Below are 262,352 nucleotides of genomic sequence, written 5' to 3'. Positions count from 1 at the left end.
AGGGCTGAGCAGGACAGCCCAGAAAGGGGTGTGGCTTATATGGGCATGGCAGGAGCAATTTTAAGTAATTACGTGACAACTTTGCTAATACAGAAAGCAGAAAATATTTGCTATAAAGTGGCTAACTCATTTGAGTTGTGCTCTAGTCCCAAACTAGTTTGCTATGGAACATTTTGCTGCCAATTAAAATGTAAAAAATTTTAGAATCCCTAGACTTAGACTCTCCACACATTTATCGTATACGCTGTACACTCGGTTTTTACGCCACTCCCATAGAAATGAATAGAGTGCATTCCGGCTGCAGCACATGCTCCTCACTGAGCGCAGGGTCCTGTCCTGGTGATCACGGGGGGGCCCCAGTGGTTGTGTGCATAGGGGATAAGTTATTTTTCCTCGTTCTCCTTTAACTAATCCTATTCTACTACAAGCTGGTTCCTCTCTCTTCCCATGTTCTTTACCAGCCATATTTGGTAATTGAGTGAAGACTGGTGATTTCCTTCAGTTGTTAAAAGGGTATTCCGCCCATAGACATCTTAGACTGCTGGTACCCCGCCATTCCCCCATGTGATCTACGCGCAGCACCTCGCATTCTGTGCCGGGTGCTGCACCAGTCCTGGAAATGCTGGTTTCCGGGACCGGAGAAGTGATGTCACACCACGCCTCCTCCATTCATGCCTATGGGAGGGGCGTGACGGCTGCTGCACGGAGATCGTGGTGGGGTCCCAGCGGTGGGACCCCCGCGATCAGACTGCTTATTCCCTATCCTTTGGATAAGATGTATATGGGCGGAATACCCCTTTAACTTGGTTTCATTAGAACAGCACCAAAAAGATATTCATGATGCTTCGCCAAATATCACTTTTATTCATGCCTTCACCCCTCTTTAGCCTTCTGTAACCTTTTCTGTTTTAGGTGTTTCAGTTTAGCTTTTCTATGTGTAAATCCTGTTTAATTCAGCTGAAATCTAATGTCAAACATTTGATTCCTCCTTCAGCTCATTTGTTGAGTATTTTCTATTCTCAAGGCATATTACTTTGAGTTTTTTGTTCTAATGTTTTGATGTCTGTCTTTTTATAACCTTCCCATTTTCTTTATACTTGCACAAAATTTTACATGCATGACTAGGAACAACCAATATCTTGGTCCATGCCCAGTGTTGGGTTTTCATCCTAAAGTTTTTTCAACTTTTCCATCGTTTTAATTGACAGCTTCCATTTGTACACTGAAAGAAATCATACATCACGCAAACACAGGGGTCTGCACTATTGTCCTCATTAACCCTCTCCCCTCCTTATTAACCCCTTAAGGACTAAGCATTTTTTGTTTTTTGCGTTTTTGTTTTTTCCTCCTTACCTTTTTAAAGTTATAACCCTTTCAATTTTCCACCCATAAATCCATATGATGGCTTATTTTTTGCACCACCAATTCTACTTTGTAATGACATCAGTCATTTTACCCAAAAACTATGGTAAAACAGAAAAAATAAATGTGCGACAAAATTGAAGAAAAAATGCCATTTTGTATCTTTGGGGGCTTCTGTCTCTATGCAGTAAATTTTTCGGTAAAAATTACACCTTATCTTCTGTAGGTCCATACGATTAAAATGATACCCTACTTATATAGGTTTTATTTTGTCTTCTGGAAAAAATCATAACTACATACACAAAAATTAAGTTTAAATATGTCCCCTTCTGACCCCTATAGCTTTATTATTTTTCCGCATTCGGGGATGTATGAGGGCTTTGTGTTTGTGTCGTGATCTGAAGTTCTTATCTGTACCACTTTTGTTTTTGATCTGACTTTTTCATCGCTTTATAAATATATATTTTTTTTTTTATGGTATAAAAGTGACCAAAAATAAGCTATTTTGGACTTTGGAATTTTTTACATGTACGTCATTGGGCGGTTTAATTATATATTTTTATATTTCAGACATTTACGCACGTGACGATAACACATGTTTATTTTTTATTTACATTTATTTTTTTATGTGAAAAGGGGGGTGATTAAAACTTTTATTAGGGAAGGGGTTAAATCACATTTAGTAACTTTTTTAACTGCGTCCTTAACCCCTTAACGACCACGGACGTAAATGTTTGTCCTGGTTTGGCGGGACTTCCCGCACCAGGATGTACATTTACGTCCTGTGTATGACCGAGAGCATTGGAACGTTGCTCGCGTCATACACGGCAGGTTCCGGCTGCTTGTAGCAGCCGGGGACCCGCCGGTAATGGCAGACATCCGCGATCGCACGGATGTCCGCCATTAACCCATCAGATGCCGTGATCAATACAGATCCGATCATCCAGCATGGCGGCCGGAGGTCCCCTCACCTGGCTCCGGCCGTCTCCCTGGGTCTTCTGCTCTGGTCTGAGATCGAGCAGACCAGAGCAGAAGATCACCGATAATACTGATCAGTGCTATGTCCTATACATAGCACTGAACAGTATTAGCAAAGGATTTCTATAGATAGTCCCCTATGGGGACATAAAAAGTGTAACATAAAAGTAAAAAAAAATGTAAAAATAAAAAGTGAAAAATCCCCTCCCCCCAATAAAAATGGTGTCCGTTTTTCCCATTTTACCCCCAAAAAGCGTAAATTTTTTTCTACACATATTTGGTATGGCCGCGTGTGTAAATGTCTGTTCTATCAAAATCTAATGTTAATTATCCCGTACGGTGAATACCGTAAATGTAAAAAATCCAAAAATGCTGCTTTGTCACATTTTATTAAAAAAATTATCTTAAAGTTTTATATATGCAAATGTGGTATCGATAAAAAGTTAGTCCTCATACCGCCCTATATATATATATATATATATATATATATATATATATATATATATATATATATATATATATATATATATATATATATATATGAAAAAGTTATAGATGGTCAAAATAGGGCTATTTTAGATTACTGATTTTGTACACCGTTTTAGATTTTTAATTTTTTAGCGGTACAAAAATATTAAAGTATCTAGCCATGGGTATCATTTTAATCGTATTGACCCACAGAATAAAGAACACGTCATTTTTACCGTATAGTGTGAAAACAAATGTGGAAAATTTTGGTTTTCATTTAAATTTCCTCCCTAAAATTTTTTTGGGGGAATTCGCCGTACATTTTATGGTAAAATCAGGTTTCATTACAAAGTACAATTGGTCACGCAAAAAACAAGCCCTTTTATGGGTCTGTAGATGGAACTATAAAGGAGTTAAGGATTTTAGAAGGCGAAGAGGAAAAAATGAAAACTCAAAAAAAAAAAATTGGCCTGGTCCTTAAGGTTAAAATGGGCTTGGTCCTTAAGGGGTTAAGGACTTAAAATGTAGCCCTTATTATAAATCATTAACATTTAATGGACATAAAAACTATAAATGTGATTCATACACGTACATTAAGCCTTCATACAACAAAACTGGAGCCTGCATTGTACACTGCTCCCTACTGATTTAAGTAGCTGTAGACTACTTATTTGGGCTAATGTAGGTGCTATTTAAAATACTAACTGAAGTCCTGCATACGTGTTTTCCACCAGGAACATCTTAAGGGGCTAGAAAAGCTAGTCTGGCTGTTGACAGAAAAGGCAAGGAGGGCAAAATTAAAGTAAAATTTGCTGCATCTCCAAGGTATTAAATATTTTATCTCAGCAGTGATTTGTTATAAAGCACAAGTGTGGTGATTCCATAACTTTTTGCTTCAAGTGGCTCATAAACATTTAGTCTTGTCACATTGAGGTTTGGGACTAAGATGGCTTAGAACAAGCTCTGTAAAGTGCTGCAAAAAAGAAATTAAAAGGGGTTCCCCCGCACCTAGACGTGGTGGGTCCCAGTGGCTGGACATCTTATCCTTTTGGGTAGAGGATAAGATGTCTAGGCGCGGAGTACCCATTTAAGGAACTCTAGCTCTGTGCAGTAAATCAGAACCTACCCTACAAGCCAGGGTACCTACCTATTTAATAATTCGGTAGGATCGCCCACCAATTTTCGTATGGCTCCTTTGGAGGACTACCCTGATAGCTGTAGGGGAGAGGGAAAGATAGCCATCAGCCAAGCACTCAAGTCTGTATAGGACTTGCCGTTTCAACAGTTTTTTTTTTTTTTTTTTTCTTCCCACCCCCCAGTATATTCTGCTGTGCACACATGAGCAGTACTATTTCTGGCTATTATATAACTTGTATATGGCATTTTTCTGAAAGTTAATGCTCTGCAGGCTTAAATGGGCATTGTCATTAAAACAAATTTTTCAGATATTTATCCTTACATAATTTTTTTTTTTAACAGTGAGTATATTACATATTAAAAAATATTTGTTTTTTTTTTTGGTATTTTTTTCCGATGTGGCCACTAGGGGTCTCCCTTCTTGTCCAGACCGCATTCAGTCTCCTAACGCGCACAGATTTTGGTCTCCTGCTGGCCTGGTAGGAGACCAAAGTCGGGAAATGTGGTCTGCCTTTCTTTACAAATGTCTTCAGCTCCTTTTGATTATCAGCCAGCCATGCACCGCAAATTTTCCTGGTCTTTTTTCTTATTCCCTTGTATACTTGTGAAAATGGAAAATGTAGGGTAACACCAGCATTTTAGTGAAAATTTTTATTTTTCATTTTCACATCCAAATGAAAAAAAATTTTGCCAAACACCTGTGGGGTGTTAAGGCTCACTATACACCTTATTACATTCCGTGAGCGCTGTAGTTTCCAAAATGGGGTCACATGTGGGTATGGTTTTGCGTTTGTCAGAACCGCTGTAAAAATCAGCCACCCCTGTGCAAATCACCAATTTAGACCTCAAATGTACATGGTGTACTCTCACTTCTGAGCCATGTTGTCCGCCCGCATATCACTTTACACCCACATGGGGTAGTTCCGTACTCAGGAGAAATTGCATTACAAATTTTGGGGGGTCTTTTTTTATTTATTTTTTTCCTTTTACCGCTTGAAAATTTAAAGCATGGGGCAACACCAGCATGTTGTACAAAATTTTGTTTACACTAACCTGCTGGTGTAGACCCCAACTTTATCTTTTCATTAGGCGTAAAAGGAGAAAAAGCCCCCCAAAATTTGTAATGCAACTTCTCCCGAGTACAGAAATACCGCATATGTGGCCCTAAACTGTTGCCTTGAAATATGACAGGGCTCCAAAGTGAGAGAGCGCTATGTGCATTTGGGTTTTATTTTGGGGATTTGCATCTGCCACAAAAATTTCCCAAACGGGGTGCCTCCAGCTGTTGCAAACCTCCCAGCATGCTTTGACAGTCAGTGGCTGTCCAGCAATACTGGGAGTTTTTGTTTTTCAACAGCTGGAGGCTCTGTCTTGGAAACAGTACAAGACCTTCTTTTTTATTATTATTAGGGGGGGACTGTGTAAGGGTATATGTAGTGTTTTACTTTATTTTTTGTAGTGTTTTTAGGGTACGTTAACTTGGGTGGGGGTTAACAGGGAGTTTCTCACTGGGAGTTTGAGCTGCTGCGGAAAATTTGCCGCATATCAAACTTACAGCAGAAAACTTGCTGTAAACCCCCTCCCGTGTGAATGTACCCTGTAAGCAAACCTCCAGCATTGCAAAACTACAACTCCCAGCATGCACTGACAGACCATACATGCTGGGAATTGTAGTTATGCAACAGCTGGAGGCACATTGGTTGCGCAACACAGAATTTGTTACTTACCTCAGTGTTTCGCAACCAGTGTGCCTCCAGCTGTTGCAAAACTAGAACTCCCAGCATGTACAGTCTCTCAGGGCATGATGGGGCTGTAGTTTTGCAACAGCTGGAGGCACACTGGTTGTGAAACAGTTTGTGTCCTAACTCAGTGTTTCACAACCAATGTGTCTTCAGCTGTTGCAACACTCAGCATGCATTGACAGTCGAAGGGCATGCTGAGTTGTAGTTTTGTAACAGCTGGAGGTGCACTGCTACAACTCTCAGCATGCCATTTGGTAGTCTGTGCATGCTGAGAGTTGTAGTTATGCAACAGCTGGATGCACACTTTTTTATCGCAAAAAATGTGCCTTCAGCTGTTGCATAACTACATAACTACAACCCCCAGCATGCACAGACTATCAAAGGGCATGCTGGTAGTTATGGTTGGAACTCCAGCTGTTGAAAAACTACAACTCCAAGCATGCCCTTTGGCTGTGCATGCTGAAAGTTGTTGCTAAGCAACAGCAGGAGGTGAACAGGCCTCACCACCTGTTGTATCCTGCCTCCAGGACCGCCGCCGCTTCTGAGGGGACCCCTGCTGGACCAGGGAGAGGTAGGAGACCCCCGCCAACCCCAATCGCCGCCCCGACTCGTTTCGACCAATCAGTCACCAATCAAGTACCAGGGCGTCGGTGCGTACCTGTAAACCCTGGGTCCCTAAGTGGTTAAGATATATTTAAATGGACACTGTCAGATTCAAAAACTTTTTATATGTTGTACATCTTTGCAAAACATTAACCTTTCTAATATACCTCCATAAGTAAGGGTATGAAAGGACTCCTCTGTGCTCTTTGATAGGACAGGAGAGCACAGAGGAGTGCTATCACAGCAGTGAATATAGAGGAGTGCTAGCCCACCCTCACTTACTGGGCTTTCCCCATGCCTGTGCTTCAGCTCGGACAAAGCCATGATTTTATAAGCTCTGATTTCTATAAAAAGGAAATAACCTTTTCTTATGAAGTAAATTAGAATGGTTAATGTTTTGCAAATATATACAACATAAGTTTTTGTGTATGACAGTGCCCATTTAACCCTTTAAGGACACAGCCAAGTTAAATGTTTGTGCTTAAGTTATACCTCTTTAAATGCGAGGACAGAAAACTAATTTTTTGATCTACATACCAATATGAGAGGTTGTTTTTTGCACCAACAATTGTAATTTGTCCCATATATTTTATGATAAAATAAATGTGATACTTTTGGGGGCTTTTGTTTAATGTAGTGAACTTTGTGGTAAAACAGGCATGTTTTCATTATTCTATGGGTCGATTGTTTCTTTTACAGTCTTTTAATGCGTCCCCGTCATATGCAACAAAAAACGTTATTTTTATCACTCAGTACCTAATCCTGACCGTGTACATCAAATTTTTGTCTAGCACCTTTTTAATTATATTTTTATTACACTTTTAATTTAGCACACTAGTCTGAATTCCTCTCAAAGGGAGGGGGCGTGGCATCACTGTGCAGGTCTCCGCCCCCTCCCTCAGTATGCTGTCTTCTCACATCTCCCCTAGCATTAGCAAAACCAACTCTCAGCTTGTCCTCACTGACAGTAGCTGGACACAAGCTGACAGTGGGAGGATTTCTCTATCGGCTTCACTGGGGGAACACAGACAGTGGGTGTTTCCCTTACGTCCTAACCAGTAGCACAGATGGGTATTCTACCCCCCCGCGAACTGGTAGGACAGAAGGAATTTTTATTGATTAATAAACTAATTAACAAAACACACCCACAATACCCTGTATAAAGGAGGGGTCACCCTCTGTCCCCTTGTGTTTTTTTCTGTCCTCCCGGACAGTGGGACAGATGGTGACCCTCCGTGCTTAGGAGGTGTTCTCTCTTTTACGCTGCCAGTTACTGGCTCCCCTTGAACAGCCTTCTGCGGCTGTAGGGGAAAATCTATTCAATAGTTAGCTCTGCTCACCTTCGGGCAGGCTCTCACCATTGCTATCCCTCTGAAGCCGGCCTGGCTCCGAGGTTTCCGCTACCGGCCCGGCTCTTTCTTCCTTTCTATGTGCGGCTAAGCACTGCATCTCGGGCCGGCGGAAGTGACGTCAGCGGCGTCTTACGTCACTTCCCCTCCTTACTAAAATCAACTTTTCCACTTGTAAATATTGTTTCCCCTGGCGTGGGGATTAATCTCTCCCAGACACTTTTAGATAATTTACATTTAGATATAAATTTTTTATTAAAATAAATTATTTTCAGGTTGCTCCGCCCTAGTGGGCGGAGCTTCCTCTAGGCGCAATTTTGAAGGGTATTTAATCCCTTCCAGAGTGCAGCTCAGTCTCCTTGAGCTCAGATGCATTGGCTTGTCCACGTATGTCTTTTTGAGATTGTGATTTTATGTCTGTACTGTCCTTGAGGAAAGTACTGTGACTTATTTTTCACTCGCGCTTTGGCTTCTTTTTGGTAGTCTCTTCATTGCTTTATATTTTTGAGTATTTTTTTCTCTGAGCTTGCTTAATAATAATATCAATATCTTCCTCAGATTATGTCTACGGAAGGCTCTGCTGACCGTGAAGGTCCTGGGTAAAGGGTCTCCAAGCGGAAACACCTCGCTTGTCATGATTGTAGTGTTCCGCTAGAAGATTCTTATGAATTTTCTAGATGTCCATCTTGTAGGACCAAGACTCTACCCTCCCAGCCGGCGGAACCTACTGTGCAAGATATGTATGTGTGGGTTTCCACAAATATGTCTGCTATGCATGCATCCATTGAGGAATTAAAGCAAGCGGTTGCTCAGAAACGTCCCAGACCGGCCTCTCCCCCTAGAATGATGTATCTATGGGACCGTATAAAGAAGATCCTACATCATCCTCTTCCGAAGATGAAGAGACCATCTCTTATTTTTTTCCGCTGGAAAAAACCCAGCGACTTTTGAGATCCATCAGGTCGGGGGACCAGGATGTTGATCCCGGGGAAGCTTCCTCCTCCGCCTCTAAGGGGCCTAGGGCCTTTAAAGCGGACGAGACCCTATTGTCTGTACTTAAGACAGAATGGAAAAAGCCTGAAAGAGGTCCGGTCTTGTCCAAACGTTTCAAGACCATGTTTCCCATTAGGGAAGATCAGCTGGCTTCATGGGGCCCTGTGGACATAGCGGTTGCTAAAATGTCCAAGAGAACCTTGGTTCCTTCAGAGGATGGGTCTTCCCTCCAGGATCCAATGGACAGAAAGGCTGATTGCGCTCTTACTCGACAGCAGCTGCTTCAGCTTCAGTCTCTATTGCCAGTTCAGAAGTGGCAAACTTCCTGAAGACTCGCCTCTCCTCCATTCAGGCGGATTTAGACCAGGGGGTCCCTAGAGACGAAATTTTGGCCTCCTAAAACGGCCAATCTGGCCATGGATTTTCTTTGCGATGCTGCTATCCAGCAGCTAAAACTGGCATCTAAGACTATGGCCTTGTCTTCCGCCGGACGACGTCCTCTCTGGTTAAAGCCGTGGAAGGCTGACAACTCCTCCAAGCATACTCTTTGTAGTATGCCCTATGAACCCGGCATATTGTTTGGTAAAGAGTTGGACCGCATAATGGAGGGCCTGTCTGACAAAAAGGGAAAGCCCCTTCCTCAGCAGTCCTTTCGCGGTCGGGGCAGGCGTTTTGGGGTCAGATCAGCTGCCCAACCTAGACCCCAGAAGGAGTGGGGTAATCAACGCCGGGGCGGTAAGCGCTCCCGTGGTCCCAAGGAGAGAAGACTCTATGGGCTTCTAGGAAGCTCTGGGTTCCCTGCCGGGTTGACCTTTCCAGTTTCCCATCCTGCCCCCCATATTCCTGTAGGCGGCCGCCTACATCATTTTTTAGATGCCTGGACTCTACTTATTCAGGATCCTTGGGTCCTGAGAATAATTTCAGATGGTTATTCAATAGATCTTGTATCAATTCCTCCTTCCCGATATGTGCAAACAAGAGTTCTTCCCCCAGTCAAGCAGTTGGTTCTAGAGTCTTACATTCTGGAGTATATCCAGAAAGGTGCCCTGGAGGAAGTTCCTACACCGGATCTGGGGGCAGGGATCTATTCCCCAGTCTTCCTTGTTCCCAAGGTAACGGGAGACTGGCGGATGATTATAGATCTAAGATTTTTCAATCAGTTTGTAAAGCACAAACGCTTTCGCATGGAAACAATTCAATCTGTGGTCATCCTTATCTCGCCAGGAGATTACCTGGCCACCCTGGACTATAAGGATGCTTACCTCCATATCCCTATTCATCCTGCATCCAGGAAGTATTTAAGGATCGCTGTTCATGTAGGGGGAGTTCTAAAACACCTCCAGTTTGTAGCCCTCCCGTTTGGGATCTCTTCAGCCCCTCACACATTTACCAAGGTTGTGGTGGCAGTGGTAGCTGCTTTAAGGCTCCAGGGGCTCAGCATTGTTCCCTACCTAGACGATTGGCTCCTCAGAGCTCCATCGCAAACGATCCTGTCCCAACATCTCCAGCTAGCCGTATCCTTCCTTCATCAGTTGGGTTGGATAGTCACTTGGGCCAAGTCCAATTTCCTCCCGACAACATCAGTGAGGTTCCTTGGCTTCATAGTCGATACAATCTCAATGACACTCTACCTCACTCCCGAGAGAAAACTCCGGGTTCAAGAATCGGCTCAACATCTTCTAATATCCCGGAAAGTGTCCATTCGCACTCTCATGCGGATGTTGGGACTTATGTCCGCTACCGCAGATGCGGTACCTTGGGCTCTTTGGCATCTTCGCCCTCTCCAAGCAGAGGTTCTTGCCATTTGGAATCACCGGGCATCCGGCCTGAACAGGTGTCACTCCCTGTCTTACGTAACCCGTTCTTCTCTGAGGTGGTGGTCTCACCTAGAGGACGGCCGGTCCGTGATCAAACACTCTTGGATCATACTTACTACCGACGCATCCCTTGTGGGTTGGGGAGCGCATCTTCAGGATCTGACAGTGCAAGGTTCTTGGTCTCCTCAGGACAAACTATTAACCTCCAATCTCCTGGAGATTCGTGCAATCAGGCTAGCATTGCTTCACTTTGCTTCTATTCTCCAAGGGAAAGCTGTCAAGATCCAATCCGACAGCATGACGGCTGTGATGTACATCAACAAGCAGGGAGGCACTCGGTCACAAAACCTCTTCAGAGAGGTGGGTCTGATCTTGGATTGGGCAGAAAGGAACCTCACCCACCTGTCCGCGGTTCATATTCGAGAATCCCTCAATATGATAGCCGACCGCCTGAGCAGAGGACTCCTAACCGCAGAGTGGTCTCTCCACCCAGACATATTCAAAGAGATAACGCTCAGGTGGGGTGTGCCAGAGATAGACGAGGTTTAACTCCAAGTTGGAGAGGTTCTGTTCCCTTTACAGGGAAGACAACCCGGTGGCAATAGATGCTCTCTCAATCCCGTGGAGGATAAGGCTGGCCTACATCTACCCTCCAATTTCCTTGATCCCAAGGGTATTGATGAAGATCAGGCAAGACCAAGCATCCGTCATAGCCATAATCCCATTTTGGCCCAAGAGAGCTTGGTTCACCCAACTCTTTCAGAGGAGTCGGGGACAATATTGGAGGCTTCCCCCAGAGCAAGCATTAGTGTCGGGGGACACTCACAGCTGCTCGAATCTTCAAATGTTCAACCTGACAGCCTGGAGGTTGATCAGTCCCTTCCACATTTAGAAGGGCTTTCCAGTGCGGTCTTGAAAACACTCTCACACTCCAGAGCGGAATCAACCAATAAAACATACAAAAGAATTTGGACAATTTTCCAATCTTGGTGCTCCAAAAAGCAAGTTGGAAGAGATATAGCTGCTCCTACCATTCTCAGCTTTCTCCAAGATGGACTAGACAAGAATTTGTCTCCTTCTACTCTCAAGGTCCAAGTTTCGGCCATTTCTGCTTACATTAATAAGCCTTTATCTCAAGACCCACTGATCAAAACATTCTTGAGAGGGGCCTCAAGGTTGAAACCTACAATTATACAACCAGTTCCCACTTGGGATTTATCAGTTGTACTCAAGGGACTGTCATCTCCTCCCTTTTGAGCCTATGGAGGACGTGGACATGAGGTTTGTTACCATTAAAACAAAATTTTTACTGGCTATAACATCTGCCAAGAGAATTGGTGAATTACAAGCGCGCTCTGCGTTTGAACCCTATACAAAATTCTTGCCAGATAGGGTACTATTGAGATTTATTCCATCCTTTATCCCTAAAGTGCCATCTTTCCGGAACATAAATCAAATAATTTCTCTTCCAGTCCTAGCTCCACGTCCATCCACTGACGAAGAAAGAGGCCTGCATTGCCTCGATATTTCGAGATGTCTCCGGATCTACTTAGATAGATCTAAGCTGTTTAGGAAGGATGAAAATCTTCTAATCCTTTTTGCAGGGGCCCGGAAGGGTCACAAAGCCTCTAAACCTCCCATCAGTAGATGGGTAAAAAATGCCATTTGTGAAGCAATGGTATCTCAGAACATGGAGCCTCCTGAGTTCTTAAGAGCTCATTCTACCAGGTCTGTATCTACTTCCTTTGCGGAAAGGAATTTAGTTCCCTTGGAACACATATGCAAGGCTGCATCCTGGAGTTCACTCTCCACCTTTATCACCCACTACAGGCTTGATAGTAGAGTTGCCGATTACTCTTCCTTTGGACGGTCAGAATTATCTGCCGCCAGGCATGAGAGCCCGCCCTCATAGGGTATTCTGCTTGCCATGTCCCCATCTGTGCTACTGGTTAGGACGTAAGGGAATCGTTAATTTCTAACGATAATTTGTTTTCCCTTAGTCCTAACAGTAGCACAACTTTCCCTCCCTAGTATTATTATTATTTTCTTTAGGTCTTAGTTCTTCTTGTTACAACACAAGGGGACAGAGGGTGACCCCTCCTTTATACAGGGTATTGTGGGTGTGTTTTGTTAATTGGTTTATTAATCAATAAAAATTCCATCTGTCCTACCAGTTCGCGGGGGGTAGAATACCCCATCTGTGCTACTGTTAGGACTAAGGGAAAACAAATTCTCATTAGAAATTAACGAATCTTGCTGTCTCTAGGAGGTGTGACACTATTGTGATAAAAAAGTCAGCTCCTCCCAGCAGGATACACCCGCCTTCAGGCTCTGAGCTAGTCAGTTTAAGCTTAATGTCTAAAGGAGGTGGACGTGGTCTGGATTGCTCCAGACCAGGTCTTCTGATTTTTTTTTTTTGTTTTCCTAGTTAGGGACGTGTTAGTTTTTTTAATTTCTTTTCTGTTTTCAGGTGGGGACTCAGGGACTGTGTTTCCCAATTGCGGGGCATAGACATTGTGTATATGCGCTGTTAACCCCCCCCCCCCCTCGCCAACAGTCAGCGCTTGGGTGGTATCTCATGGGTCCCCCTATTTCTCTGCTCGCCTCGCTCGTGCATAGCAGCCAGGCGTGATACAGGTAACAAAGCTGACTGAAGACTCCATTAGGTAAGTTCTTCTGACTGAGGTAAGTACTTTCCCCTTTTTTCTCCATAGGTACTGACTCGCAGCCTCTGGAGACCCCTGTTTTGGCCCACCTTCAGATTTTGGGGCTAGCTTACAGGGGCTGCACTTTATTTTTGGGGGAGCAGTGGCACCTGAAGGGACTTCTTATATGGGGCACTTTACGTGTGTGTGTGTGTGTGTGTGTGCGCGCGCTTGGTGCGACTACGTCCACAGCGCCTTATTCCCGGCACTTCACTTATGTGTGTGTATTGGTGTTACTCGTACACAGCGCCTTATATGCGGCTGTCAGCTGCAGCGCTGTTCCGGGCCAGGCGCTCTCAGCGCCGGCTTACTTTCACTTTGCCAGCAGCGCCTTACATGCGTCTGACAGCCGCGGCGCTGCTATGAGGCGGGCGCTTCAGTACCGGCTTCCTTTTCTCTGGCAGTCTCTGCCAGCGTTTGCCGCCCGCTCTATCCCCCGAGTACACAAACGGTCGACAGGTGCGCTCGGGACAAGGAGCGGGCGCTATGACAGTTCTCATTGGCCGGTCGGTAGCTCCGCCCACAGGGCTGGGAGCACTGTCGCGCGAAGCAGCCTCCAATCAGCGCCGTGGGCGTGATTTTCAGTAGGAAGGGGTCAGTTACTTAGTGCCTTGCTTCAGGCACGCCCCTCTCTTCCTATTGGCTGGCCTGTTTCACTCTCTCTAGCTGCACAGAGCGAGTTCTCATTGCAGCTGACAGGGGACTCAGACTAGGGTGAGAAAGTTCCTATCTCCCTTATTTTCCCACAATATGTCCGTACCCAGAGCGGTTCCTCCCTCTAAACAGAGACCTGGAACTTCAGTGACTTACTATCTCTGTAAGCACTGTAATACCAAGATGTCTGGCTCTGCCGAGCCCATGTGCCCTGCCTGCTCCACTGCTCCCCTAGACCCCCTGATGCCCCTTTGGTCCCGGTTGATTCAGCCGCTCCACCAGCCTTGGTTTCTTCCCTGACCCAGTATATGGCTGACTTTACCCAAGTCTCCCGCTTGGTGGCTGAGGCCTCCCTGGAATTGGTGTCCGCCTTGACGGGGTCTTCCCTGCGCAGGACCTCTGGAAGGGCTCGCTCCTCGTCTCCACATACTTCACGCTCTCACAAGCGTCCTAGGGGTGCCTCGTCTGACTCTTCCAATGAGTCTTCAGATAGACGTGAGCGAATACACCCCCCCCCCCCCCCCCCCGGGCATCTGGGCACAAACATCGCTCCTCCAGAGGATGTTCTCGGAGTCGCCTCTCTACCACGCCAGAGCCGCGTACCTGGTCAGGGTCGCCCCCCCTTCAGGACTGCCTCTTCTCGTTCATACTCCTGGTGAACTGGTGGACGAGGCTTCCGAGCCGGCATCTGACTCAGAGGACCGCCCAGACTCAGTTGCAACGGTGAACTCTTTGGTTACAGCCCTAAGAGTCACCTTTCACTTAGAGGACCCAGGATCTTCGGATATCAATCCAGGTGTATCCTTTCATCGTGCTAAGCCAGCACCTCAGAAGTTCAGCTCTCACGCTGACTTTGACGACATTCTGGAAACCGCATGGAAATGTCCAGACAAGAGGTTCCCGGGAATCAAGACAATTCCTGAACGTTATCCATTTGACAAGGTCTTTGCCACTAAGATGTTTTCCCCTCCCTCAGTGGATCCTGAGACCCCCCCCCCCCCCCCCCAATGTCGGCAATCAGAGAAAATCGCATGTCAATTCAGACATGCGATTTTCTCCAATTCCGGGCTGATTGGGTCTCTGGCGACCCGATCACACGGAAAATAGGGATGATCAGGGTTGTCAGTGACAGCCCTGATCAGCCTAAGGGATGGGAGTGAGGTCGCAGTGCTGCGATCTCCTCCTATCCCCTGCCATTAGTCAGAACTGAGTTCTGACCAATGGCAGCGCAGGACAGGGGGGTTGCCATGGAACCCCCCCCCCCCCCGTTCTGCCCACCCCTGGATGTCGAGGGGATCGTGGGAAGATAGAGGCCGGTACCTGCAGGAGAAGATGCCTGGGGACCCTGGATCTTCGCTGGAGACTGCTGGATATTGGATCAGGTAGGGAAGCGACGGGGGGGGGGGGGAGAGGAAGTAAAAGTAAAACTATCTTTACTGTGGCAACCACTAGGAAGGCCAAACTGCAACTCCCAGCATGCCCAGACAGCCAAAGGCTGTCTGGGCATGCTGGGAGTTGTAGTTTTGCAACATCTGGAGGGTCACAGTTTGGAGACCACTGTTACAGTGGTGCCCAAACGGTAGCCCTCCAGATGTTGCCAAACTACAACTCTCAGCATGCCTGGACTGCCCAGGCATGCTGGGAGTTGTAGTTCTGTAACATCTGTCCCTTCAAATTTGGCAATTTTCATGAATTTTTTGAAAATTGCTGCTCTACTTTTGAAGCCCTCTAATTTTTTCAAAAAATATGTCCATTTTATGATGCCATCATAAAGTGGATATATTGTATTTGTGAAAAAAAAAATTTATTGTGAATATCCATTTTCCTTACAAGTAGAGAGCTTCAAAGTTAGAAAAATGCAAAATTTTCATGAAATTTTGTGATTGTTTTCACCAAAAAAGATGCAAGTAACGCCGAAAATTTACCACCAAAATAAAGTAGAATATGTCACGAAAAAACTTTCTCAGAATATTCGGTAAAAGCGTTTTCGCGTTGGTCGTAAAGTGACGGTGGTCAGAATTGCGAAAAAGGGCTCAGTCCTTAAGGTGAAAAAGGGCTGCGTCCTTAAGGGGTTAAACAACACAATGTAACTCAAAGTCAATCACACTTCTGTCCACTCAGGAAGCAACACTGACAATCAATTTCACATGCTGTTGTGCAAATGGAACAGACAACAGGTGGAAATTATAGGCAATTTGCAAGACACCCCCAATAAAGGAGTGGTTACGCAGTTGGTGACAACAGACTACTTCTCAGTTCCTATGCTTCCTTGCTGATGTTTTGGTCACTTTTGAATGCTCTAGTGGTAGCATGAGATGGAGTCTACAACCCACACAAGTGGCTCAGGTAGTGCAGCTCATCCAAGATGGCACATCAATGCAATCTGTGGCAAGGTGGCTTGCTGTGTCTGTCATAGTGGCCAGAGCATGAAGATGCTACCAGGAGAGGAGACAGGCCAGTACATAAGGAGACGTGTAGGAGGACAACAACCCAGCAGCAGGACCGCTACCTCCATTTTTGTGCAAGGAGGAGCACTGCCAGAGCCCTGCAAAATAACCTCAGGCAGGCCACAAATGTGCATGTGTCCACTCAAACGGTCCACAGGTAGGGTTGTTCTTACAGCCCAACACAGTGCAGGACATTTGCCAGAGAACACAAAGAATGGCAAATTCGCCACTGGCGCCCTGTGCTCTTCACAGATGAAAGCAGGTTCACACTGAGCACATATGGCAGAGTCTGGAGACGCCGTGGAGAACGTTCTGCTGCCTGCAACATCCTCCAGCATGACCGGTTTGGTGGTTGGTCAGTAATGGTGTGGGGTTGCATTTCTTTTGGGGGCTGCACAGCCCTAAATGTGCTTGCCAGAGGTAGCCTGACTGCCATTAGGTACCGAGATGAGATCCTCAGACCCCTTGTGAGACCATATGCTGGTGCGGTTGGCCCTGGGTTCCTCCTAATGCAAGACAATGCTAGACCTCATGTGTCTGGAGTGTGTCAGCAGTTCCTACAAGAGGAAGGCATAGATCAGATTGAGCACATCTGGGACATCATGTCTCGCTCCATCCACCAACACCACTACAGACTTCCAGGAGTTGGCGGATGCTTTAGTCAAGGTCTGGGAGGACATCCCTCAGGAGACCATCCACCACCTCATCAGGAGTATGCCCAGGCGTTGTAGGGAGGCCACACACACTACTGAGCCTCATTTTGACTTGTTTTAAGGACATTACATCAAAGTTGGATCAGCCTGTAGTGTGGTTTTCCACATTGATTTTGAGTGCGACTCCATATCCAGACCTCCATTGGTTGATAAATTTGATTTCCATTGATGATAATTTTTGTGTGATTTTGTTGTCAGCACATTCAACTATGTAAAGACGAAAATATTTCAAACGATTAGTTCATTCATTCAGCTCTAGGATGTGTTATCTTAGTGTTCCCTTTATTTTTTGAGCAGTGTATATGAATGTGTAATACTGTGGGCTGACAGCTGTCCTCTAGATAACTGTTTATTCATGTACGAAGCACCATAGTATTTTTCTGGCAAGTATTGATATTTTTGCATACATGTGAACACAGGAATGTGTGTGTCCCTATTTGCTGACAATTTGATTATTACCTATTCTTATATCTTTAGTATGGGCCAAATATTTGTTTCTCTGAATAAGCATTTTTATTTTTCCTTGTCTTACAGTGGGGCAAAAAAAGTATCTAGCCACCAATTGTGCAAGTTCTCCCACTTAAAAAGATGAGAGAGGCCTGTCATTTTCATCATAGGTATACCTCAACTATAAGAGACAGAATGAGAAAAGAAAATCACATTTTCTGATTTTTAACCGCTTAACGACGCCAGACGTAAATGTACGTCCTGGTGAGCTAGTACCTAACGCACCAGGACATACATTTACGTCCTATACATAACCGCGAGCATCGGAACGATGCCTGGGTCATGCGCGGCAGGTCCCGGCTGCTGATAGCAGCCAGGGACCCACCGGTAATGGCGAACATCCGCGATCGCGCGGATGTCTGCCATTAACCCCTCAGATGCCGTGATCAATACAGATTACGGCATCTGCAGCATCGTGGTCACTAAAATGGATGATCGGATCACCCGCAGCGCTGCCGCGGTGATCCGATAATCCAGAACGGCAGGCGGAGGTCCCCTCACCTGCCTCCGCTGCCTTAAACGGGTCTTCTGCTCTGGTCTGCAATCGAGCAGACCAGAGCAGAAGAGGACCGATAATACTGATCAGTACTATGTCCTATGCATAGCACTGAACATTATTAGCAATCGAAAGATTGCTATAAATTTGTCCCCTATGGGGACTATTAAAGTGTAAAAATAAAAGGGAAAAAAAAAGGGAAAATCCTGCTCCACCAATAAAAACGTAAATTGTCCCATTTTTCCTATTTCAACCCCAAAAAGTGTTAAAAAAAAAAACAATATATATATATATATATTATATATTATATACACACACATATACATACACCGTATTTATCGGCGTAGAACACACACTTTTTAGGCTAAATTTTTTTGCCTAAAGTCTATGTGCGTGTTATACGCCGATAAGCCGCTGCAGTTCAATGATTTAAAGCGGGCGCTTTAAATCAATGAACTGCAGCGGCTTTGCAGGTGCAGAGACAGCCAGCGCTGCCGGCTTCTCTGCCCCTGCCTGCCCTGGGGTCTAGAGTCCTGCTGCTGGCCCTTCTCTCCCCCTGGCTATCGGCGCCGCTGCCCGTTCTCTCCCCCTGACTATCTGTGTCGGCGCCCTATTGCCGGCGCCGATAGCCAGGGGGAGAGAAGTGGCGCCGACAGTGCTGCTTCCGGCCTCCGGTGTGCGTCCCCTGCGTCGTTGCTATGTGCTGCACGGCACAACGTCAGTGCGCCGTGCAGTGCATAGCAACGACGCAGGGGACGCACACCGGAGGCCTGAAGCAGCGCGGACCCGACCCCGGCAAAAGGTAATTATGCAACCGGGGATGGGGGGAGGCAACGGGGCAGCACCGCTGGCAATGGGTGCTGCTGCCCCTTCTCTCCCCCTGGCTGTCGGCGACGGCAATGGGGCGCTGGCACAGATAGCCAGTGGGAGAAAAGCAGCGGCAGCAGGGCTCTAGACCCCAGGAAAGGCAGGGGGAGAGAAGCGGGCAGCGACTGCCTCTCTCCCCCTGCCTTTCCTGGGGGTGTATAGGGGTAAACACGCGCACAAACGCACCATCATTTTACCATGGATATTTGGGTAAACTTTTTTTACCCAAATATCCTTGGTAAAAGGAGGGTGCGTGTTATAGGCCGGTGCGTGGTATACCCTGATAAATACGGTATATTTTATATACATATTTGGTATCGCTGCGTGTGTAAAGTCCAAAATAGCTGCTTTTTTTTTTATAACATTTAATTCCCCCCCAAAAAAATATATGTATTAAAAGTTTTATATAAGCAAATATGGTAGCAATAAAAAGTTCACGGCGCAATAAATGGAAAAGTTATAGGCCTTCAAAATAGGGGGATATTAAGCATATTAATTTGGTTAAAAAGTTTGCGATTTTTTTTTTTAAAGCGCAACAGTAATAGAAAAGTATGTTATCATGGGTATCCTTTTAACCTGATAACGACCATGGACGAGTATAGACGTCCAGGTTGGCGGGCGTTCCGGCACCTGGACGTCTATACTCATCCATTACTCTCGTGGGTGCTGCCCAGTGCACCCACGAGATTGCGGCAGGGACCCTGCTGCACTGCCGGGACCGAAGTAAACTTTGGTACCGGCAGTTTTAACCCTTACAGCCGCGGTCGGAGTGACCGCGGGCTGTAAGTGTTATGACAGAGGGAGGGAGCTCCCTCTGTCACCCCTACAGCATCCCGATCGCGGGGTGCTGTGTGTGGCCGCGGCAGGCACTGCCCTTTCTCTCCCCCTGTCTGTCAGAAGTGACCGCGTGCTGTAAGGAGTTCTGACAGAGGGAGGGGGCTCCCTCTGTCTCTCCTGCAGCACCCCGTAGCATCGCGGGGTGCTGCAGCATAACTGGGCAGCCGGGGGTCTTAAAAAGACCCCCAGGTCTGCCCTGGGTATTGCCTGAAAGGACGTGCCAGAGGCTGGCAGGCAGCATATAACTGCAATGCTTTGGAATACTAAGTATTCCAAAGCATTAAAAAGTGTAAAAATAAAAATTAATAAAAGTGTAAAAAAAAAACATTTTAAAATACATTTATTAAATGAATCTAATTTAAAAAAAAAAATGCATAATATGTAGGATCGCATTGGCGGACATCCGCAGCATGTAATATGCTGCGGATGTCCACCATGTGATCCTACACATTATGCAGCAATCACGGTAATGAGCTCCCTGCTGTGGCTGGGTAGCTTTGTGTGTCCACTCATAGCGGCGGATTTCCCACCGGCAGTCATGAGCGGACACACTGAGCTTTCCAGCCGCAGCAGTGATGGATATATTCGCCATGAGCGGGTGCTTATTCCCACAACATGGCGGATATATCCATCAGGAGCCTTAACTGTCACAGACGCGTTATACTGCCAGCCGACCAAGGACCAGAGCAGAGGATGACCGATAGCACTGATCAGTGCTATGTCCTATGCATAGCACTGAACAGTATTAGTAATCAAATTATTGCTATAAATAGTCCCCTATGGGGACTATTAAAGTGTAAAAATAAAAGAAAACAAAGTAAAAAATAAAAGATTTGAAAAATCCATTACCCAATAAAAATGTAAATTGTACATTTTTCCCCATTTTACCCCCAAAAAGTGTATTTTTTTTTTTTAATCTATTTGGTATCGCCACATACATAAATATCCGAACTATTAAAATAAAATTTTAATTATCCTGTACGGTGAACGGCGTGAATGTAAAAAAAAAAAGTCCAAAATTGCTGCTTTTTTTATAACTTTATTCGAAATAAAATTGATTAAAAATGTATTAAAAGTTTTATATATGCAAATGTGGTATGAAAAAAATTACAGCTCACGCCACAAAAAAATTAGCCCTCATCCTGCCGCTTGAACGGAAAAATAAAAAAGTTATGTCAGCAATATAGAGGGATTTTAAACGCACTAATTTGGTTAAAATGTTTGATTTTTTTTTAAGCGGTATAATAGAAAAGTATGTAAACATGTGTATCATTTTATTCTTATTGACCCACAGAGTAAAGAAAACATGTCTATTTTGCCGTAAAGTGTACAGCATGAAAATAAAAACTTGCAAAATTGCAGTTTTCTTATCAATTTCCCCACACAAACAGTATTTTGTTTTGGTTGCGCCATACATTTTATGGTAAAGTGGGTGATGTCATTACAAAGAACAACTGGTCGCACAAAAAACAAGTCCTCATACTAGTCTGGATGGAAATATATAAAAGAGTTTTGATTTTTAGAAGGCAAGGAGGAAAAAACGAAAACTTAAAAATAAGTCCTTAAGGCCGAAATGGGCTGTGTCCTTAACGATGCAGGACGTATATTTAAATCCTCCGCCGGCTCCCGCGATATGTCGCGGGGCCACGCGGTGTCCTTGCGTCATATCGGGTCGGTCCTGGTGGCTATCAATGGCCGGAACCCGCAGCTAATACAGGACATCACCGATCGCGGTGATGCCCTGTATTAACCCTTCAGACGTGGCGATCAAAGCTGACCGCCGTGTCTAAAGTGAAAGTATCCCGGCTGCTCAGTCGGGCTGTCCGGGACCACCACGGTGAAATCGCGGCGTCCCGAACAGCTTACAGGACACCGGGACGTCCCTTACCTGCCTCCTCGGTGTCCGATCGACGAATGACTGCTCCGTGCCTGAGATCCAGGCAGGAGCGGTCAAGCGCCGATAACACTGATCACAGGCGTGTTAATACACGCCAGTGCTCAGCATGAGAGATCAGTGTGTGCAGTGTTATAGGTTAATAAAGGTAATTTAACCCCTTCCCTAATAAAAGTTTGAATCACCCCCCTTTCCCATAAAATAAGTGTAAATAAAAAAAAAAAATAAACATGTGGTATAGCCGTGTGCGTAAATGTCCGAACTATAAAAATATATCATTAATTAAACCGCACAGTCAATGGCGTACGCCCCAAAAAATTCCAAAGTCCAAAAAAGCGTATTTTTGGTCACTTTTTATACCATTAAAAAGGTGATAAAAAAATCCGATCAAAACAAAAATCGTTCCAATAAAAACTTCAGATCACGGCGCAGAAAATGAGTCCTTATACTGCCCTGTACGTGGAAAAATAAAAAAGTTTTATAGGGGTCAGAAGTTTACATTTTTAAACGTATAACTTTTCCTGCATGTAGTTATGATTTTTTCCAGAAGTACGACAAAATCAAACCTATATAAGTAGGGTATCATTTTAACCGTATGGACCTACAGAGTAATAAGGTGTCATATTTACCGAAATATGCACTGCGTAGAAACGGAAGCCCCCAAAAGTTACAAAATGGCGTTTTTTCTTCGATTTTGTCGCACAATGATTATTTTTTCCGTTTCGCCGTGGATTTTTGGGTAAAATTACTAATGTCACTGCAAAGTAGAATTGGTGACGCAAAAAATAAGCCATGATATGGATTTTTAGGTGAAAAATTTAAAGGGTTATGATTTTTAAAAGGTAAGGAGGAAAAAACGAAAGTGCAAAAACTGAAAAACCCTGAGTCCTTAAGGGGTACACCCATGGAAAACTTTTTTTTATTTATTTATTTATTTTTTTTTTTTTTATTCAACTGGTGCCAGAAAGTTAAACAGATTTGTAAATTACTTCTATTAAAAAATCTTAATCCTTACAGTACTTTTTAGGGGCTGTATACTACAGAGGAAATGCTTATCTTTTTGGATTTCTCTCATGTCATGACCACAGTGCTCTCTGCTGACATCTCTGTCCATTTTAGGAACTGTCCAGAGCAGCATATGTTTGCTATGAGGATGTTCTCCTGCTCTGGACAGTTCCTAAAATGGACAGCAGAGGTCAGCAGAGAGCACTGTGGTCATGACATCAGAGAAATCTAAAAAGATAAGCATTTCCTCTGTAGTATATAGCCCCTAAAAAGTACTGGAAGGATTAAGATTTCTTTTAATAGAAGTAATTTACAAATCTGTTTAACTTTCTGGCACCAGTTGATTTAAAAGAAAATAAAAGTTTTCCACGGGAGTACCCCTTTAAAGAAATTGTTACAGGTCTGTAAGAGCCAGAAATCTTGCTTGTTTGTAGGTGACCAAATACTTATTTTCCACCATAATTTGCACATAAATTCTTTAAAAATCAGACAATGTGATTTTGTGGATTTTTTTTTCTCATTGTCATAGTTGAGGTATACCTATCATGAAAATTACAGGCCTCTCTCATCTTTTTAAGTGGGAGAACTTGCACAATTAGTGGCTGACTAAATACTTTTTTTTTGCCCCACTATATGTATAAGTATTTTTATTCCTTGGTCCTTTTATTTCAAGTATTTATGACCTTTTTCTACACTTTTCATTACCTACTACTCATTTTATAATATATTGAACATAATCTATATATATATATATATATATATATATATATATATATATATATATATATATATATATATATATATATATATATATATATATATATATATTATAAAAAAAAAAAACTCAACGTGTGTGTGTATGTATGTTCCACAAAAACTTCCAAATGGCTAAAGATATTAACATGAAACTTGGCACACATGTTACGTATATGTCAACAACAAACATAGGATAGGTGATTTAACCCTTACTTACCCCCATTTGCCAGGGGCGGGGTTTATGTTTAAAGTCCCATACAAGTCAATGGGAAATATGTTACTGCATAACTTCCAAACGGCTGAAGATATTTCGATAATACTTGGTCACATGTTACTTATATGTCCACTTAAAATATAGGATAGTTAATTTAACCCTTAATTACTCCCATTTGTGAGTGTCAGGGTTTTTGTTTAAAGTCCCATGCAAATCAATGGGAAATGTATGTTCTCACATAAGATCTGTATGGCTGGAGATATTTCAATACCTGGTACACATATTATAGGTCGGGATAGGAGGACGAGGATAGATGGACTGGATAGGAGGACGAGGATAGATGGACTGGATAGGAGGACAGGATAGGCGGACCGGGATAGGAGGTCGGGATAGATGGACTGGATAAGAGGTCGGGATAGGAGGACAGGATATGGGGTTGGGATATGACAACAATATATGAGGACGGGATATGAAGTCAAAAGCTTCCTCCTTTGTTTATTTTCCTCCCCAACAAGGATTAGAAAGGAAAAACCGGGCAACGCCGGGTACTCCGCTAGTACATGTATAAAATGTACAAAATGTACTCAAGACACATGGTATACCATTGTCATCAACTTTGGAGGAACCTCCGTTTATTGCCACTATTTCACCATACTTTTACGGATTTAAAATCTAAACTGTGTTATACAGCAACACATAATAACAACCCCATGTACACATACAACCATCTATAGAATAGACATACACCTATAATATATCTACTTTTCTTTCATATTTATTATTTTTATCAATATTTGACATCAGTTTTTTCCTTTTAATATTACTGCCTTTTAACATTGTATGTTTGGGCCTGAGGAAGGCACTCCTTGTGTACCTAAACACGTCGTCCGTAGTGTCAAAAAAATAAAATTTTTGAGACTGTTTTTCCTTTTTCTGCTATTTGTTCGATTTTGTTTTTGTTTTTTCCCTCTTTTGAGCCGAGGAACTGCAAGAAAAAGTGCAAACGTGTTACACTAAAAAAAATGTGCACAAAGGATGCGGTCTATCGCAAGCCCTTCTCCGACAGGAGAGAGGCCCCCAACAAATCTTACACTTCGCCTCCCGACCAAAAGGTTCCTGCAAGATTCGATGTCCCTTTTCGCCGAAGCTACTAAGGGACCACCAATGCTCCTGGCATCCCCCTTGGCATTAGCCAAGTTATCCGCCCACAGAGCCGATAACGGTCGGTACCCTGCCCATGCAAGAGTACTCGGGGTTTTTGCAGGGAGGTGTGGAACCTAATGGCCACACACACCTCCCTTAGACCGCTAGGAGGGACACCCAGAAGGGCTACCGCATCCTAACAATCCTGTGAACACACAACACGTAAAAAGTGACAAAAAGGAAATAAATAAGTGAATGCGTGCAGGTATATTGCCCGGACATCCGGCCAGATCTATAAAAATTTCTTTGATCCTAGCCAGAAGGCCGGGAATCAAGAGGTGAGTGCCACAAGGTGAAGAGTTAATGGTGACCGTGCTTCCACTCAGTGAGCCAATCCTTCCAGTGAGTTTCGGCACCTCGGGATCACCACTCCCCGAGGCACTAAAGTACCTCGGCTCTAGACCCGCTCAAACTCATGGCGAAACCCGGAGGAAACGGGTCACATCAGGGCAGCCTCGAGCTGATTCCTCAGAACCAGCTCCAGAAAAACACCCCGGTACACCTGCCCCCTACCATGCAGCACCCATCCACACCAGCATCCCCGCCACCGGCATGAAACTGATGAGTACAGATACTACATTTGATCTTAGCCAGAAGGCCGAGAAGCGATTTTTTTCTGCTACTTGTTCTCCCCACTGGCTCCCATAAGGGAGTTCAGATCCGGTACGAGTGCGGCAGCCATCTTTATACCTACCTTAACCTCTTAAGTTTTTTAATAGAAGTAATTTACAAATCTGTTTTAACTTTCTAGCACCAGTTGATAAAAAAAAAATTTAAGTTTTCCACCTGAGTACCCCGTTAACCACTTAGGGACCAAGGACGTACAGGTACGCCTTCACTCCCTCGTACTTAAGGACCAAGGGCGTACCTGTATGCCCGTGGGAATTTTAGTCCCCGCTGCGCGCCAGCGGGAACCGGGGTGACTGCTGATATCTATCAGCAGGCACCCCGTGCAAATGCTCAGTGGGGTCATTAGACCCCCCCATGTTGGTCGGTCATGCCGGTGAATTCACACTGGCGATTTTGCGGTGATTCCGGGTCTCCGGTGACCTAAAAAAAAAAAAAAGGGGGATCGGGGTTGTCTAAGGGATAGGAGTGAGGTTGCAGGGGTGCCACCCCTCCTATCCCTGCTATTGGTCGTTCAGAAGCGACGACCAATAGCAGAGCGGGGGGGTTAACTTTCGGTTTCCCCGATCTGCCCACCCACAGTAGGCTGCGCAGAACAGGGAAATGGATGAGGACCGGCGCCGAAGGTCCACTTACCCATCGGCAGCGAGCGATAATCGGCAGCAGAAGAGGACGGCAATGCGGCTCTATGGATCCTATGGAAGCTGGTAAGTTGCCTAGCAACATCTGGAGGGCTACAGTTTGAGACCACCATACAGTGGGTCTAAACTGTAGACCTCCAGATGTTGCAAAACTACAACTCCCAGCATGCCCAGACAGCTGTTTGCTGTGGGGGCATGCTGGGACTTGTAGTTTTGCAACATCTGGAGCGCCACAGTTTGGAGATCACTGTGCAGTGGTCTCTAAACTGTAGCCCTCCAGATGTTGCAAAACTGCAAATCCCAGCATGCCCAAACAGCTGTCTCGGCATGCTGGGAGTTGTAGTTGCGTACCTCCAGCTGTTGCATAACTACATCTCCCAGCATGCCCTTCGGTGATCAGTACATGCTGGGAGTTGTAGTTTTGAAACAGCTGGAGGTTTGCCCCCATGTGAATGTACAGGGTACATTTACACGTGTGGGTTTACAGTGAGTTTTCTGTTTCAAGTTTGAGCTGTGGCAAATTTTTCACCGCAGCGCAAACTCCTAGCGGCAAACTCACTGTAAACCTCTGCCAGTGCGAATGTACCCTAAAAACACTACACTAACACATAATAAAGGGTAAAATACTACATATACACCTCCTTACACTGTCCCTCCCCCCCCCCCCAATAAAAATGAAAAACATTGTACAGCAGTGTTTCCAAAATGGAGCCTCCAGCTGTTGCAAAACAACAACTCCCAGCATTTCTGGACAGCCACTGACTGTCCCTATGTCCACCCCTATGCAATCCCTAATTTAGTCCTCAAATGCGCATGACGAGCTCTCATTTCAGAGCCCTGTCGTATTTCAAGGAAACAGTTGAGGGTCACATGGGGTATTTCCGTACTCAGGAGAAATTGCACTACAAATTTTGGGGGGCTTTTTCTCCTTTTACCCCTTATGAAAAGGAAAAGTTGGGGGCTACACCAGCCTATAGAATTGACGTAAAGAATATTGGCTCTACGTAACCAAAATAATAAACCTATCGCAGCTAAACTATTAATAATTGTGAAGATAGGTGCCTAAAACTTAGCTTTTAATATATAAAAAAGTTTTGGCCTGGAATACCCCTTTAATATATATCAACTGGCTCCGGAAAGTTAAACAGATTTGTAAATTACTTCTATTAAAAAAATCTTAATCCTTCCAATAGTTATTAGCTTCTGAAGTTGAGTTGTTGTTTTCTGTCTAACTGCTCTCTGATGACTCACGTCCGGGAGCTGTGCAGTTCCTATGGGGATATTCTCCCATCATGCCCAGCTCCCGGGACGTGACATCATCATTGAGCAGTTAGACAGAAAACTTTAGAAACTAATAACTATTGGAAGGATTAAGATTTTTTAAATAGAAGTAATTTACAAATCTGTTTAACTTTCCGGAGCCAGTTGATATATATAAAAAAAATGTTTTGCCTGGAATACCCCTTTAATAATAAAACAACACCATATAAATCAGTGTATGTGTTTACTATAGCCATTAATAAAATATATATAATTGCAGTTCCCACGATTGGACTCTGACAATGACTGTAATCTTAAACTACAAACTGAATATGGGTATCAACCCCTACTACTGATAGAGCAACCCAACGCGTTTCTGTCTACTTAGTAAAATACGCAAACCAGACTTCATCAGGGGTAAATATAAAGCAAATATAGTTCAGTTTGATTAAACTCAATACAGCATACAGAAACCAGCAGCCTGTTGGCCACGTCAGGAATAATTGAGTCAACAAACAATAAAGCCGTGGTTGCCCTTAGCAATCAAAGCAACCAAACTTCTTCCACGAAATAGAGTCAGCGTACTATTGGTGCACAACCTGCATGCCTATGCACCAAGAGATATTCCAAAATAACTGAAATTTTGGCCGTAACCCATAGCAACCATCATGTCGCCCATGGCGTTTAACACAGCCCTTTGATACTATACACTTATGCACAAAAACCCCGCATGTATGATAACCAGCTCAATGCCTAATATATAGGGGTGGCAGATTGCAAACAATTGTTGACTCTTCCTGATCCTCCACTGTGAAAAGGGTCCAACCTGTAAAAAAATATATAACAGAATTGACCCTTAGGATGCAAAGCTAGGAGACTTACGCCTTCCTGATGTAAATGCATAAAAGTACTCACAGTGGATAGGATAGTGCCAAGATACAGTGCTGCCTACAACAAAAAGACCAGGGAATAGTCACTAAACTGTGAATTAAAGGGGTACTCCGGTGAAAACCTTTTTTCTTTTAAATCAACTGGTGGCAGAAAGTTAAACATATTTGTAAATTACTTCTATTAAAAAATCTTAATCCTTCCAGTACTTATTAGCTGCCGAATGCTACAGAGGAAATTCCTTTCTTTTTGGAACACTGATGACATCACGAGCACAGTGCTCTCTGCTGACATCTGTCCATTTTAGCAACCATGCATAGCAGATGTATGCTAAGGGCAGCATGGTGGCTCAGTGATTAGCACTGCTGCCTTGCAGTGCTGGGGACTTGGGTTCAAATTCCACTAAGGACAACAATGAATAAAGTGTTATTATTATTATAATCACCTCAGCAGAGAGAACTGTGCTCGTGATGTCATCAGAGAGCATTCCAAAAAGAAAAGAATTTCCTCTGTAGTATTCAGCAGCTAATAAGTACAGGAAGGATTAAGATTTTTTAATAGAAGTAATTTACAAATATGTTTAACTTTCTGCCACCAGTTGATTTACAAGAAAAAAAGGTTTTCACCAGAGTACCCCTTTAATATTCATCCCTAGTCAGACAGAAGGAGCATAAAACACTGTCTGACAAACCGAAAGTGAAGTACTTACTAATGTATAGTAGGTGCCTGGTATAATCCTGCAGTGGCAGGAGAGCCCGTCCGGTGTCGGGAAACGCACATGTGTTTGTGCGCCTTGGCATCTTAAATACAGGCAGGCTTCCGGGTTTCCGTCACGTTAGTGCATCCCACATGACGCCCATTGTGGGTGCGTCTCACAGCCGGAGCCGGAGCCAGTGGTCACGGGGAGCTCCACCTGTACCTTGTCAAGGGGGCTAGTACCAACTGATTTATAGGCTGGAAGCACAGACTGGGACTTAGAAACGCTACCTTTTCATTCCGGGTCAGTAACGCAAGAAGCATGCATGTGTAGAAGCGCTCATAGTTAACCCTCTCAGTAAAGTCACTAAACTTAAGACTGCGGCGTGTAGAATTTTAGATAATTTACATATTGCAGAGATGTGTAAACATAATATAAACAGCATAATAAATCATGATTGTAATATAACTGAACATATAGAGGCTTATACACAAGGACCAGATTGGCTGAGAGACAACTTAATAATCAAATATGATGTTAATATTAATTATTTATTCAATAATCTTATAACATATATATTCAGGTTATTATATATACATGCTACCGTGTTTCTCCGAAAATAAGCCCGGGTCTTATATTAATTTTAGTCCCAAAAAACACACTAGGGCTTATTTTCAGGGTAGGGCTTATGGGGGGGCTGTAGCAGTGTGAAGGATGGGGGGCTATAGCAGTGTGGAGGATGCTGCCCCCCCCCATCTTCCACACTGCTACAGCCCCCCATCCTCCACACTGCTACAGCCCCCCATCCTCCCACAGCCCCCCATCCTCCATACTGCTACAGCCCCCCCATCCTCCACACTGCTACAGCCCCCCTATCCTCCACACTGCTACAGCCCCCCTATCCTCCACACTGCTACATCCCCCCCATCCTCCACACTGCTACAGCCCCCCTATCCTCCACACTGCTACATCCCCCCCATCCTCCACACTGCTACAGCCCCCCATCCTCCCCTTCCCCCGTCGTCCTCCACACTCCTACAGTGCCCCCCACCCCTCTGCCATAATAAACTACAGTACCTTACACCTTCATACCGTACAGAAGCTGCAGCTCTCGGCGGTGGCGGGACCTCCTTCTGTTGCTTAGCAGCCGGGGGCAGGGACACGTACGTGACGTCGGCCGTGCACATGCGCCGACGTTTTAAAGTGACAGCGTCCCTGCCCCGGCTGCTAAGCAACAGAAGGAGGTCCTGCTGCAGCTTCCGTACGGTATGAAGGTGTAAGATAGATAGTTAGATATGGGACCAGCCAAAGGAGGGTGGGGGGGGGGGGTCGGTTCTGCGGGCATTACTGGCGGCCACTGTCCGGATCTGGACCGCGGTCCGCCAGTTGATTACCCCTGGCCTAGGTTAGGGCTTATATTGCAGCCCACCCTGAAAATACTGCTAGGGCTTACTTTCGGGGTAGTTAATATTAGTTAATATTAATTTTATATACATATATACACACATGCATACATGCATAGGCACAAAATTCCACATGCACATATACACATGCACACACATATAAGCCAATCGGGAAAAAGACAACCCTAATATCTAGTATAGAATGATAAAGAAAAAAATAAGGAAAAATACACCCCAAGGGCCATTGGGGACAATTTTAAGATAGGTGATGTAACTGAATAATATTAAACATTTCTTATTGGAGGTTATACAGGATAACATAGAGAGGTTCCCTGATCCTAACGATTGTTAAGTGGGGAGGGAAGGAAATGAAGCAGGGGCCTAGGGGAACCTTTTAGATTCCCTATTTGTACCTATTGCCAGACCCTATGCCTAAACGGCTGAGATGCCCTTAAAAGGACGGTACTGTGATACTGGAAGCTCCTATAATTTGTCCCTAACTAAGGGTGGCACTAGAAAGGCAGTCCACTAGGACCGTCCCTGACTACCTGCAAATGCCACCCACAACATTGGGGGGGGGGGTGGTAATAAGAGGGGAACCTCTCTAGAAAGAATAACCTCCAATAATTTAAAGAAAGGGAGCAAAGGAAATTTGCTCATTTAATCCTCCTGGGAACATTGTTTGTAGTCTGAATATCCATCGTGTCTCCCTTTGTAAGAGGAATCTGTTAAGATCCCCTCCTCGTAGTGACGATTTAATTTGTTCCACTCCCACAAAGGATATAGTTTTTAAATCCCCTTGATGTTCAGTATTTATGTGGATAGCGATAGGGGTCTCTCTTTTATGTTACCCAAAGTATTCTTTGTCTAATTTTGCGAATTGTTTTACCAACATAGTGAATACCACATAGGCAAGTGGCGACATATACAATGGCCCTTGAAGTGCAATTGATTACATTTTTAATTTGATGTCCTAGTACCTGTCTTGTCATCAAAAAACCATCTGGTCCTTGTGATATTAGCGCAAGCTTTACAGTGGCCACACCGGTAGCAACCTGAAAGGGAGTGTGCATATAACCACGTACTATTTTATTCTTGTGGTAAATGAGAATGTACCAGGGTGTCGCCATTGCTTCTACCTCTCCGAAAGGTGATAGATGGTCTAACTCCCACCACCTCCGATAGGTCAGGATCAAGTTGTAAGATGTTTCAATGATGATTAATTACATCTCTGACTTGTTGAGATTGGAAGAATATCGGTCCCGTGGTCCCGAGAAAAAAGAGAAGTGCTTTTGTGGGCGCTCACCTCCGTCACAGATGTAGTCCGTCACAGGTATGTGGAAGTTTCCGAGAACTTGGTAAAATAAAACCGCTTGGACACGGATGTATTTTGGAAAATAAAAAGAAGGTTTATTCCTTCAGCATGCAATACAGCAACGCGTTTCGAGGGGCGGGGACCCCCTCTTCATCAGGCTATCTGATTGGGCAGTGTGGATGTCCTTTATTTATACCTCATTTGCCCGCGAAAATCACATGTGTGTGTTACATAACATGAAAATAAAACAATAAAAAAAAAAAATTTATAAAATCCATAGAAAAGAAGACATTTACATTAAAAATGGAAGTGAGCATTCTGTAAAATAACCCACAGATGGTCAGTTTGACTAACCCTTATATTATGCACCTTATCTTGTATTGCATATGTGATATGTAATAATTCTGCAGACGTCGGGCCATTTCAAACGCTCTCCCTTCGGAGATCTACAGTGGCTGGGTGAGAGGTCTGAGGCACCGACCGCCGGTCTGTCCACACATCCGTCCTCCTGGCCGCTTATTGGATGGGGGACCGGCGTCAAACCCATTTCCCCACACAGGGATGATTACATTTATTTAATGCATATGTGTATGTACATACACACACACATCCATACGCATGGTGGATGGATGTGTACTTATCAGCTGTTTGTTTTGTTTTAATTCAGTTTGTTTGTTGTGGTTGTTGTGTCAGTTGTTAACTATCTCATCTTTTTAAGATATTAATTCCACCGCTTCATTCAGGCCATGTGGTTGTAATGTCTGGAGGCTGTAAATCCAGAACATTTCTTTGCGTGACAGGATTTCAAACCCGGTGGAATGTGCTCAATTGGGGTTATGGATATGGCTGTCATGTTTCCCTCATGCATCAGGCTCAGATGTCTAGATAGGCTATGGTGCATGAATCTCTTCTTTATGTTGGAACGATGCTGATTCAATCTCAAATGTAATGGTTGTGTTGTTCTTCCAACATATTGTTTACCACATTGGCACTCTATGAGGTAGATGACATATTCCGTTTGGCATGTCATCAGATGTTTGATGGGGAAGGTTTCACCCGAATGGGTACTGGAAAAAAATTTTTGGTTATGGCGTATGGTAAAGCAACATAGGCATCTAGGTTTTCTGCATTTGTATGTTCCCACGTTTCCAGTTTTGTCGTTTTTCTGGGAGGATTTGTTGTGGCATTTGAGATTGCTTGGGGCTATCATACCCTTTATGGTTGGTGCCCGCCTGAAAGTCAATCCCGGATTTTTTGGGAGAATTTTTCCTAGATGTGGATCACTTAGTAGTATTCCCCAATGTTTCTTCATGATGTTTCTGATTTTTGTTTGACCCGCTGAATATGTGGTGATGAAATTGCATCTGGTTTTTTCCTCATTCTCCTTTTCTTTTTCTTTCTTTTGTAGGTGGAAGGCTCCCGGGTCCGTTGCCTCAAGACATTCCTCTTGGGTAAGTGCACAGGTTTTTTCATATGCATTTTCAATTAATTCTTTCGGGCAATTTTATAAACATTCCATGAAATGGTGGCAGATGAATTCAAAAGCCTACCAGAAGCTTTCCCAAGAAAACAAAGTGAAGGAAGATTGAGCAAAGGTGAGCAAAACGCCCTGAGAAATCTGAAAAAGAATGAAGACATTGTCATTCGTGCGGCCGACAAAGGAGGAAGCATAGTAATCCAAAATTACACAGATTACAACAAAGAAGCCAACCGGATTCTTGGAGACAATAACTACTATAAAACGATCAGCACAGATCCTTTTCCAAAATTACAGAAAGACATTCTAAGTCTTTTAAACAAAGCTCTGGAGGATAAAATCATATCAAAGAATGAAAAGAAATTTCTTTTTAATCCTAACCCTTGGACACCATATTATTACCATCTACCAAAAGTACACAAGGACACTCAAAACCCCCCGGGCAGACCCATCATTTCTGGGATACATAGTCCCACATGTAACATGTCCCAATATCTAGATAGGATATTGCAGGAATATGTGGCAGATCTACCAAGTTACCTGAAGAATTCAGATCAGCTGATCACCATCTTAAATGATACACCCTGGGAAGATGACATGGTTTTACTCACCATGGATGTAACGTCGTTATACACGAATATCCAACATGATCTGGGAATTCGATCCACCATTTCCTTTGTGGAAAAAGACAAAAACATCCCAAACGAACAGGTAATTTTCCTTACCAACTGTCTGAAATTCATTCTGGAATACAATTTATTCTCATACAATGGCACCCTATACCATCAAATAAGGGGGACGGCCATGGGGACCAGAGTGGCACCATCATATGCGAACCTCTTTATGGGTTGCTTTGAAGAACAGGTGATAAAAAAACATCCCCTGTATAAAAAACATGTTACTATATACAAAAGGTATATAGATGATTTGTTTTTATTATGGCGTGGCCACCCAGAGAACATCAAATCTTTTGTCACGGATATTAATACCAACCACTGGGGTTTGACATTCACCCCCGTTTTTTCCTCCACTTCAATTGAGTTTTTGGACCTCCACATCACCCATAAAGGGGATAGATTCATCACATCCACCTTTTTCAAGAAAGTTGATTCCAATAATTATATATCCTTTACCAGTGGCCACTATAAGAAGTGGAAACAAAACATCCCCTTTGGACAATTCAAGAGAGTAAGAAAAAATTGTACAGATATTGCCACCTTTTCCGAACAGTCCAAAATCTTAAAGTCCAGATTCATAGCAAAAGGATATCCGAAAGAATTAATTGAAAATGCATATGAAAAAACCTGTGCACTTACCCAAGAGGAATGTCTTGAGGCAACGGACCCGGGAGCCTTCCACCTACAAAAGAAAGAAAAAGAAAAGGAGAATGAGGAAAAAAACAGATGCAGTTTCATCACCACATATTCAGCGGGTCAAACAAAAATCAGAAACATCATGAAGAAACATTGGGGAATACTACTAAGTGATCCACATCTAGGAAAAATTCTCCCAAAAAATCCGGGATTGACTTTCAGGCGGGCACCAACCATAAAGGGTATGATAGCCCCAAGCAATCTCAAATGTCACAACAAATCCTCCCAGAAAAACGACAAAACTGGAAACGTGGGAACATACAAATGCAGAAAACCTAGATGCCTATGTTGCTTTACCATACGCCATAACCAAAAATGTTTTTCCAGTACCCATTCGGGTGAAACCTTCCCCATCAAACATCTGATGACATGCCAAACGGAATATGTCATCTACCTTATAGAGTGCCAATGTGGTAAACAATATGTTGGAAGAACAACACAACCATTACATTTGAGATTGAATCAGCATCGTTCCAACATAAAGGAGAGATTCATGCACCATAGCCTATCTAGACATCTGAGCCTGATGCATGAGGGAAACATGACAGCCATATCCATAACCCCAATTGAGCACATTCCTCCGGGAAAGAAAAATAGGTTTGAAATCCTGTCACGCAAAGAAATGTTCTGGATTTACAGCCTCCAGACATTACAACCACATGGCCTGAATGAAGCGGTGGAATTAATATCTTAAAAAGATGAGATAGTTAACAACTCACACAACAACCACAACAAACAAACTGAATTAAAACAAAACAAACAGCTGATAAGTACACATCCATCCACCATGCGTATGGATGTGTGTGTGTATGTACATACACATATGCATTAAATAAATGTAATCATCCCTGTGTGGGGAAATGGGTTTGACGCCGGTCCCCCATCCAATAAGCGGCCAGGAGGACGGATGTGTGGACAGACCGGCGGTCGGTGCCTCAGACCTCTCACCCAGCCACTGTAGATCTCCGAAGGGAGAGCGTTTGAAATGGCCCGACGTCTGCAGAATTATTACATATCACATATGCAATACAAGATAAGGTGCATAATATAAGGGTTAGTCAAACTGACCATCTGTGGGTTATTTTACAGAATGCTCACTTCCATTTTTAATGTAAATGTCTTCTTTTCTATGGATTTTATAAATTTTTTTTATTTATTTTTTATTGTTTTATTTTCATGTTATGTAACACACACATGTGATTTTCGCGGGCAAATGAGGTATAAATAAAGGACATCCACACTGCCCAATCAGATAGCCTGATGAAGAGGGGGTCCCCGCCCCTCGAAACGCGTTGCTGTATTGCATGCTGAAGGAATAAACCTTCTTTTTATTTTCCAAAATACATCCGTGTCCAAGCGGTTTTATTTTACCAAGTTCTCGGAAACTTCCACATACCTGTGACGGACTACATCTGTGACGGAGGTGAGCGCCCACAGAAGCACTTCTCTTTTTTCTCGGGACCACGGGACCGATATTCTTCCATTCCAGTGACCGTCCTCCGCCGGTGTGAACGGGTCTAGTGCCGGCTGCACTCCTCCAATCTGTGTCCCCCAGAATAGTGGGAAACAAGCGTCTACTGGTGTTGTGCCCACGGTACAACACAGAAAGGAGAGCAAACGTAACATAACAACTGAAAACACGAATCTGGAAATGGCTGCTCCCCCCCTTCCTTGGAGCCGAAATCCATTTTTAATTTAATTTAATTATTTTCTTTTACACTCAGATTATCTATATATATATTTTTACTACGCTTAGATGCGCATTGTGTCTCCTCCGTCTTTTTCTATATATTTCTGTTGACTTGAGATTGGGCATTCTCAATGATTGAGGGCCACTCGCTTTAATTCTAGGGACCCGGAGGTGCTGACCTCAAAATGTAGTCTTGATAGCCTCGTTCCAGAAACCTCCAGCGAAGGTCATTAGCTTGCCTCTTGAAGTCTGCAGGGTCCGAGCAGTTCCTCCTGAGACGGAGATACTGCCCCCTCGGGATCCCCTGTTTAAGGAGGGCCGGGTGGCAGCTCTCCCATCTCAGGAGGCCATTGGTGGCAGTGGGCTTCCTGTATACAGTAGTCCACAAGCCACCAATCTCATCCCTTGAAATATATATATTCAGGAAGGGAATGCCCTCTCTGTGGATCTCATATGTAAAGCCCAAATTATTGATGTTAAGTAACTGTACATATTGCTCGAATTCAGACTTGGTACCACTCCACAAGAGAAAGATGTCGTCAATATAGCACGACCAAAAGGTGACGCTATCTTACAGGAGTTCCCGTTCATCCGAGAAGGTGGTGGTCGCCTCCCACCAGCCCAGAGTGAGGTTTGCATACGATGGGGCACATGGACTCCCCATCGCGGTACCTCTGAGGTGGAAGTACCGCCCCCCGAACAAAAAGTAGTTATGAGTAAGAATAAAACCCAACAGATCCGGATAAATTTGTTATGAGCTTGATGATATAGCCCCCTAGAATTCAAAAAATATGACACCGCCTGTAGCCCTACCTCGTGCGGTATCGAGGAATAAAGGGCATCAACGTCAATAGATGCCAACCGGGTTTCTTCATCAATAGTGAGACCCTCAAGTTTTGTAAGGAGGTCTACGGTATCCCTCGTATACGAGGGTAGCGCATGTACAAAGTCTCTTAATACCTTATCAACGTAAATACCTATGTTTACCATAGGTAGCAGCCTGTTAGTGTAATTTTTTTATTTTTTTTACACCATCAAGCTGGTGTTGCCCCATACTTTTTATTTTCACAAGCGGTAAAAGGAAAAAAAGACCCCCAAATTTTTTTACGCAATTTCTCCTGAGTACGGAAATACCCCATATGTAGGCGGAAAATGCTCTGCGGGCACACAACAAGGCTCAGGAGTGAGAGCGCACTATGTACATTTGAGACCTAAATTGGTGATTTGCACAGGGGTGGCTTATTTTACAGTGGTTCTGACAAACGCAAAACAATAAATACCCACATGTGACCCCATTTTGGAAACTACACCCCTCACACAATGTAACAAGGGGTATAGTGCGCCTTAACACCCCACAGGTGTTTGAAGAATTTTCATTAAAATTGGAAGGGAAAATGAAGAAAACATTTTTTCACTAAAATGCTGGTGTTACCCTAAATTTTTCATTTTCACAAGGGAAAATAGGAAAAAAGCCTGTCAAAATTTGTAACCCCATTTCTTCTGAGTAAGAACATACCCCAAATGTGGATGTAAAGGGCTCTGCTGGTGAACTACAATGCTCAGAAGAGAAGGGATTTTGGAGAGAAAATTTGTCCGGAATTGAAAACCATATGTGTTTACAAAGCCCCCATAGTGCCAGAACAATGGATCCCCCACCCACATGTGACCCCATTTTGGAAACTACACCCCTCACGTAATGTAATAAGGGGTACAGTGAGCATTTACGCCCACCAGGTGTCTGACAGATCTTTGGAACAGTGAGCTGTGCAAATAAAAAATTTAATTTTTCATTTTCACGGACCACTGTTCCAAAAATCTGTCAAACGTCAGTGGGGTGTAAATACTCACTGCACCCCTTATTAAATTCTGTGAGGGGTGTAGTTTCCAAAATGGGGTCACATGTGAGGGGGTCGACTGTTCTGGCACCACGCGAGGCTTTAAGTAAAGGGCCATGTGCGTTTACAAAGCTCCCCGTGGTGCCAGAACAGTGGACCCCCCACATGTGACTCCATTTTGGAAACTACACACCTCACAGAATTTGCAGTGAGTATTTACACCCCACTGGCATGTGACAGATTTTTGTAACAGTGGTCCATGAAAATGAAAAATTTAATTTTTCATTTGCACAGCTCACTGTTCCAAAGATCTGTCAGAGACCTGGTGGGCGTAAATGCTCACTGTACCCCTTATTACATTATGTGAGGGGTGTAGTTTCCAAAATGGGGTCACATGTGGGGGGACCCACTGTTCTGGCACCACGGGGAGGTTTTGTAAACGCACATGGCCCTTGACTTCCATTCCAAACAAATTCTCTTTCCAAAAGCTCAATGACTCTCCTCCTCTTCTGAGCATTGTAGTGTGCCAGCAGAGCACTTGACATCCACACAAGGGGTATTTCCATACTCAGAAGAAATGGGGTTACAAATTTTGGGGGTCATTTTCTCCTATTACCCATTGTAAAAATTTGGTGGAAAAACCAGCATTTTAATTTTTTTTTTTTTTTTTTTCATTTACACATCCAACTTTAACAAAAAGTCGTCAAACCCCTGTGAGGTATTAAGGCTCACTGTACCCCTTTTTACGTTCCTTGAGGGGTGAAGTCTCTAAAATAGTATGCCATGTGTTTTTTGTTTTTTTTACTGGCACCATAGGGGCTTCCTAAATGCGACATGCCACCCAAAAACCATTTCAGCATAATTTGCCTGCAGTGCATTTTACGTCCACTCATGGGGTACTTTCATTCTCGGAAGAGATGGGTTTACAAATTTTGGGGGGCACTTTCTCCCATTACTCTTTGTAAAAATGGTAAATTTGGGGGGGGGGGAAATGCACTTTAGTGAAAATTATTTTTATTCCACTTACACATGCGACTTTAACGTAAAGTCTTCAAACACCTGTGGGGTGTTAAGGCTCACTGGACCCCTTGTTACGTGCCTTGAGGGGTGTAGTTTCCAAAATGGTATGCCATATGGGGGTTTTTCTGCTTTTCTGGCACCATAGGGGCTTCCTAAATGTGACATGCCCCCCTAAAAACATATAGAAAAACTCACTCCAAAATCCCATTGTCGCTCCTTCCCTTCTGAGCCCTCTACTGTGCCCACCAAACACTTTACATACACATATGAGGTATTTCCTTACTCGAGAGAAATTGGGTTACAAATTTTGAGAGGATTTTTCTCCTTTTACCCATTGTAAAAATTCAAAAACTGGGTCTACAAGAACATCCGAGTGTAAAAAATGAAGATTTTGAATTTTCTCCTTCACTTTGCTGCTATTCCTGTGAAACACCTAAAGCATGGGTTTCAAACATGCAGCCCACAATTAATATTTTTATGGCCCGCAGGGGGCCCCCGTCACATTCGGGGCATCCCTGTGCCACGAAAAATCTTTTCAGGACACAAGGATGCCCCGGTTTCCTCTGTCCTCTTGCGCTATCTGCCAGCTTCCCCCCCCCTGCTCTGTGTTTTCCCCGTGCAGCCTGTCCTCACCCCCCTGCACGGTGTTTTATCGGTGGTAGATTAGGTCCTGTTGAGACAGAGCATGGGGGAGGGGGATGGAGCTATGTGCGAGGGAGGGGAGAAGCTGTGGACGTCCTTGCTCTCCCCCTGCTGTGTCTTCTTGTGTAATGTAGAGTGGGGGGGGGGGTGTGAAGTGAGACTTCCGAACCTAAGGGGCGTGGCTTAATTATCTCCTGCAGACGTGCGCCTTCGTGCTCTGCCCTCGGAGCGAAAGAGCTGAGGGGAGGAGCGGTTCGGTTTTTGCATGGGTTCGGAAATCTCACCGGCGTCCTGATGCCGGCCCTAGAGCATGACATCATGTGACGTGATGGTGCGCGAACTGACGAGAACATTACCGCCCGCGGCGTTAGTTGTGCTGCTCTGACTCTCTGACAGTAAGTGAATGTGATTGAAATGTTCTGAACTAGGGGTTCCTAGGGGTATACTATCTGCCTGCCTACTGGGTCTGGGGGAGGGGAGGGCGTTAATCTTGGGGTACTACCTTCCTACTGGGGGGGTGGGGGTTAATCTGGGGTACTACCTTCCTACTTCGGGGGAGGGGGTTAATCTGGGGGTACTACCTTCCTACTGGGGGGGAGGGGGTTAATCTGGGGGTACTACCTGCCTACTGGGGGAGGGGGTTAACCTGGGGCCCCCCCAGTAGGCAGGTAGTACACCCAGAATAACCCCCTCCCCCCAGTAGGAAGGTAGTACCCCTAGACTAACCCCCTCTTCCCCCCAGTATGAAGGTAGTACCCCCAGGTTAATTCCCTCCCCCCCCCAGTAGGAAGGTAGTACCCCCAGATTAACCCCTTCCCCCCAGTAGGAAGGTAGTACCCCCAGACTAACCCCCTCTTCCCCCCAGTACGTAGGTTTTACCCCTAGATTAACCCCTCCCCCCCCAGTAGGAAGGTAGTACCCCCAGATTAACCCCCCTCCAGGGGTACTGGGGCTACTACCTGCCTACTGGGGGGGGGAGAGGGGGTTTGGGGTTAATCTGGAGGTACTACCTTCATACTGGGAGGGAGAGGGGGTTAGTCTGGGGGTACTACCTGCCTACTGGGGGGGAGGGGGTTAATCTGGGGGGTACTACATGCCTGCTGGGGGGGAGGGGGTTAATCTGGGGGTACTACATTCCTACTGGGAGGAGGGGGTTAATCTGGGGGTACTACCTGCCTACTGGGGGGGAGGGGGTTAATCTGCCCCCCCCCCCAGTAGGCAGGTAGTACCCCCAGATTAACCCCCTCCCCCCAGTACGAAGGTAGTACCCCCAGATTAACCCCCTCCTGGGGTACTGGGGGTACTACCTGCCTACTGGGGGGAGGGGTTAATCTGGAGGTACTGCCTTTGTACGGGGGGGAAGAGGGGGTTAGTCTGGGGGTACTGCCTGCCTACTGGGGGGGTTAATCTGGGGTTACTACATGCCTGCTGGGGGGAGGGGGTTAATCCCCAACTGGGGGGGAGAGGGGGTTAATCTGGGGGTACTATATGCCTGCTGGGGGGAGGAGTTAATCTGGCTGATGTCTTTGGGGGAACTGTACTGCACCTAATGTGGGGAGACTGCTGCACCTAATGTGGGGGAACTATACTGCACCTAATGTGGGGGGAACTGTGCTGCACCTAATGTGGGGGAACTGTACTGCACCTAATGTGGGGGAACTATACTGCACCTAATGTGGGAGGAACTGTACTGCACCCCTAATGTGGGGGGAACTGTACTGCAAACCTAATGTGGGGGAACTGTGGGGCATGGGGTCTTGTGAAGTGGGTCATGGGGTGTTGTGCAGGTGGGCATGGGGCCTTGTGCAGGGGGGGCATGGGGTCTTGTGTAGGGGGGGCATGGGGTCTTTTGCAGGGGGGCATGAGATGTTGTGCAGGGGGTCATGGGGTCTTGTGTAGGGTGGGCATGAGGTCTTGTGACGCGGGGTCATGGGGTCTTGTGTAGTGTGGGCACGGGGTCTTGTGCAGGGGGGGCATGAGATGTGCAGGGGGTGCATGGGGTGTTGTGCAAAGGGAACATGGGGTGTTGTGCAGGGAGGGCATGTTTTTTTTTATGCGGCCCACATAAACTTAAACCTTGTTTTTTTGGCCCATGTTAGCATTTGAGTTTGACATGCTTGACCTAAAGGGTTAACACACTTACTGAATGTAATTTTGAATACTTTGAGGGGTGCAGTTTTTATAATGGGGTAATTTGTGGGGTATTTCTAATAAGAAAGCCCTTCAAATCCACTTTAAACCTGAACTGGTCCATGAAAAATTCCGATTTAGAAAAATGTTGTGAAAAATTGGAAAATTGCTGCTGAACTTTGAAGCCCTCTGATGTCTTCCAAAAGTAAAAACATGTCAACTTTATGATGCAAACATAAAGTAGACATATTGTATTTGTGAATCAAAATATAATGTATTTGGTATGTCTATTTTCCTTACAACCAGAGAGCTTCAAAGTTAGTCTGCTTTCACGCTATAAAAATTCATCCGTTACAAACGTCCGTTCAAAAAAGCCCTGGTAAACGGCCGTTAAACAATCCCATTAAAGTCTATGGGATTTTTTGATTATCCCTTTTGACCCGTTATAGTCCGTCATGAATAACGACCGTTAGTTGTGACGGAAGAAATAACGGCACATGCACTAATTTTTCTTCCGTCACAAGAAACGGGTAAATTAACGGCCGTTATTTTTAACCCCTTAAGGACCGGGGTTTTTTCCGTTTTTGCATTTTCATTTTTTGCTCCTTGCCTTTAAAAAATCATAACTCTTTCAATTTTGCACCTAAAAATCCATATGATGGCTTATTTTTTGCGCCACCAATTCTACTTTGCAATGACCTCAGTCATTTTGCCCAAAAATCTACGGTGAAACGGAAAAAAAATCATTGTGCGACAAAATTGAAAAAAAAATGCAGTTTTGTAACTTTTGGGGGCTTCCGTTTCTATGTAGTACATTTTTCGGTAAAAATGTCACCTTATCTTTATTCTGTAGGTCTATACGATTAAAATGATACCCTACTTATATAGGTTTGATTTTGTCGGACTTCTGGAAAAAATCATAACTACATGCAGGAAAATTAATACGTTTAAAATTGTCATTTTCTGACCCCTATAACTTTTTTATTTTTCCGTGTATGGGGCGGTATGAGGGCTCATTTTTTGCACCTTGATCTGAAATTTTTAGTGGTACCATTTTTGCATTGATAGGACTTATTGATCGCTTTTTATTCATTTTTAAATGATATAAAAAGTGACCAAAAATGCACTATTTTGGACTTTGGAATTTTTTTGCGCGTACGCCATTGACCGAGCAGTTTAATTAATGATATATTTTTATAATTCGGACATTTCCGCATGCGGTGATACCATATATGTTTATTTTTATTTTTATTTACATTGTGTTTTTTTTTATTGGAAAAGGGGGGTGATTCAAACTTTTAATAGGGGAGGAGTTAAATGATCTTGATTCACTTTTTTTTTCGACTTTTTTTTTGCAGTGTTATAGGTCCCATAGGGACCTATAACACTGCACACACTGATCTTTATCATTGATTGCTGGTTTCTCATAAGAAACCAGTGATCGATGATTCTGCCGCTTGACTGCTCATGCCTGGATCTCAGGCACTGAGCAGTCATTCGGCGATCGGACAGCGAGGAGGCAGGTAGGGGCCCTCCCGGTGTCCTGTAAGCTGTTCGTGATGCCGCGATTAGCCGCGGCTATCCCGAACAGCCCGACTGAGCTAGCCGGCAACTTTCACTTTCGCTTTTAGCCGCGCGGCTCAGCTCTGAGCGTGCGGCTAAAGGGTTAATAGCACAGGGCGCCGCGATCGGCGCTGCGCGCTATTAGAGGCGGGTCCCGGCTTCACTATGACGCCGGGCCCGCCGTGATATGACGCGAGGTTACTGTGTAACCCCGCGTTATATCAGGAGAGCAGGACCAAGGACGTACCGGTACGTTCTTGGTCCTTAAGGGGTTAACATTGAAGTCTATGGATGACGGATGAGCCTTTATGTCATCCTTTTGCACACAGTTTATTATATCCGTTATTACTTCTGAGCATACTCAGAAGAGGTGACATCAGCAGACTCCTGCAGTGCTGAGGGAGGACTACTACTCCCATCATGGAACAGACTTGTTTCCATGATGGGAGTAGTAATTCCCCGGCTGTGGGAGTCTGCAGACAGCTGGGGAGGCTAGATTAGTGTTTGTACTACAACCCCCATCATGGAACAGAGTCTGTTCCATGATGGGGGTTGTAGTACAGGGGCTGAGGGATTGATCGCACCGGTTTTCACTTCTGAGACCCCATGCGATCAAAAGTTATTAAGCAGGGGAGTGGGCGGCATGGTCTGCAACCCTGCGATGTATCAGTGTGTTTTAACTTCCATTTTTGAATCCCCTGCGGGGAGCCCTGAATGGCCGATCAGGGCTCTCAGCGAGAGCTTGAAAAATGAACTTTGAGAGTAGCAGGGGCCAAAGAGCACTGTGGGGGGCAATATATATATAGCGCTGCAGAGGGGGGGGGGGGCAGCAGACATATAGCCTATATATCTAGCCCCCCACCAGCGCATTAGATATGACCCCCGCCTGCGCATTAAATATATACCCCCCGCCGACACATTAAATATATACCCACGCAGCGCATGTATATATGCCCTCGCAGCTCTTCTATATACAAATGCCCCTACCGCTGTATGAATGAAAAGTATTTCTATTAGCAGCGCATAGAGCCGGCTCCCGTTGTGAGGTGAGATTTCCGAACCCATGCAGAAACCGAACCGCTCCTCCCCTCAGCCCTTTTGCTCCTCCCCTTCGCTCTCCTATGCGCTGCTAATAGATAGAAATACTTTTCAATCATACGGCGGCAGGGGTATATGTATATAGAAGAGCTGTGGGGGGCAGACAAATAGTGTTATCTGCCCCCCACAGCGCTTCTATATACATATGCCACTACAGCACTATTGGGTGGCCGATGCTGCTGCTAGAATGCTTTTCACATATAGCGTTGCAGTGGCATAGGTATATAGAAGCATACACACGCGCTGCGGGGGTATATATTTAATGCACCAGCGGGGGTATATATTTAATGTGCAGCTGGGGGGCTAGATATATAGGCTATATATCTGCCCCCTCTGCAGCACTATATATCTTGCCCTCCCCCCCCCCCCCCCCCACAGAGCTTTTAATATAGATAGGGCCCCTGCTAATCCCAAAGTTCATTTTTCAATCTCTCGCTGAGAGCCCTGATTGGCTCCTCAGTACCGGCCATTCAGGGCTCCCCGCGGGGGATTAAAAATGAGAGTTAAAACACACTATACATCGCAGGGTTGCGGACCATGCCACCCGCTCCCCTGCTTAATAACTTTTGATCGCATCGGGTCTCAGAAGTGAAACCCGGTGCAATCAATCCCTCAGCCCCTGTACTACAACCCCCATCATGGAACAGACTCTGTTCCATGATGGGGGTAGTAGTACAAGCACTAATGTAGCCTCCCCAGCTGTCTGCAGCCAGGGAATTTCTACTCCCATCATGGAAACAAGTCTGTTCCATGATGGGAGCACTAGTAGTCCCGGCTGTGGGAGTCTGTAGGCAGAGGTGTTTGGCCATACATGAGGGATATCCGTAACGGATGAATATTTATTCATCCGTTAGCACCCTTTATTTCATCCGTTATTATACATCTGTTTTTACACAGAAAACGGACATTTAATAACGGATGAATGCTCATAGTGGGAAAGCAGCCTTAGAAAAATTTAAAATGTAAAAAAATTTTCATCAAATTTTGGAATTTTTCACCAAGAAAGGATGGAAGTATCGACGAAAATTTTGCCACTAACATAAAGTAGAATATGTCACGAAAAAACATTCTCAGAATCAGAATGAAAAGTAAAAGCATTCCAGAGTTATTAATGCTTAAAGTGACAGTGGTCAGATGTGCAAAAAACACTCTGGTCCTTAAAGGAGATCTGTAGTGCTCTAAACTTTATCTGAAGGATAGGGGATATGTTTTAGATTGCGGGGGTCCGAGCGCTGGGGCCCCCCGCGATCTCCTGTACAGGGCTGCGGCAATGTACAGGAAAGGGGGTGTTCTGTCCCCACATGACACGGCAGCCGGTACGCCCCTCCATGTATCTCTATGGGATTCATGGAGGGGCGTGCCGGCTTCAGCGGCCCCGTAGAGGAGATCGCGGGGGGCCCCAGCGCTCGGACCCCCCGCAATCTAAAACTTATCCCATATCCTTCGGATAAAGTTCAGAGCCCTACAGATCTCCTTTAAGGCCAAAATGGGCCTGGTACTTAAGGGGGTTAAGGATAAAGTAGTTGTGTGTGTGTGTATATATATATATATATATATATATATATATATGCGTGTGTGTCTGTATATATATATATGTATGTGTGTATATATATATATATATATATATATATATGTGTATAATATATATAGTTGTGTTTTTTTTTTTTAACACATATACTACAAGTGTAGGGTGGATTTTAGATGAGCATGTGAAGCAGACCTTCTGTATGTGTATGTGCACTGCAGGTAATGCCTCAACACCAGAGCCAGGTTCAGTTTCTAGTGAAGCCAAAAGATGAGGAAAAGCAGACTAACATGAGACCCTGTCTGCACAAAGCAGATATGGTGGGAATACTTAATTATGCGTTTTCTGCACAACACTGAATATTGCGTTTTATGTTCAGCACTGCAACTAGCGTATCTACAGGCGCCCCACATACACTGAGCAGCCATTATTACTGCACAACAGCAGAGCATTGCTCCACTGACGTAATAGTAACGCTTGGTGGGCGGATATGACGTATGCGGAAGTACACTGTAGACCACACAGGTAAGGCGTTTTCATGAGCTGGGGGTTTTGTTGCTGTGTGCGATGTATGGGATTATATACAGTATAAGATGTATACGCTACAATGCGGCCGCTGGGATGAGGTGATTGTGTCGGCACGGTTACTGAAATAGCCCGACACTGCCAGTAAACCAAGTGTGTAAACATTTTCTGTTTGACTGGAGCGGCCCCTAGTGGTAATCTGTAAGTAAGGCCATTGGGGAGAGGGAAATACATTTGATTTCCACCTTCTTTTGTCACGTAACATTATTAAACGCAAAGGGAACTAATTCTGAATGGATTCTGATTGCAGCAGCTGCTCATTTCACCTGTCATAGCGGAACATCCGATGAGGAAATTATTTCTGCCAGAAGAAGGAATGAGTTCATGAATGGAGGTGTTCAGAATAGCTCGGTCAATGAGACTTTCATTTCCAATGCTTATTTCCATGAACCTCTACAGATGGTACTTGCTTGAACCTTAAAGGGAACCTTTCATCAAAAAAACTTTTGATATATTATAGATTAATGTATGCAGAATAACTTTCAAATAGCATGTTATTAAAAAAATATGCTTTTCTATTTAATTTTCCACTTTGAAAAAATGACCACTAGGGGTCTCCCTACCAGTCCTTTTTTATAGATTTCAGACTCATGCTGGAGTCCTAAATCTCAGACTGCAGCTGGGACACAGACAAACTCACCACTGCTCCCTGTCAGGGAGTTTGTCTGTGTCCCGGCTGCAGTCTGAGATTTAGGACTCCTGCATGAGTCTGAAATCTATAAAAAAGGACTGGTAGGGAGACCCCTAGTGGTCATTTTTTCAAAGTGGAAAATTAAATACAAAAAGGCATATTTTTTTATAACATGCTATTGGAAAGTTATTCTGCATACATTAATCTATAATATATAAAAAGTTTTTTTTGATGAAAGGTACCCTTTAAAGGAGATCTGTAGTGCAATATAACTTATCCCCTATTCGAAGGATAAGTTATAGATCGCGGACGTCCGAGCGCTGCATTCTGCAGGAAGTGGAGTGTTGTCCCCAGCAGAAAGTTGGGTTAGACACGCGCGCCCCACATCCCCCCCCCCCCCCCCGTGTATCTCTATGGGGTACATGGACCGGGCGTGTTGGCCGCCGCGTCATGCAGGGACAGAACGCCCCCTTTTCCATTATACTGCTGAGGCCCCCGTCCAGGAGACCGCAGGGGGGCACCAGCTTTCGGACCCGCCCGCGACCTATCACTTATCCTTCGGATAGGGGTTAAGTTATATTGCACTACAGATGTCCTTTAACCCCTTAAGGACCAGGCCAATTTTATTTTTGCATTTTTGTTTTTTCCTCCTCGTCTTCTTAAAATCGTAACTCTTTTATATTTTCATCCACAGACTAGTTTGAGGGCTTGTTTTTTGCACGACCAGTTGTCCTGCGTAATGCCATGACTCCTTTTACCATAAAATGTATGGCGCAACAAAAAAAATACTATTTGTGTGGGGAAATGAAAAAGAAAACTGCAATTTAGCAAATTTTGGAAGCTTTCGTTTTCACTCCATACAATTTACGGTAAAAATGACATGTACTTTATTCTGTGGGTCAATACGATTAAAATTATACCAATGATTATACACTTTTCTATTATTGTTGCCCTTAAAAAAAATCGCAAACTTTTTAACCAAATTAGTATGTTTAAAATCCTTCTATTTTGATGACCTATAACTTTTTCATTTTTCCGTATAAGCGGTGGTAAGAGGGCTCATTTTGTTGCGCCATGTATATAAAATAAAATGTGACAAAAAGAGCAGCAATATTGCGTTTTTTTTTGTTTTTTTAAATGTTCACGCCGTTCACCGTACGGGATCACTAACATTATATTTTAACAGTTCGGACATTTACGCACGCCACGATACCAAACGTGTATATGTATTTATATATATATATATATATATATATATTTATTTTACACTTTATGGGGGTAAAATGGGGAAAAAAAGGACATTTTACATTTTTAATGGGGGGGGTTCAATTTTTTTTTTACTTTTTGTAGTTTCATTTTTACACTTTAATAGTCCCCATAGGGGACTATCTATAGCAATCCTTTGATTGCTAATACTGTTCAGTTCTATGCATAGGGCATAGCACTGATCAGTGTTATCGGTCATCTTCTGCTCTGGTCTGCTCGATCTCAGACCAGAGCAGAAGACCCCGGGAGATTGCCGGAGCCAGGTGAGGGGACCTCCGTCCGCCATGCTGGATGATCGGATCTCCGCGGCAGCACTGCGGGCGATCTGATCATCCATTCAAAGTACCGCACTGCAGCAGATGCCGTGATCTGTATTGATCACGGCATCTGAGGGGTTAATGGCGGACATCCATGCGATCGCGGATGTCCGCAATTACTGGCGGGTCCCTGTCCGCTGATAGTAGCCGGGACCTGCCACGCATGACGCGAGCACCGGTCCGGTGCTCATGGTCATGACAAAGCGTAAATGTACACCATGGTGCGTTAAGTACCGCCACACCAGGATGTACATTTATGTCCATTGTCATTAAGGGGTTAAGGCCAGGTTCACACTATGGAATTTCCAGCGTAAATTCCAGTTGCATTGCTGGCAATGGGATTTTGCTGCATAGTGGACACTGCAGAGTTTTTGAGGCAGACTATTCGCTCGAACAAATTCTATGTTTCCACACTGCTGACATTGCGCTGACTGATTTAGTCGGCACTGGCCACACTCAGGAATTTCCAGATAGAATTTGAGATTCCAAGTGTGAACTCAGCCATAGAGTCCAACATTTCTCCAATTATTGGTTTTGCTACCAGCTGAGCACAGTGTATATGTACAATAAGATACACTTCCATTTTTTTTGGACCATAAAATATGAATTGTATTATATAATGTCATAACCATATTCTGTCCTTTTGCGGTGTCTTACCCCTAGGGCCTGTCATGGGATGGTACTGGAGCAACTGTAAAACGTGGTGGAGCCAAGACCCTTTTTTGCAGGAGGTTGTTCGCTTCTCTCTGTGGTGTCGCGGCCTAACATTATTAATGCAGGTGAGAAGATTTAATAGGTAACTGGGGTTGATGGCAGATAACTGATATACAATTATTTATGTGTCTTTGTTCTATTTTTCTTCACAAGGTTGTATTTAACCTCTTGATACCAGATCACAGCGCTGATGCCTTTTCCCCACCAAGGCTTGAACCAAGTATGTTTGGAGATCATGTAGTTGAGCTCTTTTTTGGTGGTTTAGGACGATGGGATGCAGAACACTTCCTGTTCATAGCTGAGCATGGATATGTCTATGAGCACAATATGGCTTTCTTCCCTTTACTGCCTCTTATTATTGGAGGTCTAGCGCGAGGACCACTTCTGCCATTGGCAGGGCTGTTGAGACTACGTAGCCGATTGCTGATTTCTTCTGCCTGTCTAAACTGTGTTTGTTCTACCCTGGCAGCAGTGTCTTTGTACCTACTTGGATGTGTGACTTTGCAATCACGGCGTCTGGCATTTATTGCAGCCCTGCTATTTTGTATGTGCCCAGTTTCCATTTTTATGTCTACTACCTACTCTGAGAGTCTCTATGCACTAGCCACTTTCACTGGGTTGTGGCAGCTCCAGAAGAATAGAACTCTGTGTGGCTCTGCTTTTTTCTCTTTTGCATCTTTCGCACGTTCCAATGGGCTGGTTAATGCTGGTTTCTTGCTGTATTCAGCTGTAAAGGCAACAGTACAGAGGAAAGGTAATTGCAGGCTGGTGACGAGGACGGTATTTGGGATTTTTTTTGTTATTCTACCTATTGTGCTTTTTCAAGGCTATTGCTATATGAGGTCTTGCCTTGAGTCCTTTGAAAATGATCAAATACCTCAAGAACTTCTACAACTAGCACTGGAAAAGGGCTACCGTGTGCAAAAGGAATCTATTCCTGCCTGGTGTTCATTTAGCATTCCGATAGCATATTCACATATACAAAATGAATATTGGGATGTTGGATTGTTTCGATACTTCAAGCTACAGCAGTTGCCTAACTTCCTGCTGGCTTTACCTGTTCTAATTTTAAGTACATCTGCAATACTGGAATACACGTCTTCTAATCTGGAGCTATGCAGAACGCTGGGCCTGTGCAAAGTAAAGAGTAAACAGGCAAATGGATTCTATGGACCTCAAGTGTTTGTCCATGTAGCACATCTTGCAGCACTAACAGCATTTGGATTCCTGTGTATGCATGTGCAGGTAAATATATATTTATATACCATTTCATGTTCTGTACATACACTTTTATTAAAGGGGTACTCTGGCCCTAAGACCTCTTATCCCCTATCCAAAGGATAGGGGATAAGATGCCTGATCGCGGGGGTTCCGCCTCTGGGGACCCCCGTAGTCTTTCATGCAGCACCCCGCTATCATTAGCCTCCAGAGCGTACATCGCCCCGGGTCTGATGAATCACGATCACGGGGCCAAGAGTATCATGACATCACAGCTCCACCCAGTGTTACGTCACGCTCAACCCCCTCAATGCAAGTCTATGGGAGTGGGTGTGACAGCCACCACGCCCCCTCCCATAGGCTTGCATTGAGGGGGCATAGCGTGACGTCACATGGGGGTGGAGCCGTGACATCACGATACTCTTGGCCCCATGATTGTGATTCAACAGACCTGGAGCGATGTTCATAAGTCACCCTCACTGCCCTGTAAGTAGGCCCCTGGGTGCAGAGCTATACTTACCTAGTCCCCCTTGGCATGATTGACAGCCTGTGTCACCGCTCTGCTCTGTCTTCTTAGGGACAGAGCGATGATTATGGGGCGGCAGGGGTGACTTACATACTTCATATCCTCATCCCATAAAAAAAAAGTACTAGAACCATATTTAGCACGTCATGCAACCATATAAAAAATCCAGTGCATTGTACACATTGCAAACACAAAATAAATTAATTTCACCCACACTGCCCTTAATAACCCCCACCCAGGCTCCAGAATATCCCTGTATATTTTATATATACACACACTTAAAACAGTCAAAATTGGATGCCATTGTATACTTGCATGTACTATCACGCTTGGCATTACTTTGGTTGATGAGTGATACATGTTTCTGGTTCTTCTCAAAAGCATGACACACCATGCCTAAATAGCATTTAATTGCTTTTTAGATTAGTACAGTAAAAACTTAATCCAGACCATGTTTAATGTAACAGATTTTTATTTCGATTATACATTGTGTATATTTGCCATCCTTTATGATCACTGCTCTAGAAGACTTTTTATAGCAGTTTCGGATTTCACTATATACAGATGCTGTTTGATATATTTCAATCATACTCAATATCACTTTGAAATTAGAACAGTGTTCTATTCTAATATTTATTCTCATTGTAGGTGCTCACGAGGCTTCTTTTTTCATCGTGTCCTGTGCTCTTTTGGTTCTGTTCACATGTGGTGCACAAGAATGAACCATGGATTTGGAGCCTCAAGAAATGTAAAACTATCTACAACCCAGTCATTCAATTTCTTATTGGATGGACTTCACTTCAGCCAGGGACAAAAATTATTTTAGGTTATTTCTTAGGATACTGGGTAATTGGAACAGCTTTACATGTGAACTTTCTCCCCTGGACATAAAAGGCAGATTTTGGATGTGGGTGTTTATAAATCATAATTTATTTTTGACAAACTGTAAGTGAACTATAAGTAAAGCTATATATTTGTAAGGAATACCATTGTAACAGGATTTAAGAGGTTTCAACTTGCCTGATCAAAGTTGACCTACAGTTGTTCAGCTCTATAACCCCTTAAAGAGGTTATTCCGCCCCTAGACATTTTATTCCCTATCCATAGAATAGGGGATAAGATGTCTGATCGCAGGCGGGTCCAGTCTTGATTACACAGCCTATCCAGGCTGGCACCCCGGCGTTCTGAACATTTATGTTCAGAACGCCGGCTTCGGGCGGCAGTGTTCATGATGTTACACCACGCCCCCTCAATTCAGCTCTATGGGACAGAGCATGACGGATGTGATCGAGTGAAATTACGCTGTGTGCACAGTGCAGAAGAATCTCATTGAAATCAAAAGTTCTCTGCTGCAGTGGAATGTCCTTTCAGAATTTCTGCACGGAAATTCAATCGCGTAAACAGAGCCCGAGGGTATGTTCACATGGCAGAATTTCCTCAATTCCACAAATTTTGTTCAGTAAAGCTTGCTGAACGGAATTACAGATTTTTGTGTCATCTAAACACAGAATTCTTCTGAAATTTAAGCCCCACTGATTTCAATGTAATGCCGAAAAACATAAAAGACTAGTCATATTTTGATGGAGCATGGAAAGCAGAATTTATGCCACAGAAATTCTTCTGTCAGAATGGGACTGCGGATTCCCATTGAAATAAATTTCCAGCAAATTACGGCAGAACACTGTGTGAACATACCCTAATACTGACAGTTATGTTGTGCTGGAGTACAGTATAACAGGTTAAAAAAACTAAAGTTATAAAAATAAAAGGTTAATCAATAAATAGTGTAAAAAAAATAAGTAAAAATGTCCCTTTCCCAATAAAGCTCTGTATTAATATCAAAAAAACTATACATAATAGGGATTGCCATGTTTGTAATAACTAATTGATATTAATCCCACAAGCTGAACGTGAAATAAAAATGATCAGTAGGAAGCATGGTCGGAATATGGCATAACACAAAAAAAGAAAGGAAAAGTAACATAAAAAGCTATAGAAATTGAGTGTCACTATAATTGTACCGGCCTACAGAATAAATAATTTTTAATGCACAGTGAATGCAAAATAAACATTTTTTAATGCCAGACATTTTTAAACTTTTCACAATATTTTGGAGTTTTTCCACAAAAAAAAACATGTATTAACTAAAATTTGTTAGAAAAAAACTAATCTCAGAATCGCTTCTGGGATGAAGAAAAGTGAGTGTTTTTGAAGCCGATAATTAACCCATAACTGCGGTAGTTATAATTTTGCCAGAGAAGGCATTCTGCTAAAACAGTCATTGACGTATGGTGACAGTATTCTATCAGATTTATCCATTTCCTAATTTATCTATTGGAATACGCATCCTTCAGGTTGATTGTTTGCACCAAATCATTCTGCAGAGTACTCCTTTAATTTAGCAAAACTAAATCAGATTTGTAGATTTACTTTTAAATCAACTAATGCCTGAAAGTTAAACAGATTTGTAAATGACTTCTATTTAAAAATCTTAATCCCTGTAGTACTTATCAGCTGCTGTATGCTCCACAGGAAGTTCTTTTCATTTTGAATTTCTTTTCAGTCTGACCACAGTGCTCTCTGCTGACACCTTTGTCCATGTCAGGAACTGTCCAGAGTAAGATAGGTTTACTATGGGGATTTCTGGCACTTCCCGAGATGGACAGAGGTGTCAGACAGAAAGGAAAGAAGAACTTCCTGTGGAGCATACAGCAGCTAAGAAGTACTGGAACGATTAAGGTTTTTAAACAGAAGCAATTTACAAAACTTTCACGCACCAGTTGACTTGAAAAAAAAAAAAATTCCCCCGGAGTACCCCGTTTAATAACACTGTCAAAGTGCCACGATTGTCCTGAGAAGTCTGGTATAAAACCCTGAAGTCTCATAGGATTGTGGAGGGTTATACCAGACTTTTCCAGGCAACCACTTAATTCTGACATTTCTAGACCTCCATTTTACATTCTCTGAACAGCAACATTAGACTTAGCTGTTGCTGATTAAAAGTGCCCTTTTATAGAAAAACAGCGTAGAACTTTTTTTTATTTTTTTATTTTCTTTATACAAAAAAAATTATTTACAACATATTTACTCAATGGCTTATTCTGAACACATCAGGGAATTGAATCACTGAGTATTCAAAATTATTAACAGCTCTCTGCAATCGATGTCAGCAAACACTAGGATCAGACTCCAACCTATTAGAAAACACCCATCCAAAAAGCTACGAGTGTTTGTGTAAAAACGGGAATGTCTTACATATACTTTGTTGTGACATTGCAGTCAATTAGCTGCTGAGAAGACTGTAATTATAAATGATGGCTCTGCTGTTTTATAGTAAAAAATATAAATAATGTTTTATATTATTTTGGCAAAACCTGCAGAATACTGTCTTTGCATTAAAGAGCGTTATTCAAGTACAGCTTTACTTCCCCTACTGTATTGTGTGTGAGAACTGTAACTTAAGTTTCAAAAGGAGATTGATTCCAGTCAAGGAAAAGAAGAGAAAACTTAATGGGGTTATCCAGGAGTAGAAATACAGAACCGCTGTCTGTCTCCAGGTTGGGTGTGGTTCTGCAGCTCAGTTCCATTGAAGTGAATGGAGCAAAGTTGTATTACCACACCCAACCTGGAGACAGACGTGGAGCTGTTTTTGAAAGAAATTAGCTTTGGTTTTCTATTCCTAGATAACCCTTTTAGGGTGCGTTCACACGCTAGTAACTAGCAGCAAGTTTCCCGCTGCGAGTTACACAACCATTGATTTAAATGGGTCCACAGACAGTCCCCAATAGTGTCAGATTTGCGGACTGTCCGTGGACCCATTCAAATGAATGGTAGCGTAACTCAGTTGGTAACCTGCTGCTAGTTACTAGCGTGTGAACGCACTCTTAAAGCTAAACAAACAGTTCTCACACAGAGCGAATAAAGCAGACCAGGCATTGCAAGGTTTGTCTCCATTCCAGTAGTATTTTTTGTTATTTACAAATAAGACTTGAGACTTTGGTTATCACAAGTTTAAAGCTTCTTCTTCCACTGTTCTTTTTTCTTCTTCAACATATTTCTCCTGAAACGCCAGTGTTCTGCAAGATAGGTTAAGGTTTATTTAACAGACAAAAAAAAAAACTACAAGCCTTATACCTTGTACACGGAGTGACTACAGTATAACTTAAAGGTGTACTCCATCCCTAGCCATGTTATCCTCTATCCAAAGGATAGGGGATAATATGTCTGATGGCGGGGGGGCCCACCGCTGGGGATCCCCACAATCTCGGCTCTGTGCGTAATGACTGGCAATACAGGGGCCGTAGCATTGTGACGTCACGGCTCCGCCCCCTCATGATGTCACTGCCCACCCCCTTTATGCAAGTCTATGGGAGGTGGCGTGATGTCACGAGGGAACGGCCCCTGTATCGTCCGTCATTATGCACAGAGCAAGCTTGCCCTGTGCAGTGATGACAGCAGGGTTCCGCAGCAGAGATCGCGGGGTCCCAGCGGCAGGACCCCTGTGATCAGACCCTTTGGATAGGAGATAAGATGTCTAAGGGCAGATTACCCCTTTAAAACATATGGCTCCATAAACTATGGAGGTTGTACAAATAGGTGCATGACTGCCAGAACATAGAAAAATGTTCAGTCACCAGAGGTAAAAGGTGAGCTTCTTTACTTATAAGAACTGTGAATCTGTGATAAAGTATCTCTCGTGTAGAAGTAGTTAAAGCCTTTAAAACAAACTTAGACAAAATTTTAAAACAAAAAACATTTAAACTTACATAAAAATGGAGGATTTTAGTAATAGTTACCCATACCCTTCCCCTTAATCCACTTTTTTCCCCTAGGCTAACCTTGATGGAAATTTCTGTTTAATTACCTTATTACTGTTTAATCCCTTAACCTGTTCAGGACCCCAGGGGTACAGGTACGTCCTGACACCCTGGGTCTTAAGGACCCAGGACATACATGTACGTCCGTGGGAATTTCAGTCCCCGTGCCGGGGTGACTGCTGATATCAATCAGCAGGCACCCCGCACAAATACCCAGGCGATCAGCGCAAATGAATGAATGAATTCAGACTTGCGATTTGTGCGATTCCGGGTCATTACGGGTCAATGGTGACCCGATGACCCGGAATATAAGGGGGATCGCGGTTGTCCAAGACACAGACGGTCCCCCTGAAGGGATAGGAGTGAGGTGGCAGGGGTGCCACCCCTCCTATCCCTGCTATTGGTCGTATAGACGCGACGTCCAATAGCAGATCAGGGGTGGGGCGGAATTACTTTCGGTTTCCCCGTTCTGCCCACCCACAATAGACGGGGAAACCAAGAGGGACCGGCACCGAAGGTCACTTACCGATCTGCGGAGACTGCGGGCGATTGTGATGGGCCGGCGGCGATGTCATGTGGCTGGCTCCCTGGCTCCTACGGAAGCTGGTGAGTTGCCTAGCAACATCTGGAGGGCTACCAGCATGCCCAGACAGCTGCTTGGGCATGCTGGGAGTTGTAGTTTTGCAACAGCTGGAGGTCTACAATTTAGAGACCACTGCACAGTGTTCTCCAAACTGTAGCCCTCTAGATCTTGCAAAACTACAACTCCTAGCATGCCCACACAGCAGTTTTCTGTCTGTGCATGCTGAGATTGGTAGTTTTGCAACATCTGGAGGGCCACAGTTTGGAGATCACTGCAGTGGTCTCTAAACTCTAGCCCTCCAGGTGTTGCAAAACTGCATATTCCAGCATGCCCAAACAGCTGTCTCGGCATGCTGGGAGTTGTAGTTGCGTACCTCCAGCTGTTGCATAACTACACCTCCCAGCATGCCCTTCAGCGATTAGTACATGCTGGGAGTTGTAGTTTTGCAACAGCTGGAGATACACTGGTTGGAAAATACTGAGTTAGGTAACAGAACCTAACTGAAGGATTTCCAACCAGTGTGCCTTCAGCTCGCAGCATGCACATGTCTGTCAGTACATGCCCCCATGAGAACGTACAGGGTACATTCACACGGGCAGGTTTACAGTAAGTTCCCTGCATGAAGTTTGAGCTTTCGCAAATTTTTCGCCGCAGCGCGAACTCCGAGCGAGGAAACTCACCGTAACCCGCCAGTGCGAATGTACCCTAAAAACACTACACTACACTACCACATAATAAAGAATAAAACACAACATATACACCCCTTACACTGTCTCTCTCCTTTCCCCCCCAATAAAAATGAAAAACGTATTGTATGGCAATGTTTCCAAAACGGAGCCTCCAGCTGTTGCAAAACAAAAACTCCCAGCATTTCCAGACAGCCAATGACTGTGAAGGCATGCTGGGAGTTTAGCAACAGCTGGAGGCACCCTGTTTGGGAATCACTGGCGTAGAATACCCCTATGTCCACCCCTATGTAGTCCTCAAATACGCATGGCGCTCCTGGCGTATTTCACGGAAACAGTTTAGGGCCACATATGGGGTATTTCTGTACTCGGGAGAAATTGCACTACACATTTTGGGGGCTTTTTCTCCTTTTACCCCTTATGAAAAGAAAAAGTTGGGGGCTACACCAGCCTGTTAGTGTAAAAAAAATTTTTTACACCAACATACTTTTTGTTTTCACAAGCGGTAAAAGCAAAAAAAAAAAAAAAAAAGACCCCCAAAATTTGTAACACAATTTCTCCTGAATACGGAAAAACCCCATATGTGGATGTAAAATGCTCTGCGGGCGCACAACAGGGCTCAGGAGTGAGAGCGCACTATGTACATTTGAGGCCTAAATTGGCAATTTGCACAGGGGTGGCTGATTTTTACAGCGGTTCTGACAAACGCAAAAAAAAAATACCCACATGTGACCCCATTTTGGAAACTACACCCCTCACAGAGCGTAACAAGGGGTAAAGTGAGCCTTAACACCCCACAGGTGTTTGACAAATTTATTAAAGTTGGATGGGAAAATGAAGAAGAAAATTATTTTCACTAAAATGCTGGTGTTACCCTAAGTTTTTCATTTTCACAAGGGAAAATAGAAAAAAAAAAAAGCCCCCCCACAATTTGTAACCCTATTTCTTCGGAGTAAGAAAATACCCCATATGTGGATGTAAAGTGCTCTGCGGGCGAACTACAATGCTCAGAAGAGGAGTGCCATTGGGATTTTGAAGAGAAAATTTGTCCAGAATTGAAGGCCACGTGCGTTTACAAAGCCCCCATAGTGCCAGAACAATGGACCCCTCCCACATGTGACCCCATTTTGGAAACTACACCCCTCACGTAATGTAATAAGGGGACAGTGAGCATTTATGCCCCACAGGTGTCTGACAGATTTTTGGAACAGTGATCCGTGAAAATGAAAAATTAAATTTTTCATTTGCACAGCCCACTGTTCCAAAGATCTGTCAAACGCCAGTGGGGTGTAAATACTCACTGCACCCCTTATTAAATTCTGTGAGGGGTGTAGTTTCCAAAATGGGGTCACATGGTGGGGGGGGGTCACCTGTTCTGGCACCACGGGGAGCTTTGTAAATGCACATTGCCCCCGACTTCCATTCCAAACAAATTCTCTTTCGAAGAGCTCATTGGCGCTCCTTCTCTTCTGAGCATTGTAGTTCGGCAGCAGACCACTTGACGTCCACACATGGGGTATTTCCAAATGGGGTTACAAATTTTAGGGGGCATTTTGTCCTATTATCACTTGTAAAAAAAAAAAAAATTTGAGGGAAAACTAGCATTTTAGTGAAAAAAAAATTATATACACATCCAATTTTAAAGTCGTCAAACACCTGTGGGTTGTTAAGGCTCACTGGACCCCTTGTTACGTGCCTTGAGGGGTGTAGTTTCCAAAATGGTATGCCATGTGTTTTTTTTTTTTTTTTGCTGTTTAGGCACCATAGAGGCTTCCTAAATGTGACATGCCCCCCAAAAACCATTTCAGAAAAACTCACTCTCCAAAATCCCACTGTCGCTCCTTCCCTTCTGAGCCCTCTACTGCGCCCGCCGAACACTTTACATAGACATATGAGGTATTTCACTCAAGAGAAATTGGGTTACACATTTTAGGAAGATTTCTTTACTTTTACCCCTTGTAAAAATTCAATAGCTGGGTCTACAAGAACATGCCAGTGTAAAAAAAAAAAAAGGAGATTTTGAATTTTCTCCTTCAATTTGCTGCTATTCCTGTGAAACACCTAAAGGGTTAACAAACCTTTTGAATGTCATTTTGAATACTTTGAGGGGTGCAGTTTTTATAATGGGGTCATTTATGGGGTATTTCTAAAATGAAAGTCCTTCAAATCCACTTCAAAACTGAACTGGTCCCTGAAAAATTTAGATTTAGAAAATTGTGCAAAATTTGAAAATTACTGCTATACTTTGAAAATTTTCATGACATTTTGGAGTTTTTCACCAAGAAATGATGCAAGTATCAACTAAATTTTACCACTAACATAAGTAGAATATGTCACAAAAAAACTCGGATTTAGAATGAAAGGTAAAAGCATCCCAGAGTTATTCATGCTTACTGACAGTGACCGTGGTCAGATGTGCAAAAAATGGCCGGGTCCTACAGTGAAAATTGGCTGGGTCCTTAAGAGGTTAAGGACCAGGACCATTTTATTTTTGCATTTTTGTTTTTTCCTCTTGCCTTCTAAAAATCATAACTTTTATATTTCAATGCACAGACATATGAGGGCTTGTTTTTTGCGTCAATTTTACTTTGTAATGAGCCACAAGTATGCAGGTAAGAAAGAAAAAAAATCACCAGGCACTGCCGAGTATATAATGGCAAAGAGGAAAGTCTATGACACCAGCTGCTATCAAATGGAATGGTGTGTGGAGGTGCGGCTTCTGCACGGCATGTGCAATTAAGTAGCAAGACTAACTTCAATAGACACAGAAGTGTAAAAAGGAATCGCACTCACCACAATCGGGCTCCAGACCAAAGTAACTTTAATCCATAATGGAAGATAAAGCAGCAAACTTAGGAAAAAGGCAATTCCCAAACTAAGCGGGGAGGGAGAGCAACCGCTTTCAGGACGCAGGGGCACACGTGGGTGGCAACTAGTTTTGCGTCAGCCGACGCTTCTTTCGGCCAGGTGTGTCACCCACCTGGCCGGAAGAAGCGTCAGCTGACGCAAAACTAGTTGCCACCCCCGGAAGAAGCGTCAGCTGACGCAAAACTAGTTGCCACCCCCCTGTGTGCCCCTGAGAGCAGCTGCTCTCCCTCCCCGCTTGTTTGGGAATTGCCTTTTTCCTATGTTTGCTGCTTTATCTTCCATTATGGATTAAAGTTACTCTGGTCTGGAGCTGGATTGTGGTGCGATTCCTTTTTACACTTCTATGTCTATTGAAGTTACTTTGTAATGACATCACTTAAATTTACCATAAAATGTACAGCGCAACCAAATTTTTTTTATTTATGTGGGAAAATTGAAAAGAAAACCGCAATTTAGCAAATTTTTTGGGGAATAAAAAGGTGACAAAGCAGCAATTTTGAACCATTTTCTTTTTTTTACGTTTACACCGTTCACCACACGGGATAAGTGTTAAGCCTAAATGGCTTTATTTGTAGGAGTGGCATGGGGTATTATAACCACCCCTCTCCCACAGCTAGGGGAGTGTGTTGCGTTGGCAGTGGTTCTCTTGTAGTCTACCATGTTAGTTCATACGTCCCGGAGTGTTGTTGGTGGTGTGAGTGATTCTATCCCCCGTCCTCGTATCCCAGCTTCATGTTTTGTCCTTTACTGCCTGGTTTCCCTACTGCAGGGCTATGCTCACCCCCCCAGCTGGGTCGCTTCTCTCCCTGCACTCTCCCGGGCATTTTCTCCCGCCGGCCGCTGCTCCTGCATGCCCGAGTCACTCCCCCCCCAGGTGCCCTTGGTCACTCACCGCTCCTGCTCTGGTCCGGTTCCCGCTCCCGGGTGAGGCGTCCGCTCGCCGGGCATGAGGCTGTGGGGGCAGGGTTTCGCGGCCCCGGCAGGTGATGTCACTCCAGGCCCCGGGTGAGGCGTTCGCTCGCTGGGCCCTATGCTATGTCCTGCGCTCCGGTCTGCGGTCGCACAGCTGCGAGGCTGTGGTGGCGGGGCTTCGTGGCCCTGGCTGGTGGCGTCACACACCAGAGGAGACTGTTCCACGTGGGCGCCGAGTGTCCGTCCTGCTGCCGGGTCTCGGGCGCTCTCCCCTTGCTGGCTACCCGGAACGTCTGCATGTGATCGGGGGCTGCGGGGGGGATGGGCCCCGGGGTCTCGACAGTCATGGCGTGCAGCAGCGGCACCACCCCGTCCGTCTCCCCAGCCCTCCCGCCAGCTCTCCCCGCTCCTGCAAAGAGCGGCAGGTGGGGGAGTTGGGGGGCCCGGCAGCACGGCCATTAGGGGCCTTCGGGGGGGGGGGGGGGGGCAGGGGTCGGTCTCCTTGTCTCCTAAACCATGCTCTACGGGTTAGGTACATGTCAGTCTCCTTAAAGTGACAGCTCAGTAATGCACCTGTGTATATTCTTCGGGTTGTTGCTCTTGGTTCTGTGGTTTCTAGCCCTACAAGTGGCTTCCCCTTTCAGCTCAAGGTATAGGGGGGGGGGGGGGGGGAACGTTAACCCGCATATACAGAAGTACGCTTTTCACACATGTACTCACTGATCCATGATATTTTACTACTCTTGTTCAGATCATCACTGTCATTTCACTCACACATTGATGCTGCTACTGACACGACTTCAGAGCCTCGTGCGTCCTCTCACCCACCAGGTTGCTTCAGGTCTGACTCACTTCAGTCGGGGCCCTGGCAGAGTCTGTTGTTCCTGACTCTGCTTCAGCGCAACACGACTCGACACACATAAGCAGTGGGTCAACCGTTTGACTGACACGTTCTTCATGGGGGGGCCCTGCGTACGCTGTTCTGACTCTTCTTCAGCGCAACAGCTTACTCTTAGTCTCACTACACCGTGCTTACATCATGTCAGGCACTCAGCTGCCATTCATTCCCGCTCATTATGTCTATCTCCCTGTGTATCCTCTAGCTGAGAGTCTGGTCGAGCCAATTCAGGCTCCCTGTCCTTTCTACAACTCAGGATACAGCAGGTTTCGACTCAGCCTGTCACAACTGTCAGACATTGAGGATGCCCTCTCCGTCCCTGAAACCCCAGCCAGAGCTTCTGACCGGGGCAGCATGCCCTCCTACCGTTCCTGGACGGTCTCCAGGCTGATGCAGGAACTCAGAAGGAGGGGCACCCCCTTACCGGTCTCGGCCAGGAAGGGGGAGTTGTTCAATCTGCTAAACACAGACCCGGCCCCCCGGCAGGTCAGGAAGCAGCGCTGGAACAAGCGTCCAGTACTTCGTTATCTCAACTCCACACCATGATGAGTATGGTCATTACGCCTGTATCCGGTTCCAGGCTAGACTGGAGGACATGGAATGCTCCAGGGTCACGGACATAGTCCCAGTCCCGGCAGTTCCTGTGGCTTCTACCTCACAGGCTCCGCCTACAGGTGTGCCTCAGCCTCCTCCAAATATCACACCCGCTCACTTCATCCCTGCAGCAATTAAAAAAAGACATTCTGGAGAGAAAGGAAGTCAACCTGGCCCTCCTGTTAAAGGGGTTCTCCGGTGCTTACACATCTTTTACCCTATCCAAAGGATAGGGGATAAGATGCCTAATCGCGGGAGTCCTGCCGCTGGAGACCCCCGGGATCATGCACACTGCAGCCAGTTTGTAATCAGTCCCTGAAGCGTGTTCGCTCCGGGACTGATTACAGGCGACCACCAGACCGGCGGCGTGTGACGTCTATCACGCCCCCTCCCGTAGGCTTGCATTGAGGGGCGGAGCGTGACGTCACATGCCGCCGGCCCGGTGGTCGCCTGAAATCAGTCCCGGAGCGAACACGCTCCAGGGACCGATTACAAACGGGGTGCCGGGTGCATGATCCCGAGGGTCCCCAGCGGCGGGACTCCCGCGATCAGGCATCTTATCCCCTATCCTTTGGATAGGGGAAAAGATGTGTAAGCACCGGAGAACCCCTTTAATAGCCACCACTGACGTGAATGACACCAAAACTGTTGCCTGCGGCGAGCTAGCTGTTACTTTCAAGAGTAAAGGCGCCAGGCTCAACAGGAAATTGTCCATCAACGAATTTGTCATAGCCTTCGGGCTCTTCAGAGACATCATATGTTCAGTCAATCCCAGCCGCAGGGAGGAACTTGACTTGTACCTCCATAAAATAGCCCATATGGTGTACAAATATGGCGGGTCCACTTTTTTTGAGTACCACAAGTCGTTTGCGGCAAAAGCGGCTGCTTCGTTCGCTCAATTCAATTATGTCACCAATTGTGGAGCAGTTGACACAGAGCTTTACTGCGAACATTTTGCGGGTCTGAAAGCCCCCTCATGCAGCTGGTGCAGGGGTCACCACACACACCTCCAACTGGTGCCCCAGAGCAAGGACCAGGCTGAACCCAACACCAGCAGGAGCCATAACACCTCCATGGCCCCCAGTCAGAGAAACTCTCCCTCTCTGGGCAAAACCCAGATATACAATAACTAATCTATCCACATGTATGTACAGTAATTGCAGGCTTCTCCATATATGTTTCCTCTGTTGCAGAGCCTACTCCAGCTCAATCTGTTCTTAAAAGGGTACCCAGGCGTGACTAGGCGTGGTGCAGTCTGGCGTCCTTGCCCGCATCCTAGCCAGTCACCCTGACCCCTGCTGTGTCAGGTGGCTAGTGAATGGGTTCCGTGAGGGGTTTCACACAGGGCTGATCGCCTTACCTCAATGCACTCAGCTCTCGCTGATCCCACGGTGGTGTCAGAGTTGCTACAGGCCGAACTTATGAAAGGCTTCATGATCGGCCCCTTCGATGTACCCCCCCTTTCTTTGTTGGAGGGTTAGCCCGCTGGGGATAGCCACTGGAAAATTTTCAAATAAAAAAAAAGGCTGATCTACGACCTCTCCACGCCTTACTCTAACATCCCCAGCATCAATGCGCTGATCCCCTCTGATCAATTCACCATGAAATATTCTACCATTGATCAATCCATACAGGCCATACTTCAGCTAGGCAAGCGTACGTGGCTTTCCAAAGCGGACGTCACCGACGCTTTTAAAGCTTCTCCCTATTAGGCAAGTCCTGTGGCAGTGGCACGGGGTGAAATGGGCAGGCAAATATTACTTTGCCACTAAACTCCCCTTTGGAGCAAAAAGCAGCCCCTGGCTTTTTGACCAGTTAGCCCTCCATGGGGCCTTACAGCACATTTCAAACTGTCACTACACCATACACTATCTAGATTTTTTGTTGCTAGAACACCCTGGTCATAGCCCCTCCAATCTCAGGTCCTTGCTGTCTCTGTTCGAGGAAGTCGGGGGTCCCAATTTCACCCCACAAGACCGAAGGCCCTCTCACACAACTCCTCACCACTTTTCCTGGTCGCCCGGCAGACAGCCTTCTCCTACCAGTCAATGGGTTAGCACTCTCCTCCTCTCACCTCTCAGTTCACTAAACACGTGCGATCTTTAGTCAGTATCCTGGGTCGCGATCCCACTTGCATATCAGGTCACTCGTTCAGGATTGGGGCAGCCTCAGCAGCTTCAAAACACAATGCTCCAGCGCATATCATCAAGAAGCTGGGTCGTTGGAACTCAGGCTGCTTCGATCGCTATGTCCCAAATCCATCCACCGAGATGGCATGTGTATTCAAAGTGTTGGCTTTGTGAAAAATTCAAATAAAATTAGAGTTGTACCCTATTTCTGACTCTTTGCCCTCTATCAGGCGTACCCACGCTCGCGGTATTTTGGGCACACCTCATCCACTAGCTTTCTTCCTTCTTAGGTCCTCTGGACAGTCTCCAGTTTCCAGGTCGGTAAATACGGTCAGTGTTTATACAGTTTCCTCAAGTCTCGCTTAGGGCTCTTCGAGCCATGACCACAAGTGTTAAGCCTAATTGGCTTTATTTGTGGGAGTGGCGTGGGGGTATATAACCACCCCTCTCCCACAGCTAGGGGCGTGTGTTGCGTTGGCGTCTCCCGCCCAACCCTCCCTTATTTTCACACTCTCACACCAGGGTATGCCCTCTATCTACCCACGCTCGCGGTATTTTGAGCACACCTCATCCGCTAGCTTTCTTCCTTCTTAGGTCCTCTGGACGTCTCCAGTTTTCAGGTTCGGTAAGTACGGTCAGTGTTTATACAGTTTCCTTAGGTCTCGCTTAGGACTCTTCGAGCCATGACCACAATTAACAATATACACTGCCCCAAAAAAAATAAAAAATTAAGGGAATAGTAAGATAACACATCCTAGATCTGAATGAATGAACTAATCGTATGAAATACTTTTGTCTTCACATAGTTGAATGTGCCGACAACAAAATCACAAAAATTATCAATGGAAATCAAATTTATCAAACCATTGAGGCCTGGATATAGAGTCATACTCATAGTTACATAGTTAGTACGGTCGAAAAAAGACATATGTCCATCAAGTTCAACCAGGGAATTAAGGGGTAGGGGTGTGGCGCGATATTGGGGAAGGGATGGGATTTTATATTTCTTCATAAGCATTAATGTTATTTTGTTCCATTAATTTATCTAATCCTGTTTTAAAGCTGTTAATTGTTCCTGCTGTGACCAGTTCCTGAGGTAGACCGTTCCATAAATTCACAGTCCTCACGGTAAAGAAGGCGTGTCACCCCTTGAGACTAAACTTTTTCTTCTCCAGACGGAGGGAGTGCCCCCTCGTCCTTTGGGGGGGTTTAACCTGGAACAGTTTTTCTCCATATTTTTTGTATGGGCCATTAATATACTTATATACGTTTATCATATCCCCCCTTAAACGTCTCTTCTCAAGACTAAACAATTGTAACTCCTTTAATCTCTCCTCATAGCTAAGATGTTCCATGCCCCATATTAGTTTAGTCGCACGTCTCTGCACCCTTTCCAACTCCGCAGTGTCCCTTTTATGGACAGGTGCCCAAAACTGAACAGCATATTCCAAGTGAGGCTGTACCAATGCTTTATAAAGGGGGAGTATTATGTCCCTGTCCCTTGAGTCCATGCCTCTTTTGATACATGACAATATCCTGCCGGCTTTGGAAGCAGCAGCCTGACATTGCATGCTATTCTGTAGTCTGTGATCTACAAGTACACCCAGATCCTTCTCTACCAGTGACTCTGACAGTTTAATCCCCCCTAAGATATAGGATGCATGCAGGTTATTAGTACCCAGATGCATAACTTTACATTTATCCACATTGAACCTCATTTGCCAAGTGGATGCCCAGACACTTAGTCTATCCAAGTCATCTTGTAACTTATGCACATCCTCTATAGACTGTACCGTGCTACAAAGCTTGGTGTCATCTGCAAAGATAGAAACAGAGCTGTTAATACCATCCTCTATATCATTGATAAATAAATTAAACAACAGCGGGCCCAGTACTGAACCTTGGGGTACACCACTAATAACCGGGGACCAATCAGAGTACGAATCATTAACCACCACTCTCTGGGTACGATCCATGAGCCAGTGTTCAATCCAGTTACAAACTAAAATTTCCAAACCCAAAGACCTTAACTTACCTGTCAGACGTCTGTGAGGGACAGTATCAAACGCTTTAGCAAAATCCAGAAACACTATATCCACAGCCATTCCTCTGTCAAGGCTTCTACTCAACTCTTCATAAAAGCAAATTAGATTGGTTTGACAACTTCTATCCTTAGTAAACCCATGCTGGCTATCACTTATAATACAATTATCCCCTATGTATTCCTGTATGTAATCCCTTATAAGTCCTTCAAACAATTTACCCACAATGCACGTTGAACTTACCGGTCTATAGTTTCCTGGGGAAGACCTAGAGCCCTTTTTGAACATTGGCACCACATTCGCCTTGCGCCAGTCCCTTGGCACAATACCAGACACCAGAGAATCTCTAAATATCATGAACAGGGGTACAGATATTACTGAACTTACCTCTCTAAGAACTCTTGGGTGTAGTCCACCCGGCCCTGGGGATTTGCTTACATTTATATCACTTAACTTACCTTGTACCATCTCTACATTAAGCCAGTTCAGTACATTACATGATGTGTTACCAGCACTGACCTGGCCAATGTCAGCTCCTTCTTCCATAGTGTATACAGAACTAAAGAACCCATTCAGTAGCTCCGCCTTCTCTTGATCGCCCGTGATAACCTCCCCATTATCATTATTAAGGGGTCCTACATGCTCTGTCCTTGGTTTTTTTGCATTTATATATCTAAAAAAATATTTAGGATTAGTTTTGCTTTCTTTGGCCACCTGTCTCTGTCTCTCAATTTTTGCTGTTTTTATTACATTTTTACAGATTTTATTAAGCTCCTTGTACTGTTTAAATGTTATAGCTGACCCATCAGATTTGTATTTTTTGAAGGCTATTTTTTTGTTGTTTATTGCTCTTTTAACATCATGTGTCAGCCATGTAGGATTTAGTTTTAATCGTTTATATTTTTCCCCTTTGGTATATATTTAGATGTATAGTTATTTAGAGTTGATTTAAAGATGTCCCATTTACCTTCTGTATCAGTATTTCAGAACACCTCCCCCCAGTTTATGTCCTGTAGTGCAGCCCTCAGCCCAGGGAAGTTTGCCTTTTTAAAGTTATATGTTTTTGCCTTCCCCGCCTGTCTTTGTTTTCTACATTTTAAGTCAAAAGTAACTATATTGTGGTCGCTATTACCAAGGTTTTCCCGCACAGTTACATTACCAACCAGCTCTGCGTTGTTGGAAATGATCAGATCCAACAAGGCATCACTTCTTGTTGGGTCCTCCACAAACTGGCCCATAAAATTATCCTGCAATAAATTTAGGAATTGTCGCCCCTTTGTAGTTTTAGCCAACCCCGGACCCCAATCTATATCTGGATAGTTAAAATCTCCCATTATTACCACTGTACCTGCCCGGGCGGCCCTCTCTATTTGTTTATGAAGCCGAACTTCTATCTCTTCAGTGATACTCAAAATCAAAGTGGAAACCACACTACAGGCTGATCCAACTTTGATGTAATGTCCTTAAAACGGTACTCCGCCCCTAGACATCTTATCCCCTATCCAAAAGGTTAAGATGTCAGATCGCTGGGGTCCCGCTGCTGGTGACCCCGTGGATCTACCATTCAGTACCCACCTGTAGTGGCTTCCGGATCCGCTGGAGGTTCTCAGGCTGAGTCAATCTCGACCACCGGGATGGAAGATCGTGACGTCAGGACTCCGCGCCCCGTGTGACGTCACACCCCGCCCCTCAATGCAAGTCTATGGGAGGGGGCGTGACAGCTGTCACGTCCCCTCCCATAGGCTTGCATTGAGGGAGCGGAGCCGTGACATCACAATGCTCCGTCCCCGTGATCGACAGTAATCAGATCCGGAGCGAACACGCTCCGGGGACTGATTTTAATGGGGTGCAGCGTGCAAGATCACGGGGGTCCCCAGCAGCGGGACCCCCGTGATCAGGCATCTTATCCCCTAGCCTTTGGATAGGGGATAAGATGTCTAAGCGCCGCAGTACCCCTTTAAGGGGTCAAAGAAACAGCTAACCCTGGTACAGGTAAAGAGTAGTACAGAATATATAGTACCTCCCTGTACTATAGAGAGGCGCTACCAGATAGCCAGTCAGTTCATGCTTTTCAGTAATATAGGTGTTTTAAAAGTGAAACGACCATTCTGATTGGTCAGTTTTTCCAGCCATTCATACATTTTGCTGATCCTGCCTGCTAGTGGCATTGCAGGTTTAGTATGGTTTCAAGTTACAATGGTCCAGAAAAGACCATTGTATGTTGTAACCTGAGGCCATTCTAAGTTGAGGGATCACTGTACACCTAAAGTGCAGTTTATGGCCACTAGGCCTAAAACCAATATGAGACTTCCTGTCCTGTACAGATTACTTCTCAGTAGTGCCCTTCTTATCACAGACATAAGAATAACAAAAAGGTGATAAGACGTACACACAGTAGCTGTTGCTCACGGATAAGCATCCCCCTCCCTGTAGAATCACCTCTGAAAAGGTCACGTAGAATAGGTCAGGTCCTATCTATTGTTATCTATGTTCATTGGACTTGCTGTAAAACATATTTCTAAATGCTGTTAAACTACTCAGGTGAGATGGCAGCTAAACTGAAAGCACCCGAGTACCCCTTGAAAACAAGTCAAAATGAGACTCAGTAGTGTGTATGACCTCCTACAACGCTTGAGCATGCTCCTGATGAGGTGACGGATGGTCTGCTGACAGATGTCCTCCCAGACCTGGACTAAAGCATCCGTCAACTCCTGGACAGTCCGTGGTGCAACGTGGCATTGGTGGATGGAGCGAGACATCATGTGCCCAGATGTGCTCAATCGGACTCAGGTCTGGGGAACGGGCAGGCCAGTCCATAGCATCAATGCCTTCCTATTGCAGGAACTGCTGACACACTCCAGCCACATGAGGTCTAGCATTGTCTTGCATTAGGAGGAACCCAAACCAGCATATGGTCTCACAAGGGGTCTGAGGATCTCATCTCTGTACCTAATGGCAATCAGGCTACCTCTGGCAAGCACATGGAGAGCTGTGCGGCCCCCCCAAAGAAATTCCACCCTACACCATTACTGACCACCGCCAAACCGGTCATGCTGGAGGATGTTGCCGGCAGAAGAACGTTACCGGCGGCTGCTCCAGACTCTGTCACGTCTGTCACATGTGCTCAGTATGAACCTGCTTTCATCTGAGAAGAGCACAGGGCGCCAGTGGCAAATTTGCCAATCTTGGTGTTCTCTGGCAAATGCCAAACATCCTGCACGGTGTTGGGCTGTAAGCATAACCCCTACCTGTGGACGTTGGGCCCTCATAGAGTCTGTTTCTGACCGTTTGAGTGGACACATGCACATTTGTGGCCTGCTGGAGGTCATTTTGCAGGGCTCTGGCAGTGCTCCTCCTTGCACAAAGGCAGAGGTAGCAGTCCTGCTGCTGGGTTGTTGCCCTCCTACAGCCTCCTCCACGTCTCCTGATGTACTGTCCTGTCTCCTGGTAGCGCCTCCATGCTCTGGACACTACGCTGAGAGACACAGCAAACCTTCTTGCCACAGCTCGCATTGATGTGCCATCCTGGATGAACTGCACTACCTGAGCCACTTGTGTGGGTTGTAGACTCTGTCTCATGCTACCACTAGAGTGAAAGCACCGACAGCATTCAAAAATGACAAAATCATCAGCCAGGAAGCATAGGAACTGAGAAGGGGTCTGTGGTCACCACCTGCAGAACCACTCCTTTATTGGGGGTGCCTTGCTAATTGCCTATATTGTCCACCTGTTGTCTGTTCCATTTGCACAACAGCATGTGAAACTGATTGACAATCAGTGTTGCTTCCTGAGTGGACAGTGTGATTTCACAGAAGTGTGATTGACTTGGAGTTTCATTTGTGTTTAAAGACTAGCTCCCACCATCTGTAATTTTTTTTCTGTCCCTACCTATTGCTCATCTATCCCTACCCCCTCCCTGCCTTAAAAAAAAAAAAATAATAATAATAATAATTCTACCTTACAAATGGCTCATCTTCTGCTCGTACGTGTAACTCTGCCGGAAGCAGACTTCCCCAGCAGGCGCGACGTCACTGAGATGCCAGCATGACAGAAGCCCCCGCTACGTGGCAGCCCTGTCCGGAGCAGAAACCAGCCCACCAGAGGTAAGAACCTCACTCTCCTTGTTTGCTCCTAGGAACAGAAAACACTGAGGGGTGGATGGGGAGGGGCCTATTTAACCTCTCTGTGTTTCCTATTAGAGCTACAGGGGATAATCTCATGGTGGTGCTGTCATGACGACGAAATGAAAAACATATGTGGTATCGCCGCGTGCGTAAATGTCCGAACTATAAAAAGTAATGTTAATTAAACTGCACGGTCAATGTTGTATACGTAAACAAAAAAATACCAAAGTCCAAGATTGCATATTTTTTGTCATTTTGTATACCCTAAAAAATTTGTTTAAAATATTATAAAAAGCGATCAAAAAGTCCCATCAAAACAAAAATGGTACCAATAAAAACTAGAGATCACAGCACAAAAAAGGAGCCCTCACACATCCCCGTATACGGAAAAAGAAAAAAAAAAAGTTATAGGAGTCAGAAGAGGACATTTTTAAATGTACAAATCTTCGTGCACAAAGTTAAAGAGTACCTGTCAGTACCCTCTGTAATTGCTCCCTCAGCCCCTGGTTCTCAGCATTGACTTTTTAGTGCAGAGAGACACAGGAGAGAGAGAGATAGGCTGCCGTCTCTCCCTTGTACTTAGTCTGTATGCACACTGCAGAGCAGTGTTTCCCAACCAGGGTGCCTCAAGCTGTTGCAAAACTACAACTCCCAGCATGCCCGGACAGCTGTTGGCTGTCTGGGCATGCTGGGAGTTGTAGTTTTGCAACAGCTGGAGGTACCTAGGTTGGGAAACACTGCTGCAGAGGGAGAGCAGCATACAGGAAGACTGGCAGAAGCAGAGTTCCAGCCAGGCTTCATGTGACATCATACCTGCCGGGACCCGCCTCCTTCCACCCCTCAGAAAGACAGTGCTTCTGAGCTAATGAAGAGGGATGAAAAAAGGTATTTCCACAGCGTTTTAAACCTCAATAAACACAGGGATAGACATAGTTAGATAAAGGGACAGATGGGAAGGGGGATCAGGGAAAGTTTAGATGATGACAGGTACTCTTTAAGGTGTAATTTTTACCGAAAGGTGCACTGTACAGAAACAGAAGCCGCAAAAAAATAACAAAATGGAGTTTTGTTTTCTTTTCTCCTCAATTTTGTCCCACAATTTTTTTTTGGGTTTTGCCATAGATTTTGTGGTGAAATAATTGATGCCATTACAATGTAAAATTGGTAGCGCATATAGGTCTGTAGGTGGAAAACTTAAAGCGTTATGTTATTTTGATGCCTCAGGTCAGTGTCAAGCATTCTAAAACGGATACCAAGTGAAATCTCATGGAGAAGGAGGGGGTGGGGGTGTGTTTGTGTGTGTGTGTGAGGGGGGGGGGGACACAATCCAATCCAAACTATAAATATGGGTGCTACTCAATGATAAAAGACCACATTATGTTCAAGAAGGCAACACTGAAATAGGGTAGCACACCAAAATATAATCTGTATAATCTTTATTACACATAAGATATCCTATATACACACTGTGAACATATAACAGGGACATGTTTAAAACCAATTACAATTATGGCTTACAAAGAGCCTGGAGCACAGTGCGTATATAGGATCTCTTTCTTTTGTGTAATAAAGATTATACAGATTATATCTTGGCGTGCTACCATATTTCAGTGTTGCTTTCTTTTTTTTAACATAAAAGTGAAATCTAATGTCTAAGGCCGTTTGGACTTGTACAAAAAGGATACGATGTGAAATGGAAATCTGCTCCTACTGCTACAGACATAAGATTTCCAAGTGATGTATAGTTCTCCCCAAAGCAAGAGCCACTTGCTTTGTCCACAGCTGCCAAGACCCTCTTCAAACTTTCTTCATCCTAGGTAAAAAAAAAAACATTTGAATGAATTGTCCCAAAATTATTTTAAAAGGTGCACAATTTGGAATAAAATAAAATTTCAGATTTGCCCCAAGGTTGTGCCCTTATTTATGCCTTAGTATCAAAGTGTCCGTGTCATTTGAAAAAAAACTTTTGTGGGATATGCAGGAGAATGAGAGGGGATAAGTGAGTGGTAACATGCTTTACTCCCTGGCTCCTAGCGATCAACGTCTAAAAGGGGTATTCCAGTTTTATTGTTATTTTTTTTATTTGACTAGTAAGAGAGTTCATAAGGTTGAAAAAAAAGACCAGAGTCCATCAAGTTCAACCTATAACCCTAATGAGTCCCTACTGAGTTGATCCAAAGCAAGGCAAAAAACCCTCATGCTAGAGGTAAAAATTCCTTCCGGACTCCAAATATGGCATCAGAATAAATCCCTGGATCAATGTTCTGTCCCTATAAATCTAGTATACATAACCAGCAATGTTATTACTCTACAAGAATGCATCCAGACCCCTTTTACAGAGTTCACCATGACCACCTCCCTCTGGTAGAGCGTTCCAGTTTCACTGCTATTACAGAAAAGAATCCCAGTCTGTGCTGGTGTAGAAAACTTCTGTCCTCTAGACGTAGAGGATGTCCCCTTGTTATGGATACAGTCCTGGGTATAAATAGATCATGGGAGAGATCTCTGTACTACCCCCTGATATATTTATACATAGTTATTAGGTCTCCCCTAAGCCTTAATCGCCCCTAAGCCCGATAATCTTTGCGGGTATTGTAGTCCTCCCATTCCCCATCTTTGAACCCTCTCCAGCTCCACTATATCTTTCTTGTACACTGGTGCCCAGTAATGTACACAGTATTCTATGTGTGGTCTGACTAGTGATTTGTACAGTGGTAGAATTATTTCCTTGTCGTGGGCATCTATGCCCCTATTGATGCACCCCATTATTTTTATTTGCCTTGGCAGCAGCTGCCCGATACTGGTCACAACAGATAATTTACTATAAGCTAAGACTTTTAAGTCCTTTTCCACATCAGTCATCCCAAGTGTACTCCCATTTAATACATAATCCCAGCCTGGATTTTTCCTCCCCATGTGCATTACCTTACATTTATCAGTGTTGAACCTCATCTGCCACTTCCCAGCCCAAACCTCCAACCTATCCAGATCCATTTGTAACAGTGCACTGTCCTCTATTGTGTTTACCACTTTACAGAGTTTAGTATCATCTGCAAAGATTGCTACTTTACTATTCAACCCCTCTACAAGGCCATTAATAAATATATTAAATAGGACAGGACCCAAGACGGACCCCTGTGGTACCCCACTAGTAACAGTCACCCAATCAGAATAAGTACCATTAATAACCACCCTCTGTTTCCTATCACTGAGCCAGTTACTCCCCCAGCCCAATCCCTCTCATTTTATGCACCAACCTTTTATGTGGCACCGTATCAAATGCTTTGGAAAATTCAAGATATACAACATCCACCGATTCCCTCTAGTCCAGCGTGAGCTCACCTCCTCATAAAAGCTGATCAGGTTAGTCTGACAGGACCGATCCCTCATAAAGCCATGCTGATATGGTGTCATACATTTATTTTTATCAATATATTCCAAAATAGCATCTCTTAGAAAACCCTGAAACAATTTACATACAACGGAGGTTAAACTAACAGGCCTATAATTCCCGGGGTCACCTTTTGTTCCCTTTTTAAATATTGGCACCACATCTGCCATGCACCAGTCCTGGGGACAGTCCCTGTTACTATAGAATCCCAAGATATTAAAAATAGGGATCTGTCTATTACATTACTTGCTTCCTTTAGCACACGGGGTGAATGCCATCTGGACCTGGTGATTTTCTATTTAGATTTTTTTGTAGGTGGCACTGTACTTCTTCCTGGGTTAGACAGGTGACCTGTACTGGGGAGTTTACCTTATCACACTGTATTTCACCTGGCATTTCATTTTCCTCGGTGAATGCAGTGGAGAATAATTTGTTTAGTATATTTGCTTTTTCATGATCCCCGTTTATAATTTATTCCTCAACATTTTATAAAGGCCCACACTTTCTTTAACCTTTTTGCTATTTATATAGTTAAAAAACATTTTGGGGTTAGTTTTACTCTCTTTAGCAATGAGTCTTTCTGTCTCTATTTTTTGCGGCTTTTATCTGTGTTTTACATTTCTTACACTTTTCTCTATAGCTTTTTAATGCTTCTCCACTGCCGTCCTGTTTTAGTAGTTTAAATGCTTTATTTTTGTCGTTTATTGCCCCCTTAACATTTTTATTCATCCATTTAGGTTTTCTTTTATTTCTAACCATTTGAATTTAAGATATTTTTTTAAGTCTCCCATTTAGTGTCAGTATTCTTGTTTTTGAGGACATTATCCCAATTTATATTGTTTAAGGGGTTATCCACCATAAGGTGATTTTAGTACGTACCTGGCAGACAGTAATTGACATGCTTAGGAAGGATCTGAGCTTGTCTTGGGGCTAAATGGCTATGTTGTGAGATTACCATAACACTGTGGCTAGCTTTTGGTGAAATGGTATTTCCTGTTTGATTTTTTTTTTTTTTTTTACAACAAATCCCATCATTCCATTTTCCTCCCTCCCACACATCAGCCACCCCACCCATTGAAACATAAATTAGCTGCATCCATTCAAAAGACCTGTGGTTTTCAATCAGGGTGCCTACAGCTGTTGCATTAGTTGCAGACTGATCTCTCTCCCACCAAGCGATCGCTCCACCCATTGAAGCAGCCAGGCTCCGTCATCAGCGGACTAGCGAGTCAGGTCTAGGCCGCATTGCAACCTGAGACAAGTCATTTTGTATGTTGTTAAAAATAAATATTGGGGTGAAAATCACAGAAGAAGAATTGTGAGAAAACCGTCACACACAGGTACAGACACTATATTATGAACTACACTAACTTTACATCCCCTGTAGCATAGTCAAATAAAAAAAAAATCCTGGAATACCCCTTTAAGGGCTTCTCTGTGTTGCTCATTGGGGGACATGTATCAAAGATTTTACCCCTGTTTTGTGTGTATTTTTTTGCGCAGAATTTTGCGCAAGCCCTTTTTTTGCGCACGTTTTGGTAGAGCATGTCCTCCAGATGTGGCTGAATCAGGGTACCTTGGAGTGACATCTATAGTATACATGGATTTATTAACTGCGTACTTTTTTTTTTTTACACCAAAAATTTTGCCGCAAGAGCTGTTTTTTTTGCGCAAATATAAGCCATCTTGGACTTAACGTAGCAAGATGCTCTAAATCATTGATTCTATTTTCCAAAGAGTGGATTTAGGAGATTACTATATTTACCCGCAATTTATGAAGCTCATTGCACTTGATTGATAAATTTAGCGCTTCTGCACATAATTTAGAATTCGGGAAAAGGGGTAAAATGCTTCTACCATACACAAATAATGATACATGTCCCCCATTGAGTTGAACAATTGCCTTATTAAAGTTCATTGTTTTTGTGGCCCCTCCCTTATTCCCTTAATGAAGAACAAGTTATAATGTATTATATTATGATCACTATTTCTAGGTGTCCTTCTACTTGCACATTAGTTACTCTGTCAGGTCTGCTGGTTAATATTAAGTCTAGTAGGGCGCCCCCCTCTGGTCGGGCCCTGCACAATTTGGGACAGATAATTGCCTTTAGCTATAGTCAGAAACCTGTTTCCTTTATGAGATTCACCGGTTTCAGTCTCCCAGTTTATATAAGGACAGTTAAAGTCCCCCATTATTATCACATCATTCTGATTTGCTGCCTTGTTTATTTGTCTCAATAATTGATCTTCTGCCTCTTCCATTATGTTTGGTGGCTTATAGCAAAAAAATGTATTCTTATCTCCATATATTTCTACCCATAATCCTCTCGCAGTGCGGCCTTTAGACTCGATTTCACATAGGCAAACTCCTCCCCCTTTACGTTTTGTCCAATCCTTCCTGAATACACTATAACCCTGTATGTTGACCGCTCAGTCACAGCTATAGTCCAACAGAGTCTCCATAATTCTCCTCAGACATCAACCACTCCAGTTCGTCAGTTTTATTGGTCAGACTTGTGGCATTAGTCAACATGCAATTTAAAGGTGTATGTTTATTCCTATTAACTATTCTAACCTCTCCCTCCGCTCCACCCCCAGGTACATTAATAAGCCCCCCCCTCTCTATCTACACTATCTTCCCCCTCTATGTTGTAGGTTCCCACCCCCCCAGTCCCTAGTTTAAACACTCCTCCACCCTTCTAGCCATCTTCTCCCCAAGCACAGTTGCACCCTCCCCATTAAGGTGCAGCCCGTCCCTACGGTAGAGCCGGTAACCGACAGCAAAGTCAATCCAGTTCTCCATGAACCCAAACCCTTCCTTCCTACACCAGCTTCTGAGCCACTTGTTTACCTCCCTAATCTCACGCTGCCTCTAGTGTGGCTCGTGGTACAGGTGATATATCAGAAAATAGTCCCTGAAATCATTTTTAAGGATACTCCTCCTACCTCTGTCATTGGTGCCAATATGTACCACGACTGCTGGGTCCTCTCCAGCCCCACCCAGCAACCTGTCAATCCGATCCGCGATGTGCCAAACTCGAGCACCAGGAAGACACACTGTTCGGCGATCCCGGTCTTTGTGACAGATCGCCCTGTCTGTCCCCCTAATAATTTAGTCCCCGACTACCAGTACCTGTCTGCCCTGCACTCCTCCCTCCCTCCCTCCTTACTGGAGCAGACACCCCCCTGGCAGTCAGAGGCAGAGTCCTGCTGCAATACTGCTAGCTCTGAAATGGGATCCCCCCTCATCTGCCAACCAGGCAAACTTGTTGGGGTGTGCCAGTTCAGGACTAGCCTCCCTGACACTTTTCCCTCTACCCCGTTTTCTAACTGTAACCCAGCTAACTGCCTGACTGTCCTGCACCTCCGTCCCACTATCCTCCCCCACCTCTACCCCAGAGAGTACTTGCTCAGAAAGTAGGAGACTCCTCTCCAAGTTGTCAATGCGTCTCAGTGTTATCAGTTGCTCCTCTAGATCCAGGATCTGGGCTTCAAATGAACAACTCGCACACATCTCATACAACAATATGCACCCTCAACCTGCTGTTTAAGGATTGCATACATTGTGCAAGATGAACACTGGACTGCCTTTTCCAACATGGAGGCCATGCTAGATGTGGGGATTGCAAAAATTAACAGTAAGAAAACAATCAAATATTTCAATTAAACTCCCTGAATTTAAAGTCCCTTAATTTTAAGTCCCTCTCACTTTTATACTTACACTCGTATACTTAATCTTGTATACAGACACACAATCACTAGCTCAGACAATCGCTTAGTAGACTTTCTTTTATAGTTACCAGACACCGCCTCTCTCTTCCACTGCCTGGAAGTGAATGCAAAAGGGCAGAGTCCTGTCTATGCTACAGAGGCTGTAGAATTAGTGTAGTTCATAATATAGCGTCTGTACCTGTGTTTGATGGTGGTCTCACAATTCTTATGCGATCTTTGCCCTGATGAATATTTCAGTATATATCAGTATACAAAATGAGTGCCATCTCCATTTTTTTCAGGTTGCATTGCAGCCCCAGACATTACATCACTAGTCAGGTGTTGAAAAGAGCCTGCCTGCTTTAATGGGTGAAGTGGGGCTCATTCTCCAAAGCTCTGCAGGGAACTGTAGCTCAGGTGTGCTGCAAAGAGTGGGGTGGCTGATGTGTAGGAGGGAGAAAAGTGACCCACTTACAAACAAGGAATCCTGGGAATAACAGGAAATAGCCATTTCACAAAAAGCAGTAGTGTCTGGCAGGTAAGTACTTAAATCACCTTATAGTGGATAACCCCTTAAAATCTGTAGGCAGTAAGAAAACAAAACAAAATGTTTATCCTAAGTGAGTTATTTGATTGAAATAGTAAAAACACATTAATATTTATATATTATAAATTTGGTATCACTGTTATTGTAGACCTGCAGAATAAAGATAAAATGTTATTTATGCTGCAAGGTGAATGTCATAATAAATATTGTAGAATTCGTTTTTTTTTATCTCGCCTTTCCAAGAAAATTCTATAAAAAAAAATAAAAAAAAGTCCTATGTACCCCAAACACATACCAATAAAAAGTTAAGCTTGTTGTGCAAAAAACAAGCCCTCAAACAATGCCATTGACAGAAAAAAAGTTTTTATAACGGTTGTCCCAAGATTACAATTCATGGCATATCCACAGGATAGATGAGATGGGGATCCAACCAATGTGACCCCGACCAATCACAAAAATGGGGGTGCCAGAGTGCTCCTTTGAGAATAGAGCAACAGTATTTTACATTTAGGCTATATTCGGTAGAATGTCCTTCTACATGAATCTTCTGCAAGGACTTACCACAGCAACCTATTGATTTCAGTGGCATTCTGTTGCTCTGTTCACAGGGCAGAATTTCCTGGCAGCAACATCTGCCGCGGAAATCATGATTCGGACGTGTGCAAAAACATTGAACCTGATCAATATTCTAGTGGATTCCACAAGGAAGTGCATTGCCTCTGAGATGGGAGCACTTCTGAGCGGTCCTAGAGTCGTCTGTGGGAACTTTGAACATTTCACCATGTGAACATATCCTTTTATGCAGCTTATGCATATTCCCAGTATTGTATTCAGCTGCAGATTCTGCAGTAAAAATCTGCAGCATTTTTGCCAAATGTGATTTTACCCTAGGGTATATTAACATGCAGCAGATTTGCTAACAGGAATGACTAACTGTCCCACATATTTGAATAGGCCTTACAGGGGGGGGGGGGGGGGGGGGGGGAGTGTTCAGTTGCACAAATTTCTGTTTGTAAACATACAGATATATCCTATATGCAGTAATGTACACTAAGGGTCTATACACACAATATCTTGCACATATTTGAGGTGCAGAATTTGAAGTGGTGTTCAGTGATTTGGTTTACATTGAAATCTGCAGGATACTGTACTTGTGAATACACCCTAGAGGACCTTTTACATAGTAGGTTGCTAAAATAAAACTTACACAAGACATTTTTTTGTAAAGCAAATGTATGTTTGCATACAAGAACAAATAACAGACCTGCACTGAAAATGTACAGTAAATGGTAACTAAACTATACCAACCAAACGTTTCAATGATACGACACAGAGATCTTTCCTTTCTTACCTTAACGCTTAGTGGCATAAATGACACCAGCCCATAATCCTGAATGACCTCTGCAAGTTTCTCATGTAGACTTCGGTGGCGCCGGAAAAATGGGTCAGAAGTCAAATGTTGAACCAGATAAGATAGGTCCATAACCTCAGTGTAGTAGTCAATGTTGAAAGCTGCAATTACATTTTTTACTTAATAAAAACTATCATTCAAATCAATAGTGTCTACCTTTTTATTGAAGTGTACCTCCAATGTTATGAAAAGTGACTGCAGTGCAGCACTGATCACAATAGTCATTTTTCTAACATCACTTTCATTTTGAATTTGGCACAAGAATACCTTCATCAAGCGCCCGTTCTTCCCGCCACTTATAACTGTGCGTTAGGAGACAGAGCTTCCTGCTCCATCTCCATAACCCCATAACCACAGAATAACATTATGCAGGGTTTCATGTTGGAGACAGAGGGTAGCAGCGGGGAGAGCGGGCACTTGATAAAGGTATTCCAGCACCAAATTCATAATGAAAGGGATTTAGAAAAGTTACTATTGTGCCCAGTGCTACATTATATTTATTCATCATACAAGTGCCCGCAACATTGGAGGCACGAGTCACAGCAAGAAGAGGTACAGAGTGCCTCAAAAGCATTGACTATTATCATGTTACTACAAATCTTGTTATGCCACAGTCTCTGATGGGTAATCCTTGCACAACACTTAATACACACAGAGAATGTGTCAAATACACACATATAAAATAAGGGTCAATTGGTTTACCGTCATGGCTGTAAATGTTGTCACCTAGGGCTGGGCGGTATGACCAAATGTGTGTATCACGGTATTTTTTAAGTATTGGTGGTTCCACGGTATATAATGATATTTCCTAGCCCGCCCCCCCCCATATTAATTATCAGCCCACATCCCCGTCGGGGTATAACTCACTTATCACCCGCATGCGCTGCCCTCCTCGTCCTGTTTGTTGCGGCCGCCAGCACTGACACTCTCTATGCTGTATGCTGTATCCCTATGCCCAGGCTGCAAAAGGTAAACAAAATAAACTTTAACGCACCTACGTCGGCCTTACGCTGTGGACGGGAACGTTGGAGAGACGTCAGCCTATCACCGGCCGCAGTGATGTTCCGCCTCGGCAGGTGATAGGCTGAGCTCACTGTCATGTAAGGAGCTCTGGCCGGCTTCTTACATGACAGAAGGCTCAGCCTATCACCTGCCGAAGCAGATGGCGATAGGCTGACGGCTCTCCGACATTCCCATCCCCAGGAAACAAGTGAGGCCGGTGCCGGACTAACGGGAGGTAAGTTAAAGTTTATTTGGTTTATTTTTTTGCAGCCCGGGCATAGGGATACAGCACAGTTTAGAGCAGTGGTCTCCAACCTGCGGACCTCCAGATGTTGCAAAACTACAACTCCCAGCATGCCCGGACAGCCAATGGCTGTCCAGGCATGCTTGGAGTTCTAGTTTTGCAACATCTGGAGGTCCGCAGGTTGGAGACCACTGGTATAGAGTGTCAGTGCCGGCGGCCGCAACAAACAGGACGAGGAGGGCAGCGCATGCGGGTGACATGTGAGTAGTACCCTGATGGGGACAGAACAGTTTACCCAATGGCCCTATAAGACCTGTACATATGTAATGTATGCTGGTGTACACCTACTATATATCACTGTTGTAGTACATAAAAGGAGATAGAAAAAAGTAGTACACAATATTCAAATAACTGCATCACGTATGAAAGGTAAATAGGAATAAATGCACCTAATGGACATAAAAAGTGAAATGTCAAAAAACAGCATTTCAATGTACAGTATAGAAAAATACTACATCATAGACTGAGTATGAAGCTGATGTGGAATTACATGGTTAACAGATTTTTCTAAAAAAAAAAAAAAAAGTAGAAATTAAAAAAAGTTGTGTTTTCCAAATCAGCTTCAAAATTGTGACATTTAGGATTTTTAATCCCAGCAATTGCAATTACCAATGTCATACTTATTGACAACCAAGCACTGGTAAAGAGGACATCCAGAAGTCCCAATTTCCCTACATACTCACCTAGTCTCCCATACTGCTCAATGAGATCCACCTTAGATAGGATGTTGATGTGAGGAAGCTCTATGTGAAGCATTGTGCTTAGTGATGTACAAAGGACCGAGATGAACTTGGCTGGGTCTGTGCAGTAATGGGAATCCACTAGGTGTACGGCACATAACTAGAGAAGGCAGAAAGAGAAAAACATTTCATAATGCAAAAAAACAAGGCAACGCACAGGAACCTATGAAGGCAGCAGTGCCAAATTAAATGGGTTGTCTGAATGTTTAAGTATTTATTACCCCCTACTACTCCCATGAAATCATTTACTTATTATACTCCCAAATCTTATTTGTTTACTTCTCTGTCAGTGCATGATGACTTGTGAGACCACCAACATTTCCGTCAAGTGAGATCTCATATACCAAACTTACGGGTTATGACACCATATAGAAGAGTCCTATTCATCCGGCACTACTAGTACACTGAGAAGGTGCCTTAACAAAAACTTTTTGAAATGTTTTTGAGACAAAAAATTTTGATTGTGGGGTTTGTGTGCCGAGACCCTCACTCACTGCTAAAATGAGTGAGAAGAAGCACTTCGCTAAGGCTTCGTTCACACCTGCGTCAGAGCTGACATGATAGAGTCTGTTCCTGACACAATAGACACCAATTGGTTTCTATGAATCCCATTTACTTAACTGGGGTCTGTTATTTTGCTCTTAAACATGTTTTTCTCTACTTAATCCCTTAAAGGGGTATTCCAGGCAAAATATAAAAAAAATATATATTTTTATATTTATATTTTGCCTGGAATACCCCTTTAAGGGATTAAGTAGAGAAAAAAATGTTTAAGAGCAAAATAACAGACCCCAGTTAAGTTAATGGGAGAGTGAGAGAGTGAGTGAGAGAGAGGGCGAGAGAGAGAGAGAGGGCTCCGGAAAGTTAAACAGATTTGTAAATTACTTCTATTAAAAAAATCTTAATCCTTCCAATAGTTATTCGCTTCTGAAGTTTTCTGTCTAACTGCTCAATGATGATGTCATCTCACGGGAGATGTGCATGATGGGAGAATATCCCCATAGGAACTGCACAGCTCCCGGGACGTGAGTCATCAGAGAGCAGTTAGACAGAAAACAACAGCTTAACTTCAGAAGCTAATAACTATTGGAAGGATTTAGATTTTTTTTAATAGAAGTAATTTACAAATCTGTATAACTTTCCGGAGCTAGTTGATATATAAAAAAAAGTTTTGGCCTGGAATACCCCTTTAAGGACCAGGACAATTTTTGCGTTTTAGTTTTTTCCTCTTCGCCTTCTAAAATCCATAACTCCTTTATATTTCCATCTACAGACCCATATAAGGGCTTGTTTTTTGCGTGACCAATTGTACTTTGTAATGAAACCTGTCATTTTACCAAAAAATGTACGGCGAACCCAAAAAAATATATTTTCTTTAAGGGAGGAAATTTTAATGAAAACCTCAATTGTGCACATTTTGGAGGGTTTAATTTCACGCTGTACACTTCACGGTAAAAATGACGTGTTCTTTATTCTGTGGGTCAATACGATTAAAATGATACCCATGGCTAGATACTTTTATATTCTTGTACCACTTAAAAAAAAAAAATCTAAAACTTTTTGTACAAAATCAGTAATCTAATATCAGCCTCGTTTGACCACCTATAACTTTCATTTTTCCGTATATAGGGCGGTATGCGGGCTCATTTTTTGCGCTGTCATCTGTAATTTTTAGTGTTCCATTTGCATATATAAAGCCTTAAAATAATTTTTTATAAATTTTTTAGGAATACGTGACAAAAAAGCAGCATCTTTGGACTTTTTATTTTTTACGTTTACGCCGTTCACCATACTGGATTAACAACATATTTTGATAGTTCAGACATTTATTTTTTTTTTACGCTTTTTGGGGGTAAAATGGGAAAAACTGACAATTTTTATTGGGGAGGGGATTTTTCATTTTTTTTTCTTTTTACATTTTTAACCTTATCTTAAAAAAATTTTTTTATGCCCCCGTAGGGGACTATCTATAGCAATCATTTCCATGCATAGGGCATAGCACTGATCAGTGTTATCGGCGATATTCTGCTCGATCAGACCAGAGCAGGAGACACCGGGAGACGGACGGAGGCAGGTGAGGGGACCTCTGTCTGCCATTACAGATGATCGGATCACCGCGGCAGCGCTGCGGGCTATCTGATCATCTATTTTAACATGCGCATTGCGATCATACACAGGACATAAATGTACGTCCTGGTGCGTAAAGTACGGCCAAACCAGGACGTACATTTACGTCCGTGGTCGTTAAGGGGTTAAAAGGGGTACTCCAGTGGAATTTTTTTTTTTTTTTTTTTTTTTTTAAATCAACTGGTGCCAGAAAGTTAAACAGTAAAAAAAAATAAAAAAAAGTACTGGAAGGATTAAGATTTTTTTTTTTATTTTTTTTTAAGAGAAGTAATTTACAAATCGGTTTAACTTCTTGGAGCCAGTTGATATGAATAAAAAAAAATTGTTTTCCATCGGAGAACCCCTTTAAGTCCCGCTATTTGATAGATGCAGCAAACATAGCGCCCTGGAACAGAGCTCCAATGCTGACATGAACGACGCATTATCTCCCAATCTCTCTTCTCGCTGCAGTAGACAGGCTAATTGATTCTCTATACAATCTGTCTCCTGTAGCTAGACACACAGGGAGAGAAGGGATTGTTCTACCAATCGGAGGGGGTCTTAGCAAAACAAGTTTTGACAATCCCATTAAGGGTGTATTCCGGATGAATAAAATTTTGTGCCATTAAAGGAAATCTGTCACCAGTGTCACCTGCACTAACCTGTCTGTACCGATAGATAGCGCAGGTGACACTGATGACATAGGTCCTTGCCTTGTCCCGTGGTGGGGATCTTCGGTAATCTTCTCCGTTCTCTCTGCTCCGGGCACCCTGCTTGGGGCATGGGCGGTGCTTACTGACGTCACCGCTGCTGTGAGACCCAGCAGAGAGCAGCAGCTGTTTGGGGCATGAGTGGAGCTCAGTGACATCACCTCTGCTGCTCCCTGCTGGGTCCTGCTGTGAGAAAACATAAGTGGTGATGTCAGTAAGCTCCGCCCATGCCCCAAACCGGGTGCCCGGAGCGGAGATAAGTGAGGAGATCACCGAAGATCCCCGCCACAGAACGGGACAAGGTGAGTACTGTTGTCATCAGTGTCACCTGTTGGTAGCGACAGGTTAGTGCAGGCGACACTGGTGACAGATTTCCTTTAAATCCATAATGGCAAAATATAGCAGACCGCTGTTTCATGTTGTAAGCACAGCTGCGCTGTTTCCTTGATCTCATTGCAGTCTCACTTTAGAGTAGTGTCCATGTTGGGCAACGGGTTGTCAAGGAAACTGTATAACGCCCAGCGAGTTCTACGCACAAGTCAATTATTGAGACCCATGCAAGGAACTCCCTGGAAGTGTACTGTTGCCTCAGCAACCTGACCTCCTAGAATGGACCTACATCTGAAGAACAAGCCACATTACTGGTTCCACTTGAAACCTAATAGACCATAAAGATGAGGTTCCAACAAGAAGGAATGTCCAGCGCAGTATATGAAGTAAAATCAGGAGCTCTTTATTACGGATCAATCGCCAACGTGTTTCGGATAAGATGGGATCCTTAATCATGGCATAACAAATATAAACACGTGGGTATTATATACTATTAACAACTAGTCACATGGTGATGACATCACAAAGTTAAAGGGGTACTCCTGTGATTTTTAGATTTTTTTAAATCAACTGGTGCCAGAAAGTTAAACAGATTTGTAAATTACTTCTATTAAAAAATCTTAATCCTTCCTGTACTTATTAGCTGCTTAATACTACAGTGGAAATTCTTTTCTGTTTGAAACACAGAGCTGTCTGCTGACATCATGAGCACAGTGCTCTCTGCTGACATCTCTGTCCTTTTTAGGAACTGTCCAGAGTAGGAGAAAATCCCCATAGCAAACATATGCTGTTCTGGACAGTTCCTAAAATGGACAGAGATGTCAGCAGAGAGCACTGTGCTCATGATGTCAGCAGAGAGCTCTGTGTTCCATAAAGAAAATCATTTCCTCTGTAGTATTCAGCTGCTAATAAGTACTGGAAGGATTAAGATATTTTAATAGAAGTCATTTACAAATCTGTTTAACTTTCTGGCACCAGTTGATTTAAAAAAAATTAAATAAATAAATAGAGTTTTTCACCAGAGTACCCCTTTAAAAGCAACAAATAAGATGTGGAAAAACACAAACCAGTAAATAAGACCCGGAACTGGATAGCATATTAAATGAAGCTATACACTATAATTATATATATTTTTTTTTAAAATATACAAAACTCAATAGATATCTAATGTAAATATCATGTATAAAGATGAGGTTGGTTTAAGCCAGTGTTTCCCAACCAGGGTGGCGCCAGATGTTGCAAAACTACAACTCCCAGCATGCCTGGACAGCCAAAGGCTGTCCAGGCATGCTGGGAGTTGTAGTTTTGCAACACCTGGAGGCACCCTGGTCTAAATACACAAAGCCCAGATCTTTTTGAGCCCCACAGACACCTGGGTGAAGGCCTTCTATCTACTTGGTGTACCCTGCCTCACACAATGTTACTGTCCTCACCCTCAGTCCCCAGGCCTGCAGCTGTCGCAGGATGCTGGGCAGGGCAGGGTGGTGGGTGTACAGCTCCACTTGTCCCGGGCAGTCAAACAGCAGGTATGTGCCCCTGAGGCTGAGCAGCCGATCCCGTAACCAGTCCAGGTTTTCTTGTAAATACTCCATACAGTACAGCAAGGCGCCATTGGGTCCTAGGTGTAGCTCGGACATCACCTCGGAGAGCCCCAGCAGCTCCTGCAGGGTGACCGCAGCCCCGGGCTCGTCCTCTCCGGCCGGGTCCAGATTGATGATGGCAGCCCGGCGCCCCATGCTGGTGAGGAGGGCATGCATGGCACGGACATAGGTGGTTTTCCCGGAGCCGGGGGGGCCGATCACCGCCTGCCCGAAACCAAGAAGAGGCAGCTTACTCCCTCCGCTCGCTGACTCCATGTTGCTATTTCCTACAAGGCGCCCGCTGATGACGTCACGGGGAGCAGCCGGCTGATTACGTATGGCCGTGATTCCGTAGGCTCGTATTTCTGTCACGTACAGAACTCAGCTTGTAGGCGTGATACGACACAGCGCACATAGTGCGAGCTACACTCACATTGCTCAAGGCGACCAGTTGCCCATAACAACCAATCAGGTCGCTTCTGCCATTTTTAAATGGGCCTCTGAAAACTGAAAGAATCAATCTGATTGGTTGCTATGGGCAACTGGTTATCTTTTCCTATGCACAGGTTTTGATAAGTCTCCCCACAATACAGTGTATGTATGTATATATATATATATATATATATATATATATATATATGCTTGGATGGCGACAATGTACACATGAATTCATTTTAGTGTAGTAGTTCTGGGTTTTTAACCCCTTTTTCTTCGCTCATATTTACTTACTTATATGAATTAAAAGTTACGTTTTATCATCTTTAATGGAGAAAAAAGTGGATTTATGTGCTGTGTCAACTGACAGAGTTGGTAGAAATACTATAACATGAGTTATATCCACCCCCATTTGGGTATTTTGTTTGAGCTTTTAACTTTCCAATAAGGATTGTCCATCTTGGCTTTTTCCATTTTTGCACTTTAGTCTTTTCCTCACGCAGTGATACCACATATGTTTATTTTTATTATGTTTACATATTTTTTTATATGGCATTTGGGAAAAGGGGGGTGATTTCAACTTTTAGTATGGAAGGGGTTAATTCACATTTATTACCTTTCATTTATTTATTTACACCTTTTGCAATTACATGCACTCTTCAGTTCAGTGCTATGTCATAGCATAACATTGAACAGTGTTATCTGTGATAGCATAACATTGATCAGTGTTATCTGGGCTCAATTGCTCCAGCCTGGTGAGCCAGGCTGGAGCATCGCATAGGAGATCGGATGGCAAGGAGGTAGGTAAGAGCCCTCCCGTTGTCCTGTAAGCTGATCGGGACACTGTGGTGATCCCGATAAGCCCGACTGAACTGCCGGCATTAGACACGGGTCCCGGCCGTTGATAGCCGCTGCGACCACCCCGCTATGATGCGGGGTCAGCTTGTGACCCCGCGTTATTGCAGGGGAGTGGGCGCAGGGCGTACAGGTATGCCCTGCGTCCTTAATAAGTTAAAAAAAAAGAAACTGTTTTACTTACCTCCGCCTCAGTTCTTGCTTTGATCCACTGTACTACCTCTGGTGTTCAGCAGGGGATGTCTTCGGTCAGCAGATGTCTTCGGTGCAGTAAACATCATGTGATCACCTCAGCCAATCAGTGGCCTAGGCACTGACGATCCATACTCCGTCAGCATGTTGGCATTGCACAGTTGCTACAGATTTGTATGGCTTTATTTCTATGATGCAAGTCTCCTGTTCCACCACATTCCAAAGTTGCTCTACTGGATTGACATCCGGTGACTGTGGAGGTCATTGGAGTGCAGTGAACTTACTGTCATGTACAATAAACCAATTAAGATGATCTGAATTTGTGACATGGTGCATTAGAAAAATTAGAGGTGCCATAAAACATAGCATTTAATAAGTCTATATTAAAAACCACCAAAACAAAGGAAAAAGTGCATCCCCAATATAGTGACTAAATATCAATAGAAATATATACATTTAGACCCATCCATAGGTCTCACAGGTCAGCATTGACGCAATCAATGCCCCCGATGCCATTACACCACTACCACCCTGAATATTTGATACAAGGCAGGGTGGATCCATGCTTTCATGTTTATACCAAATTTTGTCCCTGCCATCTGAATGTGGAAGCTGGAATTGAAACTCATTAGACCAGGCAATGTTGTTTCAGTCTTTCAATGGTCTTCCAATTTTGGTAACTCTTTGCCAGTTGTAGCCTCAGTTTCCTATTCTTAGTTGACAGGAGTAGCACCCTGTGTGACCTTTTGCTGCTGTAGCGCATCTGGTTTAAAGTTCAACGTGTATTCTGAGATGGTATTCTGCAACAAATGTAACAAGTGGTTATTTGGATTATTGTTGCCTTTCTATCATCTCAAACCAGTCTGCCCATTCTCCTCTGACATCAACAAGGCATTTTCATCCACACAACTGCCACTCACTTATTATTTTTACTTTTTCTGACCATTCTTTGTAAACCCTTAAGCTAAGTTCACACTTTGGAATTTCTGCCTGCAATTGCGCTTTGAAATTGCAGACAGAAATTCTGCTTGCTAAGATGTACAAGCTAGACAATGGGTTTTCCTTCCACCAATTCACACTTCGTAATTTTTGAAGCAGAATTTGTAAACACTTTCAAATTTCCCCCTGAAGAATGGTGGTGCTTATTCTTCAGGCAGATATACTCGCGGAACTAATTGCAATCTATTGGGAACGGCAATGACCAAGCGGACCTAGCGCCGACTAATTCAGTCAGTGCTGGCTGCACTCAATCTCTAGATGGAACTTTTCCGCCTGGAGATTCTGTACTGTGAACCTAGCCTCAGGGTCTATTCACATAGCAGAATTTCCACTTGCGTAATTCTGCCTCAAATTAAAGCTCAAATATGGGATTCCGCACTCCCATTTACACTTCTGAATTTCCGCTTGTGTTAATACGCTAGTGGATATTCAGAAGTGTGAATGGGAGTGCAGAATCCCATAGAAGTCAATGGGCTTTAATTTGAGGCGGGATTCCGCAAGCAGAAATTCTGCCGTGTGAATAGACCCTAAAGGATGGTTAGGGGTGAAAATCCTACTAGATCAGCAGTTTCTGAAATGCTCAGACCACAGACTAGCCTGTTTGGCACCAGATTATATTCGCTAGCTACTCCTAACACCCCTCCTGCCCTTAAAATTTTTTCTAAGTTTTAAAAGCTCTGTATCATACCTTTCCCCTTGCTCACATTGTGCGAGCTCTTGGCAAGAGAAAGTGGGCGTTCCCCAGCAGGCGCAACATCACTGAAGCCTGCGAGAGCTGTGCCTCACCATGCCCCACACGCACTTTCTGAGTTTGGTCTCCTGCTAGGCCGGGAGGAGACCAAAATAACCGTTTAACTTGCGGCAGGGAACAGATAAACACAATAAAAACAACATCTAAAAGTTGAGAGAATTTTAACAGCAAGCTGTGGTCGGCTTCTTACATGAGAGTGCACTCCGCCGAGGCGGGACATTGCTGCAGCCGGCGATACGCTGACCGCAGTGTGATTTTCCGAGCCTATGAAGCAGGGACCCGACCAGCGCTGGAGGAATGGAACGCCAATATCGGTGCATCAAGGGGGAACGTAGGCAGGTGAATAACAATTTTTTTTTGCTTTTGCAGTCCAGGCACAGGGGAGGTTAAATAAGTTTGTTGCCGCATTTCTCCTTCAACAAGCAATTGAACAATTGAACCAAATGGGGTGGCCAGAGTTTATATCTTGGGTATGTACTGTATTGTACTGTACTGTACTGTATCTCTACGGTTGGAAGAAAAAAAATTTAAACTTTTCGAATTACCTTTTAAATTAGCAGGAGATGTGGAGGAGGCTGGATGTGGAGGAGGCAACAACCCAGCAGCAGGACCACTACCTCCGCCTTTGTGCAAGGAAAGCATGAGAAGCACTGCCAGAGCCCTGCAAAATGACCTCCAGCAGGCCACAAATGTGCATGTGGCCACTCAAATTGTCAGAAACAGACTCCATGAGGGCGGTATGAGGGCCCGACATCCACAGGTGGAGGTTGTGCTTACAGCCCAACACCGTGCAGGACGTTTGGCATTTGCCAGAGAACACCAAAATTGGCAAATTCACCACTGGCGCCCTGTGCTCTTCACAGATGAAAGCAGGTTCACACTGAGCACATGTAACAGACGTCTGGAGATGCCGTGGAGAATGTTCTGCTGCCTGCAACATCCTCCAGCATGACAGATTTGGCAGTGGGTCAATAATGGTGTGGAGTAGTCACACAGCCCTCCATGTGCTTTCCAGAGGTAGCCTGACTGCCATTATGTACCGAGATGAGATCCTCAGACCCCTTGTGAGACCATATGCTGGTGTGGTTGGCCCTGGGTTCCTCCTAATGCAAGACAATGCTAGACCTCATGTGGCTGGAGTGTGTCAGCAGTTCCTGCAAGAGGAAGGCATTGATGCTATGGACTGGCCCGCCCGTACCCCAGACCTGAATCTGATTGAGCACATCTGGGAAATCATGTCTCGCTCCATCCACCAACACCACAGACTGTCCAGGAGTTGGCGATGCTTTAGTCCAGGTCTGGGAGGACATCCCTCAGGAGACCATCCTCATCAGGAGCATGCCCAGGCGTTGTAGGGAGTTCCTACGGGCACATGGAGACCACACACACTACTGAGCCTCATTTTGACTTGTTTTAAGGACATAAAATCAAAGTAGAAAACCACACTACAGGCTGATCCAACTTTGATTTTGAGTGTGACTCCATATCCAGACCTCCATGGGTTAATAAATTTGATTTCCATTGATAGTTTTTATGTGATTTTGTTGTCAGCACATTCAACTATGTAAAGACGAAAGTATTTCATATGATTAGTTCATTCATTCAGATCTAGGATGTGTTATCTTAGTGTTCCCTATATTTTTTGAGCAGTATACATAGATCTAATCTTAGGCTGTGCAAGATCTACCAGTAAACTTCATGGTGACTTGGCTATCCATCTATCTACCTATACTCAAGCTGAATACCCCCCCCCCCCCCCCCCTTTGTCAGTCACAGATTTTGGAGCTTCCCCTGGAAGAAATGGATCTTATGCAACAATAAATACAATTCTTCCTGTGCCTTAGGTCACAGGTCTGGTCCCTGAGCAGTCTTCTTCAAAATGCTGTAAGTCGGGCAACATATGTTAGCTTAGGCTCGGAGTTTAAAAAAAAAAAATCCTCCTGTGTATATAGGCACAAGACTGAAGTAGTTTCATTCACATTGATAATGAACAAGCAGTTCATCTTGCATACATCTTCACATTTTGGTAGCTTCTAAAATAGTCAAGATGGACTATATAGAGCTGTCATCTGAATTAAGAGCCCATCTTTGCCTTGGCCAAAAGAACAGAGGCATAACATAGCTTCTGAGACCCTGATGCAAAGTCTGAAACAAGGCCGCACATGCAATTGAACAGATGTGCAGGAGGGGGAGGAGTCACAGTGAAGAGAAGAGAGGGATACGCCCCATGCCTTTGCATGGACAGAAACCACATTGAGCAATGATGGCAAATAAATAAAAAAAAAGGTACTTTTAAGAGAAATATAGGTCGTAGACACAAATACGTTTTTTTTTTTTTTTTAAAGGGGAGGGGGATCTGAAGCCTTAAGACTTCAAATCTTTATAAAACACATCAATTGTGTTATGGGTCAAATTAATTTCTCCTCATGGCATTATTTCTCTATAAAACACACTAATTAAAAAAGAAAAACTTCAAGAGTGACACCAACCCACATAGGCGTCTAATAAGTTAACCTGAGCGATCTCCAGCCCTAGCGGCCTGATGAGGTGACCAGGTGCAATAATCAAAATCCCTAACTAAAGCCAGAGGATTTATGAGAAATGTAGGTTGCATTAAAGAACCCACAACAAAAATGGAGCCTATCCTATGCCTGCCACATCAGCAAAAAGAGGTAAGCAAAATGCATACACAAGAAACTGCATTTTTTTCTAATAATAGGCTATGCTGCACTATCCAAACAAAGTAGGCAGTCCTACACAATGACTGACCGCTATTTCTGTATGAATGCTCATACAAGGAAGGCTATCACTGAGCAACTCCACTGACTGGATTCCTTAATAAACAGAGCTTTCAAGCAATAGGTAACAAATTATACCAAATCTTTACCTACAAAATGACATTTCAATTTGCTCAGGTCCTCCTGCTCTCTAACATGATGCTTGTAGAATGGACAGCATTTTATAGTTACAGATTTCCTTCCAGTTGCATCCAACTGAATCAGGATTCAGCTAAATAAGAATATGTATATCTTATGAAAAATAATATACCATATTTTAAATAAAACAAAGTGTTTAAATCACACAAATTTAATAAATAAGTAAAATATGTAAATCTGCAGCAAAAATACATTACAAATGATAAAACAGTATAAAATAACCTGAGTGTCTATTCATTTACAGCATAAAGAGAAAACCAGGCAACACTTACAGAGGTTGTCTTATTAAAGACAACCCTTTCATTATACAGCTCCATCAATTTACTATACAGATATTTTACTATCCTTGTAAACTTGGATAGCCAGAGTCTGCCAAAATGGGTCTTGCTCGTACACAGCAGGTCTGGCGGGCTTGAGGGAAACCTAGTAAGGCACACTGATAGGGGTTGTCTTTATTTAATAGTTTTTCATCTGTCAACATGATATGCCGCTCTAAGGACTGCATGACACAAATACTGTGCCATTTGATTAATATAAAGTAAGAGACTACAGCAAGCGCATGACATAATACATTTTTACTACCTCCCCCTTATATTCGATGGCTGCTGTGTATAAAGGCAGGTAGAAAGACAGATATACAACAGTTATCAGTTAAGGATGAGGGGGGCAAGGAGAATTGATCCCCTCATGAATACAGCAGACCCTTATTCTGTTGCTGTCAGCCAAATTGCACAATATTTCTTTGCACCATCTAGTCTTACAGTACACTAAAATAGTTTCTAAAATATACTGTCCTTTAAGAGGGCAGCATATCATGGTGATAGATCATTTTTACTGTTCACATTACAATGCTCCAGTTTGGCCACCCTAAATAGGTTTTCAGCATCCAGACTGCGGTCTGTTTTTGTAATGTTTATGGTCCATAAACTTCTAAAGAGAGCTCTGGTTGTTGCGGTGTTTCAGAGTCGTAAATGGCTGACGACGCAATAACGTATCCCCCAAGTCTTCCACTCGCGGTTCATCATACACTGTAGAAATGTAATGTTTTTGCTTCTTCTGTTTTGGACAGAAAGTTGCCAATTTTTCTCCATGATACCTATGAAAACAAAACGAAGAATTACAAACTATTCTCAATACACTCCATATTTTTATAAATTAAATATTAGGGAATTCATTATGTACAATTAGGGTAGGGTCTCACACACAGTGCATCCGCAGCATATTTGAAGCTGTAAATGCGCTGCAGTCAGTCACAGAGCAATTGCAGAGAGAGCTCCATGTGCTGGGGATGGGCTGTGTGTGACCCTTCCCTTACAGTAAATCAGGAGTAAGGAAGAGAAGTAAAAATGAGAAAGGAGACCCTTACCCAAAGCCATATTTGCATCTTGGATTTTGTCCTTCATTCTCCAAAGCCTCTGGCATGCCTCTTCCGCTTGAACCAAGCCCTTCTCCATCAGTCCAGCCTTGATGTTCCATTACTTTTCGTCCAACTCCCTAGAAAAGTAAATAAGCATCTTTATGTGTTATTCACATTTTCTGTGTTGAATCTCAAAAGTCACAGTACTGGACTGAAGATGTAGGTAAAAGCATTTAAAAGCAAAGTCAACCAGTCACCAAGCCATTGAAAAAAAGGGTCTTGTAAAAGATTTTTTTTTTTTTTTTTTTTAAATATCATACAAACATACTATACAAAACAGAAACTGTTCCAATTAGGGGAAATCATATTATTGCTTCTCCCAGTATAAGAACATGGGTATATTACATTCGATATTGATCTAGTACACCTAGTTTCTGCAGCTCTTTTGCAGAACTCAGTGGCAACAAATATGCAGGCAGCAAGTACCCTTGATATATTTAGTAGATGTGTGAAAAGGAGAGGTGCAGTACTACTGCAGAATCAGACTATAAAGAGTTTAGGGTGTTAATAGAAAGAGAAAGTGGTCACTTTCATATTTTTATATTCTATGAGAGTTGCACACAAACCATGCCCAAAAAAGCACAACAATAGATAAAGAAAGAAAAAGGTGGCCCTGACAACCATATGGCACCCCCTATAGTACTGGGTTGCGTATCTCCCTCTACAAGACAAACTACAATAGGTAGGTAAACTACCTGTAAATAGTTCAGGATTATCTGCAGAATAATCCTGATAACCAGTTGGGAGATTACTTATTTAAAATCAAAACCAATAGGTTGCCCAAATGGGCCCAGTGGGGCAACCTATTGGTTTTGCTTACAATAATTTACCCTCCAGGTACTGGTCTCTCCTTTTCTTTCGTAGCACTTCTTTAAAATGACTTTATCTCAGCCCTCTCGACATGTTTTACCACACTCAGTGGCTCTGTCAAGAGGTAAAGGACTTCTATCCACAAGATTGCCGTGGTGGAGGTTTTATAACCTGCTATGATGTCATGACGGTCGGTGTTATCCCTAAACAACCAATCCACAGGGACTTAATAAAAGGCAACCAAACCCCTCCATAATACTGAGTGAGTGACATTTCTCATAGCCAACTGATCTCTCAGATTTCACCAAATCAGGTGTACCAACCTGTATTGTTTGGACTGCCAGAGTCTGAAGTATATGCACCCTCCACAATGCATGAATACATATTCCAGTCACTCTAGTGCTCCAGTGCCCATGACAGCAAGCTTCTATCACTCACGCAAGAACTCACTTCTTTACGCTGACATTATCTACTTTCCCCTATGGACACTGTTGGACTGTGGTGGGTGTATGTCAATAATTGTTTAATAAATAAGTCACAAAACTTAACCATATAATTACATATGATTTGTGACGCTTATGTTTTATAACTATCCTGGACCTCTCAGGCCAAGCCTAGGGAATTTGATAAGGAGACTACAATGGGATATAGTGCATCACAGGAGCACAGGGATGTGGAATTCCTATCGCCCGACGCCCGGGACAAGCAGTTTTGGGCTTCGGGCAGGTGAATTTGTCCGGCCCTTAGCCCGGCTTTGGGCAAGCAGAGCCGGACCTGACAAGTACGGTGGCGATCTGCAGTCTGTATGGAGCGGGCTCCCGACTCTGCAGCCTGTGTCCTCCGAAGCAGAGCAGGGGAGATGAGAAGCTGTGTATTTGTCTTCTCTCCCCTGCTCTCCAGATGTGCGGGGGGAGATGAGGGGGCGTGGCTTCTTGCTCCCCGTGCAGACCTGCATCCTCTGCCTTCACTCCCCCCCCAGCTGTAGATTCAGAGAGCTGAGGGGAGGAGGCACGTCTGCAAGGGGAGATGCTTGCGGCGCTCACAGGGGAGTATGGAGCGGGCTCGGGATTCCTGCCCACTCCATACTCTGCAGCCCCCGGCTGTTCCCAGTAGCCGGGGCCGCCAATAATAGCCAGCATGCGGCGATCGCCGCGGCTGGCTATTAACCCTTTGGATCGCCGTGGCTGGCTATTAACCCTTTGGATAGCCGCTGTCAAAGCTGACAGCGGTGTCTAAAGGGACATGTGAATGCTCCCTGGTGGGCTAGTGGGGTGGATCGCCCCCCCAGCACCGCGATCGCAGGGGGCGATCCACTATGGAGGTAGCCGGAGGACTTACCTCTGTTCCCTGCTGTCCCGGCTCTGTCATTGATAGAGCCTGGCTGGACTAGGCTCTATCAATGGATCACAGAGCACACAGATTAATAGAGTTCAATAGAATTCTATTCATCTGTATGAGGAATCTAATGATTCCTCATAAGTCTAATAAAGTGTAAAAAAAAAAAAAAGTTTTAATAAAAGTTTGAAAGACACATTAACCTAGTGGTCTCCAAACTGTGCCCCTCCAGATGTTACAAAACCACAATTCCCAGCATGCCAGGACTGCCGTTGGCTGTCCGGGCATGCTGGGAGTTGTAGTTTTGCAACATCTGGAGGGCCACAGTTTGAAGACCGCTGCATTAACCCCTTCCATGTTAAAAGTTCAAATCATCCCCTTTTCCTATATAAAAACATGTAAATATAATAAAAATAAACATTTAGTATCGCTTTGTGCGTAATTGTACAACCTATTAAAATATAACATTATGTATCCCGTACGGTAAATGTAAAAAAATACCAAACCACAGATTTGCAATTTTTATAATATCCCAGAAAAAAAGTTAAAGCGATTAAAAAGTCAGATCAATACCAAAATGGTACCGATACAAAAAACAGATTATGGCGCAAAAAATGAGCCCTCATACAGCCTGGTATGCGGAAAAAAAATAAAGCTACAGGGGTTAAAAAATGGCAATTCAAAAAATTAGAAAAAGTTCAGAATTAGTATAACACGACGTAAACGAGACAAATCTGGTATTACTGTAATCAGGCCGACCTAAAGTATAAAACTAACATGTTACCTCAACCACAAGGTAAATGGCGCAGAAAAGAAAAACCACCAAATCTGCGAAATTATCTTTTACTATTTAAATTTCACTTCCCTTAATATAATATTATATATATATATATATATATATATATATATTTTTTTTTTATATATTTTTTTTTTTTTTTTTCTGGTTCAGAGAATGTTATTGAAAAATTAAAAGGTATCATTATAGTAGGTAGTTATGGCTATTATAGGGCGAGGAGGAAAAAATTAGAGCGTAAAAGCGAAAATTGGCCGGACAAGTGGATCGTCATGAGGGACAAGTAGATTTTGCTCCATTTTAGTCCCGTGGACAAGTAGTTTTTTTATAAAATTTCCACACCCCTGGGAGCATATGGATATAAATCTGGTCTCACGAGATGTATATATGAATTGCTGGACCATCTCCCCTAAATCAGTGTTTATTATGGTAATTGCATCAGGCATCAGTACATTTATATTAGGGATCAACCGATCTTGATTTTTTTAGGGCAGATACTGATAATCTGTGAACTTTCAGGCTGATAGCCGATAATTTATACTGGAATATCGGTATAAGCTATTTCGCAACAATGGCAGTGTTCCCCCACTTTAGGCAGGCAGTGTCCCCACCCTCACATTAGGCAGGCAGTGTTCCCCCCACATTAGGCAAGCAGTGTTCCTTCATATTATGTAGGCCAGTGGTCTTCAACCTGCGGACTTCCAGATGTTGCAAAACTAACTCCCAGCATGCCCGGACAGCCAACGGCTGTCCGGGCATGCTGGGAGTTGTAGTTTTGCAACATCTGGAGGTCCACAGGTTGAAGACCACAGACATACAGCCTCCAGCCATATACAGTGTATGGCTGGAGGCTGTATGCCTGTGTACTGCCCACTTCAGTGCTCCGACCAACGCTCCGGCTATAGCAGTAGGTCTCGGGACCGGTGGTCGGAGCACCGAAGAGGACGTGCCGCTGGTCACTTACCAAGCTGGCTAGCGCGTGTCTTCCTCCTTCTCGATCCTCCGGTCCTCTGCGCCTTCGTTTCCATGGGCGCATGCACAGGACGTCAGTGACTTCCGCGCGCTATGTCCCGGCGGCCCCTGCGTTTTTAAACTTAACGCGGGGCTGCAGGGAGTTAATAGTGATGGGAGGAATTGCCCCGTCGCTACAGGACGGGCAAACACCGGCTCTGCTCGGGGCCCCAAGCAATTGCTTGGTTTGTCTGTCCTGTTGCGACCTCCCCCGCCGAACCCCCGGGACTGACTCACCGAACCCCTGGGGTTTGATCGAACCCAGGTTAAGAACCACTGATCTATAGTAATCATTTGATTGCTAATACTGTTTAGTGCTATGTATAGGACACAGCACTGATCAGTATTATCGGCTATCCTTTGCTCTGGTCTGCTAGATCTTAGGAGGAGACAGCCGGAGGTCCCCTCCTGCCACCATTACAGATGATTGGATCCCCGCGGCAGCGGTGTGGCTGATCCGATCATCTATTTTAACATGCGCATTGCCGCAGATGCCGTGATCTGTATTGATCACGGCATCAATACAGATTGTTGGAGATTTGGGCATCCTCATAAACCAACCCCATCGTTTGGCAATTAAAATCTCTGATTGTATATTTATGAAAGTCTACAGTATTTGTAAATTCATTTACTCTGAACTTACAAAGAAAAAACTCCCACAAGGGTATACAAGCCAACCATACAGGACCTAAGGCAGGGCTCACAGTATTTTTGTATCTTTTGGCAGTTCCACGATATATAACGGTATTTCCTCCTCCTCCTCCCCCCCCCCTAAATTATTTATAAGCCCAGTGCTGCCCCCATCGGGGTAAATACTCACATATCACCTGCAAGCGCTGCCCTCCTCATCCTCCTGTTTGTTGCGGGCCACCGGCGCTGACACTCTATAGCTATATCCCTATGCCCGGGCTGCAAAAGGTAAACAAAATAAACTAACGCACGTTCCTACATCGGCCTTACACTGGGGACGGGAACATCAGACAGCAGTCAGCCTATCACCGGCCGCAGCGATGTTCCGCCTCAGCCGGTGATAGGCTGAGCCCACTGTCATGTAAGGAGCTCTGGCTGGCTTCTTACATGACAGTGCACTCAGCCCATCACCGGCCGAGGCGGAGCATCGCTGCAGCCGGTGATAGGCTGACGGCTGTCTGACATTCCAGTTACTAAGTAGCAGGTGAGGTCGGTACTGGACCAACGGGAGGCGAGTTAAAGTTTATTTTGTTTATTTTTTGCAACCCGGGCATAGGGATACCGCACAGTATAGAGTGTCAGCACCGGTGGCCGCAACAAACAGGAGGAAGAGGAGGGCAGCGCTTGCGGGTGATATGTGAGTATTTACTCCGATGGGGGCAGCGCAGCTCTGGGCTGATAATTGCGGGGGGAGAACAATGCTCGCGGGCCACATATGATTAGTTCCCCGATGTGAGAACAGCACAGCGCTGGGCTGATAATTCATTCATTCCCGAGAGAGAGGGGCCAAACCGGTATTGTGTTATGGGTTAAAATTCATATTGTGCAGCACAAAAAGTTTGGTATTCGGTATGAACCGGTATACCGCCCAGCCCTAGCAGGGCTCAATCACAGGTTCCAAATAACGGCTACCTACCAGATATTTTCTAAGGGTCTGCCACCTATGATAAGTCACAGATGGCACTGTGTCACAATATCCCTCAAATGGGGGGAAGGGGCAATATTTTATCAAAATCTGTTGCACCTGGTAATTATTCAGTAATAGTTCCCTATGTACTGAATAATTTTTTTGTTCTGATCTCGCAGGTTTCGTACAAGCCATATGTAATACCTTTTTACAGTACCAATGGGCCATCTCAGATATAATAAATCAAATTCCATCTGAAATGTTTTTTGGACCAGGTTTCACCTGGCTCGCCTTAAAGGGGTACTCCAGTGGAATTTTTTTTTATTTTTTTTAAACTGGTGCCAGAAAGTTAAACAGATTTGTAAATTACTTCTATTAAAAAAATCTTTACCCTTCCAGTACCTTATAGCAGCTGTTTGCTACAGAGGAAATTATTATTTTTTAATTTATTTTTCGTCTTGTCCAAAGCGCTCTCTGCTGACACCTCTGCAGTGTCAGGAACTGTCCAGAGCAGCATAGGTTTGCAATGGGAATTTTCTCCTGCTCTGGACAGTTCCTGATATGAGCATAAGGTGTCAGAGAGCACTGTGGACACAAAAAATAAAAAAATAAAAAGAAATGAATTTCCTCTGTAGCATACAGCTGCTAAAAAGTACTGCAAGGATAAAGATTTTTTTTTTTAATAGAAGTCATTTACAAATCTGTTTAACTTTCTGGCACCAGTTGATAAAAAATAAAAAAGTTTTCCACCGGAGTACCCCTTTAAGAAGGGTATTCCCACAGGCCAATATCTGAGAGCTTGTTGCAACTGCTCTGAGATCCATAGAGTACAGAAGAAGGAATATGATTTACTATATCAGAGATTTACGTGCTGACACTCCCCTAGCCAGGCATTTTCTGGATATACAAGGTGGTGAGGTTTCCAGTCTCAATTTTTGAGAATCTGTCCAACCTAAATTGGGCCCCCGGAAAGGGGAATTAAATAAGAAGGTACTGCGTGAAGAGGCATCCTTAAAACACAATTGGTTAAAGTGCTTTAGGGTAATGTTCCATTCCATGTAATCTAATGTAGTTAATCTACAATTTGTATATAGCTCTATTTTGGAAAATCTACACAGCCTTTATATGAAGACTAATGTTGGTTTTGAGACCTCCCCTTATCTATTACCAATAGCGAATAAAGGTTTCTTGGACAGCAGTTGGACAATAGGTTGGTCATTTATAGCGGTTTTCGAAGATTGGTTAAATCATAGAATTGTCCTGGAAATAATATATGAAATGTGGTATAGTGGTAGTTCATCTCACCCCCTTGTACGACATATTTTTTACAACTTAGTGGCAAGTTGTCCATTAATGGAGAGTACATTGTGGTCTCATTTTTGGTTGACTCCCACCTGGATTTGTAGACCCACCTTGATTTTTTTTAGGTCCATGGGCACCATATACACATTGAACCATATAGGGGGTATACTGTGCTTACAAATATATGGTTTAAGATGTTTGTGATATGGTCCAGCAGCACATAGGTGTAATATAGGTGATGGCCATTTCTACTTTTTATGCACGCATGATATAGGGGTTATGAGTATGACCGGAACTATAGGTTAAAGTCCAGCAATTCATAGATACATCAAGACCATGTGAGCAGATTTATATGCATATGCTCCTGTAGTGCACTATATCCCCTTAGTCTTTTTGATAACAAATTCCCTAGGCTTTGAGGTCAAAGAATAGGTATGAAATATAAATGACAAAACACATACAATTGAGTCACAGAAGTCCAGAATACAAAGAGGTAAATAGGGGACTCACCATGTAGTTGATATTGCATCAAAAGTTTATTCAAGAAAATAAGGTACACACATAAGTGCAGGACAGACAAACATTCGGCGATGGGGTTACTTTAGTGGGAGACTGTGCCGTTGCACGCAGCAGTGGTGCTTCGACTGGCCCATTCGTCATCATGTTAGAAGATATGTTATATAGCCTATGACCCCAAGTAGTAATAGTAACACATATACAAACAGACAAAATGTAAGATAAAAAACTTCTCTAAAAACAAAAACGAACAAGCAAACTTACAATAAAACATTTTTATTCTTTGTCCACCATGACAACCACCAGAGACATGGTCCCCTTGGACCTAATAGGAACAGTTTAAAAGCCCCTCCCACCCCTTCCCTTTAATGTTTTTTTAATATTTTTTTTTCCTATTAGGTACAGGACAGAGGTCCTTTTTAGGCTCTCTAATCCTTTATCCTCCTTTGGTCGCAGAGAAGTGGTCTTCTCTGCCTCCGGGTAGTGTGGGGGTACTGCTCTCCAGTGGAGCTATATGTCCCCACACTAGGATACATTAAATGTATCCACGACCTGTGTGACCCGTGCGGGCTGCTCGTACCTCCGGTGCTGGTGGAGCTCCATGCGGGCTGTCTGCTGCTAATCAGACGGGGGCTGCGGTCTCCTGTTAGCTTCCAGTTTCTGGTTTCCCCCTGGCCGGTTCCTGCTGCGTGCAGCTCCGATTGTGGTCCAGGGGAAGCTGGGCACATGTGTTGGAAGTTCCGGGCTGTGACGTCGGGGCGGAAGTGACATCAGAGGGCACCAAAATTAGAATTCCTGTTTATATAAAGGTAGGAAATTCAGTGTGTTTATCTAAGATTGTGCTGTAGCTACCATGGACTCACAGGCTTCCTCCAAGGTAGATCCTATGGGGCAGCTTGTTTCTCCAGCTACTGAGAGTATTTTCCTGCATATAGCTTTGCCACAAATACTTTTCTTGTTTAGCCTCTTCTATGCGGCTCCTTTTTTTCTTATGGAGATAAGGAACCTTCGCAAAAATCCAAAACGAAAGTTCGAAAGTGTGATGTGTTCCGCTAAATTACCTGATGCATATAAAGCTATGTGCAAGCTTTGTATATCTAAAAAGTCGTACAAGAGGAGAAACTGTGTATTTCTGAAGATATGCGATCACTTATCAAGCATCTTTGGAGGGCTTTACCGTAATTTAAATCCTACTACTTCAAGCAGTCAGTCTTCTGTGAATGTTCCTTCTGCTGTTAATATATTTCTGGCTTTTGTTAGTTTGATCCTCCTGCTAATGTTGCTTCGGTTGCTACTGGTTACTTACCTAGTAATACTTCTCATATCACCCCTGGATTTACACCTATGACTCTAAATCAAGGAGTATTGTTGGACCCCAGTGTGCCGCCTAGGTCAGGGGATTTTCAGCCACCATCTAAAAAACCTAAACTGGTGGTAGATTCTGACTCTCGTGAAGAGGATCCGATATCTAAATCAGACAGAGGGCACTGAAGGCAATTTATCTACGGGCCCTCTAAAACAATTTTAGAGGTAAGGGGAAATCCGGGAGACGGAGCTATCCCAATGCATAGGAAAATAATTTATCCTTAACCCTTCCCAGTCCGCCAAAAAACTATGACGGGAGGCAGGTAGGAGGGAGACTAAAGTTTTTTCTTCCGCAGTGGAAGGAAATTACTACAAATACCTGGATCCTGAATTTAATAAACTCTGGCTACAGGATAGAATTTTCAGCTCTCCCGCTTCAAAGATTTCTAGTCTCAAACTAGGCTTCTTTTCTTCTTCAGAACAGGATGTTAGAAGGTGTACATAATCTACTGCAGTTGGGAGCCATTTCTCAAGTTCCGTACTCTGAACACGGCCTGGGTCACTATTCTTCCCTGTTCCTAGTCCTGAAACCAAATGGCTCTTTCCATACTATAATAAACTTGAAATTTCTAAACAAGTTTATTGTGTACAAAAAATTCAAGATTGAATCTCTAAAAACGGCAATCCCAATGATTTCATCAGGGGCTCTTATGATAATGTTGGATTTGAAGGACGCATACTTCCATGTGCCTATTCATGTGAACTTCCAGAAGTATCTCAGATTTGCAGTTTGTTACAACAGGGACATTCTTCACTTCCAATTTGTAGCCCTTCCATTCGGAATTGCATCAGCCCCCAGGCTGTTCACAAAATTGATGGTAGAAGTAATTGACTTCTTAAGACTAAAAGATTGTTAGAATTCCATATCTGGATGACCTGATTTTAGCAAGTTCTCCAGAGCTCTTAAATGCATCAACATCAAGTAATTTGTTGTCTACAAAATCCAGACCTGATACCCAACCACAGAAAGAAGTTTCAGGAAAGGATTCTGGTCTCTGTAAAAAAAAGTCCACAACCATTCCAAATGTATATAGTTTGCCTTCAGAAACAAATTCCAAATTCCAGAAAAAAAAAAAATTAACTGTGCCAGTAAGGGAAGCCAGGTCAGTATTGGGATCAATGACCTCCACGATTCCAGCTGTCCAATGGGCACAATTCCATTCTAGAATGCTGCAAGCACAAATTCTAGTGGTTTGGGACAAAACCCAATTCTCTTTGGAAAATAAATTTCAGTTGACTCCCAGGGTGTCAAAGTCTCTAAACTGGTGGCTCAGGGATTCAAACTTGAAGGAGGGAGTTTTTTGGTACCCAGATCAGATAATTATAACAACAGACACCAGCGCCTGGGGTTGGAGAGCCCACGTAAAAATCAAGGATTACTTTCAGGGTCAGTGGCCTCCACATCTGGAAAAGTTTTCCTCAAATTACAAGGAGCTGAGATCAATATGGGAATCCCTACAGGCTGCCAAGCATTTGATAATAAATCGGGACATAAAAGTGTATTCAGACAATACTACAGCAGTAGCATTCATCAGACATCAAGGAGACACAAAACACAGAGCTCTGCAAGCAATCTGAAGAATTTTTGTCTGGTCAAAAAAGGAATGTAGCCTCCATCACGGTAGTTCATCTAACCTGCAATTTGGTGGTGGATTTTCTAAGTCAGAGGACATTGGACCCAGGAGAGTGGTCTCTCAACCCTCTGGTCTTTCAGTCTCTAATAAACAAGTGGGGATCTCCTTGCATAAATCTATTTGCATCCCGAAAGAATATGAAAGTAGGGAAGTTCTCACTGTATCCAAGGGACAATCCGGAGGCGGTGGATGTGTTGGCCCAAACTTGGAACTTTTCCCTTGCCTATGCATTTCCTCCAATCCCTCTTATTGCAAAATAACTAGCAAAAATCCGGGACAGAAATTCAAGTGATATTTGTAGACCCTTTTTGGCCAAAAAGGGTCTGGTTCTGCCTACTTAAGAGCCTAGCAATAGATGACCCTCTTCCTCTAATGGACAATCTTCTTCCCCAGGGTCCAATGTGTCATCAGGGCATTCAAAATCTACAGCTTTCTGCCTGGTTTCTGAGCAGTCCCTTTTAAAACAAAAAGGGGTTTATCTGATAAGGTTGTTGCTACTCTTCTAAAAAGCAGGAAAAAAAAAATATACATCTAAGAATTATATGAAGATCTGGAGGAAGTTCGTAGAATGGGTCGCTCAAAGAATTGAATCTATCAAAATTGATATTCCCTGTATTCTTTTTATTCAATAGTTTTTATTGAAGTTTTTTTTTTTTAAATAAAACAGTACAAACATCTGAGTTATACAATGAAGTACACCAGGAAAGGGTACAGTAATTGCTAGCAATCAAACATTTACAATTAAATGTAGGCAACACTGTTCACTGTGCACTGAACACGGGCTCTAAACAGTATGTTAGTGATTAAGACCAGCTAAGAGCAGAAGCAAAATAGAACCCTTATAGTTCTGAACACGGGAACCATAGAGAACAAATGAAAGGTTCGAATATACATAGAATATAATAGAACAAGTAGAAACAATCGCACCAGTGTGTGTCAGCTGTTTCTCATGACCACAAAGGGCCATCCTTTAGGATATTTAGCCTGTGTCGACTTGTGGACAGTGTGGGCTCGATATCCAGGAATTCCAGTGTTTAAGATATGATTTGAATTGGGAGTGGGCTAATGCAAACATTTTTTCATAGCTACAAGGTAGGTTGACCATATTAATCAGTTCCATTAAGTCTAGCACTTCGACCGACTTCCATCGCCTGGTAAGCATCAGTTTGGTGGACATCAGGATGTGTGCAGTGACCGTACGTGCGTGCATAGGTATGTTCTCTAGACCCATCAACAGTTTGGCTAAACTAGGTTTTAGTACAAAGTCTACACCCAAGAACCTTTTCAGTAGACAAGTGACGCCTGCCCGCAGAGAGGAAAGTTTAGGACACTCCCATAGGATATGTAAGAGTCCCCTCTCCACCACAATTTCTCCAGCATAGTTTGGAGCAGTCAGGGTTAAACTTATGGAGTTTACTGGGAGTGTAATACCAGCGGTAAATGGATTTAAGTACTGCTTCTCTATGATTAGTAGAGCGAAATGAGGATTTAACTAGCCTAAGGGCAGTCAGCCATTGATCTGTCGTGAATGCGTCCCCCAAGTCTGTCTCCCACTTATCCATGAATGGTAGCCTACTCGGTTCCGTCTTATTGTTCAGTAGGTTGTAGAAAAGTGTGATACCTTTCTTGCTAGGAGAGGATATTCCATGTATTCTTGACTTCTTACAGGAAGGGTTTGAAAAAGGCCTGTCGCTAAGTACCCTTAAAGTCCAGGTGGCAGTTTTGGGTGGAGTGTTTGGTCAGCAAATCGCGGCTCATCAATGGATTAAACTTTTCTTTAGAGCTTTAGCTGGAATCAAACCTAAAACTCCAATCCGAACACCCTCCTGGAATCTTAATTGGGTTCTTTCAGGCCTCACCATTTCTCCCTTTGAACCTTGAAATCAAATATCTCAGATTCTTGACACTCAAAACTGCTTTCCTAATTGGAATTACGACTGCCTGTAGAATTTGAGAAATCCAAGCTTTATCTATAAGAGAACCTTATATGACTGCCCCGGATGACAGAGTGACTGAAGTTGGACCCTGCCTTCTTGCCAAAAGTGGTTTCTAATTTCCACAGATCTCAAGAGATTGTACATCCGTCTTTTTGCGATAACCCGAGGAATGATCAGGGAAATTTTTCACACTACACGTCAGAAGATGTTTGGAACTAACCAACCCCTGGAGACAAGATAACTCACTTCTTCAGTTTAAGGGGCCTAATAAAGGCAAGAAAGCTTCTAAAAGTTAAATTGCCAGGTGGCTCAAAACAGTCATCTCGGAAGTTTACACATCCAAAGGGGATGAAGGTTCATTCTACTAAAGCCATGTCTGCTTCATGGGCTGAAAAGCCTGCTGCATCTATTGACCAAATCTGCAGAGCTGCCACCTGGTCTAGTTCCCATACCTTTTTCAAACATTATAGGCTTGACCTATCAGCCAGGCCCTTTCTTTTGGTTGTAAAGTGTTGCATGCTATTGTCCCTCCCTAATTAGTTTATTTGGCATTTTTCTAGTGGCTGTCATGGTGGATGAAGAATAAAGTCACAATTATGACTTACCGATCATTAGTTTTTTTTTAGTCCACCACGACAGCCCCTTCATACCCCCCTGATTATTAAAATTATTGATTGATGTGTTTAATTATTCATCTTATACTGTCCCTAAAGGGTAATTTGTAAAACACTGAGGATGTGTGGGAGGGGCTTTAAAACGCTCTGTTCCTGTTTATGTTAGGTTCAATGGGACCATCTCTGGTGGCTGTCATAGTGGACTCCAAAAAAACGAATTATCGGTAAGTCATAATTCTGACTCTCTCGTTGCGTTTGTTGAGGTCTGCGCTGTCAGGACTGGAATAAGTGCAGCCCTTTTTATTCAGCATATGCAAGAAGTCTGAAATGGTGACGTAAGCGGCTTGTCATTCATATCGCTTGTTAGAGTGCGCACGGGAGGGTATGGACAGACATCAGCGTTTATCGATCAAAGAAGCCTAAAGGATTTCACTTCCTGAGGCCATGGGGCCCCTTGGCCTCAGCGAACGCAACAAGATAGTATAGAACACTGTAGTCAGAAGGGATTATTGCAAGTACATCACAGCATAAGAGATAGATGGACGATACTGGTTTTTATTGTGTAATTTTTTCCCCCCCTCTTTTTGGGGGATTTTGTAATTGTATATAATAAAGTTACTGGTATTTCAAAATTACCATATAAAAGATTATATTAATTGTAACCACCACAATGTAATTTATGTCATTGAGTGTTCACAGTGCCAACTCAAATATGTAGGTTCAACCGCGAGGAAATTGAGAGTTAGGGCGCTGGAACATCTCAATAACCAGTAATGCCATCAGAAACCGATCGCAGGCATCTTTACATTTTAAAACTATTCATGGTGGAAACACTAATTATTTTCAGATATATACTTTAGAGCGTGTCCATATAGGGCCTCGTGGGAGTTGCATGCGGCGAAAATTATTGGAACGCGAAGCATTTTGGCAATTCACCTTGGGTACAAGTGCAAAGTAAAAGGTTTGAATTTAAAAAGAATTGCTCAGGCGGCCAAGACGGTTATACCTCGGAAGTGGAAAGATCCTCCTTCGCTGGCTGAATGGGTAGCTGAGGTTTCTGGAGTCCAACGCATGGAGGAGCTTCTGGCGGTCCTCTCATCAGATGTGGACCATTATGGGGCCACTTGGCTCTCCTGGACTCAGTTTTGCTCCTCTCCTTTGTTTCACACGCTCCTCTGCCCAACTGATGGGGTCTAATTTTGTTTAATCCATGCTGGGTCCTGACCGGGGGCCTGCCTTGGGTCGGGTCTTGCCCTCTAGTCTTCTCCTCCCTGTTATTTGTCTTGATTTCTGCTTCCATTTCCCTCTTTTCCTCTACTCTCTATTCCTTTTGTTGTTTAGCTGCTTGTTTGATTCTTTGCAGTTTCTCGTAACCTCAATAGTGTCCTGTCAAGTGCAGGGATTAGGTGCAGCTGCTCGCTAATTGTGATAATCCTAGTTTTTTCCCTTCCTCATAACCACTCTGTGCCTTGCCTTTTGCTCTGTTGAGAACTTGACGCATATTGCTATGGTTATTTCACAATACTTCCTAATATGTTTATATTTGTTCTTGGCTTCTTGTTATGCCTAACTTTACCGAGGTTTTGTGTTAATTTCCTAACCGGATTTATTCCCGGCCTCCTAAGGCCATTGAATATGTTGTACACTGTCATTTCATGTACTGCCATGTACCTGGTTTATTTTTAATTTTTTCTCAATAAACTCGTTTGGAAAAAAAAAAATAAAAGAATTGCTGTTCCATTATTAACGCCGCACTCATATACACGTTTGATAAAAAAAAACAGAGCTTTCAATAACAAATGTTATATTTGTAGGTTTTATGAATTCATTGTGTTATGCTACTGTGTCATGCTGTATCTAAGCCATTCAATGTAACATCGCTTACAAGTGTACTGTTTTAGCATTTGTACTTTTACTTGCATTTTAATTTATGTATTGTATCAGGATCCTCCCTCTGCGCTTGTGTCAGGGGATGCAGTGTAGTGTGATTGGTGAAGAAATGTTCCACCCACTACCTGTCCGGTACTTAACTGACACCTGTTCAGAAGAATGACATCAGTGACGAAGGGCGCATGTGCCTGAAACGCGTCTGTCTTTTACCGTGAGTCAATAAAGTCTGGATTTTCTATTCACCCACGCTGGATTGCTTCCTTTCGACTGGATTTATCTGCATCGGGCTGGGTGCGAATCCGTGTCGGGGGTGTACTGGTGGAGCGAGCTGGACCACATTGGATTGCACTGGTATTTCATGCATTGATGAATGGGAAAGATTGGCACCTAGTGAGTACCTATGGTAGTTTATTGTATTATAGTTGAAATTAGCCCTCAATTTATTGATCTTTCTTGGGATATTAAGCTCATCCCTTTGTCTCATCTTTCTGATCCCTATTTATCATGACATCTAAAAAAAAAGGTGGTAAACCGTTATTTCTGATCCTGATTGCTTTAGGTGGGTGCTAGCAGTATAGCACAACCATTACCCATGCAGTTTTTATTTTATTTATTTTTTATTGTAAGCCAAAACATGGAGTGGATAAAAAGGAAAAATAATTTTCCTTCATACTTTTCCTTCCCTTTGTATGCACCCTTAGCTTTGGCATAAAAGAAGAATGATGCAGGTTCATTACTTTATTACACACGTGTGTACTTAAGCAAAAAGAAAGCTGTGCTAACCTTTGTATGCTGTTCAAAGCCACCCAAGTCACGTTTTTTTCTAGCTGTGTCTAGACCTTCACGCCTTCTTGTCTCTAGTCGCATCTTCAGAAAATCTTTTGCATCCTTATCTCCAGTACCAGGTTCATAATACTCACTCATGTCCACATCCCAGTCATCAGCTGTCTGTTCATCAAAATCTGGAATAATGACCAAAAAAAAGAAAGTTGATAGATTGATATGTGATGAAATATGGTTGCTATACACAACAAGGCCAATTTTTCTGTTTGTAATTTGGCTTTTAGCTTATCAAAACTGGCTAAGGCACCAGTTAGAGGAAGTCAGTCAGAAGATTCTGCCCAAATTTGTTTTAGTCTGAAATATAGTTTAAAACCAGGCGAAGTGCCTGGGAGGGGTTCTTGTCCAGCTTGGCTTATTTTAAAAGTCTGATCTATACTCAAATAGGGAGAGACATGTCAATCAAACTAAACCAGGCAGGAAGAATTCAGGGAGACTGCCCCCAGGTATGGTTTGGTTTTAAAGGGAATGTGTCACCAGTGTTACCCGCACTAACCCGGTGGTACAGGTTGTTAGTGTGGGTGACAATGATGATACTTAAAAGGAGATATGCGGCAGAAATCCCCCTGTACCTGGGCTGCAAAAACAACAAAAAACTAACTTTAACCCAGCTTCCTACATTCCCCCATTGCGGAGATATTGGCTTCCTGTTCTTTCGGTGCTGCTGGCTTCTTAGGCTTGAAACCTCACAGTGCAGGCAGCGTATTGCCAGACGGTCATGTAACACACTCAGCACTCAACCTATCACTGGCCAAGGTGGAACATTGCTGCAGCAGACGATACACTGACCACAGTGTGACGTTCCAATCCTGAGGCCGAGCAGCGCCGGAGGAACGGGATGCCGGAGCAATGGGGGAAAATAGGAAGGTGAGTTAAAGTTAGTTTTTTTTTTTTTTTTTTTGCAGCCCAGGTACAGGGGGGGATTTCTGCCGCATATCTACTTTAAGACTACAGGGTGGGCCATTTATATGGCTACACCTTAATAAAATGGGAATGGTTGGTGATATTAACTTCCTGTTTGTGGAACATTAGTATATGTGAGGGGGGAAACTTCAAGATGGGTGGTGACCATGGCCGCCATTTTTAAGTCGCCCATATTGAATCCAACTTTTGTTTTTTTTCAATAGGAAGAGGGTCATGTGACACATCAAACTTATTGGGAATTTCACAAGAAAAACAATGATGTGCTTGGTTTTAACGTAACTTTATTCTTATTATTTACAAGTTTCTGACCACTTATAAAATGTGTTCAATGTGCTGCCCATTGTCAATTGCAACCCTGGATTGTCAATGCAACCCTCTTCTCCCACTCTTCACACACTGATCGCAACACCGCAGGAGAAATGCTAGCACAGGCTTTCAGTATCCGTAGTTTCAGGTGATGCACATCTCGTATCTTCACAGCATAGACAATTGCCTTCAGATGACCCCAAAGATAAAAGTCTAAGGGGGTCAGATCGGGAGACCTTGGGGGCCATTCAACTGGTCCACGACGACCAATCCACTTTCCAGGAATCTGTTCATCTAGGAATGCTCAGACCTGGCATGTTCCCTGAGCAAGATGGTGCACCACCACATTATGGGTGTCAGGTTCGAGCATTCCTAGATGAACAGTTTCCTGGAAAGTGGATTGGTCGTCGTGGGCCAGTTGAATGGCCCCCAAGGTCTCCCGATCTGATCCCCTTAGACTTTTATCTTTGGGGTCATCTGAAGGCAATTGTCTATGCTGTGAAGATACGAGATGTGCAGCACCTGAAACTACAGATACTGGAAGCCTGTGCTAGCATTTCTCCTGCGGTGTTGCTATCAGTGTGTGAAGAGTGGGAGAAGAGGGTTGCATTGACAATCCAACACAATGGGCAGCACATTGAACACATTTTATAAGTGGTCAGAAACTTGTAAATAATAAGAATAAAGTTACGTTAAAACCAAGCACATCATTGTTTTTCTTTTGAAATTCCCAATAAGTTTGATGTGTCACATGACCTTCTTCCTATTGAAAAAACTAAAGTTGGATTCAAAATGGCCGACTTCAAAATGGCCACCATGGTCACCACCCATCTTAAAAAGTTTCCCTCCTCACATATACTAATGTGCCACAAACAGGAAGTTAATATCACCAACCATTCCCATTTTATTAAGGTGTATCCATATAAAGGGCCTACCCTGTATATATGAAACTTACCTATGCCCAATCCGTTGCTCGGTTCGCCTGTTATGCTTCTTATTTGGGCAGCAGGCTTGGCACTCCAAAAGCACGTTGACGCAGCTACAGCTTACTCACTCGACCTGGCTGCGAGCAGGCTTAAGGAAGCAGCAGCGATGACCTCAGCATGCTCCTGGAGCTGTGCCAGTGCACCAAAGCCTACTGGCAAACTAAAAAGCATAACGAGCAGACAGTGATGGATAAGGGATAGGCAAGTATCATTATCATCAGTGTCACCCGCACCTGCAGCCTGTACCAACAGGTTTGTGAGGGTGACACTAATATGACAGATTCCTTTTAAATTATGTTTTTTCTGAAAAACAGGAATGTAGCCACAGCAGAGACAGGAAGCCTGGTACTTTTAAAAGATCTAAAAGACTTTTAGATGGTGAAACCCCATAGCGCTTATTGTGGAATAAAAGATCTGCAATTCTTTTAAAAGAAACGGCTTTCTGTCTCTACTGTCACTACTATCTTGATTTTCTGTGGATATCATCTGTGGCAACCTAGTGAATCTCGTGCAGCACAGATAGCGTCCATGATGGCCTCCTCTACTTGATTTGTACATTTTCTTTGAAAACACCTGAGATTAAGAGTAAAAAAGTAGTTAGTAACAAGGTTTCCTGTCAGGATTTCATGCTGCCTGTGGTTCAAGCAGCATACATTTCCTGGAGGACTCCCTTTAATGCTTGCTTTTGTTATTTTGCCAACATGTGGTCCTTTTGACAGTCCTTTAGAAGTGCTAAGGAAATTGCAGCAAGTTAGTGCTGCAGAATAAAGATTTTTCTACAACAGCGATTGCCAGGCTTACTAGTTATTATTAAGAGCCGGGTCAATGTAAGCGGTGATGCATGAATACTGGCAAATAGATGGTTGGGAAGGTGGGTAAATTTAGCGCGCATCACCCGGATCCATTATATCAAATAGAGCTTGTTGCTGCATTCTGCTGTGGTCCACAAAAGAGCTGATAACGTGGGTGATGTGAAGCAGGGAAAATAATCGCCCAGAATCTATTTAAGTGTATGTCATTCATAAAAACTTTTGACATGTCACAGAGACATCATTAAAACAAGTGGACAGAAGTGTGTGATAGCATGCTTCACTCCTGGGTTTTCAGCGCTCTATGTTCTGCCTCACAGGAAGACACTATAGACTTATAATTAGGGACGCAGAACATGGATTGACGAAAGATTTTAACATGTCTCTGTGACTTGTCAAATGTTTTTATAAATGATAGGTACACTAACAGAAAAAGTAGATTTTTTTATGCTTACTGTAAAATCTCTCCAATGGGGGACACAGAGACCATGGGTATAGCTTGCTGACACTAGGAGGCTGACACTAGGCATACAAAAAGAAGTCGGCCCCTCCTGGCAGCATATACCTCGCCTACTGACTGAGCTAATCAGTTTAGTCCCAAAGCAGTAGAAGAGGTCCGACAGAGAAAGAAACCACAGGCGTCCGAGGTAACCAGACAAAATAACCGAACACTACCCCTCGGACAGAAAACCAAGCCATAGTAACCAAAATTAAAAAAAAAAGGGTAGGTGCTGGCAATGCTGGAAAGTATAAGTATTGCCGCTCCTAATTGTGCGTTGTGTGCCATATAGTGAAGCATATGAAAAGCATGCTTCTTCACGGTCACTTAACGTGTTAGTTTTGCGGTTACGTGTGGCACTGCATGCATTGGTCTTTATTCTTACAGTAGAGAAGTCATTAACCCCTTCATGACCCAGCCCATTTTCACCTTCATGAACTGGGCATTTTTTGAAAATCTGACCACTGTCACTTTAAACATTAATAACTTTGGAATGCTTTTACTTATCATTCTGATTCCGAGATTGTTTTTTCGTGACATATTCTACTTTATTTTATCGGTAAAATTTCACTGATATTTGTATCCTTTCTTGGTAAAAAATCTAAAAATTTCATGAAAATTTAGAAAATTTAGCATTTTTCTAACTTTGAAAGTCTCTGCTTGAAAGGAAAATGGATATTCCAAATAAATTACATATTGATTCACATGTACAATATGTCTACTTTGTGTTTGCATTAAAAAATTGACAAGTTTTTACTTTTGGAAGACATCAGAGGGCTTCAAAGTTCCGCAGCAATTTTCCAATTTTTCTCAAGATTTTCAAAATCGTAATTTTTCAGGGCCCAGTTCAGGTTGGAAGTGGATTTTAAGGATCTTCATATTAGAAATACCCCATAAATGACCCCATTATAAAAACTGCACCCCCCAAAGTATTCAAAATGACATTCAGTAAGTGTTTTAACCCTTTAGGTGTTTCACAGGAATAGCAGCAAAGTGAAGGAGAAAATTCTAAATCTCCATTTTTTACACTCGCATTTTCTTGTAGACCCAATTTTTTAATTTTTACAAGGGGTAAAAGGAGAGAAATCACCCTAAAATTTGTAACCCAATTTCTCTCGAGTAAGGAAATACCTCATATGCGTTTGTAAAATGTTCGGTGGGCGCAGTAGAGGGCTCAGAAGGGAAGGAGCGACAATGGGATTTTGGAGAGTGAGTTTTTCTGAAAGGGTTTTTGGGGGGCATGTCCCATTTAGGAAGCCCCTATGGTGCCAGAACAGTGGACCCCCCCACATGTGACCCCATTTTGGAAACTATACCCCTCATGGAATGTAATAAGGGGTGCAGTGAGTATTTACACCCCACTGGCGTTTGACAGATATTTGAAACGGTGGACTGTGCAAATCAAAAATTTTATTTTTCATTTTCACAGACCACTGTTCCAAAAATCTGTCATACACCAGTGGGGTGTAAATGCTCACTGCACCCCTTATTACATTCCGTGAGGGGTGTAGTTTCCAAAATGGGGTCACATATGGATATTTATTGTTTTGCGTTTGTCAGAACTGCTGTAACAATCAGCCACCCCTGTGCAAATCGCCTCAAATGTACATGGTGCACTCTCCCTTCTGGGCCTTGTTGTGCGCCCTCAGAGCACTTTGCGCCCACATATGGGATATCTCCGTACTCAGGAGAAATTGCGTTACAAATTTAGAGGGTCTTTTTTCCCTTTTACCTCTTGTGAAAATGAAAAGTATAGGGCAACACCAGCATGTCAGTGTAAAAAATTTATTTTTTTACACTAACATGCTGGTGTAGACCCCAACTTCACCTTTTCATAAGGGGTTAAAGAAGAAAAAGCCCCCCAAAATTTGTAAGGCAATTTCTCCCGAGTACGGCGATACCCCATATGTGTCCCAAAACTGTTGCCCTGAAATACGACAGGGCTCCAAAGTGAGAGAGCGCCATGCGCATTTGAGGCCTGAATTAGGGATTTGCATAGGGGTGGACATAGGGGTATTCTACGCCAGTGATTCCCAAACAGGGTGCCTCCAGCTGTTGCAAAACTCCCAGCATGCCTGGACAGTCAATGGCTGTCCGGCAATACTGGGAGTTATTATTTTGCAACAGCTGGAGGCTCCGTTTTGGAAACAGTAGCGTACCAGACGTTTTTCATTTTTTGGGGGGAGGGGGGCTGTGTAGGGGTATGTGTATATGTAGTGTTTTTTACTTTTTATTTTAGGTTAGTGTCAGTGTAGTGTAGTGTTTTTAGGGTACAGTCACATGGGCAGAGGTTCACAGCCAGTTTGCCGCTGGAAGTTTGAGCTGCAGCGCAAAATTTGCGCCATCTCAAACTTGCAGCACTCACTGTAAACCTCCGCCCATGTGAGTGTACCCTGTACATTCACATTGGGGGAGGGGGCAAACATCCAGCTGTTGCAAACTCCGAGCATGCCCTTTGGCTGTCCGTGCATGCTGGGAGTTGTAGTTTTGCAACAGCTGGAGGAACACTGGTTTGGAAACACTAAGTTAAGTAATAAACTTTCAAGTGTTTTGCAACCAAACTTAGTGTTTCCAAACCAGTGTGCCTCCAGCTGTTGCAAAACTACAACTCCCAGCATGCATGGTCTGTCAGTGCATGCTGGGAGTTATAGTTTTGCAACAATTGCAACAGCTGGAGGCACTGAGGTAGGAAACGGACAATGTTTCCCAACTAGTGTGCCTCCAGATGTTGCAAAACTACAACTCCCAGCATGCCCAGACTGCCAAGGCATGCTGGAAGTTGTAGTTCGGCAATATCTGAAGGATCAGATTTTGCCGAACTACAACTTCCAGCATGCTTGGGCAGTCTGGGCATGCTGGGAGTTGTAGTTTTGCAACATCTGGAGGTCCACAGTTTGGAGACCACTGTATAATGGTCTCCAATCTGTGCTCTTCCAGATGTTAGAGAACTACAACTCCCAGCATGCCTGGACAGACTGAGCATGCTGAGATTTGTAGTTTTGCAACATCTGGAAGAGCACAGATTGGAGACCATTATACAGTGGTCTCCAAACTGTGGACCTCCAGATGTTGCAAAACTACAACTCCCAGCATGCCCAGAAAGCCAAAGGCTGTCTGGGCATGCTGGGAGTTGCAGTTTTGAAACTCTCAGAGGCAGCAGTGAGATCGCTTTACGGCGATCTCACTGCTGCCAATGAAGATGCTGCACTGCTGCCGGAAACTCACCTCCGGGACGCAGCGCAGCCGGGACCGCCTGGAGGACGTCGGGACCGCACGGAGGACGCCGGGACCGCTCGGGACACCGCTCGGACGGGTAAGTGACGCCGGGGGACGGGTCAGGGACACTTAGCAGAGCGGTGTGTGTCCCGATCCCCGTGATCGGAACTCACACACCGCGCTGCTAAGTATTCTGATAGCGAAACGCTGCTATCAGCTAGTCAGATTTGACCAGCTGATAGCAGCGATCGCTGGGGGGGGTGGGGGACGAAACCCCCCGTGGTCGCACGGTAAGATGGCTGGCTATCAGTGATAGCCACCATCTTTCCGGGCGCTGCGGGGTGCCGCGAGTAGCGGCAGTAATGTCCATGACGTACCTGTATGTCATGGGTCGGGAACACCTTGCCACCCATGACGTACAGGTATGTCATAGGTCGGGAAGGGGTTAATTATAACTTTTTGTGAATTGAGACATTTAAACTTGATTTTTTTTTTTTTTATTCCTATCTAAATTTAGTAGGAGTCGGAGTCTGTGCATTGTTTGCCGACTCCAGGTATCCAAAATTTCATCCGACTCCTCCACTCCGACTCCACAGCCCTGTGGGGGCATCCCTTCAGGAAGAGGAAGGCTTATGGTTACCGGACTTTGCTGAGAAATCGACAGAATGGTTGCCTTGTTTCCAGGAAGGACGTGTGTTGAAGGAAGGGGCTTTTCGTGCTTGGGAGGCCGACCCGATACAAAAGACCGAACGGGCCGGAAAGAAGCAGTCTTCCGATGGGGTTTGTTCTGTGTGAGCAGAGAGCTTTTAACTCCAGTAGCTTCAGATATGATCTCATCTAGCAGTTTTCCAAAAAGCCGAGAACCTGAGAAGGGCAACTCAGAGATTTCTTCGAAGCAGCATCTGTATCCCACACCTTCAGCCACAAAGGCAAAGGCCGTACATTGGGTGGACTCCAAAGCAGCCCAACAAAGGAGGTCTCCGGCCTGAGAGAGTTGACGAGCGAGATAAGCCAAGTCCTCCCGAGTAGCACCGGACAGGATGCCTTGGCGCAGCTGAGAAGCCAAACCGAGACGGCCTTGGATACCCAGGCGGAAGCAAAGGTAGGCCAAACCTGCCACTTCAAAGGCAAACGTCACCAAGTTGTCGATCTTCTTGTCCACCGGATCCTTATAGGAAACTGCATCCGCCAGAGGCAGAGTAGTCTACTTGGACAGATGCGAAACCGGAGGATCAACTACCGGCGGCAGCATTCACTTGAAAATCAGATTCTGAGGAACGGGAAACTGAGCTTGTATCTTCTTGGTCCCCTGAAACAGTTTATCCGGAGGCTTCCAAGCCATGTCTAGCATGGCGTCAAATTCAGCTTGAGAGCACGACAAGAGCGACGAAAATAAACTTCCGGATCAGAATCCAAAGTTCTTGGATCCTCTAGATTAAACATGTCCCCGATGACCGACACCAAACTGTCCACCATATCAGACATGTCAGAGTGCTGCTCTTTATCCGAGGTGGCGTCCGACACATCATCCGCTAATTCCCTTGGAGAGTGGGAGTGTGCGGAGGTCGCCTTAGACTGAAGCGTATTGGACCGGGAACGGTACCACAGATGACGAACCCCACCCCTCCAAAGCATAGGCACCTAGCTGATAGGTGCATCAGTGACCCCTGGTGCGCGTGCAAGAAGACTACAGGCCGGTAGCAGGAGGAGGGCAGGATTCCCGCCAACCCCCTGCATACAGTGAGTGGGCAGAGCTAAATCCCGGACCAGGCCGCAGCCTCAAGTAGTTTTTCACCCGCCGTGCGCACTGTCTTAGGAGCAGGCGAAAGGGAAAGTAAAATGCGTCCGGCCGCGCAATGACATCCCTGCTGACAGGGACTACAGTCAAGAAAGAAAAGTACAGGCTGCTGCGAGAAGTAAGCAGTGCTGGGGAGTGGGAGGGAAGCTGCCCCGCGATCCCCGAGTCCCAACAGTGCTGATAGTGGGCCTTGAGCCAGATCACTATCCCAAGCCCCAGAAATAAAGAAAAGTCCCCTAAATGCCCGGAAAAGGATAGAGAGAATGAAAAGGGAGGGGATTGGATGGTTGAGGAATATACCAACCATGCATACAGCCATACTCACCTAAGAGGTCTTCAGCCAGCTATGGTCTCCTGCATCATATCAGGTTGAGACAGCGGGACAAGCAAGGAAGATAGGGGGACCTGGACCCAAGGTGCGGGAAGGAGTTAACGGTGCATACTCTTAGGCGCATATGGGGGAACAGGAAGCGCCATACTCCTGAACCCCCACCTAAAAACCAGAAAAGGAGAGAAAAAAACCTAATAAAAGGCCCTAGCTAGAAAAAAAAAAAAAAAAAAAAAAAACACCAGGTCTGGAGAATTCCAGACCTGTGCCTGCCTCCTACTGATACAAAGATAAAACTGATTAGTTCAAAGTCAGTAGGTGGGGTATATCCTACTTTTTGTATGCCTAGTGTCAGCAAGATATACCCCACGGTCTGTGTCCCCCAATGGAGCTGACCGAGAAAGCCATCATCACAGGCAACAATTGCAAATCCCTAAATCTAATATAATGCATTCACAGACAGCTTTCAAATCGTTATCCCTCAAGTATGACAGCATATAAAAAAAAAATAAAAAAAAAATTTTTTAAAGTTATTTGTGCAAAAATATAACAGCATTTTTCTGATGGATATTGACATGTTAGTAGTTTTAATAAGTGGAGGTCCAGGTGCTGGGCCCTCCACAGACTGCTATAAATAACCAATAGCAGCACTTGTTCACTTCTCATCACTGCTCTGTTCTATTCGAACAATGGGATGAGTAGTGTACAAATTCACAGAAATTCCATAGATGTCCATCAACTTTCTGCGAATCTGCAAACTGCTCACTGAGAGCAGAAATGAACAGGCACCATAATCAGCTGAACACTGCTGCCGATCAATTTTAGTAATCACTGGGGGTCTCAGCATTATTTTTTATATTTTTTTAATAGACCGATACCCTTTTAAGTGTGTTCAGTGCATGCAACATACCCCCTTCTTGCTCCTGCCATAGCTGGGCATCTGTATAAAAGACCAATCCTGATCCACCCTTCTCCCACTTTAGTTCAATTTCTTCCTCATACAAACGTTCTTTAATCCGTTCTTGTGAAGTCACATCTTCATGTAAAGCTTCATGTCGCTCCCATTCTTCACAAGTGTCATTGTCCTACAAAAAAAGATGAGTACATTAGGTTAGGTAGTCAGGTAGGTAGGGAACTTCCTATTAGGTAGATGCCCTCATTAAGTCAATATAATCCTTTTCACCTTCCCTACGCTCCCGTGCTGAGGCCTCTACATGCTTTTCTCTGTGCAGGACCTTCTTACTACATGCTGAAGTGGTGAAGGACCTGCTGCGCGATGACATCAAGTGGCAGGACATACACCACTCCGGATAACAGAGTAAACTATGAAAAGGCCTCAGCATGGGAACGTGAGAAGGAATTTATTTTTATTTATTTTTTGGTCTGTAGGTATCAGGATGGATATCGAGGACATTTGCAGGAGCACAAGTACTCATGAAAATGGCCGCTATCAGCACAGATACCAGTATGGGAACATCCCCAATCAAAACCAAATCCTGTCACCACCATGGCACCCAAAGAGATAAACAAGGACAATTTAACAGCATTTCATGTGTGACCAGAACTTACATCTTCAGAGTGGGATTGCTCCTGAGTGTCATTCTCTTCTTGAGGAACATCCGATGTAAGAATATTTGATCCAGTGCTGCCTCCATTACTTATCTCATGTCCATTAGCAGTGTAAACACCCTCTCCTTTTACTAAAGTCTCTGTTTTATCATAAACAAAGGGGACACTGCTGTAACGCCGCCGTGAACGGCAAAACTTCAGACCCAGTCGAGTTATGAGCTTGGGTGGCAAACGACACGATCGTATTAGCTGCAAGAATACACCCAGGGGGGTACCAACATTTCCTTGGGGCATGAGTGCCGGAGGATTAAGCTCTGACATTCTGAGCAACTCTGCTGATGTAACAGGTTTCTCTGCATCCTCCGAACATTGGGCTCCCAGCAATTCACGTCGAGTCTTGTAGGGAAAGTCCTTGTGGTCTAAGAAATAAATACAATTAATGTAGGATGTTCTTACATGAATGGCATTTTAAATTATTTTTGCATCTCATATGTATGAAGAGTAAAGTTAGTGTCCAATATGGTGCAGCATCAATGAAGTAATGGCAAGGAAGATAAGTATCACATTTCTTATTACAGAGCCATTTAACTTCTAAAAGAAAACAGAGACTAAAACGCCCCCTTCCCGTAGGCTTGCATTGAGGGGCGGACCGTGACATCACACGCCGCCCGCCCTGTAGTCGCCCGTAATCAGTCCCGGAGCGAACACGCTCCGGGGACTGATTACAAACAGGGTGCCGCGTGCATGATCCCAGGGGTCCCCAGCGGCGGGACTCCCGCGATCAGGCATCTTATCCCCTATCCTTTGGATAGGGGATAAGATGTTTAAGCACCGGAGAACCTCTTTGAAAACGTGAGGAGGCATATACGGTTGCATACGTTTCGGTCCGGTTTGGAGACATATATACGTTTTTTGTACAGAAACGGGATACGGGACCCGTATTGCAAAAACGAGATGTGAATGCAGCCTAATGGATACAAAAAAGGTGCTTTTATTATAGTAATGTAAACCAGCCTCTGGACACTTTTGGATCGGAACTAGTTCCTTATGAAAACAATAGGATCCATTCATCGTGTCCGCTTCCCCATTTACTTTTTACTGTTATTATAAGTGTTCAGATGTATACCTATAGCAGTGGTCTCCAACCTGCGGACCTCCAGATGTTGCAAAACAACAACTCCCAGCATGCCCGGACAGCCAACGGCTGTCCGGGCATGCTGGGAGTTGTAGTTTTGCAACATCTGCAGGTTGGAGACCACTGACCTATAGTATAGATTAGATCAATCTGCTGCCAGCTGTTGCTAAACAAACTCCCAGCATGCCCGGACAGCTTTAGCTAGGAGTTGTAGTTTTGAAACACACGGGGGAGATTCATCAAAACCAGTGTAGAGGAAGAGTGGCACAGTTGCCCGTAGCAACCAGATTTCTTTCATTTTTAACAAGGCCTTTGAAAAATGAAAGAAGCAATCTGATTGGTTGCTATGGGCAACCTTTACTCTGCACAGGTATTGATAAATATCCCATACTGTTTGGCCAACCCTGCTCTACATGTAACTGGTCTTCTCCACAGTATAGATCAGAATAGCCATCGCCATGACTGACATACCTTCTTCCGGGGAGCTACGGACTCTGTGGAGTAGGCACCACCCTGGCACCAGATTCCCCGCCGGGTCCAGCCATGGCTTGCCGTGATACATCTTCATGAAGCTCTCTGCCCTGTCCGGCCTAATCCTAACCGGACAGCAGCAGGTGGAACTCCTCTCAGGCGCCAGTCCCCTCCGCTCCGGTCGGTGCCGATAGTGAAAACACACAAAACCATCGCTTTCCGTGAACTGACTGAAATAATGACGCAACTGAGCGGAGCGAAACCTCCGGGGAATGCCACAGATCAAGAAAAGCACAGGGGCACTGGACTCCGCCATGTTTGTAGTTACAGTCATGTGACCAGAAGCCATCTTGGCCATGGCAGGAAATTGTCGCCATGTCGGCTGGGGAAGACTTTCACGTTCAACCATTTTAATGGAGGCGCAGAGAATACAATCACGTGACAATCCGCCATCTCACCGTCTCATCATACGTTACTTATAGGCATAGATGTGGACGAAGGAAGCGTATAAATGACCGAGGGCGCCATATATCTGACCATCTATACAAACATCTTAGATTATACATCGAGGCGACTAACCCGCATCCCTAGAACTTTCTAGAGACGCTAGTTAACCAATCATGTCCAGCCTATAACCATAGAGCGCTTCCTAGTACAGAGCGCCGCCCGTTTCGGTTAGGTCGCTATAGCAATGAGGTCAGTGTGAGCCGCCGGCTTCTCTGATTGGCTGCTTACTGCGGAGCAGCGAGGAAGGTTTCATTTACACGGAAACCGTACAACGTGTGCCCAACGGAGCAACATGGCGGCGGATGAGGAGCGGTTTGATGCGGTGTTACTTGCTATGGCTCAGCAGCATGAGGGGGGCGTGCAGGAGGTGAGCGGGGGTGAAGTCATTCATTGCTTTTGTATTGCAGCCGGTATTTGTCATGGAAGGTCCAGGAGTGGAGTGTTCTGTATGAACAGCGCCCCCTCCGGGTACAGGCATGAAGCTTAGCCCCATCTGTATCCATGAAGGAGAATATAAACATGATGTAAATGAGGTCCTAGTATTCCTATTCCCATACAGCTGGAGAAAGATACCAGTCAGCCTTCAAAGCCAACAGTGACTTACAAGGGGGTCTTAGGCTGCATTCACACTATAAAATGTATCCGTTTTAAAGATTCGTTCAATGTTCCGTTATAAGAGAACCTGAAAATCAGCCGTTCCAAAATCCCATACAACCGTTAGAAAATCCCATTAAAGTCTATGGGATTTTTACATTATCCGTTTTTAGCCCGTTATAGACCATTATTAACCCCTTAAGGACCCAGGGTGTATGGATACGCCCTGGGTTTTTGTTCGTTAAGGACTGGGATGCCTGCTGAAATCGTAAATCAGGCATCCCGTGCAAATGCCCAGGGGGGTCCTGAGATACCCCATGTCGGAGCTAGCCGCAAATTGCCGGTGAACTCACACTGGCAATTTGCGCCGATTCCGGGTCATACGGGTCTATGGTGACCCAGAATATAAGGGGGATCGCGGTTGTCAAAGACACCCACGATCCCCCGAAAGGATAGGAGGTCAAGAAGCGACAACCAATAGCAGATCGGGGGGGGGGGGGGTGTTCTGTTCCCCCGTTCTGCCCACCCACAATAGCAGGTGCAGAATGGGGGAACCATCCTGTGACCGGCACCAGAGGTCACTTAGCCATCGGCGGCGATGATTGGCGGGCAGCGATATTGTGCGGCTGGCTCCCTGCTGCAGACTACAGAAGCCGGTGAGTTGCTTAACATCATCTGGAGGGCTACAGTGTCAGACCACGATACAGTGGTCTCTAAACTGTAACCCTCCAGCTGTTTCAAAACTACAACTCCCAGCATGTCCAGATGGCTGTTTGGGCATGCTGGGATTTGTAGTTTTGCAACAGCTTGAGGACTGCAGTTTGGAGATTACTGTGCAGTGACCTCTAAACTATGGCCCTCTAGATCTTGCAAAACTACAACTCCTAGCATGCCCACACAGCAGTGTGCTGTTTGGGAATGCCAGGATTTGTAGTTTTGCAAGATCTAGAGGGCCACAGTTTGGAGATCACTGTGCAGTGGTCTCTAAACTGAAGCCCTCCAGATGTTGCAAAACTGCAAATCCCAGCATGCCCAAACAGCTGTTTCGGCATGCTGGGAGTTGTAGTTGCGTGCCTCCAGGTGTTGCATAACTACATCTCCCAGCATGCCCTTGGGTGATCCGTACATGCTGAGAGTTGTAGTTTTGCAACAGCTAAAGGCACACTGGTTGGAAAATACTGAGTTAGGTAACAGAACCTAACTGAAGGTTTTCCAACCAGTGTGCATCCAGCTGTTGCAAAAGTACAACTCCCAGCATGCATGGTCTGTCAGTACATGTTGGGAGTTGTAGTTTTGAAACAGCTGGACGTTTGCCCCCCATGTGAATGTGCAGGGTACATTGACTCGGGCGAGTTTACAGTGAGTTTTCTGCTTCAAGTTTGAGCTGCGGCAAACTTTTCGCTGCAGCGCAAACTCCTAGCAGGAAACTCACCGTAACACACCAGTGCAAATGTACCCTAAAAACACTACACTAACACATAATAAAGGGTAAAACACTACATATACACCCCCCCCTTACACTGTCCTATCTCCCCCACCCCCCAATAAAAATGAAAAACGTATTGTACGGCAGTGTTTCCAAAACGGAGCCTCCAGCTGTTGCAAAACAACTCCCAGCATTTTCCGAATAGCCACTGACTGTCCAGGCATGCTGGGAGTTTAGCAACAGCTGGAGGCACCCTGATAGGGGGTATTCTACTCCAGTGATTCCCAATGTCCACCCCTATGCAATCCCTAATTTAGTCCTCAAATGTGCATGGCACTCTCTCACTTCGGAGCCCTGTCGTATTTCAAGGAAACAGTTTAGGGCCACATATGGGGTATCTCCGTACTCGGGAGAAATTGCACTACAAATTTTGGGGGCTTTTTCTCCTTTTACCCCTTATGAAAAGGAAAAGTTGGGGTCTACTCCAGCCTGTTAGTGTAAAAAAAAATGTACACTAACATGCTAGTGTTGCCCCATACTTTTTATTTTCACAAGCGGTAAAAGGAAAAAAAAAGAACCCCAAAATTTGTAACACAATTTCTCCTGAGTACAGAAATACCCCATATGTAGGCGTAAAATGCTCTGAGGATGCATAACAAGGCTCAGGCGTGAGAGCGCACCATGTACATTTGAGGCCTAAATTGGGGCTTTGCACAGGGGTGGCTGATTTTACAGCGGTTCTGACATAAACGCAAAAAAATAAATACCCACATGTGACCCCATTTTGGAAACTACACCCCTCACGGAACGTAACAAGGGGTATAGTGAGCCTTAACACCCCACAGGTCTTTGACGAATTTTCATTAAAGTTGGCTGGGATAATGAGGAAAAAAAAACATTTTTTTGCACTAAAATGCTGGTGTTGCCCTAAATTTTTCATTTTCACAAGGGAAAATAAGAAAAAATCCCCCCAAAATTTGTAACCCTATTTCTTCTGAGTAAGAACATACCCCATATGTGGATGTAAAGTTCTATACTCAGAGATGGGGTTACAAATTTTGGGGGTTATTTTCTCCCATTACTCTTTGTAAAAATTGTAAATTTGGGGGCTTCCTAAATGTGACATGCCCCTGAAAAACCATTTCAGCAAAACTCACTCTCCAAAATCCCATTGTTGCTCCTTCCCTCTGAGCCCTCTACTGCGCCCGCCGAACACTTCACATACAAGTATGAGGTATTTCCTTACTCTAGAGAAATTGGGTTACAAATTTTGGGGGCTTTTTTCCTTTTACCCCTTGTAAAAAAAAAAAAAAAAAAAAAAAATGGGTCTACAAGAACATGCGAGTGTAAAAAATGAAGATTTTGAATTTTCTCCTTCACTTTGCTGCTATTCCTGTGAAATACCTAAAGGGTTAACACACTTACTGAATGTCATTTTTAATACTTTGAAGGGTGCAATTTTTATGGGGTCATTAATGGGGGATTTCTATTATGAAGGCCCTTCAAATCCACTTCAAAACTGAACTGGTCCCTGAAAAATTCCGATTTTGAAAATTTTGCGAAAAATTGGAAAATTGCTGCTATACTTTGAAGCCCTCTGGTGTCTTCCAAAAGTAAAAACATGTCAACTTTATGATGGAAACATAAAGTAGACGTATTGTATATGTGAATCAATATATCATTTATTTGGGCAAATAGAGATACAGCGGTCGGCACTATCAGGTTAATAGAAGATTCAGGCTGCTCTTACGAGTGCGAGCATGTGGATATACTGGTGAGCTGGCCGAGGTGCTCAATCTCTAAGACATTCAAATAACACGGCAATAGAGAGTAGAGAAATGAAGAGAGTTCACTCACCGCTTCTGGTGATCAATCTTTAATTCGGGGTGCAGTTAAAAGCGCATACAAAAGGTGGGTTCGTACGCCAACAAACACAAGTGACAGCAGATCCAACAAGAGGTAGGGGGAGGGGTGGGGAAGGACACGGGGAAGCTCCAGCTCCACTTGGAAGTGAAAAAATTCCTTTATTGGTAGTCCATATTAAGAAAAAAGATAAAAAAGGTGCAAAAATCAAACGTGCATGGTGAGTTAAAATCTCACGTCCACCTGTCCAGCACTGTTTCACACCAACATGGTGTTTCTTCAGACTATAATTTATTTGGGATGTCTGTTTTCCTTACAAGCAGAGAGCTTCAAAGTTAGAAAAATGCATAATTTAAAAAATTTTCATAATATTTTGGAATTTTTCACCAAGAAATGATGCGAGTATCGACAAAAATTTACCACTAACATGAAGTAGAATATGCCACGAAAAAACTATCTCTGAATCGGCATGAAAAGTAAAAGCATCCCAGAGTTATTAATGCTTAAAGGAGTACTCCAGCGCAAAATAACTTATTCCCTATCCAAAGGATAGTGGATAAGTTATAGATCGCGGGGGGTCCGAGCGCTGGGGCCCCCCGAATCTCCTGGACGGGGCCGCGGCAGTCTGCAGGAAGTGAAGTTTCATCCCCAGCAGAAAGCCGCGGCAGACACGCCCCCTCCATGTATCTCTATGGGGTACATGGAGGGGGCGTGTCGGCCGCCGCGTCATGCGGGGACGCCCCCTTACCTGTACATTGCTGCGGCCCAGTACCGGAGATCGCGGGGGGCCCCAGCGCTCTGACCCCCCGCGATCTATAACTTATCTCCTACCCTTCGGATAAGGGATAAGTTATTTTTCACTATAGATCTCCTTTAAAGTTACAGTGGTCAGATGTTAGGGGTGTGGAAATAAAAAAATAAAAAAACTACTTGTCCAAGGGACTAAAGCGGAACACAATCTACTTGTCCCTCAAGAAAATCCACTTGTCCTGGTAGATAAAATAATTTCAACCAAAATAGTACGATTCCCCCCCACTAGACCACCAGGGATGGATATAAGATCCCTTTAGACACTGCTGTCACTTAGACTGTGGTTATCTAATGGTTTAATAGCGGCCACTGAGATCGCAGTGATCTGACGGGTTCGCTTTAAGGACTGAGCCCTTTTTCGCAATTCTGACCACCATCACTTTACGAATTCATAACTCAAACGCTTTTACCGAATATTCTGATTCTGAGATTTTTTTTTGTGACATTCTACTTTATTTTGGTGGTAAATCTTTGGGGTTACTTGCATCCTTTTTTGGTGAAAATCCCCAAATTTCATGAAAATTTTGCATTTATCTAACTTTGAAGCTCTCTGCTTGTAAGGAAAATGGATATTTGCAATAAATGTTATTTTTATTCACAAATACAATATGTCCACTTTATGTTGGCATCATAAAACGGACATATTTTTGAAAAAATTAGAGGGCTTCAAAGTAGAGCAGCAATTTTCAAAAATGTCATGAAAATTGAAAAATCTGAAGGGACAGATGTTACAGAACTACAACTACCAGCATGCCTGGGCAGTCTAGGCATGCTGAGAGTTGTAGTTTGGCAACATCTGGAGGGCTACCGTTTGGGCACCACTGTAACAGTGGTCTCCAAACTGTGACCCTCCAGATGTTGCAAAACTACAACTCCCAGCATGCCCAGACAGCCTTTGGCAATGCTGGGAGTTGCAGTTTGGCCTTCCTAGTGGTTGCCACTGTAAAGATCACTTTACTTTTCTGGCACTAGTCTGGCACTTTCTGGCACTAGTTGATTAAAAAAAAAAAAAAAAAGTTTTCCACCGGAGTACCCCTTTAAGTTCACACTGCGGAATTGCTTAGAAGTTTCCTTGATATTTTCAGTGCAGGAGAATCTGCTGCATAGTCAACATTACAGGATTTCAGCTGCCGCTTCTACCGCTGATATTCCATTGCTAATAGACTTATCTTTCTCATATTTCTGGAGAAATACATTGCCGACAATGGGGGAGATGTATCAAAACCTGTTCAGAGGAAAAGTTGCTAAGTTACCCATAGCAACCAATCAGATTGCTTCTTTCATTTTTATTTTATTTTTATTTTTTTTAAAAGGCCTCGGCAAAATGAAAGAAGCAATCTGATTGGCCTGGACAGGTTTTGATAAATTTCCCCCGATGTTCACAGTATGAACCCTGCCTTACTGCTTTTTTAGGCCTCGTCCGCACTGCAAAAATTCAACCAGCAAAATGTGGCTGCTTTGTGCACACTGCGTAAAGTTTGCAGTGGAATACCAACAGCGAAAGGGATGTCCCAAAATGAACACGTTTATTCTTCTGTTTTACTTTCACATTTTAATTCTGTCAAAAGTATAATATGTATATGAGTACTCTGGGATAGTTTTATTTATTTTTTTAGCAAATTTACCATTCTGTCAGGTATAAAAATAAATAAAAATCTACTAACCTCCTGCTGCCCCCGAGTGCCTTTGTTTTCTCGGGCATGATACGTCAGATTTCCACCCAGTTATTACTGGCCTAGATGGGATATCATTGCGGCCAGTGATTGCTGAGCCGCAGCATGGTGTATTGACCACATGAAACCCGGGAAAAAGGAGTGCACCAGGGACAATAGTTGGACAGGAGTGACATCAGAAGAGCAGCGGGGAGGTAAGTAGATGTTTTCATACCTGACAGTGGTACATTTAGGGTAGTGGTTCCCAAACTGTGGCCCTCCAGATGTTGCAAAACTACAATTCCCAGCATGCCTGGACAGCCGTTGGCTGTCCAGGCATGCTGGGAGTTGTAGTCTTGCAACATCTGGAGGGCCTCAGTTTGGGGACCACTGACTTAGGGGGTGTGCAGGGATAGGAGCTCTGTATTCCCTGTGTGATGTGATGTCACAGCTACAAGTCGGACAGCTCAGCCCATATGGAGGAACTATGTATAATGGCTAATTACATTATATTATACTTTTTGACATTAAGGCTAATTGCATTATATTATACTTTTTGACATTAAGGCTAATTACATTATATTATACTTTTTGACATTAAGGCTAATTGCATTATATTATACTTTTTGACACCATACACAGGTTGTTTCTTTTACCGGACAACTGTCAGATCCCACAAAAAAAATTAAATATAAAATTACTCAGTACTTAATCCAGACCATGTACATGTATTTTTATTTTAGACATTTTTAAGCCTCTGTCACCGATATTTATTATAAATTTAGAAAAAAAAATGGTATACAGCAGCACAACCTCAAGGTGATTGTGGTGGGTACCTGTAGGATAAAGCCAAGATCTCGCGCTGTAGCAATACAGGATTCAAACAGGGTTTCCACTTTTGGAGTGCTGTTGAAATCCTGTTTGTGTTTTATAATGCTGTGTGGACATGCTGGGATTTATTGTTTCACAAAAGCTAACTACACACTGTACATCCAATGGGGAACATGTATCAAAGATTTTACCCCTGTTTTGTGTGTATTTTTTTGGGGCAAAATTTTGCGCAATCCCTTTTTTGCGCATTTTTTTTTGCGTACGTTTTGGTAGAGCATGTCCTCCAGATGTGGCTGAATCAGGGTACCTTGGAGTGACATCTATAGTACACATGGATTTATTAACTGCATACTTTTTTTTTTTTTGCACCCAAAATTTTGCCGCAAGAGCTGTTTTTTTTTTTTTTTTTTTTGCGCAAATATAAGCCATCTTGGACTTAACATAGCAAGATGCTCTAAATCATTTGATTCTTTTTTCCAAAGAGTGGATTGAGGAGATTACTATATTTACCCGCAATTTATGAAGCTCCTTGCGCTTGATTGATAAATTTAGCGCTTCTGCACATAATTTAGAATTCGGGAAAAGGGGTAAACTGCTTCTACCATACACAAATAATGATACATGTCCCCCAATATGTTTATTTACAGGGCAAGTTACAGGGTAATATATTATTTGTTGAATACCGTGGAACCACCATAAAAAATACTGTGATATGCATTTTTAGTCATACCGCCCAGCACTAGATTTGGTATCGGGGACATTGAACATTGAGTCCCCGATACCATGGAAATGGCTAGTATCGGCCCCGATACTAGTACCGGTATGGGGACATCCCTACTCCTAACTGGTAACACTGATCGGAGGGTGGAGCTCAAAGTCTCAGCCTGAGACTGTACTGAGGCTGCTGCAGGATTTTCGGTACTCGCGCTTGACCGGCCACCTGCCAGCAGCAGCCTCCTGACCGTGGACAACTAATCAGGTGATTATTCAATAACTGGATTTGTTGACAACGAATCCCGTTGTCGAATTTAATCTATTTTATCAATTAATTGTTGCAGCTCCAATTGCTGTGTCTAAAGGGTTAATGCTGGACATCACAGCAATCAGTGATGTTCAGCATTAGCCACAGGTCCCGGCTATGATGCACGCGCTCAGATACTGCACACTGCATAGTTCGGTAGCGTGCACAGGGCCCCTCCATGAAACGTGTATTGGGGACATTTGTACAAGTACTCGTGCAAATGTCCAGTACCAATCCTTCTTTTCATTAGCCAAAAACAAAGGGGAATTCCAGCACCATGGTCACTGATAAAGAATGCTGCTTTATTAATTCATCAACAGGAACACAGCATGCACGAACCAAGGAGTGACGCGTTTCGGCGGGCGTAGCCACCTTAGTCGTACTGCACATACCAAAGAATCCATCCCCTCTATATAGGGTGAGGGCTCCACCCAACGCCAGGTGAAACCCCTGGAATGATTAGGGTGAAACACTCCCACCACACAGACGGGGACTTAACATGTGATCTTCACCACAAATGTGTTACAAAATAAATGAAACCTAACCGTGACAGTATCAGAGTATGTGGCAGTTTATATAACCACTAACTATTAATTGCTAACTGTTATGTACGCAAAAGTGAAAATATAGGGGGAGATTTATCAAAACCTGTCCAGAGGAAAATTAGATAAGTTCTTTCATTTTTAACAAGGCCTCTGCAAAATGAAAGAAGCGATCTGATTGGTTGCTATGGGCAACTGGACAACTTTTCCTTTGCACAGGTTTTGATAAATCTCCCCCATAAAGTCAATGACTGTGCAGACATTTTCTAACACTCAGTATCCAAACCATATGTTAATAATAAAAATACTAAATATGGCCCAAACAATAAAACAGACACAAATGTTAAAAACTTATACCATGTATATAAACCATATTAGGACTGGTTCACATCACGTTTTCTTCCATACGGGAGCGCATACGGCAGGGGGGAGCTAAAACCTCGCGCTCCCGTATGCCTTTCTATGCGCTCCCGTATGTAATTCATTTCAATGAGCCGGCCGGAGTGAAACGATCGGTTGGCTCATTTTTGCGCTGTATGCGCTTTTTCCCCGGACCTAAAACTGTGGTCAACCACGGTTTTAGGTCCGGTTGTAAAAGCGCATACAGCGCAAAAATGAGCCAACCGAACGTTTCACTCCGGCCGGCTCATTGAAATGAATTACATACGGGAGCGCATAGAAAGGCATACGGGAGCGCGAGGTTTTAGCTCCCCCCTGCCGTATGCGCTCCTGTATGGGGAAAAAACGTGGTGTGAACCCAGCCTTACGCTGACATCCATTAGCCCCAAAATGAATGGGGTACAAACTGGCAGAGCAGGATATGTTTTATATACAGGTAAGGAGGATGGAGCAAACACTATCTACAACTGTTGTGGTGTTGATATGTCTAATAATGCTAATGTCTCTGTAGATCAATGTGTGAGTGGAAAATAACCCATATATAAAGGTACATAATTATGTTACTTTATGGGTTATTTTCCAATCGCACATTGACATTTGTGGTGAAGATCACATGTAAGTCCCCGTCTGTTTGGTGGGAGTGTTTCACCCTAATCTATCCAGATGTTTAACCTGGCAGTGAGTGGAGCCCTCCCCCTATATAGAGGGGATGGATTCTTGGGTATGTGCAGTATGAGTACGGCGGCTATGTCCGCCAAAACGCATCACTCCTTGGTTCGTGCATGCTGTGTTCCTGTCGATGAATTAATAAAGCGGTGTTCTTACTCCTTGACCGTGGTGCTGGAATTCCCCTTTGTTTCTGGCTTCTCTACGCGTGCTGTCCTCATGCTTCCGCGCACCTTTGACATGGTGGTGAGCTGGATATCACAGTATATCTCTTCTTTTCATTAGCTCACAGTGTTAGAAATCCTCTCGGGGGAAGGGGGCGTGTCCCTCACTTGTGGTGGGAGGGGATTGGTGTGTCTGCTCATGCAGCCTTGTCCATCAGTCATCTGTTGTCCATGACTCATGGACAAGCCTGATGCTGCTGCAGAACTGGTTCGTGCCCCAGTAGGTATGGGGACCCCTAGTGGTGGGGAGTTTTAGGAGCTGTTTTCTTTATTAAACAACAACCATATTACAAAACAAAACAACTTTAATTTTCATCTGTAACAACATATAAAAAGTTTTTGGCTCTGACAGTGCCCATTTAAGTGTTGGCTGGCCTCCTCCATTTGACAAGTTTATTTTTCAACATGGTGGACAGAGATTTCCTTGTTTCCTGTCCTGTTATTTTGTTTGTTGCATATCTGTGGCCGCAAGATAATCATCCTTTTGCATCATCCTGTTAGGCGTAGTTGAGGAATAGCACTATTTCTGGGCATTATATAACATGTAGAGATGAGTGATGTTACAGTGATTCGATTCGTCACGAGCCTCGCGGCTCGGCGGTTGCTAACTTTAGCCTGCATCAATGAGTTCAGCTTTCAGGTGCTCCGGGTGGGCTGGAAAAGGTGGATACAGTCCTAGGAGAGAGTCTCCAGCCCACCGGAGCACCTGAAAGCTGAACTAATTGATACAGGCTAAAGTCAGCAACTGCTGAGCCGCGAGGTTCGGGACTAATCGAATTACTGTAACTTGTCATATCTAATAACATGTAATATCAGATTGCTTCTTTATTTTTTTATTTTTTTTGTCTGCTTTTATTTAATTAAAAGAAAAAAATGGTTGTCAAGTTGTTGTTGATAAATGTCCCTCTGTCTTTATAGTACACCATATAGAGGAACAGCAGCATAATGGGCATTTATCAGGATGGAGCACAACGGGCAACAACGGGTTCCCATGGATCCCATTGACTATATATAATGGGGTCCATCGGGCGCCGATGTTTATAGCGGGAGATAGACTGCACGTGCACTAATTTTTCTCCCTCTTGTTCTCCCCTCATTTTTCAACGGCCACTGTACTGACAGTACATACGGTCAGGGGGATATTTATCAAAACCTGTGTAGAGGAAGTGGTGCAGTTGCCCATAGCAACACAGGCCTCAAAGGAAAAAAATCAAACTGGTTGTTATGGGCAACTGCACCACTCTTCCTCTACGCAGGTTTTGATAAATCTCCCCCATTGTGGGGAAAGGGTACAGACATTTTTTATAGCATGCTTGGACCCCTTGTGTCCATGGGACATCATCTGGGTGGTCTGGCAGCTACTTTTAGCTCTCCAATTGGAAGGTGCACACTTTAGGAGCGTGAGTGGTTATGGTTGAGTCAAGAGATGATAAAGGATAATTAGTACTGTCTTAGTAGATCTTAACTTGCCTACCTTTTTCTTTTTTTTTCAGTTAATAAATACTTTCTTCAGTTTTCTAAGAAGAAAAACTGATTTCTTTGTAGGTGGGGACACTGGAGCAGCTGAGAAGGTAAGAGCGCTTCATGTAGTGGACATGATAAACTTTAAGGTCTTATACAGATAATCAGATAATAAATGAATTGTTGTCTTTCCAGTTAATAACTGATGCTTTCCGACACCACAATAAACTTGCCAGTTCAGCAAAGGAACAGAAAGCAGCTGAGCAGCAAGAGCGTAATGCTGCAAAACGGGAACAAGAGCAAGCAGCTAAACAGAAAGCGATGGAACCCAGGGAGCCACGAATCACAGAACTCACTGAGGAAGAGGCTGAAAAACTTCAGAAAGAAATTGACAAGGTAGTGCAAATATTAGGCTGGTAATTATTATGGGTTATCCTAACCCCTTTCTGTTCAGTGATGCACATTACCTCATAAGAACTCTACAGTTTCTGCAAACTGATGTAAATGTACAGTATGTCATGGTGTCATTGTGAGTGCTGTGTGTATTAGGGTGCATTCACACCACGATTCTTACATACGGGGACCGGATCCGGCTGTGAGATGTGAAAACTGTGCGCTCCCGTATCCCAGCCAGACCCGGCCCCCATCTCATTCATTTGAATGAGCCGACCGGAGTCAGATAGTGACTCTGGTCGGCTCATTTTGCCCTGTATATGGTTTTGTCACTGGACTTAAAACCGTTGTATACTACGGTTTTAAGTCTGGTCATAAAACAGGATACGGGGCAAAAATGACTCCGGTTGGCTCATTCAAATTAATGATATGAGGGCCGGGGCCGGCTGGGATACAGGAACGCCTGGTTTTCACTTCTCCCAGCCGGATCCAGTCCCCATATGTAAGAATCGTGGTGCCAATGAACCCTTACACCACTTAAACAGCTGGGATCAAACATAACTCTGATAACCAGCTATTAGATGCTGCCGTATTTTCAGGGGTTGTCCACTTGAGCTTTGAGAATTATCTAAAAGATGACAGATTTCTGTTAGCTGTATTTGCTGCTAAGTGCTGCAGGCACCTTTTGGATATGTTAGGCTATAAAAGCAAACTGTACCATTTTTGGAGCTGATGGTGGGGGATGGTTACTAGGGATGTCTCGATACCAATACTGGTATCAGTATCGGGACTGATACTGGACATTTGCACAAGTACTTGTACTCGTGCAAATGTCCCTGATACCTGCAGGCGGGAGTCCCGCCGGCAGGTATCATGGAGGTACGGTAAGCTGCCTGCACTCTCCGCTCCCAAACTATGCAGTGCGCTCAGCAGCTAAGCGGACCTCTTAGCCGGGACCCACATTAACCCTTTAGACGCTGCGATCAAAGTTGATCGTGGCGTCTAAAAGTCCTGAAGTTAACTGCCGTTTAGCTCAGGGATGCTGATCGTGATCACCGCGGTGTCCTGATCAGCTGTGAGGACGGCCGGAGGTCCCTTACCCTGCTCCGTGTGTCCGATCGTCGCTTCTTTACTGCTGCTAGCCATAGCAGGCGTTAGTAAAGGAGCGCCGATGACATTGATCACTGCTATACTATGGCATACAGTCTACAGATTGCAGGTAATAGTCCCCTATTGTACTGTGTTGATATATTTGTTTTCTGCAGTTTACATTTTGTCTCACTTTTTTCTTATTATTTCCAGAACAAAGCTAGAGAGAGAGAACAAGAGAACATGCAAGGTGACAATGCGGAGAAACAGAAGGTAACGCTGAGGACCACTCAAGGTGTTTTATTTAATTTTTTTTCTTAATGTATGACACATCCCCCGCATGAAATATACTGTATGTGAAAACAGAAAGAGGCTGTACTGGTACCATATACATTTTCATACGATACAAATTGTATGTGCAGTTACTCACAATGTTATTGTGTTTTCAAACAAGTAAAACAGAACTATATACAGTGCATTCAGAAAGTCTTCAGACCCTTTTTTCCCCTTTTTTTCACATTTTATGTTGCAGTCACATGCTGAAATTAAATAGTTTTACTTATTCATTTGCGCTCAAAACAGATTTCTTTACAGATTTATTAAAGGAAAAACAAAAATGTATCATTAATATATGGCCTGTCCAGACCTTTGATGGACAGCTGAAATTTAGCTCTAGGAACCTGCCATTTCTCTTGATCACTAGCGATGCACTGAAAATTTGGCTGCTGAATATTATCAGCCGAAAATGGGGTTATTGACATTGTGCCGAAAGGAAACAATTTGCCAATAATTTTGGCAGCTGGGGCCATATGAACTGACGCACTCACCCTGGGCAGAAGCAGGAGGCGCCATAGTATTTTATTCTACACTGTACTGGAGAGGGGTCCAGCTGATGCTGAGCTATGATGAGACTGGCTGAAGGACCTTTGATGATGACATAGAGTAGGTGAGGCTAAACTGTGATGAAATTGTGGCTTAAAGAGGCTGTAAAAATCAAAAAGAAAGGACAATTTTGTATGAAATTTTGTACAAAGGGGCAGTATTATAGGTTGCAAATTACTGCTCTATAGCAATACATGCACAAGGTTTATTCATGTGTTACTGGTTATTAGTGTGTTCATTTAGCTGTAGTATACACATAGAAATGTACAGTAATTTAAAATGTGTCTTGACCAGTGAACATGTGAGCAAGGTTGTCTGGTTATTGAAAACTTATAGTCTATCCACTGAATAGGAGAGAAGTTTGGGAAGGATTGGGTGCGGTTGTTCGATATTACCTCCCAGTGCTCTGGCCCCCACTTTCCGCGATAAACTGGTCACTGCAGTGGCAGCCCGTTCTACCAATCATTGGCTTTAGCTATGTCTCGTCTGTTATTGGTGGAGTGGGTTGTATCTGCCGAGAACAGTTCTTCTTGGAAGGTGGGGAACAGAGCGCTCGGAGGTAATAAGCTGGGCCCATTCTGGATATTGCAGGGGGTCCCAGCAGTCTGATCCTGTGGATAGATGGGAGGGATAAATTTTTATTAACCAGACAACCTCTTCAGACTAGGTTTCCACAGTCGTTTTTTCCTGGCAGTTTTGGGAATACTGCCACTGCAGTTTTTGAACCAAAGTCAGAAGTGGATCCATAAGGGAGGAGAAGTAGAAGTCCTTTTATATTTCCCATTCCTTTTCAATACACTTCTGGCTTTGGCAAAAAAGTTGTAGCGACCGTATTCCAAAACTGCCAGAAAAAAAGCTTGTGCGGAAACCCAGCCTAAATCATACCCTGATATAAAAAAAATGTAAACCTCAGTTTCTTGTCTAAATCTGACCTTTACACTCCATGTCATACCATACAGGGTGGTGATGATGAGGATAATGAGGAGGAGGAAGAAGATGAAAAAGACAAAGGGAAGCTTAAGCCCAATTCAGGCAATGGAGCAGACCTTCCTAACTATCGCTGGACACAGACCCTTTCTGAAGTAGATGTAAGTGTGGAGTTTCTGTACTTAGACCTGAAAGGGTTATCCAGGCACAGAGAAACAGTCTGTTTTTTATTTATTTTTTGGAAGAAATACACACCTCAGGTTGTGTGTGGTAATACAACTTGACTCCATTTTCTCCAACTGAACTGTGCTGCGATACCACATGCCTGAGCACAATAGTTGCACTGTTTATATGAAATCTGCTCTGATTTTCTAATCTTAGATAACCCCTTTAAAAGGGCAATTCCAATCTTGTAAAATGTTATATTGCTAGTATTTGCCATCACTGATTGATAGGGGTAGTAAGACTAAAAGGGCAACCATGCTTCCAAACTTTAGCTGTGCAGGGTATTGCAATATGGTCCTATTAAATCAGATATTTTTTATTGAAAATGTTTTTTTAGGTCTATAAACACCTACAAAGAAAGCTTCTCCATCAGCAAGACAGGTTGCAGACTATGCTTTTCTTAGAGCCCAGGCTAGGTCTATCACGAGGAGTGAGAGCAATGTTATTGCTAGAGATGAGCAAACTTACAGTAAATTTGATTCGTCACGAACTTCTCGGCTCGGCAGTTGATGACTTATCCTGCGTATATTAGTTCAGCCTTCAGGTGCTCCGGTGGGCTGGAAAAGGTGGATACAGTCCTAGGAGACTCTTTCCTAGGACTGTATCCACCTTTTCCAGCCCACCGGAGCACCTGAAAGCTGAAGTAATTTATGCAGGAAAAGTCATCAAGAGCCGAGCCGAGACGTTTGTGACGAATCGAATTTACTGTAAGTTCGCTCATCTCTAGTTATTGCACACTGGGGTGGCGCAAGCGCCTTGGATCAAATAAGCCCAGTTCTGCCAACAAGTTACCAAATTTAGACCCCAGGCCATCATGTAGTGATCAACAGCATCATATTTTATCACAGTAGGCGTCTGGAATGTTATTAAAATCCCCTGCTAGCAGCATATGAGTGTCAGGGAGAAGGTCAGTATGAGACATTATATCACAGCAACCAATATATATTCTGGCATCTCTGGTATATAATACCGGATTACGAAGAAAACAGATGTGTTTATGTGGATCAAAGATTATACTTTATTACAAGAGTTTAAACAAACAAACAATTCAAAAACATAATACATGATGAGAACAATTAAAGGAGTACTCCTATGCTCGTTTTTTTTAAGGGCAAATGAAGCCTAAAACAAAGTTATATAACATTGTAAATTACTTACCTTATCCTTATGGCTCTTTTTTTTATTCATTTTTTATTTTATATTTTTATTTCCCAATATATAACACAAGGAGAACATTCCTATTCCCGATAATTTGGAATAGTACAAAATATGAACAGTGATAATCAGTAATACACAGCAACATAAGAACGAATCGACATTCGCCACATTAGGCGTGTCTATAGAGTTGACAGAATAACCCGTACAGTAAACCATCAAAACAAAACACTATTGGTTGCATAGGGTACAAACCGAAAATATGAATAGCATCAGGAGATGAGCTAGCGGGTACCTGGGCCCTAAGGCTGCAGCCTTATGGCTCTTTTCCTGGTCTTCTCCCGCATTTCTTCTCCGACCGGAAGCTGGCTCCTTTTTCTTCAATCCATGAGGCTCGACCGCTGCTTCTTAGGCGCCGCCGCCATCTTCGCCCGGTGACTCATCGCTCCCATGAGTCACTGCGGGCTCTTCCGGCCGCCCAGTCCCGAGTCGGCCACTCCCCATCTCAGTAATCTATTCATATATTCGCAGAGCTGAGCTACCTGCGTGCGCACGCAGCGGCGGCCGAAATCTTATTGGAGCTCGGCGACCATGTGAGTAGGACGTATTCTGTGAGGCGGGGATAGGGAAATAAGTGGGAGAGGAGGGGGCGTGCAATATTATAATTTAGGGAGGGGGCCGAGCAGGGGAGCTACGGGGGAGGGCAGGAGCTGGGCGGAAATCAGGAGCGGGCATGCTGGGAGAAGTAGTTTTTTACAGAGCGTGGAAAGAGAACCCGGAAGTAACGGAAACTTGGGGCAGCAATAACTCAATAATGGCTGGGCCATTTTAGATGAAAGAGGGGTCGTTTAAAAGGTACGTTCATGGGCTACATTGTGGCATGTTTTGGTTGGTGCATCGGAGTACTCCTTTAAAATCACAAAAATGACCTGTGAGAAATTCCAAAGATACTAGTCCAGTGGACAAGAACCGAATGGTGGGGACTAGGACACATAGAAAGGCACATATATGTGTAGTATCTGGATCAATAAATGATCTCTTAAGTGAGAAACACACCAGGAGGTTGCAAAAATAACAGCATAAAATGTACAGTAAACAAAGTGTAACTTGGTATAAAGTCAAATGAGTCAATGAGTCTATATCTTTTTCTTTTCTTTTTATTTTTCAATTACCGTATTTATCGGGGTATACCACGCACCGGCCTATAACATGCACCCTCATTTTACCAAGGATATTTGGGTAAAAAAAAGTTTTTTACCCAAATATCCATGGTAAAATGAGGGTGCGTGTGTGCGCGTGTATACCCCGATATACCCCCAGGAAAGGCAGGGGGGGAGAGGCCGTCGCTGCCCGCTTCTCTCCCCCTGCCTTTCCTGGGGTCTAGAGCCCTGCTGCCGCCGCTTCTCTCCCCCTGGCTATCGGCGCCACTGCCCGTTCTGTCCCCCTGACAATCGGTACCGGCGCCCCATTGCCGGCGCCGATAGCCAGGGGGAGAGAAGGGGCGCCGACAGCCAGGGGGAGAGAAGGGGCAGTGGCACCCATTGCCGGCGCCGCTGCCCTGTTGCCTCCCCCCCATCCCCGGTGGCATAATTACCTGGGTCGGGTCCGCTATGCACGGCGCGGCGCACTGACGTGCAGCGCATAGCAACGACGAAGGGGATGCACGCCGGAGGCCTGCAGCAGCGCGGACCCGACTCAGGTAATTATGCCACCGGGGATGGGGGGAGGCAACGGGGCAGCAGCGCCGGCAATGGGTGCCACTGCCCCTTCTCTCCCCCTGGCTGTCGGCGCCGATTCTCTCCCCCTGGCTATCGGCGCCGGCAATGGGGCGCCGGTACCGATTGTCAGGGGGACAGAACGGGCAGCGGCTCCGATAGCCAGGGGGGAGAGAAGGGCCGGCAGCAGGGCTCTAGACCCCAGGAAAGGCAGGGGGAGAGAAGCCGGCAGCGACGGCCTCTCTCCCCTGCCTTTCCTGGGGGTGTATCGGTGTATAACACGCACATAGACTTTAGGCTAAAAATTTTAGCCTAAAAGGTGCGTGTTATACGCCGATAAATACGGTATATATGTTTTCTCTGCCACCACAACATTTTCATTATATGCTCATCATATTCTTTTTATTATCACTACACTAATATGTTCTGGTTATACAGTTGCCGTTTAGGAGGTCCAAGATGTGTTTCTTTTATTCCCGAAACATGGCGGCCGATGGTTCTATCCGCCATCATGTCTCTGGTATCCTTACCTGAAGAGGGTCAAAACGATTTCCAATTGTCCCTCAGTGGACACTGTTTGCTTTATGTGACCACATGACCGCACCTTGATCAGCTGACCGCAGCCGTATCACTATGCGCTACCACGCCGTGTTGACATTGGTGCGCATAATCTGGGGCCGATCTTTAACCCCGCCTCCGCCGCGGTCACATGACTTTGACCCGGTCAGCTGACCTCGGCTGCGTCATCATGCTACATAGGAATCATCATATGATGCCGTTGGTCTCTCTGTATGTTGGCTGCATCAGGTAATGTTTACCTCTGATGTGTTTAACGGGCTCCTCCGCCTGCCATAGTGTTACTATGCACGCACCAATGACGCCATTATGCATACAAGCTTTTCACCGCCATCAGCTGATCTAGGGAGCCATATGTGATTGTCTCAAAGGCAACATAAATAAGAGGTAGTTTCATTCATTGCCCACAGCCCAGTTGAAGCGTGAAGCAAAACGTCTGCTCTGGTGGCTGGCTAGGCCCTACACACCAGGTTGTATATTTCACTATGTTAGGTACTATGCTGATATATGCTTGTTCTTTCTGTTTCTCTACTTTTTTTATTTTTTTTGCATATATTTTCTACCTCTGTACCAATCCTTGGTAACTCAGATTGAGCTCAGTGTTGCACAGCATAACCTATTATTGCACCTTAGTGTTGGTATAGCCTAGTAGTCAAATTTTTGACTCATGCACTTTATACCAAGTTGCACTTTGTTTACTGTACATTTTATGCTGTTATTTTTGCAACCTCCTGGTGTGTTTCTCACTTAAGAGATCATTTATTGATCCAGATACTACACATATGTGTCCTAGCCCCCACCATTCGGTTCTTGTCCACTGGACTAGTATCTTTGGAACTTCTCACAGGTCATTTTTGTGATTTTAATTGTAATAGCCTAGCCATCACTGGCTGTCGATTCCAACAGGGGGGCAGCCTGCTACACAGTGGGATGATGTCCCAATCCCACTCTCATGCCAGTGGGAAAGAGTTAAAATATCATGTTAATTCTGAACGGTGTAAAAGCATCAGTAATTTTTTTTTTCTTATACCATCCCGTAAGAAAGTGATCAAAAAGTCACATACGCAAAAGTGGTACCAATAAAAACTAAAGATCACTGCACAAAAATTATCCCTGGTACAGCGCCATATATGGAAAAATAAGAAAGTTTTAGGGGTCAGAATAGGGCAATTTTAAAAAGTACCTGTCACCATCCATGAAATTTAAAGGGGTACTCCACTGGTCAGCGTTCAGAACATTTAGTTCCAAACGCTGTGTGCGTGCTACAGGGGTCGGCCATGCCACTTGTGATGACAGGCCACGCCCCTTCAATGCAAGTCTATGGGAGGGGGAATGTCTATCGCCACGCGTGGCCTGGAGGCACTAGGGAGCGTGGCTAACCCCTGCAGCACGCACACAGCGTTTGGAGCTAAATGTTCCAAATGCTGGCCAGTGGAGTACCCCTTTTAATATATTATAGATTGGCCTGTTTGAATTATCCCCTAAAAGTTTGGCCACCAGGTGTCTCTGCAGCAGCCTGGCAAAGACAAGTCAGTAAATACAGGTGGGACCTCAGCTCAGCGCAGTGCAGTGAATAGAGCTAAATATTTCAGCTCACTTTTCCTTTGTGCTGGGGGGGGGGGGGGGGGGGGGCGGCTGTCTACCCTGCAGGGCTTCAGGTGATCTGACACCTATCGAACTGACTGAGACTGAGCAGAATATACAGCACAATATTGAGGTAGATAACTAAAACTGTAACAGACAGGAGTTACCTGGTGGCAAGATCATAATATAAAAAGAGCATAAGTAAATACAATGTCATAACGGTTATGAACTAGTATAGACCCTAGGTGGCAGTAGAGCACAAGATGAGCTGAGATATAGGAAAGAAAAGATCTGTATATACCCCACTAGAACAGAGAACAAGTAAATAAGAACCGGCAACGCCTGCACAAAAGCATTGCACAGGGAAAGGCAGCAGTCCTCCGTACAGCCGCAGAGAGAAGCAGAAGATCTGGAGAACATTAGAGTGTATAGTAGACCTGTTATAAATGGATAAACTGTTACATTTGAGCTCCATCACAAGAAATAGTAAAACTTTTTAGTAAAAAAAAAAGGCAAATTTGAAATTGTAGTAATCTTACTGACGCACAAAAGAAAGATAACGTCAGACAAATATTTTATTTTTTGTTAAAACATAAGAGGTCATTACAATTATTCCTGCAAATATCATGCATATATATTGTTCTGTAGAAAAAAAATTGCGAGTTATATCTCTTGCATGAGGAAAAATTAAATAAAACAAAAATAAAAATTGTCTGTATCACTGAGGTTAAATATTGTGTAATTTCCTTTTCAGATATTTTTAAAATTTGTGATATTTACTTAATGTTCCCTGCACTGTAAAGATAGCTTTGAAATTTTCCATCTATTTAGATGGGGTGGTCTTGCATTTTAAATAAATGGGGGGGGGGGGGGGAGAGCACTATGCTTGTATGATTTAGACCTGGAGATCTTTTCCTTTTAGAAGTTCATGGCTCAGACCAGAAAAAATTCTGATTACCAATTACAGCTCCTCTTTATTTCTACCAGAGCAATTTGAGAAATGAAAGCTGAGCTATGATTTATTGCCATCTGAGACAAATATCAGTCATTTTTGTCTCGGCAAATTATTAAAGGGATACTCCACTGGACAACGTTTTTATTTTCTTATCAACTGGTGGCAGAAAGTTAAACAGATTTGTGATTTACTTTTATTAAAAATATTATATTATAATTTTATATTATTAAATTTATATTATATATTAATCCTTCCAGTACTTATCAGCTGCTATATGCTCCACAGGAAGTTCTTTTCAGTCTGACCACAGTGCAAGTCTATGTAAGATAGTACCATGAGCAGTACAGCTGATGCTTAATGCTAAATATTCAGACACTCACTGTTAGATGCTTTGCAGTAGTATTTTCTTTATTCGATCATTTTTGTAGAAAAATTCAGAGCTGTGAATATTTGAAGCTTGCAGATGTACATACGGCATACAACCGGCCCAGCAGAGATATCAGACAATAGTCGGGAGCCATCCGGGTCTGACGCGACGTTTCAGGGGAACGCCCCCTTACTGATGGCTCCCGACTATTGTCTGATATCTCTGCTGGGCCGGTTGTATGCCGTATGTACATCTGCAAGCTTCAAATATTCACAGCTCTGAATTTTTCTACAAAAATGATCGAATAAAGAAAATACTACTGCAAAGCATCTAACAGTGAGTGTCTGAATATTTAGCATTAAGCATTAGCTGTACTGCTCATGGTACTATCTTACATAGACTTGCACTTGGGGATTAGGTGAATACCCACACCTGAGCACAGCCTTGAAGTCTACACAGGACATTTCTGTCTGACCACAGTGCTCTCTGCTGACACCTCTGTCCATTTTAGGAACTGTCCAGAGTGTGTCAGCAGAGAGCACTGTGGTCAGACAGAAAGGAAATTCTAAAAGAAAAGCACTTTCTGTGGAGCATATAGCAGCTAAGTACTGGAAGGGTTAATATATTTTTTATAGAAGTAATTTACAAATCTGTTTAACTTTCTGGCACCACTTGATTGAAATAAATAATGTTTTCCAGTGCAGTACCCCTTTTTAAGTCTGTGGGCTGAAACCCTCGACCACCAATACTACTTTCTGCACATCTCTGCTGGTTAATGAGTTACTGTTTTTCCTCTTTCTTTTGCAGTTAGTTATTCCATTCCCTGTTTCTTTCCGTCTGAAAAGTAAGGATGTGGTAGTGGATATTCGACGGAGAAAGTTTAGTGTTGGGCTTAAAGGGCAAAAGCCTGTGCTTGATGGTGAGCTTTACAATGAAATCAAGGTAGAAGAGTGTTCCTGGTTAATAGAAGATGGCAAGGTGGTGACTGTGCATCTAGAGAAGGTGAGGATGCTTGCATTGGCTGAAAGGTAAAAGTGAATCCATTTAATGTACTCACTTGTCTTTATTTTGCATTTTATTTCCTGTCATTGGTATAAAATCACTTAATAAACTCCATATCTTGCTTCCCAGTGTACAAGATCAATAATATTTTTTTAATTTGCATTTATGGCATTAAATTCATTTTTAGTGTAAATGCTGCACATGTAAAATCCACAATATATTATAGTAAAAGTATGAAATAGAGATGAGCGAAGTTACAGTGATCCGACCTGTTCCAGCCTACCAGGGCACCTGAAAGCTGAATTAACTTATGCAGGCTAAAGTCAGCAACTGCCGAGCCGTGAGGTTCGTCACGAATCGAATCGCTGTAACTTCGCTCATCCTCTAGTATGAATCTTGAAGATGAAATTTTCAGATCTCCTCTACATGTTATGGAAAGTACTTCGTGGTGCAGATTTTTTCTGTAAGCATCAGCTTGTAGTTCCGATGGAATCAAAAATCTGTATATTGGGATACTTGGATAGTTTAATAATACCTGGCTATACTAAAATCGCTCTTGGAAGATTGTTATATAGCACAATCTTGGAAAGCCTCAGACCCCCCGACTAAAAAACATCTTATCAGGAAGATGGAGAAGCTGGTGGTCTGGGAGAAAGCAATTTATACGAAACGGGGACTATCGGATAAATTTGGTCTTATTTGGAATAGATGGTTAAATAGAGGTTGATTGTGGAGGTGAGGGGAGAATTTTTCTTTCTTTTTTTTTTTTTTTTTTCTTTTATGTGTTAAGTGCCCGGGTAAATTATATAATCAGGAACCAGTGTATTATGTGTATTGGAATGATATCCTGTAATGTTCTGTTAATAATAAAGGAAAATTGTAAAAATTTTAAATAAAAATCAGCTTGTAAATGTGCAGATTTTATCTAATTTAGTGTAGAGGGATGAAATCTGCAGCAAACTCCCTATTCTATATATGGATTTGTATTGGTATAGGCATGCATGAGATGGATCTGCATAGGCTGCATTCACAACGCCATTAATGCCTCCATGCCATAGTAACATGGATGATCACAATTTTGTATCCAAATCCAAAGTCTGGGGCACTCAGAAAATGACCCGAACGTAGTGACTAGTGTACTATGATTGGGTCCATGCAGGTCATAGTAATGAACGTGTTTTTATGCCTTTACGTCGTGAACACATACGAATACAGACCATATGAGCTTTAGAAATAGTATCTGTGCCATGGAGGCACTAGTCCATATGTAAATGCAGCCTTATTATATAAACACAGTCCTTATTTTTATCTGCTTAAAATAGTTGCAACAGCTAGGCAGTCTCTTTATTGATTAACCATACTAACATTATTAAAACAGCACTTAGAAAAATTCATATCAATATTTTCTGTCCTTTTTATTATGGGACTGTATTCACTGTTTGTATCCCTTTATTGGAGCCTCCATGCTTGGGAACACCATCTAAACTACAATGACAAGCAATTGCAAATCGCATCTCCTATTATAACTGACTTAACAAACATGAAACTGTCCCCAATAATAACGTATGGCTACCAGGGCAACAGTCTGTATTTTAGGTTGGAGAATTCTTTTGTTTGGTTGCTGACCCAGAATTTCTTGTAGATCAACACTATGGAATGGTGGAGTAATGTTATCAAGACAGAGCCTGAAATTAATACCAAGAAGATTAATCCTGAAAACTCTAAGGTAAAAATAAAACCCTGCATCTATGTATTTGGGGACAGAATCATCCATTATGTTATAGGACTCCATTCACCTAAAGTATTATATTCCAGCTCTCTGACTTAGATGGAGAAACACGCAGTATGGTAGAAAAAATGATGTATGATCAGAGGCAGAAATCAATGGGCCTTCCTACTTCAGAGGAACAGAAAAAGCAGGACATCCTGAAAAAGTGAGTGACATTGAAACTTAAAACAGGTTTTTTCACGGTTTCCACTTTTGTGATTATTCAGAGATGGCAAAAATAGTTATTCTATATTTGAAATACATTTGCATAATTTAGCTTCGACTGCTATATTAACACAGCAGGCTGGGATTTTTTTTAAATTATATATTGAAGCATAGGCTATTATTAATGAATAATGTAGATATTCTTGTGGCAGGCATTGATTTTCAGCCATTATTAATTTGTATTCACACTATGGGCCCAGTCTGAGAAACATGGTCCAGAGCTGGCAGCCCCTTTTAAGGTGTACGGAATGAGTCATAGATATTAAGAACAACAGAACTGGACTCCTAAAGAGAGAAAATATATTGGATTACACACTTTTGAAACTTTTATACAAGCATTGTGTTTTCTGGCTTCACGATTTTGCTGTACAGAGAATGTAAACTATATATGGCTGGTAAACAGATTATTAACACAATATGTGAACCCAGCCCAAACAGTAAATGTGCTGTTGAACTAGCCTAGAAAGTAGCACCAAAATCTGCAGGAGAGAGAGCGCACAGAGGAGTGCCATCAGGCAGGAGAGAGAGCGCACAGAGGAGTGCCATCAGGCAGGAGAGAGAGCGCACAGAGGAGTGCCATCAGGCAGGAGAGAGAGCGCACAGAGGAGTGCCATCAGGCAGGAGAGAGAGCGCACAGAGGAGTGCCATCAGGCAGGAGAGAGAGCGCACAGAGGAGTGCCATCAGGCAGGAGAGAGAGCGCACAGAGGAGTGCCATCAGGCAGGAGAGAGAGCGCACAGAGGAGTGCCATCAGGCAGGAGAGAGAGCGCACAGAGGAGTGCCATCAGGCAGGAGAGAGAGCGCACAGAAGAGTGCCATCAGGCAGGAGAGAGAGCGCACAGAGGAGTGCCATCAGGCAGGAGAGAGAGCGCACAGAGGAGTGCCATCAGGCAGGAGAGAGAGCGCACAGAGGAGTGCCATCAGGCAGGAGAGAGAGCGCACAGAGGAGTGCCATCAGGCAGGAGAGAGAGAGAGCACAGAGGAGTGCCATCAGGCAGGAGAGAGAGAGAGCACAGAGGAGTGCCATCAGGCAGGAGAGAGAGAGAGCACAGAGGAGTGCCATCAGGCAGGAGAGAGAGAGAGAGAGCACAGAGGAGTGCCATCAGGCAGGAGAGAGAGAGAGAGAGCACAGAGGAGTGCCATCAGGCAGGAGAGAGAGAGAGAGAGCACAGAGGAGTGCCATCAGGCAGGAGAGAGAGAGAGCACAGAGGAGTGCCATCAGGCAGGAGAGAGAGAGAGCACAGAGGAGTGCCATCAGGCAGGAGAGAGAGAGAGCACAGAGGAGTGCCATCAGGCAGGAGAGAGAGAGAGCACAGAGGAGTGCCATCAGGCAGGAGAGAGAGAGAGCACAGAGGAGTGCCATCAGGCAGGAGAGAGAGAGAGCACAGAGGAGTGCCATCAGGCAGGAGAGAGAGAGAGCACAGAGGAGTGCCATCAGGCAGGAGAGAGAGAGAGCACAGAGGAGTGCCATCAGGCAGGAGAGAGAGAGAGCACAGAGGAGTGCCATCAGGCAGGAGAGAGAGAGAGCACAGAGGAGTGCCATCAGGCAGGAGAGAGAGAGAGAGCACAGAGGAGTGCCATCAGGCAGGAGAGAGAGAGAGAGCACAGAGGAGTGCCATCAGGCAGGAGAGAGAGAGAGCACAGAGGAGTGCCATCAGGCAGGAGAGAGAGAGAGCACAGAGGAGTGCCATCAGGCAGGAGAGAGAGAGAGAGAGCACAGAGGAGTGCCATCAGGCAGGAGAGAGAGAGAGCACAGAGGAGTGCCATCAGGCAGGAGAGAGAGAGCACAGAGGAGTGCCATCAGGCAGGAGAGAGAGAGCACAGAGGAGTGCCATCAGGCAGGAGAGAGCACAGAGGAGTGCTAGCCCACCCTCTCTTACTGCACTTTGTCCATGCCAGTGCTTTAGTTTGTACAAAGCCATGATTTCTATAAAAAGGAAATAACATTTTCTTACGAAGTATATTAGAAAGGTTAATGTTTTGCTAAGATGTACAACATATTAAACATCTTTGAATCGGACAGTGCCCATGTAAGGTACCTTCACAAGTACATAATCCTCAGAGGAAATTCCACATCAAAAATAATGCAGCAGATTTGCTGCAGACTCAATGAAGTCGGTTGGTAGTAACATCATACATCACTAGGACATGATCGTAAAGAAACTAGAATATTCATTTCAGGGGTGGGCATAATGCTGTTTATAGGGGAGGCAGGGTGCTCTGCAAGCCAGTTCAGTCTCCATTACACACAGAAGCAATAGGGGAACAAAGGGCCAGAACTTTGCAACTTTGGGGCGCTGTCACCCACACTATAACCCAGTATATTGGGTTTAGTGTAAGTGAACAGTCTGTAGGTTTCCCTTTTTAAGGGAGAGTGGAGCAATATGCCATTAATGTCAGGGGTAACTGAGAGATGTATTACAACTACTAAGACAAGAATATGATATTTGGTGCACATGATTGATTGAAATGTTATAATTTTTTTCCCCCTTAAGGTTCATGGAACAGCACCCAGAAATGGATTTCTCCAAAGCAAAATTTAGCTAATCCTTAAATATTGAAATCCTTACGGTTCATTGGAAGATCACTTTGGCTGGCTGTATGCAAGCAAAATTACAGCATTATTTCTTGGCAACAGCAGCAATCTATAATGGCAATGCCTGTGCAGTACAATGCATTGAAGCAGTGTTTTATGAGGAACATTGTATCAATGTGCTGCCTGTACTGTGCTGTCTGAACAAGTCCTTAAAAAATCCCAGGTGTAACTGCTTTTAGGTTAAAGTGGTACAGAAGGTGATGATGGTTTGAGCTTCTACATGTTACATCACAGCTCCAAGGATGGATGGAATGTGGCGAGGCATGGTGCTGTGCTTTTAAATAAAAGTGTATTCATTTCATTATTCATTGCCTTGTTTTCTTCATAGTTTTCTTCTTTTTATGTCTGTTTAGTCTGCTGTGTAAACAGCTACTAAGAATAAGCCTAGACTTGAAAATATTGTATAAAAGCTGCTGAATCTAAAATTGTGTCTTCTATATATTTTTGTGGATCTTTAGGTGGATCTTTGTGGATGTAGACTTAAGGCCACATTTACATGGATTGTATTCAGTAGCCACCACCATGATCACAGATTTGAACGTGTGTGTGTGTATGTATATATATATATATATATATATATATATATATTCAGTGTACTGAGCAGAGCGGTGACACAGGCTGTCAATCACACAGAGGGTGTGATTACCGTCAGAACTAGGTAAGTATAACTCCCTGCCCAGGGGACCACTTATGGGGGCAGTGGAGGAGACTTGCAAACTTCATATCCTAATCATCCCTGGGGGCAGGAACGATGCTGCGCATTATATATGGTAAGATCTGATGCTTTCTCAGTCCTGGTTTTGGTTTATTAATGCAGATTACAATACCCAATTGTGAGCTAAAGCTTAAGGGAATGATTCAATTAAAAAAGATACTAGACTAGACATGTACATGACAATGACATTTTATTGTGTGAACCAATTCAAAGCTAAAGTTACATATCAACAGTTACATTAACGCACACAAAGTAAAAAAACAAACTGAATTTCAATAGCATTCTCTTTTTATAGAGAATACTCTGTGGTAGGATTTCTCCATTTTTGTCCCTAAGACCCCCTCGATTACATTTATGTCCTTAGGATTTTACAAATAAGATAAGGACATCAGCAGCAAAATACAAGGATAGGGGATAAGTGTCTGATCACCGGGGGGCCCTGCATTGCCCTTTTTTCTTTTTTGGTACCATTTTTGTTTTGATGGAACTGTTTGATTGCTTTTTATTGCCGATTTTTGGTTACATGATATGTAAAAAATATATATATTTAATGCTAGTGTTTGGTAGATTTCTTTTAAGTTTACACCATTCACTGAACCTCTGTATTCATCACTGTGATTGGCATTGATCATGGTAACTATAGGTTTAATGGCGGACATCAACGTGATCGCTGATGTCTGCCATTATCGGTGGGTCCAGTGCAATCCAAAGATTGCAGAGAATGGTCTCCTATAGGGACAAAAAAATTTGAAAAAAAAAGTAATAAATGTGAATTAGCTCCTTCCCTACCAAAAGTTTGAGTTTATCCCCTCTTCCTTTAAGTGAAATATTAAACATAAGTGGTATGGCTGAGTGTGTAAGTGTCCAACAATTAATCCACGTTATTGATTAAAATCTAAAACAAATCGTTGTTGACAGCACAAGCCTCAGAGTGCAGTGAAGAAGGCTGTAAACTGGCGATTACCTGCTCTGATGGTCGTGGTGGCTTGGCATACCACAGGCCAATGGTGGCGGTCAGCATCCCTTGGTGCACAGGAGCTGGACAGAGGGTGACGTGCACTGAAGTTGTCTTCAGGCAAAGTTTCCGATATGTGGGGGCTGTGTGCGTTGTTGGCTCTGCTCCTGCCCTGGGTTCCTCCAGCAGCCTTTGCGCTCTGTGTGACTGTGACCCGGTGAGTATTGGTCAGGCTCTTCTGCTGCAAACATGGTCCCGGTTACTTCTATGCATCTGGACTCTAATGCAACAAGTGTGGGGAACTTTATACTAGGTAACATTTCCCCAGCAGCCGCCTCCTGCAGCTTGTAAAGCAGTCCCTAATATGTGGACCTCCAGCTGATGCAAAACTACAACTCTCAGCATGCCTGGACCTCCAAGGATGTCAGGGCATGCTGGGATTTGTAGTTCTGCAACAGCCTGTGCTTAGGGAATAGTACTGTACAGCCACTCTTATGTAAGCAAATGTTACTATGGAGTTGTATAGAAGTGTCGCTTTACAGCCTACTGTACATACTTTTTTTTAAAGTAAAACCCTTTCTGTTATTTTGCGTTTTTTACCAATTAATCGTACCAACTAATCCATTTTAAAGTTAATCGTTAACAAAAAGCGATAAAAGTTCTAACAAATCAAAAATAGCACTGATTTAAAAAAAAAACTTAAAAAAAAAAACTAAAGATCACGGCATTAAATGAGCCCTGAGAAGAGTGATTTTAAACACTGGTTTTCATACATAAAGTTATGTAAAATAAAATAAAAAAATTGTAATCGTATGAACCAACAGAATTAAGATCATGTGTCATTTTTACAGAAAATCGTATTACATAGAAACTGAAGGCCCCCCCAAAAGTTGCAAAAATTTCCCTACAAATCATGTTTTTGTTTCATTGTAACTTTACTGGTAAAATGAGGGATGTCATTACAAAGTACAACTGGTGGCACACAAAATGCCCTTGTGTCTGTAGGTGGAAAATTAAAGTGTTATGGCTAAAGTGCAAAAATAAAACAGTTCTTAAGAGTGTATACTTTACACCAGTGGTATAATTATCATTGTCACAGCAGTAGCAATGATGATTGAGACCCCTGGGATAAACCACATCTGCCTCTTTAAGGGCAGAGGTGCCACCAAAAAGTTCCATTAGACCAAATATGCACAAAGATTAGCACCTAGGGGGAGATTTATCAAAACCTGTGTAGTGGTGCAGTTTCCCATACCAACCAATCAGATCACTTTCATTTTTCAGAGGCCCTTATACAAATGAATGAAATCATCTGATTGGTTGCTATGGGCAACTGCACCACTCTCCTCTTCACAGGGTTTCATTAATCCCCCCCCCCCAGTCTCTACATAATTTTACAGCAGAAAAACTCCAAAACTTACCTACACCAAAAAAAGTCCATGTAGCGCTAAAAGTTTATTTTATTAACAATAAAATTAAAAACCTACATGTGAGTCATTAGGAGAAAACCACAAGTAAGCACAGAGGCGTATGCCAAGCATGAAATTCATATAATGGAGTAGATTTATCAAATAGTGTGCAGAGGGAAACAAGAGCTTCCCCCCCGAGGTCTTTTTAAAAATGAAAGAAGCAAACTGATCCGTTTCTATGGGCAACTGCACCACTTTTCCTATCTCCGAAGCTTGTTGCATTAGAATTCATACAAGTTAGTGCTTAGTTCATAATCAATTGGTGTAGTAAAGTTTCACAAAGTCACCTGCGATAAATCAAAACAGTGAGGCCATGTTCACAGGTAACATGTGTGGAATGTCCGCACTAAAAACACTTGCAGACATTCGCACATTTGAATAATTGGGGGATGCTTGGAAGCACTCTGCAATTTGGCAATGCACGAGACGGCAAATTTCTGAGTGCTTCCAAGTATTTTAGCGGAGTCTGCAAAAGGAATAGACATTGCTATGTTTGCAGATGACTGAATCAGGATTTCCGCAGCAAAGACATCTGCCGCAGAAATTCCACTCTCGGCATGCCTGGACCCCCAAGGATGCCAGGGCATTCTTGGATTTGTAGTTTTGCAACAGCCTGCGATTGGGTAACAGTACTGTACTATTTAAGAACAGTGCAGCAGAATCCCATGGAAGTCAGTAGGATGGGATGCAGAATATCCCACAAGGAATGCAAAACTAAGCTAATGTATGAAGAATGGTGAAGCTACCCATAGCAACCAAACTGCTCTTTACAAAAAAAATAATCAAAGCAAACCAGTTGCCATTGGCAACTGCACCACTCTTCCTCTACAAAGGATCTGATAAATCCCCCTCATTATCTATGAATTTCATGCATGGTGTGTGCCTCTGTACGTACTTGTGGTTTTCTGCTGAGGCTTCATATACATGTTTTAATTTTGTTGGTGTTAAATAAAATAACATTTAAGAAGTATGTGGACCCTTTTTTTTTTGTGTAGATATATCATGTATTAGGCCCCCCTACTGGCCAGTATAGCATTAGGCCCCCTACACTGCTCCAGGACAACATGGGGCATCATGCTATGTGGGGGCATATTCAGAGGGTATAGTGTGTTACAGGGCTATATTCAGGTGTACAGTTTGTAGAAGGGTTAAATTCAGGGGTGTAGTGTGTAACAGTTGTAATAATTGTCTTCATGTATAGGATGAGTATCCACTAACAGTGAGTAGCCAACAATTTCTGGGCATCAGTGGTAAAAGACAGTCTGGGGGATGTCTGTTGTGCAGGAAGGGGGGCAGGACAATATTGTTTTTGCATCGGGGCCCTGTGGTTTCCAGCTATGCCCCTGTCTTGGCCAATGTGTCTGCTACTTGATACAATAAAGATTCTTAGTCTGCATAGGAGCTGTAGAAACAAAACTGTAGATCACCCTGCTTCTTTTTCATTTATTGGGACAATCTAGAAAGTGTACATAGCCTTTTACTATTGAAAAAAAAAAACCCCATATACAGAGAGCAAACTTGGCCAAAACCATCCTTTTGAAGCAAAAAACCCACTTTCATCAGGGAATCCATCTTGAGCCTAGACAGGGAATGGCTGGCAAGTCATTGTTATTCACATGTATTAAGTAAATTGTCTTATAATGATTCTATATTTGCTTGGCCAAAAGCATGCCTTGAACCTGATGATCAGCTTGTCTTATAAGGATCAGTCTTCTGTTAACAGTAAACCTTCAATAGTGGAGTGCCTGAAGAGTCTGTGTCTGGCAAGGAATCCTCTTTTTGGAATGTAGTTCCTAAGAAAAGAATTAGAAATGTATTAATGATCAAGAAATATTCCGCCAGTGTGAATGTCTTGCTACTCAATTCAAGTCTATGGCACTGATAAAAATAGCCCAAGTGCTTATTAACAAACCTTTAAAGAGGGCCTCCGCCTAACTAATGACAGCCTCCTCTTTTATAGAATCAGCATTAGGTAATTGCTCATTAGCATGTCAACATAGTGTACTATGATTCAACATGCTTAATCTGGCAAACAAAGTCTAGGAATGTGACAGTCATAATGACAAGCCCACATTTCTGTTACATTATATTTAAAGTCCCTCTGGGACTAGGGTGTTCAGTTATCTGGGTTTGAAAAGTGATTTTTGCTGAAAACACAACGGATTATATTTTGGCATGCACGTTTGAAACAGATGCCGGCACAGGCAGACAAACTTCAGCGTCAGGACTATTATAGACAAGCAAGATGGTTATATTTTGGTCACTGCCTGCAAGCGCTACAGCATACATTTATATCTGTCACCCATAGCATTTGTAGGGGGAAAAACTTTGGTGGAGATTAATAAAAATGTATTTTTAGTGTAAACTTTACAATGCCCACCTCCTCCCCCTCCTAAAAAGATGGCATTTGGATTGAAATTAATTCAAAGAAGGAGCAGACACACAAGGGAATTTATCATGTCTTCCATGCCAGTTTTTAGGTGTAAACCAGTCTCATTGTATTCAAAATGTGCAATTTTTCGGTGTTTTTGTTACTTCGGTACAAGGAGTCTGGTTTAGAGTAGATGTGTCACCAAAAATTACCTATTGTTTAAATCAATTATATTTTGATGTTTTTTCTAATTTTCCATTTTACCATCTAGATTAGAGTTCCCCAACCAGTATGCGTCAAGGCCAGTGATTCCCAACCGGGATGTGTCGTTCGGCACTGCCCGGTATCCCGCGGGATTTTGACGTGAATTTTATTTTATTTTTAAATTTCCCGCCCCAGCCTGCGCGCCAATGACTCACAGCGCAGGGAGGAAGGGAAGCTTGCGTGCGCACTGTGCACACAGCGTCCCCCTCCTCCTCATGGCGCAGTGAGACGAAAATGGTGCCCTGAATGTCCCGGAAGGAGCTGCAACCTGTCCTGGATTCCCGTGCTGTGCCGTGGACTGCAAGCTGCGCTGGATTCCCGTGCCGGCTTGCTTAAGGTACCGTACCCTTTCCACCCCTCTGTTACCCCTTCTCAACTCTGTCCAAACCCCCCACCCCCCCCCCCCGTCACTCATGTCCACCCACCTGTCATCCATGTCCACCCTCCTGTCATCCACATCCACCCTCCTGCCATCCATGTCTGCCTTGTCCACCTCAACTGTCCACCCTCATGTCCACCTAGGAATCCATGTCCGCCTTGTCCACCCATCCATGACAGGAATCCATGTCCGCCTTGTCCACCTCAACTGTCCACCCTCCTGTCACTCATGTCCACTTAGGAATCCATGTCCGCCTTGTCCACCCATCCATGACAGGAATCCATGTCCGCCTTGTCCACCCTCCTGTCATCCATGTCGCCTTGTCCATCCCTGTCACCCACGTCCACCCTCCTATCATCCCTGTCATTCATGTCCACCCTCCCCCCCCATCACTCATGTCCACCCCCTGCTGTCATCCGTGTCCGCCTCCCTGTCACCCATGTCCACCCCCCGTCACCCATGTCCACCCTCCTATCATCCCTGTCATCCATGTCCGCCCTCCTTTCACCCATGTCCCCCCGTCACCCATGTCCACCCCCCGTCATCCCTGTCACCCATGTCCACCCTCCTATCATCCCTGTCATTCATGTCTGCCTCCCCTGTCACCCATGTCCACCCCCCCTGTCACCCATGTCCACCCTCCTATCATCCCTGTCCACCCTTCCGCCCTCCTTTCACCCATGTCTGCCCTCCTTTCACCCATGTCTGCCCCCCCCCCATGTCCGATGTCCGCCCCCCCCACCCATGTCCGCCCCCCGCCACTCATGTCCACCCTCCTGTCACCCATGTCCACCCCCCCCCCATCACTCATGTCTGCCCTCCTGTCATCCATGTCTGCCTCCCTGTCACTTATGTCTGCCCTCCTGTCATCCATGTCTGCCTCCCTGTCCATCCCTGTCACCCATGTACACTCCTACACCCCTCTGTCACCCATGTACACCCCTCTGTCACCCATGTACACCTCTACACCCCTTTGTCACACATGTACACTCCTACACCCCTCTGTCACCCATGTAAAAGAGATGTGCAGAGCCTTATAGGTTTGTTTTGCAGGTTTAACGGTGGTGAATTGTGGCTGGAAGAAATAGTCATGATGGCGCAGACCGGATGGAGAGGAACGACGCTGATTAGAGAAGACCTCATTTGTGAGTAGCTGTATCAAGCAGAATTGTAATCTACATACCCACTGATAAATATAGTGCATTATTGTGGTTGTTTTTTTCTTTTTTTTTTTGGCTTGTCAATCTCGGTAGGGGTGCCCCATGAAAAAAAATTTTTTCAAGGGGTGCCCTGAGCCGAAAAAGGTTGGGAAACACTGGTCTAGGCCTTGCAAAACTTTGGCTGTCTGGGCATGCTGGGAGTTTTAGTTTTGCTACAGCAAGAGACATACTGGTTGGAAAACATTTGATCTATATTATAAAGTAATCCTGAAGTCTTGCAGTTTTCACTATATTAATCTGAGCCTTCCTGTTCTGTTTGTGAAGATAAAGAGGAGGCTGCGGGAAAGTGACCTGTACAGGTAACAATAACAGCTTAGCCTCCACTCCCCTGTAGAATGGCCTCTGCACAAGTCATAGAGCCTGCCATATACCAATAAAATAGGAGCTGGAGATGTTTCTTGTGTCTCTGTCCATGGGGCTTGCAGTAAAGCATATCCCCAAATGGTGTTAGCACCTAATGGCACGGGGTGTAAATATACACCCTGATCGTAGTCCACGTGTATAAGGTCCCAAGTTGAGTGCACTTTGTACCCACTATCAACAGCCAGGACTCCCCAATAATGCTGGATGTCTGCGTGATTGCCAATGTCCGGCAAAGAACTTGCCATGCATCTCTATGTGGGAGACAGAAATACAGACACTGTATCTCCCATAGAAATGCTTGCAGGAGGTGTGTCTGCCACAGCTTCTTGTCGTGGTCGACACACTTCATTTATGCAGAGACCTGGGGAGATGGGTGGGTAGTGCTGTGGTTAGGGATAAGTTTTTTGATACTTTACTACTCCTTTTAACCCTTCAGATGCCACAATCAAAGTTGATCACAGCATCTAAAATCTAAACATACATGTGCTGGCTAGATTGAGGCTGATCATGTGGTCCTGACATGACTGCCGAAGGACCCTTAACTACCTCCGTGGTATCAGACTTTTGCTCTGCTTTGGAGATCTATACTGAATTTAGTCTCATCTATAGTAACTAAAATAGAGTTATGAGGCCTCCATCAGACCTGAATAAAGAATTCTAACTTTTATCCATACCACCACAGACCTTAGCTCTCCACCTTTTTTCTGATCTATCATATCATGTCTATTAGCCACAAGACAAGGTAAATTTTCATTCTATTAAACATTCATATACCTGGTGCACTGTATCTCCTCATGTTTCTTGCTATGAGATCTGCAGTTGTCTCATGTGAAATCTTTACATCCAGATATGCTGAAAGAAAACAAAGGGGGGACAAAGATTAAACATACCAGTTCTGAGAAATTAAAAGGGGTTGTCCAGAAATAGAAAACGCTGGCTGCTAGAACAGCACCATGCCTGTCAATCCAGATGAGCTGCATCACCAAAAATAATATTTTTTTTTTATTTTTTTTAATTTTTTTTAAAGGCGAAAGCAGCCATGTGTAATTCTGAACAGCCTATTTCCTTCTAATTCACCCCCCACCCCCAAAAGACATGGTCACACAAAAACACAGCAGCCGGGGATCATGGGCTGTATGCAGGGGCTACAGTGACCATGTGACAGGAGATCTGGCCATGTGGCTGCTATACTGCACAGGACAAGTTTTCTTATTAACCCCCTCAAAGACCAGGCCCATTTTTTGCCTTAAAGGGGTACTCCACTGGAAAATATTTCTTTAAATCAACTGGTGCCAGAAAGTTAAACAGATTTGTTAATTATTTCTATTAAAAAAATCTTAGTCCTTCCAGTACTTATCAGCTGTTGTATGATCCACAGGAAGTTTTCTTTTTGAATTTCCTTTCTGCCTGACCACAGTGCTCTCTGCTGACACCTCTGTCCATTTTATGAACTGTCCAGAGTAGGAGCAAATCCCCATAGAAAACCTATACGGCTCTGGAAAGTTCCTAAAATGGACAGAGGTGTCAGCAGAGAGCACTGTGGTCAGGCCGAAAGGAAATTCAAAAAGAAAAGAACTTCCTGTGGATCATAAAAGCAGCTGATAAGTACTGAAAGGATTAAGATTTTTTAATAGAAGTAATTAAAAAATCTGTTTAACTTTCTGGCACCAGTTGATAAAAAAAGATAAAATAAAACACTTTCCACTGGAGTAACCCTTTAACCCCTTAAGGACTCAGGGTTTTACCGTTTTTGCACTTTCGTTTTTTCCTCCTTACCTTTTAAAAATCATAACTCTTTCAATTTTCCACCTAAAAATCCATATTATGACTTATTTTTTGCGTCGCCAATTCTACTTTGCAGTGACAGTCATTTTACCCAAAATGCACGGCGAAACGGGAAAAAAAAATCATTGTGCAAAGAAAAAATGCCATTTTGTAACACTTGGGGGCTTCCGTTTCTACGCATTGCATATTTCGGTAAAAATGACACCTTATCATTATTCTGTAGGTCCATTCGGTTAAAATGATACCCTACTTATATAGGTTTGATTTTGTCGCACTTCTGGAAAAAATCATAACTGCATGCAGGAAAATTTATACGTTAAATGTCACCTTCTGACCCCTACTTTTTATTTTTCCACGTACAGGGCGATATGAGGACTCATTTTTTGCGCCGTGATCTGAAGTTTTTATCGGTATGATTTTTGTTTTGATCTGACTTTTTGATCACTTTTTATTCATTTTTTAATGGTATTTTTTGCGCGTACGCCATTGACCGTACGGTTTAATTAATGATATATTTTTATAGTTCGGACATTTAGGCACGTGGCGATACCACATATGTTAATTTTTTTTTTTTTTTACACTTTTTTTTTATGGGAAAAGGGGGGTGATTCAAACTTTTATTAGGGAAGGGGTTAAATGACCTTTATGAACACTTTTTTTTTGACATTTTTTTTGCAGTGTTATAGGTCCCATAGGGACCTATAACACTGCACACACTGATCTCCTATGCTGATCACTGGCGTGTATTAACACGCCTGTGATCAGCATTATCGGCGCTTGACTGCTCCTGCCTGGATCTCAGGCACGGAGCAGTCATTCATCCATCGGACACCGAGGAGGCAGGTAAGGGTCCCGAACAGCCCGACTGAGCAGCCGGGTCACTTTCGCTTTAGAAGCGGCGATCAGCTTTGACCGCCGCTTCTAAAGGGTTAATACCACACATCGCCGCGATCGGCGATGTGTGGTATTAGCCGCGCCGGGACCGACGCGATAGGATGCGGGATCGCTGCGCGATCGCGCTTCATATCGCGGGAGCCGGTGCATTGCCATAGAATGAGATTTGCCATAAAATGAGATGGTCCGCCTCCATCACATCCTATGGGCTCACTCTTGTCACGTGACATATTGAGATTTGCCATAGAATGAGATGGTCCGCCTCCATCACATCCTATTGGATGTGATGGAGGCGGACCATCTCATTCTATGGCAAATCTCAATATGTCACGTGACAAGAGTGAGCCCATAGGATGTGATGGAGGCGGACCATCTCATTTTATGGCAAATCTCATTCTATGGCAATGCACCGGCTCCCGCGATATGAAGCGCGAAGTTCACACATGTACGCAGCTCATACGGCTGGCTCATATACATTTACTCTATTATTACATGTACTGTTGATCCACAGCGCTATCGGGATCCCTATGCCCGATGGCGCTGTCATCAGTGTGCGTCCCTGCGAGCGCCCCACGCCCGCAGCTCTACTCCCAGTCCCCCGCCCCCCGCAGCTGTACTCCCCGTCCCCCGCAGCTGTACTCCCCGTCCTACGCAGCTCTACTCCCCGTCCCCCGCAGCTCTACTCCCCGTCACCCGCAGCTCTACTCCCCGTCCCCTGTGAACGCTCAGGGAGCGATCCACAGCGCTTTGGGGATTCCTACGCCCGATGGCGCTGTCATCAGTGTGCGTCCCCGCGAGCGCCCCACGCCCACAGCTGTACTCCCCGTCCCCCGCAGCTCTACTCCCCGTCCCGTTAACGCTCAGGGAGCGGGGAACAGAAAGTAGAGCATCGGGCGCAGGTTAAGTAGTACTGCGCATGCGCAGCACTACGCGAATAACTTTACCTGCGCCCGATGCTCTACTTTCTGTTCCCCGCTCCCTGAGCGTTAACGGGACGGGGAGTAGAGCTGCGGGGGCGGAGGACGGGGAGTAGAGCTGCGGGCGTGGGGCGCTCGCGGGGACGCACACTGATGACAACGCCATCAGGCATCGGGATCCCGATAGCGCTGTGGATCAACAGTAAATGTATATGAGCCAGCCGTATGAGCTGCGTACATGTGTGAACTTCTGTCGGGCCACAGAGGCCATGAGAGCTCCGTACAGCTTCAGCTTTCACAGGGTGAGGAGATCCTCTCCCTGTGATAGCCAAACTGACACTACTGTGCGCATCGATGCGTGCCGTTTAAATATGTCACGTGACAAGAGAGAGCCAATAGGATGTGATGGAGGCGGACCATCTCATTCTATGGCAAATCTCATTCTACGGCAATGCACCGGCGCAGGACGTAAATATACGTCCTGCGTCAAGGGGTTAAAGAGCAGGCCAATTTTATTTTTGCATTTTCGTTTTTTCTAAAAATCATAACTTTTATATTCCCATCCACAGTGCCATGAGGGCTTGTTTTTTGCATCACCAATTTTACTTTGTAATTACATCACTTATTTTCCTATAATGTACGGCGCAACCAATAAAATTATTTATATGGGAAAATTTAAAAGAAAAACGCAATTTAGCTAAATTTGGAAGGTTTTGTTTTCACGCTGTACGCTTTACAGTAAAAATGACATGTATTTTTTTTATTCGGTGGGTCAATTTGATTAACATGATACCCATGTTATATTCCTTTTTAGAATTGTACCGCTTTAAAAAAAAAAATCTCAAACTATTAACAAAACTAGTATGTTTGAAATTGCTCTATTTTGACCACCTATAACTAACTTTCTTCCGTAGACGGGTCTGTTATGAGAACTCATTTTTTTTGTCCCGTGATCTTTAGTTTTATCGGTACCACTTTTGCTTATATTTTACTTTTTATACATTTTTTTGGGACTAAAATGTGACAAAAAAGCAGCAATTTTGGATTTTTTAAAAGTTTACATTGTTCATCATACGGGATGATTATCACTATATTTTGATAGTTCAGACTTTAACGCACGCGGCGATAGCAAATATGTTTGTTTTTTTTAACGCTTTTTTGGGGGGTAAAATCTAATTATTTACATTTTTTAATTGGGGGGAATGGATTTTGTACTTTTTTTTTTTTTGTTTGTTTTAAACATTTTAATAGTCCCCATAGGGGACTATTTAAAGCAATCATTTGAGTGCTTATACTGTTCAGTGCTATGCATAGGACATAGCACTGATCAGTGTTATTGGTGATCCTGTGCTCTGGTCTGCTCAATCTCAGACTAGAGCAGAAGACCCCAGGAGACTGCCGGAGGCAGGTGAGGAGACCTCAGGCTGCCATGCTGGATGATAGGATCCCCACGGAAGAGCTGCGGGCTATCCGATCATCCATTTAAAGTACCGCACAGCCACAGATGCCGTGATCTGTATTGATCATGGCATCTGAGGGTTTAATGGCGGACATCCGTGCAATTACTGGCAGGTCCTGGCAGCTATCAGTAGCCCGGTCCAGTCCTCACGGACATGGCGGAGTGTAAATGTACATCATGGTGCTTTAAGTACCACCGCACCATGACTTACATTTACCTCCATTGTTGTTAAGGGGTTAATATTGTTATACGAGCCATTTACCTATGGCTGGCAGCACAAAATTAGATCTTGAGCCAAGCCAGAGGTGGATCCAGCAGGATGCAGTAATTACTTTTTTGTTTTCTGTTCCTGTTCAATACACTTCTTCTGATTTAAGAGAAAAAAAAAACCTGCATATGTGATTCCAGCTTAAACATGATCACATTGCACACCCTTAAGAAAATGTTCAAAGATTTCAATGGTGGAGTAAGTGAGAGACCACTATCAAGATCCTTAATAGTGAGGTTTATCAAAACCTGTGCAGAGAAAAACTTGACTTCTTTAATTTTCCAGAGGCCTTTTTAAAAATAAAAGAAGCGATCTGATTGGTTGCTATGGGCAACTGTTTAACCCCTTAACGACGCAGGATGTATATTTACGTCCTGCGCCGGCTCCTGCGATATAACGCGGGGTCACGCGTCTGAATTGAAAGTGACCTGGCTACTTGAGACTGCCAAGATCAAATTGCAGCATACCAAACAGCTTACAGGACACAGGAGGATCCCTACCTGCATCCTCTGTGTCCGATCGGCAAATGACTGCTCTGTGCCTGAGATCCAGGCAGGAGCAGTCACGCGCCGATATCCCTGATCAATGGCATCTTAATATATGCCAGTGATCAGTGTAAAAGATCTGTGTGTGCAGTGTTATAGCCCCCTATGGGAGCTATAACACTGCAAAGAAAAAAAAGTGTTAATGTGATTTAACCCTTTCCATAAAAAGTTTGAATCACTCCCCATTAAAAAAAAAGTGTAAATAAAAATAAACATATGTGGCATCGCCGTGTGCGTAAATGTCCGAACTATAAAAATATATTAATTAAACCGCATGGTCAATGGTGTACACGTAAAAAATTTCCAAAGTCCAAAATGGTGTATTTTTGTTCATATTTTATACCATTAAAAAAATTAATAAAAAGTCAGATCAAAACAAAAATGGTACCAATAAAAACTTCAGATCATGGCGCAAAAAATGAGCCCTCAAACTGCCCCATACATGGAAAAATAAAGTTATAGGGGTCAGAAGATGACATTTTTAAACGTATAAATTTTCCTGCATGTAGTTATCATTTTTTCCAGAAGTACGACAAAATCAAACCTATATAAGTAGGGTACCATTTTAACCATATGGATCTACAAAAGTTACAAAATGGCGTTTTTTTTCTTCAATTTTGTCGGTTATTTTTTTTTTTTTTAGTTTCGCTGTGGATTTTTGGGTAAAATGACTAACGTCACTGCAAAGTAGAATTGGCGGCACAAAAAATAAGCCATAATATGGATTTTTAGGTGGAAAATTTAAAGGGTTATGATTTTTAAAAGGTAAGGCGGAAAAAACGAAAGTGTAAAAACTGAAAACACTGAGTCCTTAAGGGGTCAACCTTTCCTCTGAGCAGGTTTGACAAATCTCCCCAATTGAGTAAAGTGGGGTTCAGTCACTCCACAGAGCAGCACAGGACTCTGTGCTGTCACTATGTCCATCAATGTGAGAGTTATCTCTAAATGATTATGATGCATTTCATTTTTATACTTTAACCACACATTTCTCTTCATAAACCAGCACATTTTCTTCCTTTCTCACTGGGACCTGTTTGTATTTTAGAAAGAAATTTGCAGACAAAAACAAACAAGTATGAATGGAACAAGGTGGATCTTTCCATTCTTTACACACTCTAAGACACATCTCACCCTTGCCCAATGATCCTCACCATCCTGGCTGGTCAGTACAGATTCCTGCATGCTTTCATTGCCACTGTCTGGGGTTTTGCCATCATTATGGCTGTTATGCTGTTGCCCACTGCTTCCTTTTTCTCCACCACAGCCAGGGTGTCCACGTTTGCGTTGCTTGCGGGTGCTGATGCGTATAATACCCCGCACCAGCCGACACTCTGCATCTTGCTCTTCCAGTTGGCAGTCCTGTGTCAGGCTGCTGATTAATTCAGTAATTTTGCTGCTCTTTTCTAGAAAAACTGTCTCAGAGGTGCATCGTGCCAGTTCATCAATCTGATGGAGGCTAAACAACTCTGTTAGCTTGTGCCAGATAAGTTCATCAATCTCAGCACTGGACATGGAGCCACTTAACCGGGGCAACTCTGGATCCGACTCCCTCAATGAGTAGTAGTCCTTGGTAGAACTGCGGGACACAGGTGGTTGCAATGGAGCAGGGGGCTCTCTAATGGGTTCTATGTCTATGGCACCAGTCTGCCTATTATACACAGGCACACCCATTAATTTAAGGTCTGGGTAGCTAAAACTATTACCAAGGGCAGTTTTTTTGCCTCTGTCAGCAACACGGGGAGGACGGGGGCTACTAGCAGGATGACCATTTGCAGGTGGACCAGCTGAGCTCTCTACTGGACAGGGGAAGTATATTTCAGGATCTTTCTGTGGACAGCAACTGCAGGACACCACATAACACAGTACAGCTTTGTAAGTTGCCCAAGCCTGAGAGAGTGAGGGACAGCATGATAGGTTCTCTGGAGGAGTCTCAGCAGATCCTGAAATAAAAGTAATGTCTTCTGGAGGACTCCTACGCCGTGAATTTGGATGACCCAATGTTTCATGTGAGGAACTAAGATGGGCAGGAAGGGGATACCCAGCCATAAGGAACAGCCACAATATGGGGTAGGGGCATTGCTTCATGAACAAGTCCTAAGGAAAGACAAAGATCATATAATCAGTTCTACAATTTCAAGCAAAACTTTCACTGGCCACTATTTCATACAAGAAGTGATTGTTTCCCCCAAGGCTCTACTAACATTGGGGGGAGATTTATCAAAACCAGATGGCTTCTTTTGGTTTTCAGAGGCAAGAAAGAAGCAAGCTGGTTGCTATGGGCAACTGGTCAACTTTTCCTCTGCACAGATTTTGATAAATCTCCCCCATTGTTCATACCATATAAAAAAAAATTGCATACTTATGCTCTCTACAGTGGCCCAAATGTATGCCTCTGTATGTATAACCCAACACACAGACTGTATGTGCAAATAGAAAAAAAAAATAATGTGGTCATAGTGTACATTTCACTTCAGGATAGGGAAAAGAAATGCAGGAACTCTTCATGTATTAAGGATACATAATCCTCTGTGCCATACAAATGCCCTGTGTGAGCTTGGTCAATAAAGCCCTGATCATGGTTCTCGAAGGCCATGTTTACATTCAGTATTTTAATCTTTCAACTATAGGTTTGTTTTTTGTTTTGTTTTTTTGTGTTAACACTACACACAAAAAGGATAAATTAAATAGATAAACTAGATCAGATAGAACAGATTTCCAACCTGCTCTCCAATTGTGTGATCCTTAAAAACTCTTGTTCACCATACACAATTGTTCCTAATGTGTCCCCGGGTCCCAATGTAGGTGCCCTTGCATTGCCCCCTGAGCTACACCACCCTCCGTGTCCTCAGGTCTGCTTAGTGCTCTGGTGTGGTAAAGTTTAGTGCAATACTGTAATAATTGCAGGACACATGCAATAGTGTATCAGTCAGTGGTCATCTCCCCCAGCTTGCTAATTGTCGGGGATGCACAAACCCTCTGCCCAGCTCATCTTGAAGGGAACTTTACAGGCAGTGACCACAAGGAAGAGAGTGTAATGCCTGCATTCGGAAATGCTTGCATTATGCAGATAATGCAGCATGTCTGCCCCAAGGTGATATCGCCCATGACCGGCTTTACAAAGTGAGGCCGGTCATCAATCACTTTGGGGCCAAATTTTTGGAGGCCTATGTATCACTCAGGGGCCTCTGTAGATGAGTCTCTCATCAGTTTTAAGGGGAGACTCATCTTCCGCCAGTATATTCCCTCGAAGCGGGCGCGGTATGGCGTGAAACTCTACAAACTTTGCGAGAGTACCTCCAGGTACACTTGCAAGTTTAGAGTATATGAGGGACGAGATTCCCGTATTGAACCCCCAGAATGTCCCTCCACTCTGGGTGTTAATGGGAAAATCGTTTGGGACCTTATGCACCCATTGCTGGATAAGCAATACAAAAGATGGGAGATGCACAGTGTTCAAACCCTTACAAGGGTTAGTGGGTGCCCATCCTCAAGCTTGACCAAGGCAAACGTATCAATAGAAGAAATGGAAGACGGCACTCCGGTATTGGTGTCCAAATTCAAAGAAAGTGGTTTATTGATCCCAATACATACAGGATGATGCAACGTTTCGACCTAACAATAAGGTCTTTATCAAGCACTTGCTTGATAAAGACCTTATTGTTAGGTCGAAACGTTGCATCATCCTGTATGCATTGCTGGATAAGGGTTTCCAGGTATACGTGGGTAACTTTTATACCAGCATCCCTCTGTTCAAATCCCTTTCCACCAGATCCACGTCCACTTGTGGGACCGTGCGGAGGAACCAGAGAGGCCTCCCTCTAAATTTGGTCCAGACGCCTATCCCCAAGGGTGAGTCCCGTGCCCTGGCCCATGATAACCTGTTGTTGGTGAAGTATAAGGATAAGAGGGATGTCCTTATACCCACCACTATTCATGGGAACGGCAGCACCCCTGTCCCTGTGCGAGGTACCGTGGGACCGGTCATCAAACCCGATTGTATTCTGGCCTACAATCGGTATATGGGGGGAGTTGATCTCTCAGATCAAGTCCTCAAGCCATATAACGCCATGCGGAAAACACGGGTATGGTACAAAAAAGTTGCGGTCTACTTGGTACAGGTTGCCATTTACAACGCTTTTGTACTATTCCAGTACGCTGGCAACACAGGGATATTCCTCCAGTATCAAGAAGAAGTCCTAAGGTTCCTGATCTTTGCTGACCGGGAAAGATCAGGCCTGACTTCCCAAGGGTCTGGAGTTATAGGTGCCAGGATCGTCCCAGGCCAGCACTTTCCAGTTGTGACCCCCCCACTGGAAAGAAGGGAAAAACCCAGAAAAAATGCAGTGTGTGTTTCAGGAAGGGGATTCGGAAGGACACCACATATTAATGCGACACTTGCCCAAATAATCCGGGCCTCTGCATAAACTGCTTCAGGGAGTATCACACTTCCATGGAGCCCTAAATTTTCCCTTTTTATGTTAATTTTCCATAATTTGACCAATGTACCAAGTCCAGAGTACATTCCAAATTTTTAACCCCATAAATCTCTAAATTGACCCAAAAACCTAAAAAAAAAAATAAACCTGATAAGACCTCTGGGGGTGTTTTTTTCAAAAATGTGTCATAGGTCACTGAGTCACTATCATCGGAGACTTTTTTTATGTTGCCTCAAATGCACAGCGCTCTCTCGCCACCTGAGCGGGTGCGCATTTGAGGCAACAGGTTAGGGACGGCCACACACATCACATTCCCAGAATGATGACTCGGAGCATAGGGTTTGGGGCGGGCATATTTTTTTTTAGTTTTGGCTATGCTCTGGGTCATCATTCTGGGAATATATCCTTTTTTATTATAATTTTCTGGCCCACTGTACCCCATATTACGGGCCTCTGTACCCCACCTGTATACCCCAGTTACGGCCCGTTGTCCCCCATAGTGTTCCCCTATTTTAGGGCTCAGTGCTCCCCCATTAACACTCCTTGAGGGGGGGGGGGGTCCCACATCCTGGCTCCATATGAAGCTCAAGGCCCCTGACTGCCCTCCCACTCCAGCAAGACCTGCTGTGCATCCGCCAAGCCATTATCATAAAAAAATAAGGTATGTCCTTACTCTAAAGAAATGTATTTACAAATTGTGGGGGGTCTTTTCTCCTATTAACCCTTGTAAAAATGTAAAATTTTGGAGAAAACTCACATTTTAGTGGAATTTTTTTATTTTTTTTTTTACATATGCAAAAGTCGTGAAACCCCTGGGGGGTATTAAGGCTTACTTTACCCCTTGTTACGTTCCTCAAGGGGTCATTTCAGCAAAGTTTGCAAATGTGACTCCTCCTCTTCTGAGCATTGTAGCGCCCCTGCAGTTCACTTCAGGTCCACTTATGGGGTACTTCCATACTCAGAAGAGGTGGGGTTACAAATTTTTTTTTTTGGGGGGGGGGGGGGGTCTTTTCTGCTATTAACCCTTGCAAAAATGTGAAATTTAGGGGGGAACCCCACATTTAAGTGAAAAAAAATATGTTTTTTACATATGCAAAAGTTGTGAAACCCCTGTGGGGTATTAAGGCTCACTTTATTCCTTGTTACGTTCCCCAAGGGGTCTAGTTTCCAAAATGGTATGCCATGTGGGTTTTTTTTTTTTTGCTGTTCTGGCACCATAGGGGCTTCCTAAATGCGACATGCCCTTCGAGCAAAATTTGCTCTCAAAAAGCCAAATATGGCTCCTTCTCTTCTGAGCATTGTAGTTCGCCCGTAGTGCACTTCAGGTCAACTTATGGGGTACCTCCATACTCAGAAGAGATGGGGTTACAAATTTCGGGGGGTATTTTCTGCTATTAACCCTTGCAAAAATGTGAAATTTTGGGGGGAAACACACATTTTTGTGGGAATTTATTTTTTATTTTTTTTTTATTTTACATATGCCAAAGTTGTGAAACACCTGTGGGGTATTAAGGTTCACTTAATTCCTTGTTACATTCCTCAAGGGGTCTGGTTTCCAAAATAGTATGCCATGTGTTTTTTTTTTTTTGCTGTTCTGGTACCATAGGGGCTTCCTAAATGCAACATGCCCCCCAAAAACCATTTCAGAAAAACGTACTCTCCAAAATCCCCTTGTCGCTTCTGAGCCCTCTACTGCGCCCGCCGAACAATTTACATAGATATGAGGTATGTGCTTACTCGAGAGAAATTGGGCTACAAATATAAGTATACATTTTCTCCTTTTACCCCTTGTAAAAATTCAAAAATTGGGTTTACAAGAACATGGGAGTGTAAAAAATGAAGATTGTGAATTTTCTCCTTCACTTTGCTGCTATTCCTGTGAAACACCTACAGGGTTAAAATGCTGACTGGATGTCATTTTGAATACTTTGGGGGGTGCAGTTTTTATAATGGGGTCATTTGTGGGGTATTTCTAATATGAAGGCCCTTCAAATCCACTTCAAATCTGAACTGGTCCCTGAAAAATAGTTTGAAAATTTTGGGAAAAATTGGAAAATTGCTGCTGAACTTTGAAGCCCTCTGGGGTCTTCCAAAAGTAAAAAAAAAATGTCAATTTTATGATTCAAACATAAAGTAGACATATTGGAAATGTGAATTAAAATTATTTTTTTGGGGGGAATATCCATTTTCCTTAGAAGCAGAGAGCTTCAAAATGCTAAATTTTAAAATTTCATCAAATTTGGGGATTTTTCACTAAGAAAGGATGCAAGTTAAAAATTTTTACCACTATGTTAAAGTAGAATATGTCACGAAAAAACAATCTTGGAATCAGAATGATAACTAAAAGCATTCCAGAGTTATTAATGTTTAAAGTGACAGTGGTCAGATGTGCAAAACATGGCCGGGTCCTAAGGTGTAAAATGGCTGGGTCCTTAAGGGGTTAATGTAGCATAGGTGAGTGTGCACTACTACATTAATGTAGCAGACGCAATTGCACTCTGAGGTCTCTGTAAAGAGATCTCTATAAATCATTTTTGCTGTAACCCCTTGCTGGGCTGAGCACAATACTCAGGCCCAGCAAGAAAAGAGTTAACTTCATTGGGGGATATAAAGCCATCTATATTGATGACTGTATAATGTCATCAGAAGTCCACTTACCCACTTCTGTTCCTGCTCTGTCACTAGCGGTGTCTCTGTTCACAAAAAATAATGCATGTCAAATATGAGAACAGACCATTTGTGCACATGTTTTTCCAAAACAGGGAGCCAGGGGTTGTAGTTTAGCAACAGCTGGAGGCTTCCTATTAGGGAAACACTACTTCCTGAACTTTATGGGCACTTAAAATGTACTAACTCATTTTTTGTATTTTTCTTTTCTTGTTTCAGATACGTGAATGCGGAGGACTACTTCGGATTCAGTGGACTACGACAATGACCAGCATTGTTTTTGTTCTTTTTAATAAAAATGGCTTACGAGTAACCCCTGATTAATACGCTGGCACCCACTGCCACAGGAGTACCGGAAAGAGCTGATACCAACATGCCTGGAGCCTAAAAAAATGGTGCTCCTGAGCCTAGGCGTTAACAGGCTGACGGTATTTAGGCTGGGGAGGGCCTATAATAATGGTCCTCGCACACCCGGGTAATGTCAGGCTGTTGGTGCTTGGTTAGTATCTGGCAAAGATAAAAAATTTGGGTAACCCAACCTTTTATATTTTTATATTTATTTGTTTTGGAAAACTCCTGTGTGGGGTATCCCGTATTTTCATTCTTAGCCAGATACCAACCAAGCGACAGCCTGACGTTACCAGGGTTGGCTAGGACAGTTATTATTGGCCCTCCCCAGCCTAAATAACACCAGTCTGTTACTGCCTATGCCCAGGAGCACCATGTGCCCAGGGCCTGTTTGTATTGGCTCTTCCTGCTACTCCTGTGCCAGTGGGTATCAGGGTAATAATTGGGGGTTATCGCTAAGTTCCAACTTAGTAATGAACTTGTCCAGAAGATGGCTTCCACTACTAAGCCTATAAAGTAAATTAAAAAATAAGACTCAAGTTAAAACATTTTTGATATAAAAAACACTGCCACCACAGCCCTCATTAACCATTCTATAAAGAAAAAAAAAGCCAGCTGGTCATAGACGTAGTCCACCGAATTCGAAGTAGTCCTCCGCATTCACATATTTAAAATGAGAAGAAAAACCCCACAAAAAAATGGGTTAGCACATAAAGTGAGCACCCATAAAGTGCATGAAGCAGTGTTTCCCTTACAGGTAGCAGTTGTTCCTAAACTACAACCCTCAGCTAGAGGCCCCCTGTTTAAGAAACACTGGCACAAATGGTCTGTTCACATTTTGAACACTTATTTAATCCCTTGCCGCAAATGGACGTTCATTAACGTCCATCTGCGGCTCCCAAAATATGATGCGTGCTCAGCAGGTAAGCGCGCATCATACCCGGTTGCTATAAGCAACCAGGACCCACGGCTAATGCCGAACATCGCTGATCGGGCTGATGCCCGGCATTAATCCTTTAGACGCATATAAAACTAAAGTAAACCTTGCCAGTTAGCTCAGTGGTGCTGGTCGGATTGTCGCGTTGAAATTGCGGCGTCCCGAACAGCATGCAGGACGCAAGGAGGATCCCCACCTGTCTCCTTGCTGTCCGATCGCGAATGACTGCTCTGTGCCTGAGATCCAAGCAGAAGCAGTCAAGCGGCAGAAACACTGATCAATGATATGCTATGGCATAGCATTGAACAGTATGAGAGATCAGTGTACTGCATTTTATAGTCCCCTATGATGGCTATAACATTGCAAAAGAAAATAAATATAATTTAACCCCTAATAAGTTTAAATTACCCCCCTTTCCCATAAAGAAAAAAAAGTAAATAAAAATAAACATATGTGGTATCGCCGCGTACGTAAATGTCCGAACTATAAAAATATATATCATTAATTAAACCGCACAGTCAATGGCGTACACACAAAAAAATTCCAAAGTCCCTAATAGCCTATTTTTGGTCACTTTTTATATCATGAAAAGCGATCAAAAAGTCCAATCAAAACAAAAATTATACCGCTAAAAACTTCAGATCATGGCGGATAAAGTGAGCCCTCATACTGCCCTGTATGTGTAAAAATAAAAACATTATAGGGGTTAGAATATGACAATTTTAAACATTAATTTTTGTGCATCTAGTTAAGATTTTTTTCAGAAGGCAAAATCAAACCTATATAAGTTTGGAATCATGAATCGTAGGGACCTACAGAATAAAGATAAAGTGTTGTTTTTACCAAAAAAGGTACTGCGCAGAAACGGAAACCCCCAAAAGTTACAAAATGGCGTTTTTTCTTCAATTTTGTCACACAATTATTTTTTTTTTTGTTTCGCCGTAGATTTTGGGGTAAAATGACTGATGTCATTACAAAGTAGAATTGGTGGTGCAAAAATATGGATTTTTCATCATATGGATTTTTAGGTGCAAAATTGAAAGGTAAGGAGGGAAAAATGAAAGTGGAAAAATGCTCGGACCTTAAGGGGTTAAGGAACAAAAGGCATGTTGAAAATGCACAATGTACACGGAGTGCTAGTTAACTCTTTCCTTGCTGGGCCCGAGCATAGCACTTAGCCCAGCAAGGGATTATAGTAAACAATCTATAGAGATCTACAGAGCGCAATTGCCTCCGCCACATTAACATACCGGAGCGCTCTTGCCTCTGCTACAGTAATGTAGTAGTGCGCAATCACCTCTGCTACATTAACAAAGCAGAGCCCACTCAAATCTGGTACATTAAAGGGGTACACCCGTGGAAAATTATTATTATTATTATTATTAATTTTTTTTTTTTTTTTTTTTAATCAACTGGTGCCAGAAAGTTTGTAAATTATTTCTATTAAAAAAATCTTAATCCTTCCAGTATTTTTAAGGTGCTGTATACTACAGAGGAAATGCTTTTCATTTTTGATTTCTCTTCTGTCACAACCACAGTGCTCTCTGCTGACCTCTGCTGTCCATTTTATGAACTGTCCAGAGCAGGATAAAATCCCCATAGCAAACATAAGCTGCTCTGAACAGTTCCTAAAATGGACAGCAGGGGTCACTGTGGTCAAGACAAAAGAAATCCAAAAAGAAAAGCTTTTCCTCTTTAGTATACAGCCCCTAAAATGTACTGGAAGGATTAAGATTTTTAATAGAAGTAATTTACAAATCTGTTTAAAAAAAAAAAAGGTTTCTGTGGGAGTACCCCTTTAACGAATAGAAGTAGCTGTAATAGCGGAATTGGATTAGAATAATAGGAGTATAGTACAGGAGTTAAGAATAATAGAATAGGCGTAGTAGAAGCAGCAGTGGAATAGCAGTAGTAGTAGCAACAGCAGCAGTAGAATAGAACTAGTAGTATCAGCAGCAGTAAAATAGGAATAGTAGTATTAGAAATAGAATATGATGAGTAGTAGTATCAGTAGCAGTAAAATAGGAATAGTAGTATTAGAAATAGAATATGATGAGTAGTACTAGCAGTAAAATAGCAACAGTAGTATAAGCAGTAGAATATGATGAGTAGTAGTAGCAGCAGTAAAATAGGAATAGTAGTATTAGAAATAGAATATGATGAGTAGTAGTATCAGTAGCAGTAAAATAGGAATAGTAGTATTAGCAGTAGAATATGATAAGTAGTAGTAGCAGTAAAATAGGAATTGTAGTGTTAGCAGTAGAATATGATGAGTAGTAGTAGCAGTAAAATAGGAATAGTAGTATTAGCAATAGAATATGATGAGTAGTAGTATCAGTAGCAGTAAAATAGGAACAGTAGTATTAGCAGTAGAATATGATGAGTAGTAGTAGCAGTAAAATAGGAATAGTAGTATTAGCAGTAGAATATGATGAGTAGTAGTAGCAGCAGTAAAATAGGAATAGTAGTAGTAGCAGTAGAATATGAGTAGTAGTAGCAGCAGTAAAATAGGAATAGTAGTAGTAGTAGCAGTAGAATATGATGAGTAGTAGTAGCAGTAAAATAGGAATAGTAGTATTAGCAGTAGAATATGATGAGTAATAGTATCAGTAGCAGTTAAATAGGAATAGTAGTATTAGCAGTAGAATATGATGAGTAGTAGTAGCAGTTAAATAGGAATAGTAGTATTAGCAGTAGAATATGATGAGTAGTAGCAGTAAAATAGGAATAGTAGTATTAGCAGTAGAATATGATGAGTAGTAGCAGTAAAATAGGAATAGTAGTATTAGCAGTAGAATATGATGAGTAGCAGTAAACTAGGAATAGTAGTATTAGCAGTAGAATATGATGAGTAGTAGTATCAGTAAAATAGGAATAGTAGTATTAGCAGTAGAATGATGAGTAGCAGTAAAATAGGAATAGTAGTATTAGCAGTAGAATATGATGAGTAGTAGTATCAGTAAACTAGGAATAGTAGTATTAGCAGTAGAATATGATGAGTAGTAGTAGCATTAAACTAGGAATAGTAGTATTAGCAGTAGAATATGATGAGTAGTAGCAGTAAAATAGGAATAGTAGTATTAGCAATAGAATATGATGAGTAGTAGTAGCAGTAAAATAGGAATAGTAGTATTAGCAGAAAAATATGATGAGTAGTAGTATCAGTAGCAGCAAAATAGGAATAGTAGTATTAGCAGTAGAATATGATGAGTAGTAGCAGTAAAATAGGAATAGTAGTATTAGCAGTAGAATATGATGAGTAGTAGTATCAGTAGCTGCAAAATAGGAATAGTAGTATTAGCAGTAGAATATGATGAGTAGTAGCAGTAGTAAAATAGGAATAGTAGTATTAGCAGTAGAATAGGATGAGTAGTAGTATCAGTAAAATAGGAATAGTAGTATTAGCAGTAGAATATGATGAGTAGTAGTAGCAGTAAACTAGGAATAGTAGTAGCAGTAGAATATGATGAGTAGTAGTAGCAGTAAACTAGGAATAGTAGTGTTAGCAGTAGAATATGATGATGAGTAGTAGTATTAGCAGTAGAATATGATGAGTAGTAGCAGTAAAATAGGAATATTAGTATTAGCAGTAGAATATGATGAGTAGCAGTAAACTAGGAATAGTAGTATTAGCAGTAGAATATGATGAGTAGTAGTATCAGTAAAATAGGAATAGTAGTATTAGCAGTAGAATATGATGAGTAGTAGTAGCAGTAAACTAGGAATAGTAGTAGTATTAGCAGTAGAATATGATGAGTAGTAGTATCAGTAAACTAGGAATAGTAGTATTAGCAGTAGAATATGATGATTAGTAGTAGCAGTAAACTAGGAATAGTAGTATTAGCAGTAGAATATGATGATTAGTAGTAGCAGTAAACTAGGAATAGTAGTATTAGCAGTAGAATATGATGAGTAGTAGCAGTAAAATAGGAATATTAGTATTAGCAGTAGAATATGATGAGTAGTAGCAGTAGCAGTAAAATAGGAATAGTAGTATTAGCAGTAGAATGATGAGTAGTAGTAGCAGCAGTAAAATAGGAATAGTAGTATTAGCAGTAGAATATGATGAGTAGTAGTAGCAGTAAAATAGGAATAGTAGTATTAGCAGTAGAATATGATGAGTAGTAGCAGTAAAATAGGAATAGTATTAGCAGTAGAATATGATTAGTAGTAGCAGTAAAATAGGAATAGAAGTATTAGAATATGATGAGTAGTAGTAGTAGCAGTAAAATAGGAATAGTAGTATTAGCAGTAGAATATGATGAGTAGTAGTAGCAGTAAAATAGGAATAGTAGTATTAGCAGTAGAATATGATGAGTAGTAGCAGTAAAATAGGAATAGTAGTATTAGCAGTAGAATATGATGAGTAGTAGCAGTAAAATAGGAATAGTAGTATTAGCAGTAGAATATGATGAGTAGTAGTAGCAGTAAAATAGGAATAGTAGTATTAGAATAAGATGAGTAGTAGTAGTAGTAGTAAAATAGGAATATTAGTATTAGCAGTAGAATATGATGAGTAGTAGCAGTAAAATATGAATAGTAGTATTAGCAGTAGAATATGAGTAGTAGTAGCAGTAAAATAGGAATAGTAGTATTAGCAGTAGAATATGATGAGTAGTGGTAGTAGCAGTAAAATAGGAATAGTAGTATTAGCAGTAGAATATGATGAGTAGTAGCAGTAAAATAGGAATAGTAGTATTAGCAGTAGAATATGATGAGTAGTAGTAGTAGTAGCAGCAGTAAAATAGGAATAGTAGTATTAGCAGTAGATGATGAGTAGTAGCAGTAAACTAGGAATAGTAGTATTAGCAGTAGAATATGATGAGTAGTAGCAGTAAAATAGGAATAGTAGTATTAGCAGTAGAATATGATGAGGAGTAGTAGTAGTAGTAGCAGTAAACTAGGAATAGTAGTATTAGCAGTAGAATATGATGAGTAGTAGCAGTAAAATAGGAATAGTAGTATTAGCAGTAGAATATGATGAGTGGTAGTAGTAGTAGCAGTAAACTAGGAATAGTAGTATTAGCAGTAGAATATGATGAGTAGTAGCAGTAAAATAGGAATAGTAGTATTAGCAATAGAATATGATGAGTAGTAGTAGCAGTAAAATAGGAATAGTAGTATTAGCAGAAAAATATGATGAGTAGTAGTATCAGTAGCAGCAAAATAGGAATAGTAGTATTAGCAGTAGAATATGATGAGTAGCAGTAAAATAGGAATAGTAGTATTAGCAGTAGAATATGATGAGTAGTAGTATCAGTAGCTGCAAAATAGGAATAGTAGTATTAGCAGTAGAATATGATGAGTAGTAGCAGTAGTAAAATAGGAATAGTAGTATTAGCAGTAGAATAGGATGAGTAGTAGTAGCAGTAAAATAGGAATAGTAGTATTAGCAGTAGAACATGATGAGTAGCAGTAAACTAGGAATAGTAGTATTAGCAGTAGAATATGATGAGTAGTAGTAGCAGTAAACTAGGAATAGTAGTATTAGCAGTAGAATATGATGATTAGTAGTAGCAGTAAACTAGGAATAGTAGTATTAGCAGTAGAATATGATGAGTAGTAGCAGTAAAATAGGAATATTAGTATTAGCAGTAGAATATGATGAGTAGTAGCAGTAGCAGTAAAATAGGAATAGTAGTATTAGCAGTAGAATATGATGAGTAGCAGTAAACTAGTAATAGTAGTATTAGCAGTAGAATATGATGAGTAGTAGTATCAGTAAAATAGGAATAGTAGTATTAGCAGTAGAATGAGTAGTAGTAGCTGTAAACTAGGAATAGTAGTATTAGCAGTAGAATATGATGAGTAGTAGTATCAGTAAACTAGGAATAGTAGTATTAGCAGTAGAAGATGATGATTAGTAGTAGCAGTAAACTAGGAATAGTAGTATTAGCAGTAGAATATGATGAGTAGTAGCAGTAAAATAGGAATATTAGTATTAGCAGTAGAATATGATGAGTAGTAGTAGTAGCAGTAAAATAGGAATAGTAGTATTAGCAGTAGAATATGATGAGTAGTAGCAGTAGTAAAATAGGAATAGTAGTATTAGCAGTAGAATATGATGAGTAGTAGTAGCAGTAAAATAGGAATAATAGTATTAGCAGAAACATATGATGAGTAGTAGCAGTAGCAGTAAAATAGGAATAGTAGTATTAGCAGTAGAATATGATGAGTAGTAGTATCAGTAAAATAGGAATAGTAGTATTAGCAGTAGAATATGATGAGTAGTAGTAGCAGTAAACTAGGAATAGTAGTATTAGCAGTAGAATATGATGAGTAGTAGTAGCAGTAAACTAGGAATAGTAGTGTTAGCAGTAGAATATGATGATTAGTAGTAGCAGTAAACTAGGAATAGTAGTATTAGCAGTAGAATATGATGAGTAGTAGCAGTAAAATAGGAATATTAGTATTAGCAGTAGAATATGATGAGTAGTAGCAGTAGCAGTAAAATAGGAATAGTAGTATTAGCAGTAGAATATGATGAGTAGCAGTAAACTAGGAATAGTAGTATTAGCAGTAGAATATGATGAGTAGTAGTATCAGTAAAATAGGAATAGTAGTATTAGCAGTAGAATGATGAGTAGTAGTAGCAGTAAACTAGGAATAGTAGTAGTATTAGCAGTAGAATATGATGAGTAGTAGTATCAGTAAACTAGGAATAGTAGTATTAGCAGTAGAATATGATGATTAGTAGTAGCAGTAAACTAGGAATAGTAGTATTAGCAGTAGAATATGATGATTAGTAGTAGCAGTAAACTAGGAATAGTAGTATTAGCAGTAGAATATGATGAGTAGTAGCAGTAAAATAGGAATATTAGTATTAGCAGTAGAATATGATGAGTAGTAGCAGTAGCAGTAAAATAGGAATAGTAGTATTAGCAGTAGAATGATGAGTAGTAGTAGCAGCAGTAAAATAGGAATAGTAGTATTAGCAGTAGAATATGATGAGTAGTAGTAGCAGTAAAATAGGAATAGTAGTATTAGCAGTAGAATATGATGAGTAGTAGCAGTAGCAGTAAAATAGGAATAGTATTAGCAGTAGAATATGATGAGTAGTAGTAGCAGTAAAATAGGAATAGAAGTATTAGAATATGATGAGTAGTAGTAGTAGCAGTAAAATAGGAATAGTAGTATTAGCAGTAGAATATGATGAGTAGTAGTAGCAGTAAAATAGGAATAGTAGTATTAGCAGTAGAATATGATGAGTAGCAGTAAACTAGGAATAGTAGTATTAGCAGTAGAATATGATGAGTAGTAGTAGCAGTAAAATAGGAATAGTAGTATTAGAATAAGATGAGTAGTAGTAGTAGTAGTAAAATAGGAATATTAGTATTAGCAGTAGAATATGATGAGTAGTAGCAGTAAAATATGAATAGTAGTATTAGCAGTAGAATATGAGTAGTAGTAGCAGTAAAATAGGAATAGTAGTATTAGCAGTAGAATATGATGAGTAGTAGTAGTAGCAGTAAAATAGGAATAGTAGTATTAGCAGTAGAATATGATGAGTAGTAGCAGTAAAATAGGAATAGTAGTATTAGCAGTAGAATATGATGAGTAGTAGTAGTAGTAGCAGCAGTAAAATAGGAATAGTAGTATTAGCAGTAGATGATGAGTAGTAGCAGTAAACTAGGAATAGTAGTATTAGCAGTAGAATATGATGAGTAGTAGCAGTAAAATAGGAATAGTAGTATTAGCAGTAGAATATGATGAGGAGTAGTAGTAGTAGTAGCAGTAAACTAGGAATAGTAGTATTAGCAGTAGAATATGATGAGTAGTAGCAGTAAAATAGGAATAGTAGTATTAGCAGTAGAATATGATGAGTGGTAGTAGTAGGTAGCAGTAAACTAGGAATAGTAGTATTAGCAGTAGAATATGATGAGTAGTAGCAGTAAAATAGGAATAGTAGTATTAGCAGTAGAATATGATGAGTAGTAGCAGTAAAATAGGAATAGTAGTATTAGCAGTAGAATTTGATGAGTAGTAGTAGCAGTAAAATAGGAATAGTAGTATTAGCAGTAGAATATGATGAGTAGTAACAGTAAAATAGGAATAGTAGTATTAGCAGTAGAATATGATGAGTAGTAGTAGCAGTAAACTAGGAATAGTAGTATTAGCAGTAGAATATGATGAGTAGTAGCAGTAAAATAGGAATAGTAGTATTAGCAGTAGAATATGATGAGTAGTAGCAGTAAAATAGGAATAGTAGTATTAGCAGTAGAATGATGAGTAGTAGCAGAATAATAGGAATAGTAGTATTAGCAGTAGAATATGATGAGTAGTAGCAGTAAAATAGGAATAGTAGTATTAGCAGTAGAATATGATGAGTAGCAGTAGCAGTAAACTAGGAATAGTAGTATTAGCAGTAGAATATGATGAGTAGTAGCAGTAAAATAGGAATAGTAGTGTTAGCAGTAGAATATGATGAGTAGTAGCAGTAGCAGTAAACTAGGAATAGTAGTATTAGCAGTAGAATATGATGAGTAGTAGCAGTAAAATAGGAATAGTAGTATTAGCAGTAGAATATGATGAGTAGTAGCAGTAAAATAGGAATAGTAGTATTAGCAGTAGAATATGATGAGTAGTAACAGTAAAATAGGAATAGTAGTATTAGCAGTAGAATATGATTAGTAGTAGCAGTAAACTAGGAATAGTAGTATTAGCAGTAGAATATGATGAGTAGTAGCAGTAAAATAGGAATAGTAGTATTAGCAGTAGAATATGATGAGTAGTAGCAGTAGCAGTAAAATAGGAATAGTAGTATTAGCAGTAGAATGATGAGTAGTAGTAGCAGCAGTAAAATAGGAATAGTAGTATTAGCAGTAGAATATGATGAGTAGTAGTAGCAGTAAAATAGGAATAGTAGTATTAGCAGTAGAATATGATGAGTAGTAGCAGTAGCAGTAAAATAGGAATAGTATTAGCAGTAGAATATGATTAGTAGTAGCAGTAAAATAGGAATAGAAGTATTAGAATATGATGAGTAGTAGTAGTAGCAGTAAAATAGGAATAGTAGTATTAGCAGTAGAATATGATGAGTAGTAGTAGCAGTAAAATAGGAATAGTAGTATTAGCAGTAGAATATGATGAGTAGTAGCAGTAAAATAGGAATAGTAGTATTAGCAGTAGAATATGATGAGTAGTAGCAGTAAAATAGGAATAGTAGTATTAGCAGTAGAATATGATGAGTAGTAGCAGTAGCAGTAAAATAGGAATAGTAGTATTAGCAGTAGAATATGATGAGTAGCAGTAAACTAGGAATAGTAGTATTAGCAGTAGAATATGATGAGTAGTAGCAGTAAAATAGGAATAGTAGTATTAGCAGTAGAATATGATGAGTAGTAGTAGCAGTAAAATAGGAATAGTAGTGTTAGCAGTAGAATATGATGAGTAGTAGCAGTAAACTAGGAATAGTAGTATTAGCAGTAGAATATGATGAGTAGTAACAGTAAAATAGGAATAGTAGTATTAGCAGTAGAATATGATGAGTAGTAGTAGCAGTAAACTAGGAATAGTAGTATTAGCAGTAGAATATGATGAGTAGCAGTAGCAGTAAACTAGGAATAGTAGTATTAGCAGTAGAATATGATGAGTAGTAGCAGTAAAATAGGAATAGTAGTGTTAGCAGTAGAATATGATGAGTAGAAGCAGTAAAATAGGAATAGTAGTATTAGCAGTAGAATATGATGAGTAGCAGTAGCAGTAAACTAGGAATAGTAGTATTAGCAGTAGAATATGATGAGCAGTAGCAGTAGCAGTAAAATAGGAATAGTAGTATTAGCAGTGGAATATGATGAGTAGTAGTATCAGTAGCAGTAAAATAGGAATAGTAGTATTAGCAGTAGAATATGATGAGTAGTAGTATCAGTAAAATAGGAATAGTAGTATTAGCAGTAGAATATGATGAGTAGCAGTAGCAGTAAAATAGGAATAGTAGTGTTAGCAGTAGAATATGATGAGTAGTAGTATCAGTAGCAGTAAAATAGGAATAGTAGTATTAGCAGTGGAATATGATGAGTAGTAGTATCAGTAGCAGTAAAATAGGAATAGTAGTATTAGCAGTGGAATATGATGAGTAGTAGTATCAGTAGCAGTAAAATAGGAATAGTAGTATTAGCAGTGGAATATGATGAGTAGTAGTATCAGTAGCAGTAAAATAGGAATAGTAGTATTAGCAGTGGAATATGATGAGTAGTAGTATCAGTAGCAGTAAACTAGGAATATTAGTATTCGCAGTAGAATGATGAGTAGTAGCAGTAAAATAGGAATAGTAGTATTAGCAGTAGAATATAAGTAGTAGCAGTAGCAGTAAAATAGGAATAGTAGTATTAGCAGTAGAATATGATGAGTAGCAGTAAAATAGGAATATTAGTATTAGAATATGATGAGTAGCAGTATCAGCAGTCCTGAGTTTCTTCTTAGTCCCTTCTGCTTGTTTTAAGAAATTTATACTGTTTGTTCGTCGCTGCCTGTAAAGTTCCCTGCTAGATGAGCAGGGTCGAAAGGGTGTGTGCGTCCCAGCCAATCAGCAAACTGGGGGAGCGGCCGCACTGCCGGTGATATTAACAGTTCTAGCATACCTGTACGCTCTTCTCCGCATTTTATGGCCGCTATACTTACATTGATCAACTTCACTAAGAGTCAGGGGGTCGGTTCCGGAATTTTCCGGGTTCCCTTCAGCCGCCAGCTTCCGTTTCCTGTCACCACCGCCTCTACCTGTCGGCCAGGTGTCGGCCACACCCCTACCTGCGTACTACGTCATGCTTCTCCCGTCTCTACAGCACAGAAGTCACTAGAGTGCTGCAGATACAAATGTACGGTATCGGTGCATCCATGGAGACATTCATTGTGGTGATTCGGAAACGCTCTCCAGCTTTCTCTTTATAAGCCAGTGTTCGATAACCTTTGGCTCTCTAACTGTTGCATAACAGCTGAAGAGACACATGTTGGAAAACATTGATATACACGGTGCCTTCAGAAGACTGTACATGTATACGTGACTTGTTAATAGAAACATATAAAATTGTCTTTGCACTAAGTGTACAAATTTGTGGTCTCCAGAAATATGGCCGTTCGCTACACATGTATGTAGGATGAATAGAGTTCATAGAATAACAGCGGCGCAGTGCGACCTCTAGTGGCTAAACAAAAGCAGCTCAGCCTCATCTCCACCCCTTCTAGTCGTGCGGTGACGTCACATGTTGCGAGAAATCTGCAGAGCAGCAGAAGTCCAGAGAAGAAGGAAGATGAGGAGAGGGAAGATGAGCGGATCGTGACAGTGTGATGGGAGATAGACTCCAGGACTCCCAGAGGCCTCAAGGAGACGGAAGCCTGCAATTGTCAGCATGGTACCGAGACCCTGAGGACCCCACAGTCCAGCATCTCTGCCTCCCACATCGTGTACCGGTGAGAGCTGTCAGGGGACCATAGTTCTGGGGCTAAGAAGGTCACATCACTGAGGAAGCTAGCATCTTGCCCTGAACTCCTTAGCTCTTCTGTTTCTTGCCTTTGCATACTGTTGTTGGTTTGTTGCCATGCCTTTAGTGCAGGGCAGTGCTTTATGGAGTCTGCAGAGGGTCTTCAACCATCCAAGGTCTTCCAAAGAGCCTCAGACCAAAGCCAAAACATCCTTCTGGAAGTCATCTAGTGGCCCCAGCGTTTTCTTGCGAAGACTGTCCTCTGCACCCTGTTCTTCCCCTAAGCGGTCGGCCTCTGCCCCCCATGGTATCCATGATATACCTTTACAGCCTTCTGCTAACATCAGCAGTGATCCCTCTCCTAAACCATCATCTTCAAAGAGAGAGGATTGCACTCCTGAGAAGAGCATCAGTAAGTCTGTGTCAGTCCCGCACACCTTTATTTTGAAGCCTAATACCCTTCAGTTACCAGAGACCAATGCCAAGTCTCTCCAGCATGCAGGGTCTAGCAGCACGCTAGCTTCTTCAGAGGGGGATATTTCCCCTTCTCTCTCCTCTCCTAGTCCTCTTGATTCAGATCCTTCTTCAGAAAAAGCCACTACTGGTGAACCCCTTATGAACCCAGAAGATTCTTCCCCAACTGTTTCTAAATTTGAATGTGTTTTTGACCTAAAATCATTACCTCCACAATTGCCCGCCACACAACAAAGCAGTAAGAGCCAGCCTGCTAATCCAGCATCTAAAAATAATCTCTGTAATACAGCCATCAGCTCGCCTCCATCCAAATTATCCTCCCTAAAATCTAATGGATCTCACACGACCTCCTGTAAACGTTTATCAACAGGCTCCTCACATAACTCCTCTCCTACTCAGTCCCCTCTCAAAACTCCTCCGCCTCCTGCATCTCGGAGAGCCTCTACTCAAGGTGAACCTCTTCCAGTTGCCCCAAGCCCATCGTGGTCAGAACTAATAGAGGCTCGGCGCAGGTTGCTGGCAGTAGAAGGCCGCAGAAGGGCACTCTGTGCATTGGAAATGCGGGTTCAACAGGTACATTGTGTATTTCTACAAGCTGAGCTGCGAGTTGCAAGACAAAGAGAAGGTTTGGCAAAATTGGTGGAGGCTGCTGGTCGGGCAGAGGTGCAGGCTGCAGTTCATGGGCAGAGAATCAGAAGAGTCCTTCGGCACCAGAAACCACGACTCCTAGCCTGTGCACTGTGTGTCCCATGGCCTAGTAAACAAGAGCGACGTGGTGGACAGCATCCCAGACATCCACGTTGTGCTCTCTTTCAGAGTAGAAGTCGTGCTTAGAGCATGTGTTGGTGGAGAGTAACTAGGCTTATATTACACTAATACCACTAGATAGTATTCAGATGGCTTCATGACATATTGGTCATATTAGATCTCCTTGGCTTTCTGTAGACTAGAATACTATATACACTGAAACTGACTTCTTGGAGCCTTCCTTATAGAAATAAATGGCCACTCCAATATTATTTCTTTGCTCCAGGGCCTGTTCTAGACATTCATTTAAGGAACCCTGGCTTGGTGAATGTATGACACTGCTATTTTACTCGAAATCAATTGTGCAGTTCCACAATCCATCAGTGAAGTGGTCACTTGGGGCACTGTGCAGTTTTTTTAACGAGAAAATGTAACTCTGGGCATTTGCATGCAGTTTGTTCTAGTATACTTTGTCAATGTCTCACGTATGTTATTAGTAGAGTTGACTGTCAGCTTTGTGTCCAGCTCCCAAAAATACTGGATGAAGAGGTAGGAGACGTTTGGATGGATGTTTTAGCTCTCTGGAGCACATTTGTGACATGGAGGGAGGCAGGTGATCAGGGGTTACCACTCAAATTCATTGAAATGTATGTAAAAAAAAACAAGCATTGTACATTTTATCACTTTGCACCCTAGTCTCTCTAGTCTCCTCAGCTTTAGTGCCTCCACATTCTGTACTCTGTATTAATGGGCATGCATGTGCAGTCTGTTCCCACTTTAACTGCATACATGGGAGTCTGCGGAGTCTCTGCCGATGAGGCAATGCAGTGATACATGGCTTTAACAGTGCTTGTCATAAAAGAAAAGAAGCAGGCACCTGTAGATGCCATCTTCTCTACTTGAAAGTGAATAGGGGAAAGACACAGGATTGAACATAACTACAGCTATGCTGCCTGCCCAGAACACACTACTGGATTCTTTCACATAGAATGGTTAACAAGCTAGAAAACCATTTAATAACAAATATTGTTTCACTCAAATGCACATGTAAATCTGATAGTTCAGTGGACATGGGAGGTTTTATACAGACATCAATTGTAGGATTACTTCTTTTAAGGTGCAGTCAAAACAAAACTGGAATGCTGTGCATGCTCATTGCAGGGCCTACGGCCATATTCACATGTCCAGAATGTCCATGCGGACATTCCACAGACTGCGGGTGCTGGCATAACATGCCGGCATAGGACCGTACAGGAATGTGCCGTCTCATAGACTGCTATGCATTCCGTGCAAAGTCTGCAGAAAGAATTGACAGCTTCATTCTTTCTGCGGATACGGAAATCGGAATTTCCTGCCAGAAACATCTGGGGTGTAAATTCCACTATGTGTACAGTGCAGCAGAATCCCATTGAATACAATGGAACTCTCCTGCTGCGGAATCAACGGCAGAATTCCGGTGTAATGCTTCCTTCTCCAAAGGCTTTGCAATAAACATGCAAAGTGTATCGGCTTGCGCAGAGTGTTTAAAAAAAATAATGGGCCTGCAAGTAAATATTAGGAATAGAGATTACTTTATTCCCTCCATGTTAGTGCTCAATGTAAAGAGGAAGCTTAAAGGGAACCAATCATCAGATTTTACCCTATATAACGCTTGGTAAAGCGTTAAATAGGGTAAAATCTTTTTTTTTTCCACCATTCCCAGGGGATGCTCCGGCCCCCAGGGATGGTGAAGATATGAAGTTATAAACTAGTCACCGCCGCCACCGTAAGTAGTCACCTGGGCGGGGAGCTCTTCTCATCTACTCCCGTTCTTCGGCCGGCAGCGACGCCCCCTCCGCTTGATTGATGGGCCGCGTCATCACTCTGCTCCGTCTGTTCAGTGAGCGTAACAATGACGCGACCCAACAATCAAGCGGAGGGGGCGTCGCTGCCGGCCGAAGAACGGGAGTAGGTGAGAAGAGCTCCCCGCCCAGGTGACTACTTGCGGCGGCGGTGACTAGTTTATAACTTCATATCTTCACCATCCCTGGGGGCAGGAGCATCCCCCGGGAATGGTGAAAATAAAGATTTTACCCTATATAACGCTTTGCCAAGCGTTATATAGGGTAAAATCTGATGATTGGTTCCCTTTAAACAGTTCTCCATTGTGAGGCCTTTTAACTGTCTTCCATCTCCGCTTCATGGTCCCCTGTGAGAATATGAAGAGAGGAATAATCATACCGGAGTTACCTGTCGGCAGACCCAGATGTTCATGACAAGGTCAGGCTGCGATGCATCCTGCTAGAACATTATAGCACATTACAATTTGCAGCATTGTGGGAAATCAGGTTTTCAAGCAGGAAATATAAAGACGAGAAGGTTTTTTTGTTGTTGTATTTTTAGTACCGGAAACAATTATATTAGCCATTACGCTTACTAGCTGCTACCCAAGCATCAAAAATATGGAAAGTGCATTTCAGGCTTTATTGATCGCTCTATATATTTAGTATATATTTAGTGAACTTAAGATTCTATATATTATGCTGGAGTCAGATATTTATACTTTCTTACCTAGCTACTATGAAAGATGATATATACAGAATAGTTTTATTTTAGATTATTTGCTAATAAAAGTATAACTATTACAATACAGCCATTATGTTTAAATACTACAAATCAACTTTATCCTGTTTAAAATGTTCAATATTTTCAATAGCTTTCAATCAAAATAGGCATATTGGAAATGTGATATGTTTGTATGGTGGAAACATTACTTTGGCACAATGAATCTGAATTTATTTGCTGTTGTAATTGTTTGCCTTTGCTATGGCCAAAAGAATGTATATAAGCCATGAGGGGTGGGGTTAATTATGGACATTGATAAAATGGACAGCAGAAAGTTGGCTATAAGGCTTCTGGGATTTGTTCAACACTTTCAAGATCAAAGACTCGTGAAGTATATGAAAGCTTTGTACAAGTTGTATTTCATGTTTACACTGTTTTGACCTTTCCATTCTGTAGCTTCAGGTAAAAATACATATTTCTGGGTTATATCAGCATCTTATGTAGGTGGAACATGTAGCCATTGCATGACAATGAAATTCATAGAATGAATTAGTGAATGCCATATATCTTACATTGTTACTTATTGACAACAATAAACCAAGAATTAAAGGTGCCGTAAAACTTAAATGGGCACTGTCAGATACAAAAAATGTTGATATGTTGTAAAGCATTTATAACCTATAGGTTTTACAATTGCTTTCATTAGAAAATTTTCAGTATTTCATACTGAAAAAGCCATTCAAACAACTACCCCCCCCCCCCACCTGCTTGGACACATACTAGTCCTGCTGTGTCCATGCATCATCACCTATGTCATGGACACACTTCCTTGATTGACAGATGTGAGCGCAGAGCTCATAGCTAGAGGAAAAATCCTCCCACTGTCAGCTTTTGTCCCCCTACTGTCAGTGAGGACAAGCTGGGAGTTGTAGTTTTGCTAATGCTAGGGGAGATGTGAGCAGACAGCATACTGAGGGAGGGGGCGGAGACCTGCGCAGTTTGAGAGGAATTCAGACTAGTGAGCTAAACTAAGTGTAATAAAAAAATAAATAAAGGTGCTAGACACATACACATTAGATGTACATGGTCAGGATTAGGTACTGAGTGATATTACAAAAAAAAATTTTTTGTTGGATCTGACAGCTACGCTTTAACTTTTACTATATTCTAGGGTCAAATCCACCCAAAAAATCATAATAGTGCAAAAAGTGATCAACAAAAATTATTCAATAACCAAATATAATAAAATTTGCAATGCATCCTGTCACAGAGGTTGGGATACCATATTAGAGGATAATATATAACATAGCATAGAGAAATTCTTGATCAAAAGCCAGTCATTACATAGCATAATAACAACAGAGACTTCAATGTAAATCACCCAACGCGTTTCTGTTGCGGCTTAATTATTTAAGCAGGCCGAACGTCATCAGGGGTATTTTATAAAAAACACAATAGGGTATGACACAATTGTATGAGGTTCGATCAAAACCCCAAATATAGTACAAGGCAAAAGAACCAAAAGCAGCCACAAGTAGGAGTAAATGCCAATAGCCACCAAGTCACCAAATAGGGTGATAATAGCATATAATGGGATGGAATATAACAATAGAATACTCCTCCTGTTACTTAACAATGGATCCCCATAGACCAATTTCAATATAGACCATAAACAATGGGAGAACCATTGACCCAGCGACGGCTGCTTATCTGGTTCATAATAAAAGTGCTTTGCGTAGATCCTACAGTGGCAGGAAACCCGTAGAATCCCGGGACAATACTCGACTATACTGCTTTGCTAATTTTACTATATTTGGTGATTGAATAATTTTTGTTAATCACTTTTTGCACTATTATGATTTTTTGGGTGAATTTTACCCTAGAATATAGTAAAAGTGAAGTTTTACGGCACCTTATTTCTTGGTTTATTGTTGTCAATCTGCAAAGGTGACAGCACTAGGTGGACGTGTTACCTACTATTCTACACGTAGAATTTATTGTTACTTATTGTATTCATTCGCTTATGATCATACATTTATAGGAACTCTAGCATCAAACAAAGTATTACAAGTTTACTTAGGCTAGAAAACAAGCTTATTTGATGTATCACATTTGTACAGAGGAAAATAGTTTTTTTTATGGTGATACCATCCACCTTTTCTTTGACAGGGAACAACTAGGGGGTTAAAGGGGTATTCCCTACTTGGAAAGATGTCTCCTATACAAATAATGGGGATACCAAGGTGATTGATGGTGTCTGAACACAAGAACAGAGGAAAATAGTCTTCCTGAATGAATGGAACACACCAAATCTGCCCAACCAGCACTCCTAAAATTCTTTATGGGGCTTCCAAGCCTTGTTGAGCACAGCACTTAGCAATGCTCGGAAGCCCATAGAGAATCTAAGAAGCACTGAGTGCTTTGTGGATAGGGGATAATTTTCTGGGGAAGGAATACCCCTTTAAGTACTAGATACTTTAAATTCCCCATAAACAAAGTACTACCTGAACTTTTTTCATAACCATGAAGAAGCTTGAGTCAAGTAGAAGACATAATTCCACAAATTATCAGGCCACTTTTTCACATAGTAGTATTTCAATAAACCAAGATGTTCCATTATATTACTTTTGTGTCACTCCTAGTTTTGGCTTACTGTTCATAATGTAAAAATGGCCTAACATTTATTTATCTATTTATTTATATTAGTACCTGTAGGGTCATAGATAAAGTTCAGTGCTACCAGTTTGGATGAGCAGAGAAATGTGTTTATATTGCACTGATCTGTGTATTAACACAGTAAATTAATTTCTCATAGTATCTCACTGCATTTACCGTATATACTCGAGTATAAGCCGACCCAAGTATAAGCCGAGGCCCCTAATTTCAACCCAAAATCCCAGGAAAAGTTATTGACTCGAGTATAAGCCTAGGGTGGGAAATACATCATCCCCCCCTGTCATCATCCAGACCCCCGTCATTAACATCCTCATCATCATCACCGCCTGTCATCATCCAGACCCTCATCATCATCACCTGTCATCATCCCCTTGTCATCATCCCACACATCCCCCCCCCTTCATCATCCCCTTGTCATCATCCCACACATCCCCCCTTCATCATCCCCTTGTCATCATCCCACACATCCCCCCCCTTCATCATCCCCTTGTCGTCATCCCACACATCCCCCCCCCTTCATCATCCCCTTGTCATCATCCCACACATCCCCCCCTTCATCATCCCCTTGTCATCATCCCCACCCCCCTTCATCATCCCCTTGTCGTCATCCCCACCCCCCCCTTCATCATCCTCTTGTCGTCATCCCACACCCCCCCTTCATCATCCTCTTGTCATCATCCGCCCTCAGTGGTCTTCAACCTGCAGACCTCCAGAGGTTTCAAAACTACAACTCCCTGCAAGCCCGGGCAGCCATCGGCTGCCCGGGCTTGCTGGGAGTTGTAGTTTTGAAACCTCTGGAGGTCCGCAGGTTGAAGACCACTGCGGGTGGAGAGTTCACTCGAGTATAAGCCGAGGGGGGTGTTTTCAGCACGAAAAATCATGCTGAAAAACTCGGCTTATACTCGAGTATATACGGTAAATATATTGCACTGATAATCGTGAGACATATTGACTTGGTTACTTTTTAGCTTTTATTCATTGCATATAAAAATGTCCAACAAAAAACGTGAAAAAGCTCGGCCACCATATAAAGTGCTCTATATATAAAGTGCATATGGGGATAAGAAATAATCTTAATGTTCTACAGAGGGCTGTGCCTGATGCAGTTCGCAGATGATAGATTATACATCAGAGGGCTCCATCAATAAAGTCTACATATTAACAGCAAAATGTTGGGGATATATTGCCCAGTCAAGAATGATAAAGTTCCTGTACACTGCTGGGTTAATCCACCGGTACGTGCAGAGGTCCGGCATAACATGCACTTAATATACAGATACTGTTAATTATCCATACATTTCTAGCCTGCAAAGACAGTCCCGCACAAGGGCCCACATTTATCATTGTAGGTGTAAGTGAAGTATTTTTTTACACCTTTTTTGTGTGCTGGCACCAAATTTATTAAATGGTCAAAGAGCATTTGATACATTTTGTGCAGGTCCCATTTTCTGAAATTTCTTTCTTCACATACACCAAAAAGCTAAGACTGAGACTTCTCAGTGGCTTTGCACCACTTTTGCACCTTTTCACAAAAAGGCGCAGTTGATAAAACCCTTCCATATCATGTGTATGGCCAAAATCAGTGGATTGCAACTCAAAATCAGCAGAAATGTGTAAACCAAAAGGTGCAAAAAAAAGGCACAAAAAGCCCTGCTTGCTCCTTTTTTGCCCCTTTTTAGACACAAAACACAGTCTAAAGGCAATGATAAATGTGGGCCAATATGTAGGTTCTTCTCATTATAACACACTGTTGTAAAAGTGGAAAGAGTAAACCTGAGATCCTGAATTTGCTGCATGCCAGGGTTAAATCCACTGCAGGTGTCAATGTCCGTTGGTGTTGCAACCATTCAGATGCTGCGTCTTTGGCTCAAACCCTCCGTGTAATATATTCCCCAAAACAGATGAAATCGAGTTCTCTTATTGATTCAACGCGTTTCTCGCTGCAAAGATCATCAGGAATCTTGTTAACACAACTAGTTTTATTTATTATTTGCTTTCTCAGGCTCTATTATAGCGTAACGCCGATATAGCACTGATAGCGACCGTACAGTTAGTACCTGTAGGGTCATAGACAAAGTTCAGTGCTACCAGTTTGGAGGACAGAGAAAGGTGTTTACACAGGTTATCTAGGTTTATAAAATTGGCACCTCGGTCAATAAGCTGCTTGAATGGCCCAAAGTACTGCAGGGTTGGCCTGTTAACTTGAATTTGACTAAGCTGCAGTGCCATGCACCACTACTAAAAGTACAGTAGTAGAAAGGATGAACATCAGTAAACAATGAGCATCAAGGCCCTGCAAACAGCTCATTGATGGGGGTTCCAGGCAGGGACTGAACGGAAAAAAAAGGCACTTCCCATAATTATTATTTATATAAATGTCCACATAATAATGCCAGATTGCCTAGGACACTTTTAGGAGTAATATCAAAAGGCCAGGAGCTCAAGCCCCTATGTAAAATCTCCATGCGTGTTCATTCTTTCTACGTATACAGAAATCGAAATTTCTGTGCCGGAAACATTTGGCACGGAAATTCCACCATGTGCACAGCACAGTAGAATCCTGTTGAATTCAACGGGACTCTGCTGCAGCGGAATTTCTGTGCCGAATTCTAATGCGGAATTCCGTTAGTTCACACTGAGGAAATTCAGGCAGAATCAGTGAAGAATTTGATGCAGATTCCATCTTGAATCTGACTCCATTTGATTTTAATAGGATTTCAGTTGTTGACACAGCGTAATTTCCGCCACGGATCCTAATTCTGCTGGAATTTGTGAGTAAAATCTCATTAAGTTAATTGGACTTTGTATTTCCGCATCAAATTCTGTGCCAATTCTGCTTTTATTAACCACTTAACGACGCAGGACGTAAATGTACGTCCTGGTGCAGTGGTACTTAACACACTAGGATGTACATTTACGTCCTGTACATGACCCCGAGCACAGGCAGGTCACGGCTGCTAATGGCGGACATGAGCGATCACGCTGATGTCGCCATTAACCACTCAGATGCCGTGAGCAATACAGATCACAGCATCTGCGGCAGTGCGTTCGGTAAAATTGATGATCAGATCTCCCACCCGCTATAAATTTACTATGGGGACATAAAAAGTGTAAAAAAAAAAGTTAAAAAATAAATTAGAAAAATCCACTCCCCCAAATAAAAATGTAAATTGTCCCTTTTTCCCATTTTACCCCAAAAAGTGTAAAAATAGATAAATAATAGTAATAAACATATTTGGTATCGCCGCGTGCGTAAATGTCTGAACTATCAAAATATAATGTTAATGATCCCATACGGTGAACGTAAAAAACGTAAACGTAAAAAAAAAAATTGCTGCTTTTTTGTCACTTCATATCCAAATTTTTTTTTAAATAAAAAATATATTAAAAGATTTATACACGCAAATGTGGTATCAATAAAAAGTACAGACCACAGCGCAAAAAATGAGCCCTTACACCGCCGCTTATATGGAAAAATGAAAGTTATAGGTTATCAAAATAGAGCGATTTCAAACGCAGTAATTTGGTTAAAAAGTTAGATTTTTTTTTTTTTAAAGCGGTACAATAATAGAAAAGTATATAATCATGGGTATCATTTTTATCGTATTGACCCACAGAATAAAGAACACATGTCATTTTTTATGTAAATTTTACAGCGTGAAAACGAAACCTTCCAAAATTAGCAAAATTGCAGTTTTCTTTTCAATTGCGCCACACAAATAGTATTTTTTTTGTTGCACCATACATTTTATGGTAAAATGAGTGATGTCATTACAATGGACAACTGGTCGTGGAAAAAAGAAGCCTCATACTTGTTTGTGGATGAAAATATAAAAAAGTTATGACTTTTAGAAGGTGAGGAAGACAAAAGGAAAATGCAAAAATAAAATTGGCCATAACATGGAGTAGAAAGAAGGTTTTCTGCTTCCAAATTTTTAGTGTGTGATTTTGCCTTGCCATTTCCTCAGTGTGAACATATCCTTATAATTAGGGATGTCCCGATACCACTTTTTTAAGACAGAGTACGAGTACCGATACTTTAATTCCAGTACTCGGCGATACCAATTATGAGTACTTTTATTTTAAAGGGAATCTGACACCAGGGTGACCTGGTTTCTGGCACTGCTTACCGTGCTGATATGTGGGTTCCTTGTGTGCAATGGAGACGGCTGCTGTAGTATGAGCCAAGATTTCTCTCTTCTCCATTGGGCAGAACAAGGAATTTGCATTGGCGGCGAGACCGATGACCGATGTTCACATAGTAAGCAGCGGTAGAAACCGGGTTACCTGCATTCTCTACCTATAAATTCAAGTTAGTGCAGGTGACTCTGCTGTAAGATTGCCTTTAATAGTGGGTAGTATACCCTTGCAGACATTAGTAGCAGCCCCCCCTTTAGACAGCAGCCCCCTCCCTGTAGACATTAGTAGCAGCCCCCCTGTAGATTGCAGCACCCACCCAGCTCACCTGTGGCTGTTCTCTGTAGGGTGCTGCCGTTCCGCAGCCCCGTTCTCCCGTCCCCATCATAGTGTCCTATGGAGGAGCATGTGACATATACATCACTCTGCTTCCTCAGTAGCGTTACACTGGGCGCAGTGGAGGAGGTGAAGTGTGTGTTACATGCTCCTTCATGGAATGCCATGGTGAGGATGGGGCAGCAGCCATGATAAGGACAGGAGAACGGGGCAGCGGAGCGCCACAGCAGCTATCAGATTTGGTATCGGGGACATTGAACAAGTCCCTGATACCATGTTAATGGCTAGTATCGGCACCGATACTAGTATCGGCACCGATACTAGTATTGGCATTGGGACATCCCTACTTATAATGATTGGCTATCCTTTGGAAGAGGAAATTGCTTACAAATTAGTTGCTTAGTCTAATGTGATTATTGGAAGGTTCATATCTAGAAGCAAGAAAACATCTAATAATAATCTGCATTTCTTAGTTGTCCTTGCTTTTTGGCTACAAGAGCTGTCAGTGCTGTAGGGGTGTCTGTACGCCACTGCTCTGCAGATGTACTGATACATTTTATGACTTATTCTTTGACATGAAATAATACAGATATAAATATTTGTACTTTTAGTGTACTCTGCAGATTAATAAGATTGTCAGGGTAGATTCACAGATATGTGATACATCTGGGGTTTCCTCATCACGTAGAAAGATTTATCAAAACCTGTGCAGAAAAAATGGTTACCAGTTGCCATAGGAATTAATCAGATGGTTTCCTTCATTTTTCAGAGGCTTTTTTTTATTTTTTATAATGAAGCAATGTTATTGGTTTCTATGGGCAACTGCTCCACTTTTCCTCTGCACAGGTTCTTGTCACGATGCCGGCTGGCAGGTAGTGGATCCTCTGTGCCAGAGAGGGATTGGCGTGGACCGTGCTAGTGGACCGGTTCTAAGCCACTACTGGTTTTCACCAGAGCCCGCCGCAAAGCGGGATGGTCTTGCTGCGGCGGTAGTGACCAGGTCGTATCCACTAGCAACGGCTCACCTCTCTGGCTGCTGAAGATAGGCGCGGTACAAGGGAGTAGGCAAAAGCAAGGTCGGACGTAGCAGAAGGTCGGGGCAGGCAGCAAGGATCGTAGTCAGGGGCAACGGCAGAAGGTCTGGAAACACAGGCAAGGAACACACAAGGAACGCTTTCACTGGCACTAAGGCAACAAGATCCGGCAAGGGAGTGCAGGGGAAGTGAGGTGATATAGGGAAGTGCACAGGTGAACACACTAATTGGGACCACTGCGCCAATCAGCGGCGCAGTGGCCCTTTAAATCGCAGAGACCCGGCGCGCGCGCGCCCTAGGGAGCGGGGCCGCGCGCGCCGGGACAGAACAGACGGAGAGCGAGTCAGGTAGGGGAGCCGGGGTGCGCATCGCGAGCGGGCGCTACCCGCATCGCGAATCGCATCCCGGCTGGCAGCGGAATCGCAGCGCCCCGGGTCAGAGGACGTGACCGGAGCGCTGCCGCGGGGAGAGTGAAGCGAGCGCTCCGGGGAGGAGCGGGGACCCGGAGCGCTCGGCGTAACAGTACCCCCCCCTTGGGTCTCCCCCTCTTCTTGGAGCCTGAGAACCTGAGGAGCAGACTTTTGTCTAGGATGTTGTCCTCAGGTTCCCAGGATCTCTCTTCAGGACCACAACCCTCCCAGTCCACTAAAAAAAAATTTTTTCCTCTGACCTTTTTGGCAGCTAAAATTTCTTTGACCGAGAAGATGTCCGAGGAGCCAGAAACAGGAGTGGGAGGAACAGATTTGGGAGAAAAACGGTTGAGGATGAGTGGTTTGAGAAGAGAGACGTGAAAGGCATTAGGGATACGAAGAGAGGGAGGAAGAAGAAGTTTATAAGAGACAGGATTAATTTGACACAAAATTTTGAAAGGACCAAGATAGCGTGGTCCCAACTTGTAGCTAGGGACACGGAAGCGGACATATTTAGCGGAGAGCCATACCTTGTCTCCAGGGGAAAAAACGGGGGGAGCTCTTCTTTTCTTATCCGCGAACTTCTTCATGCGTGATGAAGCCTGTAAGAGAGAATTTTGGGTCTCTCTCCATATGATGGAAAGGTCACGAGAAATTTCATCCACAGCGGGCAGACCAGAGGGCAAGGGAGTAGGGAGGGGGGAAGAGGGTGACGGCCGTACACCACGAAAAATGGGGATTTGGAGGAAGACTCAGAGACCCTGAAGTTATACGAGAATTCGGCCCATGGGAGGAGATCTGCCCAGTCATCCTGGCGGGAGGAAACAAAATGTCGCAAATAATCACCCAAGATCTGGTTAATCCTTTCTACTTGTCCATTGGACTGGGGATGATATGCAGAAGAAAAATTTAATTTAATCTTGAGTTGTTTACAGAGAGCCCTCCAGAATTTAGACACGAATTGGACGCCTCTATCCGAGACAATCTGCGTAGGCAACCCGTGAAGACGAAAAATGTGTACAAAAAATTGTTTAGCCAACTGAGGCGCAGAAGGAAGACCAGGAAGAGGGATGAAATGTGCCATTTTGGAGAATCGATCAACGACCACCCAAATAACAGTGTTGCCACGGGAAGGGGGTAAATCAGTAATAAAATCCATACCAATCAGAGACCAAGGCTGTTCGGGGACAGGCAGAGGATGAAGAAAACCAGCGGGCTTCTGGCGAGGAGTCTTATCCCGGGCACAGATAGTGCAGGCTCGCACAAAGTCCACAACATCCGTCTCCAGAGTCGGCCACCAATAGAAGCGGGAGATGAGTTGCACAGATTTCTTGATACCCGCATGACCTGCGAGATGGGAGGAGTGACCCCATTTGAGGATTCCGAGGCGTTGGCGAGGAGAAACAAAGGTCTTTCCTGGAGGAGTCTGCCTGATGGAGGCAGGAGAAGTGGAGATCAGGCAGTCAGGTGGAATGATGTGTTGCGGAGAGAGTTCAACTTCTGAGGCATCCGAGGAACGAGAGAGAGCATCGGCCCTAATGTTCTTATCGGCAGGACGAAAGTGAATCTCAAAATTAAATCGGGCAAAGAACAGAGACCACCGGGCCTGGCGAGGATTCAGCCGTTGGGCAGACTGGAGGTAGGAGAGGTTCTTGTGGTCGGTGTAGATAATAACAGGAGAACTTGATCCCTCCAGCAGATGCCTCCATTCCTCAAGTGCTAATTTGATGGCTAGAAGCTCTCGATCCCCGATGGAGTAGTTCCTCTCCGCTGGAGAGAAGGTCCTAGAGAAAAAACCACAAGTGACAGCATGCCCGGAAGAATTTTTTTGTAGAAGAACAGCTCCAGCTCCCACTGAGGAGGCATCAACCTCCAATAGGAAGGGTTTGGAAGGGTCAGGTCTGGAGAGGACGGGAGCCGAAGAAAAGGCAGACTTGAGTCGTTTAAAGGCGTCTTCTGCTTGAGGAGGCCAGGACTTGGGATCAGCATTTTTTTTGGTTAAAGCCACGATAGGAGCCACAATGGTAGAAAAATGTGGAATAAATTGCCTGTAATAATTGGCGAACCCCAAAAAGCGTTGGATAGCACGGAGTCCGGAGGGGCGTGGCCAATCTAAGACGGCAGAGAGTTTGTCTGGATCCATCTGTAGTCCCTGGCCAGAGACCAAATATCCTAGAAAAGGAAGAGATTGGCATTCAAACAGACATTTCTCAATTTTGGCATAGAGTTGGTTGTCACGAAGTCTCTGAAGAACCATACGGACATGCTGGCGGTGTTCTTCTAGATTGGCAGAAAAAATTAGGATATCGTCCAGATATACAACAACACAGGAGTATAACAAATCACGAAAAATTTCATTGACAAAGTCTTGGAAGACGGCAGGGGCGTTGCACAGTCCAAAGGGCATGACCAGATACTCAAAGTGTCCATCTCTGGTGTTAAATGCCGTTTTCCACTCGTCCCCCTCTCTGATGCGGATGAGGTTATAGGCGCCTCTTAAGTCCAATTTAGTGAAGATGTGGGCACCTTGGAGGCGATCAAAGAGTTCAGAGATGAGGGGTAAGGGGTAGCGGTTCTTAACCGTGATTTTATTAAGACCGCGGTAGTCAATGCAAGGACGTAGGGAGCCATCTTTTTTGGACACAAAGAAAAATCCGGCTCCGGCAGGAGAGGAGGATTTACGGATAAAGCCCTTTTTTAGATTCTCCTGGACGTATTCGGACATGGCAAGAGTCTCTGGGGCAGAGAGAGGATAAATTCTTCCCCGGGGTGGAGTAGTGCCCGGGAGGAGGTCGATAGGGCAATCATAAGGCCTGTGAGGAGGTAGAGTCTCAGCTTGTTTTTTGCAGAAAACATCCGCGAAGTCCATATAGGCCTTAGGGAGACCGGTTACTGGAGGAACCACAGAGTTACGGCAAGGGTTACTGGGAACCGGTTTTAGACAGTTCTTGGAACAAGAGGACCCCCAACTCTTGATCTCCCCAGTGGACCAATCCAGGGTAGGGGAATGAAGTTGAAGCCAGGGAAGTCCAAGGAGAATTTCCTAGGTGCAATTGGGGAGGACCAAAAGTTCAATCCTCTCATGATGAGATCCGATGCTCATAAGAAGGGGCTCCGTGCGGAAACGTATGGTACAGTCCAATCTTTCATTATTTACACAATTGATGTAGAGGGGTCTGGCGAGACTGGTCACCGGGATGTTGAACCTGTTGACGAGAGAGGCCAAAATAAAATTTCCTGCAGATCCTGAGTCCAAGAAGGCCACTGTAGAGAAGGAGAAGGCAGAGGCAGACATCCGCACAGGCACAGTAAGACGTGGAGAAGCAGAGTAGACATCAAGGACTGTCTCACCATTGTGCGGAGTCAGCGTACGTCTTTCCAGGCGAGGAGGACGGATAGGACAATCTCTCAGGAAGTGTTCGGTACTAGCACAGTACAGGCAGAGGTTCTCCATACGGCGTCGTGTCCTCTCTTGAGGTGTCAGACGAGACCGGTCGACCTGCATAGCCTCCACGGCGGGAGGCACAGGAACAGATTGCAGGGGACCAGAGGAGAGAGGAGCCGAGGAGAAGAAACGCCTCGTGCGAACAGAGTCCATATCTTGGCGGAGTTCCTGACGCCTTTCGGAAAAACGCATGTCAATGCGAGTGGCTAGGTGAATAAGTTCATGTAGATTAGCAGGAATTTCTCGTGCGGCCAGAACATCTTTAATGTTGCTGGATAGGCCTTTTTTGAAGGTCGCGCAGAGGGCCTCATTATTCCAGGACAATTCAGAAGCAAGAGTACGGAATTGTACGGCATACTCGCCAACGGAAGAATTACCCTGGACCAGGTTCAACAGGGCAGTCTCAGCAGAAGAGGCTCGGGCAGGTTCCTCAAAGACACTTCGGATTTCCGAGAAGAAGGAGTGTACAGAGGCAGTGACGGGGTCATTGCGGTCCCAGAGCGGTGTGGCCCATGACAGGGCTTTTCCGGACAGAAGGCTGACTACGAAAGCCACCTTAGACCTTTCAGTGGGAAACAGGTCCGACATCATCTCCAGATGCAGGGAACATTGGGAAAGAAAGCCACGGCAAAACTTAGAGTCCCCATCAAATTTATCCGGCAAGGATAAGCGTATCCCAGGAGCGGCCACTCGCTGCGGAGGAGGTGCAGGAGCTGGCGGAGGAGATGACTGCTGAAGCTGTGGTAGTAACTGTTGTAGCATAACGGTCAGTTGAGACAGCTGTTGGCCTTGTTGCGCTATCTGTTGTGACTGCTGGGCGACCACCGTGGTGAGGTCAGCGACAACTGGCAGAGGAACTTCAGCGGGATCCATGGCCGGATCTACTGTCACGATGCCGGCTGGCAGGTAGTGGATCCTCTGTGCCAGAGAGGGATTGGCGTGGACCGTGCTAGTGGACCGGTTCTAAGCCACTACTGGTTTTCACCAGAGCCCGCCGCAAAGCGGGATGGTCTTGCTGCGGCGGTAGTGACCAGGTCGTATCCACTAGCAATGGCTCACCTCTCTGGCTGCTGAAGATAGGCGCGGTACAAGGGAGTAGGCAAAAGCAAGGTCGGACGTAGCAGAAGGTCGGGGCAGGCAGCAAGGATCGTAGTCAGGGGCAACGGCAGAAGGTCTGGAAACACAGGCAAGGAACACACAAGGAACGCTTTCACTGGCACTAAGGCAACAAGATCCGGCAAGGGAGTGCAGGGGAAGTGAGGTGATATAGGGAAGTGCACAGGTGAACACACTAATTGGGACCACTGCGCCAATCAGCGGCGCAGTGGCCCTTTAAATCGCAGAGACCCGGCGCGCGCGCGCCCTAGGGAGCGGGGCCGCGCGCGCCGGGACAGAACAGACGGAGAGCGAGTCAGGTAGGGGAGCCGGGGTGCGCATCGCGAGCGGGCGCTACCCGCATCGCGAATCGCATCCCGGCTGGCAGCGGAATCGCAGCGCCCCGGGTCAGAGGACGTGACCGGAGCGCTGCCGCGGGGAGAGTGAAGCGAGCGCTCCGGGGAGGAGCGGGGACCCGGAGCGCTCGGCGTAACAGTTCTGATGAATTTCCCCCCATGTACATAAGTTTCTACTCTGCCCATTCGGTTAAATAGGACAGTCACTGAAAACTCTTCCACCAAAAAATACTAATAAACAAAAACATGTAGCCAGAAACATTAAAAGAACAGTCATAATAAAATCCCCTCTTCATATGCCATGTTAGAGCATATGAACATCATAGAGTCCCATGTTTGAGACCCTTACTATGAGCCAGAACAGAGAGTTTTTCTTTACATGTAGTTCCTGTTCTGGCAAACGCAAACCATCTTTATATTACAAAGCCATTAATCTGAATTGCTACCATGTCACACTGCATTTTTCCTGACATTTTAAAGGTGTACTCCGGCCCTAAGACATCTTATTCCCTATTCAAAGGGGGCCTGGGCCGGAGTATAGTGACGTCACGATACTCCGGCCCTGTGGTCATGAGGCTTCAAACATGGATCCTCCAGCGCTGCATGCAGCTGAGACAGATGGGTGGTGCATGAGAGATTGTGGGGGTCCCCAGTGGCGGGACCCCTGTGATCAGACATTTTATCCCCTATCCTTTGGGCTTCCTTCTGCAATGGCTTACGTCTGCAAAATCAGTTGGAGGGTGGAAATGTGCATTCTTAAAAAGGTTGTCCCTGAAGAGGCAGACCCTTTAGGGTATGGTCACATGTGCCATTTTTGCTGTGTATTTTCTGCAGCTGATTTTGCTACCTATTGACTTCAATATGTAGAAAAATACGCAGCAGCAAAATATGGCACGTGTGAACCTATCCTTAATCGATTTCATGCCATGGGACATTGTAATAGGCAGGGTTAATCCAGTAAATGGTGCCTCCCATTAACCCCTTAAGGACTCAGGGTTTTTCCGTTTTTGCACTTTCGTTTTTTCCTCCTTACCTTTAAAAAATCATAGCCCTTTCAATTTTCCACCTAAAAATCCATATTATGGCTTATTTTTTGCGTCGCCAATTCTACTTTGCAGTGACATTAGTCATTTTACCCAAAAATGCACGGCGAAACGGAAAAAAAAATCATTGTGCGACAAAATCGAAAAAAAAACGCCATTTTGTAACTTTTGGGGGCTTCCGTTTCTACGCAGTGCATATTTCGGTAAAAATGACACCTTATCATTATTCTGTAGGTCCATACGGTTAAAATGATACCCTACTTATATAGGTTTGATTTTGTCGCACTTCTGGAAAAAATCATAACTACATGCAGGAAAATTTATACGTTTAAAAATGTCATCTTCTGACCCCTATAACTTTTTTATTTTTCCACGTACGGGGCGGTATGAGGACTCATTTTTTGCGCCGTGATCTGAAGTTTTTATTGGTATGATTTTTGTTTTGATCTGACTTTTTGATCACTTTTTATTCATTTTTTAATGTTATAAAAAGTTACCAAAATACGCTTTTTTGGACTTTGGAATTTTTTTGCGCGTACGCCATTGACCGTACGGCTTAATTAATGATATATTTTTATAGTTCGGACATTTACGCACGCGGCGATACCACATATGTTTATTTATTTTTTTTTTTACACTGTTTTATTTTTCTTATGGGAAAAGGGGGGTGATTCAAACTTTTATTAGGGAAGGGGTTAAATGACCTTTATTAACACTTTTTTTTTACTTTTTTTTTTGCAGTGTTATAGGTCCCATAGGGACCTATAACCCTGCACACACTGATCTTTCATCCTGATCACAGGCGTGTATTAACACGCCTGTGATCAGCATTATCGACGCTTGACTGCTCCTGCCTGGATCTCAGGCACGGAGCAGTCATTCGTCGATCGGACACCAGGGAGGCAGGTAAGAGCCCTCCCGGTGTCCGATCAGCTGTTCGGGACGCCGCGATTTCACCGCGGCGGTCCCGAACAGCCCGACTGAGCAGCCGGGATACTTTCAGTTTCACTTTAGAAGCGGCGGTCAGCTTTGACCGCCGCTTCTAAAGGGTTAATACCGCACATCGCCGCGATCGGCGATGTGTGGTATTAGCCGCGGGTCGCGGCCGTTGATTAGCGCCGGGACCCACGCGATATGATGCGGGATCGCGGCGCGATCCCGCTTAATATCGCGGGAGCCGGCGCAGGACGTAAATATACGTCCTGCGTCGTTAAGGGGTTAAATAATATGTTAAAGTGTTTCATACTAACAGTGATAAATGCCACACTGCTTAGAATATGAGCATGAATGGGAGTCTAATTGCTGACCCCGTAAATACCGAAATAGAAACGTACAGCAAAGAAAGACTTGTGTGAACCTGCCCTCAGAAGTAAAAACATTTCCATTAATATTCGATGTAATGTGCTTTTTCATCTTTATCTTTAAGTCCATAAAACTAAAGCATCTTCATCTAATATGTAAAACCATCTAATTTGAATGTTGTCTGTTGAGATTTCAGCCATAGTCATGGCACACAGAAATGATTTCATGATGCTACCTACATTTCCCATGAATATTCTGGAGGGGATGTGGATCTAATTGCCTGGCTAGACACCAGCAACCAGCAGCTGAAACTTACAAGTGGGCTGGGATCAGTTCACACTATGTGCAGTTTTTATGTGTTTTCTTATTCAAAGTGCATTTTAGCAAACTATGAGGGGAAAGTGATTTGACCTAGAATCACAACTGAGGTGTCTTATGAATACATAAAGTCTTTGAACTATGTTCACATGTTGCGTTTTGACCATTTTTTTACTATCCTTTTTCACAATTGTTGTAAAAATTATGCATTTTATTGCAATCTGTGCAATCAGAAAATCACATTAAAAAAACACTGCAAAAATGTGTAAACACCGCCTCAGGAGATATATAACTATTATATATATATGTATTATGATCCAATTGTGAGAAGCTGCTAGGAGGGATCTGATAGGTTATAAGGTCATCCTGTAATTCACAGAAAGTCAGCTGACCTCCTCTTACACAATAAAGGGGTATTCCAGGAAAAACACATATATATATATATATATATATATATATATATATATATATATATATATATATATGTATCAACTGGCTCTGGAAAGTTAAACAGATTTGTAAATGACTTCTTTTAAAAAATCTTAATCCTTCCAGTAATTTTCAGCTGCTGAAGTTGAGTTGCTCTTTTCTTTCTGACAACAGTGCTCTCTGCTGACACCTCTGCTTGTCTAAGGAACTGTCGGAAGCATTAGAGGTTTACTATAAGGATTTGCTCCTACTCTGGACAGTTTCTGTCAGCAGAGAGCACTGTTTTAGCACCTGATAACTACTGGAAGGATTAAGATTTTTTCAATAGAAGTAATTTACAAATCTGTACTTTCTGGAGCCAGTTGATATAAAATCACAGTGAAATACTTTTTATATATATAACAGACTGGTGATTACATGACAGTTACAGTAATGAAACATATAGATGAAATTGTGCTGTGATAAAACAAATGATGCTGCAGGACTATTGATGGTGAAAGTGTATGATGTGGGCAAAAAAAAACAAACTGGAGTGCTCCTTTAAAGTGCCATTAAAAGTGTTTCTTTAAAGCGTCATTACTGTCATTAAAAACAAGTTTTGGCATGTTGATCAGTGGTTGATCGCATCAGGTCTCACTATTGGGACCCACTGAGATTGTGAATTATTAGCTGGAGAAGCGGGCGGCATTGCGCTCCACTCCCTGGTTGAGCGATATCTGTACGTTTCTCTGTATAGACTTCTGTCTAGAGAAATGTATGGATCTAAGGGAGCAGACCGCAATGCCACCCTGTTCCCCAGTTAATGCATCACAGTTGCAGCAGGTCTCAGTAGTAAGACCCGGTGCGATCATCAACTTATGGCAGATCTGATAGACATGTCAAAAGTTGTTTTTAATGTCAGTAAATAAAGTAGACAGTGGTATGAATGTATGTACAGAAAACATTTGGAGACATACAAAATTATTGCATTTGTTGTAGTCTTTACAATAAAGTTTATTTTGCTATTCACAAGTGTTTGTCCCTATTATTGTCTTAGTAAATCATTTGCCAGAAAAACAAAACGAAATCCTCAGTAGGGGTTATGAAATGTATTGTTGTGTATGGTTTCCTAGATTTCTATTATTTACATATTTAGGACAGATACTAAAACATGCCCTTTTTTCCTAATCTGTTTCTATTTTCTGATTTGTCCGATTTCATTTTATACACATTATTTTGGAGGCAGATGTCGTCTGATGTTTTTTTTTTTACAGCACTTAGAATTATGCTTTAAAGCAAGCATTATCGGCTTATCGGCAAGGTAATTGTCGATACCGATAATGCCCAAAATCGTGATTATCGGCCGATAATATCGGCCAAACCGATAATCGGTCGATCCCTAAAGAGGAAAACTGTGGCATTCCCCATACTGGTTCACATTTCTTTTTTAATGTGGCATATAGGCGGTAATACAAGCAGGGGAGAGGATGGTGGATCTGTCCATGGGTGTAGTGATCACTATTTCTCCCGTTACTATCTTCCGTCACAAAATAACGGCAGTTATTTATAACGGGTTAGAACGGTTATTAGAAAAATCCCTTAGACTATAATGGGATTTTCTAATGGCCGTATAGGATTTTGTAACTGCCGTTTTACAGTTGATTATCAGGCAGAACTTTGTACGGATCTTTAAAATGGAGTAATTTTGTGGTGTGAAAGGGGCCTTAAGTGATTTCTGAACTTTTACTTACGTGTGCTAAATTTATCAACCACTGTGCGCCATTTTGATAAATAGGTCCTAGGAAAGCAAAACCAAAGTAAACAAAAAAGCGCTACACAACACACTTTCAAAAGACGATAAATTTCTCTCATAGTACTGATGTGACTTGCCAAAATTGTCTCTTCTGGCCAAAAGACTTTCTCCCAGGAGCTGCAGAAATGCAGCCTTAAACTTTTAAGGAACTTTCACCAAGCTTCACTCTTGCCTGCAGACACAGCTTCCCAGCCCTGCAGTGATGACTGCCTTCTGTTACATATATTTCATGTTCTGACTCATCAGGCCAATGCACCATGTTACAGTAATAAAGCCTCAACAGCCATCCATCCAACAGCATTCAGATGTGTAACATATAGAAGAAAGCCTGTAGTCAGAAATGATGTCTTTCATAACATTCTTCACCTTTAGCTGGAATCTTGCTCATAGAGGCCAGTCACATGCCCCAGGACTTGTGTGTTATTGGAGTTTTCTCCTGGTCACTATGTCATATTGCATAAAGAATACCAGAGCTACCCTTAACACATGATCACAGATTTCTACCACAACAGCCAGGGGGAATCTAGCTTCTCTGCTGCCCACATGTGAGTCTGCGAGAGGGGGTGCTTGACTGCATCCCCCTCCTGGAAAAATGCTGTGCAGTGCTGGCTTATATACAGTATATACATATCTCAGCATATACAGGCTGAGAATGCTAAGAATGCGGTTGCTGCAATCACGCCCCTGTCACACTCTGGCAGCTTGCACATGCTGACATCAGTGAGAACTAACTTGTGCTACTGCAGAAGCAGGCAGCAGCCAGCAGGGCAGGGACCAAGGCACTCACTGCAGTTGATTAGCTCCTCCCCTTCCCATTTATTGCGAAGACTACTCCAGCCTCAGTTCAGGAAGAAATAACCAGTGTAGTTTTATTACTTTTGACTTGATTCCTTGCCAACAATAGTAGACTGAACCAACACTCCCTGCCACTAATCTTTTTGTGACTCCCCGACTCTATACCTTACTCAGGTGTACAGTTAGTGAGTGACAAAAGCTAAAATGGTAGTGAGGCAGTGCAGAGGCCCAGACCCAAGACAGAGATCTACCCAGGGACCCCAAAATCCTCCTCCACAGCATTTGTGCCCTCCTTCCCTATCCTCCTTCTCAGCCTCCATGTCCTCCCCTCTCCTCAGCCTTCGTACCCTCATCCTCCTCCTAAGCCTCTATATCATCCTCCCTCATCCTTCTCCGCAGCCATCAAACCTTTATCCTCCTCCTTAAAGGAGTACTCCAGCGCGCACTTTTTTCCTTTTATCCCGTCCAGGCTGCAAAATAAAAGAAAACACACTTTCTCTTACCTACCAACGAGCCCCCGGAGCTCCGGTACAATCCGGTACAGGTGTTCGGTCCCCGGGCTGTATTCTTCTTACTTCCTGTTAGCCCGGCACGTCACACGGAGCTTCAGCCTATCACCGGCCGAGGCGGGACATCGCTCCGTGTGACTTGCCGGGCTAACAGGAAGTAAGAAGAATACAGCCCTGGGACCGAACACCTGTACAGGAGCTCCGGGGGCTCGTTGGCAGGTAAGAGAAAGTGTGTTTTCTTTTATTTTGCAGCCCGGACGGGATAAAAGAAAAAAAGTGTGTGCCGGAGTACTCCTTTAACTTCTGTACCCTCCTGCATTAGCCTCTGTGGCCTTCTCCCTCCTCCTACTCAGCCTTGGCATTCTCCTCCCTCAGCCTCTACTCCCTCCTCCTCAGTCTCCATGCCTCACCATCCTCTTCAGCCTCCATTTCCTCTTCCTTCATTTTCCTCTGCAGCATATTCCACTCAGCTGACTCGAGTCCTGCCAATAGCCTAACAAGAATGGAAGGGTAGGCTTTGGCATTTGTCTGACTGACCTGCTGAGTCTCTTTCTCCTGTTGTTGTCATCTATCAATAATAGTGGAAAATAGCTATCAGTCTAGTGGGGACACATGTCTACCAAAGGGGGTGGGGGGGACCTGTCTCCCTACTGGGTTATCTATCTACCTATTGAAACAGCCACCTATCAGAGGCATTTGTCTACTTATTAGAGGGACCTTCCTATCTATTGGGGGGGACCTGTCTACCTGTTTGAAGAACCTACCTTCTGATAGGAGAAACTACTGTACCTAGCATGTAACATCTACATACTAAGGATAACTACCTATTGGGGGCCATGTCTACCCTCTTGGTTGACCTGCCTATCTATTCCCCCTAAACCCACTTACCTGCCCACTTTATTGTACGGGACAACTACCAAGAGAGACATTATTTGGGACTATGGAGAAAATTACTGGAAAATTAAGGAGCCCTAAAGCCCCCTTCACATCTGTGCTGCAGCTTTCCCTCCACCACTGTAGAAAATGCACTGGAGGGAAACTGATCGTAGAACTGATCCCATTCATTTGAATGGGACAGTTTACAGTCATGTGGCGTCTTAAGTTGGACGCTGGATCGTGTAACACACCGCATGGGTGTCGGGGAAGTGCATTATGCTGCTTTCCCCTGTCCAGCATGCACATTAATGAACACTGGATCCTAAGCAACTTATGCCAGCTAATGCACTTTTGTCATCCATTGTGGCATCAGTTGCAGCTAGTTTAGGCTGAGCCAGATGCTGGATATATGTGAACCCAGCCTAAGATGTTTTCCATCTGTCTTAGTGACTAGCCTACGTGAGGAATCTAAAATGTTTGTCTGGCAGATTCTACAGACACACATTGTGTTTGGAAGAAATCATCCTGACGGTCTGTGCCTGACAGAAAAGGAAAAATGAATATCTCTGATCAGAGAAAATGTCACATTTGAGTCACTAAATGTAACTGCACTTTAAATACTTATTTTTTCTGTTGTGGTATTGATAGAGGTCATGGTGTGGCAATATTATTTAGGCAGGGTATTTTGGAGGGGTATTATTAGTAATATCTTTCTGTGTATAGGGTGTTTGTTCAGAAGCAGTATATGTATGTGTTACGCCTAGCGCTCCGGGTCCCCGCTCCTCCCCGGAGCGCTCACGGCGTCTTTCTCCCTGCAGCTCCCCGGTCAGTCCCGCTGACCGGGAGCGCTGCACTGTCATGGCCGTCGGGGATGCGATTCGCACAGCGGGACGCGCCCGCACGCGAATCGCATCCCAGGTCACTTACCCGTCCCGGTCCCCTGCTGTCATGTGCTGGCGCGCGCGGCTCCGCTCTCTAGGGCGCGCGCGCGCCAGCTCTCTGAGACTTAAAGGGCCAGTACACCAATGATTGGTGCCTGGTCCAATTAGCTTAACTGGCTTCCATCTGCTCCCTGGCTATATCTGATCTCCTCCCTTGCACTCCCTTGCCGGATCTTGTTGCCTTGTGCCAGTGAAAGCGTTTAGTGTGTCCAAAGCCTGTGTTACCTGAACTTCTGCTATCCATCCTGACTACGAACCTTGCCGCCTGCCCCCGACCTTCTGCTACGTCTGACCTTGCCTCTGCCTAGTCCTTCTGTCCCACGCCTTCTCAGCAGTCAGCGAGGTTGAGCCGTTGCTAGTGGATACGACCTGGTTGCTACTGCCGCAGCAAGACCATCCCGCCTTGCGGCGGGCTCTGGTGAAAACCAGTAGCCTCTTAGAACCGGTCCACTAGCACGGTCCACGCCAATCCCTCGCTGACACAGAGGATCCACAACCTGCAAGCCGAATCGTGACAGTAGATCCGGCCATGGATCCCGCTGAGGTGCCGCTGCCAAGTCCCGCCAGGCAAGCCTCTGTGCCTTTTCATGGCTCCCGTCCTTGTGTCTCCCTGCCCCGTGCCAAGCTTCACCCTCTGCCCTCCCTCCCCATTCCTACTCCTGCTGTACTGCCTGCCATTGAGGAAACCATCCATTCTTTCCCGGTGTCCTCATCCCAGGGGAGGCAGTCACCGGACAAAAAAAAGGGGAGACCTAAGGGGGGGGGGGTACTGTTACGCCTAGCGCTCCGGGTCCCCGCTCCTCCCCGGAGCGCTCACGGCGTCTTTCTCCCTGCAGCTCCCCGGTCAGTCCCGCTGACCGGGAGCGCTGCACTGTCATGGCCGTCGGGGATGCGATTCGCACAGCGGGACGCGCCCGCTCGCGAATCGCATCCCAGGTCACTTACCCGTCCCGGTCCCCTGCTGTCATGTGCTGGCGCGCGCGGCTCCGCTCTCTAGGGCGCGCGCGCGCCAGCTCTCTGAGACTTAAAGGGCCAGTACACCAATGATTGGTGCCTGGTCCAATTAGCTTAATTGGCTTCCATCTGCTCCCTGGCTATATCTGATCTCCTCCCTTGCACTCCCTTGCCGGATCTTGTTGCCTTGTGCCAGTGAAAGCGTTTAGTGTGTCCAAAGCCTGTGTTACCTGAACTTCTGCTATCCATCCTGACTACGAACCTTGCCGCCTGCCCCCGACCTTCTGCTACGTCTGACCTTGCCTCTGCCTAGTCCTTCTGTCCCACGCCTTCTCAGCAGTCAGCGAGGTTGAGCCGTTGCTAGTGGATACGACCTGGTTGCTACTGCCGCAGCAAGACCATCCCGCCTTGCGGCGGGCTCTGGTGAAAACCAGTAGCCTCTTAGAACCGGTCCACTAGCACGGTCCACGCCAATCCCTCGCTGACACAGAGGATCCACAACCTGCAAGCCGAATCGTGACAGTAGATCCGGCCATGGATCCCGCTGAGGTGCCGCTGCCAAGTCCCGCCAGGCAAGCCTCTGTGCCTTTTCATGGCTCCCGTCCTTGTGTCTCCCTGCCCCGTGCCAAGCTTCACCCTCTGCCCTCCCTCCCCATTCCTACTCCTGCTGTACTGCCTGCCATTGAGGAAACCATCCATTCTTTCCCGGTGTCCTCATCCCAGGGGAGGCAGTCACCGGACAAAAAAAAGGGGAGACCTAAGGGGGGGGGGGGTACTGTTACGCCTAGCGCTCCGGGTCCCCGCTCCTCCCCGGAGCGCTCACGGCGTCTTTCTCCCTGCAGCTCCCCGGTCAGTCCCGCTGACCGGGAGCGCTGCACTGTCATGGCCGTCGGGGATGCGATTCGCACAGCGGGACGCGCCCGCTCGCGAATCGCATCCCAGGTCACTTACCCGTCCCGGTCCCCTGCTGTCATGTGCTGGCGCGCGCGGCTCCGCTCTCTAGGGCGCGCGCGCGCCAGCTCTCTGAGACTTAAAGGGCCAGTACACCAATGATTGGTGCCTGGTCCAATTAGCTTAATTGGCTTCCATCTGCTCCCTGGCTATATCTGATCTCCTCCCTTGCACTCCCTTGCCGGATCTTGTTGCCTTGTGCCAGTGAAAGCGTTTAGTGTGTCCAAAGCCTGTGTTACCTGAACTTCTGCTATCCATCCTGACTACGAACCTTGCCGCCTGCCCCCGACCTTCTGCTACGTCTGACCTTGCCTCTGCCTAGTCCTTCTGTCCCACGCCTTCTCAGCAGTCAGCGAGGTTGAGCCGTTGCTAGTGGATACGACCTGGTTGCTACTGCCGCAGCAAGACCATCCCGCCTTGCGGCGGGCTCTGGTGAAAACCAGTAGCCTCTTAGAACCGGTCCACTAGCACGGTCCACGCCAATCCCTCGCTGACACAGAGGATCCACAACCTGCAAGCCGAATCGTGACAGTATGGTGGTAATATGTTGATGTGGTATGTTGGCAAAAAAGTTATATGATGTTTTTGTGTGTATGAATAATATGGTGCATTCATTACTGTTAACATAAAACATATTAGAAACTCCAACACTTAAATCGGAAAATGTGAGTTTGATTTTTCTATTAAACTTTTGCATCAGGTTTCTTAACACCTTGCAAACATGCGCTTAATATGATACTGACTACCCCCCCCCTCACACACACACACACACGATATGATAACACATATCATTTCATAGATTCTTACTATCCTCTAAACAGAACAGTCCACTTTCATAGATACATAAGGATACATATACATACATTCATACATACACCAGTGGCCAGAAAAGATAGGCCCAATAGCTCTCACCTTTGTCCCACGATAGTGTATGACAACATATTGATAGAAGAAACATTGGGGAAATTTATCAAAAGTATCTAAGAAAAAAACTGTCCTTCACAGCTTTTATTTCTTAGACACTTATAGCATTGTAATTTCCAGTGAACACTAAGGGTGCATGCACACCATGTTTTTGCTATCCAGTTCCCGTACACCGTTTGTTGTAAAAAACAGATAGGCAAAAACCGGACTCAACCGTATTAAACCGTGTGCACATAGATCAACCTGTATCCAATTTGAAACCATATACGGTTTGAATCGTGATGTACGGTTTAATCCGGTTGTATCCGTTTTCACCCTAAAAAAACGTATACGTCTGTCAATGTTTGCCTTGTTTTTAAATAAAGTTTTCATTGTTTAATTGATTTTCCAAGGAAAAAAGGCGTGGCTTGCCATGAGGCTTGCCTTTGTAGGTTCGTGTGAGTGAAAAGAGCTGTGTGTTTTTGTGACTCGTGCTTTGTCTTCATTTTTGGGTATTTTTACAATGTTCATCACGCCAATTTTACGGATGTAGCAGTTGCGGGAGAGAGAGAGGGCACATAAAAGGCGGCGTTTGGCCCATCGTTACTGGGTGCACCCAGTTAATGATCGCCGGCCACATCATGGAGCATTTCACAACTTGTATGCTCAGCTTAGAGGTTATCCTGAAAAATTTATGGACTACCTTCGCATGTCTTCCCAGACATTTGATCATCTCCTGGAATTATTGAGGGAACATATCACTTTCCAGGATACCAGGTTCCGCCTTGCATTGTCTCCGGAACAACGCCTGGTTGATACATTCAGGTAAATAACTTTTATTTTGCTTAACCCCTTAACGACACAGGACGTATATTTACGTCCTGCATCGGTCCCGGCGCTAATCAACAGCCGGGACCCACGGCTAATACCACACATCGCCGATCGCGGCAATGTGCGGTATTAACCCTTTAGAAGCGGCGGTCAAAGCTGACCGCCGCTTCTAAAGTGAAAGTATCCCGGCTAGTCAGTCGGGTTGTTAGGGACCGCCACGGCACAGCTTACAGGACACCGGGAGGGCCCTTACCTGCCTCCTCGGTGTCCGATCGACGAATGACTGCTCCGTGCCTGAGATCCAGGCAGGAGCAGTCAAGCGCCGATAACACTGATCACAGGCGTGTTAATACACGCCAGTGATCAGCATAGGAGATCAGTGTGTGCAGTGTTATAGGTCCCATAGGGACCTATAGCACTGCAAAAAAAAGTTTAAAAAAAGTGTTAATAAAGGTAATTTAACCCCTTCCCTAATAAAAGTTTGAATCACCCCCCTTTTCCCATAAAAAAAATAAAACAGTGTAAATAAAAATAAACATATGTGGTATCGCCGCGTGCGTAAATGTCCAAACTATAAAAATATATAATTAATTAAACTGCACGGTCAATGGCGTACACGTAAAAAAATTCCAAAATCCCCAAAATTGTATTTTGGTCACTTTTTATACCATTTTATACCAGTACATGGAAAAATAAAAAAGTTATAGGGGTCAGAAGATGACATTTTTAAACGTATTAATTTTCCTGCATGTAGTTATGATTTTTTCCAGAAGTACGACAAAATCAAACCTATATAAGTAGGGTATCATTTTAACCGTATGGACCTACAGAATAATGATTTTGTCGCACAATGATTTTTTTTTCCGTTTCGCCGTGAATTTTTGGGTAAAATGACTGTCACTGCAAAGTAGAATTGGTGACGCAAAAAATAAGCCATAATATGGATTTTTAGGTGCAAAATTGAAAGAGTTACGATTTTTAAAAGGTAAGGAGGAAAAAACGAAACTGCAAAAATGGAAAAACCCTGAGTCCTTAAGGGGTTAAAGTAAATTATTTAAATTGTACTCTTTGTAGTTTTAAATTACCTATATTCTATGCAAAGTTTTGCAGTTAATGTTTGGCTGGAAGTGCATGCTGGGCAATGTTAATCTTTTAATGTTTGGTTTTCATCTGTTGGATTTTTACCATAACTTTCACATACATCTATCTTTAACCCCTTAACGACCACGGACGTAAATGTACGTCCTGGTTTGGCGGGACTTCCTGCACCAGGACGTACATTTACATCCTGTGTATGACTGTGTCATACACGGCAGGTTCTGGCTGCTAGCAACAGCCGGGGACCCGCCCGTAATGGCCGACATCCGCAATCGCGCGGATGTCCGCCATTAACCCCTCCGATGCCGTGATCAATACAGATCACGGCATCTGCGGCATTGCGGCACTTTGATTGGATGATCGGATCGCCCGCAGCGCTGCCGCGGGGATCCGATCATCCAGCACGACAGCCGGAGGTCCTCTTACCTAGCTCCGGCCGTCTCCCGGGGTCTTCTGCTCTGGTCTGCGATCGAGCAGACCTGAGCAGAAGATCATCGATAATACTGAGCAGTGCTGTGTCCTATGCATAGCACTGCACAGTATTAGCAATCAAAGGATTGCTATAGATAGTCTCCTATGGGGGACATAATAATTGTAAAAAAGTAGAAAAATGTAAAAATAAAAAGTAAAAAAAAGTGAAAAATCCTCTCCCCCAATAAAAATGAAAATTGTCAGTTTTTCCCATTTTACCCCCAAAAAGCGTAAAACATTTTTTTTAAAATAAACATATTTGGTATCACCGCGTGCGTAAATGTCCGAACTATCAAAATATAATGTTAATGATCCCGTACGGTGAATGGCGTAAACGTAAAGAATTTAAAAAGTCCATAAATGCTGCTTTTTTGTCACATTTTATAAAAAATTTTTAATAAAAAATGATCTAAAAGTTTTATATATGCAAATGTGGTATCTAAAAAAAAGTTCAGATGATGGCGCAAAAAATTAGTCCTCATATCGCCCTATATACAGAGAAATGAAAAAGTTATAGGTGGTCAAAATAGGGCGATTTTAGATTACTGATTTTGTACAAAAGGTTTTAGTTTTTTTTTAAGTATCTAGCCATGGGTATCATTTTAATCGTATTGACCCACAGAATAAAGAACACATGTCATTTTTACTGTAAAGTGTACAGTGTGGAAACAAAACCCTCCAAAATGTGCAAAATTTTGGTTTTCATTTAAATTTCCTCCCTAAAATTAGTTTTTTTTGGGTTCGCCGTACATTTTATGGTAAAATGAGAGGTTTCATTACAAAGAACAATTGGTCACGCAAAAAACAAGCCCTTATATGGGTCTTTAGATGGAAATATAAAAGAGTTATGGATTTTAGAAGGCGAGGAGGAAAAAACGAAAACGCAAAAATAAAATTGGCCTGGTCCTTAAGGTGAAAATGGGCTTGGTCATTAAGGGGTTAAATTTAATCGAAGGAGTACTCTCCTTTTATGTGTCTGGTGCACATGTTATACCAGCATGCAATGTGTAACCTATTTGAATGTAAACTTATAGTCCTCCTCATCTTTGAAGACTGTATCATTCAATTTATCAATTTATGTCTGATAGTTTAGTTTTCTGTGGTGCAATTGGTTAGCACATTCAGTGTAAAAAACTGAAAGGTTGGTGGTTCAAATACACCCAGAGACAGTACTATCTTCCTAAATTGATATATTGTTGATCAGAATTTATGTTTGGTGTTTAAATTTGTAGAAGCATCTCAGAGGATGACATGCATCAGTGATTATTCTGTTGTTTTATTTTCTTTGGATGCTAAGTTATTTACTTTTCATTTTTTCTTTTAAATCCCTAGATTCCTGGCAAGTGGAGAGACCTATGCATCCCTGCACTTCCAATTCTGCATGGGGATCTCGACAATTGCCAAAATAGTCCGTGAAACCTGTGAGGTCCTGTGGCAGGAGTTGCATCCTATTTTTCTTCCCCAGCCAACGGAGGAAATCTGGCGCCAATCCGTCCTAGGTTTTATGAGGAATGCCAGTTTCCCAAATTGTGTTGGAGCACTGGATGGGAAACACATCCGGATCTACAAGCCGGCACAGAGTGGCTCCCTATACTATAATTCCAAGCAATTTTTTAGTGATTCCGAAAATAAATTCCTGGTTGTCGATATTGGGGCTTATGGGCAGAATAATGACTCTCGGGTTTTTAAGGAATTCAACATTGGTAAATCTTTATATAGTCAGACACTGCACCTACCTGGGCCACAAGCACTCCCCGGATCAAATGGGCCACCACTGCCTCATGTCTTTGTAGGTGATGAGGCATTCCAGATGCATGTGAATTTGCTGAAGCCCTTTTCGCGGAGAAGCTTGACTGATGAACCAGAGCCTAAAGTCTGTGTGCGTGTTATACGCCGATACACCCCCAGGAAAGGTAGGGGGAGAGAGGCCGTCACTGCCCTCTTCTCTCCCCCTGCCTTTCCTGGGGTCTAGAGCGCTGCTGTCGGCCCTTCTCACCCCCTGGTTATCGGCGCCGCTGCCCGTTCTGTCCCCCTTGACTATCGGTGCCGGCGCCGATAGCCAGGGGGAGAGAAGCGGCGCCGACAGCCAGGGGGAGAGAAGGAGCAGCGGCACCCATTGCCGGCGCCGCTGCCCCGTTGCCTCCCCCCATCCCCGGTGGCATAATTACCTGAGTCGGGTCCGCGCTGCTCCAGGCCTCCGGCATGCGTCCCCGGCGTCGTTGCTATGCGCTGAACGGCGCGGCGCATGACGTCAGTGCGCCGCGCTGTGCATAGCAACGACGCTGGGGACGCACGACGGAGGCCTGCAGCAGCGCGGACCCGACTCAGGTAATTATGCCACCGGGGATGGGGGGAGGCAACGGGGCAGCGGCGCCGGCAATGGTGCCGCTGCCCCTTCTCTCCCCCTGGCTGTCGGCGCTGCTTCTCTCCCCCTGGCTATTGGCGCCAGCACCGATAGGGGGACAGAACGGGCAGCGGCGCCGATAACCAGGGGGTGAGAAGGGCCGACAGCAGCGCTCTAGACCCCAGGAAAGGCAGGGGGAGAGAAGCGGGCAGCGACGGCCTCTCTCCCCTGCCTTTCCTGGGGGTATATCGGGGTATACACGCGCACACACGCACCCTCATTTTACCATGGATATTTGGGTAAAAAACTTTTTTTACCCAAATATCCTTGGTAAAATGAGGGTGCGTGTTATAGGCCGGTGCGTGGTATACCCCGATAAATACGGTAGTTACTTATATCTTCTTGAAGTTTCATATCATAGCTCTTGTAATCTTTGAATAAATTAACATAAACCTCCTTCCATTTCTTGCGATTGTAAACCGCATCAGAATGCTTCTCATGCTCTTTACTTACACTATCAGAATCATTAATTAGGCCTAAATGTATAAAACTAGACTTTATTAAATCACAAATAAATTTAGACATAAAGACATATAAATATTTTCCAAAAACAGTACAGCATTGTGTCTTTCGACCAGATAGAGGACACAAATCACAGATATGGTAGGGGAGGGGTAAAGGGTACAGGTGAACCCCTACTCAATAAAGAGCTCTACCTAGTCTATACCCTTGCCCTCACTAGTCAATAAGTGTGGACAGGCACATCTTGTGGGTCCATGCGTTTGAGCTATCTGGGCGGGGAAGACCATTGGGTCGAAAAACAGGGACGCATAGTCTCACTTTCTGGCAATGGCTTCATCTATGGGACTTTATCATCAGGTAACTATTGTATGAGAAGGGACGTGCCTCTGCTTTCACCAGGATGGGCCAACATTGCCTAATCTATAGGATTGTATCATCTTCCACTTGTGTGTCTAGGTCCTGAATTGAACCTGCCTTTGGGGTCACCTATACCCTATCAATATAGCCCTGTTTGAACTATACTGGGATCATCTCGCTATTTTGCTGTTTCATTGTGAGCTTGACACAGAGTTCTCTCTGGTCATAAGTTGGTACCGTCCTGGAAGGGGCCGCTCTTATAAAATAAAATAACGGACTGACCTATATACATTTGTTGAATGAACTCAGCTCGTATGTTTGACTGTTATTATCTTTTGACAGTCGTGACTCACTCAACTGTGCCTTAGCATCATATGATTTTACTCTACTACAGTACATCATCTGCAATTCTTGATATTTATATGATCTAATTTTTTCTCCTCCATCCCTGATGAACCCTAGTCATTAGCTAAGGGAGAAACGCGTTTATTTATACCACCCAGTCCCTGTCCACACTTATTGACTAGTGAGGGCAAGGGTATAGACTAGGTAGGGCTCTTTATTGAGTAGGGGTTCACCTGTACCCTTTACCCCTCCCCTACCATATCTGTGATTTGTGTCCTCTATCTGGTCGAAAGACACAATGCTGTACTGTTTTTGGAAAATATTTATATGTCTATATGTCTAAATTTATTTGTGATTTAATAAAGTCTAGTTTTATACATTTAGGCCTAATTAATGATTCTGATAGTGTAAGTAGATTATTAATTATCATTTAAGGGCATTTATCATTATTTATATACGAGGGTACATATATTACCCCCTCGTTAGGTGGAATTCATGCTCTTTACTCCATAGGGAAGGCCTCTCATGGACCAGAAGCATGACATCTTCACTAGTAAACTCCGTAGGGTCAATTATGTGAATATGTTTTGTTTTCTTTTGTGCCTGTCAAAAAGAAAATCCACAGTTCAATAGTCAATTCCTAAACATTTATCATAGGATTAAATAACTGGAAAAAAAAGCAATTTTGTTAACCAAAAACACAAAGGGGCATTTTAATTTCTTTTCATGGTTCACATTGACTTACTTTCCCAGATTTAGATGATGTGGCTCCTCTTTTTTTGGCACTTTTAGAAGAAGGAGTTTGATCAACACTTGTTGCCGATGCCTATTAAGATAAAATTATTTTCCATGCTTACAAAATGAGTATTGACAACTGATCTCAAAAGTTTAAAGTTGCATCCTCCCCTGTGCCCATGCTTGTTCTCTGGTCGCTGTCAGCTGCCCTTTCAAGTGGCTCAGTGACTGGAACTGTGCTCAGCATATCTGCATTGTCAGCTAGGACCCTTTGCATCCGCTGCAGGCATGAGCATAGTTCCATTGAATTACTCGCAGGATGTAGCTGACCTTGACATGTGAACCTTTATGCTTTGGGAGCTTTGGCTGTAAGTCAATGTTTAGGATAGTTTTTGAGACAATGACAAGCATGGATTTTTTTTTTTGCTGGGAAATTAATTTTAAAATCTTGTCTCAATTTTACACTCTTCACGGATGGTAATTGTTTATGGATTTAGCTATATCTGCTTTACCTATGAAAAAAAAAGGAGGGTATGGGATAGATAGGAATATGGATTATCTTTCACATTACCTGAGTGCTTTTAGCCACAACAGTCATATCCTCAGTAGCACTTTCTTGCACAATAGGCTGTTGAAGTAAAAACAAAATGTTGAAACCTAAAGGTAAAAAATCACATTAAAAAGATTGCATAGACTACACCCTTGAAACTTACAGATGCAGGCACACTGGAGGGTACGTAATCTGGGCCTGGAGTCTACAAAAAAATAAATAAATAAGCGGACAGCGGTCGCGCCCCCTTCCAATAGACTTTCGTTGAGGGGGCGGGTGAGACGTCACAGTAGTTTCTCGCTGGCAGTTTGAGCTGCAGCAGAAAATTTGCCGCAGCTCAAACTTGCAGCCGGATACTTACTGTAAACCTCCGCCTATGTGAGTGTACCCTGTACGTTCACATTGGGGGGGGGGGGTAACATCCAGCTGTTGCAAAATTACAACTCCCAGCATGCACGGTCTATCAGTGCATGCTGGGAGTTGTAGTTTTGCAACAGCTGGAGGCTCCGTTTGGGAAACAGTGGCGTACCAGACGTTTTTCATTTTTATTGGGGAGGGGGGCTGTGTAGGGGTATGTATATATGTAGTGTTTTTTACTTTTAATTTTATTGTGTGTTAGTGTAGTGTAGTGTTTTTAGGGTACAGTCACACGGGCGGGGGTTCACAGTAGTTTCTCGCTGGCAGTTTGAGCTGTGGCAGAAAATTTGCCGCAGCTCAAACTTGCAGCTGGATACTTACTGTAAACCTCCGCCCATGTGAGTGTACCCTGTACATTCACATTGGGGGGGAGAAACATCCAGCTGTTGCAAAACTACAACTCCCAGCATGTACGGTCTATCAGTGCATGCTGGGAGTTGTAGTTTTGCAACAGCTGAAGGCACACTGGTTGTGAAACACCGAGTTTGGTAACAAACTCAGTGTTTTGCAACCAGTGTGCCTTCAGCTGTTGCAAAAGCTACAACCCCCAGCATGTATGGACAGCGGAAGGGCATGCTGGGTCTTGTAGTTATGCAACAGCTGGAGGCATACTACTTTGGCTGGGGATGCTGGGGATTGTAGTTATGCAACAGCTGGAGACACACTGGTTTGCTACTTAACTCAGTGTGCCTTCAGCTGTTGAAAAACTACAACTCTCAGCAGTCACCGACAGCCAAAGGGCATGCTGGGAGTTGTAGTTATGCAACCAGCAGATGCACCACTACGACTCCCAGCATGCACTTTAGCTGATTGTGCAAGCTGGGAGTTGTAGTTATACAACAGCTGAAGGTACACTTTTCCATAGAAAAAATGTGCCTCCAGCTGTTGCAAAACCATAAGTCCCAGCATGCCCATAAGGGAATGCTGGTAGTTGTGGTGGTCTGCCTCCTGCTGTTGCATAACTACAGCTCCCAGCATGCCCTTTTTGCATGCTGGGAGCTGTTGCTAAGCAACAGGAGGAGGCTGTCACTCACCTGCCGCTGCTGCTTCGGGACACAGGTCAGTCCCTCGCCGCCGCCGTTGCTCCTGGGGCCCCGATCCCAACATTGACGCCGGGGATTGGGGTCCCCAGCTCCCGAGGTCTTCTTCCCGCACCCGCTCACGTCCTCCGAAAGAGGGGCAGAGCGGGTTGCAGGAGTGACACCCGCAGCAGGCGCCCTGATTGGTCGGCCGGTAAACCGGTGCCACCTCACCCCTGCTGGCTATGGCTGTTCGGGGCCGTCTCTGATGGCCCCGATTAGCCAGTAATTCCGGGTCACCGGGTCACTGGAGACCCGATTGACCCAGAATCGCCGCAGATCGCTGGACTGAATTGTCCAGCGATCTGCGGCCATCGCCGACATGGGGGGGCATAATGACCCCCCTGGGCGATATGCCGCGATGCCTGCTGAACGATTTCAGCAGGCATCGGGCACCGGCTCCCCTCCGGCTAGCGGCGGGGGGCCGGGAATGGACAGGACGTACTCCTACGTCCTCGGTCCTTAAGGACTCGGAAACGGGGGCGTAGGAGTACGTCCATTGTCCTTAAGGGGTTAAATAGGTTTTTCCACACAAAAAAGGATTAGGGATCATAAAAACATAACAATCTGCTCGCATTCTTTAACCCCTTAAGGACTCAGCCCATTTTGGCCTTAAGGACTCAGACAATTTAATTTTTACGTTTTCATTTTTTCCTCCTCGCCTTCTAAAAATCATAACTCTTTTATATTTTCATCCACAGACTAGTATGAGGGCTTATTTTTTGCGTGACCAGTTGTCCTTTGTAATGACATCACTCATTATATCATAAAATGTATGGCGCAACAAAAAAACACTATTTTTGTGGGGAAATTAAAATGAAAAACGCAATTTTGCTAATTTTGGAAGGTTTTGTTTTCACGCCGTACAATTTATGGTAAAAATGACGTGTGTTCTTTATTCTTAGGGTCAATACGATTAAAATGATACCCATTTTTATATACTTTTATATTATTGTTGCGCTTAAAAAAAAATCACAAACTTTTTAACCAAATTAGTACGTTTATAATCCCTTTATTTTGATGACCTCTAACTTTTTTATTTTTCCGTATAAGTGGCGGTATGGGGGCTCATTTTTTGCGCCATGATCTGTACTTTTTTTTGATACCACATTTGCATATAAAAAACTTTTCATACACTTTTTATAATTTTTTTTTAAATAAAATGTATTAAAAAAGTAGGAATTTTGGACTTTTTTTATTTTTTTTCGTTCACGCCGTTCACCGTACGGGATCATTAACATTTTATTTTAATAGTTCGGACATTTATGCACGCGGCGATACCAAATATGTCTATAAAAAATGTTTTTTACGCTTTTTGGGGGTAAAATAGGAAAAAACGGACGTTTTACTTTTTTATTGGGGGAGGGGATTTTTCACTTTTTTTTTACTTTTACTTTTACATTTTTTTAAATTTTTTTTTTACACTTGAATAGTCCCCATAGCAATACCATGATTGCTAATACTGATCTGTTCTATGTATAGGACATAGAACAGATCAGTATTATCGGTCATCTCCTGCTCTGGTCTGCTCGATCACAGACCAGAGCAGGAGACGCCGGGAGCCGCACGGAGGAAGGAGAGGGGACCTCCGTGCGGCGTTATGAATGATCGGATCCCCGCAGCAGCGCTGCGGGCGATCCGATCGTTCATTTAAATCGCGAACTCCCGCAGATGCCGGGATCTGTATTGAGCAGCAGCCGGGATCAGCCGCGCATGACACGGGCATCGCTCCGATGCCCGCGGTTATGCTTAGGACGTAAATGTACGTCCTGGTGCGTTAAGTACCACCTCACCAGGACGTACATTTACGTCCTGCGTCCTTAAGGGGTTAAAAAACTAAAAATTCACTTTACAAAAACATTAAGCAAATAACTTCCTTATCTTGTGTACGAAGGAGAAAAAACAATATATACTATTAAATTGCATTTACAGGGCGAACTCCAGGTCCATGCATGCTTAAAATATGCTTTTTATCTACTTTTTCAAGTCATTTTCAATATAAATTTTGCTAAAACCAAACAAATACATAGTAGGATGAAGTATACTCCAACATACATACACAATATGGCTGAAAAAGTACTTACTGTACACACAAAATGGCCTCCAGGGTGATCCAATATGTCTTCTGGCAGAGCAAGATGTCTCCTGTTGAAGGTCATGTGGAGAATGATGAGATTTTTCAAGAAGATGGTGGGTGTGAACTTCTGGGCCAGCCCAGAAAGAACATTCTAGAAGGTGGGTGGTGTTTTCGGCTTGCATTGCGCATGTGCAATAATAAAAACGGAGGGATTAAAACGGATGCAACCGTACACTCATACGGTGTGTCCGGTTCTCATTGACTTCCATGTTAATAAAAACGAATACGGTTAGGATACGGTTGGTCAACCAGACCTAAAAATGCTGTATACTCCGGTTGCGAACACGGCTGAAAAACTGGGCCAAACCGTGAAAGTCGCCAAATGGACATAACCGTATGATGCGTTTGCAATACGGTTTGCAATGTTAAGTCAATACATCCGGTTTTCAATACGTTTTAGTACGGTTTTTGAAGGACAATCGAATACGGGAACGTTGTGTGCATGCACCCTAACACTGAAAGTCACGTTTATCTTATCAACCAATACATTTACATGAACATGGATAAAAGAATAAATGTTATAATGGAGTGTGTCCATAATAAATCCTGGTTTAATTCTACTACTGAGATATTCTTGCAAATATATTACTGAAGCTGGGGATATATAATCTTGCAAGTACTCGTCTCCCATCTCCATCATCACACAATCTGCCTGGATACACTCACCCTTCAATGGTCTTCAGCCTATGGCACTCCAGTTGCAAAACTAGAATTCCTAGCATACACGTGCAGGACGTTGTACAAATCATGTCCCTGGAGAACTTGTCTTTGTAGTATTAATGCAAAGATTTGCTATCGGGCCCCACTTCGATTAGTTATGCCCCTGATGTCAAAGATGCCTGGGCAGCAAAATCTGCAGAAACGAAATGTAGCTGGAAGAATGATTATGGTATGGACCAGATAGCGAAGAAAATGAACAACTTTAGAGAAGACGTCACCTGTGAGTCACTGATATCATTGTGTATTATGGCTGACTGTGTCCATAGGTGCTTCGTTCACTTGTAAGGTCTGTAGTGATGATGGGTCAAACAACAACTACCTGCATACCCCTACCATTGCTTATGTCATAGTGGAAGCTGTAGTTTCACATGGTAAAAACTTCTAAAGTGCATTATCCTTACTTGGCAGTTGGTAGCTATTATTATTATTATCATCATCATTATAAGAGATTGCTTATCACTAGATAAATAGTTTTCTTTGGTACTCTCACATGTCAGATCTAGGGTACCAAGTGCATAGTCTATGGTGTTATATTGAAGTGTCTGGAATAATTTGAGGTCTTGTTTTGATTAAAATGATCCATGCTTCAGAAAAAAACAAAAAACTAACTTTAATGGATGTTGTGGATAATCCTTTCCATCTGTATTGTCCTAAATGCAAAGAATAGACACAGGGAATATTTTTAGATTTTTTTTTATATCTGGCAAACTTGCCACCATGCCCAATCGTGCTCCTACAAACCCTACCCACTGTAAACCACAACAAGTCATATACCCTGTACTGTCAAAATCCAACATTCCCTAAAAAAATTGTTTTTCAAATGTTGCTAAATATGCCATAATAGTTGCCATGACCTGAAGGCTGAATATCAATCCATATGTAATATGACTGAATGGACACTTGCTTACACAGTCCCGACAATATGCACCACCTATTGCACAATAGCACAAGAGCCTAAAATGTATAGGGGTGTATGTACACAACACACCATGTATCCCTATGATACTGTTTTAACATAGGTGAAAAGGTAACATACTGGCCATTGTAACTAAAGCAAACACACTAACCCACAGAAATTGTTACAAGGGACCACAAATAAACATTACAGTACATAAAATAGTAAGAAAGCAGCAGCCAGTGAAGGACTCTCTTGTGGTTGTACTAGGCAGTATAACAATACAATAAGACCTAAATAGCAATTTTGTACATAGGATGCAGTAAATAGAAACCATACTAGTGATGGTTATATGGAAGATGGAATTGCACAAAAAGTGCAGAGAACAAACTCACATACTAAAAAGTGCAAGTGCAAACAACTAACTATACAGCCATAAAGTGCATAAGCATACTAACTTAATGACGTTCTGCCAGGGTCAGGTCTGCGTCATAGCTGGGAGATGCCCACTGCTACGAGCAGCAGGCTTCTGCCGTTAATGACAGATCACGGCATTTAAATATTAAATACCGCTATTCACTGGTGTCTTGTGGTCACATCACCTCCCGTGATGTCATCGCAGGGAGATGATGTGTTGCTAGGAAAGCCCAAAGACTTACTTCTGCTCGGTGCCTCGTAACCCCTTACTAACTCAGGGTTTTTCCGTTTTCGCACTTTCGTTTTTTCCTCCTCACCTTTTAAAAATCATAACCCTTTCAATTTTCATCTACAGACTCATATGATGGCTTTTTGTTTTTTGCACCACCAATTCTACTTTGTAATGACATTAGTCATTTTACCCCAAAATCTACAGCAAAACCAAAAAAACGAATTATTGTGCAAAAAAATTGAAAAAAAAAAAGAAGACATTTTGTAACTTTTGGAGGGCTTCCGTTTCTACGCAGTACATTTTTCGTGACTTATATAGGTTTGATTTAATTTATACGTTTAAAAATGGGCTTTTCTGACCCCCTATAACTTTTTTATTTTTCCACATACTGGGCGGTATGAGGGCTAATCTTTTGCGTCGTGATCTGAAGTTTTTATCAGTACCATTTTTGTTTTGATCGCTTTTTATTGATTTCTTTATGGTATAAAAAGTGATTAAAAAAAAAGCTATTTTTGATTTAAAAATTTTTTTTTACGTGTACGGCATTGAACATGCAGTTTAATTAACAATATATTTTTATAGTTCGGACATTTATGAATGTGGCGATACCACATATGTTTATATTTATTTTTATTTACACAGTTGTTTTTTTTAAATGGGAAAAGGGGTTTATTCAAACTTTTATTAGGGAAGGAGTTAAATCATCTTTATTATCAGCCCGACTGAGCTGCCGGGAACGCTTTTACATTTTAACTTTAGACGCGACAATCAACTTTGATCGCTGCATCTAAAGGGTTAATACCGGACATTACCGCGATCTGTGATTTCCGGTATTAGCCACGGGTCCTGGCTACTGTCAGCCACCGGGACTGACCCAATATGACGTGGGGTTACCACGTGACCCCGTGTTATATCGTAGAAGCCAGCGCAGGACGTAAATATACAGTCATGGCCGTAAATGCTGGTGCCCCTGAAATTTTTCATGAAAATAAAGTATTTCTCACAGAAAAGGATTGAAGTAACACATGTTTTGCTATACACATGTTTATTCCCTTTGTGTGTATTGGAACTAAACCAAAAAAGAGAGGAAAAAAAGCAAACTGGACATAATGTCACACCAAACTCCAAAAATGGGCTGGACAAAATTATTGTCACCCTTTTAAAATTGTGGAAAAATAAGATTGTTTCAAGCATGTGATGCTCCTTTAAACTCACCTGGGGCAAGTAACAGGTGTGGGCAATATAAACATCACACCTGAAAGCAGATAAAAAGGAGAGAAGTTCTCTTAGTCTTTGCATTGTGTGTTTGCCAAACTAAGCATGGACAACAGAAAGAGGAGAAGTGAACTGTCTGAGGACTTGAGAACCAAAATTGTGTAAAAATATCAACAATCTCAAGGTTAAAGTCCATCTCCATCTAGATTTGCTTTTGTCCAGAGTGCGCAACATTGTCAAGAAGTTTGCAACCCATGGCACTGTAGCTAATCTCCCTGGGCGTGGACAGAAGAGACAAATTGATGAAAGGTGTCAATGCAGGATAGTACGGATGATAGATAAGCAGCCCCAAACAAGTTCCAAAGATATTTAAGGTGTCCTGCAGGCTCAGGGAGCATCAGTGCCAGCGCAAAATATCTGTTGACATTTAAATGAAATGAAACACTATGGCAGGAGACCCAGGAGGACCCCACTGTGGATACAGAGATATAAAAAAGCAAGACTACATTTTGCCAAAATAAACTTGAGTAAGACAAAATCCTTCTGAGAAAACGTATTGTGGACAGATGAGACCAAGATAGAGCTTTTTGGTAAAGCACATCATTCTACTGCAAAAACAAAGATGTAGCCAGCACCTATACCCAATACACGGGTACACGCTGCTGTGGCAAGTACAAAACATGTAAAAAAAGAAAATGGCAGCAGCACACTTGGTCAACAAAATGGAGGCTCTTAGCGCACTTTTTGATCAAAACGTGTCCCCCCCATCCACCACGCGGAGGTGGACTCATATAGGATGGGACCCTAACAAGGTTATCTTTGTTCTTAACTTTTTCCTTTCTTCTCCATCTGGCCTTGGGCATCTTGAAGAATTCATCCAGTCATGACTTCTCCCTGCCAAATCTGTCAAACAAACATGTTAGGCTATCAAAGAAAAGGCAAAGCTCCAGGCACTGCTGTGTAACGGTGATAGACATGCAACAGGTGAGGAGAATGAAGCAGAAATCCTCCCGGGGTGCTGCGTCCGGAACAAAACAAATTCAGAATCCACATACGAAGAAATATAGACTGCACTCACCAGGGTAACTCTTCAATTTCTTTGTTAAATTTCCACCATCGTATCAAATCGTGGGAATGGTGTCAGACAGGTAACATGGCGGAGATGCCGGGGACCCAGCGTGGGCCATGTTACCTGTCTGACACCGTTCCCACGATTTGATACGATGGTGGAAGTTTAATAAAGAAGTTGAAGCGTTACCCTGGTGAGTGCAGTCTATATTTCTTCGTATGTGGCAACATGTTAGGCTACTCACTTCTGTACAACACCACCTCTATACAAAATTCCCATGAGTATTGTCCCACACAGTAATAGTGCCCACTTTGTGTCTTCATGTAGTATTAGGCCCCTCTGAGCTTCCAAATAGCAACTTGCCCCCCCCCCCACTGTCCCCCTATATATAATAACTAAGCCCCACACACTGTACCACCACGTAGTATAAGGCCTATAATGCCCTCACATAGCCCTCACCCATTATACCCCCACATGTTATAAGGCCCATTATACTCTCATATAAGGCCAATTATGCCCCCATATAAGGACTGTTATGCCCCCATATAAGGCCCATTATTTCCCCTACATAAAACCCATTATGCCCCCACATAAGGCCCATTATGCCCACATTTAAGGCCTATTATGCCCCATATCAGGCCCATTATTTCCCCTACATAAAACCCATTATGCCCCCACATAAGGCTCATTATGCCCACATTTAAGGCCTATTATGCCCCCAATGTGCCCCTCATGAAAAGAAAAAAACATATACTAAAGCTGCCTGCGCTGGTGAGTAGAGACTATGCAGGGGGGACAGCACACTGGGAGACACATGAAGTCCCGGACTTCATGTTCCTCTCAGTGAGCCGTCCCCCTGCAGGGACCTCTTTCATAGCATCTGACACACCGTACACCCGATGCCACGTAGGGGCGCTTATGTACTGCAAACATAGCTCGTTTGCAGTTTAAAAACACCCGCTCAGCACCCCCTTCTTTCTTGGCTCCCCTGGCATGGTGGAGTTAGGGGAATCTGGCTGGTTGTGCCCTGGGTGGCAGTATGCCCCAGGTGGCCACCTAGTTTGCTTAGCCACAGAGCTGGCCCTGCCTAGGGGGGGCCAAAAAATGTGTTGAAGCACATCTGTCATGGATATTGTACCCCCAGACTAATAACATTATAGTATAGATGATGACACTATACTTTTGGCTGCTCTTTATCACACTTTATCAGCAGGAAAATAGTTTTATTGTGCGGTCAGCAATTGTGCGGTCAGCAACTGGATGGTAATGCCCTGCCTCTGCCACGCCTATCCCCTATAAATGAGCGCTGGGGCCACTGTGTGATTTACACACAGGTCCCCACCCCCAATGTCCATGATGTGCGGTCCGGCGTAACTCCATTGGGCCTTTACATATTATATGCACCTTTATGATATCGGCCGTACTCCTCTTCTTTCTTTTCCTGGTGCCGGAGATGCTCACACCCTTCCTCTAGCACTGCACAGGCGCTCCTAGCAGGGGTGGATCCAGAGTCGAGTCTCGGGAGGGGCACTATTAGAGTATTTTGTGTTGGCGGACAGAAAATAAGATGTTGCTTACAGAACTTACAATATTATTAAATGTATCATACAGTCCTAACCTTGTTTAAGACTCTTAGGCCATGCTCACATGTCAGAATAATAATCAAATATACCAATTGCCACAGAATGGGAAAGTGCTAAAGAAGTTTTTACCATTTAAAACGACAGCTCCCAGTATGACCTAAGCAGTGGTGAGGGGATGCTGGGAGTTGTTGTTTCACCCATCATTACTACAGAACTTCTTCAGTGACTCCAGCTCTGATGGGACACACACAGGAGGATACAGAATGATATCAGTGACTACAGGTGACGTCTTCTCTATAGTTTTTCCTTATCTAATTCAGATGTACATACCACTGGGACTTGTTCCAGCTAAATCTTCTCTCTGCAGAACTTGACGCCCAGATGGCTCCTCACTATGTCTGCGGATTCTAATCCTCTATATAAAAACAATAATTATTATAAACCTGCCAGACACTATATTCTTCGAATATAATACTGGCACATACCTTCTGAATATAATTCTGACACACTGTACCCCCTGAATAAACAACACACTGTACCCTCTGAATATAATACCGCCACACACCGTACCCTCTGAATATAATACTACCACACACTGCGCCCTCTAAATATAATACTACCACACACTGTGCCCTCTGAATATAACACTACCACACACTGTGCCCTCTAAATTTAATACTAGCAAACACTGCACTCTCTGAATATAATACTACCACACACTGCACTCTCTGAATATAATACTACCACACACTGTGCCCTCTGAATATAATACTACCACACTGTGCCCTCTGAATTTAATACTACCAAACACTACACTCTCTGAATATAATACTGCCACACACTGCACTCTCTGAATATAGTACTATCACACACTGTGCCCTCTAAATTTAATACTACCACACACTGCACTCTCTGAATATAACTTGCTGTGCAGTGCACCCTCTGAATAAAATACCCAAATGTATTGTGGCCCATAAATAAACGTACCACCCCAGAAATTCCTCATAATCTACAATATACTTCTGAAATGAAGAACACTCTGTGCCTTCACATATAGTAATAATGCCCCATCTTGTGCCCCTACATATAATAATTATGACCCGTCCTGTTCCCCCCCACATAATAATGCCCTGTGCCCCTAACATATATTGCCCCCTGTGCTGTGCCCTTCACATATAATTCCCCCGTTCTTTGCCCCTCACATATAATGCCCCCATCATGCGTCCCTCACATATAATGCCCCCTGTGCTGTGCCCCTCACATATAATGCCCCCCGTGCTGTGCCCCTCACATATAATGCCCCCCGTGCTGTGACCCTCACATATAATGTCCCCCGTGCTGTTCCCCTCACATATAATGCCCCCTGTGCTGTGCCCCTCACATATAATGCCCCCCGTGCTGTGACCCTCACATATAATGTCCCCCGTGCTGTTCCCCTCACATATAATGCCCCCTGTGCTGTGCCCCTCACATATAATGCCCCCCGTGCTGTTCCCCTCACATATAATGGTCCTGTCATATGCCCCACACATATAATGCCCCCTGTGCTGTGCCCTTCACATATAATGCCCCCGTTCTTTGCCCCTCACATATAATGCCCCCATCATGCGCCCCTCATATATAATGCCCCCATCATGCGCTCCTCACATATCATGCCCCGTGCTGTGCCCTTCACATATAATTCCCCCGTTCTTTGCCCCTCACATATAATGCCTCCATCATGCGCCCCTCACATATAATGCCCCCTGTCCTGTCCCCTCAGGGGGCATTATATGTGAGGGGCACAGCACAGGGGGCATTATATGTTTGGGGCACATGACAGGAGCATTATATGTGAGGGGCGCATGATGGCGCATTATAAATGAGGGGCGCATGATGGGGGCATTATATGTGAGGGGCACAGCATAGGGGACATTATATGTGTGGGGCACAGCACAGGGGGCATTATATGTGATGGGCACAGAACAAGGGGCATTATATGTGTGGGGCACAGCACGGGCATTATATGTGTGGGGCACAGCACAGGGGGGATTATATGTGTGGGGCACAGCACAGGGGGAATTATATGTGTGGGGCACAGCACAGGGGGCATTATATCATATAATGCCCCCTGTGCTGTGCCCCATACATATAATGCCCCCTGTGCTGTGCCCCTCACATATAATGCCCCCTGTGCTGTGCCCCACACATATAATACCCCCTGTGCTGTGCCCCACACATATAATACCCCCTGTGCTGTGCCCCCCACATATATAGTGCCCCCAGTGCTTCGCCCTGCAGCCCGTAACATTAAAAATTCCCCTTTCTCTCCCCCCCCTAAGTTTTTAAATCCCCCTCTTCCTCCTCCTGTACGATATAGTGCCCTTAACAGTGGCACATATTCTGTCCCCAAAATCCCCTGAGCATACTCTTAGTACTTACAGTATGCTGGCCGCGGGGACTGGATTTCCGGGCGCCGGCGCGATGATGTGACGTCACCGCGCCGGCCTGCAGTGGATCGCGTCCCCGCAGCTCACACGCTGTGTACTCACAGCGTGTGACAGCCAAGGTTGGTGAATGGTGGAGCGGGAGCTTACAGCTTCGGCTCCACCATTCTAGGGGGCGGGGGGCAGCAATCTCGGGTGGGCAATTGCCCCGTTGCCCCCCCTGGATCCGCCACTGGCTCTGAGCTGGTGGCAGACAACGGGAGTGAGCGCTTTCTCTCTGTCTGTAGTGAAAGCAGAAGCAGCACGTCTCCGACACCAGAAGAGGAGTACGGGCACTGTATAACATAAAGGTGCACATAATATGTAAAGGCTCAGTGGAGTCACGCCGGACCGCACATCATGGACATCTGGGGTGGGGACCTGTGTATCAATCACACAGTGATCCCAGCGCTCACTTACAGGGGATAGGCGTGGCGGAGGTGGGGCATTACGATCCCCAGCCACGCCTATCCGACTGTTGCTGACCGCATGATAAAACTATTTTCCTGCTGATAAAGAGCAGCCAAAAGTACAGCTGCATTACAAGTGATATCATCTATACTATCATGTTGTTAGTCTGGGGAGTATAATATCCATGACAGAATATATATAATATCCATGCATAAAAAATAAATAAATAAAAAAAAAAAAAAGGAAAAAAAAAAGTTTTTCTAAATCTACCCCCTCAATAAAAGTTGAAATCACTCCCCTTTCCCCATTTTTCAAATTAAACACTGTAAAAAAAAACAAAAACAAAAAAACATAAATTAAACATATTTAGTATCATTGCATGCATAATTGTCCGTACTATTAAATTATGATTATTGATTCTGCACGGTGAACAGCATGAACCGAACGCCAAAATTGCTGATTTTTGGTTACATGTGATCAAAAAGTCACATATACACATAACTACCATTAAAAACTAGAGCTGATGGCGCAAAAAAGAAACCAGCTCCGTAGGTTGAGAAATAAAAAGTTATAGAGGTCAGAACATTGAACAAACTTTTTTTTTCTTATTCAAGTTTTTGTTAGTTTTTTTTATCTTTTCTTTTTTTTACTATAAAACAAAAAAATATCCAAGTTTAGTAACATTGGAATCTTACTGACCCATAGAAGGAAGTTAGCATGTCAGATATACACTATTGTGAACTGAAAAAATTATTGACCCATACAATTGTGCAATTCCATTATTTTTTTCAATTTTGCCTTACATATATTTTTTCCTGGCTCTGTAATACATTATATAATAAAATAAAGTGAGCCAATAAAAAGTACAACTCATTGAAAAAAAAAGTTATTGGTCTTGGAATGTGAGAAGGAAAATAAAACATAAGCCCTCGCCAAAAAAAAATTGCTAGGTCATGAAGGGGTTAAAGTAGGGGCCTGGCTTGGAACTTACTTGGGCAAATCCGGCAGAAGAAGCACAGTTGACGCCAAGTACCAGCAGGAACACCACATCTCCCCCAGGATTACCACATCTGAAGCAGATGTGGTAATGCTTGCTGCATTTTTCCCAAATGTTGCTTTGGCTAATCCCGCTGTGCACTCCAGCCCCCACCTTTCAAAGCGGTCTTGTTTTGGCATTGACTGCCCGCTCAGCAAATCATTGGATGCAGGTGATTGGCCAAGCGGGCCATCACTGTCGAGACAAGTGTGCCTCGGAAGGTGGGGGCTGGAGCATTCAGCTGGCAAAGTCAGGGCCCCATTCAGCAAATCTCAAGGGGGGGGGGGGGCCCAGAGGTCAGGTTCCATGATCAGACACTTACCCCCATTAATTTACTTTTTTAATTTAAGTTTTGCATCAGTATATTTTATTTGATTAATAAACATTTTTTTGTATTATGGATAATTTTAGGCAAAATGTTGGCCAATTTTTGTGTTATTTAAGAAACTTTGAATTATTCCAAGGTTCATAGTACTTAAGGGTTACTGGTATTAGAAAAACTTATGACATGTTGCCCACGCATGTCAAAATTTTTGATCGAACTGAGTCTCACTCCTGAGACCCACTGTGACTGCAAGTTATAATACAGGAAAGCAGGAGTAGGAGTAAGTCCCAGTGCGATTAAAACTGTGTGGGCAACATGGTTTTTATAATGACAGAAAGGTTGGGTCCACACCACGTTTTTTTAATACAGTTCCCATATCAGGTTTTTGATGAAAGACGGATTCCTCAAAACCAGACTAAACTGTATCAAAAAATGTGCACAAATTTTTACCCGTATACAGTTAAAAACCGTATACGGTTTTAAAAAATGTTGTCCGGTTGCATCCGCTTTTAAGGAAAAAAAAGAATACTTTTTTAACTTTCGGTATCAAAAACCGCATGGTGCAAATTTGATGGAACCGTACACACATACGGTTCTGTACGGTTCCCATTGACTCCCATGTTAAAAAAATATATATATAGTTTCCATACTTTTTTTTTACCTGGACCGAAAGGGATGCAACTGGATGTATCGTTTGGCATATGGTTTTCAATGGAGAGTCAGTCATATGGTTTTCGATACGGTTCCATATGGTTTTCACATTGAAAAAGTATACAGGAACTGTATTGCAAAAACGTTGTGTGAACCCAGCCTAACCTTTTAAGCCCATGTTCAAACAGCACATTTTCCCTGGGGGTCTGATTTGTTGTTATCTGATACTGAAGAAAGTTATGATAGTAGACAGTCAGATTCTGATTTGGTCTTGTCTTTCTCACCCAAGCACAAATCTAAAATATCTTCTAAAAGCAATTCAGGGTACCATGATAATTGAGGATTCCTAAGAGTTTGGATAATTTCAGAATACCATATTAGAGTAGAAGGCATGTTTTCCCTAGCCTCCAAAATGTGCATACAGCCTTTATGGTAGTTTACTCATTAGCATTCGAAGAAAAAGAAGAATATCTACAGAACAAAAGCACGCATCAAGGATCGGTAAGTATAATTTTCTTCAGTATCACCCGCACTACAAGCCTATATAGTTATACAATGATACAGCGTTACATCTCCAGCTCTCCCATACAGATGCACGGATGGGCGTGTCAGCCATCCCTTTTTGCTGTGGTTGAAACAGCTTCTTTCACAGGGAGAGATGGGGCGCCGGGCAGGAGATCGGACACTTATTCCCTGTCTGGTGTACCCCTTTAAAGAATTGTTCCCTTGCATAAAAACAAACCTATCATACATACATATAAATAAAACAGTGTAACACAGAAAATAACATTTGTCAGAAGGGTTGGACTGCCCAACCAGAGTACCACGCAGGGCCGGACTGGGTGTGAAAACCAGCCCTGGAAAAAAATTACATACCAGCCCCATAGTGTTGCGTCATTTTACCAGCACGTCGTTATTTTCTTGTTCATAAAAGGTAAAATCATGCATTTTAAAGCATATGAGTTTCCCCACATTAGGTGCAATATAGTTCCCCCACATTAGGTGCAGTATAGTTCCCCCACATTAGGTGCAGTATAGTTCCCCCCACATTAGGTGCAATATAGTTCCCCCACATTAGGTGCAATATAGTTCCCCCCACATTAGGTGCAGTACAGTTCCCCCACATTAGGTGCAGTATAGTTCACCCACATTAGGTGCAGTACCGTTCCCCCACGTTTGGTGCAGTATAGTTCCCCCACATTACGTGCAGTACAGTTCCCCCCACATTACGTGCAGTACAGTTCCCCCCACATTACGTGCAGTACCGTTCCCCCCACATTAGGTGCAGTACAGTTCCCCCCACATTAGTTGCAGTACAGTTCCCCTTACATTAGGTGTAGTACAGTTCCCCCACATTAGGTGCAGTATAGTTCCCCCACATTAGGTGCAGTATAGTTCCCCCACATTAGTACAACGAGTACAAGCAGGGGTCTGTACACTGTGGACAAGCGAGACTCTGTACACCGAGGACAAGCGGGGCTCTGTACACCGAGGACAAGCGGGGCTCCGTACACTGAGGACAAGCAGGGCTCTGTACACAGTGGACAAGCGGGACTCTGTACACCGAGGACAAGCGGGGCTCTGTACACCGAGGACAAGCAGGGCTCTGTACACCGAGGACAAGCGGGGCTCTGTACACCGAGGACAAACGGGGCTCTGTACACTGAGGACAAGCAGGGCTCTGTACCTGAGGACAAGCAGGGCTCTGTACCTGAGGACAAGCAGGGCTCTGTACCTGAGGACAAGCAGGGCTCTGTACCTGAGGACAAGCAGGGCTCTGTACCTGAGGACAAGCAGGGCCCTGTACCTGAGGACAAGCAGAGCCCTGTACCTGAGGACAAGCAGGGCTCAGTACCTGAGGACAAGCGGGGCTCTGTATACTGAGGACAAGCGGGGCTCTGTATTCGGAGGACAAGCGGGGCTCTGTACACCGAGGACAAGCGGGGCTCTGTACACCGAGGACAAGCGGGGCTCTGTACACCGAGGACAAGCGGGGCTCTGTACACCGAGGACAAGCAGGGCTCTGTACCTGAGGACAAGCAGGGCTCTGTACCTGAGGACAAGCAGGGCTCTGTACCTGAGGACAAGCAGGGCTCTGTACCTGAGGACAAGCAGGGCTCTGTACCTGAGGACAAGCAGGGCTCTGTACCTGAGGACAAGCAGGGCTCTGTACCTGAGGACAAGCAGGGCCCTGTACCTGAGGACAAGCAGAGCCCTGTACCTGAGGACAAGCAGGGCTCAGTACCTGAGGACAAGCGGGGCTCTGTATACTGAGGACAAGCGGGGCTCTGTATACTGAGGACAAGCGGGGCTCTGTACACTGAGGACAAGCGGGGCTCTGTACACTGAGGACAAGCAGGGCTCTGTACACTGAGGACAAGCAGGGCTCTGTACACTGAGGGCAAGCAGGGCTATGTACACTGGGGACAATCGGGGCTCCGTACACTGAGGACAAACGGGGCTCCGTACACTGAAGACAAGCAGGGCTCTGTACACTGAGGACAAGCGGGGCTCTGTACCTGAGGACAAGCAGGGCTCTGTACCAGAGAGAGAGCAGCCAGGGTGGCGGGCGCACTGATTGGTGGCACAGTGAACTCCGACGTTGGGCTGCTGCGCTTAGACGTGAGGTCACGTCACCCCCACTGTGACGTGACCTCATGTCTAAGCTCAGCAACGCGCCACGCCGGAGTTCAAAACGCCTCTCCCAGGCAGCCGACCACCCAGGGCCGTAAGTAAGAAGCAGGGCCAGCCTGGGACAGTGCAGGGCCAGCCCTCTTTTTCTGTTAAGATATTTATCGTCGGTGCCAGGCGACCTGTACAGCCCGCTGGACCTATTTTCATGTAGGGGCCTGGAGCCCCTATGTCAGGGGTGGGAAATTATTTTTTCCATGGGGCCACATTAGAAACTAAAAAATTGTGAAGGGCCAGGTAGTTTTCCCCCAGATTAGGCAGCATAGTTGTCCCCCAGATTAGGCAGCATAGTTGTCCCCCAGATTAGGCAGCTCAACCGCCCCCATAGCCCCCCCCCCCCCCACACACACACTGACACAGACAACACATACAGAGACAGGCACTTATAAATACACATATAAACACACACAGACAACACACAGACACATATATACACAGACAACACACAGACACATATATACACAGACAACACACAGACACATATATACACAGACACATATATACACACAGACACATATACACACAGACAACACACAGACACGTATATACAAAGACAACACACAGACACATATATACACAGACAACACACAGACACATATATACACAAACACATATATACACACAGACACATATACACACAGACAACACACAGACACATATATACACAGACAACACACAGACACATATATACACAGACAACACACAGACACATATATACACAGGCAATACAGAAACACTCACCCGGCCGGAGTTTAGAGCTGAGGGGAGGGGGCGGAGGGAGACAGGATACACGGCCTCTCCTCTGCCTTCAGAGGTTCTAAGACTGCACGGCAGAGAGAAGGCGGGGAGGGGAGAGAGTGCACGCCCCCTCCCTCTTCCTGTCAGCACTTCCTGTCATCGCACGCATCAGTGCACAGGCCGGTCAGAGCCAATGAAAGGGTCGTATGTGGCCCGCGGGCCGTACAATGCCCAGGTCTGCTTAATCCGGCCCCAAAGCGGCCCACCGGGATAATTCCCGGTATCCCGGTAGGCCAGTCCGGGCCTGGTACCACGTGATTCCCCAGTAGACCCTGGTTCTTAAAAGTAATGAGCTTTAACCATTTGTCGCTAGGGGCACTAGGGTCTGTGTTTTATTGATCATATGACCCCTGTGCACAATTAAAACAACAAAAGATTATATGCAGTTAAAAGTGGATGTTACATGTCCTGTATAAATGGGAGAGGCTTTAGAATGCTTACCTATGATAGGGTCAAATAATTCCAGTCTGACATTGTGTATCATTGTGTATGAGAGAAAAATGCCCAGTAAAAAAAGATTGGGGGAGATTTATCAAAACCTGTCCAGAGGAAAAGTTGCTCATAGCAACCAATCAGATCGCTTCTTTCATTTTGCAGAGGCCTTGTTAGAAATGAAAGAAGCAATCTGATTGGTTGCTATGGGCAACTCAGCAACTTTTCCTCGGGACCGGTTTTGATAAATAATGCAATAGGAGGGACCTATGAGTGGAGGGTAAATCCAATATTATTAACATTTGACCGCTAAGCGGTCACTAAGACCCTAAATTTCCCACCCAATATAAAACTTAACGTTTAATGAGCCGAGATTAAAATAACCTCACACATATTGATCCATGGTGCATTGATTGGCATGACACTGCATGCTATAGAAGTGAATTGAAAAAATAGACTGTGGCTGCAGTCCACAGTCTATAGTGTGAGACAATTAAAAATCTAACACATTGCCCGCCCGCCCGACGTTTCGCCACAGGCTGTGGCTTTATCAAGGGCTAAGAGGCAAATGGCCATTTGCCTCTTAGCCCTTGATAAAGCCACAGCCTGTGGCGAAACGTCGGGCGGGCGGGCAATGTGTTAGATTTTTAATTGTCTCACACTATAGACTGTGGACTGCAGCCACAGTCTATTTTTTCAATTCACTTCTATAGCATGCAGTGTCATGCCAATCAATGCACCATGGATCAATATGTGTGAGGTTATTTTAATCTCGGCTCATTAAACGTTAAGTTTTATATTGGGTGGGAAATTTAGGGTCTTAGTGACCGCTTAGCGGTCAAATGTTAACGGTTTTGATAAATCTCCCCCATTATGTCCTGCTGCTTTTTAGTTCTACAAGATATGGGAAAGGGTGTAAAGGCTGGGACCCTGATTTTCTTTTCTAGTTTTTGGACTTTTAAATGACCTCTGCATGGTACCCAATATATATTTTAATAATTGACAGACTTTCAGCTGGCCTTACACATTACATTAATGTTATCCAAGCCTGTCAATTGGCTATACATCTATTGTGTATGTGGGTCTTCTGACAGCAGATGTTGGGGAAAAAGAATGATCCAGCAGTTGGTTTCAACATTCTTGATCCTTTTGTTCTCAGGAAAGATGAGCCTGCGCCAGAGATCTTTGGCAATGGCCGCTGCCACCTCCCAAGTCAGAATACATGCACACTCTGCCAACCTAAGCAGGTATGTGTAGAGGGGAGTTGGGAAAGAGAGCTGTCAGCTGAATAAGTGTTCAGTCATCAGCTAGCCAACGTTTATGACCATTTTTCCCTGACCTGTAAATTAATAACATCTGCCATAGCCACTGTGAATGACTCCTGTGAACTGGCAGAGCACAGAATAGGTATAGTCTTAAGAAACTGGGCAAAAGTAATTGAATTATTTGGGCTTGCTTCTTCTAACGCTGATAACTCTAGTAAATGTAAGTTCTGTGCTCTGCCAGGCCATGTACTGATAGTCAGGTTGTTGCATGTTTTAAATGGGTGTTTCTGTTTTGTCCAAACCTGTATTTCAACTGGTATTTGGTTTTTCCAGCAGTCCACCTGGCGGTGATATGGAGCTATAAAGAATATAGATGACAGTACAATTCCACTTTATAGTGATACTGCAACTCCCCAGGTCACTTTTATTAGCATAAATGCATAGCCAACATCAGACACTGCAGATATAGCACATGTAGTCAGAGGCCAAATTGCTGACTACAGACTACAGTCCTACCAGCACTGTACAGTTATCCGGGGGGTAAGCAGCAACAGCAATTCTAAAACTCTGTTAGGTTAGTGATTTTGTGCCCATAAAGTGTTTATAAGCAGGGATATTGCTAGGATCTAAAAAGATCAGGTTTATGGATACCAAGCCATACATCCCCCCCCCCCCAAAAAAAATCACCCCCTCATTAACCTATATATCGTTAATCACTGAATAATACAGTAATGCACCTATTATTAATAGCACTATACAAGGGACAAGTTATCCCTCCACATTATTATGACTATACAGAACCTAAAGTCACTATACAGTACCCATATGACACAAACCAGCACTACACTGTACTCTGCAGGGTATAATCCTGCTGTAGACCTTATAGAAGTGGTTACAGTACAGTTACATAATATGGTTAAAAAAAACAAACGCATGTACAATAATAAAAACAATGACACAACAAAAATAATATCTTCATATAGTGGAAACGAATTTCACAGCAATTTTGAGGGTACAATCAATTATCAGGCATTACAATATTACACACTAATCGCTAGAGCTTACAGTCTGAGAAGTGGGGTTGAAACCAAAGGCAGAAAGTGTTTTATGAATACAATGGTCCAGCCATGTTCTATATATAAAGTTGATTAAATACAGGTGGGTGAGCCAGTCACCTACCAGTCTCTGAATGTCAAAAATGCATAAAGCATAGGGACGCACTACTGAATGATAGTGGGGGGGAGTGGGACAAAGTCAAGGCTGGTGCAAGGATTTTTGCCACCCTAGGCGAAAGCTTATTTTGCCGACCCCTTGACCTCGCCCATTGTCTCCACCCTTTGATACACCTCTGGTGGCCCAGTACAGTAGTTCCACCCCTGTACCCTTGCTGCCCTGTCAGGCAGCCTCCATACAGTGTCCGCTGCCCCCCCCCCCCTGCACCTGTTGCATTGTCTATTCCAGTGATTCCCAACCGCGGTGCCGCGGCACATGTGTGTGCCGTTCGCCACTGGCCGTGGTGCCGCGGGATTTTGCTGTGATTTTTATTATTTTTTTCATTGATTTTTTTTTTTAAATATCCCGCCCCGGCCTGGGTGCTTATGACTGGCGGCGCAGGGGGGAAGGGAAGCCTGCGTGCGCACTGCGCACACAGCGTCCCCCTCCCACTCCTCACAGCGTCCCCTGCGTCCCCCTCCCCCTTCTACCTTGCGGTGCAGTGGGACGAAAATGGGTCCCTGGGGCAGAACGATCTTCACCTGCGCCGGACTCCTGTGCCTGCCGTAGACCTGCAAAGCTGCGCGGATCGGCTTGCTTAAGGTACTGTACCCTTTACACCCCTCTGTTACCCCTTCTCAACCCTGTCCAACCCCCCCCCCCATCACCCGGGTCCACCGTATACCCCCCCCTGTCACCCATGTCCACCCCCCCTGTCACCCATGTCCACCCCCCCTGTCACCCATGTCCACCCCCCCTGTCACCCATGTCCACCCCCCCTGTCACCCATGTCCACCCCCCCTGTCACCCATGTCAACACCCCCCCCGTCACACATGTCCACACCCCCCTGTCACCTAGTCCGCCCCCCCTCCTGTCACCCATGTTCACCCTCCTGTCATCCCTTTCACTCCCGTTCACCCCCTCCTGTCACCCATGTTTACCCCCCTCCTGTCACCCATGTTCACCCCCTCCTGTCACCCATGTTCACCCCCTCCTGTCATCCCTTTCACTCCCATCCACCCTCCTGTCACCCCTGTCACCCATGTTCACCCTCATCCACCCTCCTGTCACCCATGTTCACCCTCCTGTCACCCCTGTTCACCCTCCTGTCATCCATGTTCACCACCCTCCTGTCATCCCTTTCACTCCCATCCACCCTCCTGTCACCCATGTCACCCATGTTCACCCTCATCCACCCGCCTGTCACCCATGTTCACCCTCCTGTCATCCCTTTCACTCCCATCCACCCTCCTGTCACCCATGTCACCCATGTTCACCCTCATCCACCCTCCTGTCACCCATGTTCACCCTCCTGTCACCCATGTTCACCCTCATCCACCCTCCTGTCACCCATGTTCACCCCCCCCTGTTCACACCCATGTCCACCCCCCCTGTCACCCATGTCCACCCCCCCTGTCACCCATGTCCACACCCCCCCTGTCACCCATGTCCACACCCCCCTGTCACCCAGTCTGCCCCTTCCCTGTCACCCAGTCCACCCCCCCCCCCTCCTGTCACCCATGTTCACCCTCTTGTCATCCCTTTCACTCCCGTTCACCTCCTCCTGTCACCCATGTTCACCCTCCTGTCATCCCTTTCACTCCCATCCACCCTCCTGTCACCCATGTCACCCTCATCCACCCTCCTGTCACCCATGTTCACCCTCCTGTAATCCCTTTCACTCCCATCCACCCTCCTGTCACCCATGTCACCCATGTTCACCCTCATCCACCCTCCTGTCACCCATGTTCACCCTCCTGTCACCCATGTTCACCACCCTCCTGTCACCCCTGTTCACACCCATGTTCACCCCCTTCTGTCACCCATGTTCACCCTCCTGTCACCCATGTTCACCCTCCTGTCATCCATGTTCACCACCCTCCTGTCATCCCTTTCACTCCCATCCACCCTCCTGTCACCCATGTTCACCCTCATCCACCCTCCTGTCACCCATGTTCACCCTCCTGTCATCCCTTTCACTCCCATCCACCCTTCTGTCACCCATGTCACCCATGTTCACCCTCATCCACCCTCCTGTCACCCATGTTCACCCTCCTGTCACCCATGTTCACCCTCCTGTCACCCCTGTTCACACCCATGTTCACCCTCCTGTCATCCCTTTCACTCCCGTTCACCCCCTCCTGTCACCCATGTTCACCCCCTCCTGCCATCCCTTTCACTCCCGTCCACCCTCCTGTCACCCATGTTCACCCTCATCCACCCTCCTGTCACCCCTGTCCACCACCCTCCTGTCACCCCTGTCCACCACCTTCCTGTCACCCCTGTCCACCCTCCTGTCATCCCTTTCACTCCCGTTCACCCCCCATTAACCATGTCCACCTCCGTCCACCCTCCTGTCATCCCTGTCACCCCTTTGTCACCCATGTTCACCCTCCTGTCGACCCATGTCCACTCCTCTGCACCCCTGTCCACTCCTCTACACCTCTCTGTCCACTCTTCTACACCCCTGTCAACCATGTACGCTCATCTACACCCCTCTGTCCACTCCTCTACACCCCTCTGTCCACTCCTCTACACCCCTGTCACCCATGTACGCTCCTCTACACCCCTCTGTACACTCCTCTACACCCCTGTCACCCATGTACGCTCCTCTACACCCCTCTGTCTGCTCCTCTACACCCCTGTCACCCACGTACGCTCCTCTACACCTCTCTGTCCACTCCTCTACACCCCTGTCACCCATGTACCCTCCTCTACAACCCTCTGTTCGCTCCTCTACACCCGTCACCCATGTACACTCCTCTACACCCCTGTCACCCATGTCTGCTTCTCTACACCCCTGTCACCCATGTACACTCCTCTACACCCCTCTGTCACCCATGTACACCCCTGTCACCCATGTACACTCCTCTACACCCCTGTCACCCATGTCTGCTTCTCTACACCCCTGTACGCTCCTCTGCACCCCTCTGTCTGCTCCTCTACACCTCTGTCCACTCCTCTACACCCCTGTCACCCATGTACACTCCTCTACACCCCTCTGTCCACTCCTCTACAACCCTGTCACCCATGTATGTACGCTCCTCTACACCCCTCTCTCCACTCCTCTACACCCCTGTCACCCATGTACGCTCCTCTGCACCCCTCTGTCCACTCCTCTACACCTCTGTCCACTCCTCTACACCCCTGTCACCCATGTACGCTCCTCTACACCCCTCTCTCCACTCCTCTACACCCCTCTGTCTGCTCCTCTACACCTCTCTGTCCACTCCTCTACACCCCTGTCACCCATGTACACTCCTCTACACCCCTCTCTCCACTCCTCTACACCCCTGTCACCCATGTATGCTCCTCTACACCCCTCTGTACACTCCTCTACACCCATGTACGCTCCTCTACACCTCTCTGTCCACTCCTCTACACCCCTGTCACCCATGTATGCTCCTCTACACCCCTCTCTCCACTCCTATATACCCCTCTGTACACTCCTCTACACCCCTGTCACCCATGTACGCTCCTCTGCACCCCTCTGTCTGCTCCTCTACACCTCTCTGTCCACTCCTCTACACCCCTCTGTACACTCCTCTACACCCCTGTCACCCATGTACACTCCTCTACACCCCTGTCCACTCCTCTCCACCCCTGTCATCCATGTACACTCCTCTACACCCCTCTGTCCACTCCTCTACACCCCTGTCACCCATGTCTGCTTCTCTACACCCCTGTCACCCATGTACGCTCCTCTACACCCCTCTGTACACTCCTCTACACCCCTCTGTCACCCATGTACACTCCTCTACACCCCTCTGTCCACTACTCTACACCCCTGTCACTCATGCACACTCCTCTGTACACTCCTCTACACCCCTGTCACCCATGTACGCTCCTCTACACTCCTCTACACCCCTGTCACCCATGTACGCTCCTCTACACCCCTCTGTCCGCTCCTCTACACCCCTCTGTCCACTCCTCTACACCCCTCTGTCCACTCCTCTACACCCCACTGTCCACTCCTCTACACTCCTCTGTCCACTCCTCTACACCTCTGTCACCCATGTACGCTCCTGTACACCCCACTGTACGCTCCTCTACACTCCTCTACACCCCTCTAAACCCCTTTGTCACCCATGTCCACCCCTCTACATCCCTCTGTCACCCATGTACACTCTTCTACACCCCTCTGTCACCCATTTAACAAAAAGTTCGGCGCCTAATAGATTTGTTTTGCAGGTTTAACGGTGAAGAATTGTGTGTGGAAGAAATCGTGATGATGGCCCGGACCAGATGGAGAAGAGAAGGCAACATTGCAAATTAGAGAAGACGTCATTGGTTAGTTGCTGTATAAAGCAGCACTTTAAACTACATACCCACTGATAAATAGATATAGTGCATTGCATTTTTTACCATTTTTCCTCCCATTTTTTTTTTAGCGGTGCCCCGCGGAATTTTTTTTTTCTTCGAGGTGTGCCCCGACCCGAAAAAGGTTGGGAAACACTGGTCTATTCATTAACCCCTTAAGGACCAAGCCCATTTTCACCTTAAGGACCAGAACGTTTTTTGCAAAAATAGTTTTTTAGTGACATATTCTACTTTAGCATAGTGGTAAATTTTTGGCGTTACTTGCATCCTTTCTTGGTGAAAAATCCCAAATTTTTATGAAAAATTTTTAAATGTTGCATTTATAAGGAAATTAGACATATCATATAAATGATGTATTGATTCACATATACAATATGTCCACTTTATATTTGCATAATAAAGTTGACATGTTTTTACTTTTGGAAGACATCAGAGGGCTTCAAAGTTCAGCAGCAATCTTCAAATTTTTCACAAAATGTTCAAAATCAGAATTTTTCAGGGACCAGTTCAGTTTTGAAGTGGATTTGAGGGGTCTTCATATTAGAAATACCCCATAAATGACCCCATTATAAAAACTGCATCCCATGGTATACTATTTTGGAAACTACACCCCTCAAGGAACGTAACAAGGGGTCCAGTGGTCCAGTGAGCCCCACAAGTGTTTGACGAATTTTCGTTAAAGTTGGATGTGTAAATTTTTATTTATTTTTTCCACTAAAATGCTGGTTTTACCCAAAATTTTAGGGGTAATAGGGGAAAATGCCCTTAAAATTTGCAACCCCATCACATTTGGCTTTTGGAAAGCAAATTTTGCTGAAATGGTTTTTGAGGGGCATGTTGCATTTAGGAACCCCTATGGTGCAAAAAAAAAAAATACACATGGCATACTATTTTGGAAACTACACCCCTCAAGGAACGTAACAAGGGGTACAGTGAGCCTTAACACCCCACAGGTGTTTGACAAATTTCCGCTAAAGTTGGATGTGAAAATGATAAATTTGATTTTTTTTCACTAAAATGCTGGTGTTACCCCAAATTTTTCATTTTCACAAGGGGTAATAGGAGAAAAAGCCTCCCAAAATTTGCAACCCCATTTCTTCTGAGTAGGGAAATACCCCATATGTGGATGTAAAGTGCTCTCCGGGCGAACTACAATGCTCAGAAGAGAAGCAGCGCCATTGAGCTTTGGAGAGATAATTTGGTTGGAATAGAAGTCAGGGGCAATGTGCGTTTAGAAAGCCCCCTGTAGTGCCAGAACAGTGGACCCCCCCCCCACATGTGACCCCATTTTGGAAACTACACCCCTCACAGAATTTAATAAGGGGTGCAGTGAGCATTTACACCCCACTGGCATTTGACAGATCTTTGGAACAGTGGGCTGTGCAAATGAAAATTAAAATTTTTCATTTTCACAGACCACTGTTCCAAACCTGTGGGGTGTAAATGCTCACTGTACCCCTTATTACTGTCACGATTCGGCTTACAGGTAGTGGATCCTCTGTGTCAGCGAGGGATTGGCGTGGACCGTGCTGGTGGACCGGTTCTAAGAGGCTACTGGTTTTCACCAGAGCCCGCCGCAAAGCGGGATGGTCTTGCTGCGGCAGTAGCAACCAGGTCGTATCCACTAGCAACGGCTCAACCTCGCTGACTGCTGAGAAGGCGTGGGACAGAAGGACTAGGCAGAGGCAAGGTCAGACGTAGCAGAAGGTCGGGGGCAGGCGGCAAGGTTCGTAGTCAAGATGGATAGCAAGGGTTCAGGTAACACAGGCTTTGGACACACTAAACGCTTTCACTGGCACAAGGCAACAAGATCCGGCAAGGGAGTGCAGGGGAAGTGAACAGATATAGTCTGGGAGCAGATGGAAACCAATTAAGCTAATTGGGCCAGGCACCAATCATTGGTGCACTGGCCCTTTAAGTCTCAGAGAGCTGGCGCGCGCGCGCCCTAGAGAGCGGAGCCGCGCGCGCCAGCACATGACAGCAGAGGACCGGGACGGGTAAGTGACCTGGGATGCGACTCGCGAGCGGGCGTGTCCCGCTGTGCGAATCGCATCCCCGACGGCCATGTCAGAGCAGCGCTCCCGGTCAGCGGGACTGACCGGGGCGCTGCAGGAAGAGAGACGCCGTGAGCGCTCTGGGGAGGAGCGGGGACCCGGAGCGCTAGGCGTAACAGTACCCCCCCCCCCCTTAGGTCTCCCCCTTTTTTTGTCCGACAAGTGCTCTACCTGGGACGAGGACACCGGGAGTGAATGGAGGGCTTCCTCAAAGGCAGGGAGTACAGCAGGAGTGGGAATGGGGAGGGAGGGCAGAGGGTGAAGCTTGGCACGGGGCAGGGTGACACAAGGACGGGGGCCATGAGGAGGCACTGAGGCTTGCCTGACGGGACTGGGAGGGGGGGGAGAGGCACTTCCTATGGCAGGCAGAGTCCCAGTTCTTGATCTCCCCGGTGGTCCAGTCAAGGGTGGGAGAATGAAGCCGGAGCCATGGCAGACCGAGGAGGACCTCAGAGGTACAGTTGGGAAGGACGAAGAACTCGATCACTTCGTGATGGGGTCCAATATACATCAGGAGGGGTTCTGTGCGGTAACGTACGATGCAATCCAATCTGACTCCGTTGACCGCGGAAATGTAGAGCGGCTTGACGAGACGGGTCACCGGTATGCGGAATTTATTCACCAAAGAATCCAGAATAAAATTCCCAGAGGCACCAGAGTCCAAGCAGGCCACGGCTGAGAGGGAGGAGTTGGCTGAAGGAGAAATCCGCACGGGCACCGTGAGACGTGGAGAAGCAGACTTAGAACCAAGAGACGCCACACCCACATGAGCTGGGTGCGTGCGTGCGTTTCCCAGACGTGGAGGACGAATAGGGCAATCCACCAAGAAATGCTCGGTACTGGCACAGTACAGACAAAGATTTTCTTCCCTACGGCGATTCCTCTCTTCCTGGGTCAGGCGAGACCGATCCACTTGCATGGCCTCCTCGGCGGGAGGCCCAGGCGTAGATTGCAACGGATACTGTGGGAGAGGTGCCCAGAGATCTAAGTCTTTTTCCTGGCGGAGCTCTTGGTGTCGCTCAGAAAAACGCATGTCAATGCGGGTAGCCAAATGGATGAGTTCTTGCAGGTTGGCAGGAATCTCTCGTGCGGCCAGCACATCCTTGATGCGACTGGATAGGCCTTTTTTAAAGGTCGCGCAGAGAGCCTCGTTATTCCATGATAATTCGGAAGCAAGAGTACGAAACTGGATGGCGTACTCGCCCACTGAAGAATTACCCTGGACCAGGTTCAACAGGGCAGTCTCGGCAGAAGAAGCTCGGGCTGGCTCCTCGAAGACACTCCGGACTTCAGCGAAGAAGGACTGGACTGTGGCTGTGGCAGGATCATTGCGGTCCCAGAGCGGTGTGGCCCAAGACAAGGCCTTTCCTGAAAGAAGGCTCACTACGAACGCCACCTTAGACCGTTCTGTAGGAAACAAGTCCGACAACATCTCCATATGCAGGGAACACTGAGACAAAAATCCACGGCAGAGTTTAGAGTCCCCATCAAATTTGTCCGGCAGGGACAAGCGGAGGCTAGGAGCAGCCACTCGCTGCGGAGGAGGTGCAGGAGCTGGCGGAGGAGATGGTTGCTGCTGTAGCAGAGGCAGAAGTTGCTGTAACGTGGCGGTCAACTGCGACAGCTGCTGTCCTTGTTGGGCAATTTGCTGCGATTGCTGAGCGACCACCGTGGTAAGGTCAGCGAGACTTGGCAGCGGCACCTCAGCGGGATCCATGGCCGGATCTACTGTCACGATTCGGCTTACAGGTAGTGGTCACGATTCGGCTTACAGGTAGTGGATCCTCTGTGTCAGCGAGGGATTGGCGTGGACCGTGCTGGTGGACCGGTTCTAAGAGGCTACTGGTTTTCACCAGAGCCCGCCGCAAAGCGGGATGGTCTTGCTGCAGCAGTAGCAACCAGGTCGTATCCACTAGCAACGGCTCAACCTCGCTGACTGCTGAGAAGGCGTGGGACAGAAGGACTAGGCAGAGGCAAGGTCAGACGTAGCAGAAGGTCGGGGGCAGGCGGCAAGGTTCGTAGTCAAGATGGATAGCAAGGGTTCAGGTAACACAGGCTTTGGACACACTAAACGCTTTCACTGGCACAAGGCAACAAGATCCGGCAAGGGAGTGCAGGGGAAGTGAACAGATATAGTCTGGGAGCAGATGGAAACCAATTAAGCTAATTGGGCCAGGCACCAATCATTGGTGCACTGGCCCTTTAAGTCTCAGAGAGCTGGCGCGCGCGCGCCCTAGAGAGCGGAGCCGCGCACGCCAGCACATGACAGCAGAGGACCGGGACGGGTAAGTGACCTGGGATGCGACTCGCGAGCGGGCGTGTCCCGCTGTGCGAATCGCATCCCCGACCGCCATGTCAGAGCAGCGCTCCCGGTCAGCGGGACTGACCGGGGCGCTGCAGGAAGAGAGACGCCGTGAGCGCTCCGGGGAGGAGCGGGGACCCGGAGCGCTAGGCGTAACAGTACCCCCCCCCTTAGGTCTCCCCCTTTTTTTGTCCGACAAGTGCTCTACCTGGGACGAGGACACCGGGAGTGAATGGAGGGCTTCCTCAAAGGCAGGGAGTACAGCAGGAGTGGGAATGGGGAGGGAGGGCAGAGGGTGAAGCTTGGCACGGGGCAGGGTGACACAAGGACGGGGGCCATGAGGAGGCACTGAGGCTTGCCTGACGGGACTGGGAGGGGGGAGAGGCACTTCCTATGGCAGGCAGAGTCCCAGTTCTTGATCTCCCCGGTGGTCCAGTCAAGGGTGGGAGAATGAAGCCGGAGCCATGGCAGACCGAGGAGGACCTCAGAGGTACAGTTGGGAAGGACGAAGAACTCGATCACTTCGTGATGGGGTCCAATATACATCAGGAGGGGTTCTGTGCGGTAATGTACGATGCAATCCAATCTGACTCCGTTGACCGCGGAAATGTAGAGCGGCTTGACGAGACGGGTCACCGGTATGCGGAATTTATTCACCAAAGAATCCAGAATAAAATTCCCAGAGGCACCAGAGTCCAAGCAGGCCACGGCTGAGAGGGAGGAGTTGGCTGAAGGAGAAATCCGCACGGGCACCGTGAGACGTGGAGAAGCAGACTTAGAACCAAGAGACGCCACACCCACATGAGCTGGGTGCGTGCGTGCGTTTCCCAGACGTGGAGGACGAATAGGGCAATCCACCAAGAAATGCTCGGTACTGGCACAGTACAGACAAAGATTTTCTTCCCTACGGCGATTCCTCTCTTCCTGGGTCAGGCGAGACCGATCCACTTGCATGGCCTCCTCGGCGGGAGGCCCAGGCGTAGATTGCAACGGATACTGTGGGAGAGGTGCCCAGAGATCTAAGTCTTTTTCCTGGCGGAGCTCTTGGTGTCGCTCAGAAAAACGCATGTCAATGCGGGTAGCCAAATGGATGAGTTCTTGCAGGTTGGCAGGAATCTCTCGTGCGGCCAGCACATCCTTGATGCGACTGGATAGGCCTTTTTTAAAGGTCGCGCAGAGAGCCTCGTTATTCCATGATAATTCGGAAGCAAGAGTACGAAACTGGATGGCGTACTCGCCCACTGAAGAATTACCCTGGACCAGGTTCAACAGGGCAGTCTCGGCAGAAGAAGCTTGGGCTGGCTCCTCGAAGACACTCCGGACTTCAGCGAAGAAGAACTGGACTGTGGCTGTGGCAGGATCATTGCGGTCCCAGAGCGGTGTGGCCCAAGACAAGGCCTTTCCTGAAAGAAGGCTCACTACGAACGCCACCTTAGACCGTTCTGTAGGAAACCTCAGCCTCACCATCACCGAATCTACTTTGGAATACCCGAGTGAGTCCATTAGAGGGGGCACAGTCCTGTGCACCCCGTTATATGTCCCAGCCTTGGAAGCAGTCTGACAGTCGAGGCTGGGATGGCAAGTACCCAAGCTGATGAGTCTATATGTACCAACTTGCTAATAAGTCGTGATACTAACTTTGTGTGTGAAGTATTCATGTTGTTTTCAGGTTTCAGCAACGTTTAAGAAAAAGTGCCTGGTGGACTCACCAAGAACTCCTGTAACCATTTGCATAAGTGCACGTACCCAGCTTCTAGCCATGATCCTTTAGTGAGAACTCTAAACGTACCAGAATTATGGAGCGGTACTAGAAAAAAATAAAATAAATAAAAATGTTGTTGTACTGTATTGTTTAAGGTACAATATAATAAATTGTATATAATGTGTACATACAAGAATGTATGAGATGTTTCTTTGTGTCTGTGGCAATTTATATAGGAGGTATCCTGACTGGGTCAGGAAAAGCTTATACACTACCTCACTGCCATGACAGTTACCAGCCAGGTACAGAGAATAGTCATAGTACCTAGTATAAAGTTGTCAGTGTATAATACAGCCATATTTAATTAGTCTAGCATAGATAATGCTTATGTCAGTTCCTGTATAGCTAATGTCATGCACATAGTGTCTTGCATATAAACTAGTCAAATGTAATGTCTAGTTAGGACTGTAGCTAACAAAAATCTATTCCAGTCCATAATTGTCAGTCAATGTCAAATGTTCAAATGTCTAACCATTTTTCCTGTCCATCATGAACAGGGTACTCTACTGGCCAGAGGGTTCCCCTGAAACATAAGTAAAACACGTATAATGACAGAGTTGTCATGTATGAAGATAATCTTGTAATATTGTCTAAAAATGTGTATAGTGTTCTGGGGAGAAGTAGCTAGTGCCAAAGGGCCCAAGCAGCTAAGGCATTCTGGTAGAAAGCCCCCCGGCAGCCCGATCCGCATCAAGTGTGTTCAATGTGTTCATGTACGCAGTTGCAAGACTTAAGAACCTCATATGTCTTGTTATCCCCGCTATTCATACCCTAACAAAAGGAGCATGTAGGGACATTACCAACAAATGCTAAATGGACTCTTCCCCAACTGTTTATTATTTAGTCACCAGACTTGTGAAGGACATTTGATATCAATGCCCCAGGAACTGTTTGTCATCACCAGGCCCCAGTGGGCATTTTTATGTCATCCTCCCTCAAGGACTGGGCGTCGAGGATGGCTGTTGTTAAGTTGGGGAATGTATTTGGTATGCGCACGCTTTCAGGATGCTGGTCATACCACACCTGGGTGATCAAGCCTGTGTGCTTCAGAGAGGAGGAGTACTGCATGCAGTGCACTGAAGAAGGGAATTTTTATGGTACAGGGGGAGGGGGCGGGTGGCGCATCAGGGGGAGTGGTGCTGGCTGTGAGCGGGTAGTTCAGGTGCTGGCTGGCTACGTTTCTTGCAGCCAGCAGAGCAGCACCGCCCTCAAGAGGGCTCTAGGCGGCTGCCTATTTTGCCTATAGAAAGAGCCGGCCCTGGACATTGTGATATTGGAGGAGACAAATTAGGGAATATTATATGCCTGCCTGATAAGATGAGTTATTAGGGCACATTTAAAACTGTGTTCATGTTGTGCATCTGAAAGCTTGAGGAATTGCAGCACGAGCAAAGTCCTGGAGTAAGAGGTTCGGATTATAGAAGATGTTAGTTTCAGATCATGAGCAGATTGGAGAGCACTTGTAGGATGGTAAGGGAGATGTAGAAAGGTGCAGCGCTCTGGAGCGCTTTGTGGGTGAGAAAAGATTTTGTAATGTACTCTGGAAATAATTGGCAACGAATGCAGTGACTCAGCATAAATTTATAGTTTAAGGCTATGTTCAGACCTTATGTCCGCACAGAATGCGCTGTCTCATAGGCAGCTATGCAATCCGTGTAGACACAGAAATTGTTTAAAAAAATGGCACTGGTACAAAAATTCTGCCATGTGCACAGCCCAGCAGAATCCCCTTGAATTCAACGGGACTCTGCTGTTCAAGAAAATTTCAAAATGATCAAGAAACTTTCAAAGTGAGCCAAGGAGGTGATAAATGGCTGTTACTTTGATAAAAAAAATGGGCGAAAGAGACTGAGGATGTGGACCTCAAAAGAGTGGAATGAGAATAAGGTAATGGAGAAATGACCTGGAAGGTGTATTGTGGGGAGAGAAGTATGCCATATCCTTCACAATATAATAAAGGAGGTCCCAGCACTCACCGATGCAAGCAATTGGTATTTATTGTATATCCAAGTCACAGGACGCGTTTCGGCACTTAGCCGAGGAGGCGCCCTAAAATGACGTCACTTCCACTAGCCGGCGCGCCGGGAGTGACGTCACGTTGTCATAGTAACATATCAACAAGGCGTCATATGTAATCACAGAGCGTTACATGTACAGTGTCATGTAGCAGTGTAATTCATACATAGTAACAAGAAGAACAAGAAGAAAACAGTGCGCCTCATCCCCTCAGGAGCAACAGCGGGGAAAGAAACATCAGGTAATAACAGTCATGTAACTGTTCACTGCTGTACGGCCGCGGTGCGCGCTCCCCCTGCAGGGGGGAGTTGGCGCAGGTAGCTGTCCGAGGACGTATTGCAAAACGCCTATGGCGGTAAGGTACTGTGACCCCAAAGGCCGCTCACGTCTGGCAGTGAACAGTGGCGCAAAAAATCCTGTCATTTAAGGGGGGAGCGCAGCCGCGCATCCAGCCGAAGCTGGTCACCCACTGAGTGACAGTCAGGGAGGACCCACCAGAGTATATTTGCTCATGGGACCTGGTCGCAAAGAGTAATGGTGGTATGATCCCATATCTGAAAAAGGAGAATTCAACAATGCAAGGTAGGTATAATGTCAGACACGGCAGATAGCTAGTAATAGCAGCATAGCGTCCATATAGCATCCATATGTCATCCTAGAATAAAAATCCAACAATCCGCTGTGGTAATTACCTGTTAGCTGTCCCATTCCACTTCAAAGAGAAAGGTCACGCCATCTCCCAACTTAAATTCCAGGTAATCGAGCAAGTCACTTTACCTAAAAGAGGGGGTGACATAAAGAAACGCCTATTATTTAGGGAAGCTTTTTGGATTCACACCCTGCAAACTTTAGAGCCAAGAGGGCTCAATAGGGAATATGAAATAACCAGCTTACTGTGAATTCCTTTCTGACCTCTGTTCTTTTCCTTTTTAGCTATCACAAGCTCGGTCTGATCCTGGCAATCGGGGAGGTGGGTTGGCTTAGTCTATCCCCTCGGCTGATGGGTATGTTTTCTATGTCTAAGTTGTATGCCTTCTCAGTATATAACTTGGTCTCCTGTTAGATCATATGGTTCTGCTACAATGTAGCGAGGTGACTATTATTACTACTATGTTACGTGCCAAAATGTCACCTCGTTATTACTTATTTCTCCCTGTGACCACCAGTTGATTGTTGGATTTTTATTCTAGGATGACATATGGAAGCTATATGGACGCTATGCTGCTATTACTAGCTATCTGCCCTGTCTGACATTATACCTACCTTGCATTGTTGAATTCTCCTTTTTCAGATATGGGATCATACCACCATTACTGTTTGCGACCAGGTCCCATGAGCAAATATGCTCTGGTGGGTCCTCCCTGACTGTCACTCAGTGGGTGACCAGCTTCGGCTGGATGCGCGGCTGCGCTCCCCCCTTAAATGACAGGATTTTTTGCACCACTGTTCACTGCCAGACGTGAGCGGCCTTTGGGGTCACAGTACCTTACCGCCATAGGCGTTTTGCAATACGTCCTCGGACAGCTACCTGCGCCAACTCCCCCCTGCAGGGGGAGCGCGCACCGCGGCCGTCCAGCAGTTAATAGTTACATGACTGTTATTACCTGATGTTTCTTTCCCCGCTGTTGCTCCTGAGGGGATGAGGCACACTGTTTTCTTCTTGTTACTATGTATGAATTACACTGCTACATGACACTGTACATGTAACGCTCTGTGTTTACATATGACGCCTTGTTGATATGTTACTATGACAATGTGACATCACTCCCGGTGTGCCGGCTAGTGGAAGTGACGTCATTTTAGGGCGCCTTCTCGTGCATATAACTGGCGCCTGCGAGCGAACCAGTTGACAGCAGAGGAAGGCTAAGTGCCGAAACGCGTCCTGTGACTTGGATATACAATAAATACCAATTGCTTTCATCAGTGAGTGCTGGGACCTCCTTTATTATATTACAGTACTCTTTTCCTCGTGCACCACCACTTTTCAGATAGTGCCGACCATTGCTCTACTATATGCTTCACAATGCCTGTTGTCAGATCTTGGAGTATGGGATAAGTTAGAGCAGTGGGGAAACAGTATCAGATGGCTGCAGCCATGTTTCTGTATGCTGGTGAAAGAATAAGTTAAAGGGGTACTCCCGTGGAAAACGTAATTTTTTTTTAAATCAATTGGTGCCAGAAAAGATTTGTAAATCACTTCTATTAAAAAAAATCTTAATCCTTCCAGTACTTTATTAGGGGCTGTATACTAAAGAGAAATCAAAAAAAGAAATGCATTTCCTCTGATGTCATGACAACAGTGCTCTCTGCTGACCTCTGCTGTCCATAGCAGCATATGTTTGCTATGGGGATTTTCTTCTGCTCTGGACAGTTCCTGAAATGGACAGCAGAGGTCAGCAGAGAGCACTGTGGTCATGACATCAGAGGAAATGCATTTCTTTTTTGGATTTCTCTTCAGTATACAGCCCCTAAAAAGTATTGGAAGGATTAAGATTTTTTAATAGAAGTGATTTACAAATCTGTTTAACTTTCTGGCACCAGTTGATTAAAAAAAAAAAGTTTTCCTTGGGAGTACCCCTTTAACCCCTTAAGGACTCAGGGTTTTTCCGTTTTTGCACTTTCGTTTTTTCCTCCTTACCTTTTAAAAATCATAACCCTTTCAATTTTCCACCTAAAAATCCATATTATGGCTTATTTTTTGCGTCGCCAATTCTACTTTGCAGTGACATTAGTTATTTTACCCAAAAATGCACGGCGAAACGGAAAAAAAAATCATTGTGCGACAAAATCGAAAAAAACCCGCCATTTTGTAACTTTTGGGGGCTTTCGTTTCTACGCAGTGCATATTTCGGAAAAAATTACACCTTATCATTATTCTGTAGGTCCATACGGTTAAAATGATACCCTACTTATATAGGTTTGATTTTGTCGCACTTCTGGAAAAAATCATAACTACATGCAGGAAAATTTATACGTTTAAAAATGTCATCTTCTGACCCCTATAACTTTTTTATTTTTCCACGTATGGGGTGGTATGAGGACTCATTTTTTGCGCCGTGATCTGAAGTTTTTATCGGTATGATTTTTGTTTTGATCGGACTTTTTGATCACTTTTTATTCATTTTTTAATGATATAAAAAGTGACCAAAATACGCTTTTTGGATTTTGGAATTTTTTTGCGCGTACGCCATTGACCGTACGGCTTAATTAATGATATATTTTTATAGTTCGGACATTTACGCACGTGGCGATACCACATATGTTTATTTTTTATTTTTTTTACACTGTTTTATTTTTTTTATGGGAAAAGGGGGGTGATTCAAACTTTTATTAGGGAAGGGGTTAAATGACCTTTATTAACACTTTTTTTTTACATTTTTTTTGCAGTGTTATAGGTCCCATAGGGACCTATAACACTGCACACACTGATCTCTAATGCTGATCACTGGCGTGTATTAACACGCCTGTGATCAGTGTTATCGGCGCTTGACTGCTCCTGCCTGGATCTCAGGCACGGAGCAGTCATTCGTCGATCGGACACCGGGGAGGCAGGTAAGAGCCCTCCCGGTGTCCGATCAGCTGTTCGGGACGCCGCGATTTCACCGCGGCGGTCCCGAACAGCCCGACTGAGCAGCCGGGTCACTTTCACTTTCACTTTAGAAGCGGCGGTCAGCTTTGACCGCCGCTTCTAAAGGGTTAATACCGCACATCGCCGCGATCGGCGATGTGTGGTATTAGCCGCGGGTCCCGGCCGTTGATTAGCGCCGGGACCGACGCGATATGATGCGGGATCGCGGCGCGATCCCGCTTCATATCGCGGGAGCCGGCGCAGGACGTAAATATACGTCCTGCGTCGTTAAGGGGTTAATGAAAAATGGGTCAAGTACTGAATCTTGGGGTACACCACTTATAACCAGAAAACATTCAGAGTAGGAATCATTGACCACCACTCTCTGGGTACAGTCCTTAAAGAGTACCTGTCACCAAATAAAGTTTCCTAAACCAACTCAGGCTATGTTCCCTACCTACTCCTAACACTCCTCCCACCCTTAAAAAAAAAAAAAATTCTGAGCCTTAACCCCTTAAGGACCAAGGACGTACCGGTACGTCCTTGGTCCTGCTCTCCCGATATAACGCGGGGTTACACAGTAACCCCGCGTCATATCACGGCGTGCCCGGCGTCATAGTGAAGCCGGGACCCGTCTCTAATAGCGCGCTGCGCGCTATTAACCCTTTAGCCGCGCGCTCAGAGCTGAGCCGCGCGGCTAAAAGTGAAAGTGAAAGTTGCCGGCTATCTCAGTCAGGCTGTTCGGGATAGCCACGGCTAATCGCGGCATCCTGAACAGCTGACAGGACAGCGGGAGGGCCCCTACCTGCCTCCTTGCTGTCCGATCGCCGAATGACTGCTCAGTGCCTGAGATACAGGCATGAGCAGTCATGCGGCAGAATCGTTGATCACTGGTTTCTTATGAGAAACCAGTGATCAGCATAGGAGATCAGTGTGTGCAGTGTTATAGGTCCCTATGGGACCTATAACACTGCAAAAAAAAAGTGAAAAAAAAAAGTGAATAAAGATCATTTAACTCCTCCCCTATTAAAAGTTTGAATCACCCCCCTTTTCCAATAAAAAAAAAACACAGTGTAAATAAAAATAAAAATAAACATATATGGTATCACCGCATGCGGAAATGTCCGAGTTATAAAAATAAATCATTAATTAAACCGCTCGGTCAATGGCGTGCGCGCAAAAAAATTCCAAAGTCCAAAATAGTGCATTTTTGGTCACTTTGTATATCATTTAAAAATGATCAATAAGTCCTATCAATGCAAAAATGGGACCGTTAAAAACTTCAGATCACTGCGCAAAAAATGAGCCCTCATACCGCCCCATACACGTAAAAATAAAAAAGTTATAGGGGTCAGAAGATGACAATTTTAAACGTATTAATTTTCCTGCATGCAGTTATGATTTTTTCCAGAAGTCCGACAAAATCAAACGTATATAAGTAGGGTATCATTTTAATCGTATGGACCTACAGAATAAAGATAAGGTGTCATTTTTCCCGAAAAATGTACTACGTAGAAATGGAAGCCCCCAAAATTTACAAAACGGCGTATTTTTTTTCAATTTTGTCGCACAATGATTTTTTTTTCCGTTTCATTGTAGATTTTTGGGCAAAATGACTGACGTCATTACAAAGTAGAATTGGTGGCACAAAAAATAAGCCATCATATGGATTTTTAGGTGCAAAATTGAAAGAGTTATGATTTTTAAAGGCAAGGAGCCAAAAAACGAAAATGCAAAAACGGAAAACCCCCGGTCCTTAAGGGGTTAAAAAGCTCTGTATCTTACCTTTATTCTTGCTCACAGCAATCTCCTAGCAGAAGAAAGTGGATGTTTCCCAGCAGGCATGACATCATTGAAGCCTGCTGGGGGACCACTTCTTCTCTCACATCTTTGCAGCACTGTGATGAATAGAAGACCTCAGGCTTTGTGCCGCTTTTAGTGAGGCTCTTTGCAACTTTTAGTCTGTGCAGCTTTCAGTGAGGCTCTGTGCAGCTTTCAGTTTGTGCCGCTTTCAGTGAGGCTCTTTGCAACTTTCAGTCTGTGCAACTTTCAGTGAGGCTCTGTGCAGCTTTCAGTTTGTGCAGCTTTCAGTGAGGCTCTGTGCAGCTTTGTCTGTGCAGCTTTCAGTGAGGCTCTGTGAAGCTTTCAGTCTGCAGCTTTCAGTAAAGCTCTCTGCAGCTTTCAGTCTGTGCATCTTTCAGTGAGGCTCTGTGCAGCTGTCAATCAAGCTCAGTTCAGAGAAACACTTACTGAGTTTGGTCTCCTGCCAGGCTGGGAGGAGACCAAACTCACTGTATTATTGTGGCAGGGAACAGAACAGAGCCACCTGTATTATTGTGGCAGGGAACAGAACAGAGCTGGCTGTTTTCTGTATTACATTTTTAAACATATTTATGTTGATAATTTTTAAAAGAAAGTGTCTGCTAATTACACAAGGAACACTATATTAAAAGTTTTATTTGGTGACAGGTACTCTTTAAGCCAGTTTTAGAGCTCTTTTTATAGATTGGAACCACATTTGCCATGCGCCAGTGCTTAGGCACAATACTTTTCAATAAATATTATGAACATGAAATATTATAAACAAAGTTCAGAAATGGCTAAACTTAGATCTCTAAGAACTCTTGGGTGTAATCCATATTACGGCTAGTTCGCACTATGGAAAATGAAGGCAGAATCTGCAAGGAATGTCCATGCAGTTTTCACCCTGCATCAGGCTCCCATTAACATCAACGGAATTTCCCTGCTGTGTGCAAACAGTGGAATTTGTACAACAGAATTTCTGACAAGGAGCCAAATTCGTCTGGAAGAATGCAAATGTTCATTTTTCTGGTGAAATACTCAAGTGAAGTCCCATTAAGTCAAAGGTAAAACAATGAAAAAAAAATTTCAATTCCACGTTTTCTACTCCATTTTACCATTGAATAGGAAAGAGTATTTCAGCGAGGAAATTTCCCTAGATGAATTCTATAGTGTGAAACAAACTCTTATGTCTGTGTGAAACTGACCTTAACCCCTTAAGGACCAAGTGTTTTTCTGTTTTTGCACTTTCATTTTTTCCTCCTTACCTTTTAAAAATCATAACTCTTTCAATTTTGCACCAAAAAATCCATATGATGGCTTATTTTTTGCACCACCAATTCTACTTTGTAATGACATCAGTCATTTTACCCAAAAATCTATGGCGAAACGGAAAAAAAAATCATTTTGCAACAAAATTGAAGAAAAAACACCATTTTGTAAATTTTGGGGGCTTTCGTTTCTACGCCGTACAATTTTCGGTAAAAATGACTCTTTGGCCCTGATTTACTAAGAGTGGAGTGTTTATTCTAGAGTGATTTCAATATCACTCGTCTTTTTTTTCAGGCTTATTTACTATTCTGTCGCACATGTCGGTTATTTTTCTGTCGCACGTTTTTTTGTGTCGCACTAGTCAATTGTGTCGCACAAACTCCAGACTAAAGAAATTAGTGAAAATTGTATACTTACCGTAATTTTGCTTTCTTCAAGACAGAAGGCAGCACAGAAGGGATATTCCCGGCCTCTTTTATTCCCAGTAGGACCGCCCACCTACAGAAAACTCAAACGAAGATTAGCCAACTGGCAACAGACATACCTCATAAGTAGCCAACATACCTGCACGCAATTGTGTAAATGACTAGACTCTTTTCTGATTGCACAAAATAAATTTATTGGGAGGGTTATATGTGCTGCCTTCTGTCTTGAAGAAAGCAAAATTACGGTAAGTATACAATTTTCACTTTCTTCTACGGCATTCGGCAGCACAGAAGGGATGCTCACTTGCAGCTAACAACAACAAAAAAGGGGGGTTCAATCTTGTAATGCAGCAGACAAAACCCCCGTACTGAAGGCTGGACTCTGTGCCTGGATGTCGAACCGATAATGCTTGATAAATGTGGATGAAGTTGACCACGAAGCAGTGTTGCAGATGTCATTCAGCGGCACTTGCGCTCTCTCGTGCCACGAAGTCGCTGTAGCACGAGTTGAATGGGCCTTCAAAGGAAAAGGCGGCTCCAAACCCTCCAACCTGTATGCTTCTATGATTGTGGATTTTATCCATCTTGCCAGTGTATCCTTTGCCGCTTTATACCCCTTTCTTGGTCATCCAAACTGTACAAATAAATTTTCGTCCCTACGGAACCTTTCTACTCTGGTGAGATAGTTTAACAGAGTGCTCTTCACATCATCTTCATCTTCAGGGGGACAAAAATTTGGCAAAAAAACTTCTCTGTTGACGTTGACTTCTGAAGCAACCTTGGGAACAAAGGAGGGAACAGTCCTGAGCAGAACTCCACTCTGTGTGAACTTGATGTAGGGAGAGTTGGAAGACAGGGCCTGTAATTCTCCAAGACGCTTAGCAGACGTGATTGCCACCAAGAACAAGGCTTTGCAAGAGACCCACTTGATATCAGCTTCAGCGATCGGTTCGAAGGGTGCCCCTGTGAGACTCTTCAGGACTAGTGGCAAGTCCCAAGCGGCAACTGGAGTCTTGACAGTCGGTCTAAGGTTCTTTAGAGCTTTAAAGAATCTGGAGATCAAGGGTTGGTTGGCAAATCGAACATCTGTAAAAGAGTTAATAGCTGTTGTTACGCCGAGCGCTCCGGGTCCCTGCTCCTCCCCGGAGCGCTCACGGCGTCTCTCTCCCTGCAGCGCCCCAGTCAGACCCGCTGACCGGGAGCGCTGCACTGACATTGCCGGCGGGGATGCGATTCGCACAGCGGGACGCGCCCGCTCGCGAATCGCATCCCAAGTCACTTACCCGTCCCGGTCCCCGGCTGTCATGTGCTGGCGCGCGCGGCTCCGCTCTCTAGGGCGCGCGCGTGCCAGCTCTCTGAGACTTAAAGGGCCAGTGCACCAATGATTGGTGCCTGGCCCAATTAGCTTAATTGGCTTCCACCTGCTCCCTGGCTATATCTACTCACTGCCCCTGCACTCCCTTGCCGGATCTTGTTGCCTTGTGCCAGTGAAAGCGTTTAGTGTTGTCCAAAGCCTGTGTTACCTGAACTCCTGCTATCCATCTTGACTACGAACCTTGCCGCCTGCCCCGACCTTCTGCTACGTCTGACCTTGCCTCTGCCTAGTCCTTCTGTCCCACTCCTTTTCAGCAGTCAGCGAGGTTGAGCCGTTGCTAGTGGATACGACCTGGTTGCTACTGCCGCAGCAAGACCATCCCGCTTTGCGGCGGGCTCTGGTGAACACCAGTAGCCTCTTAGAACCGGTCCACCAGCACGGTCCACGCCAATCCCTCGCTGACACAGAGGATCCACAACCTGTAAGCCGAATCGTGACAGTAGATCCGGCCATGGATCCCGCTGAGGTGCCGCTGCCAAGTCTCGCTGACCTTACCACGGTGGTCGCTCAGCAATCGCAGCAGATTGCCCAACAAGGACAGCAGCTGTCGCAGTTGACCGCCACGTTACAGCAACTTCTGCCTCTGCTACAGCAGCAACCATCTCCTCCGCCAGCTCCTGCACCTCCTCCGCAGCGAGTGGCCGCTCCTAGCCTCCGCTTGTCCCTGCCGGACAAATTTGATGGGGACTCTAGACTCTGCCGTGGATTTCTGTCTCAATGTTCCCTGCATATGGAGATGTTGTCGGACTTGTTTCCTACAGAACGGTCTAAGGTGGCGTTCGTAGTGAGCCTTCTTTCAGGAAAGGCCTTGTCTTGGGCCACACCGCTCTGGGACCGCAATGATCCTGCCACAGCCACAGTCCAGTCCTTCTTCACTGAAGTCCGTAGTGTCTTCGAGGAACCAGCCCGAGCTTCTTCTGCCGAGACTGCCCTGCTGAACCTGGTCCAGGGTAATTCTTCAGTGGGCGAGTACGCCATCCAATTTCGTACTCTTGCTTCCGAATTATCATGGAATAACGAGGCTCTCTGCGCGACCTTTAAAAAAGGCCTATCCAGTAGCATCAAGGATGTGCTGGCCGCACGAGAGATTCCTGCCAACCTGCAAGAACTTATCCATTTGGCCACCCGCATTGACATGCGTTTTTCTGAGAGACATCAGGAGCTCCGCCAGGAAAAAGACTTAGATCTCTGGGCACCTCTCCCACAGCATCCTTTGCAGTCTACGCCTAGGCCTCCCGCCGAGGAGGCCATGCAAGTGGATCGGTCTCGCCTGACCCAGGAAGAGAGGAATCGCCGTAGGGAAGAAAATCTTTGTCTATACTGTGCCAGTACCGAGCATTTCTTGGTGGATTGCCCTATTCGTCCTCCACGTCTGGGAAACGCACGCACGCACCCAGCTCACGTGGGTGTGGCGTCTCTTGGTTCAAAGTCTGCTTCTCCACGTCTCACGGTGCCCGTGCGGATTTCTCCTTCAGCCAACTCCTCCCTCTCAGCCGTGGCCTGCTTGGACTCTGGTGCCTCTGGGAATTTCATTTTGGAGTCTTTGGTGAATAAGTTCTGCATCCCGGTGACCCGTCTCGTCAAGCCGCTCTACATTTCCGCGGTCAACGGAGTTAGATTGGATTGCACCGTGCGTTACCGCACAAAACCCCTCTTAATGTGCATTGGACCCCACCACGAAAGGATTGAATTTTTCGTCCTTCCCAACTGCACCTCTGAGGTCCTCCTCGGTCTGCCATGGCTCCAGCTTCATTCTCCCACCCTTGACTGGACCACCGGGGAGATCAAGAACTGGGACTCTGCTTGCCATAAGAAATGCCTCTCCCCCCTGCCAGTCCCGTCAGGCAAGCCTCAGTGCCTCCTCGTACACCTGGTCCGCCCAACGCTTATCTGGACTGTGCCTTGCCTCCTCATGGCCCCCGTCCTGGTGACACCCTGTCCCGTGCCATGTTTCACCCCCTGCCCTCCCTCCCCATTCCCACTCCTGCTGTACGGCCTGCCTTTGAGGAAACCCTTCAATCACTCCCGGTGTCCTCATCCCATGGGAAGCAGTTGCCGGACAAAGAAAGGGGGAGACCTAAGGGGGGGGGGGGTACTGTTACGCCGAGCGCTCCGGGTCCCTGCTCCTCCCCGGAGCGCTCACGGCGTCTCTCTCCCTGCAGCGCCCCGGTCAGACCCGCTGACCGGGAGCGCTGCACTGACATTGCCGGCGGGGATGCGATTCGCACAGCGGGACGCGCCCGCTCGCGAATCGCATCCCAAGTCACTTACCCGTCCCGGT

The 262,352-nt window shown here is 44.1% G+C and overlaps 5 protein-coding genes and 1 pseudogene across 12 annotated transcripts; 2 read left to right on the top strand and 4 right to left on the bottom strand.

The window, feature by feature from the left end:
* Positions 1 to 25,180: 25,180 nt before the first annotated feature.
* LOC130359917 (U2 spliceosomal RNA) lies at positions 25,181 to 25,357 on the bottom strand (annotated as a pseudogene).
* Positions 25,358 to 46,226: 20,869 nt separating this feature from the next.
* On the top strand, positions 46,227 to 54,126 carry PIGV (phosphatidylinositol glycan anchor biosynthesis class V). Of its 5 annotated transcripts, none has more exons than XM_056557406.1 (4): positions 46,242 to 46,456; positions 49,394 to 49,509; positions 49,598 to 50,689; positions 51,837 to 54,126. In XM_056557406.1, the coding sequence occupies exons 1-4, from the start codon at positions 46,429 to 46,431 to the stop codon at positions 52,077 to 52,079; spliced, it is 1,479 nt and encodes a 492-aa protein (XP_056413381.1). In that variant the 5' UTR covers positions 46,242 to 46,428; the 3' UTR covers positions 52,080 to 54,126. The 5 variants fall into 5 exon arrangements, with proteins under 5 accessions (XP_056413385.1, XP_056413381.1, XP_056413383.1 ...); XM_056557408.1 differs by lacking the exon at positions 46,242 to 46,456 and adding an exon at positions 46,467 to 46,657; XM_056557407.1 differs by lacking the exon at positions 46,242 to 46,456 and adding an exon at positions 46,467 to 46,850.
* Positions 54,127 to 55,028: 902 nt separating this feature from the next.
* On the bottom strand, positions 55,029 to 87,035 carry GPN2 (GPN-loop GTPase 2). Of its 2 annotated transcripts, XM_056557411.1 has the most exons (5): positions 86,527 to 87,026; positions 81,891 to 82,047; positions 79,842 to 80,002; positions 72,527 to 72,654; positions 55,037 to 55,264 (listed from the first exon to the last, which is right to left on the bottom strand). In XM_056557411.1, the coding sequence occupies exons 1-5, from the start codon at positions 86,947 to 86,949 to the stop codon at positions 55,192 to 55,194; spliced, it is 942 nt and encodes a 313-aa protein (XP_056413386.1). In that variant the 5' UTR covers positions 86,950 to 87,026; the 3' UTR covers positions 55,037 to 55,191. The 2 variants fall into 2 exon arrangements, with proteins under 2 accessions (XP_056413387.1, XP_056413386.1); XM_056557412.1 differs by lacking the exon at positions 72,527 to 72,654 and having other exon boundaries at positions 55,029 to 55,264; positions 86,527 to 87,035.
* A 5,946-nt stretch (positions 87,036 to 92,981) lies between these two features.
* Positions 92,982 to 122,352, bottom strand: GPATCH3 (G-patch domain containing 3). Its single transcript, XM_056557402.1, has 6 exons — positions 121,944 to 122,352; positions 120,338 to 120,756; positions 119,679 to 119,853; positions 109,846 to 110,024; positions 94,208 to 94,335; positions 92,982 to 93,937 (listed from the first exon to the last, which is right to left on the bottom strand). The coding sequence occupies exons 1-6, from the start codon at positions 122,350 to 122,352 to the stop codon at positions 93,772 to 93,774; spliced, it is 1,476 nt and encodes a 491-aa protein (XP_056413377.1). The 3' UTR covers positions 92,982 to 93,771.
* Positions 122,353 to 122,606: 254 nt separating this feature from the next.
* Positions 122,607 to 149,822, top strand: NUDC (nuclear distribution C, dynein complex regulator). Of its 2 annotated transcripts, none has more exons than XM_056557404.1 (9): positions 122,607 to 122,817; positions 133,972 to 134,049; positions 134,135 to 134,335; positions 135,635 to 135,694; positions 137,263 to 137,391; positions 144,615 to 144,809; positions 146,452 to 146,535; positions 146,625 to 146,743; positions 149,297 to 149,822. In XM_056557404.1, exons 1-9 carry the CDS (start codon positions 122,743 to 122,745, stop codon positions 149,346 to 149,348), a joined length of 993 nt encoding a protein of 330 aa, XP_056413379.1. In that variant the 5' UTR covers positions 122,607 to 122,742; the 3' UTR covers positions 149,349 to 149,822. The 2 variants fall into 2 exon arrangements, with proteins under 2 accessions (XP_056413379.1, XP_056413380.1); XM_056557405.1 differs by lacking the exon at positions 122,607 to 122,817 and adding an exon at positions 122,836 to 122,974.
* Positions 149,823 to 150,631: 809 nt separating this feature from the next.
* KDF1 (keratinocyte differentiation factor 1) lies at positions 150,632 to 236,751 on the bottom strand. Of its 2 annotated transcripts, XM_056557400.1 has the most exons (8): positions 222,698 to 222,732; positions 222,426 to 222,612; positions 221,707 to 221,767; positions 218,148 to 218,204; positions 217,587 to 217,667; positions 164,153 to 165,095; positions 157,908 to 157,985; positions 150,632 to 154,329 (listed from the first exon to the last, which is right to left on the bottom strand). In XM_056557400.1, exons 2-8 carry the CDS (start codon positions 222,506 to 222,508, stop codon positions 154,253 to 154,255), a joined length of 1,380 nt encoding a protein of 459 aa, XP_056413375.1. In that variant the 5' UTR covers positions 222,509 to 222,612; positions 222,698 to 222,732; the 3' UTR covers positions 150,632 to 154,252. The 2 variants fall into 2 exon arrangements, with proteins under 2 accessions (XP_056413375.1, XP_056413376.1); XM_056557401.1 differs by lacking the exons at positions 221,707 to 221,767; positions 222,426 to 222,612; positions 222,698 to 222,732 and adding an exon at positions 236,709 to 236,751.
* Between the last annotated feature and the right edge of the window lie 25,601 nt (positions 236,752 to 262,352).

The sequence above is a fragment of the Hyla sarda genome, chromosome 2 (genome assembly GCF_029499605.1).
Source record: "Hyla sarda isolate aHylSar1 chromosome 2, aHylSar1.hap1, whole genome shotgun sequence".
In the NCBI taxonomy this organism is placed as follows: domain Eukaryota; kingdom Metazoa; phylum Chordata; class Amphibia; order Anura; family Hylidae; genus Hyla; species Hyla sarda.
Note: the sequence above shows the minus strand (reverse complement) of the source record. Positions and strands in the feature narration are given on the sequence as shown.

Bases quoted from the DNA above. Each gene is read 5' to 3' on its own strand.
- PIGV (XM_056557406.1), top strand. From the start codon at position 46,429: ATGCGGAAGTACACTGTAGACCACACAG. The intron at 49,510-49,597 runs GTGAGAAGATTT...TTTCTTCACAAG, and splicing joins GCCTAACATTATTAATGCAG to GTTGTATTTAACCTCTTGAT. The intron at 50,690-51,836 runs GTAAATATATAT...TTCTCATTGTAG, and splicing joins TCCTGTGTATGCATGTGCAG to GTGCTCACGAGGCTTCTTTT.
- GPN2 (XM_056557411.1), bottom strand. From the start codon at position 86,949: ATGGAGTCAGCGAGCGGAGGGAGTAAGCTGCCTCTTCTTGGTTTCGGG. The intron at 72,655-79,841 runs GTAAGAAAGGAA...TTTTTTACCTAG, and splicing joins TTATGCCACTAAGCGTTAAG to GATGAAGAAAGTTTGAAGAG. The intron at 55,265-72,526 runs GTATCCTTTTTG...CCTATCTTGCAG, and splicing joins GCAGATTTCCATTTCACATC to AACACTGGCGTTTCAGGAGA.
- GPATCH3 (XM_056557402.1), bottom strand. From the start codon at position 122,352: ATGGTTGAACGTGAAAGTCTTCCCCAGCCGACATGGCGACAATTTCCT. The intron at 120,757-121,943 runs GTATGTCAGTCA...TTTATTTCTTAG, and splicing joins CCGTAGCTCCCCGGAAGAAG to ACCACAAGGACTTTCCCTAC. The intron at 119,854-120,337 runs GTAAGTTCTGGT...CTTTTTTTGTAG, and splicing joins AGCAATCCCACTCTGAAGAT to GACAATGACACTTGTGAAGA.
- NUDC (XM_056557404.1), top strand. From the start codon at position 122,743: ATGGCGGCGGATGAGGAGCGGTTTGATGCGGTGTTACTTGCTATGGCT. The intron at 134,050-134,134 runs GTAAGAGCGCTT...TTGTCTTTCCAG, and splicing joins ACACTGGAGCAGCTGAGAAG to TTAATAACTGATGCTTTCCG. The intron at 144,810-146,451 runs GTGAGGATGCTT...AATTTCTTGTAG, and splicing joins TGACTGTGCATCTAGAGAAG to ATCAACACTATGGAATGGTG.
- KDF1 (XM_056557400.1), bottom strand. From the start codon at position 222,508: ATGATTTGTACAACGTCCTGCACGTGTATGCTAGGAATTCTAGTTTTG. The intron at 218,205-221,706 runs GTAAGTACTTTT...TTACTTCAACAG, and splicing joins GAGGCCATTTTGTGTGTACA to CCTATTGTGCAAGAAAGTGC. The intron at 154,330-157,907 runs GTATATGAATGT...TTCTTTTCTTAG, and splicing joins GAGGAGATACAGTGCACCAG to GAACTACATTCCAAAAAGAG.